Raw genomic sequence first — 287,036 nt, forward strand, 5'->3', positions numbered from 1 at the left:
CTCATAACCCTCTGATCAAAACAAACACTGTCTTTGAAGGCACAAAGATCTTGACTCTAATCCCAGTTTTACTACTTAATAGTAGGAAATGTGGACAAATCATTTAATCCTTTGAGCCTTAGGTTTTGTAAACTGTTAACATAAGGCAGATGTGGCCTCTCGAGGGAGGCTGTGGGAGAACTGCACCCAGATGTAGGTAAACCGCCTGACGCAGGGTAGGCACTCTGCGCTATGCCCATCCTATCCAGACTGGGGAACCGAGGCACGGACACCTCACTGTCTTACCCAGGCTCGTGCTGTTCCTGGCACAGCCAGGACAAGCGGCATGGTCTGATCTCCAGTCAGTGGAATTTTAGCTGTAGCCCCACGGTATGGGCCTGCCCATGGGCCCTGACACAGCTCAGGGCACTGCCTCTACTTTGGAAACATGGGACACGGTCACTTCCTCCATGCACCTAAAGCTGGCTCAGTCCCTGCAGGGATGCCCACCGCTTGCCTTGCCCCAGAGACACCTACTTCTGACGAAATACGCTGTTGGCCTCAAGTTCAGCCTCTTCTCTGGTCTGCTCCAGGCCCCGGTCCCGCAGCCTCTGTGCCCTCTCCTCAGGACTCATGGTGAGCAGCAGGACGAGGTCAGGCTTGAGCAGGTCCCCTGGCCACTGGTATACGGGGTGGTGGGCAGGAGGCAGGTGCTGCAGACCCCCACTCAACTCAGTGGCTATGCCATAGGTGGCTGTGCTGTGCCAGAACCTGAGAAGAAAAGCAGCCGTGAGTTCCTGAACCAGCCAGATGTCAAGCAGCGCCCAGGGATCAGCTGGCCAGCAAAAGGAACCCAGGGCTGACCCCTGGGCTCCCAGGGTGATGCACCAAGGTAAGTAAAACTGAGTTCTATCAAAACTCACAAAACAGTTTGAAAACAAGAGCAATGTGAGTGGGCTCTCCATGAGGTTGCCCTTACTCGACTGTCCCCTGCCGTGAGCGGAGGGGGCTGCACGGGGCTTGCCCACAGGGTGCTGGTCCTGTGCTGGGGTGAGGGCCAACAGAACAGACCTGTGGGCCTTTCATTTTAGTCAAGTGCTGTGTCTTGGGCAAACTCTGGACAGTCAGGTCAACTCCTGTGCTATTCACACTGAACGTGCCCATCCAGGGAACCCCGGGCTGGACCCCGAGCCTCCAGGCATCTGACTGCCCGTCAGTGCCAGGCAAGCAGACAGGTATTGTCGCCCAGACTACCACAGGCATCTGCACACTCCGTGTTCTCTGAGTGAAAGGCTCAGTATGAAGACAAAGGCTGATAATTCAACAAGACTCCTTTACCATAGAAGTCTTGAGCAACCTCTACCCATACATCATCCAGCCAGAGGAAGGTGCTACCTAAATAATGGATTTCAGAATATTTAAACATGGACAAACCCACTCAGACGACACAGAACTGCTCTTTGCTTTTCCTCTGACAAGAACTAAATTGCAGACAATCCAGGGACACAAAGCAGAAAGATGGAATTAAAGCCTGTTTTCTATAGAGTTCTCTCGATGACAGCCCTGCTGTGCTTTTAAAATAATCACGCCCCTGGACATCACCTCCACTCTTTGCACTATCTGGCATTCTGGATCCCACTATCAGGGGAAGCACGAACCCGGAACCCTTGGCCAATACATCATATATGGCTTTAGAATCATGCTGTCTATTTTTAGAGTGATTTGCAGTGTCAGAGACCCTGCTCATGAATCAACTCACTGCTATGCATCACAGGCTTTGAGGGCAGGCAGGGGAGGGCGTATAATATACCGCTTTGACAGATCAGCAAACCAAGAGACGGAGGGCATGAGTACCTGTCTCCACTGCAGGTATTGCTTCAGCACCCAGGGCACCAAGGAAAATATGCCCCACCTGAAGTCACGGTCTGCAGGAAAATTTTAGTCTTCCCCCTTGAAATACTAGGGAATGACTGTAGATATGGTAACACTGGGCAAGTTGGCAATGAGGCAAAGGTGTCGCCCAGGCAAGTGTCCCAAAGAAGAACAAGACTCCACAGCTTTTGCCATTTCTTCTAGCATTCCTCATACTTGCCAACTTGGAAACAATTAAAACACCCCCACCCAACCCCACCCAGCCCACCATCCCCCACCACCAAAGTAATACCCCAAGCTGCCACTGTAGCTGGGACGAGAAGCCACAGCTTCAGGCTAAACTTGCCGTTTCCCTCTCGTCCTCATGGTACCACCACATCCTTGATTCTTAAAAACCATCTGGGTGATCTCTTTATGAAATATCTCCAATATACCAAAAAGCACAGAGAAAGATATCATTTCAAGAAAGGAGTAGGAAGTCTCTTCCCTGGTGCAGCAAAGCGGCCGTAACTACCAGCTTCCCAACATGAACCAGCAGAAAGGCTAGAGCAGAGTCAGACTGCACTAACTGAGGGTGAGGGGGGCTCCCAGGGGAGGGCTCAGACCCTCCTGTGGGACAAGATGAGGCTGTAAGTTGTTTCCAGCACTCTAGAAACTTTGTTCCATACCTATGAAAGTTGAATACACCTCAACGCCATGCCCCTGCCGTTCCTCTCCCGGAAACCTGTGCATCAGAATCGCACGTACATTGCAGCAAAGGTGTGTGAAAGTTCATTACCAGACGGAGACCTCACAAACACAAGGTGTTGTGAAAGAAAACTGAATGCAAATAGCATACGACGTAGCGTTGCATTCATAGGCAGTTCAAGAACAGGCAAAACCAATATGTGGTAGATGCTATCGGGAGAGTGGCTACCACTGGGCAGGAGAGTGGACCGTGTTCAGGTGGAGAAGGAGCAGATTTATGGGGTGCAGCAAGGCTCCCATTCTTGACCAGGTGTTTTAGTCAGCTTTTTCACTGCTGTGACCAGGACAATTTTAGAGGAGAAAAACTTTATCTGAGAATCATGGTTTCAGAGGTCTCAGTCTGTAGTTGGCTGACTACATTCCTTGGAAATGGTCAGTCTCTGCACCAGGAAGTAGAGAGAGAGAGTCTTGCTCACCAGGGAAAAAAAAATATACCCCAAAGGCAGGCCCTTGGGGACCACTTTCTCCAATCATACCCCCTCTGCCTACAGTCACCACCCAATTAATCCCCATCGGGGGATAATGCAATGATTAAGTTAAGGCTCTCATAACCCAATCAGTTCACCTCAAAACTTTCTTGCATTGTCTTACACACAAACTTTTGGGGGGACACCAAATAGCTAAACCATAACCCAGGGTTCAGGGTATTTGATAGGCTCACTTCCTGAAATTCCTTGGGATTTTCATTTATTATTAATGTCCTTCTTAATATGTATTGAATTGCTTAAATGAAATTGCTTAAATTCAAAAACAACTAAAATTGCACAGAAAGCAGTAAAATGAATACTTGAGTAATGTAAAGAAATAATACATCACAAATGAAGCCCTTCTAGACACATTGGCAATCACATTTCTCTCTGCACATGGGAATATGGCTCTCTTAAATTCAGTGCTCAACATTCCTTCATCTCTCCATACTCTGCAGTATTATTTCACATGCATTCTGCTGAGCATATTTCTGCAATGTGATTTTTTTGCATTTAACATTATGGTTTTGTAATCTGTGCTCAGTGATGCATTACCCTTGTGTATATTGCCACATGATATTCCATTTTACAAATATGCCAGTATTTTCCTTTCTATTGGTGGGCTTTTTGGCTTTTCAAACTTTTTCATAATATAAATGATGCTGAAATAAACTCTGGAGAGTGTTCCTCCAGTGAGTGGCAGCAACCTTCCCCTCTGCTACATCTCCTCAACCTGTTCTGCATGGGACAACACCAGTGTCCATCTCTGGTCAGCCCCACACATGAGTTCCCATGGATCTGTGTCTTCTTCAACCCAGGTCTTCACCAAACTCCTGGGGCAAAATGGCATCTTAGTGTGGTTGCAATTTCTATACCCCGTGTTGAGACGATGTTAAACTCAGTACCCCTTGCTATATAGCTTTTGTCCATTTTTACTGCATTTTAAAGCTATTATTTATATGTACAAACTTTAAAATATCAGTTCATGCCACTCCCACATCTAAATTCTTCAGATAATTCCCCACTAAGAATAAAATTCACACTTCCCTGTGACCTGCCCCACCTTTTCCTTCCGTCCTTCCAGAAAGCAGGCCTCACCGGCTGTGCTCCAGCACCCGGGCCTCCCTCCGATCCCTGAATCTGTCAGCCTCTGGCTTACATGATCATTCTGCACCCCTGGAAATTTCACACCTGACTCTTTTTGATCACTGTTCAGAGATGCCTTTTGAGGCAGGCCCTCTGCACCACACCTACTGGGTGTGTGGAGGTTTTCAGTGTCATGTTACCTTGATTTACCCTCTTCCTCATATTTATGTTCTCTGAGATCACCTCACATTTCTGCTCACAAGGTCACTGTCTTCTGCAACTGGTCACTTTGCTCCACAGAAGCAGTGTACTGACAATCTCATTTACCCTACATCTTTTGGTCTAAGAAGTCTTTAGCACACGTTAGGTGTCCAATAAATCTTTGTTGAATAAGTAATGAACAAATGAACCACTAAAAGCACAGAGAGGGGAGCCCAGACTTCTCATTCACTGGCAAGTTATTCAACCTTTCTAGGGTCTGTTTCTAATCAGTTAATTGGGGATAACATTTGATATCTTTCTACCCAAGTTAGTGATCCAGATGTCACTAAAATGTATGCAAGTTCTATGCCAAATGCCATGACTGGTGTAGGCAATTAATAAATGACAGACATGGTTGCTATTATAATCTTAACAAAATTTTCACTTGATAAACACAATTGGGTACTGCATGCACCCCACACCATCACACACACATAGAGGAGAAAATGCCTGATTCAAGGAAGCTTTATACACACCTGTCTACAATCACAGGAGACTTGGCAGATGCCTTAGCTATTTCAGAAGCCACAATGTAATTGCCCAAAGAGTAAAATGCTCTTTTAATAATAGTTGGTTCATCATCAAAGGTTTTCCTCCATTGGCCAATGCAAGAGGGTGGTGAGTATAAGAGGACAGCCTTGAGAGACTTGGAGACTGCCTGGGTCACCGTGGTCTTACCTGCAAGTCACAAACAAGACATCACATTTTGACACAGCCCCTGTAGTATCACAAGGTTCACATTAACATCAAGAAGCAAAATAATTATTTCAATCTGTCATTGAAAGGAGGTGATCACACACTAGGGTATTTTATACAAAGTTGCAGGCTGAGAGGAACTTAGGATTCCTCTGCTTGGCATTAGAATATCTGGAAGGAAAAAAATGATCTTCATTTTTATGAATTAATGATGAACTTGGGTCTGCAGGCTCCTGATACCAGAGCTCCTTTCACGTGCTCCCTTATTCCTGGCCCGTGCTTCTCTTCACCCATGCCACCCACATCTGACCTGTCTTGGGGAATGACCCAGGCACAGTGCTGTGGTCTGGACCTGGGAAGTCCCTTGTTTAAGGCCTCTTCCCGGTGCAGCAGTGTTAGGAAGTGGGGCTTTTAGGAAAGGTTTGGACCCTGGGGCTCTGCCTACATCATTTGATGGGTGAATAATTGGAATGGACTATTAGGAGGTGAGGTGGGGGCAGAGGAAGTAGACCACTGAGGGCATGCCCTGAGGGGCTGAATCTTGCCCCTGGGTCAGTCTGTCTTCTCTCTCTCTCTCCTCTCTCTCTCTCTCCCTCTCTCTCTCTCTCTCATCTTGCTCTCACTCTCAGTCTCTCTCTCCCTCCACTTCCCAGCTCCCAGGAGCTGAGCAGCTTTCCTTCTACCACCATGAAGTTCTTTCTGCCTCATCTCTGGCCAAGAGCAATGGACCCAAGTGACCATGGACCAAAGCCTCTGAAGCCATGAGCCAAAACAAATCACCTCCCCTGAAATTGTGTGTGCCGGGTATCTTGGTCACAATGGAGAGAAGCTGAGGAACACAGGTGGCATCCCTGGCGCCTCTCCTGGTCCCACCTCCCTTCTCACTTCTTCACCCCCTGCTGCTACTTCCTCACGACCCTTCCAGTTCCAACCCTGACTCTACCACTCATTCCTGCCGTGGCTCCCTGGGCTTGGCCGTTGGAGCAGCTCTATCTGGATTTAGACTTTGGTTCTTCCTCAAAGTTACAGCCCTGCTCAGCCTCTTTCTGATCCCCTTTGTACAGCTGCAGGTTGTACTCACATCAGCCTCTTCCCTGGACCCATCCCACAAGCCTTGGCTGCAGCGCTGAGCTCAGCATGGTTGCGGATAAGAAAGTCATCCACTCCAGGACACTGTCGGCTGGCTTCTCTGCGCTCCTAATGCTTAGCTGTCTTTTCTCTCCCTCCCCACCCCTCTCTCTCCACTTAAGTTTTCAAGAATTTATTACAAACTGTTTATTTCTTTAATTATATTGTATTTTTCTCTTGGATTGTTAAGATGAACCCTAGCATTTGTCAGTGTCTTTAGGAGCTGTGAGCTCAACACACAGTATGCATCAAATTTTCCCAAGGACCCTACAAAATGGGTGTTGACTAATCACCTTATAGAGGAGCAAACTGGCACTAGAGAAAAGTATCAAATTACCCAAACACCCTGCTGATGGGCCTGGACCCAGAATGCACTGGTGACAGGTGAGCCCTCCTTGTCTCCACACGGCGCTCTCTGCTCATGAGTTTTTCATGCAAGCACTTGTGTGCTGATGTTAAACATTTGGACCTTTTTTTTAACCCCTCAGAATCTAAATTAGCTTTAGGTATAAAACAAATGAGCAGAGCCTGCACTGGCTGGAGGACTGAGGCGGTTGAGATTTTGTGTGACTACCGCATAACTGGGACTGGATCCAGCAGAGCAGGCACACCCAACGAGTGACAGATGGCCATCAGAAGTCCAAAGCCACTGCCTCTCCTCCGGATCACTCAGAGGGAACCAGGACAGTCAAAGCCAGCCCGCCATCTGCACCACAGTCCATTTGGTCATGGCACAGGGCTCCCACTAGACACTACTGTGATGCTATTGGGATAAGTGTGTGCCCCTAAGTTGACAAGGAAGGGCCACACGAGGCATATGATACTCCTGAAGCTGGTCCTCATGCCAAGCCCCACGGGTGCTAGTGTTCTCCAAGCTCAGCCTCCTCTTCTCCACTTCTGTCTGCCCCAGAAGCCACACTTCTTCCCCTTGGACACCCAAGTCTCACTCAGGCACGTGTTGTGAGATCTGTGCAGCTCAGAAGGCTTTTCCTCCTCCATTTCCTTGTTCTTCCACATTTTTCCCAAGATCGTCCTCTGAATTGCCTGGGGTTCCTGGGCACACCATGCGGGTCACGTTTGTGCACCAGTGTCCAGGCCATTTCTCTTTCTGCAGCGCCTTCCCTGCACCTGTCCCCTGACTAGCCTTGTTGTCAGAACTCGCCCTGTCCGCATGGTGTCCCCTGGGGAGGCCAGCCTTATGGCCTCCCTAGTCCAGCACCTGCTGTGTAGTACAGCCAGATGGAGGCTCTGTCTGAAGTTCTGTTTCAGAAGAACTTCTTTTATTCCACAACTGAACAGTGAATGCCATTGTCTGTAACTACAAAGTCTCTTACCAGTGGCATCCAGTCCTTCGATGGCAATGACTGGGAACTTTCCTCTTTGGACCCGCCTTGGGCACTTGTCAACCACGTCAAGAACTGCCTGGGCTTCCGGAATAGAGGACGTACACTGCAATACAATGGGTATCCATCAGCAGCAAGCACGGGGGTTTTTGTAGTTGCCCAAGACCAGGCCTACATTAAACCAAGGGCCACACCAGGCATACGAAACTCCTGGTATCCTGAAGCTGGGACAGGCTGGCCACCGTAGTTTTGTAATGGGTAACTGAAGCTCATAAAGGCTCGGTTCTCTGGATCACACACATCCTGCATTGGTCAAGACCCATACTTACAGGGCAGTATAACTCAGTCAGAGTGGAACCACAGGCTCCTCCTGGAACAGAGGGTGGCAAGTTGGTAAATGAGCAGTGTGTTTCTGTCCTCTCCTAACAGCTTAGGGAGCTGTGAAAATTGCAAGGCTGGCAGAGCAGTGTCTGCCTGGAAATCCAAGTCCTTAGCTGTGCAGTGCTCTATCCCATGCTCACTGCACCTTCACAAGAGGCCCAGACCCTACTTATTTCTGTGCTTATTGGAAAAGGAGATCTTCCAAGTGATTCACAATATGAAGCTAGCCAATCTCTAAGATAACTTTATAAGAGTGGTACTAGGATTACTTCCGTCTTGTGAACCAAGGTGACTGAGGCAAAGAGCACTGGAGAAACTTATTGAAAGCACCTATAAATGCCAGAGATTGAACTCAACCCCAGATGAATGACTTTGCACTCTTACCCACTCTGCAACCCTGTCCCATAAGGCTGATGAATCACAGGTCAGTGGGCCAGTCTGCATGCCCCAGATCCCACCTGTGGTCAGTCTTTAGTCTCTTTCAATGATGCTGTGACTCACCTGTTTCCTTAATCATTGACAAGAACCCTGAAAGACAAATGGGTGTGGAGGAAAGGAGGAAACACATAGGTGGAGTGAGGGTACAAGGCTCACAGCTACTGAGGAGGAAGGCTATTTATGCCTAAGTTTCTTACACTCCAAACTGGTGTCCTTTCCTCTACACCCCAAGATCCCTGAATGGCAGCCACTACCAAGGAAAATTACCTCTCTGTCATTATCCTCCCATTCCTAGCCCCTCTCCACTGCTGCTGGGATACTTTCTGTATGCACCACAGCAAGCATGGCATTGCTTGGTGTTAGGATATGTTCTGTGTCAGCTTGGAAGTTCCCTCATAAGAATCTCGAAAGAGCCAGTGCCTAATGCAGAGCCTGGCATACAGCATGTCTCCACTAAGTGATCTGTGAACAGGAATAAACAAACCAAGGAGGGAAGGAAGTTCATTACAGGTCAGCCTGCAGGAGAGCAAACTGCTTGGTCCAGTTCTGGTGTGGAGGATCCAGATGCCATCCTGAAGGGAAAAAAAAAATCTTACCGTCTCTAAAATAGCCCTGGCAGTGTCCAGGTCCCGGAAGACCACCGAGCTGAGGAGGTGGGGCACCACTGGATGCAGCGGGGGCTCCAAGGTGGGTAGGACACGTGCGCAGCCCACCTGCAGCTGCCCACTCTCCTGCAGTACCCAGACTCGCTGCCACAGTACACCTTGCGAGTCGGCCTCAAACTCCCCCAGGTGCGGACGCTCAGCCTCCTGGAATTTGCCCAGCAGTTCTAGCAGAGCGCGCCGGGTGTCCAGGCAGTCACAGGGGTCGCGCAGCAGGAAGCCGTGCTGCATGCCTTGGGCCTGGCTGCCTGGGCAGTAGCAGAGCAGCCTGTGCAGCTGGCACCGCTGGAAGGGGTCACTGCGCAGCTGGCGCTGCAGGTTCTGGTGCACCCGAGCCGCTTGGACTCGGGCCCCGCAGTCGCCGTCCGCGGCCGCCGGCACACACAGCGAGTAGCTGCGCCCCGGAGGCCCCAGCAGCTCAGCCAGGCTGGGGTCAGGGCGTGCATCGGAGCCCTCCTCGCCCAGAGCGAAGTGAGCTAAAGTGCAGTCCCTCAGCTCCAGAGCGAAGCAGCGCGGCCGAGCCATGGCCAGAGCGCAGAGCCCGCGCCAGGCGCGCAGCTGCCCTGAGAGCCGCCAGAGCAGCAGTGCGGCGCGCGGGCGCCCGGCAAAGGCCATCAGCGCCACCCGGCCCTTGGCCGTGCCTGGTAATCGAAACTCGCCTGGGGGCGGGCAGAGGGGAAGCGCGGCGGGAAACGAAAGCTACTGGCGGGCGGAGCGGCTCTGGGCGCCTCCCCGCGGCCTCTCCTCCCTCGAAAAGCCGCTCCGTAAACCGCCCGCGCGCGGAGAGCAAACGCTCGGCCCCCGCGTCCCTGGCGCGCGTTGCTGCCTGCGTAGGGCAGCTCCCGGAGGCGGCAGCCTCTACAGGGGACGTCCCTCTTAGCCCTAATCCGGCCCTTAGGCTAGCGGCAAATCAGCACCGGAGCCGCGCCCGGACCTGGAGGTGACAGGCGGCCCCCAGCCCCCTCCCCCAACTCCTCCTAGGTTTCTTATGCCCAGCGTGTGGGGCTAGGGGTGCAGGGCCGAGCGTGGGGTTGGGGTCTTCATCTCATGAATCTGAAGAACAAAATCCATGGACACAAGAGTGAGAGCAAAGTAACAGGATTTATTAGAATAACAGAAAGGAGAACTTCTAAGTGGGGGGCAAACGAAGGATAGGAAAGAGGGGCTACCGTCCAGGGGGTTATGTAGATGGATAGGTTTAAGGAAGCCAGCCCCCTGCCCAATCCCAGGCAAGGCACTGAGTGTCAAGAGGTGTTCATGCAGCCTTTAGTCCAATCAGAATATCAATCAGGCATTTTCCCTTCTTTGGAGAGACTTGGAACTCTCCAGTCACATGGTCCTGATTTTAAAACAGCCCTTTTGTACTTTTCTTAGCAAACATCTGCAGGTGCCCTTTGTGCTCTCCTGCCCTGGAAGCTGCCCAGGGGCCCATCTCCCTGTCCTCCCAGGCTTATCTCTTCCCACTGACGTCATTCTCTCTCTCTGGAATTTGGGCAATGACTGCTCTCACGTGCTTCAGGCTGAAGAGGGATGTTGAGAGGGGAGCGTCAGTCAGGGTCCCGCTGCAGAGGCCTCTCTAATGGGTCCCTATGAAGTCAGGAGGTACTTCCATGGTGGGTAGCATCTCCATGACCATCTGGAACTTAATACACTCTGCAGCTTAATAGACTCTGCATCAGGGCAGTGCAGGGGTCCATGGCAGCAGTTGGCGGGTGACTGGACATAGGGTAAGGATCGGGCTGGAACAACAATAAAAAGTTGGCAAAGTATTATTTTCTGTAAACAATTAGTGTTACAGCCAGTCTCTGAAGACCATGAAGATAGTAACTTGTTAGAGTTTAAGGTGTGGCCTGATGTGTCATTTATACTTGTGAGTGGAGGCCATTTAAGGCTTCAGAAATATCAGCAAAGTTGCTAAAAACACATGCCCAACTTTTAACTTTAATAATGGCCCAGGGTTCCCCTGGAGCTGTGGAAGGCCGTTGGGTTTTTATAAAGTAGCTTTCTCGTCGGCCTTACCTCTGTGTCAGCAGAAGGGTCCTGTTAGCTGTGCAACTTAGGACTCTCTTGGTAAAGTCAGCTAGGGCTTTCGTGTGCCACATTACATCTTTTTTAGACCAACCCAGAGCTAAATAACCATGCCAGTGAAAAGCCAATGGAGCTTACCTCTGTAGGAGGTTAGGGACATTCACAGGTCTCAGGCTGACTTACAACAAGCTTGTCAGCCTGGCAGCATCCTTTGTGACAGTTATCAGACACTCTGATATAAGACCCTCTCTTTATAGCTTCCCAGTTTCACTTACTTTGGGGAGGACTGACACAAGTGTACATCCCCAGTTACATTAAAAAACTATTGCCTTTCTAAGTGTCCCTGTCTGACTGTATTTTGGTTACACTTTCCTGCCAGGTGTTCAAGACCAAGCTGGTAAAGAATTTGACTGCTCTTATATTCCATTAAAAGTCAGGGATCACTCTAAGAAAGGTCTCCTCTATCATTCCTGCATCTGCCAGGATGGATTAGGTCTTGCTGCCCACATGGGGCTTCCCTCAGAAGCATCAATGACTTTTCCCTTTCCAGTGACCCTCCTCTTTGCAGAATGTGTACTGGGTGGCTTCCTGTTTTCTAGTTTCTCCACAATCCCCCTGATCTGGAGGTCCAGTGACTCACTAGAGTCCTCAGAGACGTCCCATTGTTCCCTGAGTTCCAGCTGACCTTAGAGAGCAAGGTCAAAAGATTGGCTGCTTTTTCTTAGCCCTTTACTCCTTGATTTTGTCTCCAGGTTTGGGTTTTAAACATGCAGTAGGTTGGGTTCACCATTTTGAAGTAGGAGTACTGAGTTTTAACTTTAATGTCTATGATTTTTAATTACTTTGGGTCAATATTAATAGTGAAGGTCAGCATTATGTACTATCTCTCCTAAGGTTGATGGTTTATAGTCTTAAGTTAGCTCAGGTGGTTTTGTTAGAAATAGTAATTTTATAAAATACTAATAGGCAACATTTATAAAGATGTATGAGGATTTAGTTTGTACAATAGCTTTGAATCAAGATACATAGTTTCAATTATGTCACTAAAGTATATTTAATGTCTATTTAACCTCTGCAAAGATTTATTAATTTTTAAACTCATAGCATAGAAAATCCTTTACAAACTTTGTTATTTTTATAACTTTATTACAACCTTAAATATATTTTAAAATTCACCTAAACCTTTCATTAGTTTTGTATTATATCCCTTGTTTATTTTGAGATCACAGTAATCTTTATAATCAAAATCTGTCTTTTGAACATAACTTTAAATGAGCTTAATTCTGGCCTACTTTGGAGGCATCCTAACATAGAGTAAAGTGAGAGGCAGAGCCTTAACTCAGATGAGGTATCAGAAATAGACTATTATCTGATGTTAAATGCATCTCATTTATATAACAATGAAACATTTACATAGTTTCAACAAACAGATGTAAGCTAGGTTTTTTTTAACCCTGGCAGTGTATCCCTTTATGTCAGATATAAAGTATAAAAGAGAACCTTCATTGGTTACCATACCTGGATTAAACATAAGTAGCTTTCATTTTATAAGCTTTTATGTAACACTTAGATAAAGCTCAGAAAAACATTTTTTTTTCATTTGTATACTTATATATCTCTAGTCACACAAATTTAGGGTGTCAACTCTATTGTAATATTATAAGATAACAGTTGGTTTATTTAAACAGAGCTATAAAACAATCATTGAAAAAAAACTTTGAAATCAGTATGAACCCTCATTTCGTTAGGGCTTAATTTTCTTAAATAATAAAAACTAAGAGACACAGAAGTTATCTTGATAACAAAATTATCTTGAAGTTATCTTGAAACAAGTCCAGATCAATGTTTTAAGAAAATCTTATAAATTTTGAGCATAGTTAGATGTTTATATTGGTACATTCAAAGTTGACTTTAGAAATCTCTTTAAGTAACTTTCCTTTTGTAACTAACCTAGACACTCTAGAACTTGTTTACATTCTTAGCTTTGTCCTGACTCCTTTTTATTTTGAACTTTAGAACAAAAAATATTACTTTACCATGCCAGGTACTTTCTCTTTTGGAAACATTTTTCCTTATTAAGAAAATCCATTTTTGTCTCTGTAACTTCCTTATGTATTTTATCCTAATTAACTTTTTAACTTTATAGTTTGAACAGTCCTTAAAAATTTATGAATGTGTATAAAATTACGTTTTTTAGTGACATGAAATACAATTTACTTTTCTTATAGTTTGTTGTTGTTGTTTGTTTATCAAAACTATCTTAGGGTTTTTTGTTCCTTGCATATACCGCAATACACATAAGTAGAATTTTAACCTTTAATTGTCTTATTTTTAGTGAAGACCCAGAAACAAAGCCATCTTAAATTGACTTACCATTTATCAACGATTTATAAAAGCACATTTAATAAACCTAAACTATGTTGTCTTATGGAATGAAAGAAGAGAAGAGTACTTAAATTTAAATTTAGCATTTGATGCTTGAATATTTTAACTTCATAAATTGATCAAATATTTCTTTTAACAAAAATTTATGAATATTAGTGCCATTTATGTTAAATCTAATTCATTCATTCTAGTTGTTAACGTTATGTCAACCATGAAAACTAATGAATCAGACAAATCAAATTAACATTTTAACTAAGTTATTGCTGTCCAAGAAAAATCCTTAAAAGCAATGGATGTTAAACATTTTATAGATACTAATGTTTTCTTAATTGGCTGGCCACTTAAAAAATGTGTACATTAGAAATTTTAAAGACATTTTGCTCTTATCTTTTTAAACAGTTTAAGTCACATGACCTGAAAGGCATTTGGATTATTTTTATGAGCACTCATTTATATTGTGGTACCAAAAACATGATACATATACAGGAGCACACATGTAGACACAACATAGAATACACAGGTATACACACATATACATAAAAATCAACAAGAAGCAAAGATTTTATAGCCCTTTGCCAGGCATTAGATTCTCACATGTAGAAAACAAACAAGTTACAGATGTTTAATCATACAGACTGTCAGATTTAACCCTTTAGAAATGAAAATAGAGTAAACCACAGATTCTTGCAATATGACTCAGATATAGGGCAGCCCTGTACAGTTGGGGAGATTAGAGATAGATTCTGTCATCCAAGGCAGACGCTCAAATCCGAGGTCCAGGTGGCCACTCGTCCATCATGGGGCAGGTTCATTCCAACCACTACCACTGTTTCTTTTTCCTGCTTAGTACTCATTAAAGGAGAAGGTCTCTTTTCTTTGCCAGCATGTTTGAGAGTTAACCCCTGAAAACCTGGCCTCTGAATAAAAACAACAAAACAGAGGACTAGAAACTCGGACAAAACCAGACTAATTGGTGCAGGCCCAAAGGTGACTTCACCAGAAAAAAATTGAGTTTAGAATATGAAAAGACTGAAAACAATGGCATGGCCATAATTACTCTATTAAAGGAGCATCTGACCAGAGAGCACTTGGGGGTCAGATTTTAGACAGGCCAGATATTTAAAGAATTTGGAAGCCCATGAAATCTCAAAAAAAGATTTTAAAGAAAAAGAAATCTTGCACCTATGGGATCTTTTCTTTTCTGGGCTTAGCTGGACAGAAGAGAAAGCCATTTGGGAAGGAACTTATTGAAAGAGCTGAATCCCAGATTGCAAGAAAAGAGAGAGCAGTCCTGTGTTCTATAGCAGCTTGGATTTAAAAGTGACTCTGTTCCCTTCTCCGATTTCAGAGTGATTCGGACAATTGTTCATGGGGGTTACGTTGTAAACAGGTATCAGGCAGGCAGCTCAGGAGAAAGGAAAGCTGCTGTTTTGAGCATGAGAGACAAAAAGTGTATCCACGGGGCACTTACAACCATTTTTCCTTTTGTAAAAGTGGCCTAGCTGTAAGATGGTGTTAAAGTGTACATTCTCCTTCAGAGGCATCCCCCCAGCGGTGGTGGGTAGTCAGGCCAGGCTTGGGTGCAGAAAATTATCAGGCTTTTTCTATTTGTGCATCTGTGTGTGTTTGAGGATCAAATTTATCCCAATGTTTCAAAATGCAAGCTGGTGGGCATGTGTTATTTTTGAGGCCCAGGCTCTCACCTCAATGAAAGATGGGCACCTCTCCCAAGAAAGCTGTCTTTTGGCTAAGGGACATCTCCCCTAATTTGAGCCACTAGCAGTCAGCAGTTCCTGCCCCTCTTACTATGACCTACAGGATTTAACCGCTGCCTTACCAGTATGGTCAGGACCTAGGATGAGACTCTGTTTCTAATAGGCCAGAGACTGCTGCGGCATTGGACTTAGGGCCTTACCATCCCCCCCCGAGTCATCCCTGGTCTCAGTTGTGATTAGAGGGCCCCTGGGTGTTCTTTCCTCTTTCATGGGTGACCATGAAAAAGGTTCAAGCCTCCGGATTTATCCACCTTTATTGTATGACTTGTGAACCTGGGAGACCATGAAACCCTTAGATGCCTTTTTTATCTTGTAATAAATCCTGATCTGTCTCTCCTGAGCCTATTATTAGTCAAAAACTTTTTAGGGAAAAAGTGAGCCTTGCTCAGAATGGAGGATACTAATTTCTTGATAACTTTTGATATGGGGGGGGCATATGGGTTATTGACAGGTATGACAGGAAGTGTAGATTTGGGGTATTTTTTTTCATATTTCTTCCTTAGCATGAGCTTCTTCCAGTGGGACAGCAATCACAGCTAAGTCTAATTTACATTGTTGGCACAATTTTGGTTTTTCCCTTAGGGAAAATAAGGCTTGCACATAGGGAACCTTGGAATACTCTCCTCCCTTTTTACAAAGCAAGCTAAACTGCAGGGTGGTATTAAAATTTATATCTTTCCCTGATGGCCATGATTCTCTATTGGAGGGTTTGTATTGAGGCCATGCTTGGCAGCAGAAGAAAATGATTCTTGAGCATCTGTGGGTCAAACGTGTCCCAGTGTCCCAGTCTGTAGACTAGCAGTGAACCTAGTGTTACTGTGGAGATTGAAGCTCCCATCTGAACATGAGAAAACAGAACTCAGGTGGCCCACGCCAGAGAATCTACTCACTCTCATGAGGGTGTCTCCTTAATGGGCTTCTGTTGGTCACAATCCCACCTCTAACTCCCGTGACCTGATGGATTTATTGCTGCCTTACCTGAAAGGATGCATGCATAGGTCTTTGTTTGCCACATGCCAAAGACCCAGGGGTCCTTACTGGCCTCCTGACACTCAAATTTCCAAATGTGGTGCCCAGTATAAAAACAGCCTGCAGTAGGGTGTACTCCTCTGCTTCACATTTCTGTGTCATCAGGGCCCCTGGCTGGTATGGATCGTCGTCCTGTTGAGCAAGATCCAACAAGTCTGAGCAAGGCCAGAGGCATTAATGGTAAAGGTTTTGCTAGGAAGAACGGATTTATGACACCTCAGGTTGTGGGGGTCCCAGGAGGGCAGCAAGGCATGCTGACACTTTGGGGTGTTCCTTTGGGTCCTCATACTTACAGGATCATGGTATCATACTATGTTTCTCAATTTGAAGTAAGATGGAGGCCTATTAGTGCTCTGGGTGATCAGAAAGCAAATAATTTGGCTCCCTGAACTAGAAGAGTTAAGTGGTAGTTTATTTTAATTAAGAGGGACAGTCCTCTGGTCTTTTTCCTGCCCGGTGAGGGGAGGACAGGGAAAAAAATGCTTGTGAAAGATGAGAGGAGGGAGTTTAAAGTGAGGGAGCTGTGCTTGGTCATCTCCTACAGTGGGCCCCTGTTTAAGACGTGGGCACCATGGACAGACTTGGGGTTTGACTCCCGGAAAGCATTCCAAAGCCTGGAAGTCCCTGAAGACTTTACTTGGGCACTTGAGAGAAAGGGGGTGAGAGGGAGAGAGAGAGAGAGAGAGAGAGAGGGAGAGAGAGAGAGAGAGAGGGGAGAGATCGGGGTTGGTTGGATGGAGAGAACAGTGGAGGAGCCTGCACCCCAAGGTATACATGGAGAAGAGGTGTTCCTGCAGAGAGCGGGGAGACTGGGGCTCACACTCTGGGGATTAACAGCTCATCTCTTTCCCAAGGACCTCAGATCAGACATGACTTCATCTCAGGATCCAAGGTTCTTTAGGTGAGGGGGCTACCATCATTGGGCAAAGTCAGAAACAGAAAGAAAAATCATGGTTGAAATTTGGTTCCTCTGAAGGCCATCGGGTCAGACTTGGGACAAGAGACCTTCAGGAAGCATGGGGAGTCACCCCACTTAGCTGTCTCAGACCTTCCTCTGTCCCCTGCACCAACTTCCTCCCACAGAAAAGAAACTGAAGCAAGTCAGGACCGACATTTCCAATGCCTGGGTGAAGTGGGATTGGCCTTGCCTGTTCAGCAAGACTGTCGTCGGGGTCTTGGAGACCAGCAGCTCTGCTACTTGCTAAGTGACTGACAGATACCTGTTTTTGTGTGTGTGTGTGTGTCAGAGAGAGGATTACACATTTGAATAGAGCGTAGGGCTCCCTGAAAAGCCATTGTCCCATTTTTCTCACCCTTCTGTAGATACTAGAGGAGCCCCCAAGTATGGAGCATGGAGCATGGTGTTGGGTTCTTTGATTCATGAACTTGATGAATAAATTCCATGGACACAAGTGTGAGAGTAAAGTGACAGGATTTATTAGAGAAATAGAAAGCAGAGCTCTCAAAGTGAGGCGTCCCAAGAGAGGTATCAAAGAGTGGCTACTATCTAGGGGTTTATATAAATGGATAGGTTTAAGGAAGCCAGCCCCCTGCCCAATCCCGGGCAAGGCACTGAGTGTCAGGAGGTGTTCATGCAGCCTTTAGTCCAATCAAAATACCAATCAGGCACTTTCCCTTCTTTGGAGAGACAGGGACCTCTCCAGTCACGTAGTCCTGATTTTCAGACAGCCCTTTTTTAAGTTTCTTAGCAAATATCTGCAGGTGCCCTTTGTGCTCTCCTGCCCTGGAAGCTGCCCAGGGGCCCATCTCCCTGTCCTCCCGGGCTTATCTCTTTATCCTGACATCAGGGGACGCACACTAGAGACCGTGGCAGAGAGGCCTCCTCCCTGGGAAAGCTCCTCCCTGGCTCTTCACTGCCCGTGAGCACTGCAGACTCCTGACCTAGGTCTGACTTTAGAGACCCTGTGGATGCTCAGCCACTTCCATTACTCTGAGCCCCCAAGCAGAGCATGCATCTCTACCCAGCAGTCCTGCGGAGAGGTTTTCTCTACCCCAACAGTGAGTGCACCTCACGTGCTTGCTTTGGAATTCTCTGCCCCTTTAGCTGACTTGAAAACCGGAATGTTGCCCAGATTGTCACTCAGATTGACACCTCAGCATTGCTTTTGGTATACCAAATGAAAGTTTCCTGCATTAAGGTAAGTGAAGCCTACATCAAAATGCACAGATTTAAAAAAAGAAGAAGAAGAAGAAATAAATGAAAAAATTTTTCATTTCTCAAAGGAAAAATCTCAAAAATTTAGAATTGAGACAAAGAGAAAATATTAGGTGAACTAAAAGCAATCAAATGCCCTAATTTCTTAGTTGAGATTCTTAATTTTCTGAATTCATGTCTCTATCAAATTGGATCAACACCTGGGATATGTTTTATGCTGAAAAAATGTTTCTTTTGACCCAATCTAAGACCTTGTAGTAGTGTGGTTGATGTGTAAGAACCATGAGGAGTGGAGGGTGGAGGGAGCTCTCTGAGAAGTGTTGTTCTTGCTTCTGAGCAAGATGTCTTCCTGCAAGCCTAGTTGCAAGGTCTTCCCACAGGCTGGCTGGGCCATCCCCAGCCAGGCCCCTCTTAGCACATTAGTATACTGCGGCTGCCATACCGAGACCCAGATGGGCTCCTAGACCAAGAGAAAGTTTCTTTCCTCAAAGCTCAGGCCGCCAGAAGTCAGACCAAGGTGCCAGGGGGTTGTTTCCCCGGGGCCTCTCTGAGCCTGCGGATGGCCCTCTGATTTCCTATCCTGATGAGAACTCAGTTGTTTAGGGCCACCATAATGTTCTCATCTCTAACTTAACCCCTCATTAAAGCCCTGTCTCTAGGTGCAGCCACGTTCCGAGGAACTGGGCAGGGGCACAGTACACCTCCTCACTTCTCCAAATGTTGGGTCAGTAGCCTCGCCTCACCTCGGTGTGTATCCGAGGACCTCGCAAGGTCACAGCTCACTTGCCAGTCTTGTTTACTCCCTGAACACCTTGGGATAAGCACCAAGATGGTGAGCTCGTCTCTGAGAATCCAACAGAAATACAACCCAGCACATAGTTTGCTAAATGAACCATCCTATCATAAGTTTTTATATTCATTTGCACCTGTTTCTGTCCTATGAGGAGATGTAGTACTTCAATGACACTCGAGTAGATGAGATCCGTGCATATTAAATATGTGTTAGAGATTGAAGATACAATATCTTTACTCAAAAAGAAATACTGTTCATATTTTAAAGTCCTAGGACAGAGTCTCTGATAGTGCCAGCTGAATGCTTGGGTTGAATAAACTTGCCAGTAGAAAGCTATCGAAGCGGATCTGGAGGCTGGGAAGGCTCTTCAAAGAGGTGGCTTTGAAGGAATGAATAGAACAGCTGTATTCCTAGGGAAAACCATAGGCTTCAACATTTACAGAATTACAAAAGGAAAAAGAAAACTACTCTAACCATTCTGCTCATGGGGGAAACAAGCCCAGAGAATTGTAACATACATAAATGCAGCAACTAATAAATAATAAAACCCCAAAAAGAAGCCTAGATTTTTGAAACCCTGCTTAAATAGGTATGCTTTGGGTAGTTTTCTCAAGTGGGGAAAAGGAAATGAAAATCAGAGTGATAAGGATACAGTGGAGGGTTAGGGTTAGGGTTAGGGCTTAGGGCTTAGGGTTAGGGGTTAGGGTTAGGGTTAGGGGTTAGGGTTAGGGGTTAGGGTGAGTGTTAGAGGTTAGGGTTTAGGGGTTAGGTTAGGGTTAGGATTAGGGGTTAGGGTTAGGGTTTAGGGTTAGGGGTTAGGATTAGGGTTAGGGTTAGGGGCTAGGGGTTAGGGTTAGGGTTAGGGGTTAGAGTTAGGGTTAGGGTTAGGGTTAGGGTTGGGAACCACAAATGGAAAGGGATTCTGAAGAGAGAAAACCCACTTCAGACAACTCCACATCAACAGATTTGCATATCACAAAATAAATGTGGAGCTCAGAAAATGAGAATTCACAAAGCAGATCCAGGAAGGAGTGATGATCCCTCAGCTTGAGTCCCCTGCAGGAAGCTCATGGATGGGGTGGAAAGCACTGAGAATTTAAGTCACTTCCCAGCCAGGAGCAGGCGAAGCCTCTGCTGCTCAGAGCATCTGTTTGTTTGTTTGTTTATTTTTTCTTATGAATTTGAGGATTTCCAACTTGGAGGACATCCTTATACTGTGTTGTGGAGTTGGGTTTTCTATAAGAAATGAAGTTCATGTGACTACCTGTGAAGAAAGTTTACCAGACAGAACCAGGTACTCATTTGTTGATTACTTCTATGGAAGCCCAGAGTTGTGAGCCATCCCTGCCCACACCCTGGAAATAGAACCCTCTAGAGGGTCTTTCTGTTAATGACTGGAGATTCTGGGTGCACAGGATAAGCAACAAACCTTGCCATACCAACTTTTCAGGATCATCTTATACAAATATCAGGATTGATGATGTGCATCCCATTCATTTAGGGGGTAAGGAATTTGAACAGGCACATCACAAAAAAGAGAGCATCCAACTGGCTTAACAAATATATAAAAGGATGTTTAACAACATCAGTCATCAGGAAACTGGAAACTGAAACTCCCTTGAGTCATCACAACATCTCCATGACTAAAATTAAACAAAACAACTTCGCAATGACAGCAGTCAGCAAGATGTGGAGCAACAGAACCCTTGAACGGTTCTGATAGCTGATCACTTTGGAGAACTGGAGGTCTGCACTACCAGGGAACACTCGTGTGTCTTAGCAACGGATTCCACTCCTGGATTCCATTGAGTGGTCGGTCAGGCCCAGCATAGGGGCCTGCGTATGTGCACCACAAGACAGGTGCAGGAATGGCATTCCAAATCCTTATCACAGTAGATGAGTAATCAACTGGGCTATGTCGACATTATGTCACTGAATCTTTAAAATGCCTGTGTGAGTTAGACATTCTTTTCTCCCAGGTGACCAACAAGATCAGGCAAGTTGAGAAATCTATTCAAAATTTTGTGATTTGGGCTGAGGTAGGATTCAGTTCTTTAACAGGTTTTGTTTCAAAAAGCTTGTGTTTTATCCTCTGTATTATAACTATAATTGATCTGATTTTCATTTCTTCGTACATATGTAATCTAGCAAAATGCCTTTCTCAATTGAGCCGGACCGTGGTGTAAAAGTTTCAAATAGCTTTTGCCCCGATTTCAAAGTCTTGGATCACATCCATGGTTGCATAATTGACAATCGTTAAACACGTGCTTCTTGTTTTGCAGAATTTGCTTTCGGTTTCTCTGTTCAGGAAAATGAGCTGTTTCTATTTCCATTCAGACAAACAATAGCTAACCCTAACAGAGCACATCCAGTTCTCAGGGGTCTTCCAACAGAGGAGCATTAAGTAGCATCGACACCTTGACAGGGGCATGTCGGCGTGTGTGCAGTGTGTGTGACTGTGTGGTCGAGCAGATGACAGTGTTACACAGCTGGCTCCTGAAGCCCAGCCACTGGCCTGTTCCAACTTTGCTCAGCTGAGGAACACTTGAAGACACATGATCAACACCACCCTGATCATAAAAAGAAGGGTGATCACAATTATTCCTGAGAAAAGTATAAAAACAAAGAAATTACAAGCCACGGTGATTCTCCCCAATTAGGAAGCAGGTTAGAAAAATATCCTATTTTCCTAGCTGGGAATGTCTATTAGAAATAGCTTAAAAGTTCAGGAACACATGTCTACATGTTAACCCTGTCACAACAAGTAGGTTGGGTGACTGAAGTCCCTGCAGAGCCATCCTCCCTGATCAAGTGGTCTTCCCACTATGTGCCTTCAACAGTAATGACATGGCCATGAGCTGGGTCCTCATGTTGTGCACTGGACCTCTTGAACTCCCTCCTCCTCTCTAACGAGCGTCTTGTGTCCTCTGACCTTCATCTTCTCATTGCCTCTACTCCTCTATCCCTGGGAACCACCCTTCTACTTTCTGCTTCTGTGAGTGTAAATACCTTCATTCCACACATCAGAGAGCTCATGCAGCATGTGTCTTTCTTTGCTGGCTTATTTCACTTAACGTCATGTCCTCCAGGTTCATCCATGCAGTTAGACTTGACAGGTTTTTCTTCTTTTTGAAGGCAGAGTCGTAGGATTCCATGGTGTGGGGGTACTCTGTGTCCCCACCCATTCATCTGCAGATGGACCCTTCATTTGCCTCCAGATCTTGGCTGTCACGGACAATGCCACAGTGAGCATGGATGTGACGATGTCTCTTCCATGCCCTGATTTCTGTTCCTTTGGAGAAATGCCCAGCAGGGGGTCTTAAGGTAGTTCTCTTTGACTATCATAACAAACTTTCCCTGAGCACCTACCTCCAAAGGCTCTCATCGTCACACAGTTATACTGTCTCAGCATCTGGAAATCCAAATCCATAATGCACTTAACTGGAAACCCAGCACTGACAAGACACCACAAGTGGAGAGTTTGCTTCCTGAAGATGTATTTCTAGCACAAAGCTGTTTAAATGTTGTGTAAGCCCACTTCTGGGGATGTGTGCCAGGCACATAGAAACATGGATGAATTTCATAATGAGACTTGGGTCCCATCCTCAAAATATCTCACTAGGTATATGCAAATACTCCCCAATTCAAACAAGTCCCCAATCTGGAGCATTGCCAGTCCCCTCCCTTCAGGTTACTGCTGCTTGGCCTCAGTGGGAGCAGCCCACCTACAGAGGTAGCTGTGTGTCTTGGGGGCACAGAGACACGACTGATGGGCACCAGTCTCTGAAGCACCTGCTCAGGTGCTCAGCACAGGGTGAGGTAGGAAGGCAGCCTGCGGACCGGAGCCTGGGTCTTGGCCCGGTTCCAACTTTCCTTTTCGTGAAGAGGAAAATCGAAACTAACTCAGCTGGGAGTTAGTCAGAGGGGGCGTGTCCCTCTGCTGTGACAGGATGCTCAGAGGCGGGCCCTTTCCACCTTCATATAACTGAGCCGTGGCCTCCCGCACTCCGTGGCCACCATGAGGATGCTGCTGCCCTCCGCTCTGGCTGCGCGCCTGCTGGGCGCCTTCAGGCAGCCCCTGCTGCACTCGCTCTGGAGGGGCCTGGCCCCCCTGCTGTACTGGCTGAGGGCAGCCTTCTGGTGGCCAGGTACAGGGAAGGGACAGCAGCCGGTCGGAGAGAGAGCTGAGGGGAGCCAGGAGGAGGAGGCGGACGGCGACCTGCCCATCACCCCCACGAGCGTCAACTACCACTTCACGCGGCAGTGCAACTACAGGTGCGGCTTCTGCTTCCACACGGCCAAGACGTCCTTCGTGCTGCCCCTGGAGGAGGCCAAGAGGGGGCTGCTCCTGCTCAAGGAAGCCGGTGAGTCCCAGGCCCAGAGAGAAGTCAAGATGCCCCATCCACCCCAGGGGGCCCATCCAGCCGGGGGCAGCCACCCTGGCCACAGGGCTCCCGGCCACCACAGACACGTCGTCCCAGGTGCCAGGGCCAGAATGCAGGCAGATGCCTGGTCTTCCTGAGCCCCGAGGTGCCCTGGCCAGGTGGTTGGTGGGCACACCCACCCTCCTGTCAGCCCTGGTCTGTGCCATTGGCAGGCCCCTTTCCCCCAGCATTGAGATGGAGGTCAGGAGGGTGATGCTACTTTCAGAGTTTGTCCAGGGCACCAAGGAATTTGTTTTTTTTCCAGAAATATTTAATGAGGAAAGTTGAAAACAAACACGAAATATGGGATGTTAGAACAGCAACATCTGAGCCTTCTGTCTGGGATCATGTCTGTGCTCTTAATAGGAAACGGATAACAATTATTTCTAGCACCTGTGGGAGGCCTTGCTCTTGAGCACTGCTCACTGGACATCCAAACCTTTACACGGTTCCAGCACCTCAGAGCAGCCTCAGCAGTGGAGTCCGAGAGCCACGTCTCCCCCTCCAAGCCTGCTCTTCTCCCTCCTGTCCTTCCTAGAACACCCCCGGCGCTGGCTACTTTGCAAAGTCTTCTTCTGAACATTCTCATGGAATGTTTGCAGACAAGCCCCAAGTCACACACAGCCTAAGTGCCCAGCAGGTGGATTCACAAAGCAGAACCCTAGGTGCAGAATGACCACGCCCAGCAGGTTCCCCACAGGGGGTGTCCCTGGCTGGTGCTGCTGATTCGGTGCTTTATGGGGACGAGATCATATGACCGGCACTTGACTGGCCCTGACCTGCTTTGCTCCACCTTGCCGGCTGGTTATCTGCAGCTGATCTTGCAAGTGGAGACCCATCACCTCGTCCTTCTCAGAGTGACCTAGCTCAAGTTCTTGTCATTCCTCAGCAGGATTCTTGTCATTCATCTCATTGACTCTGCTCTCCCTGGAAGTAGACATCTTACTAAAATATAATGTTTTACCTTCCCTCCTCAGCTAGCCCTCTCACAGGTCTAACTACAACCAGTTTCTGAGCCTGGGTGTCAGGGGCATGTCGAGCTGTTTCCCCGCCTGCTCTACCCATGTCTCAGGAGGTGGTTTTTGCTTTGCAGACTCCGGGTTGCGCCATTGCACCCGTTGGCTTCTAACCAAGTCAGCTCCTCTATGTAAAGAACTCCCAACATCCAAGGGCATCTGCTTAAAGGAGGGAAAAACAAAGCAAAAACAAAATCTTCAAGTGATTTTCTTCCCCCTGTTTATACCCTGAATTAAATGCATGGTTATTCTGGTGAGGTGGGGTTGGTGTTAGGAACACAAATTAGGAAAGGAGAGGATAATGAGAAATTTTCATTTCTTTTTTTTTTTAACATGGAGAAAATATTACCTTGCACTAAAACCAAAGTGGATGGGGTTGGGGGTGTAGCTCAGTATTCAGGTGTTCCCCACACTGCATGAGGCCCTGGGTGAGATGCTCAGCAGCACAAGACACAAAATAAAACAAAAATGAGAGTGGGATTTGGTGAAGGCAGACCCTCACACTCTGCCTTTGGCAGGGATGGAGAAGATAAACTTCTCTGGCGGAGAGCCCTTTCTTCAGGACCGGGGCGAGTACCTGGGCCAGCTGGTGAAGTTCTGCAAGCAGGAGCTCCTCCTGCCCAGCGTGAGCATCGTGAGCAACGGCAGCCTGATCCGGGAGAAGTGGTTCAGGGACTACGGTAAGCGCTCCTTCAGGCCACTGCAGGCGTCTCTGCTGATAGGGTTGGTTCCTGTGTTTCCTCCCATCCTGGGCATCAGGCCAGGCCTTCTGGGGAAGTGGAAGGAAAGAAAAACAAATCTTACTTATTCTAATCTCCCTTCCAGCTGGGCGCGATGGGCGTCTTGGTTCTGCAGGGCTCTCAGTAAACCAGGGTGGCCAGTCAGAGAACTGAGCGTGTTAGGAAGCCTGCCTCTTCTGCACCTTCCAAACTTAGCAAGTGTCCAGACCTCTGACCCACACTTAGCCACTCACTGAGGAAAATCAGCACACTTTACAGCTGTGCAGGAAACTGTCTCTGATGGAACTGGACTGCACCCAGAACTAATGACGTCAGACACCGTGTGTGGACTGGCTGATTTCTGGTGCTGGAAGGACTTCCTCTGCACAGCAGGATTAAGAGCCACCAGGTCCTAACACGGCAGAGAAGGCTTATCATTAAGTCTTGCCCGTGGATAATGTCCATAGAGCACGGCCTGGCACTGAGGCAGCACTGGGATTTTGGGAGACAATTCTTACAGTCTCTCTCTCTCTCTCTGCTGAGCCATTTGAGCTTTAAAACCATTCAAAGGAAACTGGCTTTTTCCATCTGTTGGAGTATTGGCCAGAAATCTCCAGTTGAATTTCCATCCCAAGACTCGGGGAGAAGGCTGTGAGGGCCGGTGCAGTCCATCCGAGAGGTTTCAGAGTTTCAGGGGAGGGAGGTCAAGGAGGAGTTGAGGCCATGTCTGAAAGCAGTGACACCAGGGGGAAGTGGGTTTGGAGGAGCAAAGGCAAGGGCGCTGTGGGAGCCAGACAGACCCAGAGACAGGGAAGGCGTCCAGGAGGCAGCGACTGGAGACCAGTTGACAGGGTTTCTCTTGGTGTGTGCCTGGGCAGCCCTGTCCCTCCAGGATGGCTGGACCTGCCCATCTCTGTGGAGAGTGTTGCAGTGGCAGAAGGACTCCTGCATCGCAGCGACAAACCCTGGGGTGTGTGTCTGGGAAAGGGGATGGAAACTCAGGCACTTGGAAGTTTACAGGAGAACCCAGCATCTCCGGCAAGGTCGCAGCAGGAAGGGGTGAGGATGGGGACTGGGCAGCATTGGCTCTCTTCTTAGAGGCCAAGGACCTCCAATTATAAACTTTAATTGACTTTTTTGCACCATATAAAATCTTGCCAGATGCTCATATTATTAAACATAAATAAAAATCTGCATTCTGTGTTGCATCTGCCAGTTAATAATTTGAAATATTTTTAGATGCTCAAGGAACCAACAAAATGTATCTGTATCCCTCTCAGGCCCCTCCAATTGTCCACCTCTGATCTAAAGGTCCAGTGATGGGCCTGTGTGCTGAGTGGATGAGGGGGCTATGCCACAGGTCCCCACCTCTCCCAGTCGGTCTGTCTTCTGGAGGGACTCATAAGCCAGGGCTTAGGAGAGCAAAGGTAGAGAGTAAAAGGGTAGCGTAAAAGTGTGAGTCCAGATACACCCAACATACTGACCTCACAGAGGCTGTCCTTTCTGTCCATCATTGAAGAGCAGAGACTTGTTTGGACATTCTCTATGCAGAAAATCTCATTGGAACCTTAGGATCCAAGACTTTCACACAGGGCAGGTCACTTGGGAACAGACTGCTATGAGACCGCCTAACCCTGCACTCAGATAGACCCTGGATCTTGCTCAACAGTCCTGAGGAGTCTTGGCACATGGCTGCAGCAGGCTGTGAGCCTCCGGCTCTTGCACCATCCACTAGTGACATGTGAATGTTGTGGCAGTCACACATGCAGGCATAGGAAAGACCCCATCACAGCTTCTGACTCTCTTAGAAAAATGCAAGGACTGAGCAGAGATCCACTCTGATAAATCCCTATTCCCAAGAGACAGGGCCAGAGAAGCTGAGAACTAGAGGGAGGGATATCACAGCAATCATCAGAAGTTGGAAGGGTGGCAGAGCACAGCTGAAGCCCATTTGGGAGCCAACCAGAAGAGGCTGCCTGCATAGAACCGACAGGGCTTTGTGTGTTTAGTTTTCAATTTTTTTTTTTTTTTTTTGGATGGTTAGAGACCACATGCTCAGTGAGTTGCCTTGTTCCAGTATGATATCCCATTACAAATTTACTCAAGATCAAATTGTAGGACATTTAGAGTTGTGTTAAAGAGTGTTTCTGGTTCGTATGTGTGCTAATTGCTTGTTACATCTGGGTAACACAAAACGAGCCTTAAAATAGGAGCTAAAATGACTCTTTTTGTTTGTAATATAGAGAAGCGCTGTTGAAGGAGCAATGGAACATTTGGTTTCCATAAAGCAAAGGCAAATTTAAGAAAAAGGTGCCATCTTTGGGAAGTAACTTGGAAGTGCAGGTCTAACCTCCGTGAGGAAGCCCAGGCCCAGAGAAGGCCTGCCCTCCACAGGCCAGAAGAGCAGGAGCAGCCCAGGCAGAGGCAGGGGCAGAAGAGCGAGAGGGTAGAAAAGACTGTCATGGAACCCAGTGGAGGAGAGCTCAATGCCAGAATCACACTCAGCGTGTTCTGGGTTCCGAACGACCCACTATCTGAGCTGTCAATATGCTACTCTACAGGGAGGGGCCCCGACACCCTTGCTTCAAACGCTTTATCTGGGTTTGCTCAGCATCTAATATGGTTGTACCTGACACCACATAGAGTCTCTGTGAATATTTAGATAGTGAATCAAAGGTACAAAATACGTCAGGAAGAAGCTGGTGAACTTGGCCAAAAAATTGCTGTGCTTCGTGCTCCCTCTTATACCAAGCAATTGTATTTGTGTGGTAGAAAAAGAAAAGCAAATCTATACTCATAGCTAAGTGTGGAAGCGTCCAAAATATCTATCTGCTTGCTTCATAAATTATATGATTTCTATAAAGAAATAAATGAAAAATATTAAGCATATTAATTGGAGCTCATGCAAGTAGGAGAGTAGGGTTTTAGAATGATCAAATATGTATATCCATCATTAATTATGTGTATAGACTTTGTGCGTAGGGAGGTACTGGAGGTTGAACTCAGGGACACAATATCCCCAGTCCTTCTTGTTTTAATTTTGCAAAAGTGTCCTGCTAAGCTACTGAGGCTGGCCTGACACTTGTAATCCTCCTGCCTCGGCCCCCCAAGTTGCTTGCATTATAGGTGTACACCACTGCACCCAGGCACATGTGTGGTTTTTTAACGAATACTCTATACAAGTACCAGTAGAGTTCACATCTCAGCAAGTTTCATAGGTATGAGGAAAGTGTCACATAAAAAATTAGAACCCAGATGCAAACAAAATATGTTGTATCATGAATTGATTGATGTGACCTGTAGCACTTGTTCCTTGGACAGAAAAATTTAGCTGACCATTTTACCACAGGTGACTACTTGGACATTCTCGCCATTTCCTGTGACAGCTTTGATGAGGAAGTCAACGTCCTTATTGGCCGTGGCCAAGGAAAGAAGAACCATGTGGAAAATCTTCAAAAGCTGAGAAAGTGGTGCAATGATTACAGAGTGGCTTTCAAGATCAACTCTGTCATCAACCGGTTCAACGTGGACGAGGACATGAACGAGCAGATTAAAGCCCTGAACCCTGTTCGCTGGAAGGTAAGTGCTACTGCTGTTCCTGGCTGAGCTCAGCGAAGCTGGAAAGAGCCTCACTGGAGAGCTCCAGGCCATCCAGCTAGGTCCTTGGTCTCCTCTGGCTCCCTAGACTCCCAGCCACGGCTTGCTGTGCTTCACGCTCCCTCTGAACCCAGGAATGATGTTCTCCTAAGATACAGTGAGGATGAAGGTCATGCTCAGTGCTGGGGTGTGTCTCTGGGAAGCCCAGAGTTGACTGACAGGGAGCAATGCTCTCCGCAGAGCCGGATGCCACTGAGTGTGCACTGAGTTATTGGAAGGCATTAGGAATCAAGGCTTCCCCACCGGGAGCAACACCGGGCCTTTATCCCAAGACTTGTGCTTTGGGACTGGTCCCACCTCGGAGTCTGAGGCTCACAGGCACAAGCCCGCTTAGCACAGACAGCCCTGGCAACATGCAGACACTGGCAATCGGCTACTTAAAAACTTAAACTTAAAAATTCAAGTTTTAATCTAAAAATTCTTCCCCTAATCCATTTCCATATGCAAACAAAGCAAGTATAAGCTTTTTTTTTTTTAAGTAAGTATACTTTTTTAAAAAATCTGTTTAAGAAATTGTAAATAGCGACATTGAACTTGAACTTTTGGTGAAGTACGTAAGTAGGCTGATGCACCCCGGTCTAGAAGGAGCTGAGACAAAGCTAAAGGAAGACAGTGGGTAGGACGAGTGGGGACTGTGAGGAGGAGGGAGGCCGAGGCAGCAGCTGGGGGGCTGCCCTCCGAGGCTGGGAGCTCCTCCTGGAGCCGGCTGTCCTGTCCCTGTGTCCTGGTCCCTCCTCTCTTCTCCTGCCATCTCATCGTTCTCATACATGTATGACTTCCCCCACTGCTTGGGTCTCCTCTTATCTCCCAGACTTTTACTCCACTCTTTTGACCACTACAAGGGCACTTCTTGCCCTTGAAGACCTGACTCTCAGAGGGCGGAGCTTCCCTCCCTGGAAAACTGTGCTCACCTAGAGGCTGATCTTCAAAGGCTGTTGGCAGGTGGAAGCTGTCGCCCCTGCTTGGTCCCTTTGCTCCCTGGTTTCCTGGGGTGCCCTCTTCCCACGAGGCCACGGGCGCGGCAGCCCTCGGCAGGCAACCGTGTGCCAGAGGGAGGACACAGAGCGAGAGGCCATCTTCTTCTGGGGGTTGAACCCAGGGCCTGGCGCATGCTAGGCCAGCACGCGGCCGACTAAGCTATGTCCCCAGCCCTAGAGGCCGTCTTTAGAGCTTTATGACATTAGCCCTAACTGACTAAAACAGCCTCAAATTAATCCAGATGCTATTGATTAATTCCGTGTAGAGAAACCTGTTCCACAAAAGCCTGTTAGCCCCGGGTTCTGCTTCAGCTCTGTCACCCTGTGCCACCTGGGACACCTTGCCTGGTTGCTTGCCTTCCCTGGGGCCTCCCTGCTCAAATGACAGTACTGCTCAGGGTGGGGTAATGCAGTGTGCACACTCAACTCTCACACAGTCAGCACACACATTAACACACACACTTGGACACACGGTCACACATACAAACTCACAAAAACATCTATGCACGCACAGTCATGTACACACTTATTTACTTTAAAGAAGAATGAAAAACTGTATTAATGACTTCAAAAATTGGTCCTTATGTATTAAGTGAAAAGCAAACCTGGTTTAAAAGTACTTAGGATATATTAAAAATCAGCAAAAACAACAATATTTTTAAAATAGTTTTCTCTTGGTTTGAAGATGACAGTTGTTATTTTTTATGCTTTTTAATAGTCCCTGTTTTCTTCAAAAAACATGAATGATTTTGTAGTCTGAAAATATTGGATCATAAACTTAGATCAAACATACTCTAGGCAGTTTGAGGGATTTCTATTTTAAGAATGTCTGTGCTTCTAACATCATATTCCTGAATTCCAGGGCGGCCTTCCTTTCCCAGCGTGAGGTCTCCCCAGGACTGCTGAGCTCCGGGCCGCGGAGCTGGAGTTTGGACAGGGGTGGGGCTGGGTCCAGCGGATGCCGGCCTTGCCCACAAGCTCTCCTCCTTTCAGGTGTTCCAGTGCCTCCTGATTGAGGGCGAGAACTGTGGAGACGATGCCCTGAGAGAAGCACAAAGATTCGTCATCGGTGACGAAGAGTTTGAAGAATTCTTAGAGCGTCACAAAGGAGTGTCCTGCTTGGTGCCCGAGTCCAACCAGAAGGTTGTATACAGCCCAGTGGGCTTTCCTGCTTGCCTTCAGATTGATTCCAGAGCAGGGAATCCTGGCCCAAGGACTTGCATACGGACAGATTGTGGTTTCAGGGGATTCAGCACAGAGAGAGGGAGGAGTGGGTCCCAAGCCAGAAAAGCCCAGGTCCACCCTGGCTACCTGCTGACGGTGGGCTTTCAGGGAGCTTCAGTGTCTCCCTCCGGGAAGGCAGAGTGCCACCCAGAGGTGATGTGACTTCATGTATCACCACTGTGCCATCTCAACCCATGCTGCTATAAACTTAGCATTTCTACTTCTGTGAAAGGAGGAGGGAGCTCTTGAATGCCATTCTCTTGCTATCAACATCATCACTTGATTCACTTGAATGTTTCTAGGAAAAACTTTAGAAGTTGGGTAGAAGGTAGAAGAAATGGTTTGCCACTTCTTTAGTTGTCTGGTGTAAGCACAATTGAATGCATCCTAAAAGGACAAATTCCACTCATAGACTCAGCAGGGTTGGCCAAAGCATGTCTCTGCTGGGATTTCAGGAATTACCAGAGGCAGTCACTGATGAATGCACTCTCAAAATCTAAAGAAAAATGATTCCCGTTCTTCCTGCCACAGTGGAGGAAATGCCTTATTAATGCAAGTTATGCACATTTTTAAACAATTATGAATGCCAAAATTTGAGTACATTAAAGTTAAAATTATAAGCTACATACATCATAAAAATTAAAAGTAAAATATGCTACCATCATTTTTTTTGAAATTACACCAAATTATATAAAATAAAGTATCATATATAAAAAGTTCTTTAAATCAATAAGAACCTGCTAACAGAGAAAGTTAATCAGCTAATGGGCACAAACAGATGATTTACACAGGAAAATCAAAGAGTGAATAAACATTTTAACAGTCTCTGATATTATCAGTATTCAAAAAAAATGGAAATTTAAATATGAAATTTGAAGATGCAGTAAGAGGTGATTCATGTGGTTAGTAGAAGGATAATGCCCATGGATTTCCTAGATAACAAACTGATCATTTATTATGATAACCTTTGAAGTGTTCTTATATATTGATTCTTAAATTCTACTTCAAAACACAAGAAATCTTTATATAAAGATGCAAAGAAATATTTATATAAAGGTTTGCTGCTGCAGCATTAAGAACAATAGAAATAAACTGAAGGTAGCTTTGCTTCGCCGTAGGGCAGGAACAGGTGCATTAGTACATTAGCATAGTGAAATGTCTACTGAATAAAGCATATTTAAGAGTGTTATGTTACCAGGATAAGATCTCATCACATGATATTAGTAAAGTTGAAAACCAACATGCAAAATCAATTTGAAACTCAATGCTGATCTGCAAAAAAAAAAAAAAAAAAAAAAATCCATACATATCCCCCCCCAGAGTAGTGCAAATTCCAATAATTTGGTGGATTTTAAACTTTTTGGATCTTCCAATTTGTAAAAGATAAGATTTGTTATTTGAAGAAGTATTTTTAAAACAGGTTCTCCCATCTGCCACCCCAAAATACACACACAGAAAATCTCTCCCCCGGATGCTCGCATAATGTCAGGAATTCCAGGGACAGAAATTGATTCCTTATGCTTTGGCTTCTGAAGGTCTTGATGGATGGCTGGAGTTTAAAGGTGATATTGAACTAAGCCTGAGTGAGAAAATCCCCAAATGGAGAGAGAGCAGGACAGGCTTCAGGGAGCAGTGAGGAAGTGGAGGGAGCCCTCTCGCAGGGTCTCTGTTTACGGGATCTTCCCACCTCCATCTTAATTACATAGTGTGAGGGCGAAGAAAATAAGGAAAGCAATGAAAGATGGCACTGTTCTCGGTCTCCATCCTTGTATGAAGAGCTCCTCACCCACCTGCGCATCTCAGCTCCCCAAAGGCTCCCACCCAGGTTTCCTTTACCCCATGTCCGTCGGTGGGGGCAGAAGGTCCGTCTACCTGCTGGAAGTTCAGGAATCCCTCCACACACACAATGTACCACTACTGTCAGTCAGCTTAGCGCGGCAGAATCGATGAGAGAAGCCCCCCTGTAGTCCCACGTGCTAGCACTGAAGAGTGCTCGGCCTGGTACATCAGAAAGAGGGTCCACAGTCAGGGAACACTGAGGGCCACTGTCAGGGAATGTGCAGTGGAGTGGCTCCTTCTCTTGACCTTTCTGTTTGATGCAGATCTTCCAGGCCTGCTGAACCTGTGGGGCTCTGAAGGCACACACACAGTCCCTCCCCTTATGAGGGTCTCACCAAAAGCCACTCCAATGAGATAAGAAATATTAAACCTAGAATTACAAAACCCAAATGCACATTTTATTATAGACAGTTGAAAATACACACTGAAAAATATGCTTAGGACTAAATTTGTATGCAATTCCTTCTTTGCAGATGAAAGACTCCTACCTTATCCTGGATGAATATGTGAGTATTTCTCTTGAGTTATGAAATTATCACTGAAAAGCTAGTTCAGCAGCAAGTCCAGCGCTGAGCTGAATGCCATCATGTAGGACCCGTTTGTCCATCTTCATGGCCTGTCACAGGTTTTTGGCCAGTTAGGGTCATTAAAATGATACAGCTGGGGGTCCCTTTGCCATATGTGCCCAGCACCTCCACAGGCACTGGCTTGGGCCCAGGTCCCTGGATTGGCACTAGCTGCCATATGGTGTGGCTCCTGCCTGGCCTGGTGTCCGTGGACCTCACAAGGACCCCCAGCACATGAAAAGGCCCTGGACTGCATCTCCTTTGATAGGCAGCTCACTCCCTGGCTGATTAACCTTGGCAGTGGCAGAGGGGCCTTGCCCTTCCTTTCCTTTCTAAGCACCACTCACATCCTCTTCCCTCATCATCTTCCATAGGAAAGGGAAAACCCACCCTCTCACAACTGGAAGAGAATCCACTTTCTTTTCCTTTGTCTTTTTTATTTTTATTTTTTTGGTCCAGATTTTTAACTTTTGTCAATATGTCTAACAAAAGACAAATAATTCCATTCAAAGATATGTTTTTCAGAAGAAATGAGTGCAAACAAGAACCATGGGTTCAATATTTAGATTGGATTTTCTTTGAGGGATATTTAAGATAACTTTTATATTTCATTAGTTTCAAGTTCATCCGAGTTGCTTTATAGCAATTTCATTTATTATCAACATGAGCTTTCTTTGTGGGACATAAGGGAAAGAGTAGTATTGGAAATGTTCAGTTAACAAGTCCAAGGCCAAGAGGAAAGTGAAACCATTTATTTGGGGAATGCAGGTGGCCCTGATGGGTCCCGGGGCTTTGACCAACGTTCTGCAACAACCCGTCTGGTCTCCACAGAATTGGATCAAACATACTTGACCCAAAATCTGCTTTTGCCAATTTAACAACTTTCTGCTGCAACATATATGATTCGATCCTCTACAAAATTGTCAGTGTAGGTCACACGAAACCTAAAGACCTCATTCTTGCACAAGAAGTAGGGAAAAGAGGCTGAAGTAATTAAAATAAGACGGACAAGATGAAGCAAAGAGCGAGGCCGGCCCATGTGGCTCTGCTGGTCTGGTGCTGGCCTGCCTCAGCGTCTGCTTTCTTACCACTCTTTCTCCCACTCTTGAAAGAATCCTTTTGGGACGCAGAGTGACATGGCTGTGTGCTTGTCTCCCTAGCAAGGCCATTACCTACAGTTTCCCACCACAGTGCTCCCCAAGCCCCCAGGCCTTCGCGGGATCTTTCCCTTCCCTTTAAACTTTCAGAACAAATTCCCACACTGGGGCCAAGTCTCTCCAGATCAGCATGGCGCCTCTGCTGGGGGCCATGGTAGTGAGCCCCTCATCCTGTGCCTGAGGCTCTCAGCGGACCTCACCTCTTCCTCAGTGCCTGAGTTACATGAGTGGGGGGTGAAGCTTAGGGAGCTCAGTTTCTGGCCACCGTTCTCAGTCATCATTTATTGACATGATTGGAATATTAAAAAAATATTTTGCATGGATACCTCAAAATGGGTTTTACAGCATAAACTTTATGGAAATAGACTGATTTCTTTCTTAAATTTCCTAGATGCGCTTTCTGAACTGCAGAAGTGGCCGGAAGGATCCTTCCATGTCTATCCTGGACGTTGGAGTGGAAGAAGCTATAAAATTCAGTGGGTTTGATGAACGTATGTTTCTGAAGCGAGGAGGAAAGTACGTCTGGAGCAAGGCCGACCTGAAACTGGACTGGTGACGCTGTCAGCAGAGCAAGGGCCAACCCACCGGAGGCCAGCCCCACGTGTGGCTGCCGTGGTCTACAGGACCTGCACACTGGTCTTTCTCAGTGGCCAGAAACCTGCGCATCATGTCGAATTGCCTGTGGGCACTGAACATAGAAATCACCTGCGGAACTGAAGTCCACACTTCAGTTAGTTGGCTTAGTGCTGTATTGTTATTTAAAAGGTTCTCAGCCGACTGTGAACAAGAGCACAATCATCTAGTTCAAAGATGCCTTGGTGAGAAATAAGCTACAAGGATACCTGGGCAAGGGAGGGGGGAGCAATCCATAATTCCAATGGATTTGGTATTTTCAGCAAAATTTCCTGTGACTGCTGTGTTTTTATTTCAAAGCTATTTTTTCCAGTTTCGTTTTTGTCTTTCTTTTATTTGATCATCAGTTATTTCCTGCTAAACACTGATTGAAATGTCACTTTTCACCTTAGAAATATTATCAAATACTGCCTCCAGTTACTTCTGCTTATTGTAAAGCTCCTTCATTTTCTGTCTTTAGATCACTGAAATCTTGGGAATTTTATTTAGAATTATAGAAATGGTCCACAGACATTTTAATGAACAATGAAGGAAACCCACCTATCTCCAAGGAGCACCTGCTTCTTGAGCAAGGGGACCCCTGGTGCCCGTGCTGTCTGTGCTACACAGATTCTTCTTCAAAGACCCTTGGCACAACCAGCAGACTCCACGTTCCCTGAGATGGAACAAGAGTGGGACTTCAATTGCTGTGAACACCTACTTTTCAGGGCATGGGAGTGTCAAGTGAAAACGTGACTTTTCATTTGACCAGATGTTTGTCTTCAAAGCTCTGAAAATTGACAGTGTGGGCTATTCCATAAAAACCCGCCAAGTGCACCTGCAGTTTATGCAAGTGAAGCCACAGCACACCTTATAGCATTTCTCCTTTAACGTTGAGTCAGTGGAAACAAGATACAGTCTAGGCCAGTAGGAGAGAAAACTCTTCCTTTCTTTTCTAGCTCTAAGAGGGAAGCATAGGAAATAATGACACTTGATCAACATTTTCTCCTTGTATAAATACATCATGTGGTTTCATTATGTAACTTAGATAGTATCTCGTTACCTGGAATAGAATAATTTCCTATCATTGTTTCAAGGAAGCAAAATCATAGAAATTTTTTTTTTTTTGCCAATTTAATTAGACTGCAATTCCAGAAGGCCTCACTAGGGGGCACTTTAGTGTCTCATTTCATTTGGAAACTTGTAGAAATTTCCCTGTTCATAATCAAATTTCAGGACTTGGTAATTTTGTTTCTTTTTTGTTTTATGACTTTCCCTTTTTTATTGTATGTTTTTGTTTTTGCAGCACTGGGGCTGGAACTCAGGGCCTTTTACAGGGCTTGGTGATTTTGAAAAGTTTGGTTTTGTGATTTTTTTTTTCTTAAAAAATATATTCCTATTTTAGTTTTTAAGTCATATAATTCAACTGAAATATGTGTATCCCATCCAAAATTAGATAATTGTTTGTATTTTCTACTTTTTTTCCTTTTTCAAGAGAAAAAAATGAATCAGGAAACGTTTTCCCCAGGGGTTTTGATGGCACCTAAGCAGGCCTTGCCAGATGTAATCAGCTGGAACATGAAACAGATTTGTCGTTTGCATGAGTGTGCTTTGGCCCTGTGTGAGAAAGCCCTGAGATGCTCTGATGTGCTGCCAGGGCTCAGCCAGCTGATCTGAAGGCAGGTCCCACTGAAGCCCAAATCTTCTGAAGTGGATTAGATTTATTTCTAGTTGAGGGAAACTGCTTGTCTTTCCTCTAAGGAAAATATGATGCAAAACAAGAGGTGCATTTGAGATATAAGCTATTTTAAGTATATTTTCCAGCTGTTTGAGCTGCTATTAACCCTCTCATTTACCGTCAGGATTTGTAAAGCATTGATGTTTAAAATATTTAAATGTCCCTTTTTCTTAAAAGGAAGAAATGGGAATTTTTAACACTGCAATAATATTTAAGCTCACATAGTGTTTTACATAGTGTTTTGCTTTTTTTTCCGTTTTAAATATGAGTGTTAGTTTTGTGGAAAATGTTGCTTCTTATTGAGACAATGAAGCATAGTTTAGTTATATATCTTACTTCAAGTGTAAGTACAAATGTTTTGTGGTGCTTTCAATTATTGCTTAAGTTCAGTGTCCACTTGGCACTAACCATCTCTATTATTAGATGATATATCATAGAGCAGTTTCCTTTTTTTCCCCCCAAATTGAAGGTGATTGAGCTCGTTTCACTGAATTATCTGAAAAATAGGCCCTATTTTATCTCTATCAGATTTTGGAGTCCAATTGCTGCATAGACTGAAAACCAAATAAGCAAACACTGTAGCAATAAGGTCCCTTTAAGCAATAATGTATTATGTGTGTTTTGCTCTTGTTGAAAGTATTCTATTAAGTAAGTTGTGTTTGGACAGAGACTGTTTTGTAACATGTAGCAATATATTAAAATAGTTTTGTCTCACTCGCTGACTGTTATGAAGCCTTTCTTTGTTGTGTGTTGACAGTAAGTGTGTGTTTTCACAAACTGCAATGGCTAACGGCAAGTGCGCTTTAAAATTTAATCAACAAGATTATCAATATTAATAAGTCCACTTCAGACAGCCCACTCTAAAGGAAGACTGGATGGAGATGAACCACGGGAGAAAATACGCTTTCCAGTCTAAAATCAAAGCCAACGCCCTTTGACACCTGATCATCTCGTGAGAGACAACTTCTCCCGGGGTCAGGGGCAGGGCAGCTCAGCCCTCACCACAGATGCACAACCCCGGGGCCGGAGGGCTGGGGTGAACGAACCCTGCTGCTCTAGACCAGGTCCCCGAAGGATGGCAGGGGCCTGGTCCCAGCATCGTCCCTGCAGGACTTGCTCATCAGACGTGCGAGGTGTCCATGCACTGACTCAGAAGCCTGGGGCCAGCCCCACAGCATGACCGCCCTCTGCAGTGAGCAGTCCACACACAGTGGCAGTGAGCGTCTCCCTGATGACTCAGAAGTCTCAGAGTGGTGGGCAACAGGCTGAGGGGAGGGAGCCAGGCAGAGTCCTGAACTTTGGGACGGATCCAGCACAGAGGGACAGTGCCTGGTATCACCAGCATTCTGAGGCAATGCAGAGCTTGTCCCCAGCACCCTGACTGCTAGCTGTCCACTCAGACCATGGCGCCTTTGAAAAATCCTGCTGGTCTTGCCTCTATGCCACCAGCCCATGAGTTGATTATGCCTCCTCCTTCCATCCTGGGGCTCTGCCTATTGGCCCTCGTGTCCACCTGGCCCCTCTTGACTTGCATGCGGTCCTCCTGAGACCTGCACCATTCTCCAACTAGCCCTGCATGTGAACTCCGGTCATAAACACTCCCATCTTCAGGGGCAGCACCGCCCTCTGCTGTCCCCACTTTAACACCTGCCAACCTCCCCAGTGTTCCAGGTCAGATCCAGGGTCTCAAGGACAGGCAAGGAGACTCTGGGGGAAATATGTGTCTTTCATCATGGTGGTGAGGCCCTTGACAGCCACGTTTCAGGGCACAGTGCCACGTCAAGTGCTCATGAACATGTCTCCCATCAGGTCATGATTAATGACACAGAAACCCTCATAGTGGTTGGTGTAGGTAAGGTGCCACTCAGATGGGTTTCACAGATCAGAAAGATCTTAACCCTTTTTTTTTAATAACTCTAAAATCTACACATTTGGTGAGTACTTGAAAAACAGTGTAAAGCAAAATGAAGAAAATAGAAGTCACTTATAATTACATCACCCAGTGGTAGCTGCTAATTTAGCTCAAGTCCCTTCCAGTTATGCATATCGTTTAACAGAACTGAGTTCATATGCAATCATTTTATTTCCACATAATTTCTTATAAAGGTTCTAAAGGCAATTAGCATGGTATACTTTAATGAGAACAGTCTGTTCTTAACAATTCACACTAATAGGTGGATTTTAATAAGCCACAGTTATTTAGAAAGCAGAGGGTGGATTTGTTTTCTGAGTTGTTTACATATTTGTTGGAGTGTGGATGCACCCTTGTTCTGCAAATTCACTTTTCTATGTGTGTCTGAATGTAAAACTCATGGTTTGAGTTCTGAGTGTCCTCAAAGTCTTCATGCTGAACCCTTGGCAACCAGCCAGGGGTGCTGTGGGAGGTGGTGGAACCGTTAGGAGGACTGGCCTTGTGCAAGGAAGTCTGGTGGTTGGGAGATATGGGGCCGTGGCCCCTTCCTCTCCCTCTGATTCCTGGCTGCCAGAGGTGGGTGTCTTTCCTCCATCATGATGTGTTGGCTCGCCAGAGCCCCCAGAGCAACCTGGCCAAGGGACCATGTGGTGAACCTTTGAAACCATGAACCGAAATAATCCTCTGTCCTCTTACATTACCGACTTCATGTATTTTGTCCCAGAGACAGAAAGTTGACAAGCACACACACATTCACACATGCGTATCTATATGTACACACACACACACACACACAGAGATATTATGCACACACCCTTAGATATGTATGCACACAGAGCTTCTCTGTGCAGCTCATTCCTGGAGGGTCTGGGAAACTGCCCAGAAGCTGTGTTTTCATTCAGGGCCAGCTCAACCAGTCCCTGGAACTCCCTCAGCCACACTCTGAACTGGCCGACCTCTTGGTTCTTTCTTGGAGTTTAACCAGCTTTCAGAGCCAATCATCCTCCCAAGTCAGTTGCTGCTGGGTGTCAGAGCACCCAGGGTGTGTTCTTGGGATGGACTCCTCCTCCGTCTTCCACGTCACGTTTTCTAGGAAGCCTGTTGGACCCAGGCATTCGGTGCAGGCTGTGCTGAGCCGACCCTGGCTAATGAGCTCATGCCACCCCCACACAGTGCCACAGGCTGAGCACCTGGAGGTGTGAGGCCCAGGAGCAGGGGATGCCCCAGTGTGTGCTCCTCCTGGCCATCAGGAGCCTCTCCTCCGGGCCTCCACTTCCTGCACTCCCAGGGCCACAGCCTGTCAGAGAGGCTGCCACCTGAGGACTTCATTTGACCTTCCTTACCTCCAGGGATCCCCACTCCAATACAGCCACCCTGGGGAAAGGTCTCACAGGCCAGTTGTGGAGGGCACGATTTGGCCCCTAGCATTAAGCAGGTTGAGGTGTGGTGTGCCCCAGGGTGCCCCGCAGCCCTGCACTGATGGCCGGCACAGGGCCACCTGCATAGGGTCAGTGGTATTTGGATAGATGACATTGCCTAGAATGGCTTGGTGGCTCCTGGAAGGTTCCAGTGTTTTCACTAGTCCCTCATCAACTGCAGTGGAGCCTGAAGTCCCTCATCACAACTGAACTTGTGAGCCCCTCCGACCCCTGATTCCCCATAACATCCCCTATCAACTCCCATCAAGCTTCTGTGGGGATTCTCAGCCCAAACTTCCTCCCAGGTACAGGGCAGGCACGGGGACAGGGGGAAGGAAGGCAAGTCTGAGCCACTTCCTACCTGTTGGCCTTCTTGGCAACACCTGCTGAATCCTTGAGCTTAAAGGTTCAACTCAGAAGCAGTTTGGCACGAGCCAGCCTGGACTGGACACCACAGGAAATGCCCATGACCAGGAGTCAGGGTTTTCGCCTTTGAGAAATCCTCAAATGTTAGGACAAGAGTCAGGCAGGGAGACAGTGAATGAGAAGGGTCAGAGCGGCACAGAGGGCACAAGGTGGGGACAGGGGCTTCAGGACTGCTGGCTGTGGCTGGAGCACAGTGTCCCTTTCTATCTGTGTGATTCAGGGAGTGAGGTCACCTTCACAGCCTTCACTTCATCGGCAGCAAAGTGAGGGCGTAGCACAAAGACGGAGTGAGGACTCAGGAACCCTCGCAGGCAGTCACGGCAGCTCGGTGCTCCTGACGGGCAACTGTTGGACCTCAAGAGGTTTTTACTTCATTGTGATTTGAAAGTGACAGAGAAGCCACACTTTGAATTGTGAACCTCCATCTTTTCCAGACTCTGGATGTGGTCCAATCCTCTCCTGATGCTGACCCACAGCAGTGAGCTGAAGCTCCCTTGAGACCCAGGTTCCTGAGGGGACGCGGTGGACAGCTCAGTGTGCTGGCAAGCTGTGGTGTCACCAGGTGATGCATCTGGGGGACTCTCCCATGTCTGCTACGCTCAGCCTGGGATGGGGCTACAGGGACCTGGCCCTACTGTAAGTGGCAGAGCACCTGCTCCTACCTGGTGACCAGCAGCCACTGGTGAGACGACACCAAGTGAGCCTCATACCCCAGAACCTGAGATCAACAAGGGTGAACTGTGTCACCTCGTGTCCCAGCTCAGTGTCCTGACTCAAGTTGATGTGAGCCATAGGAGGACCCTGAAGCCTGGGGAAAACGTCTTAAAGAACGTGCAGCACGAGATGACCACCTTGTTGAACCTGCTCATTTAGTAAGCACCTGTTTACTGGCTCAGGGGCCCAGAGTTCAGTGGGGAGGGTGATCCTGTAGACTAATAGGTAAACAGGGTGCTGAAGATGGGAGAAGCAGGAGTGCAGCGTTCCCAGGGTATGTGCTGTGGGAGGAGATGGTGAAGGGTGAGGAGGAGCGCCACACGTGGGCAAAGTGAGGGCAGGAGGGGACGTTGAGTTCTCAACGCTGTGCTCATGTTGAATGCAGAAGGCAGACATGGCATTCAGTAAGAAGGTGATCGAGTGTCCGGAGCACAGGAGAGGCAGAGAAGTAGATGACTCAGAGGAGCCATGGCCGTGTCAGAGTATCAGTCCCAAAATAAAGTTTGAAATATTGGAGACGTTTGCCCAGCTGACCGGGATGGGGAAGCTGTGCGGTTTGCGTTGTGTTACTGCTGCTGTGCTGCCCGCAGTAGTGGTGCAGGTGCTGCTGTGCGTGGAGAGAGACTTTTGTTTTGTCTGTCTTTTATGGAGATTGAATAATCGGATTAGAGGAACATTTAAAATCACAGTGGAATAAAAGTTAAATAAGAACAGACACCAAAATATTTCTTAGAAAGGAGTGGCAGTAAAGCCAAGCAATCTCTAACAGCCTTGGGAGCCTGTTGCAGTGCAGAAGGGCTCTCCACAGCCCCTCACGGGTCCTTGCTTCCCCGTGCCCAGAACTTTGCCTTGGTAGGCTGTGTCAATCCTGCAGCTTCGGGCCCAGCCCTCCTGCCTTGCTTGTCTCAGTAGAAGACCCGATGGTCTGCCAAGCCGCGGTTCTGCCACTGGGAGCACGTCTCATGGTTCGCCTTTGGCATCTTACTGGAGTGGATCCCGCTTCCCTGTCTCGTTATCTCAGCTTGGTTTCCTGGGAGACAGCCTGCGGCAGGGTTGGCCACTAGGAGAAGCTGGCCCTCTGAAGAGTGCTTCCAGAAGAGTGAAGGCAGTGGAGGGCTGGAGAGCACCAGGGCACACTGCCTCCAGGGCTGGCGAGGCGAGGCAAGCCAGGCATCTAACCCTCACACAGCGCCTGCCTCGGGCAGAATGATCCTCAGCAAGGGGCCTTCAGCATCCCACACCCCTCACCTGGAGTGGGCCGTGCCCTGGTTGTTGGCATGGGGGCTTCGGGAGGAGGTACTGCAGCCTCCACTGCACCTAGTGGACATCAAGCCGGTGCCGTGGTGAAGCACGAGTCTAGTCTTCCCTGTGCCTCTGTGAACCCCTAGGGGAATATCACAGGTGGCGGCCTCCCCCGGGAAGGTCCTCCAGACACCTGAGCTGTCAGGGACCAGGCCTGGTTCCTCAGTGTGACTTATTTTTGTCTATCTGATGCCTGGATTCCTTCCAGGTCCCCTGCCTCACAGGTGCTTTGACAGCCCAGACTGCCTGACTTACTCTACTTACCCAGTGCTGCGCTGTGCTTCTCTGTAAAGACACCGGTGCATCTGAATGACTGCTGCTCAAAACCAGTCCACAACGGACCTGTTGCCTGGTCTAGGCTGGACCGTGCTGCAGTATCAAGCCCTCGAATTGCCATAGCTTGTCACATCAGGTTTAACTTGTCTTGGGGAATGTCCTACTACGGGCAGCTCAAAGACCCAGGCCAATTTCATTTGGTGGGGCTGCCACCTCAGTACAGATTCCTAGGCCATTGTGATGGGGTCAACAAATCAGAGGGTCTCCAAGGTCTACTCACGACCTTAGCCAGAGGTGAACTCCATCCACAGTCCAGGGAACAACAGGAGTCACATGGTTGGAATCTGGAGAGGCGCATGGGTATTTAGGGGGCATTGACAATCTGCCAAGGCCGCGTCCACCTACTGTTGAATGTCATTTAATTATCCTTCAGAATTGAGAAAGCCTTCAGAAACATTGTCAAGCCACAAGGGCCACATTCTATTGATTGCTACAGAAAAGCAGTGTAATAAAAAGTGAAAAGATCCATGAATCAGCCAAGAGCCACCGGCTAGAAGCAGAACTCGGAAGGCCTCGGGCTCCACGTGAGAAATGCCAAGAGCAGGGAAGCTTGTCTCCTCCTGTTTTTGGTTCCAAATGTCTACCAGAATCTATGGCATTTATGTCCTCGGCAGGCAAGACTCATTTGTGTCCTTTGAACTTGTCCTGCTGGAGGTGAACACGGGGGTGAGCTCGGAAGACCACGTCTGCACTCCCTGGGAGAACCCCAGGGAGAACTGGCTTCGTTTTTACTGACACATCAACCTTTCCATCACTAACACTGACTTTACCGCCTTTGAATGGCATTCTGTTCTGATCAAGAACCTCATTCTCTATGCTTTGGTCACACGTGGTTACCTCCTAGGTGCCCTCAGTTGGCTAGATCAGTTAGTGGCTTAAACAACAAAAATGTATTGTCTCAGAGTTTTGGAGGGCTATGAGTAAGTCAGCCAGGATTCTCCAGAGAGACAGAGTCGACACAGGGGTCTCCACCTCCCTGTCCACCGGTATACCTCAGCTCACGTGACGATGGAGGTCAAGGAGTCCCTGAGCTACCGTCTTAAAGAAGGAAGCATTAGGAAGCTGGTGGTGGAGTCAGTCTGAGGCCAAAGCCCGAGCACCTAGGACAGGATGGGGGGTGGATGGTGCAGGACCCGCTGGGTAGGAACTGAAGTCTGAAGGCCAAGAACCAGGAACCCTGGGGTCAGAGGGCAGGGGAGATGAATGTCCAGGCTCAAGCAAGCGCACAGCTGCCCTTAGGGGCCCTCAAAGAATTGGGTGGTGCACATTGGGGAAGGCAGGCTTCCTGCTCAGTCCTTGGGTTCAAATGCTACTCTTCCAGGAACACTCTGAGAGCACCCAGGAAGAATGCTTTACCGGCTCTCTGGGTACCCCATGCCCAGTCAGGCTGACCCCCAGTGAACCCTCACAGGGCCTGGAAGTCTGAGCTCAAGTTCAGCAGGTGGACTCCTCCTGAGCCCACCAGGGACCACCTGCTTCTGGCGGTTCGCTGGTCTTCCTGGGCACGTCTTGACTCATGGAGGCTCACCCCGTGCCCGAGTCCCTCTTTCCTTGTTGTTTACCCCTTGGGTGTGTCCGTGTCCTCATTTCCTCCTTTTATGAGGACCCCTGTCCCACTGGCTTAGGGCCATCCATACTCTGGTGTCACCTCATCTGCAACAACCCTGTTCTCAAAAGGGTTTGTTTTCTGAGTTTCCAGGGGTTAGAAATCAAACCTAACTTTTTTAGGGGGTCATTTCAGTCTCTCCCTGTGTGGTCAATGAACAGCAGGAGGAGTAAAGGCACTTCTCCACCTGTACTTTCTCCTTCAAGTGTTCTTGATGCCACTGGAAGACAGTGCCTCCACACTTGTCATACTAGGTGGACACCCACGGAGGGGATTCTTTGGAAGTAACGTCAAAGTTGAGAAAAAGAAGCACCTTGGAGTGGTGGGCGGGGGTGATGAGGATTGGGGAACTTTCCCCAGAAGCCTCCGAGAGGCTGTGCCACTCACCTGGAGCTGTGACCTGCTTCTGAGCAGACCCGAGCCACAGGTGGGCGGAGGACGAGAGTGCACATCCCATTTCCCATTCCCAGCTCCACGAACCTCCCCAGGTTCCCGTGTGTCGCTAAGGAGAGGGAGTCGGCATGGGCTCTAACATTTATTCCTGGCCACTCTCTAGAAACAGAAAATTGGATTTAAGTTAAAAATTCAAAGAAATCAAAAGAACATAAATTTTCTCTACTTATAGAATGTGATTACAAATTTACACAATTCCATTGTCTATTTTTACTTTTAAAATTTAAGCCGTGAATTGCTCCTTGAGTTTCTCTCAATTTTGTGTCTTGAAAAAAATTTTCAAAATGGATTCCCATTTTTTTCACCCTGTGGACCATTTATCTCTGGGTTGTTTTCCTCAAGCACAGAGTAGGCCCACAGGAGGTCACTACCAAGACTTGTTCAGTCTGTGATGACAGAGCCATGTTGTGACAGCCACAGACCCTTAACAATGGGCATTGTGTCAGTCTGCTTTCTGTTGCCATCACAAAACACCTGAGGGAAACAAGGAGGAAGCGTTCATTGTGATTCATGACTTCAGAGAGCCACCTGTGATTGCACGGCCCAGGCTTTAAGGTCTGTAGCAAGGCAGTGTGTCATGGTAAAGGTGTGGTGGAGGACAGCTGCTCATCTCAAGCTGGTCAGGAAGCAAAGAAGGAGAGAGAAGAGCCTGGATCCCAGTATTCCCTTCCAGGGCGCATGCCTAGTGACCTACTACTTCCAACCAGCACCCCCTTCCCAATATACCATCAGCTGGGCATCAGGCCTGCAGCACAGGAGCCTTGGGGGGCACTGGTGATCTAAACTGCTAAAGGCATCTTTTAAAACCTGGTAGACATGACCGCCCTTGGGGAGATGGGTCAGTCATGACATGGACAGGGGTGGAAGACCAGCCATGAGTGGTGGGGATGATCTTAGAGCCATGTTGCTAACAAAAACTGGGACAGTTTCGCAGAGGCATCAAAAAAAAAAAAAAAAAACAGTTTTACTCACTGTTCATTGAGCACTTACTATGCTCAAAGCTCTGTAGGAGAATCCATGGATAAAATGACTGCATCACTATCTTATAGACTCTCTCTTTCTCTCTCTCTGCACTGGAGATTGAACCCAGGGGCACTTAAACACTGAGCCACATCCACAACTCTTTTTAATTTTTTTTTATTATTATGAGACAGAGTCTCCATAACTTCCTGAGGCCGACCTTGAACATGTAATACTTCTGCTTACCCAGTTGCTGAGATTATAGGTATTTACCACCATGCCTGGCTAAGACTCTAAAGATCTAAGATTCAGAACATAAATACCCCAAACACAAAGGGTGGTAGATGCCATAATCCACATAGAAATAAACTAACACCTGTGTTCAGAGACCCAGGCACAGGGCGGGTGATGGTGAACTTGGAAGACTTCTAGACAAACTCGTACCAGAGGTGCATTCTGCAGCCTGCTGCCAATTGTGTTCTCACTGCCAATGTGCTTCCTTCAAATCTCTCCAACAGCAATGGCATTAGCAGAGGCACATGGAACAGGTGGTGAAGCCACACGCCACCCATGAGCACTTGGTCTTAGCTGCACAGTTGGGTGAGGGTTTGGTTTTGCACCCAGCCCCATATGGCCCTCAGCAGTTCCCCCCAACTTGACTTCTATACCTCTGTGTGCAACTTGACTTCTATACCTCTATCTGCATTTCAACAGAGACTGCTTGATCTGTAAGTGCCCTGTGCACCTTCCATTCTTTATGCACTAGCATGCACCCGTGTGCCCTAATCATTCATTTATAAGTAGCCCTCATTCCAGGACTCCCCAGGACCCCGCCAGGCTATGGGAGGTGTGAATATATTCCCCACAAACTCAGACTATCAGCCAAAAACTTTTCACCTTCTGGAGAGAGGCTGGAGTAACAAAGTGCCGTTGTTAGGATTCTTCACATTGTGCACTTTTCTTAAATAATGACATTTCTACAAAGAATTTGACTGGAACAGAGACATCAGAAGGCAAGTGCTTGTTCTTATTTAACAGAAAACTCCTCAATTCAGATGAGACTGATTTGGGGGTGGGGTGGGGATAAAGATGTGAATGTAGCAGAGAAAGACAAATTATGCAGAGTTTCAAGACGGTTAAAAACCTTCTATTTTAAATCTTGGGAGAAATGAGATGAACAGTAATTAAGGACTGTGGAGTCTCCTTTGCCAGGAATGTTATTTGATTTATTTGATCCCTCCCAGGAACTCTAGGACATGCATAATATTGCCACCTGCACTTTGCAGATAAGAAAATGGAATCACAAAGCAGTTGAGTAACCTGCTTCAGGCCACCTGGCTAGTGGTGGTCGAGCTTGAATTCAGACCAGGCAGGGTGGAGACATCAAGGAAGGACGATGCTGCATAGACTCCTGAAGAAGCGTCTGCGTGTCCTGTGTTTCATGCGCCTTCTTACATGCATGTCTGAAGTCATTTAGCTTTGAGAGGGATTGGTAGGAAGACTATTTAGGAATTCCACGTTCAGTGATAGATCTTAGACCCTAAAGACCCAGAAATCTTAAGAAACAATCTACTCTGTCTGCATCCCAGAGAGTCACAGCCTGGCTGGCCATCAGGTAGTACTGACCAGGCAGTAGGGTGAAAACACGAGTCTTGTTGCCACGACAGACCATCCAGGTGAGGCTCTGCTAAGGCAGGCCCTTGCTCTCATCTGTCTGGCCCGTGGCCAGCAGTATGAGCCTCCAGAGCCCTGGCTGCTCTGCTCGAGGCTCTCTCTAGCACTTCGATAAGAGCGGTAGGGTGGGTCACCCATTTCCTCCCTTTTTGCTGATATTGGTTCCCCCTGAGCAGGAACCAGGGGGCCACCAGCCCTGGGGGGACCTGGGCACTCTCACAGGGCCTGGGGCAGGGAGCCCGGCCCCGGTGCGGCCGGGCATTGAGGCGGCGGGCGCGGCGGGACGGCAGGGGGCGCTGGCGGTGGGGCCGGGCCGGTCTCCGCGCGCCCTCGCTGTGTGCGCGCTCGCGCCCCCGCCGGCCGCCGCTCCCCGCGCGGGCTGCGCTCAGGGCGGAGGGCGGGAGGGAATAAAGGGCTGCTGCCGAGCGGGCCGGCGGGCGGCGCGGTGCGGAGGCGCGGACCGTGGGCATCGGCACCCCACAACCGGTTTCGGGCGGAGCCGTCGGAGCCGCACGCCACGGTGGAGCGGGAGCCCGGGCTGCGCGGGACCAGGTGGGTGACGCGCGCGTCCCTTTGTGTCGGCATCACTGGAGCCGGCCGCGGCGCGGGGAAGGCGGGACGCGGCGCTGGGGAGCCAGCCTCAGGGTCGCGGCCGCGACTGCCCAGAGGATCCTGCTGGGCGCTCGAGTCGCCTCGGGGCAGGGGAGAGCAGCGGCGGCCTGGGCTGAGGACCGGCCAGTTTCGGGCCGAGGACACCCGCCCTGCCCTCTGTAGCCCGATCGGGATGGCGCCTGCGCCCCCGGAGCGGTGGCCACTTTCGAAACCTCGCGCCCCGGGCGCCGCCCCCGGCTCGGCGGGGTGGAGGTCTGCAGCGCAGCGTCCAGGCGCTCCGGGCCAGGTCCCGCGGGCTCGGGGCTGGCTCCGCCGGTCACCGCGTCCTGGACAGGGCGAGAGCTCCCGGAGGGGCCCATGGCGCCGAAGGGCAGGTCCGGCCCAGGGCGTCCCCCGAGGTGCACACCAGGGCTCGGTGTCGCGACTCTCCGCACCCCCGCCTACCCCTACCTGCCTTTCCCGGTGCCACTGCCACCAGCCCTCCCTGCCCGCCCCCAGACCGCCTTCCCCGGTGGCAGGGACGACCCGCTCTTCGGAGAAGTTCCCTGCAGGTCTGTCCCACTCTGCCCTCCACAGTCACTCCCTGGCCACCCACACCATCGGATTTGGTGGCTTGTGCAAGCAGGAGGCTTCTTGCTCCTAGAGGAAGAATGACTTATTTTGCCCCAGTGGTCTTCACAGGCGTGTCTTAGGATGGCATCTCCAAAAGTTTGTTCTTTTCGTTTTTTTTCCACATGGGGGTGGTGCTCCTTGAAATGCTGTCCCCAGCCTGCGTTGTGCAGGGTCAACAGAGAGTCAGATAAGACCCCAAGGAAGCATCAAGGAGGAAGCCCTCCTGCCCCTGTGGTGGGGAGCAGGACTGGACCCCACACTGGAAGGGGACCTGACATCTTTCATTGGACAGTTTTTTTCCTGGAGTGAAGCCTGGGAGATGGAATGAGCACTGGCCCCAGAGAATGGGACAGGGTGAGAGGAGTCAGCAGATGAAGTGTGTTAGTAACTTGCCAGGCAAAGGGCAGGGGTCTGGACACCCTGGGGGCTGTGGGAGTCTTCAGGAGGGAGAGCCAAGGAGAACAGGGTCAGGGCCATGTGAGGGAGGGCCCTTGGGTTGAGGTGGGCAAGGTGAAGGTGGTAGGAAGGGCCCCTTGGGAGGGAAATGCCTTCCAAATGAATGCGTGGGCCTGACCTTTCCCAGTGACTCCAAAGGGGGACCAGAGACTTGCTTATTGGGTCCTCTCCTCCAGGGTGTGATTTGGGACCAGGTCTGTGCACTTTTCTAGTGCCTTCTGCGGCTTTATTTTTATTAGTCTTTAAAGAGTGTAAAAGAAATAAGGCTGGAGAGGTCAACTGGGGACAAATCCTGAAGTTTTTGAATTCCAGGGCTTTGGGCTTCACTCTGTGGTGTTGGGAGCCCTTGATGGTTTTGGAGGAAAGTGGGCAGTCTGAGCCCTTCTGCAGAGTGGTTACTGCAGTGGGGTGGGGGCTCAGGCTGACCTGGCGCACAGTGACCATTGTGGACCTGAGAGACAGACTCTTGAAGGGTGTGACCTACAGTACTTGCTAGAGTCCACGTGGAGTGGGGACCACTTGAGAAAATGGGTATACACAGTCCAGTTTGAATGGAATGGAAAATTTCCAGAATCAGCACAATTTGAGTTTCTGCAGTATGTGCTTTTAAAGATGCCCTAGTTCTGGTGTTGGTACCCCTCCCTGCAGGGGGAACTAATCAAGGGTACGCTTAGATGAATGCTGCAATGCATGGGGGTTTTGGAAACCCAAGAGCCCTGACAAATGTATTTTATAAGCATATTCTGGTGCCCTTGGTTTGCTTGCTTCTAATCCCTGTTTCCAGACTGTTCCTAGACCACAGAACTTCTCTTGGGGACTTAGTGTAGCTTGGGGCTTTGAAAGGCCTTCACACACTCTTAACTGGAAGCTGTGGAGTTTTGCACTCAGTCCGTGTCCAGCCAGCCTGGCAGATCAAGGCCAGAAGCTGTGAGCCACGCTGCCCAGAGAAGCTGTTTTTCCCACTGTGGTTCCTATTTGGCTTAGCTGCCTTCTTTTGTTCAACTTTCTCCTCCCTGCTGGGAGGATGCCTCTCTCTACCACTGGGAGTCACAGAAGTAGGTGGGACCTTGCAGACAGCCCCCACTGTGGCCAGGAGGAAGTAGGGCTGGAGAGTGGGCAGGTAGTGCTGGTCACGTGGTGTGGGGCTGCAGTGGTCTAGCCTGGCACCAGGACTCAGTCCTTTCTCTCCCTCTGCTCTTGCAGCAGGCTGGGAGTGCTTGCTCCTTGGGGAACCTGAATATCTGAAACCTCTTGGGGATATTGCACCTCAGAACTTGCCAGGCCATCAGACCCCCTGATTTCCTGGGGAGTGGGATCTCAGAGTCTGCCTAGAGACTGTGAGAGAGGAGAATCTTTTCAGACTATCCCTGTTTCCTCTGGGTCCCTTTCTACCTTCGAGATCCAAGAACTATGTCATTTGAGGTGCTTTCAGAGCCAGGCTCCTTCGCTGTCCTGGCCTTGCTGGTCCACAGGAGTACCTTTTCATAATTAGTTGGAGAAATTAAATTGAAGCAACTATGGACACACCTGAGTGCGCTGGTGCTGCATGACGCTGTGACCCAGCTGTCTGACCTTGGGTAAGTGTCTCCCCCTTCCTGCGAGGACCAGAGTTCCTTCAGGGTAACATTGACATGTTAGCCTAAATGTTTTTCTAGAGTCAGAAATAAAATTGTGCTGGTTCAGTGGTATTTTCAAGGAGAACCAATATTGCAGGGCAGCTCACCATGTGCAAGCATTTGTAAGGACTCTTTTAAGGAAAAAACATCTATATTTTAACTTTCATAAGGATGGCCTTTCTCCAAGGGTATTTGATGAGAAACAGGGCTCTAAGGCGGGTGGAGGAGTCCCCATCTTCTTTCCTTCTGTGAATCTGCAGTCTGAATCGGAATGTTCCTCCTGGCTGTTCCGCGGGATTGGGAGAAGGGCTTTCTCTAGGGAGCCAGTTCTGAGCTGGATGCAGTGGTAGCGGGAACACTCAGTTCCTTGAGGGCCCGAGGAAGCTTGGCAACCAGCGTTTTATCGTCTCCTCTGTGTTTGACCCTGGATATGGAGGAGACAGACTTAATATTCATTAAGCATTGGCTGTGCGCCAGGCCCCAGCATCAGTGATTGGCTTGGATTCTGGAGCAGCTCTCACCCAGCCCGGTGTACACTTGCCTGTTCCTCCTCGTCAGTGGAGCCTGGAGCCGAGGTGTCCCAGGTCTCACTCGTGCTAAGTGCTGAGTCTGAGTTTGAGCTCAGTGGCCTGTGGAAAATGATAGATGCCATGACCCGGAGGACCTGCTGTCGGGGGAGGGGAAGCAGAAGCATTCACAGGTTGCTTGAGCCGGGAAGTCAGGGCAGCGCGGAGGGGCCCTGCTTGCTGGGCCTTGTAGGATGAATTGGAGTTAGCCAGAGAAATTGAGGGTCAAAGTCAAATTCGAGGCCTGAAAATGGCAAGGAACAGCCTGGAGTGGATAGGGAGCATAGGAATGGCACAGAGGGGCGGAGCTTATCTGTTGGTTGGATGATGGCGAGTTCCAGGTGGCCCCTTGCCTCTGAGAGCTGCCCAGGCTGATCCCCTCTAGCCCCTGTGCCTCCATCCGTGTTTTCCTTTTCATAGTGGTGTTTTGGAGGCCCTAAGTGTTGGAGAAGTGTGGCCTGCATTTCCTTCCTGTCCCTCCAGTTTGGCTTGGTGGAGGAGGGCTCAGGGGAGGATGGTGGGCTGTCACCTGAAGTGCCTTTGCCCTTGAGTTCAGGGGCAGGCTCTCCTACTAAGAGTGGCTCCTGAGGACAGGGGGACCTCTCCAGGCCTCAGGCCATGAGCTGGGAACCATGGAGCTGGGAGCTAGCCCAGATGCAGGCTTTGGGCCAGCACAGCCCTGCAGATAGATACCTGTGGGGCAAAGGGGGAGCATCCGGGTTCTGAAAGTGCCTGGTGACCATTGCACAGCTGGGTCATTGACTGAGCAGGGGTTTGTGTCTGACCTAGGAATATACATGTCTCCCTCAACAGCTGTTGGGAGAATGTTTTAGGCTTCCAAAGAGCTGAGTTTCAGCAGTCCTGTGGAGCAGGGCATGCTAGATGCTGGATAGATGGTTGGTAGGGTTTCCTGGGAGGAGGGAACCTCAGAAACATCAAACTAGACTGTTTTTCAGATGTACTCTGACCCCTGTGAACTGTGCAGACAGCCAGGAACCCAGCCTCTCAGTGCACCTCAGAGTCTGGATGTCTCGGGGGTGACATGGCTCATAAGCCTCCTCTCCTGGCCCTCAGCCTCCGCCTTGACTGGTCTGCTGTGCACATGTTCTAGAGTGGCACCTCAGGTTCCCGTACCATGTGCTGGCCCCACCACCTGCCCCTGGGAGATCTGCCCACGTCTCCTGAAGGAGGAGAGCCTGCTCTCAGAGGGTGCAGTCTTCCTGTGTCCCCACTCAGCCACAGTGGTGGGAGACACCCTCTTTAAAAATATACAGGTTCAGCCACCAGCTGCCTCTCTTTCCTCAAGTTTAGACTTTTTCTTACACAGGTGTGTGCTGAAGCCAGAATCCATGCAAGTGTTATCAACAGCCACCAACTGGACTATCCTCTGTCTTGTCCAGGTGCCAGACTCTTAGCAATCCTTGAAGGCCCCACACAAATGTCACCTTGTTCTTTATAGGCATGGATTTACCCATGTGGGCCACTGTGGAGATCCAGTCCCCTGAGAATCACCAGGTGGGTGACTAAGCAGGTCCACTCCTGAGGACCACCAGGTGGGCGACTAAGCAGGTCCACTCCTGAGAATCACCGGGTGGGCGACAGTGCAGGTCCACTCCTGAGGACCACCGGGTGGCCGACTGTACAGGTCCACTCCTGAGGACCACCGGGTGGGTGACAGTGCACTTCCACTCCTGAGGATCACTGGGTGGGCGACTGTGCAGGTGGGCGACAGTGTAGGTCCATTCCTGAGGACCACTGGGTGGGTAATTGTGCAGATCCACTCCTGAGGACTACCAGGTGGCTGACTGTGCAGGTCCACTCCTGGAAATCACCAGGTGGCTGTGCAGGTCCACTCCTGAGGACCACCAGGTGGCTGACTGTGTTAGGCCCAATCCTGAGGACCATTGGGTGGGCGACTATGCAGGTCCACTCCTGAGGACCACCGGGTGGGTGACTGTGCAGGTCCACTCCTGAGGACCACCGGGTGGGCGACTGTACAGGTCCACTCCTGAGGACCACCGGGTGGGTGACTGTGCAGGTCCACTCCTGAGAATCACCAGGTGGGCGACTAAGCAGGTCCACTCCTGAGGGCCACCGGGTGGGTGACAGTGCACTTCCACTCCTGAGGATCACTGGGTGGGCGACTGTGCAGGTCCACTCCTGGGAATCACCAGGTGGCTGACTTTTCAGGTCCACTCCTGAGGACCACCAGGTGGCTGACTGTGTTAGGCCCACTCCTGAGGACCACCGGGTGGGCGACTATGCAGGTCCACTCCTGAGGACCACCGGGTGGCTGACTATGCAGGTCAACTCCTGAGGACCACCAGGTGGGCGACTGTGCAGGTCCACTCCTGAGGACCACCAGGTGGCTGACTGTGCAGGTCCACTCCTGGGAATCACCAGGTGGGCGACTGTGCAGGTCCACTCCTGAGGACCACCAGGTGGCCGACTGTGCAGGTCCACTCCTGGGAATCACCAGGTGGCTGACTGTGCAGGCCCACTCCTGAGGACCACCAGGTAGCTGACTGTGCAGGTCCACTCCTGGGAATCACCAGGTGGCTGACTTTTCAGGTCCACTCCTGAGGACCACCGGGTGGCTGACTGTGCAGGTCCACTCCTGGGAATCACCAGGTAGCTGACTGTGCAGGTCCACTCCTGAGGACCACCAGGTGGCTGACTGTGCAGTTCCATTCCTGAGGATCACCAGGTGGCTGACTGTGAAGGCCCACTCCTGAGGACCACCAGGTGGCTGACTGTGCAGGTCCACTCCTGAGGATCATCAGGTGGCTGACTGTGCAGGTCCACTCCTGAGGACCACCGGGTGGCTGACTCTGCAGGTCCACTCCTGAGGACCACCGGGTGGCCGACTGTGCAGGTCACTCCTGAGGACCACCAGGTAGCTGACTGTGCAGGTCCACTCCTGAGGACCACAAGGTGGCTGACTGCAGGTTCACTCCTGAGGATCACGAGGTGGCTGACTGTGCACGTTCACTCCTGAGGACCACCGGGTGGCTGACTGTGCAGGTCCACTACTGAGGATCACCGGGTGGGCAATTGTGCAGGTCCACTCCTGAGGACCACCAGGTGGCCGACTGTGCAGGTCCACTCCTGAGGACCACGGGGTGGGTGACAGGGCAGGTCCACTCCTGAGGACCACCAGGTGGCTGACTGTGCCAGTCCACTCCTGAGGACCACGGGGTGGGTGACAGTGCAGGTCCACTCCTGAGGACCACCAGGTGGCTGATTGTGCAGGTCCACTCCTGAGGACCACCGGGTGGCTGATTGTGCAGGTCTACTCCTGTGGACCACAGGGTGGCCGACTGTGCAGGTCCACTCCTGAGGACCACTGGGTGGGTGATTGTGCGGGTCCACTCCTGAGGACCACTGGGTGGGCGACTGTGCAGGTCCACTCCTGAGGACCACCAGGTGGCTGTGCATGTCCACTCCTGAGGACCACCGGTTGTTGACAGTGCAGGTCCACTCCTGAGGACCACCAGGTGGCCGACTGTGCAGGTCCACTCCTGAGGACCACCGGGTGGCCGACTGTGCAGGTCCACTCCTGAGGACCACCAGGTGGCCAACTGTGCCGGTCCACTCCTGAGGACCACCGGGGGGGGGCGACTCTGAGATTCATGGGGGTGGAGAGCCGTGAGGACCCTCTCCTGTGCACTGGCGTTTTACAGATGAGAACTGGAGGCGCACACAGAAGGAGGAGGACAGCTCAGAGGGGGCTCAGGCTCTCCCTCTGCTCTGGGCTCAGGGACTTCTACTCCTGCAGAAGGATTTTCTCCCCCAGGTGCTCCCATAGCAACATTTTTCAGAACCTAAATTGCTTTACATAATCTAATTTTAGTGATTTATGTAACTTAGTTCCTCCAGTGAGTTATGAGCTCCACAAAGGTAGGAACTTATTCATTTTGGCTTTCCCTTGGCGCCTATCCTGCTCTTTCTGAATGAAGCTTTGTTAAGTGGTTGACGACATGACAGAGTGGCCTGGTTCCAGAGGGACACCTCGGGTTGACTGTCATGAGGAAGTGGAGGGAGAGTTGAAATTCTGGTCTCTAGCAGGAGCAGAGTTCACTGATAATACACCTCCTCTCTACGGAAGGTCGGGTCACGGAGCAGTGCCCTGCAGGACTGTGGGAAGGCAGGTGTGGATGCTGGCTTGGTTTAGAGTGAGCATGGTTGAAGGCATCCTTGGAGGCCCAGAGTGTGGAGGCCAGGCCCTGGGGTCCTGTGGCTGGTAGCATGACCTGTAGACGGCAGGCAGTTCAGTGCTCGTGTGACGCAGGTGAGCCTTTGATGGACTTGCTGCTGGGTTCCTGCAGCCTGTGGTCTCCTGCAGTGCACTTGCAGCAGGAGATGTGGTGCTGGCCTCGGGATGCTGTGGTCTTGCAGAGGGAGTGATGTCATGGGTGACTGAGTTAGGCCAGGACTGGGTGCCGGCCTGTGCTCCTCCGCTCTCGTGGGAGAGGAAGCCAGGCTCTGAGGGGCTTGGTGGGCCCTGTGGGGGAGGGGTGGGCTCCAAAGAGGTGGGAGGTGGAGAAGTGGGTGCTTGGGCCGCTGTGGTGGATGCTCTCAAGGATGCCGAGAAGCAGGGTCTGCTGTGTGAGCCCCAGCACCCCAGGAAGGTGGCATCGTCACCGTCATCTTTCTTTCTGAAGAAAGCCTGGGATGCTGTCACTAGTACATGGTGGCAGTTCCTTGCAGGAGTGTTTGCCAGGTATGACAGGAGGGCAGGAGGTTCCTAGGCCTCCTCTTGAGGAGTGGAAGGGCTGCTGGTGGCCACAGAGTGCAGTGAGTGTGCAGCGATTCTGGTGTTCAGGGTGGTCTCTGTCCCAGGAGCCTGCGTCCTGAGCTGCTGTGTTCTCCTATGGTGGTGGAGGCACTGTGCCTTCACAGCATGTGACAGGGTATGCCCCAGGGAACCTCTGCATTGGCAGGAGTGCAAGCCTGCGGAGGCCCGTGGGACCCGCTCTCATGTGATGGAGAGCACCAAGGAGCCAACTGGTCGCATGGGTTATTTTTTCCTTGTGTTGAGTGTCACAAGGTGCCTCTTGGTACTGTGAGCACCGCTGCACAGGAGTGTCGGGCAGTGGGATGGATAGAGCTTCGGAAGGTGCCAGTGTTGGTGTCCAGGATGGGACACTTGTTGGCTGAACAGTGTATATTTCTTCTTCATCACTTGCCAGAGTTGGACGCTCCCAGTCCTTGGGGACAGATGGGAAGAGCTGGCTCTCTGTGCCCTTAGATCACAGTTCCTTCTTCTTGTCTCTAGGGAGCACTTGCCACGGCCCTGAGCTCTGAGCCAGTCTGGTCACAGGAGGCCAGCAGGGTGGGAGGAAACTGAATTTTTTAATCTCATCAATCTGTGGGCTCCTGCGAACTGCCTGCCTCCATGTGTGTCTCTCGTCCACTGATGCTGCTCTTGAATCCCTTCCTTACTTTCCTCTGCTGTCACACACAGGGCAGAAGTGGCCAGATGTGAGTATGAGATCTCCTTTTCATCCTAGGACAAACACAGGCAGGAAAGTCGGACTGTGATGTGAGCAAGCACAGGTGAAAGGATTCGAGGTCCAGACCCCAGGTGAGGCGTCACCTAGGCCCCAAGCTGCTTCCCCTTCCCTGCCTCTGTGCCTTCTCTTCTCGTAAGCACACCCGTCGCGTGGAGTACTGCTCCCCCCACTGTGGTCATCGTAACATGACCGCATCCACAAGACCCTGTGAGCTCACAGACACACGTGCCGGCTCAGGAGTTGAGCACGTCTTCTGGGAGACACAATCCAGTGACCGTATAAGTGTGTATGTGCACGCCCACATGTCAGTTGTATGTTCACGAGTACGTGTTAGCATGCTTGGCTGGCAGCACACTCCCTGTTAACGAGGACTTGAACCACCAGATGTCTGTCTCCTCAGTGACAAGGTGTTCAAGGGAGATGTCTGCTGGCTGGTGCAGCTGTGGTCCCACTGAGAACCCAGGCTCTCTGCTTTCTGCCTCCCTGGACTTAGCATCCTTTGCCTTCATGCGGGTCACCCGTGGTCAACATAGCTTGCCTCAGATGCGAACTTACATCTGTGTGTCTGGTTTCCGAGAGGTGGGGCAGTTGGTGGCCATGACATCTGCCCTTCAGGGAGAGAAAAGTCTTTACCAAAGCCAGTGGGAGGGAGGGGGAGCCTCCCTCTGAGCACCGAGGGAGAAGCAGGTAAAGATTGCCCAGGAGTGCTGTCCCTGCCAGGCTCTGCCAGGCTTCTTTCCCCTCACCTGCTCTTCCTGGAAAAGCAGGGGTCCACCCGGAATGAGGACTGTGTCGATGGGCATGTAGCCCTGGTGTGGTGGGGCCACTGTGCCTGTTGTCTGTGGGCGCAGAGAGCAGGAGGGCAGCACCCTGCACCTCTGTGCCTCCAGCACCTGCGAGGCTGTGCACGACAGGTGCTCCACGAGGAGCTGTTGACCAGTCCAGGGTGTTTCCCTTCGAAGGGGCTCAAATGCACAAGGAACACTTCCATCTGTTGTAATGTTCATGTATTATTCAGTTGTATTGTCATGATTTGATTTACTTTTATTTGTTTGGCAAGATCTACTTGGTACTGGAGATTCAAGGGCAGACTGGGGACTAGGGGGAGGGTGGGGCTGGTGCAGCTTTCTGGAAGCAGGTAGGGCGTGGTGTTCTGTGGTCGGCAGTGCAAGGACTCAGCTCTTGAAATGTTGCCATTTTATACATTCCAGTTTTGCTCTAGGAAAAACCACCAGAGGGAAGGCACTGGAAGCCCTCCTCTGGCGTTGTGGCCATCTCTTTGTGTGACGTGGCAGGAGCAGCGTTTCTCCTGTGCTGTGTAGAGATTTACTGAGCCCAGCCTCAGCCAGGCGCTGTGCTGTGGAGGGTCCTGCCTGAGTGACGTGCACAAGGACTCACCTTCAGTTCCTCTGAGATGGCCTGGTGTTCCTGTGTGTGGATTGGCTGCTGGCTGAGCGTTTCTTATCTGCTAATACCTTAATCACTGCTGGGACTTGTTCCCCTTGGCCTTTAGCTCTGCTTCCTTGACAGTGACCTTGTTTTCTCTCCGTCCCTGGCCGTGTGCAGCGAGTCCGGCTTCCCCGGCAGGAGCTGCCACGGCCATTGATGGAAGCCTCATCTGTGGCCTGGCAGGTGAGAGCTCTTTTCCTAGACGGCAGGAGACACTGGTGCAGACAAGTGGAGGGGAAACACAGCCTGTCTAGGAGCTGGCTGTCCCAACGGAGCCGCTGGCCCACAAGGCTCTGCACCCTGGACCTCTGCTGGTCCCAGCTGAGCTGTGCTGTCAGGGGGTGTCAAAGATCTCATGCAAAAAACAGAATGTAAGAAATAATTTTATGCAGTTCATATATTAAGCTATTAAATTTTGATTATGCTTAGTTAAATAAAATATTATTGAAATAAATTTCTCCATTTCTCTCTTTTTTCCTACTATCTGAAAATTCCAAATTATATGCGCAGCTCCCATTGCTTCCTTGGACCCATGGCCGCTGATCCGAGAGCCTTGGGGAGTGTTGCTCTCAAGGTTAAGGCCTGGCCTCAAGCGCTTGTTGTGGGTGAGGTCTCTGCCTTCCACTGGCAGGATGGGTGGCCCCTGCCCAATCCTCAAATCCTCCAGGCCCCGTGTAGACGGGTGGAGAGGACCCTCCACACCTGGGTGTTCCCTCTAAACCCCTGTCCACTCCCAGCATCCTGGATAATAAATGGTGCTGCCCGCCAGCTGCCGCCCTCTCGCCAGCCCCACTGTTCTCTGTGACCTCGGCCTCGCTGATGGCCTCCTTTCTGGGCCTCTGTGCTTCTTGCTGTGTCCTTGCATCTACGCCACCCCACATTTTCCCTGCGTCTTCTGAGTGTCTTTCCCTGGCCTGTTCCCATGGTTGGCATTCTTGCCTGCTGTCACCTGACACTGTGGTCCCTGCTGCAGACTGCCTGCCGTCATTGCTGACCTCGGCCTCTCCTGACCAGGCACCCTGGCTCTGGGGTTACATCCTGGCCCGCCCCTTGGTACCTCTTCCACAGGGCCTCCTCAGTTTCCCGGCTGGCTTTGGCTTTGTGGGAAGGACAGGGAAGGAAGTGAGTCCCCCTTCACTCCCTGGACAGGACAGGACAGGCACGGTGCCAAAGGCCGGTGAGCTTTGCCAAGGGAAGATCTTAAAAAACCCGGAAATCAGCATGAGCTTCAGCGTACTGAAAAATACCCCAGCATTGGTGTGGGCCCATCTGTTTACTATCTCAGCAAATAGAAATGCCCTTGAGCCAACAGGAACTCGAGCACAATCAGAAATCAGATCTAACCTGAAATAAAGGGTCATTTTTAAGGTCAGCCTAAAGGTTAGGCCTGGAAACAGAGCACATCCCCGAGTGGAGCACTGTCTTCTCCCAGCTCTGCTCGATGGTGGAGACAAGGCCAACTGGGCTCCGTCACTCCCAGTTCTGCAGGGGCGTGTGGAGCAGAGGGCCATGTCCCACTCACATTTGAATTTCCAACACAGGACCCTGTATACCCAGTTTCAGCATGCTGAACTGTTAACAAAATTACACCTCTCCCTCTCTCTCTCTATATATATACTATCTCCACACACATGCATACATATATATGTATTCATATATTATGTAGAATTACATGTATATATATTACACATTATATATATGTATATGTATATGTGTGTGTGTATGTACAAATATAAAAGGGATTAAGATCTTGCCTGAAGGTTTATGTATTCAAAAACACTCACCTCTGCAAACTGACCCCAAATGTGCTGCTAATAAAAATAATCATTGGGAAGTTGACACACTCTAGCTTGTGTGACTTTAAAAAGCCTTCGAGTCCTCCCCTGCGTTGACTGTGTACATTACCCACACCGCGCTGTTCATGTGGGAACCAGTCTGTGGCAATGTCACTTCTATTATGTGATGATAAATACCTTGGGAGATAAGATGAAGGTTTTCTTGGGAAACATGAAATGATTTTTTACAGATTTTTTTTTCCAAAGAGAAATTGGCTAAAAGGAGCTTTTTCTCTAAGAGGAAGTGGGCGCTGGGGCAGGAAGGAAGTGGTGTGAATTACTCTGGCGGGCAGGAGGAGTGGACTTCTGGGTCTGAGCTGGGGGAGGGGTGACTTCAGGGGTGCGTTTTAGGCATTGTCCCATAGGCAGCTGCTCTTTGGGCAGTCCAGCTCCAGGAAACGCTGCTAAGAGTGGAGAAAAAGAAATGCTTTATGCACAGATGCTTCTCTTAGTGTGTTGTTTTTGAAAATAATAACCCCAAGTGGAAAACATCTAAATATGGTTAAGTAAACAGCATGCTCTAATTAGATAAGATTTTGGGAGATTGTGGCCATGGGAAAATGTTTGTAATATATTATTAAGTGAACATAATCGTGAGACCGAATTGTATGTGCAATATGATTTACAGACACGGAAAATATGCGAGGAAGAGAATCATAACTCACAGGGGGTCTGACATTTTTTTCTGTTTTTGATTCTTTTATTGTGGTTTTGCTGTTGGCCTCTGTATCCATGGATTCAACCAGCTGCAGACTGAAGGTATTCAGGGATCACATTTTCTCTGGACCGAACAGGGACTGAAGATGTCATTATTCCCTAAACCGCAGCATAGCAACTATTTATGCACTATGTTTTAAATGTTGCAGGAGTTTATAAGCACATACTGTGACATCTTCTGTAAGAGATGTGCACATTTGTGGATCTTGCTGTCCTTGCAGGTGGGAGCTAGAGCCAGTCCCTCACTGGATACTAAGTAGTGTCTGGAGTTCATGACATAATAGAGTTTAAAGCATTTTTAAATGTAAATTTTGACTTCCCCCAGTGCCCACCCAGACATAATTTCACACGCAGCTGTGGTGTGTTTTCACAGATAAGCCCTATATCTTAAGTGGATGTTTGGTTGCAAGGACCAAAAAAGAAACGATTAATAAACAAGGAAGAAGCCCTGCTGTTATAATAGGAGACGTGGGGAGAGAGCCCTGGCCCTGCTGCCAGGGGCACATGCTGCCCTGCAGACAGTGCCCAGGGCCACTGGACAGGGGTGTGAGCCCAGGATGCGCGCATCCCCTAGGGTGTCTGTGCTCAGACTGGTGCCAGACAGAGACGGAGGGGCGGATTCTGTGACTCTTGCCCGGGGCTTCCGGCCCACTGGGACTTGTGCAGAGACCTCTCTGCAAATGTTCCCCTTCTGTCCGTCTATAAAGGGAGAGTGGCTCCAGGGCCACAGGTTGAAAGGACTCCTCTGATGATTAAAGGGACCGTGCCTATAGAAATTCAAGGAAGGATTTTAGGCTTGTCCAAAAGGTGGATTCTCCAGGAGCCCTCAGAGCTGCCAGGTGGGGAGGCCGGAGGCAGTGGGGGCTGTGCGAACCCAGAGGGCGCGCTGCCTGGAACTTTCAGACTCCGCCTGGAGAACAGTGTCCTGGCTGAACCAAAGACTGCCCTTCCTGCCTGCACAAACGGGGAACCTCAGGGCTGGGGCTGGAGCTGGCAGAGGAGCTCTGGCGTGGCATACAGGGCGCCCCGAGGTCCTTCCCGAGCACCACGAAGCACACCAAAGAGGGAAAGATGTGGACCCTCCTCGACTGCTAATTTCTCTAGTTTTCAATCAAAGATAAACAGCTAAATGAAAAACAAATCGCCTTCTCCTCCTGTCTCTATTTTTCTGTTTGGATGGTGACTTTGCAGTGAACTTTGAACATGGCAGCCACCCAGGTGCTGTCTACGCCTGCGCTTGGAGAACCAGGCTTTGGGGGCCTGCCACCCTTTCCGTTGCCTGTGCGCGTAGTGAAGGGAAAGGCTCCTTGGTCTGCTTCTGTGTTAGTGTTTGCACTGCAGGTGAGCACTGAGGCCCAGATATGTCCTGGGAGTGGGCAGCGCTGCTGGTGGCTGGAATATTCTTGATGGAGCAGGCGGATTGTCAGTGCTCTTGGGGTCAGCCCTGTCCCTACTCACGCTCCGCCTGCTGGAGTGTCCATTTCTGAGGAAGTGGAGTTAACATCTGCAGCTCCCCCATAGCAAACTGTCCTGTCTCTCCTCACAGTTGTATCAGCTTTGCCTCATGAACTGTGATGCACTGCTGTAGTGTGTCCGTGTTAAGGATTTTTATGTCTTCTTGGAAAATTGACCCCTTTATTATTTTGTAATGGTATCTTTTTGTTTCTGATGAGCTTTCTGTTTTGAACTCTGCTTTGTCTGAAATTAACCTAGCTTCTCCAGCTTTCTTTGATTAGTGTTAGTACAATGCATCTTTTCTTCACCCCTTTACTTCTAGCTGCAATCTTTGTATTGAAAGTGGGTTTCTTGCAGACTACAAATAACAGTTCAGTATTGCTTTTTTTTTTTTTTGTACCAGGGATTAAACCCAGAGGGTGCTTAACTACTGAGCCACATCCCCAGCCCTTTTTATTTATGTATTTATTTTACTTTGAGACAGGGTTTCACTAGGTTGTTTACAGCCTCACTAAGTTGCTGAAGCTGGCGTTGAACCTTTGATCCTCCTGCCTCAGCCTCCCAAGCCCTGGGATTACAGGTGTGTGCCACCTTGCATGGCCAGTCTTGCTTTTTCATCCATTCTGAAAAATCCATATCTTTAAACTGATAGTTTTAGGCCATTTATTTTTAAAGTGATTATGAACATGGTGACCAATATCTACCATATTGGTAGCTCTTTTCTCTTTATTGCATCTATTTGTCTTTCTTCTTTTTGACTTCTCTGGTTGAATGGTTTGTGGGATCCCATATTATCTACTGTATCATGCTATCAATTATACATTTAAACATTATCTTTAATAATTGCCCTGGAGTTTGCAATGTAACTTAGATCTACTTTTAAAAAGCACGGCACCACCAGATTACGTAGCACGTGCGCCTTATGGCAGAGTGTCACAGTCCTCCCTCCCATCCTGTGACGTGGACAGGTGTGACTCTGACTCCAGTTTCCCCTTTCTCTCCAGATTTTGGAGAGTGTTTTTGTCCTGGGGCCTCAGTTGTCTGATGGGCCTCGGAAGTGGTTGGTTTTCTTTTTCTCCAGCCTTTTCTTTTAAGGATTGGTGTACATTGGTGAGATCTTAGGTCTCCTCCTTCACAGTTTGTACCCACCCGCACGGCTCTGCCCCTGTCCCCCATGTTCAGTTACAGCCTCGTGAGAGCCCTGGCCATGGTAGTGCAGTGGGCTCAGCTGACACTGTATGAGGCTGTACAGTTGAATGGTTTGGGGACGTAACTGTCTACCCAATGCTGATCTTGTGAACACTCTAGTGCCCTCTTCCAGCTTTGAATTTAACATCCCATTTCATCAAAAATTACTCATGGCACTTCTGCGTACGTTGGGAACTTAAAATGTCTCGCGGGCTGATAACTTTTTGTCCTGTTACGCAGGAAATGATTCTCTTGATTCTCTTTGCATGGATAGTTTCATCTTCTGTCATCCATGGGACATGATAAAATTGATTTCCAGCTGTTAGGCATCCAAACACCTTTTAACAAAAATGTAATGAATGACTTTGATGGAATTATTCCAAGAAATATTTTATTTAAACTTTAGTTTTAAAAAAAGGAACTAAAAAAGAAGCCAGACATAAAAGGTTCGGTATTGTATGACTCTCTTTAGATGTAAGATCCAGAGAGGAGGTAGAGCCACCTGCAGAAGGCAGACTGCAGGGGGTGCCCTGGAGAGGAGGGCCTGCAGGGTGACTGCTCCTGGGGCGAGGAGCCTTTTGGGGAGATAGGAATGTTCTGGAACTAGGTTATATTACTGACTGCATGACATGGTGAATGCGCTAAATGCACTGACTTAAATTAAAACAGTTAATTTTATGCTCAGTGGATTTAACTTTGATTTAAAAATACATATAATACATTAAATATGTAACAGTACAAAATCTTATGGTGCAAGGCGATCTTCCTCCTGCCCTGGCCTTCAGTCTTCTGAACCGGAGGCGTGTGTTACTGCTGATGGTGGCTTAGGTACGGGTTCTCCCAGTGTCAGATCCCCCACCTCTACCTCCTGCCACACACCATCTTTAGATAGAAAATACTGTGCATTGCTATTTGGACCCCCACCCCCACCCTGAACAGCACATACAAATCTACCTTATTCCTTTTCAAAGTCAGTCAAGGGAGCTGCTTTCTGAGTTCTGTATAGTTAGTGTGTGTTTTCACTCACCATTCTAAATAAACTGGTTTTTCTCTGGGGTAAAGCCTCTACTAAAACAAGCTTCTTATTTTGTGCCTAATTCAGTATCCAGTCGGGTAAATCAACTGGTTCTTTGTGAGCAGTTTCAAGCCTAAGAATTAGCTTCATTTTTATGAGTAATTTCTTAGAATTAGGAATGATGGCTAGAATTAGCCAAGTGCCTTTTATCACAACAGAGAAGTTTTAAAAAAAAAACCCATTTAATTAATTGATAGCCAGTGAGCCAATGAGTGTGCTCCATAGTTGTAACTCGGCAAATCCCTTCCTTGCTGAAGAGTACTTTATTTTCCCCCAGAGAAGGCAAATGACAAATGACTCTCCTCGAGGCGGCTCTGAAGGGGGACTGTGAGGCCCTGGGTTTCCCAGGGTGCAGCCCCATTGGAACACGATGCCTGTCCACAGAGAGGCGCTTTATTGAAGCCGGACAAGACCGCCATTCATACCGCAGTCCAACAGATCATGCATGGGAACCTCCACTTAGGGTGGCTGCCGAGCTTAACTGCAGAGAACTACACTGTTTATTTGTTTTTGTTTTGAAATATTAAATTGGAAGCTCAGTGGCCACTGAACAAGTCATAGGCTTGGGGGTTGAAGTAGAGAGAGCGCTGTCAGTTTCTGGTATATAATGTGTCAGGAATTGTGAGTGCCACCTTGTGAGCGGAGTGTCACAGGTGAGCACAGTCCGAAGTGTCCATTCACCAGGAGAAGCCAAGCCTGTGAGGGAAGAAAAGGAGGAGCTCCCCGAACCTGATTCCTCTTGATTTTTGGAGAGACCCAGCCCTAGAGATTTGCTTCAGAGAGCTGGGAATACAAAGAAATGGTGTCTTTGGGTGGGATTTTAATTTTAGAGTTTGCAGTACATTGCATTTAGGATATACGATCCATTGTGAGACAAAAGAAGTTATTCTTCTCAGTGTGTGGAAACTTATGGGTAAAGTAAGCTATGCCAAACATTTCAGTCTCTGAAAATTTCAAGTTGCGAATGCAAAAAGTCAGAAAAAAGTTCAAAAAGTAATAAAGTGAAAGTAAGTACAATTCCCTGTGGTCCCATGTAGCGATCATCAATAGGTTTTCTCCCTTTGCCTTCTTCTAGAGACATCGTGTGTTTTATTATGCTCATGAATGCCGCCATACTATGTAAATTGTTGTGTTCTACACTTTTTATTTTGTGTGTGTCTCAAACATCTTCACACGCCAATGCTTGCAGGACCAGCTTGTTCTTCACTAGATGGACAGTGCTACATATTGGTGGACATTTAAGTAGCTCTCCAGGTTTTCTCTTGCAAAGGCTCTGCACTAGCCATCAGATCTCCCCTCTTCCTCCTCCTCCTCGTCTGGGTCTTCTCCATGCCTTCCAGGCCCTCCTTCATGTTAGCTGAGGACTTTCTCGGCTGAACCACTACTTTTTTTTGCTGCTCCTACTTTAGCCATGTCTGCATCCCCATAGCAGGTCCTCTTAACACTGAGACCCTCTTTTTCTCCCTCTGTATCTCCCTGTCCAGCCCGTTCTTGTGATAGAGCCAGGATTCTGACATCAGGGCATCATGTCCTAGTCTCTGACCCCCACCTCTCAGTGCAGCTGACTTCCTTTGACCTGACCTTTAAAAACACTCTCACCCTCTAAACATACCGCTGGCCGCTCTTCCCTTTCAGTGTTCCCTGCCACCTTCTGTTCTTACTCTTCTTTCTGGAATGTTGTTCTGTTCCCTACTTTCATCATCACCTGGCAAAACCCCAGCTTTGGCTAAGCCCAGCTTCCTGCAGGCTAGCAGATAAATGTAGCTGGAGAGAAAGCCTCGCTCCTGCTGCCCAGGCACCTGCCGTGTGTGACCAGAGCCTCCCGGGCTCCCTCACCCAGGCTCAGCAGCCTGCCGTGTCCCCTTAAGTTCTGGGAAGGTCACTCTGCAGGTTGATTCCTTTCCTGTGACCTCTGAGCAGGCCCTGTGCTGCACCTGTGTCTTGGCCTTGGAGGTCCCGAGGCTTCCTCCTCAGGCCCTGCTGTCCTTTCCATGTGACACTATGCCCAGGAGCTCATGAGGTCTCCTGAACGTAACAGCATGGACCCTGGGGGCTTCTCGGTCTGCAGCAAGATGAGCCTCAGGAGCCCATGCGTGCCACTGGTTAGTTCCCATTTGGGTACCGTGGGCATGAGGGCTACCCCAGCCTCTGACAGCTCAGTTCACACAGTAGCTGAAGGCCGAGAGTTGGAGCACCGTCATGCCCTCCCCTTTCTACCTGCCTAAAGTCAATCGCTTCTGCAACTGCCTTCAAAACCCACCTGGCTCTTCTCCTCTCGCCCTCTCCCACTGCTCCAGGAGGTCCTGCCTGCCCCTCTGCTGGCCGAGGTGTCCCCGTGTGTTCTCCTGTCCAGCTTCCTCCTTCCACTCGGGTCTCACTTAAAATATCAGAGGCCGTGAAGAGCAACCTAAGAAAAGAGTACCTTCTCCTTCTCCTGGGTTTATTTGATTGTTTCTCCTTTTATCTCTAAGATAAGGCATGTGTGTGTGTGTGTGTGTGTGTGTGTGTGTACGCGTGTGTGTGCCTGTGTGTGACTGTGTGTGCTTGTGTAAACTGAGACTACAGTGGTTCCAGTGGTTGTCTCTCCTCTTTTCTCTATATTTTTTCTCATATGCTGGTTATTTTAGTGATTTCACCTGTTCTTACTTCCTGTGTGTATTTAACAAGGAGGAATCTTACAAGTAAGTTACTAACAGGACCCTTTTATAGTCTTTTACATGTTTTTGCATCAGATTGGCTTTCTCGGGTTATTTTAAACCTTTGAGTCTTTTGTCCCTAATTTGAAGCAGTGTCCATGTTCATGTGAAGGATTTACTGGCGTCATCCATTGTTAGGAAGCGGGGGCCTCTCCTTGTATGTGCTTCAGTGGGTAGACAGCAGGGTTCTTTTTGTTTTTCCTTTTCAGTTTTTTGTACCAGGGATTGAACTCAGGGTGCTTGACCACATCCCCAGTCCTTTTTACTTTTTATTTTGAGACAATATCTCACTAAGTTCCTTAGGTCCTCACTAAATTACTGAGTCTGGCTTTGAACTTATGCTCCTCCTGCCTTAGACTCCCCAGCCCCTGGGATTATAGGCATGTGCCACCACGCCTGGCCAAACAGTAGGTTTTTTGTTTTTGTTTTTAAGTATCTTGAAGGGTCTCATGTGGGCATAAGGGCTGCTGTGTGGTCTGAACTCGGGAGTAGGGGCTCATTCCACTCCGCATCCTCCTCCAGCATCTCCGTGAGTCGTGGGGGTGCAGGAGCAGGTTGGGGAATGGAGGATAGTCCCCACATGCATTGTTCTGCAGAAGCAGGCATGGACGACTTCAGGGCTTGCTCGGAAATCCAGGGAGAGGGACTGCGGACTCTGGGTCCTGGCTGCTTTATCACTGAAGATCTAGGGGATTAGTTCTTGGTTCCCAGGAGGGTGCCCATGGCGGGAGGCTGTACATTAAGAAGACGCAGGTCAGTGGCCAGGCAGAGTGCTGCTGCCCTTTAGAGCTGTGCCTGCTGGTGCCCAGGCAGTGCAGATGGGAGCCAGCCTGTGGCAGTAGGCTGGGGAAGGTGGGAACAGGGGCTTTGCCACCTGCCGACAGCCCAGGGAGTACACAGAGCTCCCAGCACCCTCCTGGCAGGGGGCTCTGTGGACGCTCTCCCTTTCATAAAGCTTTTCTTGATGCAGCTCAAAGGGCTCTGACTACGGGTGCCCCAGCTCAGCAGAGAGCTCTCCTTCCTGCTGGAGGTGATCATTCTATTTACAGACTCTTTACCTGGGAGAAAATGGCAGAAAGGTGGAGCAGAGGGGATGTATTTTGTCTTTGTCTGAAGGTGAGAATTTATTGCCAAGTGAGGCAGAAAATACACACATAGCTTAGTGGTGCAATAGATGTCTTAATGCTGTCAGGGCAGAGCAGGCAGGGCGGTAAGGAGGTGAGAGGGCTGCTCAGCCCAGGGCCAGCAGGTGTCTGGAGTCGGGTCACTCTGAAGCTTTAGCCTCAGCAGCCTGCCTACCACCCTGCAAGAATCAGCACTCTCAGGCTGGGTGGGGGCAGAGTTGCTATCTTAGTGAGTGGGCAGCGAGGAAGGAACACTACCATGAAGATGCGTGAGTCCGTCCAGCAGATTCCTCATGGCTTTCCTTCTATCTGGAGTCTGGGATGGTGGTGCCAGGATGGAGGGGCAGTAGAGGCCATGAACATTATTCTTTGCTTCCTGATCAGCAAAGCCTAAAAGTAAGCAGAGTTCACATACCAGCGTAGCAATCCCCATGAGCAAAGCTCTACTCTGAGAACAACACTTGGGAAATTCTAATGTAATCTTGCCTTGCCCTTTAATTTTATTCCAGTAGATGTGTTTCTTTCTTTTAAAATATAATTTTGTTGAGATATAATTTACATAGCATAAAAGTCACCATTATAAATACACTTTTTTTTTCTGCTTTTTAACATATTCTGAGTGTTGTAACCATCACCAGTACTTAACTCCAGAACAGTTCAGTAGCCTCTGAAACCCCTTGTCCATTAGCACTCGTTCCTGTTCTCCCATGCCCCAGGCTTCTGCAAACCAGTGACTTAGCTCCTGCCCCTATGGATCGTCCTGGTGTTTCATATAACTTATTTCATGCAACGTGTGGCCTTCTGCATCTGATTTCTTTCAGTCAGTCCAGTATTTTCAGGATACGTCTTGCAGCGGGAATCCGTGCTGCGATCTGTTCTGTGGCTGCATCCAATGTTTGGATATACCACACTTTATTTTTACCCATTGACCGGTTGATGGGAAAGGGGGTTGTTTTCACTTTTGGGCGATGGTGAATGATGCTGCTTTGTACATTCATGAATAGGTTTCTATGTGGAGCTGTCTTCTGTTGCCTTGGCTGCTATATACCTCCGTGTGCGGTTCCTGGATGTGGCAGTTCTGTGGATGACCTTGAAGTACTGAACCTTTTCTCAAAGCAGTGGCTCCACCTAACTTCCCGCGCAGTGTTTTATGAGGTCTGACTTCTCCACATCCTTGCCTGCACTCGTCCGTATCTGTCTTGATTCTAGCTTGTGGGAATGAAGTGGCATCTCACTGAGGTTTGGATTGGCATTTCCCTACACCAGTAATCGTGTTGAGTATTAAGTATCTTTTCATGTGTTTTTGACCATTTGATTATTGTCTTTGGGGAGAAATGTCTATTTAAATCCTTCTGGTTGTCTTTTTTTGTGAAGTATTCTTTGAGTATTCTGGATATAAGTCCCTTATCAGATATATAATTTGAAAAGATCTTCTCCCATATTGTGGGTTGTCTTTTCACCTTCTTGGTGGTGTCCTTAGACACACAAACATTTTTAACTTCGGTGGAGGCCTTTATATCAGTATTTTGCCCTGTTGCTTCTGCTTTTGGTGTCATTGGTAATCTACCATGATGAAGATTTATTCTTATGTGTTCCTCTGAGAGTTTTATGAGCTTAAGTCCAACATTTTGCTTTAGAATCATTTTAAGTTAACTTTATGAAAAGGATAAGGCTTGCATCTAGATTCAGATTTCTTGTTTATGAACTTGGGACATCTTTCTCTTTATTTAGGGCTTTTTAATTTTTATTTATTATTTATTTTAGTGATGTTCTGGTAGTTTTCATTATACAAATCTTACGTGTCTTTTGTTAATTTTTTTTTCTTTTTGGAACTGGGGATTTAACCCAGGGGTGCTTTGCTACTAAGTATATACCTGACCCTTTTTTTTTTTTTTTTGTTTCAAGACAAAGTCTTGCTAAGTGGCTGGGGCTGGCCTTGAACTTGTGATCCTGTGAACTTGTGATCCTGTCTCTGCCTCCTGGGTTGTAAGGATCACAGATATGTGACGCCATTCCCAGCTTTTGTTAAGTTTGTAATTATCTTATTGGTTTTGGTGCTGTTCTAAAGCGAGTCTCATGTAAGCGCATTTGGGTTTTGCCTGTTCTACCACTGTCCTCCTTCGCCTGGAGTGTGTCGGCCATGTCATGTGGCTAGTGATCATGCGGGATGGACGTCAGTCCAGTTATTGCTTGGTTTCCCATAGCTCTTCTCTTTCATGTTCCTGTGGTCCTCTGTTTTGCTTTTTGTGTGATTATGAAATAGATGATCTCTGTTGTACCATTTTAATTCCCTTTTTGTTTATTATTCACTTTAGAGGTTTTTTCCCAAGGTCGCCCTTGAGGTCAAACCCTGCCTGTAGGAGAAGCATTGGCACAGGCTTGGTGCAGAAGGAAAGCAGGGGACAGGAGGGGACACACTGGGGTGATCTGTGTTCTGAGAATGGCATGTGTTGGTGGACTGATCTGTTAACCTCTTGGTGGAATTTGGTCTTTTACTTAGTAAACCTCAGTCCTTTCTCTGCTTCACTGTTGTGCTTTACAGATGCTCGAGTGGTAAGATGTCTAGTGGTTATGCCCAGCCTTCCCTCTGGACGTGGTGGTGTGAGGGGTGGGTGCCAGGGACCACTGCCCCTGCCAGCCTTGCTACGCAGCTCCTGACCACCTGCGCCCTTCTCTGCCTTCCCAGGTATCTCACTCCCTGCCGGGTCTGAGGCTCCCAGGGGCTCCCTTCCTGGTCTGCAGGGACCTCCAGGACCAGCGCTCTTGTCCCACCTCTCCTGTGGGCACCCAGCAGGAGGGAGCAGCCTGCTGCTGAATGCACATCTACACAGCAGGACCCCAGGACCTAGCAGGAAGGTACTGCGCTCCGCCCCTGGGACTTCTCACAGGTAATTCTGAATTTGGGAAGTAAATGAAGGTGTGGAAACCTTCAGCTGCTCCTCTGAGAGGAGTCTCAGCCATTGTTGGGAGAGAGTGAAGGCTGCCTGGCTGGATTTTTCCATCCTCTTGCCCAGCAGTACCCAGGCAGATTCCCAGCATGTCTCCTTGAGAGAACTTTAAGGAACACCCTCAATACATTCAGCTGTTGTGGAATTTGTGCTTTGCGAAGATTTCATGAGTCCTCGTTTTCTGCTCTTAACAAGCAGGTGAGACTGACATTGCTAATCTCATGTTGCAGACCGGAAATAGATGCAGGAGGACAGAGATGTATCCAGAGTCTCAGGGGCTCATTGATTCAGGGAGAACATGTGGCTTAACTCCCATGTGTGCCTCGCCCTGTTCCCGGTGCTGCACGCAGTGAGCACAGCAGCACAGGTACCTGCTCTTGTGCAGACAGTGCAGCTGGAGGTGTGAGTGGAGCACAGGATGCTGGGTCAGGCACAGAGAGGTGAGGAGCCAGCAGAGAGCGGGCTGAGGTGGGAGAGAGAGCAGTAACCTGGCATGTCCTGTCCTGTAGCCACTAGGGGAATTCTGGGTTTCAAGGTGGAAAATGTGCATGGGGTTTTAAGCAGAGGAGGAGGGGAATCTGCATTCCACCTTAACAGACTCATTCTGGCCTCTGGGCTGGGAACTGCACGGGAGGGGTGGGGGACAAGAGTTGGATCTGAGAGTCTATCTTGGAGGCCACAGGAGATCCACTGTGGACAGGACGATGGAGACACGCTCCTTGGTGACTGTGAAAGTAGAGCAAAGTGGTCACTTTCTGGAAATGTTTTGAAGACAGATCCCTTAAGATGGCCCGATTGAGTGGGTGTGGGTGTGAGAAAAAGAGGAATAATGGTGATGCCAAGAGGTTGAGCTCCAGTGAGTTTCCGGAGTTGGAACCTCCTGAGAAGGGAAGGGCTGTGGCCAGAGAAGGTCTGGTGACAAAAAGAGACTAGGAGATGGGTTTGGAACACATTGGGATTGAAAGGATCCCAGGACACGCAGTGGAGGTGCTGGGTGGCCAGTGGTCTGTGCCGTCGGACAGCGATGGGAGTCTGGCCAGTGGCTGGTATTTGAAGGAATAAGATCAGAAGGTCCCGAGGGATGGAGGAGTTCAGGAGGGGGAGCAGAAGGGGGGCCAAGCCAGTGGAGACTGAGGGACCAGCCACAGAGGTAGGGACGCCAGAGTGTGGCTTCTTGGAGGTCACTTGGAATCATTTCCAGATGGAGGGCGTGAGGGAGCTGTGTCCAGGTGCTCATGGCCCAAGAGGGGTGGGGACCAGTGACATGGGATCCTGCTATCTGGGTCACTGGTGGTTTTGGCTTGGATATTTTTGTCTGGTGGCTGTGGCTGCACAAGCCTCATTGGAAGGCAGCGCCACCGGGAGGAGTTGGAGCAAGAAGGTGGACAGGTGCTGAGCTTTGGTTGCCAAGCAGGGCAGGAAGGAGCACAATTTGGGGTGGAATTGGTGGTGAGAACTAGTCGGGAGAATGAGTAGTTGGGAGTTCTCAGCCTGGTGCTGGAGTGGTTGAGTGACGTCTCAGTGTAGGATAGAGCCTGACGAAGCCTCCTTGCACAGGAGGGAAGTCGGCTTGTGGGAGGTGAGTGACTGACTTCAGGAGAGGCACGGGGTGACTCTAGGAAGGGACCCAATGGAGGATATGTGGTTGTCACTTGGAGGGGAAGGTCCTCTTATGGTTGCCCATCTGTTCTTTGTGAAGTAGGTAGTCACCGAGGGCCACTGAGTTTGCCAACAAGAGGCAGGGCGCACACCAGAGCTTGTGGCTACAGATTGAAGGTCCCCGTGCAGGGGATTGTGTCCTCCCCTGACAGCCCAGCTGGGGAGGTAAAGGCTCACCCTACGTCAGAACGTGGTTGATCCTTTGGCCAAGCAGAGTGAGGCTGGCTTTCAGTGTGCAGGCGAGAGAGGACACTCCTCACAGTGGGGACGGAGCAGGGGCAGCGAGGAGCCAGCGCGTTGGGCTAGATGGCTGGCGATGCAGGAGGACAGTCAAGGGCCAGGGGCTGAGGCACGGGGGTGGCTGGGCTGAGGCCTTGGACGCGGGGTGTGGAATTGGGAGACAGTGCGTTTGTGGGAGGTGACGGTTCTGTTGTTCCTTCCCCTGGCCCGGCACCTGAGTCCCCCGCCTGGCGTGTTTTCATTGTGTCCACTTGGGAGGTCTTCGGGCGGCCACTCACGTACCTACCTGACCAGTTTGCCCAGTTGGTGAACAGGGAGTACCCGGCTGCCTGTCGCTGCCCCTCTCGGTGCCGAGTCGCTGTGGCCAGGACCTTGCCCTGGGGAGGGGGCTGTCTCCATGGAGGATGAGTACAGCACAGCCTTGTGTCTTTTGAATCCCAAACGTGAACGCTGTGGGACTATTGTGTCCTTGTCTGCAAGGTCCTTGCTGGTCCGGGGGTCCCTAGACTCTCCCAGGTCTGAGGGCAAGTGTGGGCACCGTGGGAAAGAGCCCCGAGGCCAAGTGAAGCTCCCGTTCCTTCCTGCGTCTGCCCACACCCACTTCCCAGGACCCTCCTTTTTGGGATCTGCCTCAAATTGTAAGAATTGTGAAATAGCTTCATATTCACAAAAGACGTAGTCAGAGGCCAAAATACCAGAATATGACATCCTAGCACAAACAAAGAAATTTTTAAATGTTTAGGCTTGAAATGAAACATATTTCATCATGGTAAACACCAGACTTCTTACTTAGGTGATTCAAGTATCGGAATCAGAAAGATAAATTTTATTTTATTTTTATTATGTTTTTATATTTCAAGTGCAGAATATCATTGGTTAAAAAAGGAAATCTTTGGCTGAGAGACTTTGGTTTGGCCTTGACCATCGCTGGTCCTGGGGAACAGCCAGGATCTGGAGAAGTGCAGCTGCTCTGTGCTCATCACCGCTCTGTTCTGGGCTGTTGGCCCGTAGGGCAAAGGTCACTTGAAAGCCCCAGCTAGAAATGCAAATATCAACACAGTACCCTTCCAGTTCTCCATGGGTGTTGAGCCACCGACAAGGAGAAATGAATGATATTTTTAGAAAAGGAGTGGTTGGAGATGCTGTTCGGAGATGTGATGGACAGCATTATGATAAATAGTAACAACCACATTTTGCACAGGGAACTCGGTACTTTTTTTGTTTATTTCCATTTTTGAGCGCTCAGGGCCTTTTGGATGGACGCTCATTGCTGGGTCCTGCTGACTGAGTCTCCTTGGTGCCTACACACAGTGGAGGGTGGGCACCTGCAGAGTGGACAGGAGGTGCCCGGCCCTCCAACCTACATGAAGAGGTCTTCTTCAGGATCAAGGGTAGATGTGGAGTTAGCAAGTCCCCACCACATGCAGGGCTACCTGCCGCTGGATGTGGGAGGAGACCCAGGCAGCTTCTTTCTGTGGAGACAGGAGTCTCTCAGAGTTATGTGAGCAGGCTCAGGAAGTGAACTGCAGCTCCACAGGCCTGAGCCAAGGCCAGAGCACGTCTAAGGCAGCGAGGCCTGGCTTCTGCCCCTCACAGCCAAGACCCCGAGCCTGTGAGGGGGAGCAGAGGAGCAGAGCCGGAGAGCTCAGACGCAGTGCTGGGCTACAATGGGGCTGGAACCCAAGTGAGCTTCTGCAACCTCAGGAGAAGGGTGGGCGGTGGAGAGCCACGAAAATATGTGAAGATGAACGAGGGAATTAAAACAGTGTGCTTCGCACAGGTGCATGGGGTGCTGCCGGGCATCTAGCATGAAGAAAAGCAGTCTGATGGCAGCACAGAGACCCCGAAGAACATCTGGGTCACATGCTTTGAAAGACTGTGTCCCCCCAATTTAGAAACGCGTTTAAAAGATGTTATTCTCCAAAGACTAACAGAGCTTTGTGAACATTTGCATATACATTTACCAAAGACTGTTGAACAGCCTTCTCTCATACTAAGAACTTCGTAAGTAACTCCTGATTTTAGTTCCATTGAACATGGCTTTGTCACATATTAATAGGAAACTCATCAGTGTTTTGCCCTGAGTAGTTTGTTATAAAATGGGTAACACAACTCAGTTACCAATCTCACTTTAATCCTGACTCTAATGGTTATAATAGTCTGTTGTATCCGTTGTGTTCCTTAATGTATCTTCTAATGTTTTAAAAAGTCTCTCTCTCTCTCTCTCTCTCTCTCTCTCTCTCTCTCTCTCTATATATATATATATATATATATATATATATATATATAATATGTATAAGTATTCATAAAATATAATAAATATAAAAACATTTACTTGAGCTTAAATTCAAGGGGAAATCCCCTCTGGTAGATGGTAACTCTGATTGGCCAGTTGGTGTGACCTTGGGAGCCCCCTTTGCCCTTTAGATGACTGGAAAGATCTAAATATGCAAATAATACTGGCAAATGTGAAATGGCACATTTTTATACTAAAATCATGTTAAGATTTGGTGCTTCTCCGGGAAGGAGGAGTGGGTCTGAGTGAGTCTTCTACAGTCTTTGAATGTCCTTCCCAGAATTCAGGACCTGAGTGAGTCATGTCTTGGAGTATATTCTCCTACAGATCTGGTGGTTTCTGAGGTTTTCTTTTGTGGGAAGATCTGCTGGTCAAGTTGTCAGATGGCCACCCCAATCGGTCATTGTTTGGTCACTCTGTGATTTGGGGCGTCCATGGGGAAGAAGTTCAAAGCCTTGAGTTTCACTTTTAATTCCATCATCTGTTCCCATTTATGTACTTATGTGAACAAAGGGGAAATTTATTTTATCTCTAACAATGAAAAATTGGGACAAAGTTGATCTTCAGTTGGGTCTTATTATAAATGCAAGTGATATTTATCTATGGGTATATAAACATTAAGAGAAAAAATCCAAATCATTCTGTTTTTTAATAAATGTTTGCTTTTTAGACCTAACAAGTATATTATATTCATTTCATCTATATGCTATTTTGATCAGTTACGTAACATAGTAATTACAAACATTAATTTTATATATAACACCTTATAGTAACAAACTTTTAAAATTAATAAAATACTTTTCTTTTTTTAAATACATAAAATACTTTCAATAATAAATGTAGACAATCAATCAGATGATATTATGAGGTTGAAAAATTATGTTGAGAGAATAAGAATGGTAATATAGTTTCCAAGAGATAAGGTGATGTCATAAAATCTCTGTCAGAGAAGTTCATACATATTTTAAAAGTAATTGACATGAAGGAAATGAAAGATTTTTTAGCTTTAATGAACTTTTTTTTTAAAGGTGGTATTTCCAATTATGCCATAAGTTACATCTTGTTTTAACTATTTGAAATTCTTAGAACTTTTTTTTTTGATATTTTTGATTATTTGCTTGTTAGTGGCATGTAGGGGTCACACTGAGGGCCTTGCTCGTGCTCTAAATTCTTAGCCAATGTAAAATGGTCTGTGTAGTTTAAAAAACTATTTCAAGCTGTACTCAAGCCAACCAAACATAAAAACCCCAAGAAACCTCTGCTCCAAGTCACCTAGAGTAAATGAGGGGCTCTGTGAGGTGGTGGGAGAGAGGGATGTTGAGAGCCACAGAAGGTGCAGGTCCCAGCCCTGTCCCTTCCTGCCAGATGACCCTGGGGACCCGCTTATCTTGAAGAGCCTGAATTTCTTCAGTGTGATGTGGGAATGGCAAAAGTCACTGGGGAGGATCTGATGAGTTGACGAGTAGGGAAGGTTTCAATGAGGTGTAAAACAGATATCTGTCACTAAACATTAATTATGGGCTAAGGTTTACCATTTTTTTTTCTGTTGCTATAACTACCTACCTGAGACTGGGCCATTTATAAAGACTAGAATTTTATTGAGCTCACAGTGCTAGGGGCTGGGAATTGCAAGGATTGATGTTATCATCTGCTCAGCCTCCTGGCTTCACATGATGGAAGGTATCACATGGCAAGATAGAGCCAGAGTGCTAACTTTCCTCTTCTAAAGGTACGGATGCCGTCATGGGGACCCCACTCTCATGACCTCATCCTAATTACCTCCCAGAGGGCCCAACTCCAAATGCCATCAACACTCCAATTTGGGGATTAAGTTTCCAGCACCTGGACTTTTGGAAGACATGTTCAAATGATCACCTGCAGCCCCACCTGGGTCCTGAGGGAGTGGGGAGGAGGTCAGTGTGTGCATGCCTGGTGCTAAACCTCAAGACCACAGAGGATGCGAGGAAGAGGCCAGGGGCGTTGTTGTTCACAGCTGCAAGGAGGGCTGGGTGTCAGATGGTCTGTATGGTCTCTGAAGGGAGGGTACTCTGCATGTGATGGAGGGCTGTAGGAATTTGGGGAATCAGATTAAGAATCATCAGAGCACTGAGAGAAGGGTCAGCCTCAAAGGAGTTTGATTTTACTCTCAGGCTTCTGGAGCCATGCAGATTTGGACCCTGTACAAAGGCCTAGGGTGACATGAAACAACTAATGGCTGTGGCTAATAGCTACCATTTTTTTCTCTCCTTGAAGGTGTAAGTGAACTTCCATATGTTATTTTATCAGTGTAAACAGCACCCTGTGAGCTATAGAGCTTCCCATCTCCCCATCGAGCAAACTGAGACTGAGGTAGGCTTGCTCACGATGCTGAAGTGGAGGTGGATCTGGCCAGGATGCCCAGCTTCCAAACAGCGTGTGATCATTGTGCCCGATACGTGTTTCACAGGGCACTCTTAGCACCAGGAAAGCGGGGAGCATTAGAAAATCTGGGAAAGTATCTTGATTTAGAATGAAAATGATTTAGGCTTGCAAGACCTTTCAAGGTTCAGATGGACATGGGTGTTGGGAGTAAAGCAGGGTCATTTATGGATGTTGGCATTTTGGTGAGGGCACCCTATGGTATCAGCTGGTGTTTGGTGTGGCTCAAAGAGCTCTTGAGCCCCAGCAGAACTGTGCCCTGCTAGATACAGGTATTGAGCTCAGATTAACAGCTTTGCAGAGCTTAGGAACACTGCTGTGAAGTCCAGTAGTGAATGAGGTTGGTGGGCGTGGAAGGAAGGCTCTGGGGCTCTGGGATGCTGGGGTGTCCATCCCTGGACGTGTAGGCCACACAAGATGAGCACACAGTGCTGTGGAATTCTGTGCTGGGTCCTTTGGGGTCAATTCAGATGGAATGTGGTAGTGCAGGCTGAAGTCAAACAGAAATAAAATTAAGTGCCAATTGAGGTTTTGAAAAATCAGAACCAACAGCCTCTGTGGTGAACTTTCTTCACTGTGTGAGTAGGAAAGGAAGGTGTTGATGAACTAGAAGCAGAAGGTATCCTATACTACTTCTTTCAGGAAGGGGAAATATCCTATTTCAGCACCTTTGAGGAGGGATTACCCTGGGGTGGCATTTCACAACACATCCCTCCCTGTTCAGCATCCACAGATTTGAACAACTACAGACTGAAGGTACTTGAAAAACAAATTGTGTCTGTATTGAAAGTGTACAGATATTTTATTGTCATTATTTCTAAAAATAACATAATCTAGCAATTATTTGTCATTTACCTTATCGTGGGTATTGTAAATAATCTAGAGATGGTTTAAAAGATATTGTGGGAAGCTTTTGCTGTGGTGCATGCCTGTAATGCGAGTGATTTGAGGCAGGAGGATCATAAGTTCAAGGCAAGCCTCAGCAATTTAGTGAGCCCCTCAGCAACTTAGCAAGACCCTTTCTCAAATTAAAATTTAAAAAAAATCTAGGAATGTGGCTCAGTGGTTGAGTGCCTCCGAGTTCAGTCCCTGGTACCAAAGGGAGCAAAACCAAAAAAGCAAAACAAATACTCCAATTAAGTGTATTTGGGGAGATTCTGTAGATTCTGTGTAAATACTATGCCATATTACAGAGGGATTTGGTATCTGCTGGAATCCAGTAGCCAAACCTTTGTGGATTTAGATCTAGGGAGTACTTTGCTTCCCCCCTGCCCCGACCTAAGGAAATTAAGAAACTTCCAGTAAATAGAGAATAAATTGACAGCCGGTGGCCTGGGAAAGGCCTTCAGTGGGACAGAAATTGGAGGATGGCCTCTGTATCAAAGGAAAACTGGAGATGAGTCTGGGCCTCTTTAGCACCAAGTGGTATCTCTGGCCAGGGAGGTGCTGGGGGACTGACCAGGACCACCGTTCTAGAAACCTGATTTGCCCACACCAGCCATGCTTTCTCTAAATCCCCTGATGACAAATCAACTCTGTGTTTTCTGAATCCATTCACAGTCTTTCTTTGCTCTTCGTCTTAAACTTGGTATTTGAGTTTCACAAGTTTACCTGTTAATTACTCACTTAAGTAATTGAGCTTAGTTTTTTTTTTTTTTTAAATAGGCTCAGTTAGGCAGTTAAAGCATAGTAAAACTATGCAGAGGGTATTCAGCAAACATTTTCCTTGTCTTTCTCTTTCTCAGTGAAAAATGACCACTATAATATATATTGCATATGTGTGTGTGTGTGTGTGTATAGTCTTTGTTTTTCTCAGAAAAAAATGACTAACATGTCTCTATGCATATATGTTTACATATGTATGAATACACACATTTTGTGTTTAATCATCTAGAAATATTGAGGACACATAAGGTCAGTCGTAGGTGTCAAGGCTTCTGGGATCAAGGCTCAGTACTCTTACTAGCAGTCTTTCAGGAGACGTGTTTAGTGGGATGTGATGACAGGAAACCTCACTTCAGTGATGAAGCAAGATCAGCGGAGGTCCATGAGCTCGTTTTCCACACGGAGCCTCCTCCACACCTTCCCCGTGTGCACCTTCTCCAGTGTTCGCAGCCCTGAAGTCCCACCTGCTGCCAAATCGCCTCCCCTCTTCCCTTGCTGTTCCAACTTCTGCCTCCGGTCACTCTTCATCCTTTTACTCATCAGCCGTGACATGGAGCTGTGAGTGGATCTGGTCAGTGGTGTCCTCCATCGCTCCTTGTATCTGTTCATTTCCGCTTTATAGAACCATCCTGCCTTCTCCTGTGGGCGGGGGCTTTGGCCGTCTTCAGTTGGGCTGTCACACGGCGTGCTGCTGGGCATATTCTTGTACTTATCTCTGGCCCATAGTGTCATTTTTCTTGATGAGACACTTAGCAAGAGCATCTGGGCCAAAGGTGAATTCATGATCATATTTGCAAGGAAATGTCATGATTCTCAGGTTTCAGACGGTTCCAGTTCACATGGTCTTAGCAGTGAGTAGTAAATGTTTCCTTAAATTCTGGCCTTTCTTGTTCCCACAGCTGTCATTGATTGTTCTTGATTTTTGCTAAATTAGCAGTAAAGTGGGGTGAGTGCACCTGGCCAGTCGCTGACCGGCTCCTCTATGGTGCAGTGACGTCCATTGGTCGAGTCGCCATTGGATCGTAGTTTTCCCCCATTGATTTGAAAGTGTTCTTGCCTATTTTTTGAAAACTCTTGTTAGCTTCCTGTTTAAAAAAGATTTTCTCCCGGATTGGGCTGTATATTTTCATTTCCTATGAAGTATCTTTTTGATGACTAGGGGTTCTGGATTTTAACACAGACTCTACCACCCTTGCCATTATATTTAAGATATTCTGTATTCCAAGGTCTTAAGTTGCCTCCTTGTATTTTGTTTTAATATTTTAAAAATTATTTAGAATTAATTGTTGGTTGTGATGTAGGAATCTGATATTTTTTAATCCATAAAGAAATATAATCCCTAGGACCTGGCTCCTCTTATTGAACAGCCCTTTCCTCTCTATTGATCTGAAATGCACACTCTGCTTTGTGTCGGGATTCCGTAGGTCCGTGGGTTTCCTTCTGTCTCCATTATCTGTGGGTTGGATTGCCACCTCTGAGTCAGGGCAGCCTGCTGGGAACGACGTCACCTTTGGAAGAGGTCTCTGTGGTCCCCCAAGAAGGGGCAGCCTCTTATTCAGTGGGGTTTGGCTGTACTCGGGCCTTTGTCCTTCCGTGAAATTTTAGAGATAGTTTATAAAATTAACAGCATCGGCTCCAAAAACAACAGCAGCAAACATCACTGAGAATTTGTTTGGATTGCATTAAATCTGTAAACCAATTAAGAAAAAAGTATACTGTGTGTGTGTGTGTGTGTGTGTGTGTGTGTGTACACGCGTGCGTGTGGTGTCATGTCTGCTCACCCAGGAACATTTTATCTCTCTGTATTTATGTCATCTTACATTTTTTGCTTTTAAAGTTTGTCCTTTTCTCTAGATGGATCTCAGTTATCATTTGTGGAATTTGTTCTTGGTTCTTGGAAACAGCACATTGCTCTTGTGTAGGAATTTAATTTTTATATATTGATTTTGCATACCGTCACTTTACAAACCTTTAATTTTCTTAATTTTGTCTGTGGGTTCTTCTATATATAAAAATCATTTCTGAATAATGAAAATGTTCATTTCTTTTTGATTCTTGCACTTTCTTTTTCTCATTTTCTGCTTGCATTAGGTCCTATAGTAAATGTTGAATTGAAGCAATAGGAGATATACTTTCCTTGTGCCTGATTTTTATGAAGAGTTTATAAAGAATGACATTTCCTGTCTCTTTTTTTCTAAGTGTTCTTTATTAGGCTGAGGAAGTTCCCTTGTGTTTCTGTTTTCAGTTTGTGTTTTATGTTTCCATCATAAATGAATGTGGAGATTTATCAAAGGCCTATTCTGCATGTACAAGGATGACCTAGAGTCTCACAATTTTTTTCTGATTGTGTTATATTACTTACCATTTACTCAATGTCAAGTTCTCTTGTACTCCTTGGAAAAACCAGCTTGCTGAAATACACATCTGATGCACATCTGGATTCTATCTGCTCATATTTTGTTTTAAATTTTTGATTCTTTACTCATGGGAGAGTTTGGCCTGTTTTTCCTTTCTTTAGCTGCTTTTGTGTGTTTTAACAGTTTTCTCTCTCTCTGTCTCTCTCTCTCTCTCTCTCTCTCTCTCTAATTTTCTCTTTTTCCGCCATTCCCAGAAGATTTTGTGTATCATATGAATTATCTGCTTTTGAAATTTTGGTAATATTCAACTGAAAGTAAGACCTCATGATCTCTCTGTGGAAAATTTCTGATTAGTCGATGGTTTCAGGGCTTACACAGATCTTTATGTGGTTCCTTGCATTCCTGTTTCTCTGGAGACAGTTTTCTTGTATTTTCTAGGGTGTATGCACAGTCCCTTACTTCCCATGCTAATTAGCATGAGTTTATACATAGAGTTTTAAATCTTTTCTGTTTTTCATGCCAAACCCAGTATAGACTGTCTGTCTTTGTTCTTCCTTTACCAACTTGCCTGGTAGTGTATGTTTCATTATTATTTTTACAAGAACATTTGGGCTTTGGAATTTGTTGGCCTTTTCTTGTAACTGTTTTATGTGTGTGTGTGTGTGTGTGTGTGTGTGTGTGTGTGTGTTTAATTTTATTCTTATCTCTTAAGGGTATTTGCTTTTTTTCTGTTTGTGTTTAGTCTGTAGTTTCTTTTCTACTTCCCTAAGCTGGAAATTGCTATATAATTTCTAACCCTCTTTTTCTTTTATTATAAGCCGTTAAGATTATGAATTTCCCTCTCAGTACTGCTTTAATAGCATCTCATAGGTTTTGTTAGGTTTATATTTCCATTAAATTTTTAGATTTCTACATATTTTTAAATTTCCATAATTTCTTCTACATCATGAGTTATTGATAATTCTTAGGATTTTTAAACATGAAAAATCTTTTTATTATTGATGTTTATCTTAATTGCATTGAGGACAGGATACATGGTCCATATGGTACCTGTCATTTGAAATTTGCTGAGTGCTTGTTTCTGCCCTAGCAAAATGTCAGTTTTTGTACATGTTATGTGTTGTGAATTCTCAGCTTATTGACTGTGGGTTTTTATGTGTCTATTAAGTCTAGATTGTTTATGGTGTTTTTTTCTGTGTCTTCTGTATTTTTACCACTTTTCACATTTGCTGTATTAAGCAATGCATTCTGAATTTCCTCGGTGTGACAGCAAGTTGATCCTTTTTCAATAATTCTACTCTTTTTGCTTTTTATATTTCAGAGCTATTGGTGTGTACGCAGTCAGAGTTATCACAGCTCATAATGAATTGAACTTTTATCACAGTGTACCTCCGGTCTCCCTGTGTTTTTTATTTTTTCTTTAAGGTTTATTTAGTTACTTATTTTTGACCGGCATTTTCCTCCACCCTACAACTTCTGCTCTCCGGTTTCTTCTGGATCCTCATCCATTTCTTTCTTTTTCAAAATCCAGCTTTCACATTTCTTTCTTTTGCTGTCAAGCCTAATCTATTTATTTCTCATGGTCTTATATGTTTGGAGTTTTTCTCCAGATGATCTTCTTATTTTTTTCTTTGTGAACACACTTGTTTATTTGTGTTCTTGTTCCCTTTGTCCTTCTTTCTACATTTGGGGAGTTATACACTTTATTTCTCTTCTCTAATAGATACCACTGAAATTTTACCATGTGTAAAATTAAAGAAAAAAATTTTTAAAAATTTCTCAACTCCTTTCTTCTCCCAGAGCACAGGGGCCCTGAACTCTGTGGTTGGCAAGAAGACGTCGGGGGTCTGCTGCTGTGGGCTCTTTCAGTTTTGCTGTGGCTGGGGGGGTGGTCATGGAGCCAACTCATGGTGCGCAGGGAAGCAGGCCTCTCGGATCCTTCTTCCTTGTTCCTACAGGCCTGGTTCACGCGTGCTCCTTGGTCCAAAGCCTGTGTCCATAGTCACAGCATCCAAGCAGGTAGGGACCTTCTGCTGCCGTTTCTCCTGACCCTGGTGTAGACGGGCAGTGAATAGGCCATATCAGAGAGTCAGGGTGGAAAAAAGTTATTTTTTGGTCGACGTGAACCAGATGGATGACGCAGATCTCATCTGTGCAGGGGGCTTCCACATCCATTGTACAAACAGAAGGAACACGGCTGTGTGAACATGAGTCATTTACGAGTGTGTTCTGGATTCATTTATTCGGTAGTTTTGTTACCCTCGTGTTTTGGAGTAATCCTGTGTGGACACATGTGGAGAGACCCGTGGCCTCCCTCCCCACACAGATAATTAGTATGCTTCCAAAACCTCCTTTTCCCTCTTGGTTTTTAGTGACTTGAAGCTGCGGGGCACCTCTTGGTCTTGTTGCTGCCTGTGATTGTCGGGTGCGTGTGGCCCCAGACTGGGCCCCTTAGGATCAGCACGTGGCCCTTTGCTTCTGTGTGACTCACCGTCCGGCTCCCAGGAGTCTAAACGTAGGGTTGGAGAAGGTTCGGCTTCCAGACCACGGCGTCGTTCAGTGCAGGGTTTCACGGGTTCCTTGGGGCTTAGCGGAGTAGGGGCCCCTTCTCCACAGGAAGCCACTGTCTTAAAATTGAGTTAAAGCAAAATGCCAGCCAGGCCCAGATCGGACACGCTCGGGTCCCATGCCATGCCGGGGAACCCACGGGACCCCGAGAGACATTCAGCAGAGGAGAAACCGGAAGCCAGAGGAGTGGCAGGGTTGGGGGTTAGGCCGGAGTCCAGGGCCCCCAGGCCCGGTCCAGGCCCCCTGCTGCCCATGGCCTGTTTCTACAACCAGGTGGAGTCGTTCCCCCACGAAGCCACTTAGGAAACCATGGGCACATTTTCCCTTCTCATGGTTTCCTTTCAGGTCAGCCCATGTCTAGACACTTTGGTCGGATGGCCCCTGCTGGCCAGTAGCCTCCGAGCTGCCCTGGTGTCCTGGGGTGCCGTCCAGCCTGGAAGACCCTGGAGGGCCTGGGCCCCGGACCGCGGGGACGGAAGCCCTGTGCTCCCGCGCCCGGTGTCTGCGGGCCTTGCGGAGCGCCACGGTTTGTCACCGAGGAGCCAGTTCTCCTCGAGCAGACAGACCACTGCTATTTCTGGGCTGTAAATTTCCAAAGCTTCCCCCCCTCCACCTCTCCAACCACACGCTGGAAGAGAAGTGTGTTTGCAGCTATAATCGGCACACTTAAATACTAGTTAAATGCACAGCGAGTACAGAATCCGTTCAGCGCCTGACCCTGGAAGAAGCTATAAAAATAGGACAAGGCCGGGAGCCCTGTGGGGGCTGTGAAAACACGGCGGCTCCTCCTGGCCTTGCGGAGCTCTCGGGGTCCAGAATAGCCCAGACCGCGTGTGACGGGCAGTCTGATTCATGCACGACTGTGTCTGACACCAAGGAGTCCGGGCTGCCCACTGGCAAATTCTTTTCTTATTTCTGTTTTTTTCTGGATTTTTTTTTCACAGATGCAAGGTAGTAGGCTTTATTTTCCAGTGAACCCGTTGAAGACAGCCCCCTTTCTCAGCATGGTCACCATCCAGTACACAGTCTGCACGGGGAAGAGTGGCAAGGCAGGGGGCAGGAGCTGGAGGTGCGGGCGTGGAGTAGAGGCCCTGGGCTCCTCGGCTCCAGCCTCCGTGGGCCCCTCTGTGCGCTGTCTTGGCATCTCTTTTCTGGAGTCACCTCGTGGATCCTGGGGCGGTGCCCTTAGCAGAAGAGCAGCTCCTGTTGGCCCACACTGCGGATGGCAGGGCAGAGGTGTCCGGGGCTGCTGGAAGAGCCCCTGGCCTCATGGTAGCTTCCAGTTGGGTCTTGCATCTGGAAATCTCTTAAGATGGAGAGCCTTTGCTTCCCACGGACCTCACTTCTCCTTGATGGTGCTGTTTTAATCTAGGGTCATCCTGTGATGCTGCTCCGCTTCAATCCGAGAATAGCCCTCCACCCTGGGAGGCTTGGGGGGTGTGTGCACCCCTCATGCCTGTGCTGAGGAAAAGACGCCGAGCCCCTTAGACTCTTCCTCGCCTCAGCAACGTTCTGTTTTCTCTGCCCCGATGCTGCAGAGGTTCATTCTTAAATGACAGTGTATTAAGGGACACTCTACTGAAAGCTCCATCTGTGGCTTCCTGGGCCGCACACAGCTCCTGGTCCAGGTGCGTCCTCCCCTCTCAGGCCCTCAGCTCTTCCCCCATCAGGGAGCTGGGAGGACCCTCCGTCAACCCACGGGCCCTAGCTGTCCTTTCTCTCCTTGGTCAGGTGTCTGCAGAAAGCTTTCCCCAGAGCAAGTCTGTTTGAGAGACCCCTTCTCGGTCCCATGTGCCTCTGGTGAAACCACGCCCTCGCCCTGTTCTCGGGGATGTCCTAGCTGTGACTGGGCTCTGAGTTTCCTGCAGAAGCCATGCATCTGCTAGGTGTTGAGCTTGCTGGGATGTTAGAAGGCACTCAGTGAATGTTTGCTGAGCGAAGTAATTGCATTTTTTTTTTAGTATTTATTTTTTAGTCGTAGTTGGACACAATACCTTTATTTTACTTATTTATTTTTTATGTGCTGCTGAGGATTGAACCCAGGGCCTCGTGTGTGCTAGGCAAGCCAAGCCCTGTACTGCTGAGCCCAACCCCAGCCCCAGTAATTGCATTTAAAAAATACCCCATTCAAATCCCCTGATGTGTGTGCAAAGTGTGGCTGTTTGGAAAGAAGCAAATGTGTGCCGAGAGGAAACTGGTCCAGTGGTGTCCCCTTTGGCACTGGTATCCTAGGCTCAAAGGACGCTGCACAGAGAGCTGTGGCATTGGTGGGAGAGTGGGCACCCTGCCTTGTGTGACTGTATGACTTGGTCGACTCTCAGAGCCCCTGGGCTTGGGAGCCTTCAGCTGTGAGCCTCGAGGACACCTGAGGCATATTCTCAGAGCCACCTCTTTTCAAATGCATTTTAAAGATTTTTAAATTAGCTTAATACTGTTGTTTTTATTATTATTATTGCAGTACTGGAGATTGAATTCAAGGGCACTCTATTACTGAGCTATATCCCCAATCCTTTTTATTTTTTATTTTGAGACACGGTTTCACCAATTTCCCAAGGCGGCTTTGAATTTGCAGTCCTCCTGCCTCAGCCTCCTGGGTCTCTGGGATTGTAGGCGTGCTCCACCATGCCTGGCACAAATGCTTTTATTTTAAGTAAAAGAAATGTCTTGGCTTCCTCCTACTGACTTTCCAGTCTTGAGCTGTATGTCTCCTGGAGGTGCCGTGGCCCGTTGCAGGCTCCCTGCCCACTCAGTCCCCGTGTGTCTGTTTTCAGCAGCTCCTTATCGGGTCCTTGGTGTTTCTTCTGGGGCTGCTGCTGAGGCTGCCTAATCTTGGAAGCGTCTAGTTAGGTAGTGACAGACTGGGGTGGGGCTCGGGATGGATTTCCAGGGATGCACATGGGCTGCTGGAGGACTGTGGTCACGTGGCCCTGGAAAGTGACAGATGAGAGATGGAAGCACAGGGCGACTGAGAAAGACTGCGTGTCTTCTGCAGTCACCGCATGGCGGGCCTGAGTCTGCCCTGAAAGCTGGAACTTGATCGCCACTGGGCTGGACCTGGGCAGTCATCTGCAGGTCCCCGCTCTGGGCTGACACTCCTGGTGAAGAGCAGAAAGGAATGGTTCCTAATAAGGGTACACTTGTCTTGTTTACTTCCTCTTCTTTGGTTATCACTGCATAGGGACAGACAAAAGGGTGTTGTACATTGGCTCAAGCAGCTATCTAAAAAGCAAGCCTCAGACTCCATGGCTTGGGGTCCCTGGCCCCTTAGTACCGATTTACAGAACCGAGCCTGTGGCCCATCGAGGGTGCTTTGGTGGCTCAGGCTCCCTCTGTGGCATTATCTGCCCCAGGCTGTGACTCGCACCTCCAACCTGCTTACGTGGCAGCCTCTCTCCTGAATCACAGTGGTCAGTTTGTGGGACTTTGATGTGGCTTATATTGTGCCAAACCACAGCCTCTGTGTCCACTATTCTGGGAAAGTCCATGTGACCGTAATTGATTTCCCAGAGGGTCCCTACTGGCCGCTCCTTCCCAGTCCCAGGATACTTCTGTGGAGTTGGGGGAGGAGGCCCAGAGGCCTGGGCCTGGACGGATGCTGGTGCGGTTCCCACTTTGTCCAAGGCACCTGCCAGCACAGGACTTTGAGAGATGGCCAGCTCTCTTCCAACCACAGGGTCCTGGCCCTTGAGGCAGGTGGCCCAACTGCCTTTGCAGGACCCCAGCCCCACACGGTGTTGTGAAATTGCTGTGTGTCCACTCTGCAGGGCTCTCAGTGTTAGTGGGCCAGGGGTTTACACACTGGTTTTGTTTTGGCATTTTTCCCCCTGAATCAAACATAACATGTGACTGAGCTGGGGTGGAAGACCTGGGCCCTTCCCTCCTCCACGATGTCCTTGCTGCTCTGGGCTTCTTCCCTGTCCTGCATTGGCTGTCTGTTGTCCCAGGTGGCCCGAGGCCTATGGTGCCTGCCGATTGGCCTGTCCAGGGGCCCAGGTGTGTCTGAGCAGGAGGGCCCTTGAGCTGCTGACCCTCTGTCCCCACGCAGGCTCACCGTGAACACGTGGACACGTCACTCTCCTGCATGGTTTCCAGGAGTGAGCTCTCCTGACCAAGGGCCTGGCTGTAATGAAGCCTGAAGGCTCATGGTCCCACCTCCTGTCACCCAGGCACCAAAGGGGGCTGATACTTTCACCCAACTATAAGGGACAGCCAGCCCCACTCAGCTGCTTCCTAAACCACCTGCAATTATGATGGGGTGTGTTTATGTTCAATATTTGGGAGGCTTTTTATTTTTTTTTAAAGAACGTGTAAAAGCCACCATCCTCTGCAGTTTTGTGATGACTATAATGAACTACGTCATTTAGGGAACTGTTTCTTGATGAGGCTCTCTGGTGGCCATGTGTGCATGGCGTTGACACATGTGCCTGGATAAGTTCACCCCCAGGCAGACACCACCCTGGACTCACATGTTTCATCGATCCACCCTCTCCATGGGCTCAGGTCCAGGCCTGCCCTCCTGTGGGTAAGGGTCTGCCTGGGAGGACCCCACCTTTAGCAGGCCTCTTTCCCGGGGAGTTTGCACAGCTCTGCCTGTTCTCCCCGGGCCTTCGCCTCAGCACTGGCTCTTCTGTGCCCATGTTGCAAAAGCAAACAGTAGAGCTGGGTATTAAGAAGCTGCTGCTTGCCCCACACACCCGCTAAAGGATGTCTGAGCAGCAGGTTGGGACCTGGGCTTGGTGTCTCCTGGGTGACATGGTAATATGGAGCTGGGGTGTGCAGGCTGAGATCCAGGCCCGTCTGGAAGGCCCTGGGTGCTGTGCGGAGACCTGCACTTTCTGCAGCTGCTGGGCCTCCTAGTTGCACTTCAGACCCTCCTGCAGGACAGCCCGTGTGGGGTCATTGCACAGCAACCTTGCTCCTCTGATGCTTCCCTTACTGCCCACGAGCAGGGGACAGAGGAGGCTTACACAGGAACACCCTGAGACCCATCCTGAATGCCCCTCTGGGGGAGGACAGGGCCTCCAAACCCAGGGGTGAGGCTGGCCATCTGATACTCAGAAGCATCCTGGCCCATCTGGGACTCCCAGGACCCCTGTCTGGGGCTTGGTGCCATGCAGCCTGGGAACTTTCACAGTTTGCTCTTCCTGCAGGATGTCAGGTGGTTGCCAGGAGATGGAAAATATGGAAAGGAAACAGGAGGTGAGAGGTGGTGGGAGGGAAAGGTGAGCCTAGACCTCAGCAGGATTCTAGAGTGAGCTCCGGAGACGGATCAGGCTGCAGGTGCATACCCAGGGCACAGCTCCTGGGTTTTCGGGACTTACCAGCTCAGGACCGGTGTCTTATCTGCAGGTGCCACCTGCATCTGCCCTCCTAGGAGCTCACTCACTCTCTGTGCTCCTGTTTCCTGAGACCTCGCAGCTCTCACGTTCGTTCTGGGATTCTGTGCAGATGCGCAGCCTGCCCTGGTGTCCAGGAGGGTGGCAATGGAGCTGCTGCAGAGCTGGGTGGAAACATGGGAGGGAGGAGGAGAGGGAAAGCGTGTTGCTCTGCTTTTCTGCTCAGCAAAGCTCTGGAATCTTCTTGGTTTCCCCCTGGAGTGGGCCAGAGAAGACGGTCCGAGGAGACATCTGTCTGGAATGGAATCTTTGCAACAGAGCCATGGGCACTGGGGCTTCCAGATGCCATGCCCTCTTCGGGTCGGCCTTACTGTTCCATGTGAGCCTGGCTGCAGCTGGCTGCCGGCTAAGGAGAGAGTTTTTGCTTTGTCCCTAGGGGACCTGGCACGGCCGAGTCCACTGGGCTCCTGGGTCAGCAAGAGCATCCACAGAGGTACTGTGGGCAGCAAGTACCACAACACATCACCCAAGACACTGAGTGCCATCTCGAGTTTAAGGAGCAAACAGTTGTCACTTGCACGTATCAAAGTGCAGAGAAAAGATGATGGAAGTCAGAAGAGCCACTGGTCTGCTCCCTCCTGGAAGAGGCATGTTTCTCCCTGTGGACCCTCGGTTTCCTCACCCACAGGAGGCATCGGCCGTGCCAGACAGTCGGCAGCCCTTCCACCTCTGAGAAGTCCCCGGCAAGTGTGCTTGGGCCAGAGTGGGGCTGTGAGGACACGCACGTCTCTTGCCAGCTCAGCCACTGCAGGGTTCGGGCTGTGCTCACACACAAGAGGCTTGTTTACTTCCTTCAGCAGGAAGAAGCCGACGAGAGCACTGGCCTGTGCTTGATTTTGAAATTGGCAAAGAAGTGATTGTGTGAGGTCATTGGTCAGTATGATGCCAGTTTAAAGTGTGTGTGTGTGTGTGTGTACACTCACAAGTTTGGTAGTGAATAATGGTCTTTCTTTCTTTTTTAAGCGTACTCTGTTGTTTGAAACGGACTCTGGTTTGCTGAGTGTCTTTCTTGGTTCATGGATTTATGGTTTGTCTTTCATAGATCATTTCTTTCTTTCTTTTTTTTTTTTAAGACAGCAGGTGAACCTTTGGAATTGAAAAAATAATAAATGCTGCGCTGTCTTTGACCTGAGGTTGATCAGCCCACGGTTGCCTTGTAGGTATTTGATTTCTGCTCTGATTCTGTTTTCTGGCCCCTCTGCACTCAGATGTCATGGTGATAACCGTCCTGTGCCATCGGGGCCGACAGGAAAGACAGGCTGTTTTCTGAGGGTGGAGGTATTTTTGAGATGGATCCGGTCCGGGGCACTTTTCACCTTAGAACGCCGACCTGGCCGGCCTTTCCTGAGTCCTGCTGTGCCCAGGGCTCTGGGAGTTGAGCTCTTGGTGTCTAAAGAGGTTTGATAGGGACCCAAACCTGAGGAGTCGGTGACTGGGAGAGATGGGGTCTGCACAGTAGGGACAGGATTCGTATTTTGTTTCAGGAGCCACAGGGCCTGGGAGGGGATCCCTGCAGGCTCTCGCTGGGGCTCCCTCAGGTCCAGTCTTCCCTGGGCACCTGCTGTCCGCTCTGTCCTCCTGCTGGCTTGCTTTCAACTCCTGGGGAGCGCCCCTGTTCTCTGGAAGCCCGCGTCCCCTCGTGTAGGCATTCCTGGTGGCCACCTGGAACTAGGTGCTTTTCCCCAGAGGACTCCCAGGCTGGGTACAGTGTCACGGAAACGGCGTTCACTGCCGTGTCTGGTGGCATCTGGAAGTCCCTGAGGCCTACTCACCTGGCCACTCCTGCCGTGTCTTTTTACCAGCCACAGTCAGCCCGCTGAGGCGGGGTGAAGTCCTGTCCCTCGCCGAGGGCTCAGGCCCTCTGCAGAGACCGCGTCAGGGCTCGACTGGACAGGGCTCCAGGTTTAGGCCCTCAGATGCCATTTTGATCTTTTGGGCCTTGGTGTCATCGCTGAGGGGAGGTGACATGACTGTAAGGGAGGTTTTAGAGACGGGTGGATGAGGTGACTGTGTGAGAAGCCGGGAGACAAGGAGAGCCGGGACCTCGGCTAGAGCTAGGCCGCCCTGGGAGGAGCCGTTGGCCTCTGGAGAACCAGCTTCCTGTGGCTCACTTTTTTTAACTTTACAAAACGTTGTTCTTTGGGTTATTCATGACAGGATGTGTCTTGACATACCGTACACACGGGGAGCATGAATTTCCGTTCTGTGGCTGTACAGGATGGGAGCTTCACTGGTTGTGTGTTCACATATGAACATGGGAAAGTTTGTCCAATTCGTCCCACTCTCTTTCCCATTCCTGTGCCTGCTCCCTTCCCCCCATTCTCCCTTGTCCAATCCAATGAACCCTCATTCCTTTCTCCTTGCTGCCTATTGTGAGTCAACATCCACAAATCAGAGAAAACACTGAGAACTTTGGTTTTTGGGGACTGGATTATTTCACTTAGCATGATGGTCTTCAGTTCCATCCATTTACTGGCAAATGCCATCATTTCATTCTTTTTAATGGCTGAGTAATATTCCATGTGTATATATATATCCCATTTTCTTTATCTGTTCAATTAAGTCAGTCCATGGCTTAGCTGTTGTGAACTGAGCTTCTAGGAACATTGAGTGCTGTGTAACTGTTGTACGCTGATTTTAAGTCCTTTGGGTATATGCCATGGCTCACTTTTGAGGACACCTTTTCTGAAATGTGCCTTCCACGAGGAGATACTGAGGTCTAGACTGAAAGGGTTGCAGGTGACACCAAGGGCCCACAGGAGGTGTCAGCTTTTGCCACCCAAGAATGCAAGCCTGGCCTTTGGGAGCACCTGGCTGCCAGGAGCCTCAGCTGAAGTGTTGGCAGCACATTCCGGTCAGCCCAGCCCTGTGCTGCCATCATCTACACCTCCAAGGGCTGGCAGCACCTGGCCTGGGACAGGCTGCTCTCCGACCGCGTGGACGTTGGTTGTCACGTGTGGATCCTCCGTGGCTGGTCTTCCCAGGCTCCACCACTGTTTCCGACTTCCTTCCCTCTCAGGCCTGTCTGATGAGTGGACTCCACGTCTGCTTAGCAGCCATCGGCCTGCACCTGGGGGTCCAGGAAGGTGAAATGGGAGCGCCCTGCAGGAAGAAGACCCACGGGCATGGCACCGGCTTCCCTCCCTCCGTCCCGCCCCGTCCTGTGTCTGGTTGTAGAACCTGGGTTCCCGACTCCTGTGGGCCGGCACCTGCTGAGGAACTGAACTTACTAGAAGGAGCTCACTGTGGTCCCCCGTCCAGTGGCCTGAAGCCAGCAGCGCCCCAGTCACGCTCTGTCCTCCGCTGGTGCCTGCGCATCTGGAGCTGTCACTCCGGCGGCCGAGGGGACTTGGTGCCGTGCCCTCCTCATTCGCCTGCTGACCTCTTCCGCAGCTCACGGACAGGGCTGTGAGTACCTAGTGAAGAGGCTCCACTGCGGCGGAGGGTGGAAGACCTGCCTTGCCGAGTGGCCGAGGAGGAAGAGCAGACAGAACGCGGGAGGCGGTGCCCAGCGGGTCTCCCGTCTGCATCCTCATTCGTCAGAGCAGGGTGCGTGTGGTTTCCGCTAAGGTGACGAGACGGTTGGGCACAGCAGGGGCTTAGTGTGCCACGCCTGCCTGTGCAGGGGCTTCACCTGGGATTGCGTGTGGACGGTTGTGTCCACAGCGTCCCTTTTCCCCACCTGCAGGCCTCCTGAGGGGATAGTCCAAGAACTGCAAACAGCTGTGTAGGTCACAGGCTGTGCTGGGCACGGGGACCCTGGGTCTGCAAGGTAAGGAGGACCCTGCTGGGCTCATGGAGGAGGGTAGGGACACAGGAGGCCCAGTTCTTGGTGGCACCTGTGGGAGGCTCCAGCAGGGCCCTCCTGGCGCCGGCCGCCTGCTAAGCCAGGTGGAAGCCTGGCTCCCTACCCACCCAGGCACGGCAGTTGTCTCTCTGTTACCCGATTTTAGGGAGGTCTGTGCATTCAGGGCTCTTACAGAGTCTGGGGCCTGTGCCTTAGAGGGGGAGGACACGGTGTGGAGTTAACTTGGGTGGCTTTGCTGTGCCCGGGTGACTTGGTGGCACCTGTGGAGTTGATGGACAACAGTGCACTGTGGAGTGGACAGGCCCCCAGTGCATGTGGGGGTGTTGCAGGATTCCATCTTCAGGACGTCCCGGACGAGGTGCTCCCCTGGCTTTCCCCGCAAACAGCGAAGTAAGCACGCCACGGACCAGTTGTTCCTGGTGTCCCTCCTTTACCCACCACATGGTTAGGGTTTTATTTGGTGGACGGACAGACAATTTGCCTGTATGTTTATTGGGATTTTCATTTAGTTAACTCATAGCTTTTCGGCAGGGTGCACATGTTGGTTTCAAGAAAAAATACAAGTTTAGTGTCATTCAAAAAAAAGGGCTGAAAAGTATACGTTAAAGAAAAGAATGTAGAGATGATTGAGGGGAAGCGGGGGGCTGTGGGGATGGGAAGGACAGTAGAATGAGACAGGCATCATCACCCTGTAAGCATGTATGATTACACTACTGGAGCGACTCTGCACCATGCACAGCCAGAGGAATGAGAAGTTGTGCTTCATTTGTGTACAGTGAGTCAAAATGCATCCTACTGTAAAATAAATTGATCAGGAAGGAAGGAAGGAAGGAAGGAAGGAAGGAAGGGAGGGAGGGAGGGAGGGAGGGAGGGAGGGAGGGAGGGAGGAAGGAAGGAAGGGAGGAAGGAAGGGCTGGGCATGGAGGCATGGACTTATAATCCTGTGATTTGGGAGGCCGAGACAGGAGGACAGCAAGTTCAAGCCCAGCCTGGACAACTTAGCAAGACTCTGTCTTGACATCTATAATGAAGAGAGATGGAGAAGTAGCTCCGTAGTAGAGCCTTGCTGGGTGCAGACACCAAAAACAGAAACAAAATGGATAAAAGGAAAACCCAGCAAATGCCGGAACCACACAGTCACTGTTGATGGAGGTGTTCACTTAACAAAGTTGTCCTGCCCTAACCTTCCAGCCATTGTTCGCCTTATTTCCTAAGGCACACACTGAATAACAGTAGGAAAGGTGGTGGCTAAATGAGCTGTGCAAGGACCATGGTGACCATGTTGGTCAGAGAATCTCTGGAGTATTTTAAGGTTGAGTTATTTTTCAAATCTTCGCTGTTTTCTAACCTTCTGGCTAGGATGGAGAAATTAAAAACAACAACCACTGAAGACTGAACAGTCCGCGGGTGTAACCACTATGTCTCCCCTGAACCTGGAAAATTGTCCCTGAGGTTTGTTTGGGGAGCTGGATAAATTGCCAGTGGAGAAATCCCAGTCCTTGGTGTCCAAAGCGTCCCACTGTCCGGAGCGTCTTTTAAGGTGAAGATTAATAGGTGGAGCTGAACTCCTTTCTCTGGCCACCCCGCCCTTGTGTGTTTGAAGTGCAGTAAATATTGGTGGGCGAGACTGATCTGGAGGCTGTTTTGCTTTGCGGTGGGCTGGAGAATTCAGCTTTGTTTGTCAGAAGGATCGTCGGCAGCGGCCTGTGAGCTGGGCGGGAAGCGGGTCTTGAGGGCAGGTGCGTGGCTTGTGCGAGGCTCTGCTGCAGGTGGGCGGAGGCAGGGGGCTCTGCTTGTCCGTCCTGGGCATTTCTGCCTGGCGGCCCTCCTGTCCTCTGAACAGCACGGTTCTGCCCTGCGCAGACCCCTCTCCGGGCAGACTGGCTTTCTTGTCCCCTCCGACACAGGCTCGCGGCCACCCCTGAGGGCCAAGACCTCCCGCCGCAGGCTGCCCTGGCAAGTTCTCTGCTGCTTCTCTCCCGTCCCCCTCCTTCCCTGAATCCAGGTCCTCATCCGTTCGCACCCCTCACTGTCTATGTAGGTCCTGGTCCCTCCAACGACAGTCGAAGCCATCAGACAAGTCGCTCCAGCTCGAGCTGTGAATGGTGTGTGACACGTGGCCCCTCCTGTGCAGAGCGGGGGCTGCTCTGTCCTCTTCCTGACCGGCCCCCCCCCCCCCCGGGGCGTGTGGCAGTCACAGCACAGGGAAGGAGGACACTGTGAGGTCTGGTGGGGCCTCCTGTGGCCCACTGGGTGTGCCCACCCCTCAGCGCCCAGGGCCCAGCAGTGCAGAGAGCCCCTGTGGCTGGAGGGAAGCCTGGGGGACATTTGGCAGGTCAGTATCCCAGGTCCATGCCTCTTAGAGGAGGTGACAAGAGACAGACTGTGACTGTGGCTTCCCAGGCTCCCTGGCGCTCTGCAGCCTCCACCACGGAGGTGACTGTGGGGGTGGACCCTGGTCTTTCCTTGCTGTGGCCTTTCCCAGGACACTCCCAGCAAGTCACCGGCACAGGAATCCTGTCTCTGGGTCTGGTGTGTGGAGCCAGGTTGAGGACCGTCCGCAGACCTCTGTGCTCCCAGCTGCACACTGAGGGCACTCCCAGGGGCTGGCTGGGGAAAGGATGAATTAAAGGGCAGGCATGTCCCTTGAAGCTGGGCACACTGACCCACTGGTCTCCGGGACTCCTTCTTTGGAGGACTCCCGTTAGCACTTCACAGAGCACGGCGGCTTCCAGGCTGCGGGTCTCTAGTTGATGTCTGAGGCAGGAGGACAGTGCCTCTCTCAGGACTCTTAATGCTGCGACTACCGGACACTGGTTTTTGACTGTCCTCTCGCACTGTGGCTGTTCCTCCTGAGGGTGTTGCAATTCTGACAGGGAACAAAGTGGTATCGCAGATGGAGACAGAAGTCATTGACCAAGATGGTGTTGCGCAAAGACAGCGAGGCTGGGGCACCCGGGCCTCGTGCAGTGGCCATCCCACCTGGCCAGCCCTTAGTCAAGCTCCATCCCTCTCAGGGCCACCTCTTTGAGGGCTAAAGAGATACAGTCTAGAACCTTCTGGCTTTCCTTATTTGCTTTAGAAAACACAGCTGGAGAATATCCTGGGATCTGTGGGCAGAGCCTTTCCATGGGTCTGGGTGAAGGAGGGCAGGGAAGGAGCAAACCCGTGGTGCTCACCACCGGGCAGACTGCGGGTGGCCGCGCCTTCCCTCTGCACCAGCTGCAGGCTGGGCCACTTGCTCCTCTGCAGGGACTCCCTGGTGGCCTGGTGCTCGCTGTCCTTCCCACAGCCTCCTCTCCAATTTTTGAGCCCAACCTATTGCCTCCAAATCAAAATCTCTACAAAATTTAGTGCACAAAATTAATTGCAAAAAATAAAAAGCGGATCTTGTAGGACACAAGCTTTGTGCACCCACCACGCTCACTGTTGGCTCTCGCTAACCTGAATTCCTGAACGTCTCCCTCCCTTTTTGTGGTCCTTCCTGTATAGAAGGTGCAGCAGGTGCCCGTGGAGCCTCTGGACAGTCTAGGGAAGCAGAAGTGCTTCCTGCCGGGGCTCCCTGTGCTCTGTGTTCACATCTCTGCTGCCTCTTTGCCTTGTCCCTGTTGCAGAAGCTGCAGTGGCTGGACATCAGTCCCTCAGGAAGCTTCCCAAGGCCCTCCAGGGACAGGAGTGCAGTGTCCCCTCCTGTGGCCCAGCCTCTGGACGCTTGCCCCATGCTATACTGCTCCCTTGTCTGGGTTCTCGAGACGGGCCAATATCTTTGGCTCTGTGAGACCTGGTGGGTGGAGAGGGCAGGGTGGGGTCCCAGTGTCCAGCCGTTCTGTATGTTATTCCCATCTTGATCATCCTGTGCCAGGCTCAGGGATGCCCAGGGCTCCTGTGTGGGGTGGCCTGAGCAGCAGTGTCTGACCGACCGTGTGCCTGGGCAGGGTCTGCAGACAGCGAGATGGACTTTCAGGATGAGTGGGAGACGTTCCCAGCCCTGCTGTCCAGCAGACCTCTTGCCCTCTGCACATTTCGGCAGGGCACAAGCCTGTGGGACTGGACTGCAGCTTGCTGAACAGCAGGGTCATATGTTCCAGAAACAAAGAACCCTGGTGTCTCCGTGTGGTGGGGTGGCCACCAGGCTGACCTGGGAATTGGAGTCCTGCCTCCTGATTGGTTTCTGCTGTTTGACTCTGACCCTGGGTAAACTTAAAAATGTCGTTTGGAGAGCGGGGTGCCTGGGGTGCTCCCAGCTCTGACCGACTTTGGTGGTGGGTGTGGATTGAGCTCCCACTCCCCACTTATCTTTCCTGCCCCTCCGCCTTTCTGTAGGACCTGGAATGCTCTCCACTGGAGGACAATAAGAAAGATTTCCTGTCCGGTCAATTTGACGTCCATGTGGCTTTCTCTCTGGTCTTTCCCGCTGGTTTAAACAAGGGAGAGTCTGCGGGCCGTTCATGAGCAGAGGCCTTGAAGGAGGAGGCTCATTTCCTTTTGCACGGGCCCCGGGTGGGGTTGGTCCTTCCCCCCCCACCCTGCCCACAGTCTCAGCCACGTAGCTGCAGAAGGCAGGGCACCTGGGCACAGCCATGCTGCCGAGACCAGCAAAAGCGCACGCAGAGGGGGCTCTGACTTTCCCGGCCCACCTCCTCTTCCCTTCCTCGTCCCCACTCGCAGTGGGACTTTAGGCACAGGCTCCCGGGGCAGGGCCCTCCTGCAGCAGCACGGAGTGGGTCTGAACTGCTGGAGCCTCCTCCTATATCTGTCAGAAGGTGGGAGAAACCTCCCAGCTGCAGAGCGGTTACGTAACTTCCCGTGTTCACCCCGCGGACGCTCTTGAACTGCACGTGAATCTGAATATTTAGAACCTAGTTTTCCTTTTTAGAGCAACTTTCCAGGTGGGTGGGACTGAACGGAAGCAGCCCCAGGTGGCTTGTTCTGTGGGCTAATTGCTGTTTCTTGGGGTGGGAATGTGGCCCTGGAAGAGTCCCCTTGGCCACCCCACTGTGGCCTCCTCTCTTCCTGGCCTCCAGCATATGAACTGTCTTAACTGAGGGGTTGGCCATTGGCCACACATGTTTCTTAGGACCACAGTTAACAAGGCAGCCACCTGTGTCTTGGTTGTGTCCCGACCAGGGCTGGGCATGTGTGTGTGCTGATAGGGACAAGGGACAGCCTTCTGTTCCTGGGCACGTGCAGGCCTCAACTCCCAGAGGAAAATGTCCTGCAAATATGGACATCTGGCAAAGCCCATCAGTGAGAAGGCTGATGGGGTCAGTTGTGGCTCGACAGGTGTGAGTCCTCTAACGATGGCAGTGTGCTGACCACAGCAACAGCAGCAGCAGCATTACCAAGACGCCCAGGCGACGGTAGAAGTTGGGGTCTACAGCTGGATTGCTTTGGCTTGGAACTAGGCTGTGACATTTACTAATTTTGTGACACTAATTGTGCCTCCATATTACCATAAACTGGGGATAAAGCTTCCTTGTCCATCTTGCTGAGAGGATTACATGGGGCAGTGTGCATCCAGGACAGCTTAAGACAGTCCGGGTGGCGAGTTGTGGTTACCAGGCGACGTGCCACAGCTGTGGCTGGGTGGCTGAGCTGGGATTCAGACCTGGTGGCCCTGATCCTGGATGATTGAAGCTTTCCAGTACAGGATGTCCTCTATGACACTGGGCTCAGGCTCTGTGGATAAAGAGACTTGGGCTCTTGTCCCATGATTGCCACCTGTTTGTCATAGACAAGTTGGGGTAATTTTATTGCACTTTTCTCTGTTTCTTCTGTGTGAATGGCACCAGAAGGTCATCAAATCGTCATCAAGCCAAAAGATGAAATGCTTTTGTCAGGTGGCCCAGAGAGCAGGCTCTTCCCGTCACCTGACAGTTCCAGGCTGGGAGTCCCTGCAGAGCTGCCCTGGCAGAGGGGCAGGGAAGGACCACACTGGAAAGTGCCTTCGAGGCAGGCTGAAGCTCTGGGCGTGGGAGTAGAATTGTAACACCTCTTTGTCACTGTACTCAACACTGTTCAGAGGTGGGAAAAATAAGATTCTCACCACCACAGAAAGCCGTCTCTGCCCCCAGGTCAGCCTGTGGTCTGGGGGCCCAAGTAAGTTTTGCGGGAGCCCGGCCTTGCCATTGGTTCTCTCGCTATCTCTGGTGGCTCAGTCAGAGTGGGTGGTGGCCACACAGACCCCGTGGCCCACAGAGACTGACACACTTACCTCCTGGCCCATACAGAGAAAGTTTTCTGGGCTTCAGGCAGCACAGTATTCCCGGTACAAGGACGAGTGTGGGCCTCAGGATCGAGGGGTGCAGTCCCTGTTGGGGCGGTGGCTGGTGCTCACTATTTGGTCTCGGATCCGTCCTGTGCCAGCTGCAGCTCGGTTGGAAGGTGGGAAGGGAAGCTGGCTGATTCCTGCTCACCAGCAGCGACGGGCAGGGTCCAGCTCTTCAGGAGGACTGGCCGCTGGGCACTGGCCTCGTGCTGTTAAGAAGCACAAGGCTCCTGCCTGGCACTCCCAGTATCACTGCCGAGCGTGATCATGCAGAGGATTGTGGGTAAGTAGCTAGAGCCACCCTGTCCAGTCCAGGCCCTGTCTCCACCACGCAGGTCTCCGTGGCATCAGCAGACTCAGTTTTCTCCTCTCTGGGGGGTGACAACGCCCACCTCACCAGCTCTATGGGATGAAGGGCTGGGGTTGGCACCGTAGTCCTGCAGATATGCTGCCCATTGTCTTTCCTGCTTCCTGTTGGCGTTAACATTGCTTCCTTTTCCCTTGTGGGAAGAACAAACGCATTGGATGGCTGGCACCTGGCTCTCTTGCTCCCTGATCTGACAGACGCCTGCCTAACTCCTCAGCTCTGACAGGCGGATGAGTCAAGGATATCACACCTTTTGACAATAAAATAAATTTCAGATTTTAAATTAGGAAGAGACTCATTGGAGAACAGATATACCCTGACATTTTTGGAACTCAGCTCAGGGAAGAAAACGTGTATCAAAATATCATCTGGAACTTTCTCCATAATTTATGGGATACTAAAATACATTTTCTAACTTCGAGCCGGCAAGTGGAGTCCGGAATGAGCAGGCATGATTCCTCGGCGTGAGAGAGACCAGAAGAGGAGCCAGAGCATCAGTCTATTCTAAATTATCATAATGGCATTCATGTTTATTAAACTCTTTGTAATTTCTAAAAATCCATGACGTTTATGGCTGAAGTCATTTGAAGTTTGTCCTGAGAATGTGGTGACATCTGTGTCCATCCTTTCTTGCCTGCCCAGGTCTCCCCAGCTCATTAGGTGGCAGTTGTCATTAGAATCCCCGGGTTCCCCATGGGAGTGCAGGCGCACGCAGGCACAGGGATGTGAGGGCCCTCTGCTCCTTGGACGTGAGGAGGCTGAGCCCTGGAGACTGGGGGCCCTTCATTCTTGCTGTAGAGCCGGTCCCTGCTGCGAGCCATCCCTGGTGCGTTCCAATAACCCCCTGCGTGGGCTGGTTCCAGCCTCTCTGTGTTGCCCTAAGCACCACCACCGCTGCCTGTGTTGGCCGCGGGGGGATCATCAGGTCAGCCAGGGAAAGGCAAGGTTTTGCAATTCGCTGGCACATCCCTGTTTCCCGTTTGCAGGGCTTTGCGCTCCAGCCGGGAGGTGTGCTGGTGGCTGTAGCCAGGGCCTCACGGACAGAAGGCTTTGCCAGACGGATTGAGTGTTTGCACATTTGTTCTTAGTGAGCAGCATCTGGATGTAGTGGAATCTGCAATCCTCTTAAGAGTGCATACACTGGGGTCATTTTTTTTTTCTTTATCAGGAACCCCTGTCTCGTCCTTTGATCATTTTCATTAAGTTGTTGCTTCTTCATCTACTGATTTCTGAAGGTTTTGTATATTAAGGAGACTTTTTGTCTGTGATAAGTTTTGCAGATTTTGCATTTTTATTCATTTTGACTTTCCTGGGCTTTGTGGTTTCTGAAATGTATAGCTAGAAAGGCATGTTCGAGGAGGAAAAGCAACCTCTCAGTCTAACCAGTGTCTTCACGTGTCTCCCTGCGTCGGCAGTGACCCCTTCATGAGCACGTGGCTCTTCTGCTCACCCTCCAGCTACCAGCACCACTTCCTGAAGGCCCCGGTTAGAACTGCAGGGTGTTCTTCCACACACAGGCTCCCATTTTTCTGTTTTGACTGGTCTGATATATCCCCTTTTGAAATAAGATACTGATGCACTTCCAAATTCCTGATATTGGAAGAGCTGCAACGAGCATCTTGATGCCCCACATTTTTGTTCCACAGATCCACTTCCAGAAACTGGGCTACTGGATCGAGGTATTTGACACTTTAAAATGCGCCAGCAGGGCTGCAAGTTGCTTCTCAAGACAGTCCGTGGCGTCATCAGCCACGTTTGTTTACTAGTTCCTCCAGGACCGTAACCAAGCTGTCACAGCTTTTACAATGTGCCGCTGAGTTTATAGGAGGAAAGCAAGCCCCATCATTCTGCCCACCAGTAAATGAAAGTGCAGAGAGGAACCCAGGAGCAGGGCCAAGATTGCAGAGCTGGCCCAGGGCGGGCCTCGGCCAGGAGCCAGGCCTGCCCCATCTCAGGAAGGGGGGCTGGCTCCTTTCCACACAAGTGCAACCCGCCCACGTGCAGGTGACTGGACAATGTCCTTCTGAAAATTTCAACATAAAATTTATTGGGCCCAAATCAACACTGAACATCAGTGGTCCTTGTTTAACAAGCATTTTTATTTTGCTGCCGAGAAAATCACACCTCATTGCTGGCAGTTATCAAGTCATCCACTCAGTAAATATTTACTGTCCACGTGGCCCATTGTTCCATGTAGTTAAAGCTCCAGGGCCCTCCATACTCCCTGGACTAGGAAGCCTCTCCCTGGCCCAGGAAGTGACTTCCAGCACTTCGGCCAGGTTTTCCCCACGTGGTAAGTTTTGGAGTGTCACTGAAACTTTTTTGATGGCTATTTTATGGAGCGCACGTTCTGTGTTGGCGCTGGCATAAATTCTTGGGCTACAGTGGTCAACAAAGCAAGCCAAAGTCACTGCCCTCCTGGATGTCCAATTCTGGAGAGAGAAACAGGTTAACAGGAGAGAAGCCAAGCGCTAGACAGCGAGGATGGTAAGTGCTGGGTGGGATTTGCGTTGACTGTGCACCGTGGGGAGGCACGGATTGTTCCCAGGGAGCTAGAGACTGATGAGACCTTGGCATGCCAGGTGTGTGGTCAGCAGGAGCCCCAGGAGACTGCACCGGCCTCTGCCCCTCCTCCTCCTGACACAAGGTTAAACAGGCCAGGGGAGGGCGAGGAGGCCTGTGGCCCTCTGTGGCCCTGGGGAGCAGGGAGCTGCATCTTTGCCCAGCCTCGGGAGCCTCATAGCTGGCCTCTGTGGCAGCGCCCTGTGACAGACGGGGGTGAGGAGACGTTGGTTGGACGGAGTGGGCTTGTTATTTTTGATGCTGTGATTTCGTATTAATGATTCTCGAGTGACTGAGGAGCCAAATGAGAGACCTTCAGAACACCTGGTCCCATTAGACCCATTACCTCTTCAGCAACTGTGCCCTCTCCCCAGGCCGCTGTCTGCAAGCACAGGGACCCCTGACAAGGTCCTCGGGGTGCGGACCCGGTGTGGAACGGGGCTGGAAATAAGCAAGCTTTCTAGTCTCGGGATCTCATGGGTCTTCCCAGACAAGTGCTTCTCCCCTTGAAGACTGTTCCCAGTCCTCATCGGGGTTTTCCTGGGAATAATTGGAAGTTTTCGTCTCTGTTTTCCTCCAGGAAGGGTTGCGTCAGTTCATCTGACGAGGCTCAGTTCCCCCCAGCGGGGCTCCGCACAAAGCATCGTGCCCAGGACGCTCAGGCTGGTTCTGCAGTCTGAGCCCCGATGCTCTTGGTCTGGGCTCTTCCTCTCTCTTTGTGAATGTGCTCTTGAAATTCAAGCTCTGTTTCTGCACCTGCAGGGTCGTTGCCACCATGTCAGAACTCATTTTGAGTAAGTTTTGGGGTTTGCTGTTCTGCCTAGTGGATTTTCAGTGTCATTCCCAGAAAAATGGAGAGTGGGGGTGTCTTGCATACTGGGAAAAGAGGACAGGAAGGGGCTTGCGGTATAGCTGTGGCTGCAGTCTCTCCATCTCATGGATCCCTCTGCTGTGGGGTCCCCTTTCCAGGGTGGGGGCCTTGGGTGGGAGTCTTCCTGAGTGCTCGCTGGAATAGAGAGAGGTGGGGCTCAGGGGTGTTGTAAAGAGGCTGTGAGAGCTGTGGCAGATCCAACCTCGGCCTTCGGGCTTCAGTGCTGACCGAGGATGTGGTGATGGTGCCTCTTCTCGCAGGTTGGAGACACGCATGTGAGATGGCAGGTGTCCCCGGTGTTAGGACAGACATTGGCTGACACTGGCCAGGAAAGACAGCAGAGGGCTTCTGTATAAGTGTGGTCGGGAATGCCGAGCTCCGGGTTTACTTCTGCATTATTTCTGTAATGACCTGTTCCTTACCTTCTTAAGCCAAAGGCCTTATTGAACACCTGGTGGGCTCCCTAATGCAAAAGATTTTCTTCTTATGTGTAAAAGCCACAAGAAATGCCCACTCTTTCTCAGAGGGCAACTTCCTGTGATTCTAAAGGTGAAAGGGACATGTTAGCAATTGTTCCTTTGTGTGGGGAACAGGTGTTACTGCTCATCAATGAGCTTTCCTGAGCTCCACGCAGCCTGGAGCAGGGGACATGCTCCCTGGAGCTTGGTGGGTGTCGAGGGGCATTGGGCTCCAAATCCCGGACTTGCTGCTTGTGATCTTGGGATTTTGGGTGATTTGTTCAGCATCTTTCTTAAACCTTAGTTCTTAATCTGTTGAATGAAGATGATTGGATTGACTTTCCCTCTCCCTGGTGTTGACGAAATTGCAGAATATAAAGTGGAAGGCAGACTCACTGCAGCTAATCCCAAGAGGCTGGGAAGCATGATGGTCAGAAAGTAGGTGTCTGGGGCCCCTCCGTGTTGCCAGCTGCAGGGGTCCTGAAATCCCCTCTGCTGGGCTCCACAGAGAGGAGGAGCCAGCCTCTTCCCTCCAAGGAAGCGGGCACTGCCCACTAGAGCCTAGTAAGAGCCTAGTATTTCCCTGACCTAGTTAACTAGGCAGCAGGGGGAAGAACAAGGTACAGCAGTCTTCTTCTCTGAACAGGTTTTTCAGCCGTCGGCCCATGATACTGCCTCCCTGATGGAGTTGGCACTTTTGAGAAGGAAGAAGAGGTGCCCTGGTGGCTCTGGAGTGAACAGGAGGGACAGGACGATTGCAGCGATGGCTGTTTTAGAGAGGATCAGAGGGTTGGGAGAGGGGGTAATTTAACGGGGAGTAGCCAACGTGATTTGGGAAACTAAGAATTGGTGGCATTAACACCTCATCAGCTCTGCAGAAGTGGCTGGGGGATTCCTAGGCAGATTGAGCTTGTTTATATAAAGGAGGCCTTTAACAGTCCTCAGACCTTTACTTCACTGGAAAAGGGTGGAGGCTCCTGACACACAAGGCCTTAGCTTCTGCCCAGCTCTGGCGCCAGTGGGTCATAAAACTGAGTGATTAAAGGTCCACTCAGCCTCTGTTCAGGGGTGGACAGGAGAGTGTGGAAACGGCTAGAAAAGGGACTTGCCCTGAAGGGGCTCCTTGTCCAGGTCAGGGAAGCCAGGAGTGTCCTGGCGGGATTGGCCTGTCGTGGTGTCCTCAGATGCTCCTGAACCAGCTCTGGACACTGGAGTTGATGGACGCAGCTTGCCAGGCGGACGGGCATTGGCCTCGTTTGTGCCCACTGTGGGCTGCATGGCAGGCTCCAAGTGGGATTTCAAGACCCCAGTTTTCTTTTTCTGTAAGAAGTCTCCTGGGAGCTCCTGCCTGTGCCTCGGGCTGTCCTCTTTCTAGAACAGTCCCTGGGGGGCAGGGTCTGCGTGAACTTGGTGTGAGAGGGGAAGGTGCAGACTGGTGAGAGCACAGCTGTGGCAGAGGCAGAGAGGAGCCCAGCCGCCAGCTCCTCTTCCCTGCAGCTCGGATTCCACAGGCGCATTGTTATGCAAATACTGGGCCATTTTCCGGATGCAGGTGGCTCCCTTCCTGTCCTTGGCCCTGACCTCTGACCCACTCTCCTGGAGGATTTCTGGGGGATTTCCTGACTGTGCAAGCTTTGTCAGGAGTGCTCCCCTGGGCCCTGTGCAGCCTCCCTGATGGAGGCCAGACTGGGGGTTGGCAACTTCTGTGAAGGGCAGGAAGGTGGACAGTGTAGGCCCCCAGGGCCTCCGAGTGAGTCTTTGTTTGCTTGTGACTTGTTTGTTTCATAATCTTTAAAATGTAAAAAAGAAAAAAAAAACAATTCTTGACTTTCAGGCTGTACCCACCGTCCGCCCCGCACCCCCCAAAAAAAGCCTGGCTCAGGCTTGAGTCTCTGCGGCTGGGGCGCGGGCACCGTGGAGCCAGCACCTGCAGAGGCCCTCAGGGGCCTTGAGGGCAGGTGGGGGTGCTGCGGATCCCGACCCCTGCCCTCTGCTGGTGGAGGTGGGAGGTGGGAAGCCCCAGAGCCCCTCGCCGCCCCCCACCCAGCCCAGCCCTACCTGGCCAGCGGGTTCTAGCTGCTCTTCTTTCAAAGGATATGTAGAGGGGCTGGGGATGTGGCTCAAGCGGTAGCGCGCTCGCCTGGCATGCGTGCGGCCCGGGTTCGGTCCTCAGCACCACGTACCAACAAAGATGTTGTGTCCGCCGAGAACTAAAAATAAATAAATATTAAAAAAAAAACAAAAAAACAAAGGATATGTAGAAGGTACCTTCCCGCCACAGCCGTGTTGGTCATTGTGCGGCGAAGGACACGTCCTCTGGTCTCCTGTGTGAACTGTCACTGTGTCTGCTGCCCCTGGAGGAAGGGCGCCCAGGACCCTCTCTGGCCCCTGCCTGGCCCTGCTGACGTTTTCTGCTGAACACACATGGCCAGCTCACAAAGCCGGGTCTTTTTCTGGTTGTGCTATTTATTTTCGGTCTCCCCAGTTCCTGGAAGGGGGTACCTGACTCTTCTATTCTCTGTCCGCTCTTCATGCAGCTAGAGCAGCACCAAGCCATGGTTCTGTCCATGGGAGACTGAAAAGAGGCCTCCGCTGCGGCCTGTGTGAACTCAGTGGCCTCCACCTTCCGCTGCGGCCTGTGTGGACTCAGTGCCACCTCTCACTTCCCTCAGGCCTTCCTTTGGGGTTTTGATTTGGTCCAGATTGTCCACGTGTGTGGGGTCCCAGTGATGTTTTCACGCATGGGCATGGTGTGGGGGTCAGGCAGGGCAAGCACTGATGTCCTCAGACGTTGCCATTTCCCGGGGTGAGGTGCTGTGTTCCTCTTCACAGTCGTGATGTACACAGGGAAATTTGGAGCATAAAGCCACGTGTGTGGGGTGGCCTCGCGGATCCCAGTGTCCTCAACCTCTGGAACTTGGCTGGTCCCGACCTGGCCTGGAGCAAAGGCGGGCTTGGCTTGCCCTGTCACGCAGCGCCCCGCCCTGTACTCCAGGAGCCCCTCCTGCTGGGCCATGAGAGCCTTCCCAGGGCTCTCTCTCTTGCACTGGAAGGTGGACGGGCTGTGTCCCCCCTGGGGTTGGTGTCCAGCCTCTGTTTTCCGTGTCTCCATTCTCTCCTCCGTTCCCTGTCCAGCTGTGGAGAAGCAAAGACTACCACAAAGTAAGCTCCATGTGGGAACTTTCAGCCCCCGTCCCAGGGGATCCGCTTTGAGAGTCCCAAGTTTGACTTCACCTTCTGGCGGGAGGCCCACCTGAAAGTGAGGTCTGCAGCCAACATTACCACAGACGGGGGCTCCAGCCACTCTCCGGGCTGCTCTGAGCTGATTCCTGGCTATCTATGGCATCTTCTTCCTCCCTCTGCCATCACCCTGAGGTCCCCAAAGGCGCTTTGACCAGAGGGAGGGTTGTGACCATGGAGGGAGGCTGCCCTGTGGGGGGCTACCCCACCCTGCCGGCTGTAACTGTGTAGAACTTTCTAGAAGCCCAATGCCTGTTCCTGGAATGCTCACAGTGGTCAGAGGAAGACTTGGGGCAGGCAGTGTGGGAATGCAGTGGAAGGGGATTGCAGTGGAAGGGGATTGCAGGAGGGTCCGCCGAAGCTCTGATGACCCCGGAACAGGACACGAGTCCTGACCACTGGTGTGTGGTATCATGACACTGGTCTGTGTTGAGGGTTTCAGCTTCAGGAAGCACATTCTATCCTTGTCACTTCTTCACTTTAGTATCCCTTCCCCTGTCTCTGGAGCTAAGTCACATGATTTCAGACCAGCTAGAGGAGCCAGGGAGTCAGGGTTAGAGGTCAGTGCTTCAAGGAATCTGGAAACAGGCTCTCCAGCCAGCCCCCTGGATGCAGACGAGGCTACAGGCTCCACAGCACAGTGAGGCCTCAGGGTCCCCTGGTCATCAATCCCAGGGCTGAGTCTCCAGAGAGCCCTCTCTCCACCTAGACTTGCCCCTGCTACTCTGTGGCCTGCATATGCCCTGTTCCATTAGCTCAGGAGACAGACAAGCTGCAAACCCAGGAATTCCCCAGGCTCATGGCCCTGGCAGCAGAAGGACACAGCCCTCACACCCCAGCTGAGTGGGCCAGAGGCCCATCTTGGCCATCCACAGCAGCGACTGGAAGGAGCTGATGAACTGCAGACAGAGGGTGAGCCACTGGGGCACCCACCTGTGGTGGTTCACATCAGGCCACTTCAGAGCCTTCACCATGACCCCTGCAGGGCACACCTATCATCTGCCCTTATCTGATGACAAAACAAAAGTGACAGTGTGAGAGACAGAAGTGGGGTGGGGGTAGGGGCGGGTTTTGGCAGCTGGTGTGCAAATCCCTAAGCTACCTGGAGGAAGGCAGTTCTCTGAAAGGGAGAAGGAGCCAACGAGCATGTTATGGCTGGATGTTTGATTTTAAAGCATCGCTCTCAGTCCTGAGTGTAATGCTGATCTGGGCACATAAACCGGAGCTGGATAACAGGCCCTTTGTGTCCTGCGCTGCATTTCATTCCTGGACGGGTCAGAAGGCATCATCTGGGCCCTCTGTGGGAAGCAGGCCTGAGGGGTGAAGCTCCTGGGGCGTTTCAAGCTCATGTGTGACGGGTGTGACGAGGGAAGGGTGTGAGGAGGGAAGGGTGGCTTGTGGGTTCTGTCCTGCAAGAGCGACCTCAGCCCAGGAATGGCAGAGGTTCCCCAGGCCCAGCCGTGGCCGGAGGGACGCTTGCCAAGCCACATACAGCTCTGCTGAGGCCTGAGGGGAGGCTCAGACCCAGCCTTGGCCACTGCTGGCCATTTCTCAAAGCCGCTTAGATCAGGATTTCTGTCCAGAACCAGGGTGTCCCTCTGGAGATGCTTCCTGGGCAGCAGCAGGAGTCCGGGAGCCAGAGGCCCAGAGCCTGGCCTGCTCTCCCTCTGGGCCCTAGCTGAGGGAAGGTGCCGGGGAGTGGGGGAGGCCCACAGGAAAGGCTGTGGTCCCTGGTTCTGTGTGAGCAGACGTCCGCCCACTTCAGTGTCCAGTCAGACTCCGACCTCTGCCTTGCCCTGCAGGCTGACCTGGCCCCTTACTGGGGAGGTTTATGCTAAAGGCCCACATCCTCACGGCCCCTGCTTAACTCCAGGACCGTGTCCTTTCCTCCAGTGTCTCTGTCACCATCTGGCCCCGTGCAGAAAGTGCCATGTAGGCAGGTGGCTCCTGCCCTGGTCCCTGCTTCCTGAGAGCCTGGGTTTAGGGGAGCCCACACCGTGCGAAGTCTGAGAACTGGCATCCCTTTTCTTCCTCCTACAGAACCTTCTGAGCTACCCTCCCTTAGAAACGCTTCATGGCCCAGTTGGGCCTACTGTGGTCCTTCTGGACCTAAATCAGTCCTAAGTCCAGTGGTTAAAAACAGAGTCCTGGGCCGGGGATGTGGCTCAAGCGGTAGCGCGCTCGCCTGGCATGCGCCAGGCTCTGGGTTCAAACCTCAGCACCACATAAAAAAAAGTAAAATAAAGATGTTGTGTCCACTGAAAACTAAAAAATAAATATTAAAAATTCTCTCTCTCTCTCTCTCTCTCTCTCTCTCTCTCTCTCTCTCTCTCTCAAAACAAAACACCCAGAGTCCTGTGCTGTGCTGCACGTAGGTTTCCTGCCAGCCGCGGCAGTGCAGGGTGGGGACAGCCTGGTTTCAGGTGTTGTGCCTTCCTGTTCAGGCTGCACTCCACTGGCTTACTGGCAAAGTTCTTCTTTCTAAATGACCTTTTCCTTTGGGCAGTTTAGACCTAGACTGACAGACTTGGCTTTAGAAAGCCTCCCGGGCAGGGGCCTCCTCTGCTCCCCTTCGCACCTGCCCAGTGCCTCTGTCAGGATCCCGGAGCCAGCGCTCATGTGTCAGGTCCCCGCTCAGAGGGTCATCCGCCTGCATGGACATTTATGTCCCCCAGTTCCCTGTTCTGCCCCAGGATCCCACATTTGACTGAGGGTCACATCTCTGTCGGCTTCTCTGGGCCTGAGAGTCTCTCCTTCGTTTTTGAAACCTTGGAGGTTCTGAGGGTGTGGGCCAGGTGTTTTGTACAATTGGATTTATTTGATATTATGGTTTGGGGTGATGGTTGGTAGTGTCCCCATCATATCTACCAGGGCCCTCTGTGCTGCTGATCATGGCCACCCCACTGAGGCTGTGGGCCCGAGCATCCCTGCTGCAGTGTCACCAGAAGTCCTTCCCGGCGGTCCCTCTGTGTAGCCCACCTAAAGTCATGCGGGAGGCTGTGTTCCTCCTCCTTCTTGGTGGGGGGAGGGTTGGCTGCCCCAACTGTGGGGAAATTTTCCACATGGGAAAAGTACTTTAGTTTAGTTATTTATTTATTCCGTCATTTATTTAAGGCCTCCTGGATATTTGCTTTGTGTTCTAGGTTGGAACGCGTGCTACAGTGTTGCTTAGAGTTTTTCAGCATTAGCCACTGGGAACTCTCTCAGTTGGCTCCTGCGATGCTCTGACATAGCATCAATGTGTGGGAGACTGTTTATTCTGAGCACTGTCTTGCTTTCTGGCACCGCAGGGTGTTCCGAGCTCAACCAGCGTATTTCTTACCCTAGTGCTAGAACCCACCTTGTATCCACCACACCCTGGTTCTCTAGGTTGGGGCAGCACGTTGGCATCCAGCCTCTGGGCACCAGCAGTGCTTCTGGCAGGAGGCATCATTGTGTCTGTGCCCTCAGTGGACACGAGGACTGCAGGGTGTGTGCTGGCCAGTGTGTGTACATGCATCCAGATATCATCACATGGCCGTCTGCCTCTATGTTAAGCTAAACATGAATTCATAGTAACAGAACCAGCTCTGCTCCATCACCTCATGTGTGAAATGTGTGAAGCTCATCAGCACAGTGCCTGGTACACTGAAAAACTTCTTGCTCTCTCGCACTCTGCACATGTATGTGTGGCTACGTACCTGTAATTATGGAGTGTCCGCCCGTGATTGTCACTGCCCACAAGGAGGAATCACGGCCCTTGCCCTTGAATCAAGCTGGGGAGATGAACTAACTCATAGCATGGGCTTCAGAAGCCACATTTAACCCAGAAAGAGTTGTGATAAAGAATAAATAAAGCCTGACCTGCCAAGTCCAGCCCCAGGCCTGCCGTCCCAGGCTGTTTGGTTTGGGTGTTGTGGAGAGCTGTGCTTTGGTGAGTTGAGCCCACGTGGACTTTGGAGTCAGGTGGAGAGTGGGCAGTGCTATGGAGTGGGATGGTAGAGACCAGTGGTTCTCAGACTGTACTGTGAATCAGGATCCCCTGAAAGGCGTGTGAACACCCAGCTTGTGGGCCCCACCTCCAGGGGTTCTGCTTCAGCAGTTGTGGGTGGGCCCAGGAGGTGAGTACTAGCAAACTCCCAGGAAGAGCTGCTGCTGCCATCCACGGAGGACCAGAGACTCAGAGGCAGGGGGACAGGTGAGGGCTCTGAGGAGTCAGGGCAGACTCCCTGACCCCGGGGCGTGGGTGCTGGGCATGGGGGTGGGTGCTGGGCATGGAGGGTTGCCAAGATGTGGAGAAGTGGCCAGGATGGAGAAGGGAGTCCAGTGGGGGAAGAGACATGGAGGTGACCGGCCAACACCAGGAAAGCAGAGTGGGGCTTCCCAGAGGGAGTCGTGAGAGTGAGTGGGAGAGGGATGGCTGGCACCTGCCTTGCTCAGGAGGGAGAGGGTGGAAGGGATGCAGCCCTGGAGCTGAGAGAAGGGACAGCTCCGTCACAGAGCCACAACGCCCCTCTAGTAATATGGTGAACGTCTTCCTCCGTGGGCCATTGTCTCTCCAGGTCTCGCTGTCTTTTATCCATACCTTCTCCACCGCATGTCCGCCATCATGCTAAATAAGTAACGTGCCTTATAAACACTTGGAATTGCTGTAATTGAATAATATTCATAATTGACCAGATGTTCTTAAAATAGTTTCTTGTTTCATATGACTCGACATTCACAGTACGAAAACAAAGACTGTTTTTTCTTTTGTTGTGCATTGTGATTCTCTTTGCAAATTCCTGTTGCCAGTCTGCAGCTGTCCGGTGTTTGCAGAATCATATTCAGGCCATGCTGTGGAGGGAGGGCCGTGGCTGGCTTGCACAATATAGGCTTGTTTAAATATGTCCTGTGGCCACCAACGGAATCATGAAATTGAGTGCAGTTCAGAGACTGCACTCTACAGGGAATGGGCACGGACACGGAGCCAGGTGCCCTGGTGCACGTCTGTAATCCCCAGCTACTTGGGAGGCTGAGCAGGAAGGTCGTGAGTTTGAGGTCAGCCTGGGCAACACAAAAAAACCCCATCTCAAAATAAAAAACAAAAACAAAAGGATAGAGATATGGTGCCTGAGATAGGGATTTGACCAGCTTCACGTGTGGCTTGAGGGGCTGGAATAGGAGCAGAGGCAAGGGCTGAGGTTGCCTGGTGCCAAGGACGGTGGAAGCCACATCGTCTGGGGGTGCGTAGAGATCATGGTCCAGCAGAAGAGGAAGGAAGAGAGGTCAAGCCTCCGTGCTGTGCCAAGGGTCTTGGCAGCGAGGCTGTCCACAGGGCATGGAGCCAAGCTGTGGAGCTGGGAGAAAGGGCTTGGGAGTGAGCAAGGCTGGATGGGGCTGGGCCTGGGGCTCAGGCTGCACGGGGATCGGGGGCAGGAGATGGCTCGCAGGCAGGCGTGGGCTGTGGCAGGAGCCTCGGGCCTTGGAATTTTTCCCCTTGCCACATACTCTGGGCACGTGTCCCCCTGGAAACCCTAGGGCACAGCTGATGCCCAGGCAGGAGGCTGTCTCCCACGGGTGCCTCGCCCGTGAACTTGCCGACTGCACACTCTAATCATGTCTCTTCTCGGCAGCACAATGTTGTCCTCTAGTCCACAGGGCATCGTCCTCCTTCTCACCAAGCTAGCATTTCCCCGACATTAAATATGCTTCTTCTCATTCCCCCTTCACCGCCTCTGTAGAGGGCTGGAGCAGGTAGAAGAGGGCCAGTCATCCCTGCAGACATGAGCCCAGAGCTGCTGGGTTCCCTTACCCTCAAACCAGTGCTGCAGCGCCCTGCAGTTTGGACCACATGCCCCCACCCCACCCCCACCCCCGGCATCTGCAACCGCTGGTCCCACTCTACAGGCCAGGGAAGCCAGGGGGCAGCTGCTGTCCTTTGGGAAAGTTTCTAGCCTTAGGTGGTTTCTGAAGCCCACCCCAAGCTCACTGTTGGGGTTGAGGACTGAGATCCTTTTTAGGGCTGGCTGATGTTCCAGTCCAAACAGCCGTCACTGTGCACACTGAACTTTAAAAGAATATGATTTGAAAAAAAAAATCATTATGGGTGAAGACAGAAAAAGATGCTGAGAACCACAAAGGACAATCGTAGACCCAGAAATCCCTCATGGGCATTTACAACAGCAACAATAGTGACAGTAACAATAGTGAGGAATTCAGAGTGCAAACATTCCCAATGAACATGACTTCCCGGGTCCAATGAGAAACCACCCTCTTCACTCCAGAGAGCTGAGTGACCCCAGTTGTCCAAGTCTTCCCGAGCTGTCACTTTTAGTCAAATGAGGAGGCTGGTTTAGATTATCTTGAGGGCTACACCCAGTCCAAAAATCACTTGAATTTGTTTCAAAGTGGAGATACGTGTACTTCAGAGTGAGTTACTCTTAGGCACTTGGGAGACTGGGTCTGCCCTTGCCACTGCCAATCCCCTGCAGTGTTGGGTGGATGGCTGTCCTTGTCTCCAGGGTGACTCCAGGTCACTCCTGTCATTCCGCTCGCCTGTGAGCTCCTGTGGCCTGTCCATCACGTGTCTGCCCTCATGCTGCTCTGCACCTGTCCCTGTCTTATCTGCTGAGTTCAGGGTTTGCAGCTTCTCTGGGTCGCTGGCTTCCTCCCTCCGGTGCCCTGCGTGGGACTCGGCAGTGGTTTGTCTTCAGGGAATATCTGCTCAGGGGCACCCAAGAAGCTTTGACTGACAAAACTTGAGAAAAAGATGATGTGAATTAAAAAGAAAAACAGCAACCTGACCCTAGGGGTAGCTTTCGTGAGTAAGAGCAACCTGAGATCCAGCCCCCAGCTGCAGAGCACGGGAGCACCTGGGTTTTCCGTGTGGTGTGGGTGAGGCAGGCCTTGTGTGGCTCTCCCTTAAGCCCTCCTGTGCTGGTCTACCCATGGACTGAGTCCCCGGCCAGAGTCCCTTCCTTCTCCCCTACCCTGTCCTCTGGTGAGAGATGGTCGCATCTTCCTGCCTCTCGACTAGACAAGACCTCCTCTTCTCCTCTCCAACATCAGGCCCACCCCAGAGGTCTTGGGCTGAGGGTTCTGTCCAGCATGTTCTCCCTCCAGCAGGACTCACACACCCTGGAAGGCTGCCTCGTTATCAGCCAACCTCTCACTGGTAGAGGAAGTTCCTGAATGGATTCTGAGGATTTGGGTGGGGAACTCTCTCTCTTTGAATCTTTCCAGGGTCCCAGAGCCATTTGTGTTTTCCTGTGTTGTGTTGGTCCTTGTGCTTATCAGCCCTGGGCTCTAAGTCAGAGGTTGGATAAGATAAAAGCTTGTGCAGAGCTGGAGGGCCCAGGAAGCCACCTGTTATCTACACCCTGTGGATCCTGAGATCTGGGTGGCAAGCAGAGAGTGCGCAGACAGCAGAGATCTTATCTAGAATGGTAACTGAATTTTTCTTGGTTCAGTTTAGGAAGCATGAGTTCAGCGTGAATGCACAAAATAAAGGCATGAGGCTTAAATCAAGTGGTAGGGGCCCAGGTGACAATTAACATCCCAGACACAAGCATTGGTTCCTGCAAGCAGATGAAGGCACTCACTGGGAGGCCCTGTGGCCAGGTGCTGAGGGCTGGAAAGACACACCTTTCCTGTCTCCCCCAGGCTTGCTGACTGCCTGGGGCAGGAGAGAGACCATCCAGCAAGAGTGGTTCTGTAGTGCACCACGGAGCAATAGAAAACCACTTGGAATCCAGGGCACTGGCCTTGATGGGCTAGGCTGTGGCCAGAGAGAGTCCCAGGAGGTTGGGGAAGTGAGGGTTATTTCTAGTGTTGTGCTGGGATCCACTAGACACTCTTGACCTCCAGTAAGTGGACCCTGCTGCCCAAGACCCATGCCTCCTGGAACTTGATGTTCCAGGAAATCTGCTGGCTCAAGAAGCCAATGGGACAGAGCAGTTTCTGGAGGTTGAGGGTGGTCACAGGGCAGGAGGTTGGAGAAGGTGCATCTCCGTGCAGACCCAGGGGCTGTGGAGAAAAGCTTCGCTGATGGGATTCCCAGGCACGTTCTCCAGTGGTCACTGGAGAAGAGCCAAATCCAACGGGAGCTTCTCTTCCAAAATTGCTAAGGTTTTGCTCTCCTGGGGTAGGTGCTGTGTTGGAAGGAGGTGCCATGTCAAATGTACCTTAGAGGAGTGGAGAGAAGGGGGGGCGATTGCCATTTTGAGGATAGACATGAAAGTTACCATGGAAATGGGAAGGGAAGCACCTCAGACCCAAGTCAAGGGCCCCTGATTAAAATTTCTGAGGATCCACGGGAGCTCTGTCTAGAACTCCAGCCCCATCAAGAGCCAGCCGCTCAGCTCACACCCAGGGCTGGTGAGAGGGGATGTGACCCAGCTGGGGTCCTGTGAAGGCTGCAGGTGGGGAGGTCTGACCCTGTGCGTCTCTCATTTTTACAGACTGCTCTGCGATGACCACAGCAAGGTACCGGCCCACCTGGGACCTGGCCCTCGACCCGCTGGTGTCCTGCAAGCTGTGTCTCGGGGAGTATCCAGTGGAGCAGATGACGACCATCGCCCAGTGCCAGTGCATCTTCTGTACCCTGGTGGGTCTCTGGCTCCAGTGCCTGTTCAAAAGAACGTGGGGATGAGCCTTTTCCTCTCTTTCCAGACCTCACAAGTGACTGGATTAACGGTGGTGGTGGGTGACGGGGTCTCCTGGTCAAGGCTCTCACTAGGTTGCTGGGATTCTTTGTGCATGCAGGCAGGCAGGCAGATTAGATGTCTGTGACGGCGGCTGGTGGTGAGAAGGCAGTCCTTAAACAGCGTCCTCGAGGCTGGTGGACACTCTGGAAGACTTGTCCCAGCACACACTCTCCCTGGCCAGTCAGGAAGGCCTTCCCCACACCTCCCTATGAATTTAGTTTAAAAATCACACGCTTGAGATCAGGACAGGGCTGACCTGGTGATGCCCGCAGTAGCGGAAAGATTCCCTTATTAGGGTCGTCTTTCACTGCTTTGTGCTGAACGAGAATGTCCACATTTTGAAATCACACTTAAATGTCTTTAAGATGGAGCCGACCTTCCTTTGGGGCCTGATGATTGATTTTTAATGAGTATGGGATTTCACGCTCTTGGAATCAGGGCTAACTCAAATCCAAAATTCATATGCATCAGGAAAAAAAAAAGGAGCAAGGAAAAAAGAGGAGTGACTCTCTTCAAGTCGATCTAAGTCCACCCTGTGCCCTTGTTTACCTTTCCCATTCGGGAGGGAAAAATAAGCTCCGACAAGAGAGAGGAGGCGGGTGGTGGCCAGGTCCTCGGGAGCTCGTGGCCTGGGGAAGGTGGGCTCCGAGGGCAGAGGTGCGGCAGGCAGGGTGAATGCAGTTCCTAAAGCAGCACCAGGTCCTGGAGATTCACTGTGGCCATGGACTGAGGGGTTTTAGCAAAGCCAGAACACCCCAAGCCAAGAAGCAGAAGCGGGCAAGATGGCTACTCTCCCAGCTGCAGGCTGGTGGCCCACAAACGAAAACACCACAGTTATCATCTGAAAAAGCAGAAGAAAGAAAACCTTTCTTCATTCTCCAAAGAGGCGAAGACTGGCCAGGGATGCGGCCCCGGCAGAGCGCTTCCTAGCCCCCAGGTTTGGGTTCCGTCCTGACACCCCACACAGCCAAGGTTCTTGCTTCTGAATCCAGCTGCCACACTGGGTGGAAGGGCAGCAGCCTGTGGAGTTTTCAAGTGTGGTGTTAGAGTCTGTTGCTCAGACAGTGTCTCCGCCTCTGCACCAGCAGTGGCACCGGCACCGTGGGGGCGCAGGCCAGCACACCCCGTCACCTCTGTCCTGCGGTTAAGGACGGTGAGCTGACCCAAGCCTTCGTCCTTCCATTTCTTGTTGATGCTCGGATGTTCTCATGGTCAGAAGGCCTCCTGGCTCATGCTCCATCCCCCAAACACCTGGGTCAGTGCGAGACTCAAGAACTAATCAGCAGAGGCTCACGGAAGTAAGATGGCGGCGGTACTGGATTAACAACCCACAAACGTGCCCGGTTAAAGCCCCAGGAAAATATCTTCGCCCCACAAGGAAGGAACCTGCTTTTGACATTTTTCTGCCAAGGGGAGGGTGGGAGGGAGGGAGACGCTGACAGAGGGGAAGCCATGGCCTCCACCCACCTGACACGCCAGTGGGCCTCATCCCATTCCAGAGGGTGCCACCGCTGCACGTAGAGCGGCCTCACTCACCAGGAGGGGACACCTTCCTGGGCTCCCCTTTTCCACGGTGTCCCCGGCATGTTGGCATCCCTCTGGTCACCCACAGGCTGTCAGAGGCCGTCCTGTGTTCCTCCTTCTGGAGTATTCCATCTTCCAGGCTGTCCTGCCAAGGCTTTAGTGGCCCTGTCACTGACTGTCTGCTTCCACAAGTCGGGAGTCACAGGAACAAGCGACTCCACCTCAGACCCAAAGCTTCTCTGGAGCCGAGGAACGTGAAAGGAGGAAGCCAGAACTGTGTGTGTCCTGGTGGTGCTGATGGGAATGCTGAGAAGCAGCAAGACCCTCGGGGCTTGTCCCAGCAACCCCTAATTAGGAATTAAAGTGTCGACAGCATCTCACCTTCCACCTGGTACTGAGAAGCACAGGAGGCCCCTGCGCGTGGGGCCCTGAGAAGGGAGAAGGTGTCCTGTGCCATGATTCTGTGGTCCTGCACCGTCCCTTCTGGGGCATCTCTGGTCACCCAGGGCCTGCAGGAGGAGGAGGTACAGTGCCCTCAGGCTGGCTCCTCCCCAGGTCAGCTTAGAACCGCAGGCGTGAAGGAGATGGGGCAGAGTCCTCAAGGGGGGTGTCCTGAGGAACGTTTGTCCAGAAAGCACCCAGGACGAGGCTGTGGCATGGTGGGCCTGCCCACCCTGTGTGGCGTTCCTGTCTCCGGTCACCCCATGATCCTCTGGGCACTCGAGCACCCACAGCCCCAGGCACCCCCCAGCCTGCAGGACAGCATCTGTCTACTGGTGACTGACATGCCCGGCCGTGACACCCGTACCCAGGGCTTTCCCTGCTTGCAGGGGCCCTGGAGGCCTTAGGGGGAGCTCACCCCTCAAAGGGATAAAGATGCACTCTCGCACAGGTGGTACCCTGATTGGAAGGCTAGGGCATCAGCAATAATTGCTGCAGGTACCCCTAGGAGATTTCCCGCCTGCCAATCTTACTCTACCCCTGCACAGTTTCCATCGCCATAAAGCTTTCCAGCCTCAAAACGGAGAGCTGCAATCCCTAGTTGAGGTGTGGCACATGCTGCGTGCTGTCCGAGGGAGCCCCTCTCCCCCTGGAGCATGCTGTGCGGCCCACCTGGTAGGTAAGGTGAGCAGTGGTGACTGCTGCAGCCCTGTCTCCCTCCCAGCTCTGACACCAGGGCCTGACCACAGGTGCTGGGTGAAAGCGTGGGCTGGGAGACGGCACAGAACACCGAGTGGGAGGAGCCAGTGCCATTTCTCATTAAGGGCTCACAGAACCCTCATCCTCCATGTCCATGGCGTTTTCCATACTACAGAGTAGGGAACACACAACAGGCTGGAGAAACTAACTAAAGCTCCCACAGGCTCTGAGCAACCCACCTCCGCTGGGGGTTAGGACCAGATTCTGAGGATGCGGACCCCCACACTACCCTGCTTGCCGGCTCATGCCCACCAGTCCTCTGGTCTCTTCTCAGCTCTGGAACTCACCATGCCCAGGCCAAGTTGTCCACACCCCCCGGGCTGCCTGTCCCCACTTGAGAGCCAACCCCAGGGGAGGCCTCTGCAGAGGCCGCCCTGGCTGCTGGACTTGCCCACCTCTGCACTGCGCAGGCTCAGAGGAGAGGCCTGGTCTGTGCCCATGGAAGCACCTGGTCCTGAGCCCTGGGGGCTGGCCTTCAGGCAGAGATGGGGTTTCAGGTCATGGTCTCTGCCAGCCAGCAGAACAGCCTGATTCCAACTATTCTAGACACATGAGGTCATCCTGTGGACATTCATCAGAACACAGGGGCCCTGGGCTAAAGGACACTTTGAAAACTGTTTGCTCTGATTCCTTCTTACCAGGGCAGCCTGATCCCACATGATGAGACAGAGATTTACTTTCCTCTGACCTGACAACCCATTGAGTAATTAGACCGAACTCTTGGAAGAGGTGGCAGCAGGGCAGTGGCAGTCACAGGTGTCTGGAAAGAGAACAGAGCAGGCACAGCTCACTCTCCATGCACTAAGTCATGCGGGACCAAGTCCACAGCCTTCAAGGAACAGGTGCTCACTGTCCCTCCCCAGTGCCATCCCTAGCTCTACCTGCAGGGCAGGCCACTTAGCAGGATTGCTTGCAGGGTCCCACGAAACTGTCCCAACACTGTGCTGGTGGAGCCTCCACCTCTGCGATGGTCTGTGGGGTCTATCAGAGGGCGAGGCTGTGCCCTTCAGCTGTCGCCAGAGCAGTATGTAGACGACTCTGTGGGGTCTCCAGCTCTTCTGCTGAGATGCAGAGGAATGCTTGCTGCCAGGCAGCTGGTTACTCTGGGCACATTCTGCACATCTGTCCATCCATCTTCTACCGCCTGTCCCTATGTACAGCACTGGCCTATCACTCCCTGCCTACCAGCACTGCTAGCTGTAAGAAAAGTGGTCGGGGAGAAACACTAATGGATGCCTGGTACCAGTGGCTCCAGACGTGCTGAAGAATGCCCGGGGAGCCTGAGTCCTGGGGCCACCTTTCTCTCTGCCAGGCTCACTCTGCACCCGGAGGATGTGAGGCCTCATCGCAGCTATAAGTGGGTGAGCCAGAGTTCCAGCCAACTCTGGAGCTCCAGGGCCCCTGCTCCTCAAACCCTGTTCTTTGGGGGTCCATGCTTCTGTTTGGGCCAGCCTGTGGCTGATGTTCATAAGCCTGGTAGGCCGAAGGCACTCAGGCACCCTTGAGTATAGTATCTGAGTGCTTCCCTCTGCGGGTAGGACCTCGGCAGCCAAGGCCTGGGAGGAGAAGAGACAAAACAGACCTGCTGTAGTTTGGAGTGAGGCAGCTACGTCTCTGTCCCACTTCTTCTTGGCAGGAAACCTCTGCACATCAGCAGGCTGTCTCCTCATTGGGTTTCAGAGTTGGAAGCCACAGTGGAAAATGAAATGCCTAGAACATTCTGTGGCTCCACAGCCTCTCCCCTTCTTCCTCTCGGGCAGCTGATGCCTCTTCCCTGGAATTCCTTTGTCCCTCGGGCCCCCTTCATCTCCCAGAGTCTTCCCTGGCCCCACCCAGAGGGACCCCAGCTCTGCCTTTAGGTGGCCAGGCAGAGCCCCACCACCCCTTGTCATGGCCCATGGCACAGAGCACAGTGGGTGACGCTCACCTTCCTCCCTCCAGGCCAGGAGGTCTGCATGTCTGGGGGCTCAGTGCAGTCGTAGCACCCCGTGCTCGCCACGACTCGGATGAAGGCACACACGGTTCTTTGCCCTACAATGCTTGAGATCAGAAAAGACTTAATAAATGGTTGCTTATAGAAGAGTTCTTAATCGAGGAAGAAGTAGGCAAAAAGTTAGAACCCATTCAACAAAACCCACCAACTTTGAAGTCAGGCACACCTGGTGCTATGCTTACAGAGCACGGCTGCTCAGAGCCTGGTTTCTGCCGGGGGGGTGGGGTGGGGTGCAGTAATACCTCCTAGACCCTCGTGCATGCTTCTTTGGTAACGTAGGTGACTTAGCAGAGAGCCGGGCACTTGGAAGGCACTCGATCCCTGGGAGCTACAATAGATAGGATCGTGAGAAACTGTGTTCCTCTCTGCCTTGGAACTGAATCTTTATTGTCACAAAAGTTTCTCTGTTCATGCTTTTGTGCACATTCCAAGACATTTTTGCTGCCAGGTTGAGAAACATGGCTGAGTCATGACCCACTTCATAACTGCAAGAAGACGGGCCGGTTTTGATGGAGGCACAATCAGCCACTCAGACCCTCTTTTGCTCTTTGTGGTAAACAAGTTGTTATTCCCTAAACGGACCCTCTTGCATTCTGTACGGGGAGACGTCTTCTGAGGGCACTGGCGTCCACACTTGGGCTGCTTACAGCCAGATGCCACTCAGCCTCCTTGCCACATGCAGGCTCTTGGACAGTGATGTTGAGAGAGTTTTCACACCCGTCTTAATTGTTGTGTTTTGAATCTTAGGGATAACAGTGCTCTGTCATTATGAACTGCTCTGCCCAATGGCGTCAGAGTTTTTAGCATTCCATTGACTTAAGACATTCCGGTGTCCCACGGAGAACAAACTTAGACAAACTTAATTACAGAATGTGAAATAATGAGCTTGTTGTGGAGGGCCTGGGTTTCGTAAGTCCTTGATCAGCTGGGCAGACGAGGGAGCAGGGCCACTGTTCCTAGTTGGTGCTGTATGACACATGCTTCTACGTACTGTTTCTTACTGTTGCAGAAGCCCAGGAAGACGGGCATCCCTGTCTTACCCTCGAGGGAGCTCTGGCCTGAATGCACTGGGCCACTGTGCCATGCCTCTTAGTACAGCGACCAGCATTGCTTGTGTCTCATCCCATGCCCTTGAGGGTCTTGCTGCCCCTTGTGTTGGCTGGACACAGGCAGGACCTTCCACTTCTCCTCCTGCTATAAGCAGGTCATTGCTGTGGCCCATCACCACCCGCTGAACCAGCAGCAGAGCCTCCTGGTGGGTCAGTGGTTCTGCCCAAAGCAGATACACCCATGGTGGGCTCTGCAAGACTCCACTCTTCCTCCTCCCAGGCCTCGGCATGGGGAAGGCCTTCTCAGAGGGGTGATGAGTTCGTCCCTGACAACCCTGCCACCTGGTGTCCAAGACCAGGCTTGCCTCTGCCTGGTGCTACAGGGGCTCTGTCCCTGAAGGATGGGCTGCCAAAAGGTAGATGTAGCCATGACCTTTCAAGTTCAGGGCCATGCAGTCATCAAAGCCTCAGCAGACCACAGGAATAGAGGCTGAAATGTCAGGGCCTCTGCTCACAGCTACCCACGTTCTCATTTGCACCGGAAGCCATCACTCTGGAGAAAAGCTCTGGGAAGCAGCTTTCTCAGGGGATGGCTTTGATTTCCATTTTTAAAGAAATGTCTATCTTGAGTCTTTGATGAATGAAATATCCTGGTTTGCAAGAATGGAGAGAATTACCCATTTAGATCAAACGATTCTCTTTATATCAGGAATATACTCTTCTCCATGAATTTTTCTAGGCTTTTTCACAACTGTCAGGTAGATTAATCAGACTGTGGACTGGGAACATGAGACTGGTGGAGAGACAGTAACAGCGCTGCTACTCACAGAAGAGCAGGCCTTTCAGTTGGCCTGCAGTTGCACCCCTGCATCTATGCCTTCATATAACCACGCACTCTTAGGGAAGTTGATCACCTTTTATCACTGTGCATTTTAATGGTGTTACTATAGGGTCATAGTAAGGTTGCTTCAGTGTGGTCTGGGACCAGGTGTGGATGTTGATTTGGGGATGCTATTGAGGTGTTCTACCTTATTTTCCTTTCCCTACCTGGCCCCACTTTCCTAGGCTCTTTGAGTTCTTGCTCAGCTCCTCCATGTTCCTGCCCCTGGTCTCCCTAGGTCTGGGCCACCTGGGTAGGCCTGGCTTATGATGTGCTGTTTGGGGACACTGGATTTCTCTAACTAGTGAGGTAAAGCCAGAGGGTGTCATCGCCTTCACTATCCACTCTGCCTAATGTCTCCCGCTTGATATTTTGGGCTCACTGCAAATTTTAAACAGTGCTCCCCAAAAGCACAGTTGGAATCAGTCGTTGCCAGGTAGGTGAGGTGTGCTAAAGGAGGACTGCAGCCCGTGGCTTCTCGTAGGACGGGGTGAACACTCCAACAAGTGAACCTGGGTTTGAACCCCACTCCTGCTGTCTGGGCAAGCTTCACCTTCTTCTTGGGTGACTCAGTTTCTCATCTGAAAGGTGGGACCACCCTATCCGTGTTTCTTGTGGGAATGTTCTAAAGATGAAGTGGAACGGTGGATGATAAAGAGTTTAGGGAAGTGCCCGACATCAGCTTGTTTGGGATACTCCTTGATGTGAGGATGAGGGATGGGCTTCTGTGTGCTGAGGTTGTGTGCAGGGCCTAAGCCCCACTGGGCCCTGTGAGCCGGCACACAGTCCCTGGTGCAGATTAGAGTCATTTGGCAGATGAGAAACTGTTGCTAAATCTCTGCTTTGGTGGTTGCTATGAGATCCACAGTGAAGATATAAAACTGTGGTGGAGCAGCGTGCTGAGCCGGTCAGTGTCTCAGCGCCTCATTGCGCCTTTCCACTGAGGAAGGGAAGATGCTGACATGTGCTTTCCTGCTTCTTTTTCAGTGCCTGAAACAGTATGTTGAGCTCTTGATCAAAGAAGGACTAGAGACTGCAATTAGCTGCCCGGATGCTGCCTGCCCCAAACAGGGTCGCCTGCAGGAGGATGAGGCACGTGCAGATGAGCAAACTGGTTTGCCGACGGCACTGGTGTGGTGGCATAGCTCCCGCCCGCTCCGGGTCCTGCTCGGGTCTGTGTTGCCTTCTGTTCTCGCCCTCCGCTCATTCTATTCGTTTGTATGTTCTTTTCTTTTAGATTGAGTGCATGGTCGCGGCTGAAATTATGCAAAGATATAAAAAGCTACAGTTTGAAAGAGGTAGGTGGCCCAGTGTATTGACCAGTTAAGATGCTGTAACAATGTAGGCAACTTTCGGTGGGGGGGGCTTCTCTGGGGAGGTGTAAGTGGATATCATTTGATAGGAGTGAAAAAGCTATAAAATAGGATCAAAAAATTTTATGTGAATTGAACTTCTAGAGTTGAGCTGACATTTGGAATTCTCTGAACAGCTCACAGCGGGAAGGCCTCGGCAAGTGATCTCTTTGGTAGCAGGAAGAACTGCCATTTGTTTATGGGGACTGAGTTTTGTGCGGGTGCCTTAAAGGGATATGACCTTCATGGGACATTTTGCTGCAGGCAGGTTACAGTTTCATGACTCCACTCTGAGTCTAGCCCTGAATTTAAAAGATGAAAATCATGGAAGTGGTACCTCTCAGGACCCCCGCCCCGAGAGCAGCCCGAGTCCAGGTCTGCAGGCTGCATGGATTCCCTGCCTGCTGTGACTGAGGTAGAGATAATCACTCTGATGGATCATCAGGCCCCAGGTCTCGGCATCACAGCTCGGCCAGGCTGGCTGGCATCCGCCAGGCTGAGGCCCAGAGAGGTGGGCTGACCGACTTCCTGGTTTCTAACACTAGCAGGCAGGTGGGGCCCAGATCCCCAACCCTTAGCCTCACCCTCCCCTCTCGGCCCTGCACAGCTCTCCTTGCTGGAGTGGAGCCTAATGCAGACGCGGGATCGTCCCTAGGACCACGGGGTTGAGTGGGGAGCCAGTAGACAGCAGCCTTGACTTGGTTTGGGGTCACAAGGCAAAGCATTAAACAGTCTGACTGTCAGGGAGTGGCCTCTGTCCTTGCTCTCTAGAGTACCCCAGATCATAAAATGTCTCGGAAAGAGGCTGTGGGCCCCCCTGGACTCATTTTCATGTATGTTCTGGGCCTCAGACTGCCTACAAATCTGCAAAAGAGCAGTGGAAGAGACATGGGCAGGTCCCCTTCTGTGGGACCTCACTGTGAGGACTCTGCACAGGGCTCTGGGGTCTGCGGCATGGTTGGTGGCCCCTGGGCCCACTCTCCCTCTGTCCCAACCAGGTCTAGCCCTCACCAGGGTTCTCTACCCAGCTGACCTGCAGCCCGGGTGACTGGCTTCTAGGGACCACTGGGCAGGTGGCAGTGTGCGGCAGGGCAGGCCAAAGCCACGTGTCCCTGAAAGCTCATGGCCTTCATTTTTGAAAACTGTTCTGCAGAAATGCTGAGGATAGCTGTATTCCCCCCTCCCAGGCCTGCATCCCCGGCGGCGGCAGCACCCGCATGTCCGGCCCCATGAACATCACACAGGAGTTTTCATGGCTCTGAAACTTGTTTTAAGGGATTTGTTTCTTTAATTGGCATTTGTCCTTTACACTGGGGCAGTTCAAAGCTTAAATGTAATATCACTCAGTGCTGAAGTCAGTGTGGGGAGCTATAAAATTGATTAATTAGGATTCGTGAGGCTTTTAGTCTCTTCTGAAAATATTTTCCGGGGAGAATCTTGACAGAAACGAGGGGTTGCTTAGGTTACAAGAATATGAACTTTCTATGACATCAAATTTAATTTAAAAATGCAGCTGTGCAAATTCTCCTGCCTACTAAATTTATCTTATTTTTTTAGTACGTTGACTTCATCAAAAATGTGTTTTCTCTTGTATAAAAATGGAGCCAACTTGACTTAGGTTAGAAAAGAACCCCCTCAAAGCTACCACTTGAAAAAGGTTACTGACATTGTGCTAGAAGTTTTTTTTTTTTTTTTAAGAATTCAGATTTAATACCTCAAAAGACCTGTCTGAATGAAACAGGAGCACATCAGAGCTAAAACATAGCTATGGGTTTTATCTAGTTGCTTGAACAAGCAGGCTTGGAGAAGTGATCAGAAAGCAACCTTGGACTTGCTGTGTCCTTACAGTTTGGTCAGTGGAGGACGTTTTAGAAGGAAACTAATTTCAGTGCTTTTCCAACAGCATTTAGTTACCAAAAAATCCTGTCGTGAGTTTAAGTTGCAAATGTGTCTTTATTTAGACTTAGTGTGTCACATCTGATTTAGCAGCCTTGACTTTAATTTAAACTTACCCACCTCCCCAGCTGAAGCCTTTGGCCAGCAGGCACCAAGGGGAGGGGCACTGAAGCTGCTATCCTCCCTGAGCGCCTCCCTCTCTCCCTCCCTCCCTCCCTCCTGGTTACCTGTAGCGCGTTGGTGGGGACAGGCTTTGAGAGGGGGTCTGCTGATCACCACCCCCCCCCACCGTATACCTGCCTGCAGCATCTCTGCTCCTGTTTGAGCACCCGCTCTGCAAGGCTGCAGGTGTTTTTCTGAGTCCATCTGTCTGAAGTGCATGTCCTCCCAGGAGAGGGACTGCACCTTCCTGGGTACTCTGTCCCACTTTGTGTATGGCTCCTGGGCAAAGGAATGCCAAGGTCAAGCCTTGTTCTGTGTTTTGTGTTTTAAAAAGAAAGCCAAGGTCAGTAAGGTTAAACGATGTGGGGTGCCCACCAGTCATCAGGCCCGACAAGAGCCTGAGCTCACTGTCTCCCAGCAGCGCCCCACCCACCACCAATGGCTGGCACCAGGGTACCAGCCAGCGGGCAGTGCAGTCCCTGAGGGTGTGCTGGGTTTGTCCTTTACAGCAAATTTGTTGGAACAAAACACCTTTTTGAAAAGCATTGAACATTTTTTACAAATAGGAAGCTCTTGGGACCCTCTTTTATTAAGATTAGTTAAGAAACTAATATTAGAGCTAACTCACCATCCTGAGTCACAAGCAGCCTTAAAAGCTCTTTGGGGATCAGAGTTCTGTTTAGTTTCTTCTACCATTTCAGAAAATGCCTTGTTTGCCTTGTTTGAAAATATTCATATATGCATGAATAGAATATGGTGGACATAACATGATATGCAAGACGTGGTGTCTAGTGCGGGTTGTCATGAGACACACCTAGGTGGGGAGGTGTATAGGCACACAACGCAGGAGCTGCCTGCTGTGGACTTCCTTGTCTCGGTTCCTGTCTTGTACACAGCTGGGAAGGACAGTGGGATATTAATAGCTGTCCCAGCCAGAAACCAGGGGCTGTGTCCTGGGGTTTAATGGCCCTGGCCATGCAGGAGCTGGCAGTCAGCACATTGCCCATAGGGAATTCACATGGGGACAGTCAGTGCCATGGCACATCTCTGTAAGGACTGATGTCACAAAATTGAGTTGTTACCATGGAAATCTTCACTAGGCCTCTGCTCCCCTCCGTGTGGGCAGAGTGGGCCTCCCCTGAGCAGGGAGCTGGACTCTCTCTCACTGTCGTGCGGGGGTGGGGATGGGAGGTGGTAGGCTCTGGGAAGGGCAGGAGAGGTGGCCGATTTGGGGAAGTCTTGCTGTCAGAGGCTCTCAGAGCATAGGGTGGGGCAGGGTGTGTGGGCCAATGTGGGCACCTGATGGTCTAGGCAGACAGTCGGCTCTGGGCAGGCTGCCAGCCAACAGCACACTGGCCAGAGAGGCAGGAGCAGGAGGACTCCCCTTCTGAATCCTGTGTCCAGCAGGTGTGTGAGCCCATGTCCTGCAGGCCTGCGTCGCAGCTGCGCAGGTGGAGGACACATACCTAGTCCGGGTCCAGGCTGGACTCACCCACAGTGCACAGAGGCAGGCGGGGCCAGCAAGCAAAGGCACAGGCTTGAGTCAGGGCCTCGAAGGCCACCAGGCAAGCAAGCAGCTTATCCTTCCCGTGGGAGCTGCCCAGGCCACTTCTGAGTTCTGGCAGATGGCAAGGAGCACCCGATGCCCCCAGCTACAGGAGCACACCCTGTGCTTGCTGTGTCACCCGGCTCTGCCTCCAGAGTGTGCCGGACAGCGGGAACCTCTGCAGGGAAACTGTTGGCTGCTTGAGGCTGGTTTTGTCTATGCTGTCACACCAGGGGCACCTCGAGGGTGTCCGCAGATTCCTTAGCTCCAGGCCCCTTTGCTGTCAAGTTCCTGGTTCTCCGCCAGCCCTACTGAGGTGGTGGCTTTGTGCTATTGGTTGATTCGCCCGGTGACGGTGACTAAAGGCAGGAGACAGTCCTGTCGGGTCAGCAGGTGGCCAGCCATGCTGTCATGCGGGTTTCCCGGATCTTTGTTTATGGTCTTCCCCAACAGCAAAGCCCAGCAGATGCCACAGAAGCCGCTTGGTCCCCAAAGGCTTAATCACTGCCCAGCCCTTCCCACAGGGTTCCAGCCCCTGTGCTAAATGACTAGGTCATTAGCAAGGTCACACCCAACAGGACCTTGTTTCTGGAGCTCTGAGTCTGGCTGCTGGTTCACTGAGGGATGGGTTCACCCCAGGAGGGCACATACCTGAGGGCGGCTAGGGATTTAGGCACCATGTTGTCCAGGCCAGGTCTGGGCCCCTCCACCCCAGCCTGCTGCAGATCCCCAGTGAGTCCAGCTCCCATCTTCCGTGCAGGTGAGCCCGACCCGTCTGGCCACCAGTCACAGGGCTGAGAAGTTTGCTGGGGCTTTTTGTTGCTTTCCAAGTTGCCTCAGCACAATTCCTAAGATTGCTTCTCAAGGATGGCCTTACCCCACTGAGCAGCCCAGGAGCCAGAAGCCGACAGGAGCCCTGGAGCTACTGGCCTCTGATCACCTCCTGGCAGAATGCAGGCATTCCATGTGACCCCTCCTCCCCCACCTAGCCTCACTGAGAAATCAGTGTCTGCCGGGGCAGGAGTGGGTGAAGGGAACAGCCAGGCTTACTGCAAAGGGCAGCCCAGGACCAGTTGTTTAAATAAATGCAGTTTTTGGAAAAGGATGTGAAGAAATAGGAGTGTCAGCATATCCTGTTTTTAAAAATAAACTTTCTGACTAATTCCATTAAATCGGGATTCTTAGTGACTGGGGCTCTAGTTTAGAGGTGAAATCCGGCTGGCAGAGGATTAATTTTACTCAGTACTTAGCTTGTGGCTTTTTTAAATCTGAGAAGGGAGACAATGTTAGGCAGATGAACCATCTAATTCAGACACCTTCCTTTCCTCCTTTCTGACTGTCTTTTAACACGTGTGACCCAAGTGCAGACTGCTGAGCCCTGGGCCTCATTTTGAGGCCATAAGAGGACACAGGCCTGACTTCAGGAAGCTGTGTCCTTGGGGCAGACAAGGAATCATAGTGCCAGTACTCAAAATGCATACAGTGACAGGAGGGCACAGCTCTCCAGAGTGCAGGGGCCTGAGAGCTCTGAGCCTGTCCTAGAGGGTGAGCAGGACCTTCCTGGGGGACACAGTTGGTTAAAGGTACAGGGGCAGCATCCCCGTGGACACTTGGGGTGTCTGGAAATCTGCTGCACCACAGGAACAGGCTTGGAGGTCAGGAGGAGCTGGAGCAGAGGTGGGAGAGCAGGACAGAGTTGCAAGGGCTGACCTGTCTGGTCGCCTTACCTGGACATCCTCCTTCCTGCTCCCCACACTGGTCAGTGCCCTACAGAACTGCTCCAGGCCCATCCTGTGAGCCCCGCCTTGCTCCAGGTCTGACTCACCTGTCTTGTCTCCTGTTGCTAGAGGTGCTCTTCGATCCATGCCGGACATGGTGCCCAGCATCCTCCTGCCAGGCTGTGTGCCAGCTCCAGGACATGGGACTGCAGACCCCCCAGCTGGTGCAGTGCAAAGCCTGCGACATGGAGTTCTGCTCCGCCTGCAGAGCCCGCTGGCACCCCGGGCAAGGCTGCCCAGAAACCATGCCCATCACCTTCCTCCCTGGAGAAACCAGGTACCTCCTGCACTGGGCAGGGTGGGGGGTGGGCGGGCTGCAGGCCGGGAGAAGGAAAGTGTCTCTGGGGGACATGGCTGTGCATCCGTCAGCCTCAATGCGCACTCTCCTTCTGGGGATTGTAGTTATGTGTTTGATGGTTGATTTTTGAGAATCATTCACCAGAACTAGGCAAGGCTTTGAAAATATAAGAATCCACAAGAACCACACTCAACACTACCTGCCTGCAAAAGCGAATGAGCAGACAGTTGTCACCATGCGGGTTGTGAGTCCTGCCATGCCTGTTTTCCCACAAGTGCAGTGTTGAGTGGATCCTGAACAGAGGTGTAGGAACAGGACTCAGCAGGGGTGGGGTGTAGACCCCAGAAGGATCACCAACCCAGGATTTCAGCTGACGGAAGCCGAGGACCCAGGTCTCCCTAAAACTCCATGTCTGTTGGGAGATTTGGGAAGCAGGCAGGGTTTCTGCCCTGCTCCTCCTCACAGCCAGGTGATCCTGCTGTTTGCCCAGGTAGACTTTGTAGCCTCATTCTGTGTATCTTGAAACTTGATAGAATGAACCATAAGAAATTGGTAATACCCAAGTCTTTTCTTTTTTTTTTTCCCACTGTCACTTGGCCCTACTAGGTAGAGTGGCCAGGTTCCCAATAGATGGGGGGACTGCCCTGTCTGCCCACTGCCTACCCTGAGGCATCTGCACCAGCTACTCCGTGTCTTCCTCTCTCCCCTCCTCCTCTCCCCTAGGCCCCACTCCACGTCCCGCCCCAGGACCTCGAGTTCCCACGCCACATCCCTGGCCCACTCCTGGTCTGCTTGTTGGTCTCTATGCCTTTAGTGCCCCTTCTCCCGGCTCCTGCTTTCCACAGACTCCTTGCCACCTTTCAGACAGGGCTGAGTCCCCTCTGCTGAGCTTGCCCGACCCCACCCTCTTCCCCCGGGAGATAGTCTGCAGGGGCCCTTCCCGACATGCTGTGTTTTCAATCATCCGTCTCTGTCTCCGTGGCTGACTCCTCCCTTGGGCTGAGCTCCCCCAGGGGCTGTGTGTCTACCTGGGAGCTGCCTGCGTCCAGCACTCAGACGCCAGGAGACACCAGCCATCTCTCTTCACTTAGACTTGGGGTCTTGGATGCTTCCAAACTTTGCTAGAAGAAACACATTTCTTGTTTGGTTGGATTGAAAATAATTATAAGTAGGAGGCAGGTCAGGGCGTCTGCCCCAGGAAGCAGCCAAGTGGCTGTTTGGTGAGAGTGAGTGGGTCCCCCATCCTGCGCAGGAAGAGCAGGGTTGGGAAAAAGAGCGTCTGCGGCAGGCGGGAAGGACGAAGCTTCCAGCCCTGGGTTTCCTATGGGGAGACGCTTTCCTAGACGGGGAAAGAGCACAGGTTAGGGCCTAATGACTCGGTTTTCTCCATCCCTGATATCACAGCCTCCTTTACGTCATTTCACCAGGGCGACTTGAATCAAGAGTAACCAGTCTACTTTTGTGAACATTTAAAAATCAGGACATTTCACATAAAAATTGGAATTTGGGGCTTCTCTGGGAGTCTGAGTATCTGGCCATACCAAGTCTGTGTTCTCATGTGGGATCTGAGCCCCAGCCACTGCCCCGGGAGGGGGCTTATGGAGAAACCCACAGTCCTCTTAACACCCTCCTGTCTCCCCAAAGGAGGCTGTTGCCATGTATGACTGCAAACACTTAGTTGTAGTAGATTCGTTGTTGTTTAGGTCAAATCCTCCCTGTGCCCACGTTTCTGTCCCCACTTGACCAGCTGTACCCATTAGCGTTTCCTGCCACCCCTTGAGGCCACAGGGCAGGTAGACTGTGGTTAAAGTGCCACGGACTCCAGTCCACCCTTTTAAATTTGAGTAGTGCTAACACTTGTTTATTAGTAGTAATTTTATCTGTGAGTAATTTCATCTGTGATCCAGATACCAGTAATCGTTCAAGGCCACGGTCTATACCTGCATTCAGGCGGAACATAGTGCATCAGATTGGGTATTCCCACAGGTTTTGTTTTGAACATCCCCGAAGCATGTCTGGTCTTGCCTCTGGTGGTCTTGCCTCTGCCCATGGCATTTCTTCTAACATCAGCTTGTGGGTCACGTGAGAATGTTGGTTTCATGACTCTAAGGCCACACCTGGCTTTTACACCAGAGCAGTTCTAGCTAATCTGACCATCAGCCTCAGTCTCAGGATTTGGTCCCTTGAGACTTTAGGCTCTTTGCAGGATTAACTCCACTGTCAGAGGCCACTGTGGTCTCGCCTTTAGAGGCACGTGCAAATGTGTTGGTCCATCTGTCATGAGGGCAGCCTCACTCACTCTCAGTGCCATCTGCCATCTGCCTGTAAATTTAAGAAGTTGAGCTACAGACAGCTTTGTCATCTTGCAGTCACAGCACAGACAGCAACTGTGTGTGGGCAGCCTTTGTGTTTTGCACCTGACCTGTGCCAACCTCCTGGACCTCTCCCCACTCCTTAGAGATGATGCTGGTAGCCAGGTTAGTCTGCTCCAGGGAGAGGAGAGGAGGCCATGAAGATAAGGCGTCAGAGCCTAGCTAGGGTTGATCTGCTCCAAGCTGCCAGGGTGCACAGCTTCTCTGGAGAGCTTTATGGCCTGTCTCCTTCTACCAGTGGACAAAGCAGAATCGCATTCAGCTTGGGCATGGGCCTCAGTGCACTTTTAGGAACCTGGGGATGAAATGATAAGGAAAGTTCACGTCTCATAGCCAGATGAGTCAGACTGGAGTGAGACTGTTTCATTCCTGTAGATACTCTGATGTTTGGGGGAGCTCCTTCAGCCAGGATGCATGCAAAATGCCAGCATTTGCTCAGCCTCAGTGGGCATATTGTGAATGAATGTTTGGCCCAGAGTGCACCCATTTTTCTCCTGTGGAGTTGAACTGACGCAGTCTGTTCAGGCACTGCCCTCGATGCACCACCAGAGGTGGTGACTTCACTTAGCACTTGTGCTTTTTTTCTGGACATCCTCCCTGAACTCTGTGCTACCTTTTCACCACAGCGTTAAGTCATTGCCCCTTTTAGCAGCACAGCCCACAAGCAAGATGCCACCTGTGCTCTGGGTGTAAGTGACCTTCTCTCATGCTCACACTGCCACGAGGACTGAGGCTTGGAGAGCCTTCACCCAGCTGACTGTAGGAGAGCCGGCACCAGCCCAGGCCCAAGCACTTTGCACTGATAGCCACTGCCAATCCAAGCAGAATGCTCAGGAGAAGAGTTTTGTGAGACGAGCACACAAATAGACTGTATTCATGTGTGCTCATAACTGAATTCTTTCTGACAGCAGTGAATTGCATGAAGTTTACCATCAGCCCTTTGGAAACTAACACAAGCACAGGAAGACGCACGAGATGTTTCAGTCTCGCACCGTCACCCGGATTCCTCCCTTGCAGCCTTTTGCCCTGTGGTCTCTTGTGTTTCCTGTGCACCCACCTGTAGACACGCACTGCTTTTCCTTTTTACAGTCCTGATCCAGCCCAGCTGGGGCCGTGTTCTGGTTGCTGGTTTTCTCAAGTCCCCGCTTCTTAGGCTGGGTTCTATGTCACTTCATCACCCGAGGTCTTGGTCACCGCAGTCAGCCGTGCTTCCCATGTGGCCCACGCTGCCTGCCGGTCTCCGGTGGGCCCCTCGGCACGGGTCCCTCACGGACTTTCTCCCACAGCTCTGCTTTCAAGATGGAAGGGGATGACGCGCCCATCAAGCGCTGCCCCAAGTGCAAAGTCTACATCGAGCGAGACGAAGGGTGCGCCCAGATGATGTGCAAGAGTTGTAAGCACGCCTTCTGCTGGTACTGCCTGGAGTCTCTGGATGTGAGTACTGCCGCGGGTCCAGGGCCCCAGGGGGCTTTGAGGGTCAAGCTGGGGTGGGAAATGACCAGCCATTCCCCGAGAGCTTGGAGGTTATTCCTGGAAACGGAGAAGTAACAAGAGCAGGACGTTTGTCCTGAGTTGTGGAAACGTCAACTCGGAGTGTCACTTGTCCAGGCAACCTGTTCAGCAGCTCTGGGCATGGACGCTCCGGCAGGCTTGGGGTTCCACCTGGCTTTCAGGGGTGTTGAGAGCCTCAGTCCTCTGGTGCTACCTCATCAGCTTGGCCGCTGTGTTGCATAGCTGCAGAGGTGCAGAGGGGGTGGCGTGAGCCATGGGGTGTTTTCCTCAGGGCTTAGGACAGGTACAGACAGTTCCCACTCCTGTTGAGGTCCCTTCCTGGCCACCTTCTCACTGTGTCTTCACGTGGCAGAGAGGACACTGGCTAATCCCATCCTGGGTTCCACCCTCAGGACCTTAGGGAAACCTAATTGCCCTCAAAGACCCCCTCCTGACACCATCACATTGGGGGTCCCCAATGGCTGTCCGTGGAGGAAGCACAAATATTCTGCATGTGACAGGGCCTGGTGGTGGGTCAGCAAAGGAGCACAGAGGGAGAGAAGGTCGAGGGCTGGGTGCGGGTGGCTTCCGTTCCTCACGGCCCCACTGTGTCCTTGGCAGATCAAAGAGCGCTGAAAAACAGCCCTGTGACCCTAGAGGGCAGATTCTGAAGGAGCAGATTCTGTTTGGGCAGCTTATCAAGGACAGTCACGTGGTTTCAGACCAGGTCACAAGTGTGTGGCTGGAAGGCAGCCCGAGCCCTGGCCAGCCCAGCACGCAGGCTCCCCCTGGGCCCTTCTCCTCAGTTTCCCACCAAGGCCCACGCCACGACACAGAGGCCTCCAGGCACAGACGAGTGGACGGGGCTCCTCTCACGATCCTGCCCACCCCTCAGGGAGTCTCCCTGGTGCTCCCCACGTGTCACACCGTGCCCACATCCACTGCTCAGGGGAGCTGGTCCTCTCGAGTCAGCACACAGTAGAGGGCTGGTGAGTGCTGAGGAGGCCTTTGCTGGCCAGTGGGCTCTGCAGACCCTCTGTTCACCCAGCACTTCCACGACTTGGGACTGTGAGTTCTTTTTCTTGAGAGAAAGTCCAGGGAAGTTACTAGTGTTTCCCCAAAGCCCCTGGCTGGCAAGGAAGGGTCCTGGTGTCCAGTGTCCAGCCTCTGACCATTCAAGCTCTAAAACCTGTCACTGATGCCTGGGCCAGGTGGCTTCAAGCCAGAATTGGACAGGACACGTTAAGCCTCACAGAAGAACCTGCCCAAAGCCTCAGTCCTTGTCCTGTGCGGTTGACTGACCATGACTGTCTGTACATGGCCTGTTGTTTCTCGTGCCCCCGTAAGTTGGGTGACACCTCTGATCAACAGGAAGGAAAATACTCTTTGTCCTAAAAACACTGCTGGACTCCCGGCAGCTGCTGGGATCGCTCTGCCCAAGGGCTGCATCAGTAAGTTTAAAATCACAATTAAATTGATACAACATGGGACGCGTTCAGAGTGCTTCTGTCAGGGGATAAGAAAGCACATATTAAATTGCCTGTCCTTGTGCCGCAGTCTGGCTGGGCACAAATCACGAGCCACTAAAGCAGGAACAAATTTTATTTTTTCTACTGCAAGAAAAAACCTCACACACGCTCCTGGGGAATCCTCCCGAAAAGCCACGAGGCTCCTCCAGCAACCCCCAGCCGGAAATAACTATCCGGGAAAACCCTCCTCCTGCACTTCGACAACCAATGGGAACTCCCGGGGAATCCCCGTGAGAACTAAAAATAGCGCGAGAACTCAAAATTAGCGCTAGAACTCAAAAGTAGCGGCAGAGGCGGATATTAACGCCTTGCTTGTCAATCAATACTGTTGGCAAAATGCCAGGGGCCATACAGACTCGGCTGTGGCTCTCAGCATCTCCCCCCTTCTGTTTAATTAAACAACAAGTAATGTGGCTTAGGGACCGTGCCTGTTAGGTAGTCCAATTCAACATATGGTCCTTACCCGTCATCGGATGAACTGACCTCTAGGCGTCAGCCTCCTGTCTTAGGTTGGTACCACTGCAATCGGATCATACCCGTCACTGACTACCGGTCCAGCATACAGCCATACTTGTGGATAGGCCTTTGCACCAGTGGGGGGGTGAGGTTCTTTGCCTCACCTCTGTTGGCCCCCAAATTTTAGACCATCACTAGTAGAAGGGAGGAGGATGAAAAATGCCATGACACCAAGCCAATTGAGGGCTCCTTTGAAAAATTGTACCACCAGTGACACCATCAGCAAAGATGCCAGCATTACCACAATTCGCTGCACCAACAGATAGTTCACAATGCATACAAGTGATACATAGTCCAGGCAAGTTGTGCAAGCAGTTCAAAGTAGAGGAATCTGTCAATATGTCCATTTCCTCCCAAAGTAAATCTACTCCTTGATTGAGCATTACTTGTTGAGTTATTATTCACTGATGCATCAGTTTATACAGTTTGTTGATAGCTACCGAAGAAGCTGTAGTTTGGTTTTATCTTTGTCTTCACCGGCACTGGGATGAAGATAGGAATTCTGGCAATGATGCTAGGAAAAAAAATTATGTAACATTCCAACAGGCATTAAGAAAACAATTTTTTGAACAATTTACATTATCCTGAACAGAATTATTAAATATAATGAGAAGGAAAGGTGAAAGCAAACAAACAGATCTGTTAACCTCCTTATTTGTTTACATATTAAAACAATTTTCAACAGCTGTTTACCCAATCTAAATTAAACCATTAAAATCACGTGAATAAAAAAAAATTCGGATCCATTTATTCATGAGCGCTCCTCATATAAGATATATGGACATACACACATACAGACATACAACACAAAACAGAAGTGTGCGCACATAACATACAACATATAAGACAATAATAAAGGCCTTGTAGCTTTACCTAGGTGAAATCTCCATTGCAATGTTTAAAAACTCCACAGTCAAAAAATAAAACACAGTCAAAAAACAAAACTGATCAGAAAAACATTAACCTAGGTTTGTATGAGCTCAAAAAATAAAATAGAACTTTATGATGTGGGAAAAATGCAATAATAAAATAGATATTGAAAAAGGGCACCGTGGTTAATCACTGTCGCAGATGTAAGAATAGCCAAGCTGGAGCTCTGGATATCAGCTGTTATGGATTTCAGTCAAATCATCTTCTTTTTCTGTAGAAATTGTTTTGGTTAACCTCTCTGGAATCCAAATCGGCTGCTGTTCTCCCTGTGGGAACACACAAACGGAACCCCGACTCCAGACAATAACTGGGTCGGGACCTTTCCATTGTCCTGTTAGAATATCTTTCCAAAGTACCTTAGGCTTATGTACATTTTTCGGATACATATGTCTTTCCGCAGCACTAAGTCCTGATGAATCCAAATTTAGAAAGTTTAGAGTAAAAAGGGTTATTTTAAGTTTATCTTTGGGGGATATATACCCCTTTCCAATTCCCTCTTTTTGCTTTAATAAGTACGTTTTAATAGTTTGATGAGCTCTTTCAACTATGCCTTGTCCCTGTGGATTGTATGGGATTCCTGTTATATGAGTAATACCAAAAGATGAGCAAAATTGTTTAAAAGAGTTAGAAGTGTAACCAGGACCATTATCAGTTTTTAACTGTTTAGGAACACCCACAGTGGCAAAATTTTGTAAGCAATGAGCTATAACATCTTTAGTTTTTTCTCCGGCATGAAGGGAGCCCATCAAAAATCCGGAAGAAGTATCAACTGTAACATGTAAATATTTTAATTTTCCAAATTCTGGCAAGTGTGTGACGTCCATCTGCCAAATATGGTTAGGTATCAGTCCTCTAGGATTGACTCCAAGATTAACTTGTGGTAAAAAGGTCACACAATTTTGGCATTGTTTTATTATATGCCTGGCTTGTTCCTTAGTTATTTTAAAACGTTTTTGTAAAGTATTAGCATTAACATGAAACCTTTTATGAAAATTTGTAGCTTCTTCTACAGTAGAAAAAATATGTATATCATGTGTAGTTTTATCTGCTAAATCATTGCCCAAACTAAGGGCTCCAGGCAATCCTGTATGTGCCCTGATATGTCCTATAAAGAATGGATCTTTTCTATCCCAGATTAGACTTTGTATAGTGGAAAACAAAGAGAAAACAGTAGAGGAAGGGGAAATCCTACCAGCATCTTCAAGGGATATTATAGCATTAACTATATACTGACTATCAGAAAATAAATTAAATACAGAATCTTTAAACATCACAAAAGCTTGTAAAACTGCATTAAGCTCTACCTTTTGAGCTGATTGTTTGGGAACTAAAAATGTAAAAGTTTGATCAGGGGTAACTACTGCAGCTGTACCATTATTAGACCCATCAGTGAATATATTTGGAGCATTCACGATAGGTGTTTTTCTTGTCATTTTAGGAAAAACTACAGGATGCTTAGACCAAAAAGACAACAAAGGATTAGATGGTAAATGATTATCAAATGAAACATTTGATTTACACATGATTATTGCCCATGTATTTAACTCATTAGCTAACTCATCAATTTGCTCCATAGTATATGGAGTAATAATTTTATTGGGAGAAATTCCAAACACTCCCTTTGCTGCTTTTATTCCTTTCAGTATTAATTGTCCTACAGCCTCAGGATACCTAGTAAGAATAGTGTTAGGAGAGTAAGATAAATGTATCCACAATAATGGACCTTCTTGCCAAAATACTCCTGTAGGAATATTTTTTGTTGGTATTACAATGAATAATAAAGGCAAACTTATATCAATTCTGTCCAAATGCATATTTTCCATATATGTTTCAATAATTTTTAATGCCTTTCTTGCTTCAGGAGTTAATATGCGGGGTGAATTTGGATCTGATGGACCTTTTAGGATATCAAATAAAGGTCCCAACTCTCCTGTTGGTATGCCTAGATAAGGCCTTATCCAATTTATATCTCCCAACAACTTTTGAAAGTCATTAAGCGATTTGAGTTGATCTACTCGTATTTGAATTTTAGGTGGACGGACCATGGTTGAGGATAATAGAACTCCTAAATAATTAATTGGAAAATTTAATTGTACTTTATCTATTGCTATCTCTAGATTATAATTTTTTAACAAATTTGTAAGTGTGGCATAACATTCCAACAATGTGTTTTTATCTTTGTGTGCTAACAATACATCATCCATATAGTGAAATATTTGTAGTTCAGGATTTTGATTTCTAAGTGGCTGGATTGCTTTATTAACATAAATTTGACACATAGTTGGGCTGTTAGCCATCCCTTGAGGGAGCACTTTCCATTCATATCTCTGATCAGGACCTTCATGATTCAGTGCAGGGATAGTAAATGCAAAATGTGGACTATCCTCAGGATGAATTGGAATTGAAAAGAAACAATCTTTAATATCTATAGCTAAAACATACCAGGTTTTTGGTAAAGCAGACAATTGAGGAATCCCTGATTGAGCAGGTCCCATAATAACCATCTCATTATTAATGGCTCTTAAATCTTGTAATAATCTCCATTTACCAGATTTCTTTTTAATGACAAAAATGGGAGTATTATAGGGAGATACAGAAGGTTGTATATGTCCCTCCGCTAATTGTTGTTTGACCAGGTCATGGGCTGCTTGTATCTTTTCTTTAGTCAGGGGCCACTGAGAAACCCATACTGGTCTATCTGATTTCCAAGTGATTTTTATTGCCTCAGTGACCCCTTCTGAAAACCCAGTCCATGTCTATTTATTCTTTGATCTATTTGTATTGGTGCTGCTATACCTTGTTCTTGTTTTTCTAATCTTTTTCCTTTCCTAAAACCTTGTCTAGCCATAATAGTGGGTGCATTTTGATTGATATTATTTGTTAATGTCAAACCTAATTGATCTAAGACATCTCGTCCCCATAAATTTACGGGAAGATGATCCAATACATATGGCTGTATAGTTCCTTCACATCCTTCAGGATCCTTCCAATCTAAGACCATTGCACTTCTATGGGGATTAGTTGCCACTCCTAGGCCTCGAAGCGTTTGAGTGGCTTGTTGTAATGGCCAATGTTTTGGCCATTCTTGACGAGATATGATGCTAAGGTCTGCACCTGTATCCAGTAGCCCATTAAATTCATGTCCTTGAATATTTAGTTTTAGCATTGGGCGAGAATCTAAATTCAAAGACAGCATAGCCCAATCTACACCTGTGGAGCCTAAACCCCTGGAACCTCTTTCCATAGTAGTACTGGAAAATTTATCATGTAGGCTGGATATTATTAATAACTGTGCTATTCTATCTCCTGGTGAAATTACTGATATACCCTTTGGAGAACTAGCTATAATTTTTATTTCACCTTCATAATCGGGATCAATTACCCCGGGACTTATCATAAGTCCTTTTAGCGTAGAAGAACTACGTCCTAACAATAAGCCTACTGTTCCTTGGGGAAGAGGTCCTTTTACTCCTGTGGGAATGATTTGAACTCCCATCTCTGGAGTTAGTACTGCTCTGGCGGAGGCGCAGATGTCCAACCCTGCGCTCCCTCTGGTTCGTCTGATGAGAGATCGGATGGATAATGTGTCCTGGGTACTACCCTGATGGGGTTGCTGGGTTCCTCCATGGTTTTTCTGGGTTCCTCCAGTGCCCCGTACATTTGTGGTCGTGGGCCCCGGAGCATTGGGCCCCCCTGTCCGTTTTTTGGCAATGGAGCCTGATGCCTTTCTCCACGATATCGTGGGTAACCACCTGGTCCTTGTCCATTTTTTGATAATGGAGTACCCTCTATGGTGGTTTGAGAACGGCATTCATTAGCCCAGTGTCTCCCTCTACGGCATCGTGGGCAAATATCTGGTGTTCTATTCCTTTGATACCTAACTTTGTTATACCTTCCTCCTATGGGGCAACTCCTTTTAAAATGTCCTGTTTGTTCACAATTGTAGCATGTTTTTGGCCTGGCATCTAAAGCCTGTTGTACTGCTGCCAAGACTTGTCCTTGTTCATTAATGTCTCTACATAATTTAATATATGTGTTTAAATCTTCATGTTTCCATGGTCTAATGACCTCTCTGCAGCAACGATTTGCTTGGTCATAAGCCAGTTGTTTTATAAATGGCATTGCTTGTTCTGTGTCACCAAAAATTTTGGAGGCTGTTTGAATAAGCCTATCTACAAAGTCAGCGTAAGGTTCATTAGGTCTCTGTATTACCTTAGATAGCTGACCTTGTAAATCTCCATGTCCTTGTAAAGTCTTCCATGCCCTAACTGCGTCTGCAGCAATCTGTGCATATACAGCAGGATCATATTGAATTTGTTGCCGCTGACCCTCATAAGGTCCTTTTCCTAGCAACATCTCTAGACTTCTTTGAGGGTAACCGGCTGCTGCATTTCGTCTAGCTGTCTCCCTGCAAAATTCCTCATTGGCAACCTTCCATAACAAATATTGTCCTCCATTTAGCACAGATCTACACATGCTAGCCCAATCTGCTGGAGTCATGTCCAAGTTAGTAATGGATTCGACCATGCTTACAGTGAAGGGTGCATGAGGACCATAGGTTGTTACAGCCTCCTTTAATTGCTTCACTGTTTTGAACTCTAACTCACGGTGAATTCGCTGCCCTCCTGCCTGCTCAAGTACAGGGCATGCTAATCTTTGAGGTCCTGTCTCAGGATCCCATCTATCAACTACGGGGGTTGAGGGGGTTGAGGGCCGCTCAGCTATCTCCATAGGTGGAGCTGTTGGCTGAATTACGCCCTCTGGTGATAGATCGGTGTTAGTAGCAGCCTCCTGTTGTTGCTTCCCCCCTGATAGCTGTTTCTCCTCTAAGCTTTCTTCCTTTAAATTTTCTTCCTCTGTCTGACTAGCTTGAGAGACCTTCTCTTTTGCTTGATCTAAATTGTCTTTCTCCATGGTTTGAACCTCTAACAATTTATTTAACACTCTTTCAGTTTGTTTTTTACTAATTTCTAATCTGTTACAAAGATAACGCAACCCAAAAAGATAACACAAAACAAGACCGAAACAGAATGAAACAAAAATGGAACAAAAAATCGTTGTATCAATTTTCCTATTTTCTGGACATGTGCATTTGTGGTCTATTTCTATCTCTTCCTCAGGGGCAAACAACTTCAAACCTTGAGCCAACCATTTTTCCCAGTCTGCCTGAGAAAATTCTAGGGATAGGCAGCTTGAAACAAAACCAAAACAAATCAAAGCAAGAACATATTGTTTTTTAAAATGGTCACCCATTCTCTTGCCTTCCCTTAGGGGTAAGCAATTTCACTTACCCCGAAGCTTCAGACGTTCCCCGTCCGGGCCGCCAAATGCCGCAGTCTGGCTGGGCACAAATCACGAGCCACTAAAGCAGGAACAAATTTTATTTTTTCTACTGCAAGAAAAAACCTCACACACGCTCCTGGGGAATCCTCCCGAAAAGCCACGAGGCTCCTCCAGCAACCCCCAGCCGGAAATAACTATCCGGGAAAACCCTCCTCCTGCACTTCGACAACCAATGGGAACTCCCGGGGAATCCCCGTGAGAACTAAAAATAGCGCGAGAACTCAAAAGTAGCGGCAGAGGCGGATATTAACGCCTTGCCTGTCAATCAATACTATTGGCAAAATGCCAGGGGCCATACAGACTCGGCTGTGGCTCTCAGCATCCTTGTCTTCTTAAGACCTGCACTGAGCGTGGGCAGCTCCTCGTCCTTGATCTGGAGGAGCCTGCCCTCTCCCTGGCACGTGACCTGAGAGCATCCTTATAAAGAAGGCTGTCACCGAGGGTGAAGGCCACGGGCACCCGGGGAGCAGCCCAGTACTAGATGTGGGGGGTGGGGCGGGGTCTCAGCTAAGGACCTGAAGACCAGAAGGTGCTAAGCAAAAGGAACATGACCAGAACTGTTGGGCCCATGACTCAGGTCACCACAAAGGTTTCTATGGGCAGGCAAAGGGCTTTGGCCTTCAGCACAGGGTCTCGTGCACCCACCCAACACCTATCCAAGGACAGTTTGGGTCAGAATCACTTAGAGAGTTTGCACTGGGACCTGTCATGGATCCATGGGTCTATAGCTGCAGGTAAAGCCTAGAGCCTTCATTTCCAGGGGATTCTGATGTGCAGAATGCACTGTTGCTGGCAGAGATCATTAAGGATTTCTAAACTGAGTAGCGCCATGTGGTTTAGTTTACTTTCCAGAAAACAGATTCAAAACCATTTTCACCTACAGAACAAGACCTCATGATAGGCTGTTTGGGAGATGAGATGTAAGAATGGAACCTGAACTGATCTAGGTGGCGTGCGCATGAGCGTCCAAGTGAAGGAAGGAGCTCAGTCCTCCTCAGGAGGAAGGAGGCGTGCTCTAACAGTGGACAGAAGGGGCCAGACATGTCGTGGTTGAAGGCAAGCGTGGGGTTGGAAGAGGCTGTGAGTTCAGCTGCCCTGCCTGCCTTCCCACAGAAGAGTGCCAAGGCAAACAAAGGGAGGCCAGCCTCTGCGAGGGCTTCTCGGGATTGCACGGAAACAGCCAGGATTCAGTGCCACAGCACGGTGGTACTGACCCCAGGAGACTAGCCTCAGCACCCTAGCGGCTGGCACCCTTCTCCAGATGAGAGAAAGCGAGCTTAGCACCTGGCCTCGCTGAGTGGTTCCAGGAGCCACAAGAGAGCAGCTCATGTCCAGTGCTGCAGTTTCAAAGAGTGGCCTCCTGTCTCTCTGCCACCTGGGGCCCTGTGTTTGCTTACTTTTCCTCAGAAGGAGGTTGTTGACAGAAGTCAGTTGTATGAGTGGACAGCACTGTGCTGGCCCTGCATGGGGCCATTTTGAAGAGCTGCCGTTTCCTGGATTAGCGGTAGGTGGGGAGGGGCTCTCCTTCGTGGAGTACGGCCTCAGGAGTGCTGATGGGGATCTGGATGACAGGCACTGAACTGTGTAGCGTTGCCTGCCTCCGTTCCAGGAAGCTGAGGGTCTGGGGGGTTGTCTTATGAAGTGGTTGGAGAGTCGAGTGGGGAATCGATCAGATGTCTCCATGAGTGTCAAGAAAGGAGTCTCTTCTCACTCTGTACAGTTGGAGACCCTGTGGGGAGAAGATGTTCCTGGGCTGGTTCTTAGATAAAAAAAGTTGAATGGTCTGAGTCAAGAGGGAGCGGCTTTAGATGAGAAGCTGATGCTGAAGACAGCGCAGAAGTGAAGTGGATCTTCTAGTCTCTGGAGTGAGCCTGTGCTGGGTCCTCCCCTGGGACCATGCACGGCCAGGCCTTGGGGCCCTGGGGAGTAGCACTTGACCTGCTTGTCCAGAAGCCCTGAGCTGGCACCACTTGCTCTTTCCTGCAAGCTCAGGATATGGCCACTGTGCCCAGGGAGGCCCTGCTTTGTTTGGGCTGGGGACATCTGGCTCAGGACCTCTCCAGTGTGCCAGGTGACTGTCGCCCTGGGCTGCTCCTTGTGAATAGTGGTGGCTGGAGGCAGGCGTGTGGCACAGGCCTGCCCTCCTGTCTTCACTGCTTGCGTGTGAAGCAAAGGAGGTGTGGCCGCGGTGGAGACCCAGTGAACCGATCCCCTCTCCCTGTCCCTTCCTCTGTCTTCCCCAGGATGACTTCCTCCTGATACACTATGACAAGGGACCCTGCCGCAACAAGCTGGGCCACTCTCGGGCCTCTGTGATCTGGCATCGGACACAGGTAAGAGGTAGCTGGCCTGGAGCTTTGATCTGGACGTGTGTGTGTGTGTGTGTGTGTGTGTGTGTGTTCTAGGAAAGGGGCCAGTTGGCTGAAGAGCTGCTGTGTAGAAAAGCAGAGCTGGGAATATGGCAACACAGTCCTGCTGGGCTGCTGGCCGGGGGTGCCCTGGCCCCATGGTGTGTGACCGAGCATCTCCTGCAGCTTCACACACATTGCCTGTCTGCTGCTCATGGCCTGAGTCCGGGTCTACTGGTGCTTAACCAAAGGCTTTCCAGAGAAGGCCTGAGCTCAGCAAGTCAGTACAAGGGAATGGGGACAGGAAAGGACAGTTGCAGCTGAGTGCCCTGGAAACTCTCAAGTGGTGCGCTTTAGGCAGGGGCTGTTTGCAGTCAGCGTTCCCCTCAAGAGCACTGTTATCTAAAGCAAGGCGTCCTTGTGGGTGACCCATGTCACTGGCTGCACGCAGCATCTTCCCCACAGCGTGAGCCGCCTGTTGCTTGCCTGGGCTGCCCTAGGGGACCTTGGAGGCAGCCCTTTGCAGTGGCTGCTCATGTCTCCGGCCTAGTGCTGGTCCCAGTCTAGGCTACAGACAGGGAGCAGGAGGCTTTGGGATGCCCCAAGCCCTGGGGGCCAGGGTGACATTAGCCAAGGCATCACGCCCATCCTCCTCAAGCTCAGAACAAGCAACAGGTGACAGAGGCCCTACACAGGGCCATAGCAAGCCCTCTGGCTGCCAGGAGATGCACCTCTTAAAAACCCAGGGCTTTACCAAGTTCAGTGTGGATAAGTTTTCAGGAATGGTGGCTAGATGAGCTCTTCCGGGGTGTGTGTGGAGTCAAGTACCCCCAGCTGTGGTGCCTAGAGAAATAGCAGGCCCTGCACTGCTAGAGGCTTCACTGTGCCACCCCTCCTTCCTCACACCCTCCAGGACATCCTATTTCCTGTCCAGAAGTACCCAGAAGGGGTGATGAGGCTGACTGGCCCAAGGGCTTCGTTTGCTGCCCTCTAATCAGGAGATTTGGTTTTGGCTGTAGGCGCTTTCTCTCCTGGGGATGCACAGCCTAAATGCTCCTCTCCCACCTCCACGTGAGTCCATCTGCACAGGACGCTGCCACCAAGCTCTGCCAACTCGCTGGCTCAGAACAGCAGAAACGTATTGTCTCTCTGGAAGCCAGAAGTCTGGGGCCAGGGTGTGGCCAGGGACTCGCCCTGACCCTGTGGGGAGCCCCGCTGGCCTCCTGAACTCCGGGCTTTGCCAGCACTCGGAGCCCTCTGGCTGGAGAACATCCTCCAGTCCTGACCCCAGGTGGTGTCTTCCCCTCTGGGGCTTCACATTCTCTTCCTGTGTCTGGCTCTGTGTCCAAAGTCCTTCTTTGTATGAGGTCAGCAATCAAATTAAATTAAATCCCATCCTGTTAACCGCATTTTAACTTGATTACGTCTGCAAAGACCCTGTTTCCAAAGAGGGTCACTGTGCACCTAAGGGCTTAGGACTTCGACATGTCATTTTGGAGGGACACAATTCAACCCATAGAAACCCTCTCCGACAGTGTAGGATACCACAGGGGGTCACATCCTTCTCAGCCCTGGTTTTTGCCTGGGCTGTATCTAGAGGGGATGCGGGAGCTGCTGGGGCTTCCTGCATCTTCATAGCCACTCCCGGACCAGAGGCTGCTGTGTGGACTCCATGGCTTGAGGCGCCTGCCTCCTTCTTCCATTGCCTTCCCAGAATCAAGCTGAGCTGTGGAGGAGCCGGAATGTGCATTTCTGTTTCTCTAGAGTGAACCCACACGCAGGCTGCTGGCCTCTGCCAGGAGGGGAGCTTGTCCAGTGCTGGCTCTTCCTTCTCTCCCGGGCACTGAAGAGCTTTTCACCCAGGCCCAGCTCTGCTCATGGTGGCACTTGTTTTAGCCCCGGATGGTGCACACACACACACACACACACACACGCACACACACACACACACACACACACACACGCAAGCATGGGTCTGCCTGGGACGTCTCCGTACTGAGCAGAAGGGCAGGACGCCCTCTCGGGTGCTCATCTCCTGGAAGCTTCACGTGGGGTGTTCTGCAGGTGCTGTTCATGAGCCAGTGAGGTGGGTCCTGGGAAGCCAGCTTTGTCATCTGAAACCAATGCTGGAACACCTAGAATAGCTTCTTTGCATCTCTGAAGTGAGAAAGTTGGACTGGACTACAGTTCAGCATCCGCTTGACACCACGGCGCTCCGCCTGCCTTTGCCGTGTTCTGAGGTCATGTTCCAGCACATCAAAGGCGCCCTGTACACTTCCTGGGTCTTTGATTGTGGTTGAGTTTCCCCAAACCTTTAAATGTGCTTTGGGGACTCCCTGGAGAGACTCCTCGGAGAACCCACGACCACTTGCCTGTCCTTCATCCTGAGAGGCACTGGGCCAGGGGTGGGGCCTTGAAGTGGCTACAGAGAGTGAGTTCTGTTCTTACGCAGCATCTGGTACCAATGGAGGCTGGCTCTCTGCAGACCTCAGGGTTGCTGGTATGGCTGTCACTGTGCTTCTCAGTGACCCTCTCAGGCTCTGACTGGTACCGTCCTGTCTCCTAGCCTGTGGTCTGGTGCCTGACACCTCCAGCAAGCTCACCAAGTGATGCTGTCTGTTTCATGGTGTCTGGCTGTCTCATAATTTCCTCTTGGCCGCATTCTCCTGGTGAGATCCATCCATCTACCACCAGCTGGCATAGATTGGTAACCTGACTTGTCAAAGAGTATGCGCAGTTAGACAGGATAGGCCAAGTGAGAAGAGAAGGGGGCATCAGGTTGGCAAGAATGTGAGCGTTTGGTCAGAGATTCGGGGTGTGTGGCTCCTTTGAGACTGATAACTGTGTACCAGTCACATGGGCTCTCAGGAGAGCCTTTCAAATAAGACTTTCCACATGTTCTTATGGGCCCAGGCATTAGTGTGCAGGTGATTTTAGCAAAGCACAACCCAATTCACACTGTGATCCAGTCACTGATTTCACGTTCTGCAGAGGAGGGTCTCTGGCTGGGCAGCAGTAGTGATTCCCCAGCATGTGCACCACCTGATTTATCATCATGATGCCCATTTGTTTAATGCAGTCTTGCTTATAAACACACATATGTGTGTGCATGGGATGCGTGTGCAAGTGTGTGGTCTTCAGAAGAAATTCTCATTCAAGGTATCCTTTCCTTCACACATCTGGGATGCTTTAGCAGCTGATAATTTTAGATCCGACAATGGTTTTTTGAGATCTTTAGCTCACGTGTTTATTTTCCAGTTGAGAAACCAGGCCCATGGAAAAGTGGAGTCAGAACACATGCCCAGAGCATTCACGCACTTATCACTCTGAGCACTAGATGGCAGCCTAACTCCATCCTCGGATTTCAATTCTGCACTCCCTGCAGCCTGGGAGGGGTGCAGCTGGTGGACAAGCTGGTCACAAAGCAAAGTCTGTTTCCCTCGCACAGCAGCACTATCTGATTTCTACGACAATATGCCTATGTTTTAAGCTTATTATTTTCAGCATTTACACACACTAAGGGATAAACATGTTTTTAAAGAAAAATCAAAATTTGTAATAGTATTGGGCTTTCATCCTTGGGAATGACAAGTGTCAGGCCATCCTCTAACTTACCATGCCTGTGTCTTTCCCCTTGTCCCAGGCGGGATGCTTGACCCAGTCTTTCTTGTATACTAACCACCTCCACACCTCTGTAACCCCAGCTGTCCCCATGGGGAACCCTTCTTTCCTCCAGAAAATGTGGGTGACTCTTGTTTGGAATCCCTTGCACCTGGAGCGTGAGGGCAGTTTCTGTAAGATGCATTATCCCATTAAATCTTGGTCTTTCTCCACCAGAGTGCTTCTTGAGGGCCAAGATCTCAGGCACCTTTGCACTCTCAGCACCTGGGACATTGTTAGCGGGAACTCAGCTCATTGGAGGCACAGATGGATGGGAGAAGGGAAGGGAGGAGAAAGGCAGAGAAGGAATTAGGAGGAAGGGGGAAAATTGAAGGGAAGCCAATATGTGTGGATGAGAGCAGAACTGGGGATGAATGCACATATGGGTGTTTGGTTGAGCAGACGTGTTGACGGGTGGACGGGGGTCCATGGGGGGATAGAGAATGCCTGGGAGTGGTGGCTGGGTGGGTGGGTGGATGGAGAATGGGGGGGTGGTGTTGCTCACACTCGGGGAACCCATGGACCAGGCTTCCTTACCTCTGCTCTTTGCTCCTTCTCCAGGTCGTGGGCATCTTTGCTGGCTTTGGGCTCCTGCTCTTGGTGGCCTCTCCATTCCTGCTCCTGGCCACCCCGTTCGTACTCTGCTGCAAGTGCAAGTGCAGTAAGGGGGACGACGACCCGTTACCCACCTAGAGGGAGGAAGCACGGTGCTGCCGAGACCCCGCCTCCGGGACGTGTAGCTCCCCACCCACCCCCAGCCCCCCACTAAACATTTCTCTTGCCTTATGTGCCCCATTGAGCTTCACAGTGTCAGGCTGGATGCCGTGATTTCAGGGACCGATGTCAAGGTGTTGCCCAGGCCCGGGGTGTGGTCGCCTAGTCTTGGGGAAGGCAAGACAGGCGAGGGTTGGGCACGTCCCCACAGCATCAGTCTCTGCAGACCGGAGCGACAGTGTCGACAGAAGCACACCAGGCCTTTCCTCCCTGAGGCGTGGCGGTAGGCTAGGAACATCTGGTGGGGGCTAAGAGACCTTCTCCTTCAAAATGCTGTCCTCTCCTCCTTGGCTTCAAGATGGCACCATGTTGAGGGAGGCCGGATCACATCTGTCTTCAGACAGAATTTAATTATTCCAACTTGAAAAAAGCACTCAGTTGGTGACAACCGTTTTTATTACTAATGGCATTTAGGGAGGTCCTTTGTAGAAGGCTTTTCTTTTATCCTAGCTGAGTAGTGAAAACCAACAAGGTGCATATGAACCATCCTATGCCTTTCTTAAAATGTGCATTTTAAGAAGTTGTAGTGCGGCGACTTTTCTGGCTTGACCACTTTTCAGGAGACTTGGAAAGCCTTATGCACTCTGTGTTTTTCTTGAAACTTGCTGTAATAACTTTCTGAATGCTGTAAGCTGTGTACTGTTATAAACACGGTTCCTATGTCGCTGCTTTTATTGGAAAATACTGACATGTTTAAAGGAACGTCTCCACAAGAGTCACCTTTTGTTCCTTCTGCTATGGGGATTCAGGAGACCCACAGGGCTTGTTCCTTCTCACCCAGGTAGCGGCAAATAGTTTCTAATGTCTTCTAAACCAATGGTTTACTAAGAAATAGTTCTACTCAGAATGACTATGGTTTGGCCTCTTGCCCCAGTTTTCAAGTCAGACAGTAAAAAGAAAATTGCATTATCGATCCTGGGAGCCAGGACCTTCTGCCAGAGGCTGGGGGGGCCCTTGGAGAAGGGGCAGAAGTTTCTGGATATTCACATTTTTAAAATGCTTTAATTATTTTGAAAAATCATGTGTCTCACACAGTTCCAAGCCCTGTAGCTAACCAGTTTGCCCTGACTGGATAAAACGCTTGCAGTTCACTTCTGATGTGGGGATTTTACCACTTGGTCTTTCCCAGGGCTCTGTGTGACTGTTTCCATGGCAAAGAAATGCATGGATCAATAAGATGCACGTTACTCCATCACTTGTCCGAAGGGTGGAGAAAGCGTTTCCTTTAAAGAGAATTTACTATGAGAGCCACATGTGCTTGCCAGGAACAAGAAAAAAATATTGTGGATTTATTACAGTGGAATTTCTTAAGACTTATTAAGAATTCTACCAAGGAGTAAAACAAAAGCAAAGTCCTTTTATCTCAGTTGTTTGCTCATTGCAAGCACATTTTAAATATGAGGTTATTTTGTGTGCGTTTGACTCGACTTTTACACATCCGTCTCAGGTCCTAGTATGTCTTCCCTGCCTGCAAATTTCTTCTTTATTTCTTGACAGTGAATAGTTACGAAACAGAATCACTTCTCTCTTCACCTCTAGTATTGATTTTCTTTATGAAACAAGAGCCACTTAGGAGATCAGTCTGCATCAAAATTATGTTCGAGAAGTTTTCTTTGTAATTGCAGTTTAAAAGTTCAGGAACTAAATAAGAATCTAGCTGAGGCTGTCTTTCAGGTGAGTCTCTGCAGTCTGAGATGTTGTTATGCATGAAAGGAATTTTCTGGAGATGGGCAACAACTCCATGAGCCAGTGGCCTGGGGACTTGGGACTTAAACCTGTAATTTGTAGGCACAGTTGCCTGGCCACATCCCCTATCAAAGGCGGAAGGCATTTGGCCCTCTTTCCAGTGGCCTCTGGGGGAGACCTTCATGATGCCCCTGTCCTCCCAGGCTTGAATAGCTGCTGTCCATCACATGAGTCCATTCAGCAGTAGCCCATCTTTGGGGAGGGAGTTAGAGCCCAGCATGAGAGCCTAGACCCCTTATTTCTAGAGGGGTGGCATGTCCTGTCTTGGGGGAGTCTCTGGCCCCATGACACACATCTCTAGCCCCAACCATCCTGTGCCTTCGTGTGCAATATGCTTCAAAAGCACGTGGTCTGGTGAGGTACAGACCACAGCAATCCTGGGGCCGCCAGGGCAGTCAGATAAGCACTGAGCTTTTGTATCAAACCTGCCTCTGTTTGCTCAGTGGGATTTAATACAAAAGAGAAACTGTCCATCCTCTGTAAATGCCAGTGAGATCACCTGAAGATACGCAAAGTAGCATGTCCCTCAACAGAACCCTTTTCTCTTAGTAAGGAATGCCACACCCATTTGTTACAGCAATGCAATCTTCACAGGCTGGGTGTAAACTGTGAATAGACTATGAGAGGATGGCCCTCCGTGTGAACTTAGGTCTTTTCTGCACTCAGTAGATGGACTCATTACTGTGATTGGGCATGGTCTGTCCTGGTTGGAAAGTGACATTCACTTTCACAGATGATTTTCTTGGATGTCCTGCTCGCAGGTACTTTTATTCATTGAGAGGCCTTTAACTCCCGGGACGGGGAGAGGCCCTTAGCCAGAGGCCAGGGCTGCTGCAGGGTGGACCAGTGGGGAGCCCAGGGTTGACCTGTAGCTACCTGAAGCCCTTGGGCAGCTCGCCATCTCACCAGGCTTTGACTAGAGGTGCCTGGTTTCTGTCTGGCTCAGCCAGGGGTCCTGTGTCCCCACAGATGTCCTGGGAGACCAAGTCTGTTCGGGTGGCGGAGATTGACATCACAGCTGAGCCGAGGCAGACCTTGATTGCATGAGCAACGTCCTAATCAGGTCTTCCTCCTCAGCTCCCAGGAGCAGCTCAGACTGCAGAATGAACCCCTGGCACCTCTTCCAAGGGAACACACTCTCCTTACAATATATTCCATACGGCACATTCTGCCAGAGGAGAGCAAATGTCAGAGGTGAAAAGATGACTTCAAGATGAATTTATCTTTTTCATGTAGGTTGCAAAAAGCAAAAGTTATGTAACAAATTATAAGAGAAAAATTTCCCTTGGTAGTGTAAACATGAGGGAGTTGGAATGAACCAGGGTGGACTTTTTGTATTTTCTCAGATTACTGTTTATTAATAAACACACCTGTGTGTGTATATGTATATACATATGTAAATCACAGATCATCAAGGGAAAACATTTTGCATGTTCAATGCTCCATGAAGGTCTCCTTAGAACATACCAAAGCTTGTTTCTTCCTTTTAATTGACCCAGGCCCTTATGAAAATAAGCAACATGAAGGGATTATGACGGATGATTGCCAAAAACCCCCAATGGAGCGAAAGGGCCCGAGTGAGAGGCCATTGCTGGTGCGTCCCCTGGGGAGCATGCCTGCTGGTCGTCAGTCCCTTGGTCTCTGGCCGCCTCTGGTGTGCGCAGTCTGTCTTCCACAGTTCCAGAGCCCTCAGCGCAGGGTAGCTACGTGCCACGTGCCACGTGCCTGACCTGTCTTTCCTTTGCTCACTTTGCCGTGGGTGTGTTTGAATCTTGTGTAAACGCATGCGTGAGTGAGCCATGCACATGTATACTTTATGTATTTGACAAGTGGTGGTAAAACAAAAAACAAATTTGGTTTGTGTTTTTGAAATGTCAGTACGTTTTGTGCCACTAACACTGTGATGTATAAAAGAACTGTTTGGACGCCTTTCAATGTTGTGTTTTGTACTTTGGAATCACATGGAAAAAGTTTCATTTGTAACTTCAATACATATTTTAAATGTATTGTGTCTTACGTAGTTTGTCCCCCTTTCAAAGGGATTTCTTTTTAAAGATGTTTTGGCTGGAATACAGGTGACTTTTTAAAATCCTGCTTGGCTCCATCTTTTGTAGATGCCTCATTGATGACTGACCACAAGATTGAAATACTGGGATGAGAGGTGGGAGGGAGAGAGGGCTGGCCAGGCGGGGGATGCTCTGTCCCTCTGCAAACCCAGCGTTTCTATTGGGGATCTTCTTTCTTGGGAGTGGTCTCAACTCTCAGATGACAAAATAATCTGCCTCCTTGGGGTTGAGTTGCCACATGTAGCCATTCTCTGGGTCCTTGTGGTGTCAGACTAGAGAAGCATCCCTGCGAAGCATCCTGCTCAAGCACCCAACCCCCGCCCCAGAGACGAGGGCTTACACACCTGCCGTGTTTTACAGGGAGCATCATAAAACTCAGTGATCATTCTCTCTCTCTGCTGCAAAAAAGTAAATATGGATATTTCTTATTTAATAAGAAATTCAGCCATCTTTCAATATCTACAAGGAACTGGTTCCAGGAACCAGCCCCTCGGATACCAAAGCCCACAGATGCCCAAGTCCCTGCATACAAAGTTGCAGTGTTTGCATAAAACCTGGGCACACCCCCCACGTACTTTAAGTCACCTATAGATTGCTCATAAATCCTAATAAAATATAAATGGATGTTTTGCCTAGGGGAGAATCACAGGGAAGAAGTCTGCATGTGCAGTACAGAGTTATTTAAATTTTGTTCTGAATATTTTCGATGCACTATTGCTTGAGGTAATCCTTGCAGACCTGCAGATGAAGAGGACCAATGGTAAGGGGAATCCAGAAATCAGGGTGTTTCCTTGATTTTCATCTGCCCCGTCTAAACTTCAAGGAGGGATATACCTCATTCATTAACAGGACACGAGACCAGGGAGAGAGAATGGGAGAGTTTCTTCTCCCATATTCAAATTTCAGGATCCACTCTGAGTGACTTGAGGCACAGGGTGAGGCACAGTTTCTTAGCTGGTGACTCAAGGGGGTGAAAGAGTTTGCACAACTGCTCTCGGGGGCTCTTGGTCTGAAGAGGGGACAGAGAAGGCAGTCGATTGTTGTAAGTAGTACAAATGCTGTAGTAGACAATGTACAGCAGGCTTCGGGGACCCCTCATGTGGGCATTCTGCAGTCCTGGATGTCAGAGAGGCCCGTGCAGAGGATGTCATATGTGAGCTGATCTTGCAGACAAGGAGGTGTTGGCCATGGAAACGGGCGGAGAAGAGAATTATGGGAGTGGTCCCTCCAGCGGCGCAGGCCCTTGCCTCATGGTCTGCTGGGATGGAGTGTGTGCTGGGGGCCAGCCTCCTGGAGGCAGGGGGACGTGGCCCTGGCTATAGAGGATCTGGGCGAGCAAGTTCATAGGCTGCTTAAGAAACGCACCGCGTGGGAGGCTACAGCAGCTTATCTGCTGCCTGACAGTGTGAGGGCTGGGAGTCCAAGGGCTAGGTGTGGGCAGGGGTGGATCCTTCTAGAACTTTCTCTGGTGATGGCTGGCAATCCGTGACATTTTCTGGCTTGTGAATGCATCACCAAGTCTCTGCCGCCACCTTCACACGGCCTTCTCCCTGCATGTGTCCCTTTGTAAGGGTGCAGTTAGACCAGGCCCACCAGGGTGACCTCTTCTGAGTTTGACCATCTGCAAACACCCTATTTGCAATAAGGTCACCTTCCCAGGCCCTGGGGTTGGGACATCTTTTGGAGGGAACACAACTGAGCCCCTACGAGGGAATGTGGTCCACAAGTGGACACTCTGGTCCCAGGGAGGCCAATCCCGGGAGTCTGAGGACCAGCTGCCTGGGGGTGCTACCTGGGGGCTGTTCAGAAGCAACTCTTCCCCACACTGGCTGAACCTCAATCCCTTGAGCTAACCTGGCAGGTGGGGATTGCTCCCCCAAATCCTGCTGTTTATTTGCAAGTGGATTTGTGTGTATATATAAGCATTTTTTTCCAAAAATTAAAAAAAAAAAAAAAGATTTTGTCAGTGTTTTCAAATAGAAAAAAACTCAAGAACTCGAATTACAGGGTCCTGAAAGGAAGGGACAATACTGAGCTGACCGGCTCTTATACCCAGGGTGGCTTTTGATGCTGACCTCACCCCAGGCTTCCCTGAGGAGACTGTGAAGTGGCTGGGACCGTGGGACAGGTCCCACACTCAGCTTGGCTCTATAGAGAGTGATCGGCCATCACTGCTGCCTGCCCGTTCACAGCTAGCTCTTCCCCTTCCAGTCGCTCAGGGTGTGCACTGAGGAAGCTGGCCTTGACCGGGAACCAGACGGGGCACCAGGACAGAGCACGGTACTATCTGCAGCGTCGGGGAAGGCTGGATTCTGGGCCCAAGGGGCTGATTTCCTGTGCATGAACCTCAGCCTGGGAGCACTGGTCTCCTCATCTGAAAACGAGGGTAAAATGCACCTCATGGGATCTTTCTGAGGACAAACGACAAAGTGGTAAATAAAACACCAAGAAAAATGGAATAAAATTCTCCGTAGGGGAAAATCCTAATTTTGCACTCTGAAAAGTCATTTGCTCATTTCCTGGGTAATTATTTGAGTCTTTTTAAAATCTGTTTTTACTTATCCTACTGATCTCTTCATCATTGAGGAAATCCTGCCGAGCGTACATTCACATCTTCACCACGGAGGGAAGACCCAGCAAGCACGAGCTCTTCTCAGAGTTTCTCACCTCATCGAAACAGTTGTTAAAGGCCCCAGATCCAGAAGGGCATGAACCTGGGAAGTTCCTGACTGTGGACCATGCCATAGTGTCATCCAGGGACTTGGAAATGGACAGTGTCAGCATGGGTGTTTCTTCTCTGGGTCACCAACTTGTGTTCTTGTAGGACTCGTAGTTGGGACTTGCTGAACACTTGTCAAATGAGAGAACTGGCTCCTGTTGCCCGCAGTGTGGGTGAGGGTGTGGGAGCCTAGCCAGTCAGATGGGGTTGTTCAGCTACATAAACGAGAAGACGATTAAACTTCAGATGAGGGTGTGCAGACGGCAGAGAGGGAGAGCCTCACTTCAGTTGGGGAGAAATCCGGATTAGAACCTGGAGGTTTCTAATAGCGATCACCTGGCTTTCTCCTTTCCAAGGGGCCTGTTAAGCCTCACAAGCCTGCAAGTCGTTGTCTTCAGATTATAGTAAGAAAATGGGCTTGGGGCGGCCCCATGCCGCAGAGTGAACCGGGGGCCCAGGTGTACCTGACCCAGCTGTCCTGCCAGCTCCCCCCGCCTTCTTGATTTGCACCCAGTGACCTGCAGAGACATCCTTCAGTTATGTAGGCCGCTTGTCTTCTGGCCCTGCAAGAGTTTAAACTATGTACTGTCTGAAGATAAAAATCCCACTTGAAAACAGAAGCCCCCACTCCCACGGCTTCCACACCAGCTCCATAAACCAAAAACAACAAAGAAAGGCCAGGCATCCTGAGGGGAGGCGGCTCTCAGACACAATAAAACCAGAGATGCTTTTAAGTCAGAAGACACACCTTTCACTCCCACCCCCAATGACCACAGGAGGACCACCCCCCAGGGGTTCTGGACCGCATTAGGCTGGACAGGGTGCCCGCTGCAAGACAGGGGACAGGGTGCCCGCTGCAGGAGAGGCACTGCACATCCTCGGTAAACATTCTGTTCAGAGGAGGATTCCCACAACCATCCTAGGAAGGAAAACACCCTTAATGTCACAGTTCTTCACTTGGGTGAGGAAACTAAGACTCAGAATCATTAAGACTCTTACCCAGTAATAAGTGACTGGTAGACCACGGTCACAGTCCAACCTTGCAGCCTGTAGAAATGAACACAGGGCTTAGGAAGAGGCCAAGGCCACTGCTTGTCAAGGGTGACTCATGGCGGCCAGAGGGGTGCGGGGGGTGGCTGGCTGGGAGCAGATGGCTAGGTGCAGCCTGGCTGGGACTGAGGGAGGGACTGCACAGCGTGGGCTCCTGTCCTAATCTGTCCTGGTAGGACAAGATCACCTTGGAAATCGACACTCCCCACAATTTGAAATAGACTAAAAACGAGCCAGAACAAAATTAAAATCCATGAAAATAAAGCTGGCGAGATGCACTGAGCCCATTGTGGAGAAGATGGGCTTAACCTGAGGTCAGTAGGAGTGTACAGGGGATAATGCCCAGGCACAGTGGCCAGGGACTCCCCAGCAGACACCTGCTCTGCAGAAGCCTATGGTGAGCAGAGTGCAGAGCTGCAGAGCTTGGGAGGATTTGGTGCAAACAATGGTACTCTGGTGGGGGATGATGCGGGAGGGCCTTGGGACCTGAGGAAGCGTGCATGAAAACTGTCCCTGCATCAGGGCAGGTTCGGAAGGTGCCCTGTGCAGTTAGGGAGGAGTTGCACTTCAGGCAGCAGCAGGGCAAGGAAGGGAAAGCACAGAGGCATGAAGGGGTGGCATTTCCAGAACAGCTGCATGGTGGCCAAGCAGTTAATGCTCAATTAATGTTTGCTGCTTGAATGAGCAAATAAATGCTCATCCATATGGTTGAAGCCCGGGCATGGGGTGAAACTGAAAGGGTATAAATTGTCGATCAATGGCAAGAGCAAAAGCTGAGAGGTGACCGGCTGGGAAACAAAACTCACTCTCAGAAGAGAGAAGCTCCAGGGATTTTGCTTGATGACTCCACCCAGCACAAAAGATCCTGAAGTAGGCCTCCCTTGGGCTCCACAAAGGAGGAGGAGGACAAAAACTCCTCTGTGCTCAGCTATTTGAGAACTTTTCAGGGACAAGAAAATGAGGTTGCAGAGAGAGCGGGATCCGCTCTTGTATCCTGCACAACTCCTAATACATTGTTGGTGCACAATGAATGTTAAATAATAATTTAATGTTTTTATTAATGACAAAGGAGCAATCAGCATGTTAATGAAACTTGCAGATGATACTAAACTGGGAGTTATTACAAATACCAATTAGGAGCTGCAGACAATGAAGAGGACAAAAAAGAGGGAAAGTTACAACAAAGCAAGTTTCTGTTTTGCAAAATACAAGCAAATGCACCTGCAAAAAAATGCATACTGTGGGGAAGGGGGCAGCCCACGCAGGCTTAAAGGGGAACCGTCCCGAGGCGTTGGGTTTTGGACACACTGGGCTTGGGCCTGTAATGCATTGTGGTGGGCAAAGTGCCATTTGTCCTCGGTTCCCAGCTGAGAATGCATTCAGCACCCAGTCACCCCATTGTGGTGGCACTTCAGAAGCTAGGCATGACTGAACTCTCTGTGCCTCCTGGCTCACGTCCTCTTCAGTCTCCTGTGGTACTCCTGGGTCTTGCCGACTGCCTTCTGCTCCTCTCTCTTCCTCTGTCCTATCTGTCCCTAGGATGCTCTGTTAAAAATCAATGTCTCCTTCACCTTTCCTACTAAGAACCTTCGTCATCTAACTCTGTCAACTCTTATGAATTTTCTCCTTGAAGTCACGTTTGGAGGGGGTGCCCTGAAGCCCCAAAGATGAAGGTCTCAATTGCAAAGCAGGGCCACATGAAATAGGGCATGGTATGTCCCCCCAGAAGTGGGAAGAGCAGGAGTTAGACCACAAGTTAATCCTGATAAATTAAACGTTAAACAATAATAAGCATTAGGTGTCCCCCAAAGGCTCCAGTGTTTTAGACTTTCATTGTGACAAAGAGTGGCCCCTCATTTCCGGCGGACTCCCCTGTTGCTCAGAATGCTCAGCTCGTTTATGCAACAGGTCAACCCTGCACAGGACCCATCCCTTGCATATGCAATACCTAGGCAAAGAGGGAAGTTTGCAGCATTTTTCCTTCCAACACTCATTTCATCACTGGCCCTTTCCTTCCTCCTGCACAGCATTATGTATTCCTTGAAAATGACTCCCGTGAACGACTTCCATATGCATTTAAACTTGCTCAACATAATTATTCGGTTTTTAGTGAAATTGCAAAAATCAGTTTAGATATTTGCAACTGGTGACATTTTTTTTCCTCCGACTCCCATGCTGTTTTCTTCCCTGGCTGGTTGTAACCATAGAATCGGAAGCTCTCTCAATAGGCATCTAACTAGTGTTTGCTGCAGATGTGATTCTAGAGTGGCAAATTTGCATTGCCTGAGACTAGTTAGGATGAATCTCAGGGATCCCCTGATGATTGGTAGGCACATTAGATTTTTAGATTTTTGTTAGTGCCTAACAAATTAGCAAAAGTTTAGTGCCTTAAAGCACTTATAGTCATTTGGTTTCCATGGGTCTCCCCAGCGTGTTTATATATAAATGTGTGCATCTCTCTCTCTCTCTCTCTCTCTCTCTCTCTATATATATATATATATATATATATTTTTTTTTTTTTTTTTCTTGTTGTGGTGCTGAGGAAGGAGTCTAGGAGATCACAGATGCTTGGCAAGTGCTCTACCACTGAGCTGCATCCTCCGCCCTGACTCTTACCGTCTGCATGGTCTCTGAGCAAAGCCAGGACCCTCTCCTCTGTGGACTACGGCACCGATGTGGCCAGGTCCCCTCAGGTTCCACGTAATGAGTCTCCACTTTGCCCGACTGAAAATTCCCAGTTCCTAGTTTGGGTTCCCAAGTCCATCTTCCCCAGTGGAGAATGGAGTTCACTAAAACCATCTAAAGAACAAAACGGGCTCTGTCCTGGCTGGGCCTCTGGAATGTCCCTCAGAATCTCTGCCCTTGCTTCTTTTGAAAGGGCGGGGCGAGCTCCCACTTTCTGTCATCAGTGGCGTCCTTAGGGCACGCGCTCTGTCCAGGAACGGGCACGGGCCTCCGTTTCCTCTCGGACCTGCTCAGCGGTTCATGGGAACCACAGGCTGATTTCATTGGGCTTGATGGCTGAAGTCCAAAACCAAGGTGTCTGTGACCTCAGTTCTCCTAGAAACTGGGCAACCTGGAACATTTGCTTCCCGGGCAAAGGGGAGTCTTGTGGCGGCTGCTCCCATCTCGTGTGCCATTTTTGACCTGCTGGAGGCTGGCGTGCCTTTGAGGGCATCTCCACACGTTGCCCCACGCACATGCCTCTGGTAGTTGGGCCCTGTCCGTGCCTCCCCGGCCACCTTTCTGTCCCTCGCTCACTGTCCCTGTCAGTTTTAACTCCTCTTCGTCTCAGGCATCTCTTCCTTCTCCTGCCCGTGACCCTTGGAATTGTGCCTCCAAGCTGTGGAAGCCCTAACCCTCAGAGCCTCAGAACATGACTGTGTCGGGGTTTTGCAGGAGCAACGGAGGTAAAGGCCGACTGGTGGGGTGTCCCTGAGCCCATCAGGCTGCAGTCCTTATGAGAAGAGCAGATTAGACACACCAGGGACACCAGGAACATGCACATAAGAAAGGGTCATGCAGACACAGTAAGGAGGCCACTGGCAAGGAGAGAGAGGATTCAGAACACGCCAGACACCTTGGGGTTGGACTTACAGCCTCCAGAACAACGAGAAAAGAAATTCCTGTTTTTCATGGCATTTTTGCTCTGTAGCCCCACCAGACTAATCCAAGGCATGGCCAGATTCATCTCCCTGGTGTACCCTGGCCACCTCCTACTGTCCCTCCCAACTAGGGTACCTAAATCCTTCCTAGGTCTTCCGGCTCTGGTTCCTGCAGCCCTGACCCAATCCCACTTTCACTTTCCTGCTGTGGCCCTCTAGCGCCCCCTCCTGTTCGGGAATTGCCTTTGCTTATTTTGTTGACAGCCCGAGAGGCCAACCCTGGTTTCTGACTGTGTGGTCTGACTTTCCTTCCCTCACCATCCTCATCGCAGATCTTGTGCACCTGCTGCTACTGTGGTCAAAACACGTGAGACATGAGCACGGAAACTTCCCTGATAACAGCCCCTCTGGCACAGGACTGCGAAGCCTGGCCTTGGCCTCAGTTATGTGCAGACTTCACCTGCTGAGGGTCTGACCTTCTCTGACTGGGAGGCCGACGTTGACTCCTCGGGTCCCTTCAGCCTGAGGTTTATGAGAGTGACCGTTCAGACAGCAGCCGGAGGCCCTGAGGAGCCATGCTCACGGGGAGCACAGTGACAGCTCCCAGTGACAGACAGTTTTAAAACGTCCAGTCTTTATCTCCATGCCTCGCAGAAGCTCTGGGTCCTGCGAACTGTCTTTGTTTGCAGTGGAGGCTATGTTGTTGGAGGCTGGTCTCTTTATCCCTCTCACCTCATCTTTAGCACAGCATTTGTGCAGCTAGAGGGCCATAAATGCTTGGTTGAATGAGTGTCTGTGTTTCCTTCCAGAAGCAAAACTTAGGGACAAGGTAATGAGGAAGAATTCCTAACCTTAGAGCAATTGAGTGTTCCCTAGCAAAGGTTAGAGAAGCCCAAGTATCAGGAAGTCAGGAGACCCCATGTGAAGTGCTTGGTTTACTCACTGGCTTAGTGAACACGTGTTGTTGTTTCCGTATCTCGAGTTTTTCAGTCACCTAAGAGTGAAAACAGCTTCCATTCTGACAGAGGCCTTGGACAGCAGCAGGCTAAGGAAGGAGGAAGGTCCTCTTTGCCTTTCCTGTTAGCCCCAGAGAGGTTCCACTCATGCCCTGGAGACTGGAGTCAAGATCTTGTGATTCCCACCCATCCTGGAAATCTTGAGTGCTGGCTGCCACCCATGGATTTGAGTAAATGTGGGCTAGCCCTCCTGGCAGAGAGGAATTGGCCCGGGTGGGGGACAATGGAGACATGTATCTCTGCAATGCCAGAGGGTCCAGGTGCCAGGAACCAGGGGTCAGCAGTCACATGGAAATCCACTGAGCTCTGAGAAGGGACCCTGACACCTGAACACCTAGCACCTTTGATTGAAAGTTAGGTGGTCAGTGTAGTTAGGTAAATCAGGTCTAATATCGAGTAAGATCCAAAATGGAGGCCATCTTGAGAATTAATTCCTGGAAAAGCGGAACGACTCTTAGAATGTTAGTGAAGACTCTTAGAATGTTAGTGAAGTCCGGAAACGCAGGACAACTCATGGAATGTTAATGTCCCCAAGGCCCAGAGCCCATCCCAAAGAAGTGTTAATGAACAGCTCCCAGCAAACTTGAAGATGCTGACCCCAAAGTCCTTCCTGCCCAGATGACTTCTTTGACCCACCTGTGCCCCACCCTTCGGGCCTGCCCACCTACATTCCATCGCTGAAGGAACTATAAAAAGGGGAGACAACCGCACCTCTTGGGTCCCCTTCTTCCTCCAGGAGAAGTCTTTTCTGCTGTCCTTTAATAAAGCCTCGACTTTCCACTCTGACCTGGCCTCGGCGTGCTTCTCTGGTGTTATTCTTCAACATCGGGGAAGCCAGGACTCGTCACCGGTCAGCAGCGGAACACCTTCCCACCCAGGCTTTGGCCCTGGGGAACTTACGTGGAATCAGAGGGAGAATGGGATAAGGTAGCGACTTTAAGCAAGCTGAAGAAGGAGAACAGGGAGGGGAAGGGTGCTGAGGGCCATTGCCAAGTAGGAATGGCACATGGAAATTTCCTTGCCAGCGTACCCCATGTTAAATGGACTTGCCTTCCCTCAGGGATGAGCAGTTTCACTTACCTCCAAGTTTCAGACGTTCCCCGTACGGGCCACCAAATGCCGCAGTCTTGGCTGGGCACAGAATCACGAGCCACTCACAGCTTTGTAGATTCAAGCAGCAATTCTTTATTCCCGAACTCACACCGGCCTCTACACACGTTCAGGGGAAATCTAAAATCTGCCCGCACAATTCTCGTCCCAAATACTTTCTGAGTTCCACGAGAACTCAACGGGAACTCAGGCAGCAGGAACGCCCTATTCCCAGCAGCAATAACCTTAAACCTGGAACTTCCTTAATCCCAGATTATCTTAAACCGGGAACGCCTTAAACTTGTCTTAAACCGGGAACGCCCTAAACCCAGGGAGCGGGATACTTCCTCAAACCTGCAGGATACACCTTAAACCTGGATCCACCTTCGTCCTTGAGCAGGGTCACCTTTCTCAAACACACATGCAAGGTCACAGCGGATTTCCAAGGCAAGTCCATTTAACATGGGGTATGCTGGCAAGGAAATTTCGATGTGTCATTCCTACTTGGCAATGGCCCTCAGCAGAAGGGGAAGGTGGAGAGGAAGGGGAAGGAGAAAGGGAAGGGGGAGGAAGAGGAGGAGGAGGAGGAGGAGGAAACTTTGGATTGTTTAACAGGATATCCTTAAAATCCAGTTTTTGCTCTTCAGTGAAAGAGGTGCTGAAGGCAGAACATTCAGTCACTTACTTACGTTGCCTGTCTGCACCGGGGAAGAGCTAGAGTTGCTCCACATGCTTAAGGTTTGGAATTTCTGTCACAGGAAAAGGGTACATTTAAATTATTGCCCACCACATGGGCGTCTCCAGGTTTTATTCACAAGCCGGGAGTTTCAACCCACCAGATTAGGACTTAAAGCAAGAATCTTCCAGAGTCAACCCAACCTTCCGGGGTTGACCGTCTGGGTCTCCCCACCCTCCCTCATTCTTTCCTGCCACTTTTTACCTCTCTCTGCTATTTGCTGGCTCTTCTCTTTGTACTTTCCTCAAAACTTTGAAAATCCTAAATAAAACACGATTCTCATATTTTCCTAACTCCAAGGACTCCAGTTGGATTATACAGACCCTCTTCTTTCCCAGAAAAATGTCTGGAACTAAAGGGCGCATGCCCCAGAAAGCCTGGTGCTGACCCAAGGGGAGGAGTCCACACAGCCAGGCAGCACCAGGACCGCAGGCTGGAGGCTTCTTTTGTCCCCCAGGTCCCCAAGGACTCAGACAGATTAACATTCCAATGCTCTCTGCAGCCTTTTCTTCTGGCCAAACTTCAGCCAGAGTAAACCCAAAGTGAAACAGAGGGAGGTCTGCGTTTTCCGGGAGCCCTGAACCACAAGTTCACAGTCGGCTCTGACTGCTGCAGCTTCTCACTCACCCAGCTCACCCACGGTAGTCCTTCACTGTGGCCAGGCCACCCCACCCAGGCATGGGCTTTCCCGGCTCCCTTCTCACCTGGAGGATGCTTACCCTCCTCCAAGAGCCCGGCTCAAGGTCCCAGCCCACCTGGGCTCTGTCCACCAGTTCCTCTCCCCGCTTGCCATCCCTGACCAGCTTCTCTTGGCGCTTGCAGATGCTCCCTGGGTTTCTGTTCTCCTCTTTGAAGTGTGGTTTTCTTGACAGCAGGTGGACCAGAGTCTCTTGCTTTGTTTAGAAATCATTTTTTGCACCTAAAGGGACAACAAATGATGTCTAAATGGGTGGATGGAACCTGTGAAGTCAAAAGGGAAACGAGAAAGTGCTGGGATGGCCTGAGTGATCCTGCACTAGACCCCTGAGTGGCACCTGAGTGACACCTGAGTGGCCACAGACAGGAAGAGGCTCGCCAGCAGGTCCAGACTCTCTTCCAGCATCCAGGCTAACACAAGCCTGCTGCTCCGACGGTGGCTCCCCCAGCTGGAGTAGGTAAACAGTATTCTGCAGTCTTGTGTCAGAGTTGGTTCCTCACTCACTTCCAGTGCCAGCTCCGAGCCCTCCTGGGAGGCTGACTTCCCAGCGGCTTCGGCTGAATATGTATGAACAGTCTGTAGGAGCTGCCTTCTATTGTTCCTGGAAGACTTTTATTATTTAGAGAGCAATTAATCATATTCAGAGGAAAAGTGTGGGAGCCAAGCCACATGGCGAGGCTTATGGTGGTGCCTGCTTCCAAGATGAGCACAACCAGAAGGCCAGCCAAGGCGCTCCTGGAGACTCGCTGGTCTTCCGCGTTGATCTGCACACACTCCCCGGGCCACGGTGGATCCATCAGCGAGCAGCCAGCGGAAGAGCCCCAGCACCGTTCAGGCCAGTTCCCCTGCAGTCCGAGTGTGCCCATCACCCACCCACACGCCCATCCACACGCATACTCTTCGAAGTCTATAATTTGGGCCAGATGCTGAGGTCTAGAATTCCATCCTACATTTACTTCAGTAGGGATGCCATTGTTCCTCAAATTACCCAAAACAAGAATGAGAAAAATTTCTAGAATTTCAGAATTAATTTGAAATTAGCAGTTTGTGGAGTGCCTACTACGTGCTTTAGGTACACTATTTCATAGGCATTGCCTTATATGTGTTGAAAATAGCATGTATGATAGCATTGTTTTCCATTTTACTCTGACACAGAAAAAATGCTAAGAGATAGTATACCAATTGGCTTTTGATAAGTAACTAATCACCCCAAAATTTGTAGCTTAAAAAAGTGGGCATTTTTTTCAAAAATTGATTTTTTTAAAGTTATGCATAATGTTAGGATTCATTTGATCCAGTTTGCTGATCTCAGCAAAGAGGAACAAGGCACTAGCACTGAGCTCTGGCCCCATGGGTGCCTGGTTCTGCTGATGGAGGTCTGGCCTTTCTGCCTTCACTCTGCTTCCTGAAGCCTTTCCTTTGGGCAGGTTGGCAGGAACTGACCTGGGGCAGCCCAGGCGGGGGCTTGAGAAAGCGCAGAGACAGGTGTTGTTTCTCAACGTCTGACACTCACACGTTACTCTGATGTGTGTGTGTTTGTGTGTTTATCGTTGCTGTTGGTAATGTTTTGTTTTTGGGTTTGCCAAAAACGAATGTGGAGACTGGCTCAAAGTGAAGGAGTGGGACATGCATTCTGACCCCGGCTGGGAGCTGCTCTAAAGTGTCATTGCACAGGGTGTGGAGAGGGAGGCTGTGAAGTCAATCACAGGTGTGTTCTGAGAAATGTGTGTGCTCCTTGGAACACAGTCATGGAAAGGAGACTCTCAACCTCAAGACAGGCCAAGACACTGCATGTCCAGGGTGGGAAGGACTCGTTAGCCCTGAGTCAAGACAGGCCTACGATAGACAACTCAGAAAGTGAGTGGAATAGGTGAGTGGGCAGGGGAGGATTCCGAGGAAAGAGGTGGGAGCGGAACTTGGCTGCTCACTGGAGGCAATCCTCACTCCCTGCAGCTTCCGGGATCTCTGACAGGTCAGAGACAGAGCTCTGATCCCGCTGCACAGTGGTGAGTGGCCACCTTACAGATGGGACGGATCCTGTGAGCCTGGAGAGGATCATGGGTGAACCCTGATCATGTCCTTCCTCTGCAACAACAAACATTCTCTCAGAAGTGTTTGTGACTGAGTACCGAGAAGAGTTGGAAAAGCTGAAAGGTTTGGTGTTTGTCTGTCCAGAGGGCAGGCTCTGAGCTGCCCCGAGGCACAGTAAGCTTTGCCATGCACAGGGGCCTGTGTGGGCGGAACACGGACCTGGATTTGGCAGCATTGGGATCAGAGGTGGAGCTGCAGACTGCAGATCAGAGGAGACGCTGGAAACTGCTCTGATAGAAGCCCAGAGGGTGGGGAAGGGAAGACCACCTTCGCTCAGAGAGAGGCAGGGGTCAAAGACCCTGTTTGGGCTTGACCTTGGTAGGTGAACACAGAGACCCTTGTTGTCCAGAATAGAGCTGAGGCTCTCCAGGTGAGATGACCAGGTGGACCCCAGAAGCTCCGAGCTGCCCCGAGGACCTGTGGAGGTCGCAGAGCAGGCAGAACCTGCTTCAAGCCAGTTGGCACCACGACCTTGGGGGCAATAGAGGTCTTTCTGGCCATCACAGATGAGGGAAACTGGCTCCCAGCTCCTGCAGACTCACCGCTGGGGCTCGGCTGGAGGGAGCCCCCACAGCAGAGCAAGGGCCATGGTGGCCAGTGTCCCCAGGCCACCTCCCTGTGCCAGGCACCACGCCAACCGTGTCTGGGTGCTGATCAGGCAGATGATTAAAGAAGCATCTCCAAGGTAGGTATCGCTGTCCTCCCCAACTCCCATGTGAGGAAATCAGGCACAGAGGGATTAGTGAGCTGGTTCCACACCATCCAGCACCGAGTGGATCAGGAACTGACCGATCAGAGCCAACCGTGTGACCCAGCAGCAGTGCGCAGACGGGCTTGTGAGAGAGGACAGAGATGTGAATTCTGGTCTGTTCTATGAGCATGGCTATTGAGCTTTAAGGGCTGATGAATCAGGAATGTGCTGGGTGGCGGCACTAACAAGGGCAGAGCTAACCCTCTTGAGTTCCCAGCGAATAACTTAGCATCTGAGACACATTCCCTTATGTAATCCCCCAAGCACAGTATGAGTTTGGTACTCTCAATTCCACTGAGCACAGGAGACAGAAATGTGAAGTAACTGGCCTGAGGTCACACAGCTAATGAGCAACAGGGCAGAAGGGGATTCCAGGCTCCCTGACCCCAAGGGCAGCCCTCTCACCAGGGCAGAGTGGTCTCTTCTCTTCAAGCACTGGTTCAGATACTTTGGGCTGCAAGTTTCAAATGTAGCTCTCTTAATCACGCAGGAAAAAGGGAGAGGACTCATGACATGGTAAGGGTAGGCAGGTGACCCTGGTATTGGACATAAAAGGGTGTGGGCTTTCTTGTCAATATGGAAAATTCTCCCTGGTTCTTCTGCTTCAACTGCAGACTGATAAAATAGATTTCCTAAACATCAGGGTTTTGTTTTGTTTTGTTTTATTTTATTTTATTTTTTTGCTGGTGAGTCTTGTTAAGTTGCATCTCCGTTTTCAGAGGTTAATGCAGGAATCTCTTGGCTCCAAATCCATATTTGTGTGGAAAACCTCTGATTCCTGGAATAAACTGGTCTAGTGCATTTCTCTGGCCTCGTCGACTAAAGCTGGGGACTGAACCTCTTGTCAAAGTGGTTATTGCTATTTTGACCACGTGGAACTGGAAAGCTAGAGGGGCAGGGTCTCTGAAATGTGAGAGAGTTGACAAGGATTATTTGCTGGGCTAAACTTTTATGGAAAAAGGAATCTTGGAAAAGAAATTTTACCTCGTGTGGTCAAAATTGGCTGAGATTGAATGGATTCATTTAGAAGTCTTTTTAAGAAATTAGCTTCAGTACAAACTGGTGCCAACCCAGAATTTGGTCTTTGTCAAATTACATGAAGAATGTTGTTTAACACAGAAATAACAACAGGTCTGCTTGCCGATTGCATCACCTCCTGAGCAGTCCTCAGACCTTTACCATGGCCATTGTCAGTCTTGAGTTGTTCAAGGACAATTGTGGTTTATCCTGAGTCTTCTTTGAAAGTGTTGACAAGCAGCTATAGCACAAAGTTGCTTCCTCTTCAAAGACATTCGTGGAAAAGGCTCTAAAAGGTGTTCTGCAAGAACTTGGCTTATGTTTCTGGCCTACAGAGGCTTTCAGAAATCCAAATGAGGTTTCTTATGAAAGGTTCCAGCAAAGCAAGCTCAGAAAGAGCTTAAGTGGTTGATCAGTATTCCTGCTGGACTCTGGAAGTAAGGCCAAGTGTAACCAGAGTAAGCTTATTTTGCCTTTAAGTCAGCCTCCTGATTATCGTTGGTAGAAATGACGATGCTTTAGAGTGAAAATATATGTCCCAACAGACAACTACAGTGCACCTCTAATTAAGTAAGATCTGGCCTTGCTAATCGAATTTGAGGCTTTGTTACTTACAAACTGAACCGAGTCCTTAATTCTTCTAGTTCCTTCCAATAGCTGACTACAACTCTCCAAAATGATGTTTCCAATTTTCTCCCACTCCCCTGACTTAGAACTGCTGAAATTAAACTGTCTTCTCCTAAGCCCTGTGAGCAGAAGCACGACAGCCCAGCATGGGCTGCCAAGGAATCATCAGAACAGCTGACCACGGACAGATTTTGTGACATTCAAACTGCAAACCAGGAAAATGCACCACTTTGCTGCTGCCTGTGCCCCTCCTTCTGAAGAGGCTAATGCCTGACTCATAGCACGATTTAGCAAATGTCCTCCACTTTTAAGTTCCAACAGAAAATCCGGCTGTTACTTAATGAGCAAAAGGATATTGAATGAGAAAAATGGACTTAGAGTGTTCAAAAGAAAGAAGATAGACCCTTATTATCTTGAATAAGAGGGGGACTGACAAAGATTCTTGCCAGACTTCTGAACCTCTGTGTACTTTCTAGCAAAATTCAATTATATAAAAAAATCTTGCATCGCACTCTTGCTATCTAATCACTCTCAATATCTTATCAGGTTTCTCATCATCCTCCAGAATCTCCCAGATGGCATCTGATGACCACATTGCCTGTCTTCAGCAAGAATCCTGTTAGGTTGGTTTGACCATGGTAATGGTTTAGATGGGTATTATCTCTCCCAAACTCATGAGTGAGACAATGCAAGAAAACTCAGAGGTAAAGTGATTGATTTATGAGAGCCTTAACCTAATCAGTGCATTAATCCACTTGAACAGGTTAAATGAGTGGAGAGCCTTGGCTGATAGGGTGTGGCTGGAGAAGGTGGGTTGCTGGGGCATGCATCTGGGGTTTCTATTTTGTGCCTGGTGAGCAGAGCTCTTTGTTTTCTGGTTGCCAAGTCCTGTGCTACTCCCTCTCTGCCCACACCCTTCCACCAAGAGTTGGTCATCTATGGATTGAGCCCTCTGGAGTCATGAGTCCCAGATAAACATTTCTTCTGTAAAATTTTTCTTGCCAGGTCTTTTGTCACAGTGGTAACAACAACAACAACAACAACAACAACAACACCTGACTGACACCCCCTTACCATGCAACCCTCCTTCCTATAAATTCTCACTCACCTATGCTGTATTCTAAGTTGAGCCCAGCATTTCTCCTTCACAGCAAAATGCAACTGCTATAATTGGGATGGAAGTCTTTCTTATTGTGCTTTAACAAGTATCATCAAATAAATTGTCCTTTAACAGAGTGAGGAAAATATTAACAATAAAACATTACATGTACATTCTCCATGATATCTAATCTGTGTGCCACCCCTACCCAGAAGCTATATCAACCTCTGGACTGGGACGTTTAAGTGGAAAAACTCACTATCACTTCCCCTCTCACCTTGAAAGAGTTGTATTTCTTCTCACTCAAATAAATCTGACTCCACTGAAAACGTTTTTGTTTTCAATGATTGTCCATGGATTTTATTCTTCAAATTCATGAGACAAAATGTGGTGAAGCAGAGAACCTAGTTTCATCTAAAACTCTGGTTTCATTTGGTCCGTGGTACCTAGAACGAAGCCAATCAGCTGAGCCAGTCTCCAAGCCTCCTGACTTCATGTGGACTTGTCCAGAAGGATGCACTAGGTGCTATGCTGTGGGGACCGCAATGAATGCTGATTCAGCGCATCTGAACATAAAGTCACCTGGGTCACCCTCGCCAGAGCTGTCTTCTGCATAGGCCAAGCGTTCAGTGCCAAGGCATTGAAAGTTAAGCTGTGGCTGGGTCGGGCTGTCAAGTCTGTGTCTGCCACAGGTCCCTCCCTGCCTTTAGTAATAGATGAATCCTGTTTTGAGAACAGCCTTGGGAGAGAGAGCTGTTTGGAAGGAAGTTCTCCCACCAGGCTTGACTGTTTTCACAAGGCTTTCTTTCCTAAGAACATCATTGCCTTGAATTCTGTCATATTCTCTCTCATTTCCTCTCCTCTTTTCTCTTCTTCTGGGTGTCCCTGTTTCTCCTTTTCTCTTTCTCTCTCTGTATTAGTCACTACCTGTCTCTTACTTGAATACCTTCCTCTCTCTTTCATTTTTCCTATATCCCATTCTCTTGTTCTTATATTTGGAACTTAGAATAGAATGTTCTCATAGGAACCTCTCATACTCATAAGTAAGTGTAGTCTGATCACTTAATTGTAATCCCTCCCAAATTTTGGAAGGATGAGCACAAGGATGTGGTACTTGAGTTCAGGAATGTGAGCACGCAGGCCCAGCTCTGATTCTGGAAGCCTGTGTAAAGAGCTCTGTGTGAATGCAGAGGAGAAGATGCACATCCAGCTAGTTACTGGGGGTTCCCAGGGATTAACTCCCTGAAATAGTTTAAGGTCTTTCTTTTAAAGACGAGGAACAGCTTAACTTTCAATATATTGTCAACAGTTCTTTTGCTTGACCTTCTCGAGGTTTTGAGTTGTCTCTTTTCTGTGCTAAAATAATGACACGGTTGTGTCCGAATAAAAATGTGGCACATGGATGAGAAGATTCACAGTGCTGGCCTCATCTCAGGGCTTCCCCACTGTTAATCAGCCTGATTTGGGGGATTCTGAGAGACTTCTAGAAAAAGTAAAGCTCCAACAGTCACATTCAGTAGAATAAAATGGAGTTTTTGTGTGAAAGGCAACATGAGGTCAAGGGAAAAACTGTAACCTGTCTGCAAAAGTTGCCTTCCTACGTTGGCGGGAGCCCGTTGTGGATTGAATTCTTTTCCTGAAAATGATGTGCTGAAGTCCCAACCCACTACCTGGAAAGGTGACCTTATTTGGAAATAAAGACTTTATAGATGGGATCAAGTTAAGATGAGGTCACACTGCATTGGAAGGGCTCTCATTCAATGACTCACGTCTTTACAAAACAAGGGGAATTTGGACCTTTAGACCCAGTAGGGAAACAAATGAAGAGACAGATCAAGAGAACTCCATCTGATGGGGGAGGCACGATTAGAGCTGGGGTGACAGCAACCACGGGAAGCTAAGGAGGACGGAGAAGAGCTCTGTCCACTCCTGGAAGTGAGGCAGCCTGCTCAATCCCTCCACCTCCGACTTCTAAACCCCAAACTGGGAGCCAATAGAGTCAAGTTTTAAGCCACGCCATGGCCGTGATTTATTCTTATTTTTATGGCAGTGTTAGGAGACAGAGGTGCGCCGGCCGCAGGTGACTTGTCAGGCGAGATGTGAGGTCCAGGATGTGACTTCCCCAGCAGGGAGGCACCCAGAGCCCCCGTCTACCTGCGACCAGAGACTGAACGAGGGCCGGCAGCACGTCCCTTCTTTGGACAAGGTCATGGGAGAGGACGTCTATTATAGTCAGACATGAGAAGTTCTGCCCACAGCCTCTCCTCCTAGTCAAGTCACCTCACACAGGTTATTACACTCTGTCTGTCGATCCCGGTTACCTCCTGGCACCTGCAGGGCGATGCTGCTGCGCTGGACAGGTAAACGCCATTGTGGGTGAAGGTCAAGGGTAAGACTTGTTGTTCAAGATAAAGCCCTTCCTGGCACCGCAGTTCTCAGGGTCGGGATTCCAGTCTGGTGGCGGTCAGGGCCCTGGGTCAGTGTGGCTAGGCTGCAGCACTGTCATTCAAAGAAGCGGTAATCCAGATGCCGTAGTGAAGGCGCGTTGTGGATGTGACTGGCATCTGTCATCGGCTGGACTGAAGTAAAGGACATCATCCTCCACCTTCAGGGCGGGCCTAGGTGCCTCAGCTGAAGAACTTAGGAGAAGGAAAAGCTGGGTTTTCTGAGAAAGCATTGCCAGCCTGCCCTACGCATTTTGGACTCACCCAATGGACTCACCTCCAAGTAGTTCCCTTTCTTGGTAGTTCCCGTTGATTCAGGTGTCGGTACCTGGAAGAAATGCTATTGAAACAAATGCCTAAAACTTTGAAGCAGCTTTGTAACTGGGTACTGGGCCGAGACTGCAAGAATGTTGAGAGACAATGCCGAGGTCGCTGCCAGGAGACTGCTGGTAGACATACAGAAGTCCCTGGGGCCACTCGTGAGGCTCCGAGGAAACCGCAAGGAGCATGTTCTTGTGAACTGGGAAAGGGGGTGCTTACAGAAATGCCGAGTTGGATCCCATCCTCTGGTTGTTTGGAAAGAGGGACGTGAAAGCAAAGGACTTGGGTATTTCGCAGAGGAGATTTCAAAGCAGAGTAGAAGGTATGACCTGGTTTTTCTTGCTTCTTAAAAAAATGAGAGGAGGAAAGAAATTGAGGGGAAAATTGAGGAGCACAAAGGAGCCAGGATTCGAGGAAGAAGAGCCTGTCCACCTCCTGCAACTCAGACGCACTCTGCAAGAAGCCTTCCTCGATTTTTGTGGTGTGCTGACCACCCCCTCCTTCCCCACTGTCTTTTCCATGGTACATTCTTGCTCTTTTCTCACGTATCTTACTTGTAAAGTGTGTCATTATCAACTACTGTCACCCAAATGGCTGCTTGGTGACAATGGCAGGGTCTTCATCAATAGTCTTGGCACTTGGTGGTCTTGGGTACAAAGCAAATACGTGATAATATTTGTGGGATGAGTGAATAAATGCACCAACCAACTTTGGGACAAATGTTGAGTAATCAGGATTTTGAAGATGTTCTGAAATATTAGGATGGAAGGCATTTCCTTGGCTGGAAGCCAAGAGCCTTCGTGGAGAGGGGCTGAGCTGCAGGTGGGGTCATGGCATGAAAGGGACTCATGTTTGGCCCAGAACCAGGGCCTGACACTCATTCTACGCACTGTCTCCCCTTCCCCTGGACTGTCTCCTGTACCATCACTGCCTGTGAAACCCTGCTGAACCCTCTCACACCTCTCCAGACTCACCTGCTTACAATCTACCCTCCACTTCAGCTGTGCCGGTCAAGTTGGAAATCCCGGAGGGCTCTGCTGCCTCTCAGACCCTTCTCTGGATGCTTCTTTGCCAGGGGTCACTCCCATCTGCCCCAGGAGGGTCTGCTCACCCTTCCAGATCCAGTGCGTGCAGCAGTCCCTCCAGGAAGCCCTTCCCAGTCTCCTTCAAGTTTGACCCTTGCAAAATCACTCTCCTTTGTACTCCCCACTGTGCTTTGTGACTCTAGATCGTGAACATGTCTGCCACGTGTTGGAGATCGGTCATGATCCCTGGCGGGAGGGCAGGAGCCGCACTAGGTCCATATTACGTGAAGACAGACATGAGGTCAAAGCGCTTCTCTGGCGTCGGGTCAGTACTGCGGTTTTCACTGACTTGTTGAGTGAAGAGGGTAGAAGAGTATCCTAAGAAACACATTGTGAGGAGTGGGCGACTTTTTAAATTAACCCAGAGTTACCACTGGAGAGAGTGGCATGTCCCCACGCGGCCTTAAGATCTGGAGCTCCTGCCCCAGGCAAGCAGAGTAATGGGCGCCTGGTGCACTGAGGGGCTGGACCTCATTGCTGCCTCCTTGGCCGTCACCATGGTAACCTGCTGACACTCGTCCAGTGCTCATTCTGCCAGCGATGGCCTCGGCCCGTTCCATGCCTGAACCCTTCAGTCCATACGATGAGGACTGAAGGCATGATGGCATTCCATCATGATGGTATTCCCCAGGTAGAAAACTGAGGCAGAGACACAAATTGGCCCTCCCAGGTCACACCGTCGCTGTGCCAGGCAGCTCCCGCTACTATAAGAAAATACATGAAATAATCCACTCGTAAGGAAAGAAGACTTACTTCGGCTCGTTTGGCTTTATTTTGGCTCAGAGGTATCCGTTCATGGCAGTGGCCCTGTTGCTTTTGAGCCTGGGGGGAGGTAACACACCCTGGCTGTGAGTGGACAGCAGAAAGCCATCGCAGGGGAGAGTGACCGTGAGGACATGGGGGCCCACTGTCACCTTCAATGGCACGCACACAACAACCAGAAGGCTCCACTTCTTCACGGCTCCACCACCTTCTAATAGGACCAGGGTGGGTACCAAGTCTTCAAAATATGTGCCTTGGGGGACATTACAGATGCAAACCATAGCAGCTATGATTCTGGAACGTTCTGCTAGCTCCCGAGCCCAGGCTGTGTGGCCTGCGGAGTGCCCTCCTGCACAGCAACGTTCCTCTGACCCTTCCCCCATTCTCCAGTCCTCAGCTCCTTGAACAAGAAACATCTGTCCATCTGTGTTATGCCCAACTGGCTCCTGTCCGACCAGGAGGACAGAGCACCTGCCCAGGCTCCGAGTGAGTTTGCGTGTCCTCCGGGAGCAGGCCTGGCTCTGCAGGTCCCCCACCGAGCCTCGCCAATGCCTTGCACAGAAGCAGTAAGAAACCCGTTCCTTCACAGTGACTCCCTCGAGACCCTTAGCCATTCATCGCCAGGGAAGCTGGTCTGCAAGACAGACAGGTTGGGGGACAGATCCTCATAAGATGGTGGGATCCTGCTTATGCTAATGTCGCACACACAGAGGGTGAATGGTGTCATGTCCTGTGGATCACAGTTCGTGACACATAATGGTTTATAATTCCCGGCCAGCACAGTGGTGGGGGTGGGATTTTTCCAGGGGAGCTAATGTGCAAATTTAATCTTGAAAGAAGCAGGTTGTAGACAGAAGGAAGGAGCCTGGCAGGGCTGCACACACTCTCTGGGGAGTGTCCGCTGCCAGTGGGGAGCTCCTACCCATCAGCTAGAGAAAGGGGAGTGGGAGGGCAGATCAGAAAGCCAGCGTGGGGCTCTCTGGCTCTGCACAAGGACAAAAGACGGGGGACCTGTCTGGAGCACTTGTCCCCAGCACGGAATCATCATTTCTCAGCCCAGAACTTGCTTCTTTCCTTCAAGTTCTGCCTCAAAAATGGCTTTCGTTAGGACCATCTCTTGACTGGTGCTTCTGCACATTGGCCATGGTTGGCAGGACCCAGATGGTTCATCTGGGGGAAGCAGACACAGAAGCCAAGCCCTTAGAGAAGCAGGCCTGAACCACTTAGGAACAGGAGGTCCTGACCCACCACCGCGGGTCTGGGGATCGGTTTTCCCCCCAGAGCCACCCTGGGGGCCCTCTCCCTCCAGAGCCCCCTGCAGGCAGCTTCAGCAGGTGCAGGCTGCAGCATGCTGGGGCCACCTCCAGGCCCATGACCATCAGCCACTGGACAGTGAGGGCATTGTCCCTCTGGATGGAATAAGCAACGTTTGGGGCCCAGTATTCTCCATAATTATTGTAATGTGACTCAATAAAACTAAATACTTCATTTGTGCTGCCTCTTGACTGTGACTTCCTTACAACACGACCCCATTGTGTGCCCAGGACAGCAGCTGCAGGAGGCCATGGGGTGAGGACACATACTTGGAATTTTCCCCCTCTGGTGACCCTGCTGTTCGATGACTATCTTGAGAAAGGAATGAGAGTGCTCTGCCGTCACCGCGGGCTGCCAGGGGCTCCCCGCAGCCCTCGCCACATCCCAGCCAGCACTGCAGCAGCCCGTCCTGACAAGTGCTAGAAGCAGTTTTCTATCCTGAGAGGTGGCCCCTGTGGCTAAGTGACTTCTCCTAAATATCGGCCACGCTTTCTTCAGCCCTGAGCAGTTGACTTCGTCCTTAAAAGGGTAGATGAGAAACTGAGTCAGAAACTATCAGCGAAATTGCCCACGATTCTGTTATTAGAAAGTGGTAACTGGATTTGGCTTGTCCCTTGACACTCGAGACAGCGACCGCCCTGGAAAGTCAAAGGTCATGCCTTCTGAGCAGGTGTGGTTCAGGGAAGCTTCTGTGAAGGAGGAGCCATTTCAGTGCATCCCTGCAAAGTAGAGCAACCGCCAGGTTCATGATATCCAAGATGTGGCTTTACCAATATCAGCAGGGAATGTCACTGCAACACATAAAGAAAAAAATACCAAGAAATTTGACAAAATGAATGATATGGACAAATTTCTTGAAAAAAAAAACTAATCACAAATGATAAAAAAAGAAGATCCAAAGAGTAAAGAAACTGAATTCATAATCAAAAGCTTTCCAGATCAACATTAACAGCAAACATAAAACCCATGAAAACCTGAGACCCAGATGATTTCACTGATGAACTCCATCAAATGTTTAAAGAATACGTATCTAAAACTCTCACAACAGATTCAGAAAATAAATGAACAGTGACTACTGCCCCTCTTGTTTAATAATACCAGAATAAGAGAGATACTAAAACCTGACAAATTATAATAAAAGAAAATTATGTGAACATAGATGCCAGATTTTTTGGTTAAATTTGACAATTCAAATCTAGAAATATGTAAGACACCAGAATAAAAAAAATAAGTTATATAATCATTAGTTAATGAAAAAGTTCTTAAGGAAAACTCAACTTCCATTTGTATAAAAACTCTCAATAAACTATGACTAGAATGAAGCTACAATTTTTTTTTTAAGAGATCAATAGAAAAGCTGCAATTAGTAGTGAAATGCTGGATGCTTGTCCTGTGACTCTGGGAACAAGGCAGGTGATGGCTCTTTTCATTTCTACCCTACACTGCAGTATGTCTGAAGCTATATAAGAGAGGGAAATCAAGGGCATGAGGTTGACAAGATGAAGTAAAACTGGCTTTCTTTGTGGATGACACAATTACTCATGTAAAACATGCTAACAGAGACACACAAAACCACCCTAAGTACTAAATACATTTAGCCATGTTGTAAGATACAACATCAACACATAAAAATTTATTTCATTTCCATATACTAACAACAAATATTTGAAAAATGAAGTTTAAGAAGGCCATTTCCATAGCAACAAAAATGTAAAATCCTTAGAAATTTGTTTAATAAAATATGTGTAAGATATTTACTTTGAAAATCTCAATATTTTGCTAAGAGAAATTAAAGACTTAAATAAATAAAAGACAATGTTCATGGATTAGAGGACTCAATAGCTTTAAGATGTTGATTCTCTCCAAATTGCTCTTCAAAGTCAAAGTACTCTCACATCCCCTCATATTTTTGGGGGGTAGAAATTGAAGAGTTGACTCTAACATTTATCTGGAAATGGAAAGAACATAGAATAGCTAAGACAATCTTGAAAAAGCTGGAGGACTCATACCACCCATTTCAAGATTTCCTGAAACTACAGTAACCAAGACACTATGGTTCAGGGACAAGGACATACAAAACCAGGAATTGGCAATCTATAGACATGGCATAATGCCACTGTGGTTTGGCATTTTACAGAGATAAGAACGATTTTTTATATTTTAAAAAGGATGACACACTATAGAAATGAAAACATTTTGTTACACAAAAATATGTGAAATTCAAATTTCAGTGTCATTCAGAAGTCTTCCTGGCAGGCAGCTGTGCTCATTCACCTATTTCCTGCAACTGCTTTCCATGCACAAGGACCTGGCTGAGTATTTGTGACAGAAACTGTATGACTTGCAAGGCCTTGAACTTTCTGTAAAGTTTTCCAGGCCCTGGACAAAGAGATCAGAAGAGCAGAATTGAAAGTCCCCAAACTGTGGGTAGTAAATATTTAAAAAACAAACAAAACAAAAAACAAGAAACAAAACACTGCACCTCTATTTCTTGACCTTGTATCCTAAATAATAATCATAGAAACTATTTAAACAGCTTTCATATGGTATTAGGCATTACAAGCAATCTAGAGATAATTTAAAGAGATAGATGGGTGTAGGTTACATGCAGATACATTGCCATTTTATAGAAATCTTGAGCATTCCTGGGTTTGAGTGTCTGGGGGAGTCCTGGTACCAATATCCCAAGGATACCAAGGGATGCCTATTCTATTGCACAAGTGCTGGAAAGGCTAAAGTGAACAATACTGACATGTTAGGGATGACACAGAGTAGCTGGAACCCACCTTGAAAATTGTTTCACTTTTTACAAACGTTCATGTACACCTATCTTATTACCCAGAACTTTCTCTTATAGGTGTTTAGTCCAGATATATACAAACATTTTTATAGAAAGATTATACAAAAATTAGATAGTCATTATTTCACGTTTTTGTCAAAATGAGAATGTGTCCTTGAGAAGACACACAGGGGATGTCACAATAAAACAGGTGGCATAACTTGCCGCCAATAAACACCATAAAGCCAAACGTTAGTCAATTTGGGTATGTACCCAGGTGTGGGGTAGCTGGATCATGTAGGAGTGTATAAGAATTCCTTTTTCTTGGCATTCTTGCAGCATTATTATTTTTTTAATAAATGTCATTCTAACTGGGGTGAGATAATCCCATTTAGTTTCCATTTGCCCTTCCCTGATGACTAGAAATATTGAGCATTTTTTCACATATGCATTGGCCATTTGTATTTCTCCTTTTGGTTTGATGTCTATTTAGATCATTGGTCCATTTTTAATTGGATTGCTTTTTTAATGGTATGTCTTTGAAGTTTTTCGGTACTGTGGAAATTAATCCTGTCCATGAGTAGCTGGTAAGGATTTTCTCCAATTCTGTAGGCTGTCTCTGAACTCCGTTCATAATTTGCTTTCTTGTGCAGAAGCCTTTTAATCTGGTGTAATCCCATTTGTCAATTCTTACTTTCATTTCCTGAGATTTTGGAGTCCTACCTGGGAAATCATCACCCAGGCCCATACCTTGAAGTGTTTCCCCCGTGTGTCCCTCTAGTGGTTTCAGAGTTTCTGGTCTTACCTGAAGGTCACTGGTTTAACTTTGGTACAGAGAGACAGCTTCAGGGTCCTATGTGCAGACCTCCTGTGGTTCCAGCACCACTGATTGAAGAGGCTGACCTTTCCCAGAGCATGTTATTAGCACATTTGCAGACAACCAGCTAAAGTTGCAGGACTGATTCCCGAGCCCTCCATTCTGTCCCATTGTCTGTTTTTGTGCCGTTTTTGCTCCTAGATCTCTGTAGTACACCTTGAAATCAGGTCTTGTGACCTGTTGAGCGTTGCTCTTCTTGCTCAGACTTCCTGGGCTAGTGGTGGTCTTTTGTGCTTCCACGAGAATTTTAGGATTGTTCTGTAAAAAGTGTCACTTATATTTTAATAGAAATTACATAGACTATGTAGGTAGCTTTGGGTGGTGTGGACATTTTAGCAATATGAATTCTCCCAACCCACACATGGGAGGTCTGTATACCTTTTGGTATCATCTTCACTTTCTTTCTTGAGTCTTTCATAATCTTAATTGTAGAGGACCTTCACATACTTAGTTAGGCATACACCGAAGTTTTGTTTTGTTTTATTTTAGGAAAGGATATCGTGAATGGGATTACTTTCCTGATTTCTTTCTCAGCTGGTTCATTATTGATGCATTGAAAAACTACCAAGTTTTGTATGTTGATTTTGTACCCTGATAATTTTACTGAATTTGTTCATCAATTCTAATAGTCTTTTGGTGACATCTTTGAGTTTTTCTATGTGTTTCTACTTTTTTTAAAAAAATTATCTTTTAGTTGTAGTTGGACAAAATACCTTTTTTTTTAAAAAAAAATATCCTTTTAGTTGTAGTTGGACACAATCTCTTTATTTATTTTTATGTGGTGCTGAGGATTGAACCCGGGCCTCACACCTGCTAGGCGAGTGCTCTACCACTGAGCCACAACCCCAGCCCATTTCTACTTTTTAAGTAGAAGTGTGTGCTACTGATTGAATGGGACCATGTAATGGCTGGCATTGGGCACAGTTCCTCTCTGTGGGACTGGGAGTGTAGCGCAGTGGCAGAGCGCCTGCCCAAGATGCATGATGTCCTGGGTTCAGTTCTCAGCATTGAGGAAAAACAGAGAAAAAATTTAGAAAGAAAGAAAACCAAAAATAAATAAATAAATAAACAAGAAAAAGATAAAAATAAAGAATAGGGGCTGGGATTGTAGCTCAGTGGAAGAGCATTTGCCTAGCATGTATGAGGCACTGGGTTTGATTCTCAGCACCACATATAAAAGAAACAAACAAATAAAACAAAGGTCCATGAAGAAATAAAAAAATTAAATTAAATTAAAAATAAAGAAGAAAAAGTTAAAAGAAAAATTTAAGAAAGGAATAAAGTTAAAAACAAAACTAAAATAAAATATAATAAAATGAAAAGTTAAACAAAAAATGTAAGAAAAATAGAAAGTTATATAATAAAAATAATAAAGGATAAAATGAAGACTGTAGAATGAACTGGACATAACTTTCCTTAGTTTTCTATGAATACATGACCAGGGTAACTCCATACACGTACAAGTACAAGAATGGGAAGTTACACTACATGTATGTCAAAATATATTTTACTGACATATATAACTAAAAAGAACAAATAACAATTTTTAAGAGGCATAAAATTTAAAAAAAGAAAAACTATATATGATAAAAATAAAAAAAATAATTATAAAAGAAAAATTAAAATTAAAAAATGAGGAAAACAAAGAAAATTTAAATTTGGAAAAAATCATTAAAAAATTAAAAATTAAAATAAAAAACTGAAAATAAAATAAAACAATCCTTCATAACCAAGGTGCTTGGAAATGCAAGCATGGGTGGATAATCAGACTGCTAATCTACAGTTCTCTTCTGGGCTTCTTTGGCTATGCACCCTGCTAGCCTGGAGCAGGACAAGAGATTTTCACCCCCACTCCTTGTTCTTTCATCTGGGATGTCTGAAAGGCATTGTTCATGTGAATTGCAGCTGGAGTTAGTCGAAATCCTCTCTCTTCAATTTCCTGCCAGAATGCGTGCTACTCCAAGTGTGTGTTCCCTTGGGACCCTCGAGAGCTGCATTCCCAGAGTGGGGGAGGCTACATCCACTCTGCATCCTCCAAGCCTCCAAGGGCTGAGCACAATTGGTGTAGATCACATGGTCCACCACCCTTGATCCTGGCCTCTCAGGCCTCTTTAGACCTGGTCGCCATGTGAAACCAGCCCCTCACCTCAGATCCTTGTAAAACTACACGAAATTGTTCTCAGAGGGCAGACTCCTGATCTGCCAGTCCCTGGCTGCCGTGTCCCTTGCAACATAGAGCTCCAAGAGGCCTGAGTCAGTCTCCCAAACCAAGTCTGCCCAGGAGCCCACTGCCACATGGTCAGTGCAGCAGGCTGCCCACAGGATCAAGGGAGGGAAACAAGCCAGGGGTTCTGACCCCAGAGCAGTGCAGGCTCAGTCAAGGGGACACTTCTCAAAGTGGCTCCTGGCTGGAGCACACTGAGAGGTGACACAGATTCTCCTAAGCTCGCCTTCTGTGCAGACTCCAGGGTCTAAGCTGCATTGGTCTAAGCTGCATGTCTGGGTGGGCAGGCTTCTGTGCCACGGGGGGACTCTTTCTCCTTGCCACCTCAGAGGGGAAAGTCCCTTTTCTGTCCTCCGAGCTGGGCGACAGGTTCTGGGTATCTGTTTCTCTTGCTCTGCTTCTAGACCTGCTAGAAGGAGGCCTCTTCTTTGCTGTTGAATCCATGTTTACCCAGAGCCGCTCACCTCCACACACCTGTTGCTTTGGTCAATTCCCACGAGGAGCTGTTGAGTGCCAGGTGCCTCTGTTCCACCATCTGCCACGCCCCTGGGTGCATTTCAGCAGGCCTGGGGAGGAATGCTGCCAGCTTATGCCAACACGCAGGAGGGAGGGGGAGGAAATGCAGCTAAGTGGGGTCATTCCTCATGTGCCCATTTCTTGGCACTTAATTAACCATATCAAGTGCTTGAGGTGAGTGTGTATGTGTGTGTGTGTGCGTGCACACATACGCATGAGCACTCAGTGTGATGGCCTGAGCTTGTGTCAAAGAAAAAGCCAAGGTTAACCTGAGGAGGAGGGATAACTGAGACTGAGAGGAGCTCACAGGAGGAGACTTTGGAGAGCTAGGGGCTGTCATTCACTGGCACCAGGGTCTGAAAGGCTGCACTGAGAACCTTGAACTGGTTTCTATGTTCTCACGGGAGAGAAGTGCACTCCTTAGGATTCCTGGAAGGTTGAGTCGATGACAAGGCCCAGGGTTCTGTCTGGGCCCCTGGTCCGTAGTGCTGCCTCTTGGGCCCAGATTGTTCTGGAAACAGGGTGATTGAAAGGCACAGGAGGCTGGAGGGTTCAGATGTACCATGCTGAGTCTGAGGAGCTGCATCCAAGTGGAAAGGTGACCAGGTGACTCCCAGGCTTCAGGACAGACACTTGGGCTGGCAACAGACTTGCAATATTGGTTTACACTCGACACTTGCCTGAAATTTTCCCATGAAAAAGCATTTAGTTTCACCGTTGGAGATGAGAGTATTAGGTGGGACAAAGAGAAGGGATTATTAGCCAAGAAATGCTGGGGGCAGTGTTGGGGGGCAGATCCCTGCTCCAGGGAAAGGGAGTAAGTGAGGAGCCCAGCCACGCACCGTGGGGCTGTGAGGCTGCAGCAGACACGGCGGGTCGGGCCTCGCTGTGCGTCCTCATCCCCTAGGTCCTGTGTGGAGTCAGCAGGTCCACCAGGGATTTCTCAAGGGCAGCTGGACACCGGGGGCAGAAGCTGAGGCATCTGCTGAGTCCTCATGGCAGAACCTGAACTGGGGCGGAGACCAAGTCCTCCCATCGCACTGTGAAAGACCAATGCATAGAACTTTTGAGGTCTCAGCTTAAGGTGCGAATCACTGGGTCCTGTTAAAAGGAGCAGAACTTACTCAGTAAGGATGAAGGAAGGTTAATTCCACAAACCTCCAGTGTTTCAGGCTCTGGGCTTCTCATTCTGAGGGGTACATCAGACACTCCTCTTAGGATACTAGAAGTGGACCTGAGCAAGGAGGGGCTTCCCTCTCCTGGAGGGTGGGGGTGATTGGGGGGGGGGCGGGGGACTTGAACTGGATTTAGAAAGAGGCAAGGGGTTAACCTGAGAAAAACCACCTTGAATAACAGAATGGGCCAGTTTTCACGTTCCCCGACTGACTTCAGGAGGCCTAGGGGGGTTCCTTAGCATTTACTCACCAAGGAACTTGCTCCTTATGAAATGAAGACCACTGGAGGGTTTTACATTTGAAGTGACTGGCTATGGGCACAATTAAGTTCTTTCCCAAGTTTAACATAGTTCTCCTTGCTTTAAGCATATTTTCAGGCAACCAGACTAAATTGGAAGGATCCTGAGTTGTGAATGGTTTTCTGTGGCTCCGTGGTGGGATGGCCAGGGTTACAAACCCGGAACAAGGAGACAGTGAGCAGCTTGCAGTGTCCCATGATGGCCAGCAGGTGGCACTCAAGCACTTGGTTTAACCACTTTTGGTGCAAGTGCCTTGCTGTCTTTGTTAAGGTTTCATTTGTTTATTTGTGTATGTGTTGGGTTTTTTGCCTGTGTGAGTCATGGGTTGCTTGTTTGCCCTGGACCCTTCTGCTTTATGCCCATCCTGCCACCTTCTGACTTCTTTTTCTGCCTTTAGTTTAATGATAATACGTAGTAGCAACCAAGAAAGAGGAAGCAGGTGCTCCTTCGCACAAAGAACACTGTGGTTTGCAGCAGCCAGGAGAGCACTGCTTTGCACCCTGGTCCTCTAACCAGAGCTCTCTGGCCACTGCCCAGCCCTGGGCTGGCAGTCATGAGGAGGGAGCTGATGTAGGGGTCCCTCCCCACGTGCCTTAGGCTGTTGTTTCCTGCATCTGGCGGACCCCCCTATTTCCAAGGCTCCCTCACCACCTCACAAGGCCTCTGTGTCCGAGTACCTGAGATGTGCTTTTACTCCAACAGGGGCCACTGCACAGACTCCTATGCGCAGAAAGACAAGGAGACCCCAGGGCACATCCCCGATTGCAGCCAGGCCACTCTGCCAGTTGTCCCACATGCCACCCGGGCCTGTCCCTCAACCACAGGCATCCTCAGGGCCTTCCGTGGAAAAGGTCCCCTGGCTGTGTCCTGGCCCCAGGTAGTGAGGACGTTCTGGTACTGTTCCTTCATCCTGTGGAGGATTCAGCCGGGGCTCCTGCTCCCATTTGTCTCCACCTCTGAATGCCCTTCAGACCTGTCACCTGGCTGAGCTGCAGGTTCCCTCTCCGTCCCACATCTCTAAATTCTGATGAGAATTCCGATGCAGTAAGTCTTCTATTAATTGAAAAAAAGTGCATAATACTGGGCTCAGAGAGTGTTCTGATTGGCATAATGTCTAAGTATCTAACCTGATCATTCATCTGTGCACAGATTATAGGAGATCCACTTTAAACTTCAGCGAAGGAACTTGACGTTTTTCAGGGGTCAATGGCCAGATTCTGTTCAGTGCAAGGTGTCAGGTATACTTGCCCATCAGTCTTAAGTGAAGGGTGAGATGTTTGAGCTGCAAAATAAACTCTTATTGTCAGTAAAAGACTTCTTTGCATGCTTGGCAGGAACGGTGGTTCCAGACCATTCTTGCGCACGCTGAGCAGCATGGCCTAGCCTGGCCCCCCAGAGGCTGGAAGGAAAGAGAGGACCCGTCTACCCTGGTTCTGTCTCCTCAACCAGCTGGTGATCTCAGAGTTCCCTGCAGTTCACACGGTGTTTCCTGCCCTTAAAGCCAGATTTCACCCTGCCGAACAGTCTCATGGGGGAGGGGGCTGTTGTGTGGATCAGGCAGACTGCAGGAGTGACCACGGCTGCGATGCTGGGCGTCTCCGTGGGCCCAGCTGGTGAAAGGTCTCTTCATTCTCCGAGCACTCTGGAGCATCCTTCTCTGTCCTAGGACCATGTGAGGCCCCAGCAGGAAGCCAGCAGGGCACAGCCTGGCAATGAGCAGGGCACGTCTTCCCACCTCACCCACTGTTCAGAGTCCCCTCCGTTGGACCAAGCTTAAGCTCAGCGATGGAGGCTGTTTCCTGGATATATGTCCACTAAGCAGGAGGTGATTTCATTTAAAAAAAAAATTTAAAAAGAATCTATCCCACTGGATTCCATGTTCCACACAAGACGGTTTTGTTCGTCTTGGGAATCTGTCTTCCCCACGAGTTTTGTCGTGAGCGCCGTTCTCGCCTCCACGGTGGGCAGCTCTTCTCCCTGTCCCCCTGGTGCTACTGACTTCTCCCTTATTCTTAGTTATTATCTACGCAGCATTTTCCAATATGGGTCATCCATTCTTTAGCAGCATGCTCAGTTTCGACAGATTTATCCTATCCACATGCAAAAATTTTCCAATTTTCTCATACGTTTTAAGTTACATTTTCTTTCTCTTTCTTTCTCCCTCTCTCTCCTTCCTTCCTTCCTTCCTTCCTTCCTTCCTTCCTTCCTTCCTTCCTTCCTTCCTTCCTTCCTTCCTTCCTTCTTTCTTTCTTTCTTTCTTTCTTTCTTTCTTTCTTTCTCTTTCTTTTTGTCATAGTTATAATCGTTTTCTTGTTACCATGCTTGAAACTTGCAGTCCTCGGGCTGGGGTTGTGGCTCAGTGGTACAGTGCTCACCTAGCATGCACGAGGCACTGGGTTCGATCCTCAGCACCACATGAGTGTAAAATAAAGATATTGTGTCCACCTGTAACTCAAGAATAAATATTAAAAGAAAGAAACTTGCAGTCCTCATGCACTTCTGAGACACTGTGAGGCGAATGTGTAAAGTGCTTCAGATCCAAGTCCCCCACCACAAGCAGCCAAGGAGCTTGCAGTGGGCCAGCCCCACAGTGGGGGACATCATCTGGTGGCCAGCAAAGCCAGGGGGTTTGCTCTGGAAGTCAACTGTCATCAGTCTAAGGAAGGCCTTGAATTAAAAGTTTATGAGTAGAAATATTTATGCTCTTGGTCACCCCTGTTTCGTGAGGGATTTTCAGTCGAGGACGATGTCTAACTTCATCTGAAAGCTTTCCCTTCTTAAGAAAGCCGGGTGCCTTTTCTTTTTCTGTCCATTCAACTGCTGCATTGATTGCGCTGTAGGTTTTCTATCATTGGGTTGCTCTGACATTTCTAGAATAAGCCTCCCCTGCTCTGGTGGTCATCTCTGAGTGGGTTTCTGAGTGATGTTTATTAATATATACTGAGATAGTTAATTATTTTTAAGTATAGTTGAAACAGATTTTTTTTCCTTCTGCTTCTTTGTTGGGTTTTGCTAGCTTTGGAAATTCTTTTGGAGATTTTTCTCCCCCTTCTATTTCTTCTTTAGTTCAGAAACATTTCATGTCATTCAACCGATCTATGACCTATTAAAGATTTGTTAGAAATCTCTGGTAAATGGCTCGACATGGTGCTCTTTTGCTGAGATGGAGGCTACTTCTCCAAGGACTTCATCTGTTCCTTGTTACTTGGTCTTTTGGGAATGTTTTCTGGGGGGAGCCATTCTCACACGTGACTGGGCGACTCCCGGTTGGGGTCTGAGGCGCTCTGGCTGTGTCAGAGCTCTCCCGGCCCTCTCCTGATGAGAGAACCCGTCCGTGTGGGGGTTGACTGACCACTGACCCTGACCTTGGAGTGTGGCCCCCCTCAACCTTCATTGGATGGAATTCTCCCCTGAATTTCTTGTTCCCCAATAAAAGGCTACTCCCTGGCGTGCTCGCTCCCTCTCCAGCTAGCCCTGAGTAATCCTCGATGCCCTGCCGGGTGGTTCGAGGTGGGAGCCAGAGGGTGGAGCCGTCTCGGACCTGGTCATAGAAAAAGGTAACTGAGTCTGTGTGTTTTATTTCGATCTCGCTAGCTAACGTTTATGCCAAGAACCTCATTAATGAAACCAATGTGCTGGTCGCTTGGTGGAGTTTTCACCTTATTGGGGTCAGGTTGGGAAACAGTCAATCTGGTCTATTCCGGATCTTTCAGTTCATGGGTGTGAAGTTAAGGAAAGCATTCCACAGTCTTTCCTTTACTTCCCCCGGGTCTGTGGTTGTGTCTCCATTTGTAGATTAGTTCACAATTTCAAATCAACTCCTAGATTGATTAATTAGTTCTATTACTTTATGTTCAAGTAAATAATTTCACCTTTCTCCTTACTAATTCTTTTTCCTATTTTCCTTAGTTTTGTTTTTCTTATTCCTTTGGTTGAATGATTAAACAATGCACTTCCAAGTATATGTGCAAATTAGTGTAACAAGGTAGAGAAGTTTCCTCTGAGGGCTTTCATGGTCTTATTCTCTAGTTCTGATTCTTTTGCCTTCCACTGTTACTATGCCTAGATAGTTTTCCATTTCAGTTTTGAGATTTGGAGGTACTCTTTGACCAAAAGTGCGTTAAATGGAAGATCCTTATATTTTCTTATAGAAGATTTTAGAATTGGTTTTGTTTTGTAATTCTATTTCATAGAACTGTGTGGACAATTCTGCTCTTAGTGACATTATCCTGTGGCCTAAGGAAAGTTCAGTGTTAAGGACCACTCCCTGGAAACTTGCAGGCTTTTGCCCACGTTCTTTTCCACCACACAGAGTGAGACATACACTAGTTATCGCGTCCTTGTTACCTGTTACCTAGGCCTGGGGGGTACTGGGGTGGATGTGGCTGGCTTCTATTTCCTGTGAAAGGAGAGAGGTGCGTAGCTACTCTGTCACTGGTGCATTTCTATTTATCCTTGTGTCACCTTCAGTTTTTGTGCAGACTGATTCCCAGGCCTTAAGTGTGGCCTGGCTTGGACTGAATCCCTGGCTCTGCCACCTCCCCGAGTCTGGCATTTAGGGAGTTGCTCTCTGTAGCTGCTTTCCATGTCCTCATCTGGAAAATGTGATAAGGGTTCTTATGTTGTGGAATTATTATGAAGTTCAGGAACGATGCCTGCAAACTGGTCCCTAGAAGATGCCAATAAATTGTAATACTTTTAATTTTTCATGTTATTATTTTATAATTATGCTTGCTCACAAGTATCACCGTCAACTTCACTGAGAGAGAGTGGGGCAAAGCACACGATTCTGTGGATGTTGCACATGTGAGTACTTCTGGAACACTACTGTGGAGGTCACGCATGTGAGTAGTTCTGGAACTCTACTGTGGAGGTCACGCATGTGAGTAATTCCTGAACTCTACTATGGAGGTCACTCATGTGAGTACTTCTAGGACTCCACTGTGGAGGTCATGCACGTGAGTACGTCCTGAACTCTACTGTGGAGGTCACTCATGTGAGTACTTACGGAACACTACTGTGGAGGTCACTCATGTGAGTACTTCCTGAATTCTACTGTGGAGGTCACGCATGTGAGTAGTTCGGGAAATCTACTGTGGAGGTCACTCATGTGAGTAATTCCTGAACTCTACTGTGGAGGTCACGCATGTGAGTACTTCCTGAACTCTACTGTGGAGGTCACATATGTGAGTACATCCTGAACTCTACTGTGGAGGTCACGCACGTGAGTACTTCCTGAACTCTACTGTGGAGGTCACTCATGTGAGTACTTCCTGAACTCTACTGTGGAGGACACTCATGTGAGTACTTCCTGAACTCTAATGTGGAGGTCACTCATGTGAGTACTTCTGGAACACTACTGTGGAGGTCACTCATGTGAGTACTTCTGGACTCTATTGTGGAAGTTACTCATGTGAATACTTCTGGAATTCTACTGTGGAGGTCACGCATGTGAGTACTTCCTGAACTCTACTGTGGAGGTCACACATGTGAGTACTTCCTGAACTCTACTGTAGAGGTCACTCATGTGAGTACTTCCTGAATTCTACTGTGGAGGTCACTCATGTGAGTACTTCCAGGACTCTACTGTGGAGGTCACTCATGTGAGTACTTCCTGAACTCTACTGTGGAGGTCACTCATGTGAGTACTTCCTGGACTCTACTGTGGAGGTTACTCATATGAGTACTTCCAGGACTCTACTGTGGAGGTCACTCATGTGAGTACTTCCAGAACTCTACTGTGGAGGTCACTCATGTGAGTACTTCCTGAACTCTACTGTGGAGGTCACGCATGTGAGTACTTCCTGAACTCTACTGTGGAGGTCACGCATGTGAGTACTTCCTGAACGCTACTGTGGGGGTCACTCATGTGAGTACTTCCTGAACTCTACTGTGGAGGTCACTCATGTGAGTACAACCTGAACTCTACTGTGGAGGTCACTCATGTGAGTACTTCCTGAACTCTACTGTGGAGGTCCCTCATGTGAGTACTTCCTGAACGCTACTGTGGAGATCACGTAAGTGAGTACTTCCTGAACTCTACTGTGGAGATCACGTAAGTGAGTACTTCCTGAACTCTACTGTGCAGGTCCCTCATGTGAGTACTTCCAGGACTCTACTGTGGAGGTAACTCATATGAGTACTTCCTGAACTCTACTGTGGAAGTCACTCATGTGAGTACTTCCGGAACTCTACTGTGGAGGTCCCTCATGTGAGTACATCCTGAACTCTACTGTGGAGGTCACTCATGTGAGTACTTCCTGAACTCTACTGTGGAGGTCACTCATGTGAGTACTTCCTGAACAATACTGTGGAGGTCACGCACGTGAGTACTTCCTGAACTCTACTGTAGAGGTCACTCATGTGAGTACTTCCTGAACTCTACTGTAGAGGTCATGCATGTGAGTACTTCCTGAACTCTACTGTGGAGGTCACTCATGTGAGTACAACCTGAACTCTACTGTGGAGGTCACGCATGTGAGTACTTCCTGAACTCTACTGTGGAGGTCACTCATGTGAGTACTTCCTGAATTCTACTGTGGAGGTCACGCATGTGAGTAGTTCCGGAACTCTACTGTGGAGGTCACGCATGTGAGTACTTCCTGAACTCTACTTTGGAGGTCACTCATGTGAGTATATCCTGACTCTACTGTGGAGGTCACACATGTGAGTACTTAATGAACTCTACTGTGGAGGTCACACATGTGAGTACTTCCTGAACTCTACTCTGGAAGTCATGCATGTGAGTACTTCCTGAACTCTACTGTAGAGGTCACTCATGTGAATACTTCCTGAACTCTACTGTGGGCGTCATTCATGTGAGTACTTCCTGAATTCTACTGTGGAGGTCACGCATGTGAGTAGTTCCGGAACTCTACTGTGGAGGTCACGCATGTGAGTAATTCCTGAACTCTACTGTGGAGGTCACTCATGTGAGTAAAACCTGAACTCTACTGTGGAGGTCACTCATGTGAGTAGTTCAGGAACTCTACTGTGGAGGTCACTCATGGGAGTACTTCCTGAACTCTACTGTGGAGGTCCCTCATGTGAGTACTTCCAGGACTCTACTGTGGAGGTCACTAATGTGAGTACTTCCTGAACTCTAGTGTGGAGGTTACTCATGTGAGTACTTCCTGTACTCTACTGTGGAGGTCATTCATGTGAGTACATCCTGAACTCTACTGTGGAGGTCACGCATGTGAGTACTTCCTGAACTCTACTGTGGAGGTTATTCATGTGAATACTTCCTGAACTCTACTGTGGAGGTCACGCATGTGAGTACTTCCTGAACTCTACTGTAGTGGTCACTCATGTGAGTACTTCCTGAACTCTTCTGTGGAGGATACGCATGTGAGTACAACCTGAACTCTACTGTGGAGGTCACTCATGTGAGTACAACCTGAACTCTACTGCGGAGGGAACGCATGTGAGTACTTCCGGAACTCTACTGTGGAGGTCACTCATGTGAGTACAACCTGAACTCTACTGTGGAGGTCACTCATGTGAGTACTTCCTGAACTCTACTGTGGAGGTCACTCATGTGAGTACTTCCTGAACGCTAATGTGGATGTCACGCATGTGAGTACTTCCTGAACTCTACTGTGGAGGTCACTCATGTGAGTACTTCCAGGACTCTACTGTGGCGGTTACTCATATGAGTATTTCCAGGACTCTACTGTGGAGGTCACTCATGTGAGTACTTCCTGAAGTCTACTGTGGAGGTCACCCATGTGAGTAGATCTGGAACTCTACTGTGGAGGTCATGCATGTGAGTACTTCCTGAACTCTACTGTGGAGGTCACTCATGGAAGTACTTCCTGAACTCTACTGTGGATGTCCCTCATGTGAGTACTTCCTGAACTCAACTGTGGAGGTCACTCATGTGAGTACTTCCTGAACTCTACTGTGGAGGTCACTCATGTGAGTACTTCTGGACTCTACTGTGGTGGTCACGCATGTGAGTACTTCCTGAACTCTACTGTGGAGGTCCCTCATGTGAGTACTTCCTGAACTCTACTGTGGAGGTCACTCATGTGAGTACTTCCTGAATGCTAATGTGGATGTCACGCATGTGAGTACTTCCTGAACTCTACTGTGGAGGACACTCATGTGAGTACTTCCAGGACTCTACTGTGGAGGTTACTCATGTGAGTACTTCCAGGACTCTACTGTGGAGGTCACTCATGTGAGTACTTCCTGAAGTCTACTGTGGAGGTCACACATGTGAGTACTTCCTGAACTCTACTGTGGAGGTCACGCATGTGAGTAGATTGGAACTCTACTGTTGAGGTCACGCATGTGAGTACTTCCTGAACTCTACTGTGGAGGTCACTCATGGAAGTACTTCCTGAACTCTACTGTGGAGGTCACTCTTGTGAGTAAATCTGGACTCTACTGTGGAGGTCACGCATGTGAGTACTTCCTGAACTCTACTGTGGAGGTCACGCATGTGAGTGCTTCCCGAACTCTACTGTGGAGGTCACGCATGTGAGTACTTCCTGAACTCTACTGTGGAGGTCACTCATGTGAGTACTTCCTGAACTCTACTGTGGAGGTCACTCATGTGAGTACTTCCTGAACTCTACTGTAGAGGACATTCATGTGAGTACATCCTGAACTCTACTGTGGAGGTCACGCATGTGAGTACTTCCTGAACTCTACTGTGGAGGTTATTCATGTGAATACTTCCTGAACTCTACTGTGGAGGTCACGCATGTGAGTACTTCCTGAACTCTACTGTAGTGGTCACTCATGTGAGTACTTCCTGAACTCTTCTGTGGAGGTCACTCATGTGTGTATTTCCTGAACTCTACTGTGGAGGTCACGCAAGTGAGTACTTCCTGAACTCTACTGTGGAGGTCACTCATGGAAGTACTTCCTGAACTCTACTGTGGAGGTCACTCTTGTGAGTAAATCTGGACTCTATTGTGGAAGTTACTCATGTGAATACTTCTGGAACTCTACTGTGGAGGTCACGCATGTGAGTGCTTCCCGAACTCTACTGTGGAGGTCACACATGTGAGTACTTCCTGAACTCTACTGTGGAGGTCACTCATGTGAGTACTTCCTGAACTCTACTGTGGAGGTCACGCATGTGAGTACTTCCTGAACTCTACTGTGGAGGTCACGCATGTGAGTACTTCCTGAACGCTACTGTGGGGGTCACTCATGTGAGTACTTCCTGAACTCTACTGTGGAGGTCACTCATGTGAGTACAACCTGAACTCTACTGTGGACGTCACTCATGTGAGTACTTCCTGAACTCTACTGTGGAGGTCCCTCATGTGAGTACTTCCTGAACGCTACTGTGGAGATCACGTAAGTGAGTACTTCCTGAACTCTACTGTGGAGATCACGTAAGTGAGTACTTCCTGAACTCTACTGTGCAGGTCCCTCATGTGAGTACTTCCAGGACTCTACTGTGGAGGTAACTCATATGAGTACTTCCTGAACTCTACTGTGGAAGTCACTCATGTGAGTACTTCCGGAACTCTACTGTGGAGGTCCCTCATGTGAGTACATCCTGAACTCTACTGTGGAGGTCACTCATGTGAGTACTTCCTGAACTCTACTGTGGAGGTCACTCATGTGAGTACTTCCTGAACAATACTGTGGAGGTCACGCACGTGAGTACTTCCTGAACTCTACTGTGGAGGTCACTCATGTGAATACTTCCAGGACTCTAATGTGGAGGTCATGCATGTGAGTACTTCCTGAACTCTACTGTGGAGGTCACTCATGTGAGTACAACCTGAACTCTACTGTGGAGGTCACGCATGTGAGTACTTCCTGAACTCTACTGTGGAGGTCACTCATGTGAGTACTTCCTGAATTCTACTGTGGAGGTCACGCATGTGAGTAGTTCCGGAACTCTACTGTGGAGGTCACGCATGTGAGTACTTCCTGAACTCTACTTTGGAGGTCACTCATGTGAGTATATCCTGACTCTACTGTGGAGGTCACACATGTGAGTACTTAATGAACTCTACTGTGGAGGTCACACATGTGAGTACTTCCTGAACTCTACTCTGGAAGTCATGCATGTGAGTACTTCCTGAACTCTACTGTAGAGGTCACTCATGTGAATACTTCCTGAACTCTACTGTGGGCGTCATTCATGTGAGTACTTCCTGAATTCTACTGTGGAGGTCACGCATGTGAGTAGTTCCGGAACTCTACTGTGGAGGTCACGCATGTGAGTAATTCCTGAACTCTACTGTGGAGGTCACTCATGTGAGTAAAACCTGAACTCTACTGTGGAGGTCACTCATGTGAGTAGTTCAGGAACTCTACTGTGGAGGTCACTCATGGGAGTACTTCCTGAACTCTACTGTGGAGGTCCCTCATGTGAGTACTTCCAGGACTCTACTGTGGAGGTCACTAATGTGAGTACTTCCTGAACTCTAGTGTGGAGGTTACTCATGTGAGTACTTCCTGTACTCTACTGTGGAGGTCATTCATGTGAGTACATCCTGAACTCTACTGTGGAGGTCACGCATGTGAGTACTTCCTGAACTCTACTGTGGAGGTTATTCATGTGAATACTTCCTGAACTCTACTGTGGAGGTCACGCATGTGAGTACTTCCTGAACTCTACTGTAGTGGTCACTCATGTGAGTACTTCCTGAACTCTTCTGTGGAGGATACGCATGTGAGTACAACCTGAACTCTACTGTGGAGGTCACTCATGTGAGTACAACCTGAACTCTACTGCGGAGGGAACGCATGTGAGTACTTCCGGAACTCTACTGTGGAGGTCACTCATGTGAGTACAACCTGAACTCTACTGTGGAGGTCACTCATGTGAGTACTTCCTGAACTCTACTGTGGAGGTCACTCATGTGAGTACTTCCTGAACGCTAATGTGGATGTCACGCATGTGAGTACTTCCTGAACTCTACTGTGGAGGTCACTCATGTGAGTACTTCCAGGACTCTACTGTGGCGGTTACTCATATGAGTATTTCCAGGACTCTACTGTGGAGGTCACTCATGTGAGTACTTCCTGAAGTCTACTGTGGAGGTCACCCATGTGAGTAGATCTGGAACTCTACTGTGGAGGTCATGCATGTGAGTACTTCCTGAACTCTACTGTGGAGGTCACTCATGGAAGTACTTCCTGAACTCTACTGTGGATGTCCCTCATGTGAGTACTTCCTGAACTCAACTGTGGAGGTCACTCATGTGAGTACTTCCTGAACTCTACTGTGGAGGTCACTCATGTGAGTACTTCTGGACTCTACTGTGGTGGTCACGCATGTGAGTACTTCCTGAACTCTACTGTGGAGGTCCCTCATGTGAGTACTTCCTGAACTCTACTGTGGAGGTCACTCATGTGAGTACTTCCTGAATGCTAATGTGGATGTCACGCATGTGAGTACTTCCTGAACTCTACTGTGGAGGACACTCATGTGAGTACTTCCAGGACTCTACTGTGGAGGTTACTCATGTGAGTACTTCCAGGACTCTACTGTGGAGGTCACTCATGTGAGTACTTCCTGAAGTCTACTGTGGAGGTCACACATGTGAGTACTTCCTGAACTCTACTGTGGAGGTCACGCATGTGAGTAGATTGGAACTCTACTGTTGAGGTCACGCATGTGAGTACTTCCTGAACTCTACTGTGGAGGTCACTCATGGAAGTACTTCCTGAACTCTACTGTGGAGGTCACTCTTGTGAGTAAATCTGGACTCTACTGTGGAGGTCACGCATGTGAGTACTTCCTGAACTCTACTGTGGAGGTCACGCATGTGAGTGCTTCCCGAACTCTACTGTGGAGGTCACGCATGTGAGTACTTCCTGAACTCTACTGTGGAGGTCACTCATGTGAGTACTTCCTGAACTCTACTGTGGAGGTCACTCATGTGAGTACTTCATGAACTCTACTGTAGAGGACATTCATGTGAGTACATCCTGAACTCTACTGTGGAGGTCACGCATGTGAGTAGTTCAGGAACTCTACTGTGGAGGTCACTCATGGAAGTACTTCCTGAACTCTACTGTGGAGGTCACTCTTGTGAGTAAATCTGGACTCTATTGTGGAAGTTACTCATGTGAATACTTCTGGAACTCTACTGTGGAGGTCACGCATGTGAGTGCTTCCCGAACTCTACTGTGGAGGTCACACATGTGAGTACTTCCTGAACTCTACTGTGGAGGTCACTCATGTGAGTACTTCCTGAACTCTACTGTGGAGGTCACGCATGTGAGTACTTCCTGAACTCTACTGTGGAGGTCACGCATGTGAGTACTTCCTGAACGCTACTGTGGGGGTCACTCATGTGAGTACTTCCTGAACTCTACTGTGGAGGTCACTCATGTGAGTACAACCTGAACTCTACTGTGGACGTCACTCATGTGAGTACTTCCTGAACTCTACTGTGGAGGTCCCTCATGTGAGTACTTCCTGAACGCTACTGTGGAGATCACGTAAGTGAGTACTTCCTGAACTCTACTGTGGAGATCACGTAAGTGAGTACTTCCTGAACTCTACTGTGCAGGTCCCTCATGTGAGTACTTCCAGGACTCTACTGTGGAGGTAACTCATATGAGTACTTCCTGAACTCTACTGTGGAAGTCACTCATGTGAGTACTTCCGGAACTCTACTGTGGAGGTCCCTCATGTGAGTACATCCTGAAACCTACTGTGGAGGTCACTCATGTGAGTACTTCCTGAACTCTACTGTGGAGGTCACTCATGTGAGTACTTCCTGAACTCTACTGTAGAGGTCATGCATGTGAGTACTTCCTGAACTCTACTGTGGAGGTCACTCATGTGAGTACAACCTGAACTCTACTGTGGAGGTCACGCATGTGAGTACTTCCTGAACTCTACTGTGGAGGTCACTCATGTGAGTACTTCCTGAATTCTACTGTGGAGGTCACGCATGTGAGTAGTTCCGGAACTCTACTGTGGAGGTCACGCATGTGAGTACTTCCTGAACTCTACTTTGGAGGTCACTCATGTGAGTATATCCTGACTCTACTGTGGAGGTCACACATGTGAGTACTTAATGAACTCTACTGTGGAGGTCACACATGTGAGTACTTCCTGAACTCTACTCTGGAAGTCATGCATGTGAGTACTTCCTGAACTCTACTGTAGAGGTCACTCATGTGAATACTTCCTGAACTCTACTGTGGGCGTCATTCATGTGAGTACTTCCTGAATTCTACTGTGGAGGTCACGCATGTGAGTAGTTCCGGAACTCTACAGTGGAGGTCACGCATGTGAGTAATTCCTGAACTCTACTGTGGAGGTCACTCATGTGAGTAAAACCTGAACTCTACTGTGGAGGTCACTCATGTGAGTAGTTCAGGAACTCTACTGTGGAGGTCACTCATGGGAGTACTTCCTGAACTCTACTGTGGAGGTCCCTCATGTGAGTACTTCCAGGACTCTACTGTGGAGGTCACTAATGTGAGTACTTCCTGAACTCTAGTGTGGAGGTTACTCATGTGAGTACTTCCTGTACTCTACTGTGGAGGTCATTCATGTGAGTACATCCTGAACTCTACTGTGGAGGTCACGCATGTGAGTACTTCCTGAACTCTACTGTGGAGGTTATTCATGTGAATACTTCCTGAACTCTACTGTGGAGGTCACTCATGTGAGTAGTTCAGGAACTCTACTGTAGTGGTCACTCATGTGAGTACTTCCTGAACTCTTCTGTGGAGGATACGCATGTGAGTACAACCTGAACTCTACTGTGGAGGTCACTCATGTGAGTACAACCTGAACTCTACTGCGGAGGGAACGCATGTGAGTACTTCCGGAACTCTACTGTGGAGGTCACTCATGTGAGTACAACCTGAACTCTACTGTGGAGGTCACTCATGTGAGTACTTCCTGAACTCTACTGTGGAGGTCACTCATGTGAGTACTTCCTGAACGCTAATGTGGATGTCACGCATGTGAGTACTTCCTGAACTCTACTGTGGAGGTCACTCATGTGAGTACTTCCAGGACTCTACTGTGGCGGTTACTCATATGAGTATTTCCAGGACTCTACTGTGGAGGTCACTCATGTGAGTACTTCCTGAAGTCTACTGTGGAGGTCACCCATGTGAGTAGATCTGGAACTCTACTGTGGAGGTCATGCATGTGAGTACTTCCTGAACTCTACTGTGGAGGTCACTCATGGAAGTACTTCCTGAACTCTACTGTGGATGTCCCTCATGTGAGTACTTCCTGAACTCAACTGTGGAGGTCACTCATGTGAGTACTTCCTGAACTCTACTGTGGAGGTCACTCATGTGAGTACTTCTGGACTCTACTGTGGTGGTCACGCATGTGAGTACTTCCTGAACTCTACTGTGGAGGTCCCTCATGTGAGTACTTCCTGAACTCTACTGTGGAGGTCACTCATGTGAGTACTTCCTGAATGCTAATGTGGATGTCACGCATGTGAGTACTTCCTGAACTCTACTGTGGAGGACACTCATGTGAGTACTTCCAGGACTCTACTGTGGAGGTTACTCATGTGAGTACTTCCAGGACTCTACTGTGGAGGTCACTCATGTGAGTACTTCCTGAAGTCTACTGTGGAGGTCACACATGTGAGTACTTCCTGAACTCTACTGTGGAGGTCACGCATGTGAGTAGATTGGAACTCTACTGTTGAGGTCACGCATGTGAGTACTTCCTGAACTCTACTGTGGAGGTCACTCATGGAAGTACTTCCTGAACTCTACTGTGGAGGTCACTCTTGTGAGTAAATCTGGACTCTACTGTGGAGGTCACGCATGTGAGTACTTCCTGAACTCTACTGTGGAGGTCACGCATGTGAGTGCTTCCCGAACTCTACTGTGGAGGTCACGCATGTGAGTACTTCCTGAACTCTACTGTGGAGGTCACTCATGTGAGTACTTCCTGAACTCTACTGTGGAGGTCACTCATGTGAGTACTTCCTGAACTCTACTGTGGAGGACATTCATGTGAGTACATCCTGAACTCTACTGTGGAGGTCACGCATGTGAGTACTTCCTGAACTCTACTGTGGAGGTTATTCATGTGAATACTTCCTGAACTCTACTGTGGAGGTCACGCATGTGAGTACTTCCTGAACTCTACTGTAGTGGTCACTCATGTGAGTACTTCCTGAACTCTTCTGTGGAGGTCACTCATGTGTGTATTTCCTGAACTCTACTGTGGAGGTCACGCAAGTGAGTACTTCCTGAACTCTACTGTGGAGGTCACTCATGGAAGTACTTCCTGAACTCTACTGTGGAGGTCACTCTTGTGAGTAAATCTGGACTCTATTGTGGAAGTTACTCATGTGAATACTTCTGGAACTCTACTGTGGAGGTCACGCATGTGAGTGCTTCCCGAACTCTACTGTGGAGGTCACACATGTGAGTACTTCCTGAACTCTACTGTGGAGGTCACTCATGTGAGTACTTCCTGAACTCTACTGTGGAGGTCACTCATGTGAGTACTTCCTGAACTCTACTGTGGAGGACATTCATGTGAGTACATCCTGAACTCTACTGTGGAGGTCACGCATGTGAGTACTTCCTGAACTCTACTGTGGAGGTTATTCATGTGAATACTTCCTGAACTCTACTGTGGAGGTCACGCATGTGAGTACTTCCTGAACTCTACTGTAGTGGTCACTCATGTGAGTACTTCCTGAACTCTTCTGTGGAGGTCACTCATGTGTGTATTTCCTGAAGTCTACTGTGGAGGTCACGCAAGTGAGTACTTCCTGAATTCTACTGTTGAGGTCAATCATGTGAGTACTTCCTGAACTCTACTGTGGAGGTCACTCATGTGAGTACTTCCTGAAATCTACTGTGGAGGTCACTCATGTGAGTACAACCTGAACTCTACTGTGGAGGTCACTCATGTGAGTACTTCCGGAACTCTACTGTGGAGGTCACTCATGTGAGTACTTCCTGAACTCTACTGTCGAGGTCACTCATGTGAGTACTTCCTGAACTCTACTGTGGAGGTAACTCATGTGAGTACTTCCTGAACGCTAATGTGGATGTCACGCATGTGAGTACTTCCTGAACTCTACTGTGGAGGTCACTCATGTGAATACTTCCAGGACTCTAATGTGGAGGTCACGCATGTGAGTACTTGCTGAACTCTACTGTGGAGGTCATTCATGTGAGTACTTCCTGAAGTCTACTGTGGAGGTCACCCATGTGAGTACTTCCTGATCTCTACTGTGGAGGTCACGCATGTGAGTAGATCTGGAACTCTACTGTGGAGGTCACGCATGTGAGTACTTCCTGAACTCTACTGTGGAGGTCACTCATGGAAGTACTTCCTGAACTCTCCTGTGGATGTCCCTCATGTGAGTACTTCTTGAACTCTACTGTGGAGGTCACTCATGTGAGTACTTCCTGAACGCTACTGTGGAGGTCACTCATGTGAGTACTTCCTGAACTCTACTGTAGAGGTCACTCATGTGAGTACTTCCTGAACTCTACTGTGGACGTCATTCATGTGAGTACTTCCTGAATTCTACTGTGGAGGTCACGCATGTGAGTAGTTCCGGAACTCTACTGTGGAGGTCACGCATGTGAGTACTTCCTGAACTCTACTGTGGAGGTCACTCATGTGAGTACTTCCGGAACTCTACTGTGGAGGTCACTCATGTGAGTAGTTCAGGAACTCTACTGTGGAGGTCACTCATGTGAGTAGTTACGGAACTCTACTGTGGAGGTCACGCATGTGAGTACTTCCTGAACTCTACTGTGGAGGTCACGCATGTGAGTAGATTGGAACTCTACTGTTGAGGTCACGCATGTGAGTACTTCCTGCACTCTACTGTGGAGGTCACTCATGGAAGTACTTCCTGAACTCTACTGTGGAGGTCACTCTTGTGAGTACTTCTGGACTCTATTGTGGAAGTTACTCATGTGAATACTTCTGGAACTCTACTGTGGAGGTCACGCATGTGAGTGCTTCCCGAACTCTACTGTGGAGGTCACGCATGTGAGTACTTCCTGAACTCTACTGTGGAGGTCACTCATGTGTGTATTTCCTGAACTCTACTGTGGAGGTCACGCAAGTGAGTACTTCCTGAATTCTACTGTTGAGGTCACTCATGTGAGTCCTTCCTGAACTCTACTGTGGAGGTCACTCATGTGAGTACTTCCTGAAATCTACTGTGGAGTTCACTCATGTGAGTACTTCCTGAACTCTACTCTGGAGGTCACTCATGTGAGTACTTCCTGAAATCTACTGTGGAGTTCACTCACGTGAGTACTTCCTGAACTCTACTGTGGAGGATACGCATGTGAGTACAACCTGAACTCTACTGTGGAGGTCACTCATGTGAGTACAACCTGAACTCTACTGTGGAGGTCACGCATGTGAGTACTTCCTGAACTCTACTGTGGAGGTCACTCATGTGAGTACTTCCTGAACTCTACTGTGGAGGTCACTCATGTGAGTACTTCCTGAACTCTACTGTGGAGGTCACTCATGTGAGTACTTCCAGGACTCTACTGTGGAGGTCACTCATGTGAGTACTTCCTGAACTCTACTGTAGAGGTCACTCATGTGAGTACTTCCTGAATTCTACTGTGGAGGTCACTCATGTGAGTACTTCCTGAACGCTAATGTGGATGTCACACATGTGAGTACTTCCTGAACTCTACTGTGGAGGTCACTCATGTGAGTACTTCCAGGACTCTACTGTGGAGGTCACTCATGTGAGTACTTCCTGAAGTCTACTGTGGAGGTCATTCATGTGAGTACTTCCTGAACTCTACTGTGGAGGTCACCCATGTGAGTACTTCCTGAACTCTACTGTGGAGGTCACCCATGTGAGTACGTCCTGAACTCTACTGTGGAGGTCACGCATGTGAGTACTTCCTAAACTCTACTGTGGAGGTCACTCATGGAAGTACTTCCTGAACTCTACTGTGGATGTCCCTCATGTGAGTACTTCCTGAACTCTACTGTGGAGGTCACTCATGTGAGTACTTCCTGAAATCTACTGTGGAGGTCACTCATGTGAGTACTTCCTGAACGCTACTGTGGAGGTCACTCATGTGAGTACTTCTGGACTCTACTGTGGAGGTCCCTCATGTGAGTACTTCCTGAACTCTACTGTGGAGGTCACTCATGTGAGTACTTCCTGAACGCTAATGTGGATGTCACGCATGTGAGTACTTCCTGAACTCTACTGTGGAGGTCACTCATGTGAGTACTTCCAGGACTCTACTGTGGAGGTTACTCATGTGAGTACTTCCAGGACTCTACTGTGGAGGTCACTCATGTGAGTACTTCCTGAAGTCTACTGTGGAGGTCACACATGTGAGTACTTCCTGAACTCTACTGTGGAGGTCACGCATGTGAGTAGATTGGAACTCTACTGTTGAGGTCACGCATGTGAGTACTTCCTGAACTCTACTGTGGAGGTCACTCATGGAAGTACTTCCTGAACTCTACTGTGGAGGTCACTCTTCTGAGTACTTCTGGACTCTATTGTGGAAGTTACTCATGTGAATACTTCTGGAACTCTACTGTGGAGGTCACGCATGTGAGTGCTTCCCGAACTCTACTGTGGAGGTCACGCATGTGAGTACTTCCTGAACTCTACTGTGGAGGTCACTCATGTGAGTACTTCCTGAACTCTACTGTGGAGGTCACTCATGTGAGTACTTCCTGAACTCTACTGTGGAGGTCATTCATGTGAGTACATCCTGAACTCTACTGTGGAGGTCACGCATGTGAGTACTTCCTGAACTCTACTGTGGAGGTTATTCATGTGAATACTTCCTGAACTCTACTGTAGAGGTCACGCATGTGAGTACTTCCTGAACTCTACTGTAGTGGTCACTCATGTGAGTACTTCCTGAAATCTTCTGTGGAGGTCACTCATGTGTGTATTTCCTGAACTCTCCTGTGGAGGTCACGCAAGTGAGTACTTCCTGAATTCTACTGTTGAGGTCACTCATGTGAGTACTTCCTGAACTCTACAGTGGAGGTCACTCATGTGAGTACTTCCTGAAATCTACTGTGGAGTTCACTCATTTGAGTACTTCATGAACTCTACTCTGGAGGTCACTCATGTGAGTACTTCCTGAAATCTACTGTGGAGTTCACTCATGTGAGTACAACCTGAACTCTACTGTGGAGGTCACTCATGTGAGTACAACCTGAACTCTACTGTGGAGGTCACTCATGTGAGTACTTCCGGAACTCTACTGTGGAGGTCACTCATGTGAGTACTTCCTGAACTCTACTGTGGAGGTCACGCATGTGAGTACTTCCTGAACTCTACTGTGGAGGTCACTCATGTGAGTACTTCCTGAACGCTAATGTGGATGTCACGCATGTGAGTACTTCCTCAACTCTACTGTGGAGGTCACTCATGTGAGTACTTCCAGGACTCTACTGTGGAGGTTACTCATATGAGTACTTCCAGGACTCTACTGTGGAGGCCACTCATGTGAGTACTTCCTGAACTCTACTGTGGAGGTCACCCATGTGAGTACTTCCTGAACTCTACTGTGGAGGTCACGCATGTGAGTAGATTGGAACTCTACTGTGGAGGTCACGCATGTGAGTACTTCCTGAACTCTACTGTGGAGGTCACTCATGGAAGTACTTCCTGAACTCTACTGTGGATGTCCCTCATGTGAGTACTTCTTGAACTCTACTGTGGAGGTCACTCATGTGAGTACTTCCTGAACGCTACTGTGGAGGTCACTCATGTGAGTACTTCTGGACTCTACTGTGGTGGTCACGCATGTGAGTTCTTCCTGAACTCTACTGTGGAGGTCCCTCATGTGAGTACTTCCTGAACTCTACTGTGGAGGTCACTCATGTGAGTACTTCCTGAACGCTAATGTGGATGTCACGCATGTGAGTACTTCCTGAACTCTACTGTGGAGGTCACTCATGTGAGTACTTCCAGGACTCTACTGTGGAGGTTACTCATGTGAGTACTTCCAGGACTCTACTGTGGAGGTCACTCATGTGAGTACTTCCTGAAGTCTACTGTGGAGGTCACACATGTGAGTACGTCCTGAACTCTACTGTGGAGGTCACGCATGTGAGTAGATTGGAACTCAACTGTTGAGGTCACGCATGTGAGTACTTCCTGAACTCTACTGTGGAGGTCACTCTTGTGAGTACTTCTGGACTCTATTGTGGAAGTTACTCATGTGAATACTTCTGGAACTCTACTGTGGAGGTCACGCATGTGAGTGGTTCCCCAACTCTACTGTGGAGGTCACGCATGTGAGTACTTCCTGAACTCTACTGTGGAGGTCACTCATGTGAGTACTTCCTGAACTCTACTGTGGAGGTCACTCATGTGAGTACTTCCTGAACTCTACTGTGGAGGTCACTCATGTGAGTACTTCCTGAACGCTAATGTGGATGTCACGCATGTGAGTACTTTCTGAACTCTACTGTGGAGGTCACTCATGTGAGTACTTCCAGGACTCTACTGTGGAGGTTATTCATGTGAGTACTTCCAGGACTCTACTGTGGAGGTCACTCATGTGAGTACTTCCTGAACTCTACTGTGGAGGTCACATATATGAGTACATCCTGAACTCTACTGTAGAGGTCACACATGTGAGTACTTCCTGAATTCTACTGTGGAGGTCACTCATGTGAGTACTTCCAGGCCTCTACTGTGGAGGATACGCATGTGAGTACTTCCTGAACTCTACTGTGGAGGTCACTCATGTGAGTACAACCTGAACTCTACTGTAGAGGTCACTCATGTGAGTACTTCTGGAACACTACTGTGGAGGTCACTCATGTGAGTACTTCTGGACTCTATTGTGGAAGTTACTCATGTGAATACTTCTGGAACTCTACTGTGGAGGTCACTCATGTGAGTACTTCCTGAACTCTACTGTTGAGGTCACGCATGTGAGTACTTCCTGAACTCTACTGTGGAGGTCACTCATGTGAGTACTTCCTGAACTCTACTGTGGTGGTCACTCATGTGAGTACTTCCTGAACTCTACTGTGGAGGTCACTCATGTGAGTACTTCCTGAACGCTAATGTGGATGTCACGCATGTGAGTACTTCCTGAACTCTACTGTGGAGGTCACTCATGTGAGTACTTCCAGGACTCTACTGTGGAGGTTACTCATGTGAGTACTTCCTGAACTCTACTGTGGAGGTCACTCATGTGAGTACTTCCTGAAGTCTACTGTGGAGGTCACACATGTGAGTACTTCATGAACTCTACTGTGCAGGTCACGCATGTGAGTAGATTGGAACTCTACTGTTGAGGTCACGCATGTGAGTACTTCCTGAACTCTACTGTGGAGGTCACTCTTGTGAGTACTTCTGGACTCTATTGTGGAAGTTACTCATGTGAATACTTCTGGAACTCTACTGTGGAGGTCACGCATGTGAGTGGTTCCCGAACTCTACTGTGGAGGTCACGCATGTGAGTACTTCCTGAACTCTACTGTGGAGGTCACTCATGTGAGTACTTCCTGAACTCTACTGTGGAGGTCACTCATGTGAGTACTTCCTGAACTCTACTGTGGAGGTCACTCATGTGAGTACTTCCTGAACTCTACTGTGGAGGTCACTCATGTGAGTACTTCCTGAACGCTAATGTGGATGTCACGCATGTGAGTACTTTCTGAACTCTACTGTGGAGGTCACTCATGTGAGTACTTCCAGGACTCTACTGTGGAGGTTATTCATGTGAGTAGTTCCAGGACTCTACTGTGGAGGTCACTCATGTGAGTACTTCCTGAACTCTACTGTGGAGGTCACATATATGAGTACATCCTGAACTCTACTGTAGAGGTCACACATGTGAGTACTTCCTGAATTCTACTGTGGAGGTCACTCATGTGAGTACTTCCAGTCCTCTACTGTGGAGGATACGCATGTGAGTACTTCCTGAACTCTACTGTGGAGGTCACTCATGTGAGTACAACCTGAACTCTACTGTAGAGGTCACTCATGTGAGTACTTCTGGAACACTACTGTGGAGGTCACTCATGTGAGTACTTCTGGACTCTATTGTGGAAGTTACTCATGTGAATACTTCTGGAACTCTACTGTGGAGGTCACGCATGTGAGTGGTTCCCGAACTCTACTGTGGAGGTCACGCATGTGAGTACTTCCTGAACTCTACTGTGGAGGTCACTCATGTGAGTACTTCCTGAACTCTACTGTGGAGGTCACTCATGTGAGTACTTCCTGAACTCTACTGTGGAGGTCACTCATGTGAGTACTTCCTGAACTCTACTGTGGAGGTCACCCATGTGAGTACTTCAGGAACTCTACTGTGGAGGTCACTCATGTGAGTAGTTCCTGAACTCTACTGTGGTGGTCCCTCATGTGAGTACTTCCTGAACTCTACTGTGGAGGTCACGCATGTGAGTACTTCCTGAACTCTACTGTGGAGGTTACTCATGTGAGTTCTTCCTGAACTCTACTGTGGAGGTCACTCATGTGAGTACTTCGTGAACTCTACTCTGGAGGTCACTCATGTGAGTAGTTCCTGAACTCTACTGTGGAGGTCACGCATGTGAGTACTTCTGGAATTCGGAGGTTACTCATGTGAGTACTTCCTGAACTCTACTGTGGAGGTTACTCGTGTGAATACTTTTGGAACTCTACTGTGGAGGTTACTCATGTGAGTGCTTCCTGAACTCTACTGTGTAGGTTACTCGTGTGAATAGTTTTGGAACTCTACTGTGGAGGTTACTCATGTGAATACTTCTGGAATTCGGAGGTTACTCGTGTGAGTACTTCTGGAACTCCACTGTGGAGGTCACTCATGTGAGTACTTCCTGAACTCTACTGTGAAGGTGACGCATGGTTTTTGATTTCTCCTGCCTCTCATATGGCTGCTAACTATTAAACGTTTTCATTGATTCTTTTATTTCTGCTTCTGTCATTAATTCTGCTGTTGACACAGCCTCTAATGTGGTTGCTCCTCCTGCTGTATAGGACACTGGTATTGGTACTGTGGCCATCGAGAGTGCCTCACTGTCACCTGGGGGCCCTGAGCATAAGGAGCAGGGGCTGGGAGCTGGGGTGACTCATCTGCAGAGGAGAGTGTCAGTACTCCCCACATTCTCACACTGAGGTGCCATGAGATTCAAGTGGCACAAAGTTAGTAAAAGCTCAGCAGAGACTCTAAGACACGGAAATGTCTTTTCTATTTTCAGGTTTAGTAGATCATTTAGGTTCCAGCAAAATCTTCAGAGATTATGGAATTCCAGTTTCTTTTTTGTCCCAGAATGATTCTGGATCTGTGTGTGAATGTGGAGAGTGAGCGAGAGAGAGAGCGAGCGAGAGCGAGCACTTGAAAAGCCAGTGCCTCAGTTCCCACGTCGAGTTCTGGGTGAGATGACATTCCTGCAGAGGAGGGTCCTCAGGGCTGGAACTCTGGGGCTGTATTGATTCCGTGCTGTTCCTGGAGGGGAAGTGGGGTATGGAGGGCAAGTGTCAGGGCCACCCCTAATCCCCCACTTCCAGCATTATGTCTAAGCTAACAGCATCTTTCCAGGGATACGATCATCTAGTTAGGCTCCAGACTGATCATCTCATAAGCCAGTCTAAGATGCCAGCTTCCGCCAGGCTTGCCGGACAGCAGGACATGGCCAGAGTGAGGTCTTTTGACGAGGAGTGGCAAGTGGTTTCTGTTAGTTCTGGGGGTTCCGAAGACACTGATGAACCTTCTCATATAAGCCCTGGGCTGGATTAGGGGTTGCTGGTGAGGGTGCTGCCTCGGGACCCATCTGGACAGAGACCAGGAGGCTGCAAAGGCCAGAGTCAGGGGAAGAGTCAACGCCCCTGGAGGAGCTGCTCATCTGCGGCTGGGAGGCCTTCGGCTGCAGAGCCTGGTTCAACTGGGGGCAGCTGGGCTGTCCAAGCCCACACCTGCAAAGGAGAAAGAGGGTCTGAGCTCCTGGTCCCAGGGCAGGAGCTCCTGAGACTTGGAGAGGCAGAGTTGCCTCTGGGTAACTAACCACAAAGCTGAATGCCAGCCCATGAGGGGTCCACTGTGAGGTGAGATCAGACGCAGTGGGAGCAGATCAAGGGACATTAGCCTTGGTCTTTAAAAATGTTCTCAGGACTCACCTGCTTTAAAAACATGTACACTCAGAAAAATGAGAAATGATATCCCATCTATGTATGACATATCAAAGTGCATTAATGCATTCTACTGTCATGTCTAACTAATTAAAACAAATTAAAAATAGTATTTTTTACAATCTATATTGTAAAACCTACATATTTGCTCTTTTAAGATATGTTTAATCATCAAAAACACCCCTTTTAGATATAATAGAATCTCAAGACAGATCATTTGCCTGGGTTCATGCAACTCTTAAGTGAGCCCAGATGCAATTGGCTTCTCAATTTGTGTTCTTATCTCTATATCATTTGGCATAAATTTACTCTGGCTGCCAGAGTTCAGCACGAGGCTGGTTCCTTTGTGAAGGTCATTGATGACTGTTGTGTTTATTCAGATGTTGCCTGCAGGCAGTCAGGTGTGTGTGGGGACATAGGCAGGCAGGTGTGTGTTGGTGAGGATGCGATGTTTACCTGGGCATGCACCTGATTCCACGTGAGGCAACCCATGGCCGTTCCCACTGAGCGTACCCAAAGCCTGGAGGGCGTTTGCTGAGTTCTCATGCTTGGGATGCAGCCGGTCAGCTTCTGTGGCTGCCGGTGCATAATTCTTTGTCATTAAGCCCTGGAAACATCTGTTCTCTGCAGCCGCAGAAAGGTTTCCCTTTATTAGGTATTGGTTAATGATCACAAAGGTGTTTGCTTTTGGAAACAGGTGCTTCTCTTTGCACTTGAAGCTGGCGTCTGGGGCTAATGGGAGAACCAGCCAGGCTGTTCACGGAGTGTGGGCATTCCTGAAGGAAGCCCCAGAGGCTGAGGCAGCAGGGCACCAAGCTGAGACCCATTGGCCTGGCCTGTCTTCGAGCAGATCCTGCCTACTCAAGGTCCTTGCTGTGGCTTCCTTGGGCAGGGTTGTGGGGAGTGTGCTTCCTTCCAGCATTGCAGAGTGTCTCTTTTGGACACGTGAAAGCGTGTGCACCCTGCATCAGTCTGGTGAGGCTTACGGTGCTCTGCTCTCGTCAGCCCTGGTAGAATTGATAGCCTGCCCTGGGGTGCTGAGGAAAAGGTGAGCTTTGGTAGCTGCTTCCCAGCTCCCAGGGGACAGTGAATTCAGCCGGCTCAAGCCAGGCACGGGGGAAACCCAAGCAAAGCAGAGCTGATGCCCGCAGTTGCAAGCTGGAGAACGCGGCTTCCTTTTCAGTAAGTGAGGCCTTGCCTGTGAGGCCCTGGATGGTTTCCACGCTGAGGCTGAGGTCAGGGATTATACAGGAAGTCTGGACACAAGTTTGAGGAGTCATGGAAGGGGCGTGGCTCAGTGGTAGAGCGTGTGCCCAGTTTGTGCAGGGCCCCAGGTCCAGCCCCAGCTCCAAAGCAACAAAAAGTGCAGACCCTGTGCTTCTTTCATTCTATTCATTTAATCTCCACAAACACTTGATAGGGTTCACTGTGTGCTGAGTGTCCTCCCTCCCTCCACAAGTTGAAAAGTATTTTGGAGCCCCTAATTGAGAATTTAATTCACATGGGCATAACTTGAACATTCAGGTTCTTCCTGCCACGTGCATATCAGAAGCAGAAGCCTCAGTTTGTGGCTCTCAGCAGGTCCAGAAGCAGGTCCAGAAGCAGGCCCTGGAGGGAGGCTGTCCATTCTTCAAATGGGCCTGTGCAGTTCTCTGGACAGTGCTTCTGGATCTCGGCGGCACTTGAGAACCCACAGACTTCAGGCACACGAGGCCGAGGCCACATCCCAGAGACCAGGTCAGACACTCTGGGGCTAAGACACAGCAGCAGTGCTTGCTTTTCGGCTCCTGAGGATATCAATGTGCAGCCTCAAATGAGAGCCAGGCCAGTGCTTCGAGAAAACAACAGGTGTGCTGCATTAGGAAACCAATTTTACTCCCCTCTGAAGCAGCCAAGTTATTTATTTTTCAATAGCTTGGTTTGGCTATAGAGTGTTATTTTTAGATCTTCAACATCTAGCAATAAAAAAATTTCTTGAACTTGAGGGATAGAGAGAGTGCACCACATGTGCAATTTTAAACATTTATTTATTTATCATTTATTCAATAACCGTTGGCAAGGGCTTGCTCTGTGCGAGTGATTGTACTGGACAGGGTGCACCAGCCTGAGATGGCGCACCTCCCCATAAGGAAGCTGTGATCCGGGGAGACAGAGAGGGAGGTGGATGGAGGACAGCAGTCCAGTATGTGAAGGGACCCCGGTTCACACCAGTGGTCTAGGTCGACCTTGCTGCCCATCTTAACCTCTCAGATGCATTTGCATTCAGCCCCAGAGGATGATGGTGCTCAAACCCTAATGGGAAGCTCTGTTTTCTAGCTGAATGTTGAACACCTGGCTCCGTACTTTGGCCCTCAGACGCATCTCTGGTCCATTCTATTTGAAAATCTACACACCTGGCTCAATGCCACACCTCTGCGTTCACAGAAAGCCTGCAGTTCGGTGTGGTAGGTGTTCCCACACACCTATTGTGTGCATGAGGAGTCGGTGGGTGTCTATCTTCCCCTCTGGCATGTCAGCCTAAGAGGAGGCCCTTCCCCTCCAACACTGAGGGTGCTGGCAAGTTGAGCCCAGCCCTAGAAGAGCACCAGTCTCCTGAACCAGGACAGGTGGGAACGCAGAACTATCGGAAGCACCACCCCAGGCCTGTGAGTGGGCTTCCCCCAGCAACGGGGCCCAAACTCCAGGTACAGGAAGCAGCGGAAATTGAGAATTTTCTCCTGCTGAAGAACAGTTGAACTCAGTGTCTGCAGGGGACTCTGTGGTTACCAAAATCTGAGGATGCTCTGGTGCCTTATAGAAAACATCGCAATGCACAGCTCCTCATACACTTAAATCTTATCTCTAGGTTCCTTATAATGCTGAACACAGATACAGCGTAACTGCTATCTAAAGAGTCCTTATGCTGTAGAGTTTAGGGACATGTTCGGTGCAAATGTAATTTTTAAAAACGTTTTCCCATCTCAGATCAGTTGCCTCTGTAGATGGAGAGGGCTGACTGCAGACCCCAGCCCTTGGTTCAGATTAACACCCCATTTTCACACCCCCCATCCAGATACACATGCAATTTTAAAGCCTCAGCCAAGTTCTGTAAAATTTCTTTTTACTTAAAAATTAGTCTGTATAATTACCCAATAAAGTAATCTGTCCCATTCAAGGAATAGCTAGCTCCAATGGGTCTTTTACCTGGCGGCTGAGGGACCCCAGAGGGATCCTGAGAACTCAGGCAGCATGCTGGACACCATGGGTGGTTGCTGAGGTGCCCTCAAAAGAAATGTTTCCTTAAAGAGCAAGAGAGTGTGTCTCCCGGGCTCTCCTTCAGAGCCACTGCACGAGCATCGCAGGCTGTTGGTCTGAAAGACCTCTCTGTTCCCACCTGTCAGATGAGAGGCTGAGCCAACCCCTGAGGAAACTGGAGGTTCTGAACCCTACGCAGGATGTGACGTGAAACCACACAGAAAATCGTCAGGAGCCTCTGCTAACGAGAATGGACGGTGTTTCTGACAGATCTAGAGGTCACAGGCACCTCAGGAACCAGCCTGCCCCCCGCTCTGCGCCCAGCGGCCATGTCCACTTGAGCAGGAGGCCCAGCTCAGAGAGCAGTTGCAGCCTGTGTAGAGAAGCCCACTCCCGCGTCCAGCTCCAAGTGGGTCACCTTACTGTCACTTTTTTCTTGTAGACCACCGAGGTGGAGCACTCTGAGCATCCCTAAGGTCACCAAGACAGCACCTTCCTGTGTGTCTGTCCGTGGGTCCCAGCAAAGTGGCAGGAGACAGGAACTTGGCCTCTTCTCCGTGCTGAGGAATGGCTAGGCGTGTGTTAGCTTTAAGGAAAAAACAAAAAACAACACAGTGGTGCAATGGGCCTTCTCTGTTTGCCTTTTTGGCTGGCTGCTTCCTGCTTCATCAATCTGCAGAGGGAGGCCCGGGAGTCTGCGAGCTGCTCCCCGCGTCCCAGGCCTGCGCAGTGTGTTGGGGGGGCCGCAGCACCTCTCTGGACCAGATGCTGCGTCCATCTGCAGCTGGGCCTCACCACCATCCACAGCCAGAGCCCTGCGCCCGGAGCCTTTGTTGCTGCCTGTGGCAGCTGGTGTGAACCGAGTGGAAAAATAAGCTTTATCTCCCGCATCAGGAAGAGCGCTCCAAAGACAAATAACAAACGCACACCTGACTCCTGCCCTGGGCTGCAGTTCCAGGCCCACATGGAGCCCGAGCGGCTGCTCTCACCTCTGGGGACTGTCTTTCCACCTGGGAGCAGACTGGCTCCCCTGTCACCCACAGGCTGGCGTTCAAGTTCTTGGCCTCCAAGGAACTTAGGAGTCCCTGGAGAAAGGGCTGCTCCTGAATTAAAAAAAAAAATAAAAATCTTTGTTTCCTTTTGCTTTAGGGTTAATTTCAGAACCATTCTGTGAAGTGACAGATGGCTGAAGCTCCTACATCAGCCACGGGCACTCTGTCCTTTACTGGACCAGTGAGGCAACCACAGCATAGTCCCTGAGCCTGTGCACAGCCTAGCCTGTCCTACCTCTGGCTACCCCAGAGCAGGCCCTGGGAACCAGTCAGAACGCCTCTGTGAGGATGCACACTGCTCCCCTGGGGAGGCCCAGGGCCCCAGTGAACCTACAGAGGCCCTGCTGGGAGCGGAGCTGAGGAGCCGGACATGGGGCTTTTGCTTCCTGGGAAGTCTTCTCCCTCATAGGAGAGAGCGCCAAGTGCTCTTAGTTTTTGGTTCAGACACGTCCCAAGCCCTGGAAGGGTTCAGGACCCCGAGAGGGAGCCGCAGTGTGGAACTGCACCACCCGCATGAGGACAGATGTCCCCGGGTCACCACCGGGGACCAGGAGGCAGTTCCCAGGCTGGCCAGAGGTGCTGGGCATTTGGGAGCCACGGAGGCATCACAGTGAACCCTGGGAGTGTGACTGGCAGCTGTGACTCGCTGCGGTGGCCCCGAGTCCTGACCCGCCCCTTGGCTTTCTGCGGGGAACCTTTACTGAAGGATCCACACAAGTGATTTCCCTCCTCTGGGTTCTACCACCTCAGGCTCTGAAGCTCCTCACTTGCTACTCCTTAAGGGGTATTCAATCTCTGTCCCTGAGGCGTCTTGAGGACAGAGATAGGGTGTGACACAGTTGGATCCTGACTGTGCCTACAGGGCAGGGCAGACACGAGCAACTTCTTTGTCTGTGGGCACCTGGGTGCCTTCAACCCCCATGTGGCCTGGCCAGCGCAGGACACTGGGTGGACAGAGCAGGGCTGAGTCTGCAGCCTGCAGAACTCCCTGGAGGATGCCCACCATCCTGAGTCCAGTGGGAAAGGTGAGGCCAAATGGAAGAGCAAGCCATAGGAATCAGGAGGACAAGGCCATCCATCGCCGCGGAGGAACGGCCGAGGAGACCCCGACTGACGAGAGTAGTAAAGTCACTATGCAGGAGAGTCAGGGCTCAGCGGCTTCCCTCGACCTTCACGGGTAAGTCTGTGCCATTTAAATTACAATGTATTTTTACAGTGATCTATTTTAATCTTATGGTTAATTTCTTACAAATTTATTAATTACACTTTAGGTACGTATGTATAGGAAAAATCGTAGCATGTGTGTTTGGGTTCCCTAAGGGGGACTCCTGCATGGCCTGATGGTGATGGACGTTGGCTTCTTCATCTTAGCTGGCTTTCTGGAAGTGCATTTTAATAGCATGGAGAGGTGATAACACCTAGGTAGATAAGAGAAGACCTAGTACCATCACTGGTGCGTGGGAGACTGAGTCGGGACTCATAGAAAGGCATTTGTAGAGAGAGATTCCTGATTAAAAAAAAAAAATCACAGCAAGAAGTGTCTTTTGGTTATGAGATGTTTTCTTGGATTATTCTTTAATGCTTTTTCTCCCTTCCATTTACAGTGCGACTTCTGGAACTTTTATTTTAAAGATCTTTGATCTCAGACTAATCCTCCAAAAGTTCCTTACCTTCTATTTCTCATCTCCTATATATTTTTTTGTTGTTCCAATTTCCAGGAGATTTTTCCACACTTAGCTTCCAACCTTTTTATTGTATTTTAAAGTGTATATATTATAGTTTTAATTTCTAGGATTGCTACTGTTCTCTGTTCACTTTTGATGGCATTCACTTCTTGATTCTTGAATATACTATGTTCTTTCTTTGAAGGTATTAATTAAATATATATTTATGTATGTAATATGCATATTTATAATATAAAATATATTTTATTTATAAATAAAATAGCTTTACAAATACATCTTATTTATAAATAGCATATATTATAAGTAAATATTAATAAATATACACACATATTTATTTAATTATAGCATTTGTAGTGCTGGGACGGAGCCCAGAGCACTGCACATGTTAGACAATCACCCTATAACAGAGCTACGGTTGTAGCCTAAAATTAAATATAGCTTTTAAAGTTTTCTTCTGCTCGTTACGTGCCTCATTATCCTTCTTCCCCTGCTCCTATGATTTGATTTTTCCTTTGCATTGGGGGTTTCCTCAAATGTCTACTGTTTCTTGATTTTCTCTTTAAAATATCAAGTATATTAAACATCCAACTGGAAGGTCAGTTGGGGGTCACAGACGGGGAAATTCTTAGAGTGACTGCTGCTTGGGATCTGTGGACTGTGGCGTAGACCAGGTCTCTTCTTGGGTTTCTAGTCTTTAAAGGTCAATTCTCTCAATTGCCTCCTGGGCTGTGCTGGGCAGGGGAGGATGGAGGCTGAGAAGACAGTCTCCTTACGTGGTGATGGCCTCCATCACCTCGGCCCCTGAATTTCTGCTGTGGTTTACCTTCTCCTTCCTGCACCAGCCGTGTCTGTGCCTGTACCTGGGTTTCATTTCAGGTCAGCCGCTGGCCTCCCCAGGTCTCCTGCCCTGTGTGTGGGCATCTTACTATTTGTTTTGCAGCTGAGCCAGTCACACTGGGCACAATGTGGTACAGTGAGTGCGCTGGTGAGGAGGCGCATCAGAGGAACAGCGCATGGGAGTTTGTCAAGAATCAGTTGAGAAAGGTCAAGACAAAACCAATCAGAAAAGTGCTGATGTTCTGTACCTGGAGGTTGGATTCCTTCTGTGGACAATGAGGTATCCAGCCCAGGAGGACGAAGGGTCCAGCAAATGGCTCAGGAAGGCAGGACCAGCAGCTTGCTTCACCTTCTTCCATGGTCTCACTGTTCCTTTTTGTATCTTCTTCCCATCTTCCGTCCCAGTCTTTCATTCATAAATCTTTGGATTTAACAATATTTATAATGATCATTTAACTAATTTCACAACTCTAGGCCTATGCCAAGGTTTAAAAAGAAGTTTATAGACTCGATTTTTGGTTGAAGCATTTTTTAAAAAAATTATTATAGTAAGCATTTTTTTAAAAAAAATTATTAAAATAAGCACCAATCAAAATAAATCAGTGCTTGGAACACTTGAAAATGGATAGGAAGATGTGGGGCATATTCTGATAATTAAAGAAGGGTTTCAAGATCTGTGACTAAAGATTGTCCACGGTTCCCATATTTTAAAGATTTAAAAGATGCACAAAATCAGTTTAAAATAAGCACCTCAGTCTCCAGAGCTGATCAACTCTTCATTCTACAAATAGACTGAGCTTATTTTGTAAATGTCATCGGATTTGGCCAGAGCTGCCCACCAGCTTCCCAGATGTGAAAAGTGAAAGTTGTGGAGAGAGAATCCAAAAGATTCTTTTCTCTGATCTTCAGCAAAGGAAGCCGGATTTATTGAGCGTCTATTACGTGCCAGGCACCCAGCTGTGTAGCTCCTGGCCGTGTCTCTTACTTCATGCCGTGGTGATGAGCAGCAGACCACGGTCCCGGTCACAGTCCCCATCACCACGCAGAAAGGAACGAGGCGGAACAGAGGCTGCACTCACGGACCTCTGCGTCCCACAGCTGCATTTTCAGGTTCCAATAGAGCCTGAAAAAGTCCTGCGGTTTCTTCTCCTTGTGCACCGCACAGAGAAAAGAACTCCAGAATGCTACCGCGAGCTCAAAGGGAGAGCAAGTCCCTCTCGTGCCTCGTGGTCAGCGGTGGCAGGCTGCCTTCCCCAGCTTGGGGCAGAGGGTCAATTTACATCCTCCGAAGTGCCAAGAGCCCCATCTGCTCCGCCATCTGAAATGGGAATATTTTGCTCTTTTTTTTTTTAATCTTGATTTGGTCTTTCCGTGTTAGTGTTGCAGCTCCAGCCCAGATGCCGATAATGAGGAAGATGTATTCAGTGGTAAGGGTGAAACTAGCATGGGTGAGGGAGGGGAAGGGGAAAGGGGGCCAAGTCTCTGCGACCGCAGTTCAGGTGTGCTGGGAAGGCAGGCGAGCTGCAGACACCGGCTATTAGCCACTCAGCCCCACGTCCAAGTGAGGGGTCACCAGGCCCTAGAAGACAGGCCAGGAACACCTAAAGAGACTGCCCGAAGCTGCAGCCGGCTCCACGGTGCAGCTGCTGTTTATTAGAGCTGCTCATCTTTTATGTATGCCAGCCTGAGCAGGGAGCGCTGCGGGAACACATGGCGTGCAGCAAGCTGCAGACAGTTGGCTTCACGTGGTGGCACCACCACGGCTCTCCATCATGTGAGCTTGAGGACAACTGAAGATGGGCAGCGCCACGGCTGGAGTGGGGGAGAGCATTCCACTGGGAATCTCAGGAGCGTGGTGAGGCCCCGAGGGTGTGTGCTGCCAGCTGAGCTCCAAGGCAAGCCATCGGTGGTTGATGCAGTGAGCAAAGAGAACCACCCTGTTCCGTGCATGCATCGTGCATGGTGGCAAGGTTTTATTGATGTCCACCTGATGAAATTCCTTACTTTACAGTTGAGGAAGGGAAGCCCAAAGAGATAAAATCATCATCTTCCTTTTCCTTTGAAAGAGTACTTAGCCCTCCGCACTAACTAGTGTCTTCTTAGATGAGTGTTTGCCTTTGGTCTTCATCCCACCATGAAGCCCCTGGCAGGCGGGCTGCCCGCCTTCCACCCAGGAAGAGGTAGAGTCCTGAGCTTGCACAAGGATAGGGTTCCCAGGGCGGGCAGTTTCCCAGAGCTGGAGGTAGAGACTGCCCTGAACTTGGCCATGTGCTCTAGGGGGTCTCAGGCTGTCCAGGAGACTTTTCACAGCTACTTTGGGGGAGAGGGAATGCCTTCTCTTTTCCAATGTTAAAATTAGATTTACTTGCAGGATTTTTTTTTTTTTTTTTTTTTTTTTTTTGGTATGTACAGAAAGGAAGGATTCAACAGATTTCTTTGCAAGTTTGGAAACTTTTGAGCTCTACTCTGGTTGCTTCATTGGATGCAGGCAGTAAAACTTAGGAAGTGTGGAAAGCCTGCCCTGACCATCCACTCCTCCAGCTTCAAGACCATTGCTGCTCTGAGACGCTTCTCTTTTAGGATTAGTGATGTGTGTTGGGAGGATTCTCTCTGGAGGTCAAAATCAAAGCTGAACTTTATGTAAGTGAAAAACTACTTTTGGCACCCCCCGATTATCATTTTGAAAGTATTTATATAACCATCTCAAAAGCAGTGTTTCCTAGGCCCCACTCTTTTAAAAAGCATCTATAAGAATTTGATGTCACACAGGTAGTTCAGGTTCGGCCTTAATTAAAAATCAAGGTGAATTGAATAGTAATAATGGAATTATTTTCTAAGACACAGAAGGCAAGTAGATCTCAAGCATGGATGCGAAATGTTCCCTGCTATAATTCCAGGGTTTAAAGAAGAAATCAGGGAACTCTGTCTTTGAACATGTTCCCCAAGTCCCTAAACTCTGGGGGCCTGTGTGCCCGGGGGCTCCCTTGCAGTGCAGGGAAGATGGAGGGCTGAGACCATTCCCGCCACCCTGTACTGCCCAGCTCGGCAGAGGCCTCAGCACTCCCTTGCTGGGCAAGCCCTGCTCAGGGAGGGTGCTGCAGGCTCCTCCCTCAGCAAGCTGGCCTGGGCCTCCTGGGACAGAAACAGAAGGCCCTGGGTTTCTGCAGCAGTCTCTGTGCATCCAGCCTCATTTTGCTTTCTGGTAGGTCCACGGCCAGCAGGCTTCCTGCTACTCAGACAGCCTTCTCTTCCTCTTCCCCTCCTCCCTCCCCATCCCTGGTCCTCTTTTGATTGTGCTTGTTCAACTGAACTCACTCCCTGCAAGACAAAGCCATTTAGCCTTCCAGATGTTGGGAATCCGAGTGCAGTTTTCTTGGAGAAATCCTCAACTTCCTTCTCAACAGCAGGTGTCACTGTGGCAGCAGAAGACCCTGTGCCTTCCAGGGCCCAGCAGGTGGAGATATGTCTACCCCAAGGAGAAAAAGCCCAGTGTCAGACAGAAACATGGTAAAAGAAATTCCAAAGTGAACGAGGAGCTCATGAAACACTAAGTTTTCAGGGTCTTTAAATGCTGAGCTGCCGGCTTCCATACCCATCCCTTAGGAAGAGACAGCCACATGGGTCCCCATGGTACCTATAGCACATTCCTGTCCCCTGGGCCCAGACTGCTGTCCTCACCCAGAAGGGGTGGAAGATGCTGGAACCACAGACCCCAGGGAACAAAGGGGACTTTGCTGTGCACGTGCTGATGTCTGGTGCTCCTGGATCAGCTCTCTTGAGGACGGTTTCATCCAGGATCTGGGTAAGCTACCTGGTTTGCCTAGGGATGCTCTAGCTGTGGGCAAAGCTTGTTTCCTAGGCCCCACTCTTCCTTTCCCAGTCAGTCAGGTACAGACTGAGCTGCAGGTGCCCAGGAGGGCTGGTCCTGCTCCACCATGTCTCTGCAGGAGGCTGGATCTCTAAGTGAATGCCTGTGCTTTGTGGCAGGGCATTTAAACTTTGGTGCCTTGACCTCTGGAAGGGTTGGCGGCCCTGCAGTTTGGAGTCTCCTTCACTCTGCATCTTGCTTTGCTCTTTGCAGAAGTGGTTGCTCATCTCAAGTTCAAACATCACGAAATGTACACTTGACATTTGCACATGGGACACCTGGCTAGGTCAGAAACTGCACTTTGAATGTGCAGTTAGCTATGCACATGGCCACAGAATTTAAGTATATTATGTATACTTCATAAACAGAGAAAATGAAAGAAATGAAGAAGAATTGGGAAAGACTGAACCTGGGTCCGGACAGGCAGAAAGTATGTCCATCATCTTTCTGAGCAGCATCTCTGATGCCCATGGCCACTGTTGAGGAGTAGATTGGGGACATGCAATTGCCACTCAGTTAATATCAGAACCCCTCCCACCCCATGTTGCAGAACTTGTACTGTGTGAATGTTCTGCAACATGGGGTGGGAGGGCTTCCGATATTAACTTCACAACCAAGGGTGACTAAGATGAACTTCTCTATGAATGCCTTGTCTAGATTCTCTTCTTCCTTTATCTGATTCTGCTGGTCAGCTTTGGCAGCTGCCATCCTTCTGGTCCCATGTCAATATATGCTAAAATGTTACCACATGATATTCTCTTAATACTTTTTAGAGAGCTTCTGATTTGTAATTTCAGCTGCTGAATATTAACAGGAGTACCTGGTACTTATCCTCCCTGCACTATGAAGTCTTCCTCTCCTCCTTTGGCTCTGCTGGTCATGCTTACTACCTGAGGGCGGGGTCAAGGTGGGTGGGGCGGATTCCATTCTGAAATGAGGCATCCGTCCTGCCAGCTTTGGACGTTAGCTCTCCTCTTGGGTGAAGCAGCTCAGGGCTTCCATGTTCATGGGGTCACGTCTGTTGGTAGACAAGATGGGCATGAGTATCTCAACACCTCGTTCACGCTGAGTCCTGCTCCGCGTGGCTTCGTCAGCCCTGCAGGTTGCGGAGTTCCACCTTGTCCCGTGAAACTCCCAGGAGGAGCCCTCGCAAGCCCAAGTGCAGAAGCATCCAGTGGCCTTCCCAGTCACTCACAGGGGACAGGCGTCCTTGGGTAAGAGCATGCTGCCCAAGAGAAACTATCCAGCCAAAGTGAGGGGCCATGTCTTTCCTTAAGCTCCCAGTACTTTATCTTCTGGAAGACAAAGGAATGTTTTCAAAAACACCAACAATAAATTTTGAATGGACAATAGCTCAGGGAAAGTAAAATCAGCCAATTATTCCAGATAGAAGGGTAATTAGGTTGCTGATTACCCTTCTATCTGGAATAATTGGCTGATTTTACCAATTATTTTGCTTTTGCTTGGATGCTGTTCATAAGGAATTCTGAGGTGGCCCTCTGCAGCACTGAGGCACCCATGCTTTTCAACAGAGATGTGGGCAGGAAACCTGAGTTCTTGAGCCCTGCTCTTTGGATTCTTTCTGAAAGAGTTACTGGGCATTAAGAGAGGAAAGAGGAAAGTGGGGACAAAAAGAAAAAAAAAATTAAAATACTATGAAAAAAATCCAGCATAAAATCCAAATCTCCTGCATGTATGAAAGCCAATTGTGTAACTTTCCTACTGAGCACATCAAAAGAATTAAGAGTGTTCATTGTTTTGATCTGCTTCTAAGGATCCATCTTAAGGAAATTTATCAACTGTCAAAATATGGATATACAAAGATGCTCATCAAAGTGTTTTCTGAAATCACAACTAAAGTTACTCAACTGCTGTCTTGATAACTGAAGGTGGTACACAGCCAGGGAGAGCAGGAAGCCCATTGGAGCAGAGGGCACAGTCGCTGAAGGAATAGTGGCGCTTTATTTACCAACAGAAGACCTTGGTGAGTCACAGATAGTGTACAGAGCAGGATTCCATGGTACACCACATGCATGAATGTTGAAATCGGTAGGAAATAAAAAAGCACAAGCTCTAAAATGTTATAAAGAAATAAAATCCCTCCCTTTTTTTGACATAAGTCAAAGCAAGTTTATGTTAATACCCAATTATCTCAGAGGGGATTAATTTCCCCTTCCCTTCTCTTTTTATGTTTTCTATTTTTTCCAAATAGGCATGGATTAATTGTATGATAAAATTAATGAAAATTAAAAAAATGAGTAAGATGCCAACCTAAGTTGAACATCATTCCTTAAAAAGAAACCAACAGTTATTTGATTGACCTCTATTTTATCAGCGATTTCTTTATAAATTTGAGGCTTTCAGTTTAGGACCTTTTCCATCTCTCCTCTGATCCTTTCCAAGCTATAGTTTGGAAATGCTGGCTGCCATCTGTTCAAGCATTGACCTAGATCATCGGGGAAGTAATGGTCTGCTTAGAAGAGAGATACAGAGGAGAATTCCAAGACTTCAATACGGCGGGGAGTGCTGGCTGCTACGGTTGGGTTCCTGATCCCCTCCAAGCACTGAGCAGATCAGAGGCCTGAAGTTCTGGGGTGTGTTCCCCGGGGAGCCATCTTCAGGTCCCCTCCCTGTCCTTGTATAACATGCAAAACCACATTTTAAACTCTTAATTATAACATATCTAAGCCGTGTTCTGCTTTCTTAACACATACATGGATTCATGTCATTCATCTCTTATTTCCAATTAGTAGCTTTAGGAACTCTCCCCTGAATTGTACGATAGGACAGATCCGATCATTCCTACTGCTAGCCGTTTGGGCTGCAGCTGAGAACCTGAATGATAAGTGACCCTGTACACTCCAGCACAGATGTTCACCCCTGCCAGCCCTCTTCAAGGCAGGTGGGGCCTGTGACTCCTTTTGGCCAGTGGAATGTGGGGAGAAGCCACGACTCCTGAAATACTCACTCCACACTGCCTTTCCCTCGTGGCTGAACGGATGGAGAATATCTGGCAGGGACCTTGGAGGCCCTGAGCATGCTTGAGAGCAGCCAGACCCCCTTGACTGAAGTAGCCACGCAGGATGTTCCCTGACAGGGCAGGTCTGCACTCGTCGCTGGGGGCACGGTCCACTCCTGTTATGCTCACCCACTGAGTGAGAGTTGATAAACCCCAAAACATGTTTCCAAGAAAGCAGACTTTTATACAGCTAAAAATTTAGACTGATAAATATTGCATGTCATAGAAAACTGTACTATTTTGCTTTAGCTCTAAAACTATATGTCCATGTAGAATTTCATCTGTGTCTCTATGTCTGTCTGTCTGTCTAATCTGGTGGGATGCTGTCTAGCTCCCTTCCATCCCAGCCACAGTCTCCTTTCAGACAAGGATGTGGTATGTTACGCCTGTTATGGTTTAGATATTAGGTGTGCCCCCAAAGCTCGCGTGTGAGATGATGCAAGAAGATTTGGAGTGAAATGGTTGTGTCACGAGAGCCTTGACCTATTCCGTGGTTTAATCCCCTGATGGGGTTAGTTGGTGGGAGCTGAGGACGGCTTGGGTGTGGCTGGAGGAGGTGGGCACTGGGGGCGTGCCTCTGTGGTGTGCATTTTGAATCTGGCTATGGAGACTCTCTGCTTCTTGATCATCATGTGAGCTGCTTCCCTTGACCACACCCTTCCACCCGGATGCTCTGCCTCCCTTTGAGCCTGAGAAATGGAACCGGCCTTCTGTGGACTGAGAGCTCTGAAACTGGGAGCCCCCGAATAAACTCTCCCTCCTCTAAACTGTTCTTGTTAGGCCTTTTAGTCACTGCAGCAAAAAGCTGACCGGGACAACTGCCATGTGGAGGAAGTCACTGTTCTCTATGTCCACTCATGGGCACTGTCCAACCATGACACAAGGAGAGACCACAGAGGCCAAGTTCAAATCAAATTAAAGCAAGCTTGTAATTCCAGCCGGCCGGGACTGTCTCTCCTGAAATCCATGGTTAGAGGACAGTCCCCAGCTCTCTAGGAGCATGGTTTTATAGCACAAAAGGTAGCAAAAAGAGGGTGTCTAGAGACCTTAAAACAACAGGATTTTGATAAGCATAGTACAAAGGCAGATAGTAGGTTAATGATCTAAATGGTTCAATATTTCAAGTTAGGGAGTAAATCTAGATCTCAACACCAGAATTTACGAGGCACGGCTAAGGTTTCAGAGAGGGTTGTTATCTGGTCAGGGAAAAACAGAATTTATAGGTGCCACTGAGGTTTCAGAGAGGGTTGTTATCTGGTCAGGGAGAGCCAGGCAGGGGCAGTTCAAGGCACAGGCAGAGATTCCAAGCAAGTTTAGAAATCGTGGTAATTTCTAGTAAAACAGAAATTAACTTTTCATGACTTTGTGACAAGATGGCTCCCAATCTTAAGATGGAATTTGGCTGGGTTAGTCAGGCACCACCCGTACTTGCCCACTTTGACACTGTTGGGTAACTGCTTTTCTGACTCATTCCTCTCTTGTCATTTTCACTCCAGAGTCAAAAGTCTGGGAATCTCTTCTGGCACTGAATGGATCACATTGTTTTGGAGTCTTTATCTTTGTTTATACTTGACCCTTTGCTACCATCATCAAACCTAATTCCTGAGTTCCTCTATGCATGGGAACTAGGTTAGGCTTTTAGTGCATCTTAGTGGGTCAAATTCGCCTGGTCTCTGACTTTGCCAAATGTAGTAGTTCACACACACCCACCCTTTGCCAGCTCCATTGCACAGCTACAGGTGGGAGGCACCTTTACTTTCTGTCTTCTGATGTCCCATCCTCAGCTGCACAAAGTCACCCTTTGTCCAGTACTTGCCAGGAGGAAACCAGGATGGCGCTCAGCCAGAGGAGCTATGTAGAAATCCGCTCTATGGGCTTCCAATGTTTGAAAATAATACAGGAATTTTTAATTAATTTTTATAATCAGTATTTATAGTGGACTAACTTATGTGGGGCTAAAAATTTTCTAACATTCTGGAGTCTGTGAGGAGGTAATTCTAAGATAGTAAGCATTTAGGAATCCATCGATTTTGCTTTTGTAACTCTTTCAACAAAGATACAGTTGAGAGAATAGATCGCATATGTGTTAATGTATCTTCAATTTATCCTCTTAGGATTAAGAAAAATGTCTTGTTTACACAAAGAAACCCTTGAAGAGGCACTTCCTGTTCTTTTGCAGCCTCTTCAAAATATTTAATAGTTCAACCATATTTGCATGCTGTATAATGTGGGGAGCATTCTGCTGTATTAAATTAACTTACAGCCAAACCATTGGGTTTCGTGTGTGTGTGTGTGTGTGTGTTTGTGTGTGTGTGTGTGTTTGTGTGTGTGTGTGTGTGTTTGTGTGTGTGTGTGTGTTTGTGTGTGTGTGTGTTTGTGTGTGTGTGTTTGTGTGTGTGTGTGTGTGTTTGTGTGTGTGTGTGTGTTTGTGTGTGTGTGTGTGTGTTTGTGTGTGTGTGTGTTTGTGTGTGTGTGTTTGTGTGTGTGTGTGTTTGTGTGTGTGTGTGTGTGTGTTTGTGTGTGTGTGTGTTTGTGTGTGTGTGTGTGTTTGTGTGTGTGTGTGTGTGTGTTTGTGTGTGTGTGTGTGTTTGTGTGTGTGTGTGTTTGTGTGTGTGTGTGTGTGTTTGTGTGTGTGTGTGTGTGTTTGTGTGTGTGTGTGTGTGTGTGTGTGGTGCTAGGGATTGAACCCAGGGCCTTGTGCATGTGAGGCAAGCCCTCTACCGACTGAGCTGTGTCCCTAGCCCAACCATTGGTTTTGAGGAACGCTTTATCTTTCTTTCCTGGGGCAGGAAGTCTGTGGGAAGGCAGGACATCTGCTAAGGCTGCTGCAATCGGGCACTGCTGATGGCTAACCTACACACAGGTTCATTTCATGGTCCCAGAGGCTGGCAGCCCAGGACCAAGGCCCTAGTGAAGTGGTGTCTGGTGAAGGCCCTCATCCTTGTGGGCTGTTTCTTCCGGGGATCCCCATGTGGCAGAGAGAGAGAGAGAGAAAGGAAGTACAAGCTCTCTGGTGTCCTGTTTAAGGACACTAGTCCCATCCATATGGTGTCCTGATGACCTAATCATACCCAAAGGCCCCTCTTCTACCTGCCTCAGCCCTAGGGACTTCACCACATGCACACGTGAATGTGAGGTGGACACACACTCAGTCCACAGCAGCTGAGCTCCACTGGGTGTTCCAAGTTGGCTTCTCCCCTTCACAGATTAGGGGCACCTTGGAACGGGGACAGAAGATTTTTGAGTCTTGGTTGCATCCTTCCCCAAATATAGGTCCTTGGGCAAACCTGTAACCTTTCAAAACTTCTTCTCCTAAGACACAAAATGGGGCAATTCTATTTATCCTGTACCACTGTAGTACAGTTGGGATAATGCGAAGCATGCATGAGGCCTGATGGTTTAGCAAAAATAGATACTTAGTAGTAGTTCTTCTTATAAATATTAATAAAACAAAGTGAGAGTTGGTTTTTTAGATAAAAACCTGCTTTACTTGGAGGCAGTCTTTGAATGTGAAATAGTCTAAAAAACAAGCTGATTCTGTAGCCAGTGCAGATATTAATTAGCAGTCTAGCAAGAAGCAGGTCACAATGCTGAATGTCAATGTGCTAAAATGTCTCCTAGCTTCAAGACAGTAGCACCTTGCTAATTTGTCATTAAGGGGCCCCTGGAGCTGAGAGAGATGACAAAAATCTGTGTGAACAAGAAATTCTCACTGACTAAATCAAGCTTCTGCAGTTTTATTAAAATGTGCTACTTTTGTTAGCTTGGCATTGGAGCTTATGATGTATCCATATAATTGGCACGGTCCGTCTACAGGTGAACTCAACTGCTCCAATTTAAAAGTTGGCAATATGTTTTTCCATTTAAAATGATAAAGTTTGCTTGCTGTGGACTTGAGACTAGAAGCTTGCCCAATTATAAATTTTTTTCTGGACTTTGTTCAACTACATAGACATTTTGTACCTGGCTCTCTCTTCTAAAGGAACCTGTCATGATGCAGTATCAGAAACTTTCCAGCATTTCTTGGTGTTTCCATATGAAACAGGAAAGTTCAATAGACTTGCCAGCATGAGAAAAATTGTCCAGTCCATTTCTGAGGTAGCCATTGTGTGTTGAGACCAGCCGACGTTCTGACCTTGAGCTAAACAGGTGTAGTGTGTGTGTGTGTGTCTGTGTGTGTGTGTGTGTGTGTGTGTGTTCTGCCATCTAGGGTTCACAGAGGTGAAGCTTGATGATCTGCAGCACAAAGGTAGAATTGTTTTACAGATACCCTTTAGGCAAGTATCACTGGAAGGGGAGGGGACAGATACTCTTTGATCTGACCTTTCACGCATCACATCCCTAACACTTAGATTAGAGCCATATTCCTGGTAAAGGCCTGGTAAAGGCCTGGTAAAGGCAGAGGAACCCGTATTAAAAGCAGTAGACTCTAGAAGGAATTCCATTCACCACTCTCAGGATCCCCAGGCCACTCTGTGCACTGGTCTCATGTGAGACGGGCTCTTGTCAACTATGGTTTTGAATTGCAGTTTGATTCAGAGTGCTTGGCTTCTCCACGTGATCCTTAATCCAGAGGCTGAAGGGCGGCCCAGGCTCTCACACCTTCACATTGCTTCTTCTATCAATAGGGGATCTATTCTTGTCAAAAGAATCTGTAGTGGGAAAGGTTCTTGCTCAGTGTCTGATGGCCGTCTTAAGTGACAGCCACCATTGTAGAAAAATTTTGCTTTCCCACCGGAGCATTTCTGAGAAAGGGTCCCCACTCCCTCATCCCAACTCCATCCTTAACCGCCTGCATCTGGACCCGCCCAGCTCTAGTCCCTGAGCCTGCCCCTTAAAGTCCCGAACCCCAAGCCTGTTTTGCCTCTCTCCATCTGTGGAGAGATGGCCTTTATTTGTCAGCTCGTCTCTCTGCCTGGTCTCTGTTGTTCATTTCTGGCTCGCCTGCCTCCCCAGTTCCTTGGTTTCCTTTCAGTGTGGGCGAGGTGCAGGCCTGGGTAGAGGCGTTGGTGCCAGGCAGTTCCAACAGCCTGATATCAGCAGGCCACCCTGGCGCAGCCCCGCCTGCCCTGTGACGGAGATGCCTGCTCCTCTCTGGGTTTCCTCCTGCAGGTCTTCTCTGAGGATCCTACTCTGCTTCCTGAAACTGCCATTCACAGGAAGTGGCATCTGCCTGAGTCGAGCTTTCCAACTGAAAAATTGCTTGTTCAACAAAGAAATAACAAAGAAGTAACTAACTTGTGGATGCTACTGTGCAAACGCTTTTGTAGTTGGAAATGGCACGTTCTAACTGGCCTCATTTACATGCTTATTAGAGTTTATACTGAAAGAAACTCAACTGTGAGTTTTGCCGGTGGGACAGTCTCATGCTGCATATATTTACCAACAATTTACATTTCACCCATTTTTGAAAAGGAAATAGCAAAATTCTTCAGTTGAGACATTTATAGTCCCTAACATTGTATGTGCGTTTTTTTTTTGTCATGATTAATATGAAGGCTGATGTGTAATTATGGACACTCAGTAATTTGTCTCTGCCTGTGAACCTGTGGTTATAGGCCCAGCCAGACGTGTTCATGAACAAACCTTTTGGCAGTTGTCAATTTCTTTGTTCCAAGGGGATCCTATTTATAACCCCAAGCTATAAAACAGATCACAGTGGCCAACGTCTTTGTAGTGTACTTTTGAGCCCAGCTTTGTTAAGATGCTGAACTCATTTAATCATCCTGACAAACCCACAGGCTTGAGAAAGGTGGTGTCATCATCCCCAACCTGTAGATGGCAAAACCAAGGTGCTGGGTGATGGACCATCTCATTCAAGGTCAAAGAGCTCCTCAGTGGTGGAGGTCTAACACGTGTGGAGCTGAGACATTCCCAAGGCTCCCTCCTCCCTCCTTGCAAATCTCTGCTTACAAACAGCAGGTGCTGCAGAGGCCGGTCCTTCCTCTCCACTCCTGCAGACTCTTCACCCTCAGTGCAGCTTCGTTGTTCTTCCCATACTTAGACGTTGGCCACCGGGCTCCCTGATTTTGATGATTTCTTATCCTTGCCTCTGATCCTGACCCCAACTGAAATGCTCGGTCAGGATGGGGACCGTACTTTTTCTGTGGCTGAAGGATGTTTCGTGCCCAGGGTAGTCAGACAATAAATGTTTGTTGAATAAACTGAGTTAATCTCCTGGACATTTCCAGGTTTGATGGAACAGAAGTTCATAAACGGTCCTAAATCTCCAGGGCTCGCAGGAGGGATAGAGTCATGAGCTGACAAGTCAGGGAGGGAAGTTGGGACCAGATCAGACCAGCTGCTGGGTCAACCAAGATCATAAGAACTACGAGTCTGCGAAACACTCAGGCTTACCCAGAGCAGTTCTAAGGTTAGTGGGGGTGGCAAGCTTCCATTTGGTCCATGCCAGTGTCAATACCCAAGGTGACCTAGTCTGAGATGCAGGTGGTGGCACTTATGGTAAAAATATCAAATACAAATTCCAATCTATTGAAGCAGGAAGAAGCAGATGCCTCTAGAAAAATGAGAGGATCTGGGCATCAGCAGGGCCAAGTGCGAGTCCAGCAAGACCCCAGGGAAGGAGAGAGTCCAGCACTGGTCAGACCCATGGAAGGGTCTTGGGGTCACAGATCACTGCAGGCGGCACTGGATCCATACAGATGGGATTCTGGATCCGGGAAGAGACCTCCACCAAGTCCAGACCTCGCCACTCACAGTTGGAGTCTGCTCCAGAGGTTCCTTCCTTGGGAGTCAGATTCTGCAGGTGCCATCAGAGCACCTGCTGCAGAGCTGAGCCAGGAAGGCAGGGCCAGCACCCACGCCACAGCAGATTCCTTTCTGGAGGGTTCTCCAGCTTATGTTTATGGCATTTACCTTCTGTTCCTTTTGTTTTGTTTGTTTGTTTAAAGGAAGAGTAAATAACCACGCAGAGCATCATACCACCTGAAAATAAAATGAATCTTGAGAATTTTCTCTTTTTTTTTTTTTGCAGGGAGATAATGAGGTAAACAAACACCTCTGTCGTCTGCCCACCGCTCAGGTGTGCCTGCTGTCAGGGATCTCCTGTTGCATCCTCACTAGGAGCACACACGTTTCAAATGCAAATATTGCTGATGAATCTCAGTGCACCCTCAGCCTTCTCAGGAGGCCTTCTCTGTGGAGTTCAGCTCAGGTTTGCTCTCCTGGCCTCCAGCCTACTGCTCTCTCCAGCAAAAGACGAGAAACATTTATTCTTCTGATTGTTGCCCCTGGTTGTTGCACATTTATTTTTCTAGCCCAGTTGATATCTGCACTTGGATAACGCAAAGGAAACAATCTCAGATTTCAAAATGAAAGACTTGTTCCTTCCAACCTGATCTATTTTCCCGAATGACACCAATTCACATCCTGGAGTGTAGCTCATTTGGGTTTAAACCTGAAAGTTACTTTGAAGTCAAACAGAGCCTAATTCCACCCCCCAAGCTGTGCAAACACAATAGGCACCGTCTTTAGCCACAAGTTCAATACATCAGGTTAGCTTGGCATCCAGTACTGGGAGCGGTGGGAGAAAACACTTAGCCCCTCTGTGGCCCTGGACTCACAGTGGCATGCTTCTGGAGGATTGTTACCTATCAGCGAGAACAATTAAAAAACCATCACTTTAGGGTTTTAACAGATATTTTTCCAAAAACATATAGAAGTCATCTTTTTGGGGGGTGGGTAATAGGGATTAATGAAATCAGGGGCACTTGACCACTGAACCACATCCCCAGCCCTATTTTGAATTTTATTTTGAGACAGGGTCTCACTGAGTTTCTTACTGCCTTGCTTTTTGCTGAGGCTGGCTTTGAACTTGTGAGCCTCCAGAGCTGCTAGGAATACAAGCGTGAAGTCATCTTTTTAATTATATCAGCAATCACTTAAGAGAACAGACACCACGTAGAGGCCAAATATAAGATGAAAGAGTACCCAGGAGAGGTAACCAGAGTAGTAAAGTAGGCTTCCACCTGGAGACATTAGCTTACCAGGTGAACATGCAATTCTGTTCTTAAGGCCACCATAAATGTGGGATTTGGTGGGATGTGCGATAGATCTGCCCATCCAAATCTGTGATTCTGTAATTAATGATGGTGGAATGTGATGATCATTATCATCCAAAGTACAGGTATGAAGATGTGAATTGGTGTGAATATACTATATATATAAGCAGAGATAAAAAAAAATTGTGCTCTATATTTGTAATAAGAACTGTAATGCATTCTGCTGTCACTTTTCATGTGACTATAGAGAAAATCACTTGTCTCAGGGTTAGCACAAAGTTGAAGGCAAAAATAAATGCTCCTGAGGATTCATACCCACAAGGGAAGCCGCACACAGGTTCGGACATCAAATTCACATTCCTTGTGCAGGAAACGTGGGAGCCAGGAGAGAATGTCCCCGGCACCTGGTAAAAGCCAAGGCAATTTCTCTCTGCAACATTTACCTCGTTCAACATGCGTGCTCAGGACCCACCCTGGACCTACTCGGTGGAGATCTGTAGAGACAAGAGCATTCAGGCATTGCACAGGTAGTGTTCCAGTAGGAACTCACAAGGAAGGGGGATGCCATGAACAAGTGTGAGCAGATATGATCACACTACAAAGGTGTGGCTGTGACACACATAGACACTGACTTGCTTTGATCTCTGAAGCTTTGTGAGTCACCTGTGGGATTTCAATATGACTGCAATGAAATTCTAACTCAGTTGGTTAGCAGCTCAGCTCTTGCTGCTGATCTGTGACCCATGCAGTAAGGAGTCAAGTTCTGATATTGGCTGAGTGTGTGGCATTGGCTTTCTATCCTGCTGTGAACAGTTAACACTGTTCTGGGGCCTGAAACGATACAAATGCGCTATCTCCAGCTCTGCAGGTTGGAGGCCCCGGACAGCTCAGCAGAGTTCTCTGTTCCAGGTGTCTCAAATTCAAAACCCACCTGTGAGTTGGCCGGTCCTCTGTGAGAGGGCCGTGAGGAGAATCCGCTTCCAAGCCCAATCAGGTTGTTTGCAGAATCTGGCTCCTTGTGGTAAGGGCCCCATTCCTTCTTGGCTGCCAGCTGTTAATTCTGGAGATGCCTTTTTTTTTTTTTTAAAGATGTTTATTTATTTTTTTAGTTGCAGTTGCACACACTAACTTTATATGTGGTGCTGAGGATCGAACCCAGGGCCTCGCACGTGCTAGGCGAGCGCTCTACCACGGAGCCACAGCCACAGCCCCTGGATATGCCTCTTTGTACGTAATGGATGATGGACTCTGTAGTCCTTGCTTGGGGACCCCAGTATCTTCAGAGCCAACACGGGCAACTTGGTTTCTCACTAGGGTCATCTCCTAATCTCTTCCCTTTCTTCTCTTCCTTTCCTAGAGGAGAAATTTTTCTCCTTCTAAGGCTTCATGTGATTAGGTTGGAGCCTCTGGATAACCTAGACTAAAAACCTTATCTTAAGTTCTATTTTAGTTGTGTCCCCACATGCCCTTTGTCATTAAGTAAAATATTCACAGGTTCTAGAGCTTGGGCATCTTTTCTTGGGGTACACATCTCCCTACCACATGTGTAATAAGAGGAACTAGGAAAGTTTGACAACATCTGCAAAAACAAGAGAGTTAAAAACAATAAAGGTTTGTTTAAAAATGATAAATAAATGAAAACAACATAATAATTGAAATTAAAACCTTACTGGAGAGTTGATGGTGATTGGATCCATGGGAGAGAGACTTCGTGAAGTTCTGTGGAGTGCAGCAGGCGAGGTGAATGCCCCAGAACAGACCCAAACCACCGACTTGCACCAAATCTGAGCTCCTGGTGAAGGTAAGAGAGGCAGTGAGAGACAAGGCACTATTAAAGGATGTGATGACTTAACATCTTCCAGAGTTGTCAAAAGAAATCAACCTTAGATGCAGAAGTCCCAGGAAACCCCAGCAGGAATAGCAAAGGAAACAATCCATCCGGGGTCACATCAGAGGAAACTGGGAAGAACATCACACAGACAGACAAACAAACACCAAATACAGACAAAAGATCTTGAAAACGGGTGGAGTGAAAGGTCATGTTTACAAAACTGACAATTTGATATCTGATTTCTCAAAGCCCCAATGGAAGCTGAAAACTAATAAGATGTTCAACTTCCCAGCAATAAATGACCAGGTCAAGCCCCACATGCAGTGGGAACATACGAAGAATGAGGAGAACATAAAGACTTTCATATGAACCGAAACTGAGAGTTTTCATCCAGCAGACAGAATTTTCTAAACTCCCCCACGGGAAGACCTAAGACTCTCAAGGGACTGAGGACAGGAGTGATGTGTGCAGAGGGGACCTGAGCAGGGCAGGCCTGACCTGCCAAAGTGGGAAGGCTGGGATCCTGCAGCAGCAAGGGAGACCTGGAGCGGGCGACTGGTTCAGAGTCAGGAGAGAGGCAACAGAAAGCACGTTCTAAGACATCAGTGTTGCTAAAGTGCAAGCGGAATATTACTCAGCCATAAAAGAGAATAAAATCATGGCATTTACAGGTAAATGGATGAAGTTGGAGAATAAAATGCTAAGTAAGCCAATCCCAAAAATCCAAAGGCTGAATGTTCTCTTTGGTATCAGGAGGCTGATTCATAATGGGATAGGGAGAGGGAGCATGGGAGGAATAGAGGAACTCTAGATAGGGCAGAGGGGTGGGTGGAAAGGAGGGAGCATGGGATTATTAATGATGGTGGAATGTGATGGTCATTATTATCCAAAGTACAGGTATGAAGACAGGAATTGGTGTGAATATACTGTGTCTACAACCAGAGATATGAAAAATTGTGCTCTATATTTGTAATAAGAACTGTAATGCAGTCTGCTGTCATATATAAATAAATAAAAAAGAAAGGTAACTAACCACAGGAGTGAAGCGTGCATGTTCAATTTTCCAAGGTAGCCACAGAAAGAATTATAAAGCATATAACTTCCAAACTAGTGAGCTTGAAATGTGATAAAAGGAATGTTTATTAAGCGGATTCAAAGTAAGATGAAGTGAATCAATATGAAGAATCATGGGGTAGAAATAAGCACATATGGCTATGCGTATGTGTTTATCTTAATAAAATAGTTGTATATGAACTAAAATGCTTAGTTAAAAACAGACTGTCAGATTTGGTTAAATGGTTTTTATACAGAGAAATAGGTGCTGTTCATGAGAAGCACATCGGAAGCCAAGCCATACAGAATGGTTTAAAGGACATGGCCACCAGTAGCCCAAGGAAGGCCACACAATCTACTCAAAATCACCATGAAATATCAAGTTATAAAGCACAAAGACTAAACATACACAGATTCTGAAATCTCTGTGAACTAGTAAGTGTCCCAGAACCCCAGGCACTGAATGACCTGACAGTGGCTGGGGAAGGGGTGGGGGTGGCTCCCCTGGGAGACATTGGCACTGTATAATGGGAGCCAGGTAGGGCACCATGGCACGGCAGCTGCCCGGGGACAGGAGGGCAGGGAAGGAGCTTTGGAAGAGGGGCCACGGTGTCCTTATCATGAGAGTGCAGGATTACAACAGGTGGAAAGGTGACTAACAACAAATAATGCAGAACACACTTATTAAAATTAAGAATCTTAGACAAAGTATACTTCAAGGAACAATGGGTGTAAGAAATTTGAAACAATATTCTATGAGCCTATGATTGAAAAAGGGATCAATATACATAAAAATGTTTAAAGGTGCTAAATACTCATATAAAAACGATCTACCTAAGTTTTTAAAAAACGAGGCAAAGCTTTCCCACTTCAAAATAAAAGGATTTCCATAGAAAAGAAGAAATCATCCATCCGTGCTTCTAGATGAAGAAAATACTGGTGCTAAAATAAATAAATAAATAATAGAATAAAAAAAAAGAAAAATAGAAAATTAATTAAAATGGCCAATAAGTATATGAAAATGTTTGTTTCATTTGCAAACAGAGAAATAAATACATGACACTGGGTTCACAAGATTGGAAATAATCTTAAGACTGAAAATATCAAGGAAATACCAAGTGTTGGCAAGAACCTGGAACAGCCGGAGGACTTCTACATTGCTCTTGTCTAAATTGGTAAAAACCATTTTGGGAAGTAAACAACATCACTTGGCTTGGTTGAAGATTCAACCAGCCTGTGGTTCAGGCACCATCACCCGGATGTGCACCTCAACAGGAGAGAAGCCCTCACGTCCTCTGCCAGACACACCAGACATGGTGGCATGTTAGAAACCACCCAGATGTTCTGTAGAAGAACAGGTAAATACAGAACAGGTAAATACATGCTGGTCCACACAACTGGATTATAGAGCAATGGAACTGAATTGCATCTACACTCTAGGAATTAGTGGGTATTAGGGTTAAAATTTAAACACAAGGCGAGTTGGAGGAATACACGTAAAATAACCTTACTCACATAAAGTCCCAAAGTTTGCATAGCAGGGCATGACTTTTAGGACCAAAACGAATGTGGCAGAAAGCTAAGCAACAGCACAGGTGACAGGCCCAAGCCTCCCTCCCCAGCAGCTCCTCTTCTTCCTGCAGTTCTGCACAGCAGGTGGCAATCCTCTCCTGCACCAGAAGTTCCCTCTGTGATATTTGCAGTGTCATTCTGCTGACAGTGGACCTTCTCACCCTTTTATCGGAAGTTGACTTCATGTCTAATCTTTATTTTGACATTGTTTTCTGAGGCCTAGTTTTGCTGAGGGTAGGATAGTATTTTTAAGAACTTGGTTTTCTTCACTTTAAAGATATGATGCTACTACTTTTTTGGATGCCATCTGTTGGGAAATGATTGCTGCTCCCTCAAATGAATGGATCCTGTTTTTTTTTTTTAAACAATTTATTTACATTTGGTTTCAGCAATTTGATACTATGTGCATAATTTTATTAGCTGTAATTTTCCTTGAATTTTTCCTTATTTGAATTTGTTGACCTTTTTGATTTTATGAGTTTATCTCTCTTATCAGATTTGGCAATCAAGCCAGAGTCTCTCTTCAAACTTTTTTTCTGTTCCATTACTTGATGCAGAAGTTGAGCCTTTCTAACGAAAATTAGCCACGGGATTTATGAAATCAAGTTGTGTATTAAACTGATGTAAAAAGCCAAAGCTGTCAGCTGCCTTGCAGAGAGAAAGCTTGTCATATCATTGAAATAGCCTTTATACAGGGAAACAGCCATGTGGAAACAGTATCTGGACTTTGGATTGTCATCTCAAGTAAATTACATGGGCTGCTACTGCAATATGTCATTGAATTAATTTAAACTTGTATCCCTATATGTCTCATAAAGCAGTACTTAGCAAAGACACTATGATGTATTACTGGGAAGAAAGAAACCTATCCACTATACAAGCCTACCAGCTACATAGCAACAGCAGACAACATAGAGAGTACAAAAATATGGTAATTCTACCAGCAAAACACAAATAAATTTCAAAGCTAGGAGAGAATGATACACTTTCTACAGGAATATCACATGGGAAGGTAATATTTGATCTTCAAAACGTTCCAGTTGAATTTGAAAAGAATTTGCTTGACTTAAAAATGGGATTATATTAGGTCATTTAAAAGATTCTTCCATTAACTTTTTCTTTAAATTAATCGACCAAGTCCAGCTCTGGTCTCATTATTATGTATCCTTTGCCAACAACCAGCATCACCTGACTTCTGAATCAGGGAGAGGAATGTGTGACGTTATTTATTTTGGGGTTGCAGGGGAGAGACCAGGGATTGAACTCAGGGGCATTTGGCCACTGAGCCACATCCCCTGCCTTTTTTTGAATTTTATTTAGAGACAGGGTCTCACTGAATTGCTTAGTGCCTAGCTAAGTTGTTGAGGCTGGCTTTGAACTCATGATCCTCCTGTCTCAGCCTCCAGAGCTGCTGAGATTACAGGTTGTGCCACCAGGCCTGGCGGGAATGTGTGAGGTTTTACAAGTTGCTGGGAGGTACCTGTGAGGTTTAAGAGTCAGGAACACAGGACAGACTTTCTTTTCATCCAACTCTTTTGCCTTGTAAGTGCTCTTCTTGAGCCACTTTGTTGTTTTTCCACTTTGTGCAGGAACTAAAGGCAGCTCACAAGGACGCTGCGGAGACAGCAGATTAACACAGAAACCAGACGGTGCTCTGGGAATGTCAGTTCATTCGCTTCTCTGGCCAATATAAAGATGCATTGCTAATGCGTAATTTTTGTTATTTATGAAATAATTCTATGCCTCTGCATTATGCCTCGTTTTAAGTACCTTTTTATATGTTTTAATTAATCCTGAACACTGACAGTGTACGATAAATATACCAAGTATTATTTTCTCTGATTATTTCTTGTAAAACTGAAACAGATAGATGTGGGTTGTCTAAATCAAGTTCTCTCAGAAAGCTAACATAAATTTATGTTTAAACATCGCCCACTTTAAGCTCATTCCAATCCTATTACTTTTGTTAACTCCTGAAATTCTCCCCTTGTCTTGGCAAGTTTTTTTTTTTTAATTAGTCTTTCATAATATTCTCTTTAGAAGTTTATAATAGTTAGTAGAAAATACCACATTTAAATCCCATGCTAATACATGCCAAAAATAATGAGATATAAAAAAGGAAATAAATTTCTTATGAGCACACACACAAAAACGAAGATTATCATTTTAACCAAATAGTAAATTCAAGAAAGACTCAACTCTTCTTCAAAGTAGTCAAAATTACATCATGGATGTGAAAGTGTCTAAAGGGTTAGTATCTCCCACCTTGATTAATAAAAATGCTCTAAATCATCTTCATAGACTATGAAACACCGTGGGGCCTCTAAGGAACTGAACTTTCCTAAGGCCGAAACCCATTCTGCCTGCAGTTTCTGAAGAAATGAACAAGTGGACAAATCTCTCCATGAGATTCCTTCCTTGAATCTCTACCAGTTTCATTCAACTTCAAACCAAGGAATCCTGCTAGGATTCAGTGCTGGGGGTGAAGTGAGCCATTTCTGTGTTCACGGGCTAAAAGATGTTCCTCCTCCCTGTCCACTGGTTCTGTGTCTGTGGCAGGCCCGTCCTCTTCGCTCGCTCTCTATGCCACATTGTGCAGTCTCTTAAGACTCAGTCCCCAGCGTCTCCTCATCTCAGTCTTTAGCTTTTCTCCAGAGACGCTCCAGTCCCAGCAAGGTTGATCTTTGTGCCATGTCCATATTCCTCCCTGAGCATCCGTTCCCTGACTCTGAGTGAGGAAGGACATCTCCAGCTGGCTTTGCAAGGTACTCACACTCAGCATGACACACTCCACCTGTGAGGTGTGTACTTCAAACTGTGTGTCATGGGAAGCACTGGGGTCTCTAGTCTTATGAAAGCTAGAATCCCCTACATCAGGGGACACATCCTGCCTCCGGCCTCTTTCCTTGTGTTCCATGAGTAAGAAAGGTCCAAGTGTTTTAAAAATGGTTGTGACAAAAGATGAAAGAAGAAGAGTGTCCACAAACCTATGTCTAGTGTTCAAAGGCTTAGTGTTTCCTCTCTGGACTGGACAGAAGTTGGCCAACCCCCTGCTTAGCCTTCAAGAGCTCTTGGAGGATGCACCTTTCTTGTCACTGTGGGTCTAGGCAGGGTCGGGTCCCCTAGGAATATTCCAGGTTCAATGTGATGATCACAGGCACGTGATGCTCAGACATCCAGGGGCAGGTACCAGGAGGCAGTGCAGGAGGCTGGGCAGACAGGGGATTGGCCTATGCTGATGGACCAGAAAGCCCTGCTCCGACATGCCCTTGTCCCTCCTCGGTTTCTCTAGCTGGGGACGGTGATCACCCAGGATAGTGGAATTTGAAGGCTGCCTTCTCCCCCTCCTGCAGGTTTGACACAAAGCGCGAAGCCTGGAGCTGCCGGTGCACTCCCACACCTGACTTCTGCACTCCCCAGTGAGAGCCTGTCCGGTGGGTCCTGCCTGGCTGTCTGGCCTTTGACACTTGATCCTCTTACAACACCTGCAAGTTGGACCCCTTGGTCCTTCCTTGAATCTCTACCAGTTTCATTCAACTTCAAACCAAGGAATCCTGCTAGGATTCAGTGCTGGGGGTGAAGTGAGCCATTTCTGTGTTCAAGTAGCACTGGCAGGGACAGCTCCTCCAGGGCACGGCTCATGGGTGGTGCCTGAGAAGCAGCCATCGAGAGTATTGGCCGGCCACAACCGCTGCCTTGTGGGGTCCCACAGGCTTGTGGGTCTCCTGCTGTGACGGCCACCAAGGCAGGAATGAGACGTTGACACACAAATGAGTAGGGGGCTTTTCAAGGCATCTCAATCGCTGTCCCGTGGTCATGATTAGGAATGTGACGATCTCCTTTTCCACTCCAAAGGCTATGCATTTTTAAAAATTTTCATTTATTTTTGGTTGTAGCTGGACTCAATACCTTTATTTTATTAACTAATTTTTGTGTCGTGCTGAGGATGGACCCAGGGCCTCCCTCTACTGCTGAGCCCAGCTCCAGCCCCTGCTCTGTATTTTCTTTTGACTCATTCTGCCTTGATCCAAAACGAATGATGAAGTGACTTCAGAGGGCGTGTCGGGGAGACGGGGCCACTCTGGCTTCAGTGGACGGCTGAGGCTTCAGGGAACGCAGGATGTGGCTGCCCTGACAGGGCCCTGACCAAAGGAGCAGAAAGGGGCCATGGAGTAAAGAAGGGATGCACCTGCTCCGTGGAAGGCATCGGGTTCCTGGCCGGTGACTTAGAAAGCCCCGGGTGCTCCTCGGGTTCTAACTCACTTTGAGAACAGGAGTAGTAATGGCTTTAGGGAAGGAGACCAGACACCGAGCGGGGTACACCAGGGGGTCCCGATTTTCAGGTAGCGTTAAGAGGGATAAAGTGGCGAAGGTTCCTGAAGGCAAGACAACGAGGCAGGAAACCTGCGGACATTCAGGTGTGGTGTATCTGACCAACCCCAAGTGTCCTCCAGAGACGATGTTGGTAAGAAAACTGTAGTAAGAGAAGCAGAAATAATTAAATTATATCCAAAGAAATCTCAATCTACCATTGCTATCTGAGAAGAGGTAACGACATCTATTAATAAGTGTGGTTTGGTCAGCTGTGAGCACCTACTGTATGTACACTTGCTCTCTTGCTGACGGAGGTGCCACAGTGAACACCTGCCCTGCTTTATTGGAGCCGCAGTTCCAGCATCACACGCACTCCGGAGTCAGAAGCTGGCCCTTGGGGACAGATCCCCCGCCCTCAGAGGGGACGGTGCGAAGGACAAAAAGAGAAGCTGGTCTTGTAAAGCAGACATGTTGCTTTAGCAGTTTATGTCCCAGTGAAGTGGGGATGGAACTCAAAATGCTTTTATTCTTGAAACTCCTTCTTGGAATTCAGTTGAATAGGAAAAAAAAAAAACTAAAATGCTTTTCTCTTTTAACCATGGGCAGCTGGGTGAAAAGCCTGAGGCTTTGTTGTTGAGAATACTGGTCATTTTCATCAAGCTAGTCAAGGTATTCTGGTCTCCCAAGGAAATGCCCAAGCGGGAAGCAGGTACTGAAGCAAATTTTCTTTTTCTAAATTTAAAATAAATTCAGAGGGTTTCGTGCCAAATAATCACCAGCTGCTGTGAGATCAATGTGTGTGGAATTATTAACAGGAAGCAAATTACTAACTACAACCTTTGGAGAAAATTTGTCTCAGGCAAGAACTTTCTTTGAAAGATTGTACCCAGCATGAAAACATTTAAATCCCTGCAGTCACTCCATAGGGACCCACTAAGGGTGCCATCGGCAATAAACAAGAAGATGCAGGCTGCAAAGCTTTGGAATCGCCAGCCTGAGATGCGGAGAGGGTTAGAGCAGGGCAGGAGCGCACATTTCATCTGCAATGGCTGCAGCCTTTGTGTCAGAACTCTGGACTTAAATGTTCATGAACGGCTTCCTGAATTTAATGCCAAGATCTTGTGCAAAGTAAGTCCTCATGAAATGTTTAGCTATTTGTCAAATTGAACTGCACCATGACACTCCTGGCCTGTTAGTGCCAGAGGGTACCCTACAGACAATTTAAGGGACATTGTGGTTCTCCTCCAGCAACCAGTGCGTGACTTTGAGTTGAAACCACTCAGTGGCCTATTTAGTGGGGAACTAGAATAGATCTTCAGAGAAGATCCATTGCTCACTCTACATTATCAAATAGAGCTTAAAAATCTCAATGACATCCCCAATCATTATCTAATCCACAATAAAATGAGAGCATAAATTCATAAAAACCCAACTGAAGAGCAACTAGAAGGCAGGCGACATATCCCCAGCCCTTGTCCTGATTTCCTCCTGACTGTGCAAGCCTGCGTGGACGTGGACTATGTTCACAGAATCATCTGGTGTTAAAGGAAGAGCCACTGCAAAAGGAACAGGTGCTTGGCCCTGACACTCTCCAGGTGTTTCCAGCATCATGGAGGCAAAGCCCTGGATGGCGCAGGGCAGGACCAGCCCTCCATCTTGGGGCTTCAGTGGAAGAAGGCCTTGTGCAAAGGAAAGTCCATGCACTGGAGACTTGGGTTCAGGACGTAGGTAAGACTTACTCACTGCTGAATCTTCAGCAAGGTAGGTAGGTAGGTATGTATTTATGTTTAGATATTTATTCTTAAGCTGAGCCACTGAGCCACATCCCCCACCCCCAGCAAGATATTTAAACTTTGAATCCTGTTGTCCTAACTGAAAAGAATTTATATTTCAAAGTGCACATTCTCTATAAAGAGACTAAAAAGTATACAGACCATTGCAAAAATGAATACCAAGCCTAATATTAGGGTTATATTTAAGATATGATGACAGCGTCAGTGGTGGTCACAGAATTGAAGGTAGCTGAGTTGAGTTTTGAAGAATGGACAGGGCTTTATAGGGGCTTGTCCTCTAAGCAGGGGAGGGTTTGTGAGCCAGCTGAGAAGACAGGAATCAAGGGCCTCATGCAAGATCTGTGAGAAGGTCTGAGAGAGAGCCAGTGGTGTGGGAGCTGAGGGACGGCCGTCTGATAGGCAGGCGGCAGGTAGCGGTCAACTTTTCCTGTGCTCCATCAGAAGAGCTTCCGAGTCACCAACAAGTTTGTCTGACCACACCAGCACCAGTGTGGACAATGGCTTTGGCAAAGGAATAGAGAAGGCAGGCCAAGAGCTGGAGGCTGGTTCGTCATCTGGAGCAGGTATGAAAGCCCACAGTCGAGACAGTCAAGGACATGGGTCAGGACAGGCTAGGTAATGCCATGGGGACAAAGGAGCCAACCCCCATCCCCAGGTGGAAAACACCAGAGGCTCATCTGTCCTCGTGCTAGATGTCGCTCTGAGGGCTGGGCTCTGTGTCACTTCAGGCTGTGAAGTCAACCTCCATCCATCCATTGCCGTCAATGTGGAGAAGCAAATGGGAGACACAGCAGTCCACCCTGCACCCATGGCCTCAGATAGCACATGCTCATTTCTCACACTTGGCAGGTTGGAAGAAGAGCTCTTTCTGGGAGGGAGGTCAGAGTGGAGCTTGGATATTGGTGGAGAATGATGCTGCCCACCAGTCACCTGGGGACCTGGAGGAGACAGGCTTCCAGCATTGGCTGGGCAAGTATCAGGGCCACAGTTTTAGAGACCTTGTGTTGCAATTGCTTTTCAGTGTTTGCTAAGTCTTATAATAAAACCGCAGGGCCTTCACGGCAGCCCCAAACGTGTTCTGGATGCTAAAAGCCAACACCAAAGCCAAAGTGTTGACTCCCTTTCTTTCTCTGTCAACATCTCAGCTTTCCAGGGAAGAGGCCAACTGGCACCCACCCACGTGTTTCTACTGTCTTATTAAGTAGATATCACACATCCCTTCACTTGGGGTAGAGATGGTCTTTCAACACGTGTATTGATGCTGGGCAAGCTTGGCCTTCATCCCTGGAGTGGTTTTGTCTGTTTCTGGCAATTTGAGAAAATCTGTAGTTGAAAAAGATTTAGAGACCAAAATCAGAGGGTGACCTCTCGGATATCTTTGTGCCAACACTTCAGGGTTGATCCACTTTTTGAAAAGTGAAAAATAACATCTCATGGATATCAACTATTCAGACTATTCAAGATGATGAGTTTGGTATGATATTAAGGTAGGCGGAGGTCTGATAGTTATATTATGATTTTTCTTATTATACTATTTTAGGATGAAGAATTATGTGGTCTGAAACTTACTTAAGTATAGTTCAGGAAAAAAGAGGGAAAGGAATATGGGGAACAGCCACTTGTAGACATATGTGTACCCACACGTTGAATGTGAGGTGGGCTCCCTGAGCGTCTCCACTAGGCTTCCCCAGCAGGGTGACAATCCCACACATTTCATGGATCGAAAGCGCACACAGTTATTGTCTCCCAGGGTCTGTGGGCTGGGCGTCTGGGCAGCGCCTGGCTGAGTCTTCTGCCCAGGCTGCTGCAAGGCTGCCATCAAGGTGTGGGCCAGGCCCCTGCTCCACGGTAGCTCTGGTGGCACCAGGCTCTGCCTCCCTGCTTGTCCCTGAGCATTCAGCTTTCTTCCACAGAACTAGAAATGGAGAGTGACACTAACAGAGCAGGAACCGTGCTTCCTGGGAGTCCTGTTCACGCGTCCTGTGTGGCCCTGATGCCACACTCCGGTGACTGGAGAAAGTCACGGTCCTGCCCACCTCCAAGGAAAAGCAATTGTTCAAGTGACGGGAGCACTTTCAAGTCCACGGAAGAAGCAGGCAAGAGACTGCTTCATGGCCAATTCCTAGACAGAAATCTGGAACCTTTATAAATAGAAGAAACAGAGAGTACAGTTTAACATGAAGTCAAAAAATAAACAAATAAATAAAATAATACATAAGTAAAGTAAATATTAATATGGATATATTGGATATATGTTTCCAAGAGATATATATGGAAAGGGCTATGAATAAAGAAAATGCCAGAGTGCTTTTTATATCATTTCATTTATATATATATATATATATATATATATATATATATATATATATATGAAATGATATAAAAATACATAAATCAAGAAAATATCATAAATGTTGAGAATAGCATTATTGAACCACTAGAAAATTGTGCCAAACTGCTTAGAAAAAAAAGTAAATGAACACACACAACAGGACACTTGAGGTAGATCTTTTGGATTGCAAATGAGAGTGAACTTAATGTTCGATTAGTCTGACAAACCAGGGGATGTAACAGGGAGAGTGGATATGACCAAAGTACATTATATACTTATATGAAAATGTCACAAGGAAACCCATTATTTTCTATAATTAACATTTACAATATTTATAATAATGAAAAATGTCAATTATATTTCCCTGAAAAAAATGTTATTTGGAAAAATATATAATCTCTGCTTTGAGTTAAAGGTATGTACTTTCCTTGACCCTGGATATCATTTGTGTTTGGAGACAACCGGTGTTAAGTAGATATCACACATCCCTTCACTTGGAGTAGAGATGGTCTTTCAACATGTGTATTGATGCTGGGCAAGCTTGGCCTTCATCCCTGGAGTGGTTTTGTCTGGTGACCTGGCCCAAGTGAAATGAAGGATGTTGTGAATTATATGAAATTCCAGCTTGTTAAGGTTTTGAGCTAATTAATTAGTCATACTTAATAGTAATTGCAAGTTATTATGTTCTATTTCACTATTTTAAGACTGTTAAAATTTTAATAAAAGAGAGACTTTAGGCCCAGCTAAAATGAAGTAACTGAGACCAAATTTACTTTGCTACTTACTTAACCTAAAAAAACTAGAAAACACGTAAAACAGCTATTTCCAAGACACTAAGTATCAGAAAATAAGTGCATGGATACAGGAATGGGAAGAGAGATGGGAATAGGTTGTGAGCCCTGTAACTCCCCAGCTTAAGACCTTGAAGGATCTTCCAGGTCAAGGAGCAAAGCAGAGTCTGGAAAAGTGCCTGAGAGAAGAAGATGGGACTGGGAGCTCAGGGATAGGGTAGGAAGGAGGTGAAGGACAGCGTTTTAAACAGGAAAGGGCTACGAATAGAGAAAATGCCAGAGGCCTGCACCATGTCCCCCTCGAACATTAAGAAGTGAATACAGTTCAAGTCAAGAAAGTACCTAAAAAAAAGAGTGATGGGGCCTCATCATAGCACAGTGCCGGGGATGCTAGATATTCCCACCTTCCAGACTGGGTACAGAGGAAAAGCAGAGACCAACAAAAGATAAATAGTAACACAAAGACTTAAACCAAATGACAGCAAACATCCCATTAAGTATAAATGGTCTAAACAGCCCATTAAAAGACAGAGATTGTCCAATTGGGTTGAAAAGAAAGATTCAAGTATATACTGCTGCATTATCAGTGCTTCAATACACTTGAAATATAAAGTCACAAATAGATTAAAATGATAAGGTTGAAAACAATTATAAAACTAGAGTGACTATATTATTATTCAAATTTTATTTCAGAGGAAATACATCTTATGAGGGATAAAGATCTTTTTGTAAGAATAAGGGAGAGAATTTATCAACAGAACATAATTGTAAGGGTTAATGTACCTGCCTAATAACAAAACTTCAAAAGTGTGTAGCAAAACTGAAAGAGAATTAGTTTAATCAACAATTACAGCTCAAGATTTCAATTATTGCTTCTTCTAAACATGGCAAAAGTAGACATGTAGTCAGCAAGAATGCATTCATGAGCACCTGGCTTCGTGGAGGAAGTCCTGTGAATATGTAGATTGGGAAGAGTTTGCTTTCACCGTGGTGGCTTGATCTTCCACCAGAACATTTGCTGCCTTGTCTGACTCCTACAAAGAGCATTTACAGAGGGAGGGAGAACACAGAGAGAACATACTTGGCTCCTAGCTTTCCCAGGAGCGTGTGAGGTTCACTGGCACATGAAGTAGCCCAGGGGTTGCATTCTGTCCTCACATAAAAACCTGTTGCTAATTAAAGATTTAAGAAATACATCTGGATAAATAGCATCAGCCCAGATGGCACTTCAAGGAACCACTAGTGAGGCTTGAAGCAGACAGTAATTCTGCATGATTTATTGTCCAGGTAGGAGGATGGGATCACTGGCCAGGCACACTTCAGGTGAAAAAGTACGTTCAAGGGGAGGAGCCTCCAGGCCAGGGAGAGACCTTAAGCCCCATGAAATAACTCAGGAACAAAACAGCCTTCAGTTCCCACCCATTCTGTCTCTGTTGTAGTGTGTTCAGTTCAGTAGCTGAGGAATAGAGACTCATACCCATTACGCTTCATTCAGATTTCTCTCCAATTCCTTTAATCTCTTTGTACATCCAAAAGATCAATAAATTAAATGTATGCTTTAAACTCTGTTGTGGAAAGAGCATTATGCTAGATCATAGGGTATGCAAAAATGGAATATAGTGAATGGTGGTTTTTTTTTTTAACTTTTTTTAAAAGGTGGGTTTGTAGCTGAGAATATAGCAATTAAAGAAGGTCAGTTAGGTTTTTATTTTTTTAAAAAGTTTAAATTGCCAAATTTACCAGAATTTGTAATAATTTAAAGAATTAAATGACTCCCTTCTCAACAACCCAGAGTGAATCAATTTTGTCATTTGAATTCCATGGTACATTTTGGGGTTTCTGCATTTGCATTTGGCACAGGGTTAGAAAACTATCTCTTCATCTCTGGTTAAGGACTAGGGAGTTCATCCTGGTTAAACAGTGGTTCAGGGAGTCCCTGATCACGACCAGCTCAACAAAGTTGACAATAAAAGTGACTTAACAATTTCAGTGATCTTTGTTGAGAAAAAGCTCACAAAATTATAAATACAAAATTAAATAAGCAATGGGATATTTATTTAGAATTAAAGGCAATAAATAATAACAAATGTCTTAAGTGTTAGAGATTTAGGTCTGGCAATTGGCCAGATATATTTACATAAAATTTCCTGCTCACTGCAGATTGCACCCCACCACACACATACCTGAGAATCTTTCTAGCAACTCAGAGTACTAAGGGGATGAATAAGAAATCGTGTAACACTTGGAGTTCAGTTCTCTCCGGCTCAGTGTTCCCTGGGATTTCCTCTGATCTCAAGGTTCTTTCCAGAGGGCTCATGATAGGGACTCCCATGCCCATGGTTCAAATATGACAATAGCTTCTAATAGGAAAAGGCAACATTTTTAAAGGAGGCTGATGTAGCTTGACATTTGTCAGAGTGGCCAGCATGTACTTTATTTAAAATGAGTCATGATCCTTTGTATTAGAATTGCATAAAATATCTAGAAAAACTTGGACACATATGCATGATTTATAAGTCAGTCCACCTCCAATCAGGCCAGTCTGTAGTACTGGAGGTATTGGGTTTGGGGTTTAAATCAGGAGAAAGAAGTTTTTCACTGCTTTCACACAATGTTTAACACATTGCTGGATAAAATAAGTCTTCAAGGCGATTGCAAAAGAGACTGTGTCTATCCAAAAACATATGAAATACATGATGTAGAGTTCCAGAATAAAGGGAGTCCTGATAATTCAGCCATGTTTTGCTTAAACCGCTCTGGTGTTAACTAACTACAAACCAAGAGTTTCCAAAGAAGGTCAATGAGAACAATTAAGAGAGACACTGAGTGCTGGGCTTCAGAGTGGAGATCAAAAGGACTAAATGCTTGCCTTTAATGACCTGGATACTTACCCTCTAAGTAACAGGGGTGTGGGGGGAGCACAGCCAGGAGAGAGAACCTGGGAGAGGCAGAATAAAAGGAAGCAAAGGAACACTGAGCTAAGGAGGATTGGAGCCATGTGAATGGGAGGGCTGCTGAGCCGCTGGAAAGCCTCCGAGGGAGGTGATGGAAACCGCCTTGCTCTAGCCATTTCAGAATCGACCAAGCAACTGGAAAATGTCCTGCAGGGAGCAATCCTGGGCCAGCAGGGAGCAGACATGACAGTTTAATGGGTCCTTTCTGTTTCCGTTTCCACGTTCTGTGAAACTGCATTGCAGCTAGGAAACAAGATCTCCCGCTCCCCGGCAGTACCTCTGCAGAGGCTGCACGGAGGCTCCACGCTGAAAAGAAAGGGAAAGGATGCATTTTAGAACTCGGTCAGCCTTCCACATTCCTGTCATGAGCTTGGGTTTCAGATCAAATAAAGCTGGCAGTCCAATTAAACTTTCTGTTCCTTCAATTTAACAGGTCAGAACATCTATAACTCTAATTAATAAATACAGACCTCAGCTTGTATTTGAACGGCCCATGTCAATAGCCAAAAAAGGCACAGCTTAGAAAATAAGCACTCATCACCAAAAATAAATTTTAGCCCAAAAGGAAAAGAAAAATACAACAAGAAATATTAGATTTTTCTTTGCACCTAGAGATCTAAGAATGTGTGTGTGTGTGTGTGTGTGTGTGTGTGTGTGTGTATTTAAAGGCCCTTGAACTTTTACCGAGAGAAGAGGCCAACACGTAGGCCAGAACTGATCTGAAGGGCCAAGAAAGAGAAAGCCAGGTCAGATCCACATGCTGCAAGTTCTCACTAAATTCAGTCCCGGGTTCTGTCATGAAGGAATGTACTATGGAGACCTTCGTGTGATTCCTGAATCAAGGAAAATTTATTATCATTGCTTAGTTGTTCCTTGAGACCATCTTATTTCTGAATACTTACTATGTGATGAATGTTGTACTAAGTTATTTACATATAGAATTCTTTCATTTCAAGAAAACAACATTTATTGAGCCCTTATTGTAGGCTAACCATTGAACAACCCAGATGCTGGATGTGGTCATTGGTACCCAGGTGTCCAGGCCCTCTCTGTGGATGGAAATACCTTCCATACATAACTTCTGTGTTCATTTGTATGTTCATGTCTGAGTCTGAGTACACACACATACATACACTCAAGTTCATACCATGTCTCTGATGTGATCCAACATGGCCCTGGGGCTCATCCTAGCCTTCTCTTCTCATTCAGCTGTAACTTCCCTTTGCAACAGTGGGAAGCTTGATTCCAACTGTCCTCCATCTGCTTGTGATTTATTCAGTCCTAGTATGTGGGTACAACAATTTAAGATGAGATGCAGACAGATCAACATTTCCAAGGTAATTTGGGTCAGTTCCCCCTCTCTCCTTCTGTGAGATTGCACCATTTATCTGTAACACAGTGACTCACTGGGTGCTTGACACACTATTTTTGGATCCCTTGACATCTGATTAATTAATTAATTTTAATTTTTTTGGATTGCCTACATTAAACATCACTCTCACATGTATAGGTTATGGGTTTTGACAAATGCATAGATGGATATATTTCTCACCCCAGTACCATCCACAAGTGCCAAGAAAGGAGAAATTGCTAACTTCCAGACTCACTCCTTTTATATTTGGTTGTCCTAGAGTTTGCAATATATATTTATAAGCAATCAAGTGCCCTGTAACGAATAGAGCATTCTTAATGTGTCTCTTGGAACACGGTTGTCACCTCCCTTATCCTTAAGCTACCACATGGGATGCAGTGCTGCTAATATTTTGAAGTACTTTATCTGTGAGGTCCATTAAAATGAGGAAAATCAATTATTTTAGTTTCATTTAGTTCTCAAATGCCCTCCCCCACCCCCGCCACTTTTCCAGGAGACCTAGGTTTCTGATTAGGTTTTCCTTCTCCCTGAAAAAGTTCTTTTAACATTTCTTTCAAGGCAGGTCCACTGATGACAAATTTTCTCAAGTTTTGCTGGTTTGAAAAAGTTTCATTTTCTCTTCAACTTTGGAGGATAATTTCCCTGGATAATGTATTCCAGGTGGGTGCTTCTCTTCTCTCAAGACCAGATATTTCAGTCCCTTTTCTTCTTCATTGTAGATGTCTGTAGAGAAGTTCAGTCTAGGGGACATCCCTCAATGCTGACTTATCTCAAGATTTTTTTTTTAAACTCTTAGCTTTATCCTGTGTGAACATGATGTGTCTGGGTAGAGATTTTCTTGATATTTGGGCACGGATTTGTATTCTCTGAGCTTCCTGAATCTGTAGCTTGGTGTCTGATATTAATTTGGGGGAGTATTCACATTCATTATTGTTTTAAATATTTCTTTTCTCCCTCTTTTTCTCCTTCTGGAATTCCTGTACCATGTTTGGCCTTCTGTAGTCCTCCACATCTCTGGGACATCCTGGTTCCCTCCTTGTATATCTCTTCATTCTTTTTCTCCTTGCCTTAGGGTGAGAAGCTTACGTGGACATCTTTCCTAGACTTCTCATCCTTTCTTTGGTCGTGTCCAGTTGACTGGTGGCCCACAAGGCACTCTATGACTGTGTTACTGATCCCTGGCATTTCTTTTGATGCTCTCAGGTCTTCCATCTGCCTGCCCTCATACCCCACCTGCTCTTGTGTGTCGCCCGTGTTTTCATGAGCACCCTTTGCATATGAATCATTGTTATTTTAATTTTTGGTCTGATGATTCTGGAGCTCTGCCATGTCCGTCTGGTGCCGATGCTTGTATCGGAGCTCCCAACTCCGTTTTCTGCCTTTGAGCATGACTTCTGACTCCACATGATGCCCCGAGTCAAAGACAGTGAGATTCTTATGAGGTTTCATGTTTATCTCTCTGGGAGTCAGGCTGTTTATTCTTTGTTGTAGCTGTAGACATCAGACACTAACATTTTCCCCAGTGCCCTTGATTCTGTCTCCTCAGTTTTTTGGTTTCTGTGGGAACTCCTTGCATAGGGTCTGAGGCTTGCAGTGTGATTCACTGTGGTTTTACGGGTGCTTAGTTATGTGGTAAGTTGGGAGGGTAGAGATGCATCCCATACTCCTGTGGACAGGTCTCCATCTTTCAGGGGACACATTACCAGGCTCCTCAGTCCCCTCTCCCTTACCTGACACAGAAAGTCTAGAGGGACCTGAGACTGGATGTCTTCCCTTCGCCAGGCCAGTTAGCCATGCGAAAATGTGCAGCAGTTAGGCTTCATGAAACAGCTTCTTCTGAGGGCCTTCCTTGACTACAGAAAGCGATGCTCGAGGTCTACTTGAAAATAGTCTTTCTCCTCATCTGTTCTCAGATCACTGATACCCAGACAACAGGGGGGTCCTGGTGGTAAGCTCATGAGCTGGGCTCCTCCCTGAAGCCTAGATGCTTTGGGAAGTTTTCTTTCTCAGGCTTGTCCACAGTGAACTCCCATTAACTTTTTATTTCCCTTGGTAAACAATTGTGTGAAACACACAACCCCATATCCATTGTATGTGTATTAAGTGCATTAGATGCAGTGATATTTGAAAGCATATCCTTATTCTCTATGCAGCATGTACATATATGTGTTTGTATGCATATAAAGATATTCTTATATACAATAGTTATATAAACATATACCTATATATAACTACATATGTAAAACTTACACACACACATATACCTAAATTAATTTTAAAATATGCTTCTAGGAAAACGAGGATGTGCAACTTCCTTAAGTCTTTTGAGTCATGTTCTTTATACCATCACTCTAATATCTACATAACCCTTTTCCCTTCTCTTTCTCTGCATCTGTTTTTCTAACAAGACATTAAAAGGTTATGCAAATTTATTTACAACAAAGATAGGTTGCCTCATTCCACATTAAAAATATAATTTTCTCCTTCAGAGTCAGGGATATTCTTAAATTCAACGCCATATACCTTTATTTAGGGAAGGTGCATTATTCTCTTAGCTTTGTTCTTCTGCTACCTGCAGGATTTAAAATGTTGGTCGCTATGTTTTGAAGATCTGACCTCCGGTTCTCTGACTTTGTTCCTTTCTCTCTTGCCTCCTACAAGAGAGCGGATCCCAGAGGAGCCCTGTTGGTAGACCACTCAGGACCCATACTACGCCCATCTCATAAAGTAACTAACCTATTGTGTTTGAATAGATGTTTCTTTTTTTAAAACTCATGGTTCTAGAAATATTAATCAGAAGAATATCATAGTTTAACAAGCATAACCATGTGAAATGTAGCAGAAGAGTGCTTGACCCTCGGGAGTCTGCCTCACAATGTGAAATGCAGCACAACATTTCAAAAGAGATGTGAACACACCCACTCTTCTCATCTTACTTATTTAAAATCGGCGAAGAGAGTGGCGGGAGCTGTCATTTACTCTCTGGCTGTGACTAATGCCTAATTTCAGAGCTGTGACTTCCCCTCTATCTTTGTGCAACTTCAAAGGAGTTGCAGGCAAGTAGCCGGCTCTCTTTAGATACTGATCATGAAGGCGCCTGTCTTCCCTGCACGAGTAAACACCAGCCCTTTCCACCACAGCGCTGCGCAGCCCATGGACTGAGCCAACATCATCAGTACCACTGATCTGACCTTAAGAAGAAACACTAGGAGGCGACGCAGAGACGGCGTGGTCTGACTCCTTCAGCCTATAGAGAAGATCTGGGGTTTTGCATTACTCATTGCTTTCCATATTGAATAACCAGTTGGCAAATTATTCCAGCCAGATCCAATACTGCGTCGGCCTCCCATTCTGGTTGTTGGCCCTAATATGTACTCAGATCACAGCAATTGGGAGCTAGTGAGTTGAACCACTGTGTGAGAAGGTTGTCTTTTCTCACAAGGTACAGGTGGCAGATTCTGCAAACACAAACAGACCTACAACCTACAGGACAGGTTGCTCCCAAATCCTTTGTACCCAGCAGTCTTCCTGGGTGTCCTGATGCAAAGTTCACTGGGAAATCTGAAGGAAAGGTCAGTTTTCCCCCAGAGGGCAGACACCCTGCCATATCAACCCATGCTATACGCATCAGCGGAATTGCTAGTTGGTGAAAGTTACTGCGGGATCAGCACCCCCGAAAGCTCAATATGGTGATTCTAAGAAAAAAGCGTATTTTTTTCCTTTTAAAATCTAATGGCTTCCATTCTTCTGTCCTCCATCTTTGTATTTTGTCTTATTTTACTAATTTTGTCTCTTTCTAAGGAGTTGACTTCCATATGTCACTTCTACAGGATTAATGGCAAAAGTGTTGTCCCTGGTATTTATCAGGTGGTATCCTGTTGCACGGGCCAATGCACAGCTTGGCTCTCCGGAGCACAGGTTCCGGGTGGATCGACCGCTCTGTGTGAGATGCTCTCAAGGTGGCCGAGCAAGGCTGATGCCTCTTCATGCTATTCTCATGCACAAGTCTTTGATCAACTTAGTCAACATTCATACTTTCATGTTAAGTTCAGAGGTGTCACTTTTGCACCAAATATAAGCAAATGGGTGTTTTTAACGTGTTAAAAAATGTGACATGATTTGTTTCAAGGGGAATTTGTGATTCAGTAACAGTAGTTAATGTTTATTTAGACATGATATCTAATAGGCATTATGAAGTTAGAGCTTTCTGTCTTACCTCCTATAGTTTGAAATCTTATCCCCATTTATGGAAGAGGAAATGACCATACATAATTTGTGTGACTTACCCACAGTGTTATTACTCGTGAATGGCACAACTGGGATTTGAATTTCAAAACTGTGCTTCTTTTTTTTTTTTTCATTTTTTCCCCCATATTTTGTTGGTGCACTGTAACTGTACATAACTGGGATTCATTGTTACTTATTCACACGAACGTGTGCTTTGTAAGCATTATGTGACACTGTCCACGGTTGTGGCAAAACAAACAAAATCAGAAAACCAAACAGGTGGGAAACACATGGGTCTGAAGGTCAGCTCTGGCTCTGTCTACATTTCTGAATTGCTCTGCTCTTCATTTCTTTGTTCAATGGAAATGCAGCTGCACATGGGAGAATATTTTTTTCCATCTGCTTTGCCCTTGGTCATGACCAAGGGCAAAGTAGATGGAAAGAAATATTGCTATTTATATTGGAAGTAGCAAGGTTTTTCTTTACCTGGTGGCAAACAAAATAACCTGCCAGACCTCCTGGTAGTACCTTTCTAAACAATCAAGGCTCTGAGGAAGGCTGGGTGTGCAGCAATAAGAGAATAGAGTTGGAACAGAAGAGGGGACAAGGAGTATCCTGAACCAGATAAATGGCATAGATGGGTGACTCACAGATTGATGACACACCATAGATGATGTGGTAGATAAATGATAAGTACATGCTAGGTAGGGAAGCAGGTAGGTGAAATGTAGCTGATAGATAGAAGGTAAGTAGATGATGATGAATACTTAGTCGTGGATGGAGAGAGGCTGAGCACATGACAGGTATGCAGGTAGGAATGCGTGGATGACCTGGAGAGAGGGAGCTAGCTAGCTAGGTGGATGGGTACACAGATGTGCTGACAGGAAGAAAATGATTTTCTCAGCCGGGGCAGGAAACTATGCCTTCCAGACTCAAAGAGGAGGGACTTGAAAGCTGGTCCTGTTGACATCCCAGGGTACCTCGAGGCTCCAGGAGGGAGAGATTCTTAGGGCATAAAGGCATGAAGAGGTGGGCCCAGAGCTGCATGTGTTCTGAAGCTTCTAAGAGATTGTCAGGGGGCTGCTGACCTGCTGGGCCACACACGGGGTAGTGGCAACTCAGTCTAGTTGAGTGGATGAGAATACCCATCATGAGTGGCCAGAGCCCGTAGTGATCCTCCAGAAGGGCAGGAAGGGGAAAACCCACAAGGATGACCCACTGCAGCTTTTTAGCCAGACATCAGACTAGAGTTTGGAATAAAAGACTTAGGTGTGTACACCAGACTCATCAGAAGTCTACTGGAAATGCCTAATGTGTCAGGAACTAGGACCAGAGCTGGTACAAATGTGCAATAAAAATACAAGAAATGATAGAAATACAGGAAACCACCCATCACGACTTGTAAGTTTTCTTGTTGTTGGCATCTAAAATAATTAAAGTTTTGTTTACATATTTGCATCACCTCCATTTTTAAAAAATATTGTTTATTTATGGGCCTTTATTTTATTCATTTATTTATATGTGGTGCTGAGAATCAAACCCAGTACCTCAGCCACCTCAAGCACCCTACCACTGAGCCACCACCCCAGCCCTCATCACCTCCATCTGACACTAAAGTGGTATTCCAACACTAAAACGGAGTGGATACCAACCTCAATCACAGCACTGGGGGTGGCCTTTGTATTGAATCTTGGCCTGCCTCCTTGCATGGTGAATCTGGAGTGTTGGGGACCACAGAGTGACAGCCAATGACAAGCCTGTCTCATTGGAGGAGGACATGGCTCTTGCTACCAGCAGTCATGTTCTTTAAAGATGCCACCACATGTACATTACTATACGTGTGTGGACGTCCCAGGCCCCAAGCTGGAATGCACGCAGGAGAAAGTCACTGGGTCAGGAGAGGAGCCCCTGGGCCAGGTGCTTCCAAGGACAACCTCAGGCCGGTTTTGTCAGAATCTGCCTCTGACATGTCTAAACACCCATTCACCAACATCTGTTACTTTTTAAATTTTTTTTTTTTTTGCTGAGTGCAAGTCACTGCATATATTCATACTTATTAACTTTTATGAAAAGAGTCAGAAATAATAAAATAGTATTGATTTAATTCAAGAAGATCATGAGACTGGGGACAAGGGATGGCAATAGAGGACACATCTGCTTCTGTGTGACTCAAATAACAACATGCACAACTGCGCACCTACAGTGATTCCTGAGCATCTGCGGTGCACTGGTGGGGAGGTAGGACAGGCTTTGCTGATGAAGCCCAGACCCCAGAATCCTTTAGGCCACGCATTCTTTCGGCAGGCAAGGTCTTCTGTGGAACTGTTTCCTGAAGCACAGGGAAGGTCCCCTTCCCTCCCGTGCTGCGTCCCTCCCCCTCCTGGGAGCGCTGGAGGGCTTCGACTCACCCCACCTGCCTCTGAGCTCCAGGGGGTGAAGACAGGGCACACCCCATTACAGCAGGGGTCTGGGATGAGAACCAGGATGAGAACCACTTCACCAATCTCGAGCCCGGCCAGCACCCAGGTGTCCGACACCCAGCCCCAGTCTTTTTTCGTTACACGAGGAACTCATGTACAGATTTTAGATCATGCACGTCAAGGATTTCATGGATTTACAAAATTGAAAGTTAACACATGTTTAGCCCCAAAGTCAGCAGAACTGAAAATCTGAGGGTTATTTTCTAGTTATTTCAAAATCTCCTAAGCATTCTGTAAGAAAATATATTTACCACAGCTAATAAGGCTCTGTCTCTGCACTATCATTACATTTCTTCAAAGCATTTCCAATAAGAACACTCCAAATTATCCCCCCTCAGCTCGTTCATCTGCTCAGTCAATAAGCAGCATTTTATTGCTTTTATGAATTAAGCCCACTCTGCCTCCAATCATTTTGCAAACATCTGTACAGAAGCAGTCTTGGGAGCTTTTGAAAAATCAATCAGAAGGGAACAGCTTTCACTTTGTGTGTTGGGCTTTTTTTTTTAATTTTAATAAAGTATTTACACATGTTTGCTGTGCCTGAAATGGAAACAAGTCACGGCGGCAGCGGCGGCAGCAGTGTGGAGCAAGGGCGGGGACGGGCAGGGGAAGGGGGCTCCCGTGGGGGCTGCAGGCCCTCCCCTGCTGTCTCCAGCACAGCTGCCCCAGGGTGGCCGCCTCTTGCTTACACGGTGACCCAAATGCCCTGCGCAGGGTGAACATCTGCTCGGTGACCTGATTTTAGAAATCAGTGAGAATGTGAACTTGGGAGTGATGTAGAAAAGGAGGACAGAAGGTCAAGTTCAGCTGCCAGAACACTGAGACCGAAGCCTTGATCTACCGTTTCATCATTTCCAGTTCTGTCCTGAGAAGAGTCAAACACTGGGAGAACCTCAGCCCTTGCTTTGTTTTCTATTTACGCTGTGCTATTTAGAATACTGCTGGTGTGAATGGGGGCCCCAGCTCTTCCCATGGATTCTGCTTCCATGAAGCCGCTGTTGGGGTGCACCGAGTCACGGAATTCCAATTCCTGTTCACTATCACTGCTACCCGGTGCGTCTCCAGTGAGGTCCACAATGCCACTGGTACTGAGGAAAAACCTGCATAAACCCCCTGGCTTTAACTGCTCTCAGTTAACTGAAAAAACCACCAAATGTGCTCTCGCAGCTGGGCAGTACACTATCAACCCCTGTGATCTCACCCAGGGCATGTGGGACATGATGACAACGGTTGCCCAGGTACCTGAAGGACGCTGTTGGTGAAAACATCGACTCTTAGCTTGAGCCGGCGGGTACTGGTGGGTGCCCAGAGCAGCACTAAGGTGCTAGGTGTCTCTGCCTTCCTACTGGGTCTGTCTCTTTGTGGCCTTAACCTTCAGGTCCGACCCCACTCAGCTGTGCATGTAGACGTGCTGATCTTCTAGGGAACACTCTGTTGGGATGATAAGTCAGGGTTCACTTGACCTAGACTTGCCTGGCCTCTCCTTCCCTTTCAAGGCTGGAGACACTTACCAACCTCCAGGACTAGAGACACCAGACTAGGAAAAGAGGGAAACGGAAGCAGCGGAGCTCTCCTCCTATCCCCAGAAACAGTGACTCTTCCTCCCCTCAGGAGCCCCTCCCCTCTCCCAGTGTTCCTACTGTGTGTCTGCAAGACCTCAGCACCCTGGAGTCGACAAGATGATTCATGAGCAAAGCCCCTCTTCTCCACTCTTTGGCCACTGATTGAGGCCTTTCTTTCTCCCCAGCACAGGCCTCTTGCACATTGACTTTTCCATGGGATGAGCTTCCAGGGAGGGGTTTGGTGGTGCTGCCTCAGGCTTCTGCCTTCTTCCAACTCAGTTGCCACTGCTTTTTAATGCACTGGAGTTGGCTTCACCAGTGGAGTTCATGAAGTGCTGTGGGCCACATGCTGAAGAGTGGGGGCCAGGGCCTCCCTGCCTCTTCCCAGTCCTCTGGGAACAATCCCTATGAAGCGGACCACCTTTTTCTCTCTGGTGGGTTAACAGGCATGTTTCCAATGCATCTTTGCATGGTTGGGTTCAATTCTATTTCAAGTGACAGAAGGAGGCAGGGGAGAGGGAGGAGGAGATGGCAGGTGGAGCAGGTTTGGAGTTTGTGCTGTGCATGATGGCACTTGGTGGGTGTCTATTGTGTAGACATCCCTCAGGGCGCCAGGGTCCTGGAACTCACTCACTACCCAGAAGCTATTGAACACTGGCTGAGACAGGGAAGACTCCTGCCCCTTGATTTGCCTTCTTACCATTTCTTGCTCATTTCTGAATGTCTTAACTGGTCTTCTACTTCCTAATCTTTAAATCCCTTTATTCTCCTAGCTCCCAGGACACCATCTTCCAGGGGTTAAGTCTCTTTTTGGTACTTTCTCCAAGTTTCCTTTTCTGGAGACTCCTCTACTTCCTGAGCTCCAAAGGCTACCACTCTCAGACTCAGTCCTTGGGTCTTTACCTTCCTGATGACCGTCACGATCCTATGGCATCCCTCAGCTTTGCTTTCACCCATTTAGCAATGAACACCAAGTTCGTATCTCCCACCAGCAGTCCTTGCTAGCGTCCACATTTGCACATTATTTTTTAAAATATTTATTTTTAGTTTTAGTTGGACACAATATCTTTATATGTATGTGGTGCTGAGGATGGAACCCAGGGTCTCCTGCATACTAGGCGAGCACTCTACCACTGAGCCACAACCCCAGCCCCCAAATTTGCACACTCAGTTGCTTCCTTAACCTCAGGTCTGCTGTAGGCTGCATCATAATTCAGCAAACTCCATGCAGCTCTCAGAGCTCCAGCGAGAACAGGGCCTCCTGGCATCTTGGCTCCTGGCTCCAGACCTGGGAGACCAAACCATCTTGAAATTTAAAGTCACTTGGTTTGTAGCACTTTGACATGGAGCCCCAGGAAACTCATGCAGTGCCCAACTTGGGATTTGCTCAGCCCTAAGCCTGACCTTGGTGCCCCGCTCCTCTTATGTGCTATGCGGGTTCCTCTGGCCCAGAATCTTAGCGTTGCCACCTAGTGGCTGCTCTGGATCACTGCAGGAGCGTTTGCTCCATCTTACTCATCCTCTTCTCCATCCCACAGTCCACTGGATCAGGATCTCTGCAGGGCTTGCTCCCTCACCTCAGTCAGATCTTTCTGCAAATGCCATATCTTCAGTGAAAATGGCTGGCTTGGGTAGCAAAATTGGGATACCCCCTTTCCCAGAGGACATTTCTTCTCCCCTGCTTGATGCCTCTGTAGTGATTATCATGAACAAACATGTAATCCATTTATTTATTTATTTATTTATTTTACTCTGGCCCCCAAGAGGACCATTATGCTCTATGGAGGTAAGACCTTGGTCTCTTTCTCTGTCCTCAGTACCAAGATTAACACCAGGCAGACAGGTGATCTATATATTTATTGTTCAATAAGTGAACGGATGGCTTTGACCAATTCTCGGTTATATGGCGCTGTGGTTGTTTTTCTCTTTGTCTTCACCCTTTTCCAAGCAGCACAGTCTAGCTGAGAAAAAATGGCTCATTATTGATGACTCCTCATTCCTTTGCCCACCATGAAGTCTGGGCTGGGAAGCAAGTTTGCAGGGGATCAGGATCCACAGCTGAGAGGTTACCTTAGCATTATACAACTAAACTTGATAGGAACCAAGGACCATCTGGTCTGTTCTTATTGTTTTCTTGCTTGGACCAACCACAGCACTGCTTGGGAGGCAGAATGGAGCTGAGGTCTGATATTTATAAGAGGCATGAAAGGCTCTGAGTTAGATATGTGGCTTGAGCTTTTCCAGGGGGATGTTGAATGTTTAGGCTCCAGGACAATAAGATCTAATTCAAATCCTGTCTTCTTTTCACCTGGATATTTTTCAAATGTGTCTGCTTTCCACTTGGGCTGCAGTCTCATTGATGTCATTCTTAACGCTATTTTTCCTTCTATTGATAAAGAACTTGTCTTCCTCCTTGATGACAGTCTTTCAGGGGACATGGCATCATAATTTCCCATTGTGTTCCTCACCTGTTCCTCATAACCACGAGCTGAGTGCCTAGTCAATTAAATACTATTTCCATCAGCATTAATGGCATCCTCAAGTTAATTCAATAAGGAAAAAAGCAACTAGTCAGGTGAGTCTCTAGTTTGTTATCCTAACTACATGAAGCCTGCCCTACCTGTCCCAAACTAGAATGTGGGGACTGTTGAAGCAAGACAAGATTTGCTGAGATCCTGTCTTGCGTGTGCTGCTGTGTTTTCTAAGTTAGCTCATTTATGGCTCCCAAATAGTCTAGTTTGTCCATTGTGAGGAAATCAGGAAGTCCAAAGGCTAATAAACAGCTGGAATTGTTGAAACTTGCAGTGGCAGAGATAGGAGCTGAAGCTAAGTCTATGTGGCACAAAACCTTTTCTTTCTGTGCCTATTTTGCAGAATGTGAGATTTCAAACAGAGATTTACCAAGAAAGAACACATATACTGTTCTGACCTGTGATGTTACCTTGTCTTCTGCCCTGAGAAATTTCCGTGTTTAAAATAATGGTCTTCCAGAGATCCCAGGGCTGTGTCATCCCTCTTCCTCTTTTCATCACTTCTGACCCAGGGGGCATGTCGGTCACCTGGATGAAATAGGAAGACATTATGTGCACATGAATGTTTAAAAATGAGTTCCTTTGTAAAGAAGGTCAGATTTAGCACAGAGCATCATCCCAACACTTCAGAGCTGGAGTGTCATACTGTCAGGGGGCAGTCAACAGTATTCACACTCCTGTTCCACCAGGAAAACAAATCGCCACAGAAGTCCCTGTCCCGTGGGGTAGGGCTGACATTCGAGGCCAGTCTGAGTCCTGGACACTTACCAACTTAAAACTACCAGGCTTGTGCTGACCTAGATTGCAAACCAACAAGAACTGAAATGCATGCTTGACGGGAAACTGCATGTGTCCATCTGACTGGGCTGAGGGATGTCCTAACAGCCACGAAGGTTACCTCTGGATGTGCCCACGAGGATGTGTGGGAAGAGATTAGCATTTCAACAGTCTGAGTGAGGAAGATCTGCCCTCACCAGTGTGAGCGGGACGGTGCAGCCCCCTGAACAGAGAGGAAGGGCAGGGGAAAGGCGAATTCTGTTCGCTCTCAGCTGGAGTGGGGCTGTTCTCTTTCCCCTGTCCTTGGGCACTGGGGCTCCGGTTTCTTGGGCCTCTGGACAGGAATGGATTACAGCCCTGTCTGTTAGGGGTCTCCAGCTGGCAGAGGCATGGTGTTGTGGGATTCTCAGCCTCCTTGTTACATGACCGATTCCCATAATAAACCTCCTTCATGTCTATCCATGTGTATCCCACAGGCTTGGTGTCTCTGGAGAACCTTGACTGATCCCCTGTGGACTCACAGCAGCTCCTGGGAGGAGCGTCTGCTTTAAGAGAGGCTGTCGACGAGCTGGTGCTGGCTAAGGGGAGCGAAGAGCAGCCCCGCAGCCCCTGTGCACACCTGACCCAGGAAGGCCACAAGACTTGAAATGGAATTCCAGGGAGTTCTCCGGCCATCCAAGACTGTTCAAGAAACGGTGGACAACTGGGCCCCAAGGCACACAGTCTGAGGATGTTGGGAAAATGTCCGTGCTACTCTGTGGACCAACTGACAGGAATGGCCCATCCACGCCGGACCCATCAGCTACCCAAGGCCCGAGGTGTTTCCTCTGTCCTCCTCCCAGCTGCCCAAGCCTTCCTCCTGGATTGTGACGTGGCATTCACCCTTATTGTCCCTCTAGTTACCAATTAGAAAACAATGGCTCTTGACCCAAATGATCTTTGAGCCGAGCCTCTTTTCAGACCTTTTGGGGGTCTCTGGCATTTGGGAAGGGGCATCCTCTAAGGTCAGAACAATAAAAAAATGAATAAAATGCAAAATCAAATCTCCGCGTGTCCTCATGATCGTTCTGAAACACACTGTACAGTCACAAAGCTGGTCTGGGGCAAGTTCGTGCTCTTTCTGAGTCTCTGGTGGTATCAGGAGATGTGAAGGAGCATCTCATTGTCAGGGCGTTATGAAATGGGACTTGTCATTTTTCTGATTAGAGATTTTGAGGACAGAAAAATGAATGAAAAGCAGGTGAAGACCAATGATTTTCCTGGATGTGAACCTCACCTTGGGGGCCTTCTGTTCATGCACTCTGAGAAGTATAGATCTGCAGTCCTGTGTTTCCCCAGTGAAGTCAACCTAGCTTCAATATTAAAATATAAAGATTGAACTAAAGATGAGACCCATCACTTAAACTCCTTGACAACCAAATAAAATGTGGTTGCAGTGCAGGTGAATGAAAGGAATGCACTATTGGCACACCAGGCATCTGCTGATTTCCCTTTTTGTCAAAAAAGGACAATACAATGTTGCTTTCGATAGCTCTGGAACAGAGTTTCTTCTGCTTTTACACACCAGGAAGGGGCCAAGCTTCTTATGAATGCAGTTTGGGCAGAAACATTGGTCCAAAACCAAGTAAAGAAGTTGGATTTTATCGTCCCCACCAAACCCCACATTAGTGATTTCCTTTCTACTCTAGTTGAACAAAATGTTAGTCTTTCACAACTTCCATAATCCTACCCTCAGCTGCAAGATTCTTGTTTTTCCCCACAAGACTTTGCTAATCAGATTCAATACTCATGGTACATTACACCACGTGCTGCTCACCACATAGGTATTCAAAACATACAAACTCTGTGACCTTGCGGTGCTAACCTTCCAGGGGAGAAAACGAATGATGCACAATTAAGTAAATACCCTAAATAGTTATAATTGTTTTAAAGAAAAACACGGGTTCAGAATTGTGAGTAATCAGGAGGTTCTCGGGGGAAGGATGGTCAGAGAAGGTCATGGGTGTCCTTCTGTACAGTAGTCTGAACAGACACTTGGTAAATATTTGTAGAATAATGGATCTAATGCCACACTTTAACCACAGTGGGGCTATAACCCATATGGCCTAACTGATGCTGCTCTCCTTCCCACTCGGATGTGAACACTCCTCCTGGCTCATCAACCCTCTGTCGGGTCTTTCCTCTGCCACCTTCTAAGGTGCTGTGGCTAATGTATTAGACTTGGGAAAGGAGATGGATAGCTTTGCTAAGACCATATGAAGATGAAGAGTCCATCAGACCAGAGTGTGATTAGTGGTGGGATTCTGCTCCAGTGATTCATTGGCAAAAATCACATGTTTGGGTTTGGGCAGTCAGAAGTTGACACGGAATGGTAGAAAACATGTGTCTCAGGTGCAGGCAATAAGTGCTTGGTTTACAGAAAATCTAAACATAATAATAATAAACCCAATTAAAAGACGATGCCATAGAGTTTTCACAGAGCCAACGACGCGACACTTTTCTGTGTAGCTGGCCGCTGCCCACTTCCACCATGATAAGCCACGGTGAACTTTGGGCTGAGCTAACCACAGCAATTTTAGACAGAAAGGACACCAACAGAAGGAACCGGGTCTTCTGACATCATGAGAAAACCTGGGGAAATGGGGACTTCTGGGACACGGCCACAGCTACACTCAGGAGCAGGGGATCAGGAGGCATCCCTGATGCCTGGGCTCCCTGGGAACCTGCTGCTCTGGACGCTGGGGTTTCAAGGAAAAGCCTCGCCCCTTGCCATCCTCGCCTGCCAGGTCCATAGCGTTCAGGAGCCTCAGGCATTGCCATGCACGGGGAGCCAGGCACTTTCTACCCCTGAGAAAGTCTGTTTCTACTGAAATCTTAGAGTTAAAAACAAACAAAAAAAAAGAAAAACCTTAAGACAAGAAGTGGAGTGTTGGACCTCAGGTGGCCACCGTCCTTCAGAAATGGAAGATCTCGTCTGCTGTTGTTTCATGCATGTGCTGGAATAGCAAACAAAGCACCTGGGATTCTAGGTCATGTCGTAGACTTGGAGAGAAACGTCTGTGAACTGTCTTTTTTTTAATTATTTTTTTTTTTAGTTGTAGTTGGCCGCAATATCTTTATTTTATTTATTGATTTTTACGTGGTGTTGAGGATAGAACCTAGGGCCTCACATGTGCTAGGTGAGTGCTCTACCACTGAGCCCCAGCCCCAGACCTGCAAACTGTCATTTTTGACTGGGATAAAAAAAAAAAAAGAAAAGAAAAGAAAATCCGCAGGAGCATCTGCTTCCATTTTCTTTCAAATGAGAATGTGGAGACACTTTGGGGTGATGGAGTTCCACTTCCAGGTCGTGGATTGCAGGTCAGGCTCTGGCGACCTTCCCCTGGCCGTCCTGACCCTTCAATCTTCCCTTTTCCCTGGTTCCACTACATTTAGCACAGAGAAGCAGAAGGGAAAAGGAGCATAATGTAGGAATTTTGAAAATCATATTATAGAGCCAAGAAATCCAGGGGCTGCGGTTCTTGGTTCTGCCGGTGGCCCCTGAGGCCTCCGCCTGGGCTGGAGGTTTGCTTCCCTCCTCTCCCTCCCTCACACCGCTGCCCATGGGCAACACGTCCTCGTCATTTTGTGCCTGGTGACCAGATCCCCCTCCCTGTCCTGGTGCTGTTGCTGCAGAAGTCTTAGCAACTGTGCAGGTCCCCACAGTTTCCCTATATTGACTGAGTTTCCCCATGTTCTTTGCAACCTTCTTTCTCCTGACTATAGGACCAGTTGCCCAAACCAACAGCATGAACCCTGCTGGTGCCAGCCCCACACTCTCTGGGTAGAAGGACCCCAGATGGCCTGTGGCCATCTCAGGTTTCAGTTTGGTGAACTTTCTGCCTTAGTCCATTGGTGCTGCTAAAACACATTCCCTGAGACTGTGTACGTTATAAAGGACAGATACACATTTCTCACTTCTGTGGGCTGGGAAACTCAAGGTCAAGGCATGTTTGGTGGTCTGGAGAGGCCTCATCCTCCACAGCAAGGACACTGCTCTCACTGGGGAATGTGGAGGGGCGAGTCAAGTGGCCACTGCATTTGAGGGAGGGGCCCTCAGCTCCCGAACTCTTCTAGGGGCCCGGCCTCTCAGCACTATCATATCAGCAGGGGGCACATTTGGACCCTTAGCACTGTCCTCGAATCCCCGTTGGAGTGGTCCCTCCCACCAATGAAACTACTTGATTCAGCCCAGGATTGTGGAGCTAAGAAGCAAAGATGCAGACAGTGGCCACTTGGCACAATCAGGAACATGACCCCAAGCCCTGCTCTCTGCCTTTGGAGAGTCCCAGCAAATCCTGGGGAAAAGTTCTGTTCCCTGGGCACAGCCTGTTCCTTGCCCAGAGCTGCTTGTGGAGCAATGAAGGCCCTCGCGGAAGGTGAAGTGGGTTCCCATGAGCAGCCTAAGCCCCGAGGGAGTCTGTGGCCCCCAGTATCAGGCTGCCAGGGATGCAGGAGCTAAGCCATATCCTGAAGGGTGAGGACGGATCAAGCAGGGAATAGCGTTCAAGGTGGGGGAAGACAGGGGCTAAGGTCCAGAGAAGCAGTGTCCCTGCTGGGCTCAGACAGAGCGTGCAGAGATTGATGGGTACGAGTTAGACACATCTGGTTTGTCCTGGTCCTGATCCTAGACAGCCCTGGGGCTGGGGGACTTCACTAACGTGTGTGTGTGTGTGTGTGTGTGTGTGTGTGTGTGTGTGTAGGCCTGATTTCTCTGTTACATATGAAGCAATAGCATTAATAACTATAGAGCCATGCCGTTTTAAAATCAGCGTTGACACAGCACATATAAAGGACTTGCTACCAGGTTTAGCTCATTTTAAGTGTCCATTAAGTGTTAATTTCGGAGGCAGTAATTGTGGCAACGATGAGAAACAAAGCAGGAAGCATCCGACAGAGAGGGGGCATGGTGAACTGGGAAGTGGGCTGGAGAGCTGTGTGAGAGATGGGGAGTCGGCAAGGCCAGAGCAGTGCCCAGGGGGAAAGGGGAGGACGGGGCAGGTCCCCAAGGGAAGTTGGTTGCTTCAGTCAGGTTCTCTGTTACTGAGACCCAGAAATCTGAGAGGAGCAGTTTGCGGAGGAGAAGTTCGTTGGGGCAGCTCAGGGTTTCAGGGGTCAGGCCGTAGTGAGGCCGACCACAGGGCAGAAGGGAAAGGCGAGGGAAGTGGCAGGGAGCATGGACCCAGGGAGCAGACAGAGTTCAGGGCAGCTCCCAGCTATAAAGCCCTAAAGCAGCCCCAGGACCCGCCCTGTGCAGCACAGCCTCAGGCCTTCAGATACCGCCCCAGTGAGTCCCTGTCGGCGTGCGGGGTGTGGACTGTGTTGAGGCTCTCCGTCCAGACCCTTCCCCTCCAGCCTTCTTGCATTATCTCACCATGAGCTCACATCCAGACCACAACTCCAGTACGAGAGATAGGGCTAAGGCATGGGCAGTGTCCCCTGTGTCCCTGTGCTGGAGGCTGGCCCTCACGTTGTGGGACTGGGAGGCGGTGGCAGACTCAGGAGGCCGGCCCTTGGGTCACGGTCCCCATCATTCTTTCTCCCTCCCTCTGCTCCTGGGCCAGTAGTGGGCAGTCAGCTGGGCCACATGCCACCATGATGTGCTGCCCACATCAGAGGCCTGTGGCACCGAGGTCACTGGAGCCAGGACTCTGAACCCTGGGCCCGAGGAAGCCTCTCTCTCCTTGAGTAACTCGCCTCAGCTCTCTTCAAATCACCCCCCTGGGAGGGCCCGGGTTTCCAGAGGAGCCTGTGAGAACCCCGAGGAGTTGGGTGGGCCAGACCTGGGCCTTTCTGGGTGTTGGAGGGAGGGAAGGGCACAGGCCACCAGGCCTGAGAAGGGAGTGAGGCGTGTGGAGGAGAAGCTGCGGACCTGGGGCGGGAGGGTGGGAAGGCAGAAGGAGGCAGGAGAGGGATGTGCGGAGTCGGATGTGAGGACCACTCTAAGGAAAAGAGAGTGCGGCGGTGTGCACCCAGATCACCTGGACCTGAGGCAAAGCCCAGTGTGTGCAGTTCACCTAGAGCCGGCGTGTGCAAAGGTGCTAATGTGTGTGCGACTCTAAGGGCATGTGTGGGCATGTATGAGTGTGTGCAAATGTGTGTGAAGTTATAAGGGTGTGTGTGTGTGTGTGTGTACAAGAGTGTGTGAGTGTGTGTGTGAAGGTGTGGGATAGTGTGTTCTGAGTGCCTGTGAGGTTATGAGGGCACTGGTGAAGGTGTGCGAGGTGTGCAGGTGAGTGTGTGTGGCTGTGAGTGTGAGTGTGTAATGTGCAGCTAGTTGATGAATTGAGGTCACTTCTGGATCCACCAGAGGGAAGGAGAGGGACCTCAGCAGCGTGGCTGGTGCAGAGATCTGGACTCTGTTCTTGGGGACCCAGGGTGAGCAGGACGGCATCTGAGGTGTCCTTCAGGGTGTTGAGACTGGGTACCCTACGTCATCCAGGGGAAGGGTCCCCACGCTGCCAGTTTCTACAATCATTGACATGCTAAGTTGAAGCACTAGGTCACCCCGTGGCAGGAGGCGTCTGCAGTTTAAGAACTTGGCTGCTGTTCCAGATGTGACCTTGGTCTATGGAGAGAGGAGCTGTCACCAGGGCTGGCAGCTGTGGGATGTGAGGAGAGACTGGCATGGACCCTGCTTTAAGCCAGAGTGTGCAAGGTCAGGGATGGAAAGTAGGTCACTGTGGGCAAATATCTGGGTTCTGTGACATTTTACATAGATTCTGGAAAGCCAAGGGCAGCATTTTTTTTCTTGGCCTCTTGTTTTACAGACAAAGTTTCTTAGTATCATTAGCTGATTCCCATTCATTTATGCAGGCACTGGCCCTTCAGGAGGCCTTGAACGTTCAGGCCGAATGTGCAGGTTTCCTCCTCCGTCACAGACAGATCAGGAAATGACTCTGGAAGCCGTAGACCGCTCACAGAAGGCCCTAAAGGAGAGAGAGTCAGAAATGATGATCCCACGGAGTGCATGGCCTCCTGTTTGGGGGTTTCCTTTCCCTTCCTTGAGAATGTAATTAGAAAGCAAGGTGGTACATGGAGAAGGACACTTGGCAGGCCCTGCAGTGGCGTGCACACACTCAGCGGTGGGCAGCAGCGTGGGTTTTGAGTTAGACAGACCTGGGAACCGGATTTCTGCTGTGCCATTTAGACCAAGTCCCAGCTTCCTTACCGTAGCTGGGGGTGTCACGTGGACCTTCCAGGCTGTGTTAAAGACTGGGGAAATGACGCGCACCGTGTCTGCAGTGGGATAAGCTGGTGATAGGCAAACGGGTCCCCCAGCCACGCAGCCCAGGCTTCTCTCGCCATTGCCAAATGGGAAAGGAGTCCCTGCGTGAGGCCGTGTAAAATGAAGTGTTACGACGTCTTGCGGGGTTTGTTCCAGGTGCTCTGCTGTGGCTAGACATCCGTGAGGGCTTCCTGCTGTCACATTGATCACGTGTCCTTGTCGCTGATGCGGATGGAACAGCAGCAAACTTGTGTCTCTGCCTGATTCTGAGCATGTCTGATCCTGGCGTGGATCATGCTCAACGCTGGTCCACGTTTTAAAAATCCTGCTGAAGACTTGTGTTTGGAAGCACTTGTCACTGAGGGATTTCAAGAAGTGGTTTAGAGAGATCCAAGGCTTAAGTCTGGAATTTGCCGGGAACTTTGGTGTTGCAGGGGAGGAACACATTGAAATGCCCCTGAACTCAGTGTTTCTCATTTGTATCAGAAGCTAGGTGTCTATTTTGTTTTTTCCTTAGGCCCTACTCATGGGCCTCACGGTGTAGCAGGCTGAGGGGACATGACGGTGCCAGCTGCCTTCCATCCAAACTGTTCAGGAGAGCTGGTGGGTCCGTGCGCGTTAAGAAATGCTGTGTGTGTCATCTCCACGGCCAGGGCCATGAAGGGCACCTTCTGTAGTGACGTGCTTCCTCAAACACGCTCCACTTTTCTGAATTCTCTTTTCTATAAATTATTCAAAAACTCCTGATTTATAAACAGAAATATGCTTCTTCTAAAATTGCTGCCTTTTCAAGAGCCCTCTCCTCTGACCTGCCCTGTGCTCATCTGCCCCGGCTCTCCCACGGAGCACTCACACTGAGGGTGCCCCTAGTGTCCGATGCCACACGGCTGCCTCTGGGCCCCTCTGGGTCCCCTCTGGTCTGGACGTGGTTGCTTTTCCTCATGTCCCCCATCTTCCACACTGGAGACACTGGTGCCACCTCGACGGTTCCGGTTCCATCTTCAGCTCCCACTGAGCAGAGCCACCTATGCAAGGGCTGTCCTCCTGCGTGCCTGGAATGCTCCTGAGGGGCCTTTGCTCCTGAAGGAGAGGGGTGGGCTGACACGCCCTTCTTGCTCTGTCTCCAAGGACGATTTGCTCTCCTTCTGTTGTTCCCTGCAGGAGTAAGAAGTGTTGTCTGCAACGTGCTCATTGCCCCTTGCTTCGCATCTGCCCAAGGCTGGATGCTCTCTCTTGGAAATTTTCCACTTCCTGCACATCTGCTTTGCAACAGAAAGGGCACAGCTATGCACATGTGTGAGGAATTCACCCAGCCTAGTTGCAAGATATCCTCGCATAAACTTCTTTCAAAATTACTGCTAAGAGGGACAGGTGGTAACGTGTAGGAGGGTGACGGCTGTGTGAACATAAGCAGCACAGTGCACACGTATTTCTCCACCTCTGTCAGCTATGGGAGCAGTGGCACCCGGTGACATTAAGCACACCGAGGCCCTGGGCTTGGTTTCTAATACTATTCTCCAATGAAAGGAACCAAGAGCCATGGAAGAAGCATTGGATTCTGGGAACAAATGAAAGAGCTCCCGACTGGGAAACCTGGAAAAAAATGAGCAACAGAATAAATGAGATTGCATGCATTGTAAACAAAACCGTACAACAAATATCCTGTAATCCTCACTGATGTAAGTAAATAATTAAATAAATAAGTAAGTGGGGGAAAAAGACAAATCCATGCAGAAGAATTCAAAAGAGTCTATGTAGGTTTTTAAGTCTCGAGAAGCAGGGTGCTCCTTCCCATTGCTTGAACATGGGCAGTGCCGTGACTTCCATCCAAAGATCACAGGGTGCAAAGGGAAATTGATCAGCTCTGTGGAGGAGAAACTTGACCTTCATGACGTCAGCCTGCAGTCAGATCAACATCTGCAACAAGAAGTCATCATGAGGGCATTCATCTCTGCCTAATGGAGTAGGAATGTGCTTCACCTCTGCCCTCGTCCTCCCAAAGCACAGTGTCCCCAAGAAAACAAACAAAATGAAAACAAAATGCAAGAACAGCCCCAACTGAGGGACATTCTGCACAGTCTTGGGTTCTTCAAAACTCTAGAGCTCACCCTAAACCAGAAAGGCGGAGGGACGTCCGGGCCAACAGCAGCCTAAGGAGATACAAATGGATGTCATGTGACAGATCCTCCATGGGATTCTAGAACAAGTGAAGACATTGGGTAAACACTAGAGAAATGTCAATGCACTATGAACATGAGCTAATAACAATGCACAGACATTGGCTCATTGCAATTAATATGATGAAAACCTACCAAACTCATTTAAGATGTTAACATTAGGGGAACCTAGGAGGGGGTATAGAGAAACTCCCTTTAATGTCTCCACAATTTTCCTGTAAATCAAAGATGTAATAAAATGAAACATTCAATAAGACGATGTTTTGAGGGGAAGTTTTATAAAGTCGACCCTGAGATGGTGAACTAGGGGGAAGTGGTGTTTCTCCCAGCTCCACGACCCAGGAAGTCAGCTGTGGGATACTGCTTCTCTGTGAGGAGGATGAAAGGGGACATCACTGATGCTCAGTACTGAACAAAGAGCCTTGGAGACTGTGCATCAGACAAGCGAAAGGAACAGAATTGGAGCTGGGCTCCTGGCAGGAAAGGAGCTGAGGAAACCAGTCCACGAGGCCAGGAAGGCTGAGAGGTACTGCGGACACTCTAAGCCTGGAGAATCTTGGGATGGGAGGGGCAGCCTGCCGTGGCCCACCCAGGACATTCAGCTGGTAAAAGTGGTGCAGGAAAGACACCCTGGGTCTGCCAGCTGTGCACAGGGAGCCAAAGCTGGAGCCATATTGGTAGGCCTGCAGTGCCCTGGAGCCAACTGAGATGAGGAGCTCAGGTCTGTGAGTTTGGGGCTGAGCCCAACACATGAGTCCCACAGACACCAGCCACACCGTCTACACTGAGCCTAGTGAATCTGGAGAATTTCAGGCATGAAGAAAATTTTTCCTGGGGTAATACTGGTTAGGAAGACCAGAGAGAGCCCGCCTCCCTCATCCTTTGAGTCCCACAGCACACAGGACCAGCAGCAGCAGCTCCAAAATTCCAATGGGCAGACGTGAGGGTGCTGGAGACAGACCCCTGGAGGCCAAGCAGGGCAGAATCCACAACAACAACAACAACAACAACAAAAACAGAAGTGAGGAGGAGTGGCTCCCCCATCCCATGGTGAAGCCCTGGGGAGACTCCTGGCACAGTCCTCGAGGTACCTTGGTTTAATAGCACCTGGTAACGCCGCACACAGGGAAACACAGGACCTAAACCCAGCCCCTTGGAGCCTCACTTCCAGAAACTCACCTCCCAGAGGCACTTCCCCTGCCACCCCACGCCATTCTGCCGAGAAGGGAAGCTGAGAGACAGAAAGAGAGCTCAGCACAGAAGGGGCCTACACTCACGTTCACTATTTCCTTTTTCTTTCTTTCTGTTTTTTGCATGTGTACCGATCATGCATGGACTTTTATGCACAGACGTATTTGTTTCTTCCTTCTCATTTCTTGCATCTCTGGAAGGTAATTATTTTTCTTTCCTCTGTTTTTTGAGGGTTGGGGTTTTTGATTAGTATATTTTGGTTTGGTTTTGTATTGTTTGTTTCACGACTTTATTTCTGTTCTCTTTCTCTCTTTTCTCTTGCTAACAGCCAAAACTTATGTTCTCTCTTTCACTCTTCCTTTGATATTTTACATCTATTTTTCTCCTCCCTCTCAAGAACAACACATCCTACTTCACCTTTTCCCTATTCATATTTTGAAACTATAAACCATTTTCTACCCTCTAATCACTTCTCCTTTTCTCTTAATTAATTTTATTCTTAACTTCTGTTTTTCTTGTGTGTGTGTGGGTTTACTCAGGATTGGACTCAGGGGCACTTGACCACTGAGCCACATCTCCAGCCCTATTTTGCATTTTGTTTAGAGACTAGGTCTCACTGAATTTCTTATCACTTTGTTTTTGCTGAGGCTGGCTTTGAACTCTCAATCTTCCTGTCTCAGCCTCCTGAGCTGCTGGGATTACAGGTGTGCACTACCACACCTTGCAATTTCCAAAATCTTAAGAATGGTATTGAAAATTTAAAAAAGAAGGCATAAAGAGCTACAGATATGCAAAATTACAACAGACATATTTGAAGGCATATTATTATGAAAATGCCAAAATACAGAATAAGGATAGAATTGTAAAGGTGGCCAGAGAAAAATGATTGGTCATACTTAGAGGTAAACCAATCTCGATCTCAGCTGATTTTTTTTTCTAGATCCTAAAAGCTAGGAGGTCTTGGGATTATACATACCAAACTCTGAAAGATGCCAATCAAGAATACTATATCCAGCAAAATTAAGCTTCAGATTTGAAGATGAGGTGAAAACCTTCCGTGATAAACAAAAGCTAAAAGAATCCACAACTAGAATGATGGCTTTCTCTATAAAGCATACTCAATAAAATATTTCATGAAGAAGAAATGGAGAGTACAAATGAAAACTAGCAGAGGGTGAAACTACACTAGAAAAATAGTATATCAAAGGAAACTCTAATTTAACTTAAAATTAGAAATAAATAAAAATAACAGGAAATAAAAATCATCTCTCAATAATAACATGTAATGTTAATGAACTCAATTAATCAGTCAAAAGACATAGGCTGGTAGATTGGATTAAAAAACAAGACCCAACAATATGCTCTCTGAGAGACCCACCTCATAGGCAAAGACATCCCCAGACTGAAGATAAAAGAATTGGAAAAATCTTATCATTCATATGGATCTCATAAACAAGCAGTGCTTTCTAATCTTATATCTGATAGAGTGGACTTCAAGCCAAAGTTAATCAGAAGAGACAAAGAAGGCCATTTCATACTGCTTAGGGAAGTCATACAACAAGAAGAAATAACAGTTTTAAAATATTTATGGCCCAAACAATGGAGCATCTACATACATCAAACAAACTCTTCTCAATTTCAAGAATCAAATAGTCCACAATGCAGTAAAACTGGGTGACTTTAAGATACCTCTTTCATCAGTAGACAGATCATCCAAACAAAAACTAAATAAACATCTACATAACTAAAAAGCAGAATTAATCATTTAGACTTGACAGACATATATATAGAATATTTCATCTATCAGTGACTTAATATACTTTCTTCTCAGCATCACATGGAATATTTTCTAAAATAACCTATACTTTAGGATACAAAGCAATTCTTAGCAAATACAAAAAAAGTAGAGATACAACCTTGCATTCTATCCAATTACAATGAATTGAAATTAGGAATCAATGATTAAAAAAATAGAAACTATTCTAATACCTGGAGGCTAAATAATTTACTATTGAACAATGAATGGATAGCAGAAGAAATCAAGGTGAAATATAAAAAGTACTGAGATGTAAATGAGCATAATAATACAACATATCAAAATCTCTGGGACACTAAGAAGGCAGTTCTAAAAGGAAAGTTTATAGCATTGAGCTCCCACATTAAAAGAATAGAAAGATATCAAATAAATTACCTAACATTACATCTCATGGCCTATAGAAAGAAGAACAAATCAACACCCAAATCATCAGAAGACAGGAAATAAGTGAAATTAAGATTTTAAAAAAATTCAAAAACATCAATGAATCCAAATTTGGTTCTTTGAAAAAATAAACAGAAATGATAAACCCTTAGCCAACCTAATCAAGAGAAAGAAAAACCACAAAATATTAAAATCCATGAAGAAAATGGCAATATCACCACAGACACTACTGAAATACAGAGAATAATCAAAAGCTATTTTGAAAATTTATACTTGTATAAACTAGAAAATCTCGAAGACACTGACAAATTCCTAGAGACATATGACCTATCCAAATCAACCCAGAAGGATATAGAAAATTTAAACAGATCAATTTCAGATAATGAAATTGAAGAAGCCATTGAAAGGCTACCACCACCACCACAAACAAAAGCCCAGGACCAGATGGGGGATTCTACCAGACCTCTAAAGAAGACCTAATACAAATCCTTCTCAAATTATTTATGAAAAAGAAGGGAACTCTTCCAAACACACTCTATGAAGCCAATATCATCCCAATATTAAAACCAAAGACACATCAAAGAAAGAAAACTTCAAACCAATATCCTTGATGAACATAGATACAAATATTCTAAATAAAATACTATCATCAAATTGCATCCAAAACCACATTAAAAATATAGGACACCATGATCAAGTGAGGTTAATCCAGGTATTCAAGGTTGGTTCAATATACATAAATCAATAAATGTAATTCATCACATAAATAGACTTAAAGACAAGAACACATGATTATCTCAAGGGATGTAGAAAAAGCATTTGACAAAATACAGCATCCGTTCATGATTAAAGCACTAGAAAAAAAATAGTGATGGAAGGAACATACCTCAACATTGTAAAGGCTATATACAACAAACCCAGTACCAACGTCATTCTAAATGGAGAAAAACTGAACACATTCCTTCTAAAACAGGAACAAGACAGGGATGGCCCCATTCACCACTTCTATTCAACACAGTCCTTGAATCTCCAGCCAGAGCAATTAGGCAAAAGAAAGAAATTAAAGGGATATGAATAGGAAAAGAAGAGCTAAAACTATCTCTATTTGCCGATGATGACATGATTCTATAATTAGAAGACCAAAAAAATTCTACCAGAAAACTTCTAGAACTCATAAATGAATTCAGAAAAGTAGCAGGATACAAAATTAATACTCATAAATAGTTTGTGTTTTTATATTCCAATAAATAATGAGTTAGAAGAGAAATTAGGAAACCATCCCATTCACCAAAAAACAAAAAAACAACCAACAAAAAACAAACAAACAAAAAAAAAACCAGAAAAAACTTGGGAATCAATTTAACAAAAGAGCTGAAAGTTCTTTACAATGAAAAATACAGAACACTAAAAAAATAAATTAAGGAAGACATTGGAAGATGGAAAGATTTTCCATGTTCTTGGATATGCAGAATTAATATTGTTAAAATGGTCATACTATCAAAAGCGCTATAAAAATTCCATGCTTTTCCAAAAAAAATTTCAATGATGTTCTTCATGAAAAGAGAAAAAGTAGTCATGAAATTTATTTGGAAAAATAAGAAACTCAGAATTTCCAAAACAATCCTTATAAAAGCAAAGCAGGAGGCATTAAGATACCAGATCTTGAATATAATAACAAAAACAGCATGGTATTGGCACCAAATCAGGCAAGAAAACCAATGGAACAGAATAGAAGGATGGAACAGAATAGAAGAAATACGAATGATCAACAAATATATGAAAAAATGTTCAATATCTCTAGTAACTAAATAAATGCAAATTAAAACAACACCAAGATTCCATCTCTCTTCAGTTGCAATGGAAATTACCAAGAACACAAGTAACAATGAATTTTGGCGAGGATGTGGGAAAACAGGTACATTCATACATTGCTAGTGGGACTGCAAATTGGTGCAACCACTCTGGAAAGCAATATGGAGATTCTTCCAAAAACTAGGAAAGGAACCACATTTGACCTAGTTATCCCACTATTCATTATATATCCAAAGGATTTAATATTGGCACACTATAAGATGCAGACACATCAATGTTTATGGCAGCTCAATTCATTAGCCAATCAATGGAAACAAGCTAGATGCCCTTTAACAAACGAATGGATAAAGAAAATGTGGTATATATACACAATGGGATATTACTTGGCCATAAAGAATGACTTCAGGACATTAGCCAGTAAATAGATGGATCTGGAAACTATCATGCTAAGTGAAATACACCAGTGCCCCAAAGCCAAAAGTTGTATGTTTTCTCTGATATGTGGAAGCTAACACATCATCATCAGGGTGGATTGAAATTCAGTAGATTGTACCATGGGTATGGAGGGAAGGAAGTGGGGTTGAAAAGGAAAGACCATGGGATGAAACTGATATGACTTTCCTATGGACGTACATGAAGACACACCACAGTGAACCCCACCATCATGTGCATGTATAGGAATTGGGTCCTAATTAGAATAAGACATATTCCTTGCTCGTATAACCACATCAAAATGGATTCTACTGTCATGTATAACTAAAAAGAACCGGTAAAAATCTTTCTTGAGCCTCTCATGTAAACCTGGCCTTCCTCTGGGTACCAGGGTCACAGCAGTGAATGACAGGAGAACCCCTGGCCTTGTGTGGCCTGCTTTCTACTGAAAGAGATGTCCCGGGCTTTCTGTATATCACACTTAAATTTGGATCTTTGCTCAAATTAAATTATTATGAATGCTGTTTCAGATCCTTCATATCTCTCTGTCATTTTCAAACTTATTCAGATGTCATATTCAACCAGAAGTGAACATGAAATCAGAAAGTGTCTGCAGAGAATCCCCGAGAGTTACTCTGAATCCTAGGCTTGTTATGGTGGGTGAGATGCAATTGTAGTTATTGATCGAACATGACCTTCTGCTCCACAAGGATCTCTCAGTTACTTGACGTACCGTAGTACCCTCCAGGTTCATGTTTATCTCTGTTGTTAAAGAAGTTGCCATCTTTTTAAGGCTTACTGGTGTTCCCATGTTACGGTGGACACGTAGCTGGACTGGACAGGGGCTGTTCTGAAGAGTGCTTAGGTGAGCTTAGTGCAGATGTCTCTTTGGCGTACTGTTTCAGTCCTTTTAGGGATACACTGGGTAGTGGGATTTCTGGGTCACATGCTAACATTATTTTAATTTTTTGAGGAGCCTCCATACATTCCCAGGGTAGTGAGCAAGGGTTCTCTTTCCTCCACTTCCTGCCAATACTTGCTATCTTGTCTTTCTGATCACGGTCAATTTAGGAGTGAGGTGATATCTCTCTGTGGCTTAAATTTGCATTTCTCTGATGGCTGGTGATATGGCTGCTCTCATATAAGCTGGAGCCATTTATAATTAATAATGCAAATTTCCCATTTGGACCTTCAATGGATCTCATTTCATTAGCAAATTTCAGTCAGGAGTGTTAGGGGCCTGACGAAGAAAGCAAGTCTGGACTGACCTCAGCCAAGCTCATGTTAGAACAAGGGAGGGAAGAGGACTTGGAAGGAATGACATCGTGCTGAAATTTCCCACGTGGGCTCTTTTGTAACCTCCTGGGGTTTTGCTCTTGAACTTGTCCTCCTGTCCACATGCATGTGTGTCCTCATCCACAGTCTCTTTAGACCTACTCACCTGCTTCTCCACCAGGTTGAGTAGGAACACTGGTTATAGATTCAGTTGGGGATAGAAAAAGTCTGCCTCTGCACCCTTTAGAATTTGTAGTTATGAACCCAGGTATGAACAGTGACTGCACAGTCATCTGCACCTGTGAGGTCTCCCAGGAGCAAGAGTCATTTTGGAGTGCAATGCTGTCTGTCCATCACAAAGCGACGAGGGAGAGTCCTGTGTGTCTGTTCACATAGAAGATAATTATTGAGGATCATCGTGAAAAGAAGAAAAAACAGCTCCCAGGACCAAAGAATTCATGAAGGATAATAGTCACCTTCAGTAAAACAAGGCTACAAAGTAACTGGGAGGGTGAGACGCAGAGGATGAGACGTGGAAGGTGAGCTCTGTTGTTTGACTGGCTCGCCTTGAATGCAGCTGTCAGACCAGCATTTGGCAAAGAAGCCATTAGTGCAGAATTCTTTGGAGCGTCAGAGTCTTTCTCTAATAGCTGGCTTCACTCTGGAAAAGCTCTAGCTTGCAGCTCATCAAGAGCTGTCCCACTGAAGACTGGTAATTGCCTGAGCCTCCGCTGAGAAATTCCGCAGCCCTCATCAATGTGTGCAGTTCATATTGTATATTTTCTCTTCTATCATGTTGAAAAGGGTCTGGATGCACCACTTCCAAGTCTATTCCAGATGTTGCCCTGGCCTCCTGAGAACCTCTGGAGCATCAGGTGGCCTGATGAAATTGAGAGGGCTGGCTGGCTCTGAAGACGGGAGGGATTCAGCCAGCGTTGATGGAGAGCTCAGCTGTAAACAGTCCACCATCTGAAAGGAAGATCAAGAATCCTAACCTCCTGGTGGAGCAGTCAGGGGGTGCCCTGGGGTGGGAGGACAGGGTTTGTTTTTTCTTTAGTTCATTCATTCATTCAGGGCCCTGCTGGGTACCAGGCGCTGGAAGCCCCATGGACCTGTAGGGCAGGGCTAGGTGGTGCCCTCCTGGATGTTTTCTCATCAGGTCATTATGTATTGTAGTCTTCATGATGACCTTTTGCTTGGTAGATGGGGAAATTCAGAATGGAGGCATCTCTGGTTCTGGCTTGTTACGAATTGGGCAACATTCTCAGGACTTGGCACATTCTGAGAAGTAAAATTTTAATTAACTTTTGCTGATATTTCTGGATTTTGACTTGAAGAAAAGTCACCCTTCAGAGTAATAAGAATTAAGATTTGCACACTTAAAATCTGACTTCCCTGATGGAACACAAATTTACATAATTATCTGATTTGGTTTTGATAAATAATCAAAAAGAATTGCTAAAAACCCATCACATATTTTCTTCTGATATCCTCTCTGCTCATAACATCCTTTAAAATTAATATTGAGCAGGTAACTGTGCCGGGGTCCCAGGAGCTCCCTCAGGAGAAGGTGGTCACAAAGATGGGAACGAACTTGGGTAGTCTCAGAACCCCGGCTTTGAGGCCCTGAGATGCAGGCTGCATGTGGCCAAAAGGCCAGACCAGCCCTTGGGGAGGAGCTGGGAACCTGCAAGAGACCTGCCCTGATGGAGAAGGGGCTGGCTAGCTTCAACCCGGGCAAATCTCCTGCAGCTCAGCGCCCTGCAGCTCAGTGCCCCTGTGGCAGCCGCCTCTAGTTGGTGCTGGTGTTGGCTGTGATTGCTCATCTGCTGTGTTCTCCTACCTGGGCAACACATCCCGAGGAGTGCTCCTTCTGAGCTGCTGTTATCAAAGGCAAGGCAGGGTCCAGTGCAAGGCAAAAAGGATTTCTGTAAGATGCTAATTGCTGAATCTGAAAAAGTCTCCTTTTCAATCTTTGTTATTTCAGAATTTGTAGTGTTATAGGACAAAGAGAAGGAATGTGTCACACCCTGGGGACATCTCCTGAAGGAAGGTCCTAATCAATGCATCACCTTCCGTGAGAGACTGAAGGTGCAGAGATGCAGTGCCTCTTTCTCTCCTTTCTCTTCACCCTCAGTTCCTTTCCCTTCTGAGAGGTGCTTCATTTCTCAGTGAGGGTGGCTACATTTCACAGTGCCTCGGGAAGGGTCACCCATAGTCGTCTACGTTAACGCTAAAACCTTGCTTGTGTTTTTCAGCAGTGTCTACAATAGAAATAGTTCATTCAAATCTTATTCAACTTCCTAGAAATAAAATATGAAAGTGGGAGAGTGCTCCAGTGCTCTCTGCGATCCGATGCAAATGTATGCAAATTTCTCATATTAGAATCATTGTCTCCTTGTCATCCTCGCACGGGGCACATCAAAGCCATATGACCTGATTTTTGCACCTGCTGTTTAATTAAATTTACAAGGCAGACACACTCTCCACTCCCGGTGATATACAAATCCGTTTTTTACAACCACAGCTTCTAATTTACAAGGTAGTTGACTGCTGAGTTTTATCATCAATAGCTGCCCAACTGCTCTTTGTTATGCTGAAGATTAAAAAGGGAAAAATGGCCATCATTTGGGCAGATGGATTAGCAGAAATATTAAAAGTCATTTCCCTCTTCCATCCAACTCTGAATTTTTTGAAAGCTTTATTGAGGCATAATTGATATATGACAAATTGCACATATTTTGTGGATGTGTCTGGAGAAGTTTGGACATATGTATACACCCATGATATCTGTCATGAAGAGGCAAAGGAAGATAGAAAGTGCGGTATTTAGTGTCAAAGGAAAGAGCATTTTTGCTTCTGTGGATTCCCCTTCATATTCATGAAAGGATAAGATTCAGACCCTTCTGTAGCTGGGTCTGCTGGCTACAGAGGGAGCAAGAAGTCCAGCCTGCACAGGAAAGCCAAAAGCTTTACAGCTGCCCTAGCTGCAAGTGTTTCTATGAGAATAAGGGTACTATGAAGTTCTGCCTCACTGTCTGTCCAGGAGGAGTTGTTAGTCTTGACACTGTATCTATCTCTACAAAATGGTGAAAGGCAACAGTAAAGGCTGGGCTCTCAGTTCTGTGATGGGTTGCTATTTTTTTCTTGGGCTGATATGGTGTTCTTCTCTTTCTAAGAGCTGGTGCACAGACGTGCATTTGATCTCTCCAAGAGATGGCTCAGAAAGCAGAGCCAAAGGAAACATTGTCAGAGAGCTTACAGTGAGAAAATAGTTCTTTGTCTTTCTTTACTGATTTACCCAGCCTAAGGACCTCAGTGGCAGAATACTGCCTTTTAAAATTATTATAGAGAAAATAATTAATACAGTTTATTAATTTTCACACATGTGCTTCTGAAATCTTAAAGACCCTCAAACCCCAATATTTTAATGAAATGCTTGAAGCTTTGTCTTCTGATAAAAGAAAGTGAACTTCTGTAGTCCTGCCCATAGGTGGCGCCACACATTCACGGAAGCAAAGAGCTCTGCAGACACGTTTGGAACAGTCACAGGAATAGAGCTGGAGCTGCAAGGAACTGTGAGACATATGGGTTGAGTCCCAGGCCTGCCCAAGAATAACTTTGAAGAAAATTTTGTTTTCTGGCAATACAGATGCTAACACACCACAGAACCTTTAAAAAGAATAAATATGTAGATGGTTCATAGCTTTCCGAATAATTTAACCTTCCTCCCAAAGTTAAGACAGGATCAGGGGAATAAAATAATAAAAGCACCCGATCCTTGCCATGGGGGGGAAACAGTTTGGTGACCATGACTTTCCCAAGAAACACTCGTCCATTACATTCACTTTAATTATATTTTATTATTTCAGCATCCATTGGAGAGGGGAAGTGTGAATTTATCTTAAGATGATTTAATTCTTGATGCATAAATATTATTTAAATGTGGAGTTCTCGATGCAGAAAAAGTCATTGCCTCATCTCCTGACATTTGGCTCCTTTGTTCCGTGGGAGGGACTGTGAGTAGTCAGAGCAGCACCACTAGAACATCATATACCTCAGCAAGACTCTGCTGTCCCAGGAGAGCTCCATCGGTTCTGAAAACCAGATTCACAAAGCTAGTTATTATAGCTCAAGTTGAAGCTCTACCTTTAAGATAATCAGCATCTAAAGTAGAAGGGGAGCTTCAACTTAAAAGCATAGATTTCATATTACTGATGACTAATTATGAGGTCTTTGGACTGACCTGTGCCTGTTTGTTGGCACTGGTACTGGTTGAAGTTATTCCTGATGGATGGACCGGTTCAGTAGAGGTGGGCTTGGAGAAATGCAAACAAAACACACAGAACACAACTGTGACTTGATACAACTGCAAGGTCTTTTTGACTAATATGATACTTCTGCAATAGAGAGCATTCTACAAATGATGCAAGATGAAGTCAGCTCTGAACACATTTCCCTGTAGCCTTTGAAAGGTAGACAGGGACAACAAAATTGATTTTTATTTTATCCTTAGATTAAAAAAGGTGTATTTTGTTACCCTAAAAATGTCTTCAAAAGATGGACAGACTGGATAGGGTCATCTCTAATGCATTTCAGATGTAAATAAGTAGCATTCCTGCAAAGAAAAGGCATTTGAGAGTGATTTGTAAGATGGAATCAAACTACCGTGGTTTCTTTTGTTACTGCTTTTATTTCATTATCTTCTCAAATGGAAAAAGAAAGAAAGAAAAGAGGAAACCAAGACTTAATGCTCATTCTGTTCTAGGTTTGATGCTAGTGACTGCTTCTTGATATACATACATGTATATACACACAAAAATATATATTTACACAAATGGGTATTCATACACATTTACATAGTAGTTTATGGCATATATGTACATATATATTTTTGATGGATGGATACAAAAATTAATATATATAATATTAATCATATTATATATATATATAATTACACACACACACACGTTTTGCATTTCTTGTGCCAGGCACAGAGCCTGAATTATACTAAGGATCATGGAATGCTCATGATTGTGGCTAATATATTCTTATTTACTTTGTTTCCATTGACCAAAGCAGTGAAGTGACTTCCAGATGCTGGCCACTGAGTGAGTTTAAGAAGCCCAGAACTTGATAACACGGCCCTTTTGATTTTCTCTTACTGAGTTTGTGCCTGAATCACTAGACGAACCTGATGATCACTGCCCTCTCTTTCCTCATGATCAATCTCTTCCTTTGCAAAAGGGGCCTGGAGAACTCCTTTGGAAGGTTGGGGGTTAGATGGGACCACTTCTGAGGACTCTGCGCCCCCTGGGTCTCTGCAGAGCTCCTGTGGAGGGGCCCATTACCATGTGGACAGACATCCCACTTGCTCTGCATGATTTCCCTGAACCTCTGTCATCAAAGCTGCCCATGGCGGCAGCAGTAGCAGCTCCAGTCCTCAGAGGAGGACCCGAGAGTCCGTACCTACATGTGGTTATCTTGTTAAGTGGCCCAGGCCACTCGGGATGCTAGGCTGCTTCCCATGACAGACACGCTCCTACACCTTGGCCCTGCCACTCTGACCAGCACCCTGCACTGTGTGCACAGCAAGGAGCTGCCACAGTTCTGAAGGTCATTCTCTCTCTTCTTGAATGAGCTCTTTTTCCAAGTGATGGGGGTGGAAGCCTCTCTTTTAGCACAAAAAAGAGACTGTAGTTTGGCCAGGTCTGTGGAGCTATCAGAATACAAGACGCAGTTTCTGGGTGTGTTGCCACTAAGACACTCACGTTCCCGTCCAAGGGTAGGCAATGTTCCTCATGGCAAAGACAAAGTGGCTGGTGCAACACGTTCGCAGTCCCCAGGAGGTGAGCGATGGGCAGGGGAGACCCAGAGGTCTGCCACGCTGCTGGGAGGTGCACAGAGACCGATGCATGGCCGGCTCCTAAGGTCATCAGGAGAACAACAAGAGAGGACCCTCAGAGACTCCAGAGAAGAGCTGCACTTCCTCTGACCTCCTCCTGCTGAGTCCATCTTCATGGGCCAACTGAAGGGGTGCTCCAGAGAGTAGTGCCATGTTCCAGAAACCAGACCCAGTGGGAAGGCAGGCATTGGAAAACCCAATTTCTGTTTTTCAGCACAAAGCATGGTTGGTGTTGTGAGGTGCACAACAGCCTCTTCATCCCCCCAAATGGGATATTGCTAAGAGCCACAGTCAAGTAATATGATGCATGGCATTTTTGGTTGAAAGGTGACGCCAGCTAGCCATTGAGATGATATGATTATGTTAAGATTTGCATTCATATGGATATTGGAATCCTGCTGTTCACCTTGGCCTGCTATGGGACTCCTGGAGAGTTCCCATTGGTTGGGGAAGTACAGTAGGAGGGAATTCCGGGGGAGGAACTTCCTCTGGGGTTCAGGTGAACGCTGCATGGGTCGATGTGGGGGGCGTTGGCGGCAGTTTCAAAAATAAAGTTTGTTCCTGCTTGAGTGGCTCGTGATTTTGTGCCTAGCCAGACTGCGGCAGGATATAAATCTCTTGCTGTGATTTTAACTACCTAAGCAAGGTGCCCCAACATTCCACAGCACGTGGCCTCACCTAAGTGAGATGCTCAGCCACAGGGAGATGACAGTGATCCATCCGACACCTTGGGATGCTGAGAAGTCTGATGAGCAGGCCCAGGAAGCTCTTCCTTGACTACCAGGGCAGCAGATATGAGTGACTGTGATGGAACTTTCTCATTCTCTGGTGAGTGGCACATATTTGGGACAGTGCCCTAATGACACTTGACCAAGGACATATTATTGTTATTTTCCATATTGCATGGTTCATTTTTTAAGCAGAGGGTATGATCGGGCCAACTGGCCATGAGACCTTTGAGGAGGGTGAGGAAGGCCCTGTCTGTGGAGGCCAGGTGGGCTGTACACGTCACAGAGCCGGAGATTCTGCTCACCAGGCACTGGCCAACAGCAGCTTCTGCCCTGGGAAGGGGAAAGTGACAGGTGCTAGCCCCCCTTGTCAGTTGGAGAAGGTGCTCCCAGTCCCACCCAGAGGCTGTAGGGTTAGGACCACAGAAAGCAACAAGCACCTTGGGTTAGAGCACACAGGGGCTCACAGGCCACCGGCACCGGCACCAGCAGCCACGCTCAGGACTCCTCTGGTCTCCAGTGCTGACTAACCTTTCCCTCTGGATGCTCCTGTGCTTGTGAGGTGTGTGGAGACAAGACCAGGATGCAAATCTCTGTCCCACTCTTAAGTGAAGATCCTATGTGTTCAGTCCCATGGTGGGAACCTCAGTGCCTTCACATCTAGAGAGGGTGACCATCTCTGCATCGGGAACGTGGCGGGAAGATGGAATCAGACAGAATTCCTCCCATCCCGAGTGTGGTGTGAGCTTTGGGACCATTCTTATGAGCTGCCCTGCTTCCTTGAGGGGAAGGACCATTTTTATGCATCTTCATGGTCCTTGCCAGTATCAGGTGCTCAGTAAATCTCCATTAAATGATCAGAAGGTGACACCCGGGTCCTGCTGTCAGGTACATTATAGAACAAAGTGCTGAGGGCCATTACCAAGTAGGTATGACGCATCAAAATCTCCTTGCCAGCGTACCCCATGCTGCTTAGGACATTTGATGGGACATTGCATGTATGCTTTAGTAAGATGACCCTGCTCAAGGTGATCGAGGGTGGATCCAGGTTTGAGGAAGTATCCTGCAGGTTTGAGGAAGTATCCCGGTCCTTGGGTTTAGGGTGTTCCTGGTTTAAGGCGTTTCCTGGTTTAAGAATATGGGTTTTAGGGAAGTTGAGGTTGAAGATTATGGCTGCTGGGATTAGGGTGTTCCTGCTGCTTGTTCCCGTTGAGTTCTCGTGAGATTAAAATGGGATTTGGAAAAAGCCTCGTGGAGTAGGATTTGGGAACGGACATATTGGGATTGCCCCTGAACGTGTGTGGAGGCTGGTGTGAGTTCCGGAATAAAGAATTGCTGTTTGAACCTACAAAGCTGTGTGGTGGCTCGTGATTCTGTGCCAAGCCGAGACATTGGCATCTGGCAACAAAGGACTTCAGAAAAGATCATCTCATCTGTGCATAAAGGCCGTGGAAGACACTCACAAGGGTCAGGTTTGGGGGTTGTACAGGCCCTAAAATCTCAGTTCCTTTATTTACTGGTTATATAATCCAAAAAAGATAAGCATGAGCCCCAGTTCCCAGGAGACTATAGCTCAGCATTTTAGACGCCCAGCATCTAGAGGGGCCCAGGGAGGAGCTCTGTGAGAGCTGCTGTGTGTGTCGTGTGCCTCTTGTTGGTCAGTACTGAACTTCCCAGCTGTGTGCCCAGTGCCACCAGTGCCTGGGACCCTGAGCTCCTGAGCCTGGCCTCCCCCACATATCATGCCCTCACGTGGGTCTGTGGAGGACTTGAGACCACTCAAGTTAGGAGTCCGTCCTGCAAGGCTTGTGCAGACAGTGATCCGGCCTCCCCCAGACCTGGCCAGATGGTCAAAGGACTCGCTGCCTCACAGGGCTGTGAATTCAACCCAGGAAAATTCACTTTGGAAAGCCTATTTTTATTTTAGGAATCCATGTTCCTTATCGTCTTTCCAAATCAGTCTTTCTACTGATCTCTAGAAAGGCAGAATTCTCCCCACCACCTGTCAGTCTTCTAATGTCTCAAACGTTTCCATTTGTTAACGACATAGTGGGGATTGGGGTATTTTGTGATCATTGTTCTAACTGGACAGCAACCTCTTCTCCCTAACCCACTCCTCAAGGAGTGTGCATTTAGGAACAGCGACTGGCCCACTGTTAAGGGAGGAAAACAGCCGGAGCAGAGGCTTGGACTTCACTGGGCTTGGAGCTGAGGCTTGGACTTTGCCTGGGCTTGGAGCTGCTTCTCTGCAGCCAGGTCTGGCTCCACGTCCCCTCAGGCCATTGCACTGCTGAAACCTGGGAAGGCCCTCAGTCAAGATCCAAGGCTTGCTCTGCCTCCACCGCCCTTTGTTCACAGTTGTCCCTAAATACAGAGACTCAGCCATCTACTGACCACTGACTCTCAGGGGCAATGTGCTTGAGCATTCTGAAGTCACCCTTGTGCGTCTTGGAAACTCTCTGGCCTGTTGGAAAGGGGTAGAGAAGTCAGCCATCTGAGGAAACGCAGTGCCCGTGAAGGCAGCAGGGCCACTCCACTGTACGAGGGTGGGGCTGTGGCCAGTTAGCTGTTTTCTTTCCACCTGTCCATCTGGGCTCAGATGGAACGGGGCAATGAAGTCGTGTAAACCCACAGTGAGGAGAATTCCAGCGAAGCTTCTAAGGCTCTCAGCGTTCCCTTGTCAGTGCTTTTCAGGGCACCCTGATGGCGGCTCACCAGCCCATCCCGTCCTCCCACCCTTCAACCCCAGAGCCTTCCTATGGAATCTCCTTCCTCAAATGCACATGGTGGGAGGTAAGTCTGCTACAAACCATGCTTCTAAAAGTGACCTCCCTGTTATCCAGAACACAGGCCTCACCGCAAGAAGACTTTGGGTGAGTTTTGGTAGCCAAGCTCTGGGCTTCAAGTGAACCACAGGGCCACCATCAGAAGCTATCTACATGTTACCAGTTCAGCTAATCCAGGGTCATTCTTTGATAAAACAGCTGGTGTAGTGCTAGAGAAAATGGAAGAATGTGGCAGGATCCAATTTATATTCAGAGTGGAGAGCTCCTTATTTCAGATGAACTCTTGCTCTGGGTTGCAAACTTGAGGGGCCTGCTGGCGGTGGTGGGGGGGATGCATAACTCCCATCCCCCAGCTTGCCTATGCTGCTGCTGAGAGGTCAGGTGCAACCTCCAAGGGCTGCTCCCACGTCCCATGAAATGCTCTGAAGCCAATTTCTATTTCAAAAAGCCACATATCTGCTTGTTCTATGAGGTTATCAGTAAGTCAAACTTTGAATGATATAGCTTGGGTGTGGACATAAAAATCACCAAAACAGTGTGAAGCAGGATGCTTTAATAGAAAGTGACGGGTTCAGAACCATAGCTGGGTTTGAGGAAGAAGAGGTCTTTGTGCTTCAGAGGTCAGAGAAGGGCTCCTAGTGAAGAGCCATGCCACCAACCCAGATGGAGGGGGACAGATCCCAGGCAGGGTGGCACAGGGTCCTCGCTCCACTCCATGTTGCCGCACCCCAGTTGCTGGAGGAGGCGAGACCTGCTTTCTCTGGGCTCTCTGGAGCAGGATTGCTTTCTGTGGCAAGTGCTTGAAGATTAAGCTAATGAGCTTTCCTGCTGCTGAGGGCGGGGGGCCCATGCCTCCTCCCTGGCACCAGGCCCTGGTTATTTTTCTTTTAAATAAAGAAACAGGCTGTCTAACATCAGGTGGAGACCTGGGTGTCGTGCGCTGCCTCAGGTTGCAGCACATCTTTGCCTCGGGTGACAGATGGCCCCATCACACTCCATCTCCCAGACCTCTGGCCCCAGCCACACAGCACATGTGACACTCAAGTTGCTGACACTCTGTCATCCATTCCCATTAATGTATGATGGAACTCAATCCACCCAGCTGCCAGTCCAGTGTTGGGCAGAGTGGCAGGAAGCAAGGAGAAACACTTGGATGTCTCGATGACCTGCTTTTGTCCCCTCCCAGGCCATACTGCAGCAAACATTTGTCCTCGGCATAGCAGTATTTTGAATTCTCAGTTGATTATGATGTTCTGATGTGACCGTGCTATGTCATTTATCAAATTCCCTTTGGAATGCTGGCAGGCATGCCACATATTGACTTAAAAGTCTCAGCAAAGCACAACTTTGTTTTTGTTTAATGCTACTAAATTCGAAGGAGGTGTGTTTGTGGTGGGTGTGGATTCTGAAAGAAAACATTGCCTATTTTCGTATGATTCTGTATGTCAGGTTGTTATTCTCCATTCTGTTGTTTATTGAGTGCTTCACTTTTATTTTTTGCTTTGTTTTGCTCCTTGGAGCTTTGCAATTGAGACTAGTGTCAATTTTAAGACTCTAGAATTCTGTTTTTGTTGTAGGCTTGCAGAAAAGAATCACCAAGCTATGGGTGCAAGAAGTTCTTCGTACAGTGAAAAACCACTGAACGACTAGAACTTACTTTTCACTACTGAATAGTAAGAGAGGAATTTTATGATGTCCTCTTAGAATCATGCATTTCCCAGCTCTGCCTCGAGCTCATGCTGACATGGTCCTCAGCTCTGACTCATGAGGTAGAAATGGAGTTTGGTCTGACTTTGGTTTGACTCCTTAGATGGAGGGCAGGATCTTCTCCCCACCTCCACCCCGTCCCTGTGTGTGAAGGTACTGCATGAACCCTGAGGGCCAGGGCAGTACTACAGGATGGTGGAGCAGGGACCTGGGGCACCTGGTGCTGGAGATGTCAGGAACCTCCCTGCCCACTGTGGGATCTTGCTTTACAGGAGAGAACTAAACATTGAGGCTTAAGCCATCATTTTCTTAGGTTTTCTGTTGCAGGCAACCAACTTCCTTCTAGTGGATGTATCCCTAACCCTTCCAACTTACTTTTCATTGACATCATCAGCTTCAGAAAAGCCTGTCTCTTAACTGAAAGTGCCTGGATCTCCTTGTTTTCCTGGGATGACGGGAGCACCGCAGGCAGAGTGGTTTGGAAGTGTTGCCTTCCTCCCCTCCTGGCTGTTTTCCTCTCTCCTTCTCTTCCTCCCAGTAGTTATCAGATGCTTCCCCTCAGCCCAGGCTGTACTGGGAGCTCATCCTTGAACATACCACACTTTAAATTTGGTGGGGGAAAAAGACATGCATTAACAATTTGGGGAAAGTCAGACAGTCTCAGTGAGGGAATCAGCTTGTATGTGTGGGTAGAATTGCTCCTGATGGGGGGGGGGATCAGCACTTGGAGAGAGAGAGAGAGAGAGAGAGAGAGAGAGAGAGAGAG

General features: G+C 48.3%; 3 protein-coding genes and 1 pseudogene across 11 annotated transcripts in view; 3 read left to right on the forward strand and 1 right to left on the reverse strand.

Moving 5' to 3' along the window:
* Cmpk2 (cytidine/uridine monophosphate kinase 2) overlaps positions 1-9,678 on the reverse strand; it is a 12,215-nt gene extending 2,537 nt beyond the window's left edge. Inside the window, exons 1-4 of the mRNA XM_026415031.1 lie at positions 8,995-9,678; positions 7,571-7,685; positions 4,889-5,090; positions 517-750 (exon numbers count right to left, since the gene is read on the reverse strand). Coding sequence (XP_026270816.1) covers positions 517-750; positions 4,889-5,090; positions 7,571-7,685; positions 8,995-9,675 — 1,232 coding nt within the window. The 5' untranslated portion in view covers positions 9,676-9,678. The remainder of the gene's footprint in view (positions 1-516; positions 751-4,888; positions 5,091-7,570; positions 7,686-8,994) is intronic.
* A 13,586-nt stretch (positions 9,679-23,264) lies between these two features.
* On the forward strand, positions 23,265-37,889 carry Rsad2 (radical S-adenosyl methionine domain containing 2). The gene is made up of 6 exons (XM_026410628.2): positions 23,265-23,610; positions 25,205-25,366; positions 28,755-28,984; positions 31,033-31,182; positions 33,576-33,608; positions 35,217-37,889. Exons 1-6 carry the CDS (start codon positions 23,265-23,267, stop codon positions 35,379-35,381), a joined length of 1,086 nt encoding a protein of 361 aa, XP_026266413.1. The 3' UTR covers positions 35,382-37,889.
* A 10,449-nt stretch (positions 37,890-48,338) lies between these two features.
* Positions 48,339-153,158, forward strand: Rnf144a (ring finger protein 144A). Of its 9 annotated transcripts, none has more exons than XM_026387719.2 (9): positions 48,339-48,528; positions 71,580-71,781; positions 116,435-116,580; positions 124,314-124,418; positions 124,564-124,624; positions 130,130-130,337; positions 134,017-134,164; positions 144,783-144,872; positions 149,109-153,158. In XM_026387719.2, the coding sequence occupies exons 2-9, from the start codon at positions 71,709-71,711 to the stop codon at positions 149,238-149,240; spliced, it is 963 nt and encodes a 320-aa protein (XP_026243504.1). In that variant the 5' UTR covers positions 48,339-48,528; positions 71,580-71,708; the 3' UTR covers positions 149,241-153,158. The 9 variants fall into 9 exon arrangements, with proteins under 9 accessions (XP_026243504.1, XP_026243572.1, XP_026244080.1 ...); XM_026387787.2 differs by lacking the exon at positions 48,339-48,528 and adding an exon at positions 67,128-67,175; XM_026388295.2 differs by lacking the exons at positions 48,339-48,528; positions 71,580-71,781 and adding an exon at positions 72,012-72,039.
* LOC113175752 (small nucleolar RNA SNORA70) lies at positions 145,283-145,405 on the forward strand (annotated as a pseudogene).
* Positions 153,159-287,036: the final 133,878 nt, after the last annotated feature.

Source organism: Urocitellus parryii, chromosome 12 (genome assembly GCF_045843805.1).
Source record: "Urocitellus parryii isolate mUroPar1 chromosome 12, mUroPar1.hap1, whole genome shotgun sequence".
Lineage (NCBI taxonomy): Eukaryota > Metazoa > Chordata > Mammalia > Rodentia > Sciuridae > Urocitellus > Urocitellus parryii.

Excerpts from the sequence above, each read along its gene's own strand:
- Rsad2 (XM_026410628.2), top strand. The coding sequence starts at position 23,265 with ATGAGGATGCTGCTGCCCTCCGCTCTGGCTGCGCGCCTGCTGGGCGCC. Across the intron at positions 23,611-25,204 it reads GCTCCTGCTCAAGGAAGCCG|GGATGGAGAAGATAAACTTC; the intron begins GTGAGTCCCAGG and ends TGCCTTTGGCAG. Across the intron at positions 25,367-28,754 it reads GAAGTGGTTCAGGGACTACG|GTGACTACTTGGACATTCTC; the intron begins GTAAGCGCTCCT and ends ATTTTACCACAG.
- Rnf144a (XM_026387719.2), top strand. The coding sequence starts at position 71,709 with ATGCACATCTACACAGCAGGACCCCAGGACCTAGCAGGAAGGTACTGC. Across the intron at positions 71,782-116,434 it reads GCCCCTGGGACTTCTCACAG|ACTGCTCTGCGATGACCACA; the intron begins GTAATTCTGAAT and ends TCATTTTTACAG. Across the intron at positions 124,419-124,563 it reads GTCGCCTGCAGGAGGATGAG|ATTGAGTGCATGGTCGCGGC; the intron begins GCACGTGCAGAT and ends CTTTTCTTTTAG.